The 288,358-nt window shown below is 39.7% G+C and overlaps 2 protein-coding genes and 2 long non-coding RNA genes across 8 annotated transcripts; 2 read left to right on the forward strand and 2 right to left on the reverse strand.

The window, feature by feature from the left end:
* Positions 1-1,002: 1,002 nt before the first annotated feature.
* On the forward strand, positions 1,003-11,927 carry LOC139078905 (uncharacterized). The gene is made up of 4 exons (XR_011532093.1): positions 1,003-1,155; positions 8,410-8,752; positions 9,539-9,755; positions 11,539-11,927. It is a non-coding gene; the product is annotated as an uncharacterized lncRNA (long non-coding RNA).
* Positions 11,928-39,175: 27,248 nt separating this feature from the next.
* DTL (denticleless E3 ubiquitin protein ligase homolog) lies at positions 39,176-123,916 on the reverse strand. Of its 4 annotated transcripts, none has more exons than XR_011532089.1 (18): positions 123,464-123,916; positions 118,799-118,924; positions 117,916-118,014; positions 116,844-116,905; positions 116,641-116,761; positions 95,340-95,405; positions 94,008-94,120; positions 92,957-93,030; positions 91,540-91,643; positions 91,135-91,239; positions 88,320-88,432; positions 82,345-82,434; positions 79,631-79,766; positions 67,929-68,761; positions 65,740-65,850; positions 43,926-44,391; positions 41,828-41,946; positions 39,176-39,786 (listed from the first exon to the last, which is right to left on the reverse strand). XR_011532089.1 is itself a non-coding variant. In XM_070591155.1 (16 exons), the coding sequence occupies exons 1-15, from the start codon at positions 123,513-123,515 to the stop codon at positions 65,752-65,754; spliced, it is 2,193 nt and encodes a 730-aa protein (XP_070447256.1). In that variant the 5' UTR covers positions 123,516-123,916; the 3' UTR covers positions 43,337-44,391; positions 65,740-65,751. The 4 variants fall into 4 exon arrangements, 2 of the variants coding, with proteins under 2 accessions (XP_070447256.1, XP_070447255.1); XR_011532090.1 differs by having other exon boundaries at positions 39,654-39,786; positions 44,324-44,391; XM_070591155.1 differs by lacking the exons at positions 39,176-39,786; positions 41,828-41,946 and having other exon boundaries at positions 43,337-44,391.
* On the forward strand, positions 123,745-214,662 carry INTS7 (integrator complex subunit 7). The gene is made up of 20 exons (XM_008521699.2): positions 123,745-124,063; positions 134,994-135,123; positions 135,958-136,104; positions 142,736-142,873; positions 149,297-149,343; positions 152,704-152,903; positions 153,381-153,503; positions 169,337-169,454; positions 173,962-174,096; positions 176,342-176,439; positions 179,532-179,771; positions 181,371-181,508; positions 182,523-182,729; positions 191,876-192,070; positions 192,607-192,710; positions 193,778-193,846; positions 203,150-203,282; positions 208,366-208,464; positions 209,820-210,005; positions 213,186-214,662. The coding sequence occupies exons 1-20, from the start codon at positions 123,970-123,972 to the stop codon at positions 213,471-213,473; spliced, it is 2,889 nt and encodes a 962-aa protein (XP_008519921.2). The 5' UTR covers positions 123,745-123,969; the 3' UTR covers positions 213,474-214,662.
* LOC139078903 (uncharacterized) lies at positions 196,778-218,462 on the reverse strand. Of its 2 annotated transcripts, none has more exons than XR_011532091.1 (3): positions 218,312-218,462; positions 211,864-212,718; positions 196,778-197,857 (listed from the first exon to the last, which is right to left on the reverse strand). It is a non-coding gene; the product is annotated as an uncharacterized lncRNA (long non-coding RNA). The 2 variants fall into 2 exon arrangements; XR_011532092.1 differs by lacking the exon at positions 196,778-197,857 and adding an exon at positions 203,865-204,776.
* Positions 218,463-288,358: the final 69,896 nt, after the last annotated feature.

Below are 288,358 nucleotides of genomic sequence, written 5' to 3' on the forward strand. Positions count from 1 at the left end.
TTTGTTTGAACACTTTGTCAGGTAGATTGTTTATTTTTGTTTCGTTTAGTTCTTTTTCTGGGGTTTTGTCTTGTTCCCTTACTTGGAACATACTCCTTTGCTGCCTCATTTTGCCTCTTTCTCTGTGCTTATATCTGTGTATTAGGTGGGTCAGCTATGTCTCCTGATCTTGGAGAGGTGGCCTTAAGTAAGAGATGCCTTATGAGGCCTAGCAGTGTGCTTCCCTCTCATCATCAGTTCCAAATGTTCCAGGAGTGATCCCTGTGGGCTACATATGTCCTTCTGTTGTGGCAGGATTGCTCTTGCTTCAGATGCCTAGGGAGGCTAGGTTGTCCTCCTGGCTGGCTGGTTGTAATGCTCAGCTGTGTGTGGCTGCTGTGGACACTTCAGTCACTTTACTGGGTGTGGGTAGCCCCAGCACAGTTTGCTTCAAGGTCTAATAGAATAATCCTGTTGCAGGTTTTCTGCTAAGTGAGTAGGCCACCAGTGTGGCTGGTTGCTAGGCTCAGGGGCTTACAATTTCTGTAGGCCTCCAGGCTGCAAGGCTGTTGTCAGCTCTCTCAGGATTGCAGCTGAGCAGGGTTGGTCCCAGGTATGAGAGCACCCAAATGTTTCAGGCTTTGGAAGGTGGGGCCAATCCCCTATGTGGCTGTTTGAGAAGCACAGGTCTTCTGCAGCTGACAAGCCCCATTGCCCAGAGGGCCACACACAGTGTCAACACAGTCCTGCCCTGTGCATGCACCCCAACCCCCTGAAGCAGACCCAGATGCCCCACTGCAGAGGCCCTACACACTCCACCAACACCCCACACACTCCACTTGCTCCTCATGCATGCCCTGCCCCACAGAGGTGGGCCTACTTGCCTGGCTGCAGAGGATCCAGGCTCACAGCCTATGCAGGCCCACAAGTTTCCTGAGAACTTACTCTTGGGTGGGGCCAGCCCCAAGGGCAGGCTGCCTGCCTGGCTGAGCTGGATTAAATCTGTGCTCTATTGGGTGGGGCAGACTCGGGGCTAACTAGCCAGGGGAAGAACTCCAAAGGCTTCTGCCAGTGTTTGTGTCAGCACACCTGTACTAGGTCACAATAATGGCTGCTGCCAATGTCTCAGTCCCTGGAGAGGTCTCACTTCTCCGAGATGCACTCAGAGCCTATTAGGTGAGTACCTTTTCATCAAAGGACTGTGCACCTTTCTTTCTGGTGATTTTAGGTTGCTTTCTGAAACAGGTGAATTTGTGCATGGGCCCTTTAAGGGCTGGCTTTTTCCCCCTCATGTCCTATCGCTTTTCTGGGGATATTTCTTGTTGTTGTTAGTAGCCAGCAAAGACAGATATTATGATATTCGTCTTGGTTGTGCTGAGTCCAAAGGATGCTTATAGTGGTAATGCTCCTCTTCTCAGGTCCTCCACTCCTCCAGGGTAGGCTGTGTACCTTAGGATTTCTCCTGCCCAGCTGTGAAGTGCCATGGCTTGCGAAAGTGGCCTTTTTTCTCTCCAAAAAGGAATTTCTGCTTCTTCCATCTTAGTCAGGACTGTCTCTTGTTGTGGAGGTTCTTTTTATCCAGTTTTCAGTTCTCTCTCAGGGGTAATTGTTCTCAGAGTAGTTGTAACTTTGTTGTGTCTGTGAGAGGAGGTGAGTTCAGAGTCCACCTATGCCACTATCTTGACATTTTTCTTATTGTTGAGTTTTAAGCGTTTATTGCATATTTTGGATAAAAGTTCTTCATAAGATGTATCTTTTGCAAATATTTTCTCCCAGTCTGTGGCTTGTCTTATTCTCTTGACATTTTATTCACAGAATGGAAGTTTTTAATTTTGGTGAACTCCAGCTCATCAGTTCTTTCTTTCCTAAATCATACCTTTGGTGTTGTATCTAAAAAGTAATTGCCATACCAAGGTCATCTATGTTTTCTCTTATGTTATCTTCTAGGAGTTTGTTAGTTTTGTGTTTAACTTTTTTGTGTGTGTGTGAGGAAGATTGGCCCTGAGCTAACATCTGTTGCCAATCTTCTCCCCCCGTTTTTTTCTCCCCAAAGCCCCATTACATAGTTGTATATTCCAGTTGTAAGTCATTCCACCCACTCCATGTGGGATGCCTCCACAGCATGGCCTGATGAGGAGGTGTATAGGTCTGCATCCAGGATCCGAACCAGTGAACCCCTGGTTGCTGAAGTGGAGTGTGCGAACATAGCCACTTCACCATGGGGCTGGCCCCTGTGTTTAACTTTTAAGTCTATGATATTTTTGAAAGGGTACAAAGTCTGTGTCTAAATTAATTTTTTTTCACGTGTTGATTCAAGGTTGTTCCACATAATATCTTTATATATATACATTTAAATAAATTTTGGAAGACAAATATTGATAACATCCTGTAACCTCTCATGGCATGTAGATGGCTGCAGGGCAGTTTGAGAAATATTGATCTTCTAAATAAAGACCCTCCACAGCCTTCTCTCTCCCAACTCTGCAGACTTGGCTCTCAGAACTTTCTTTAGACATTCGGTCCTCCAATCAGACTGAGCTCTACCTTGTTTCCACCAAAATGGCCCCTGCTAAAAACCCTTCATCCTGGAAGTTCAGCTTTCACAATGGAAACTTCCCTGGCTGCAGCAATGTCTGTCTCCTCTGGGCTAACAGGATATTCTACTTATACCTCTGGTATAGCATTTTTCAAGTTGCATAGTAGTTGGTTCTTGATCTATTTTTCCTCTACCTTCTAGAATCTGTATTTTCTTTTTTACAACACCCCTTTTCAAGTTATGAGGCATATTTCTTCCCTTTTATTACCAACTGGGTAGGTGGGCCATAGACAGATCCATTCAGGTACAGTCTTGCCCTGCCTGGGAACCAGTTGATATCAGGATGGTCATTTGGCTCTCTGCAGATGTGTGCATTTTGGGTAAAACAAAAACATTTGTGGGGTACATGCAAAAGCACACATGGAGTCCCATGTACATACATCTAAATTTAAAAGTTATGCCTTGAGAGAATAAATTGTTAAATAAAATATGTTTTATTCTCCTACCTTGACAAATATACCTTCATAATGACCTGGAAAGGACAATTTCAAATGCAAAATTCTTTCTTTATTTTTTTTGAGGAAGATTAGCCCTGAGCTAACTGCTGCCAATCCTCCTCTTTTTGCTGAGGAAGACTGGCCATGAGCTAATATCCATCCCCATCTTCCTCTACTTTATATGTGGGACGCCTACCACAGCATGGCTTGACAAGCAGTGCACAGGTCCACACCTGGGATCCAAACTGGCGAACCCCAGGCCACCGAAGTGGAATGGGTGAACGTAACCACTGTGCCACTGGGCTGGCCCCAAATGCAGAATTCTTAAACTCCTTGGAGTTCTGTGCTGGAATGGGGTGGTGCAGGAAAGGATGACTCCCATTCCCCCCTTCATCCGTCTGTGCTTCGCTTCCTGCTCTTGGCTCTCTTTGAGGGGCCTCATGTGCAAGACTGTGGGTATTCCAGCCTGTGGTCCAACCTGTGTCCACATCTGCAAACAGCTGCCCTGAGGCCACCTTTCAGGCCCAGAGATCTCACACTGGCAGTGAGGTTGGCCTTGGGAGGATGTACCTCAGGAAATGTCACACCGGCCCTGGAGGAAGAATCAGGGAGAGCCATTTGTGCAGAGGATTCTGGTGTCCCAAATACCTGGAGCATGGTCTAGAAGGGGAGGTGGGCTCTGGGTGGCCAAATCTCCTTGGCCCTGAGGATTCTTCATCCAGTGAGGAGAGATGCAGCTGGAGGAAACACATTTCTCAGCCTTTAATATGCATGTGAATCACCTGGGATCTTATTTGGTGGGTCTGGGGGTGGGGCCTGAGATTTTGCATTTCTAACAAGCTCCCAGGTGATGCCAATGCTGCTTGTACGAGGATCATACTTTGAATAGTAAAGCTCTAAAGCATGGGTCCAAGGCAGAGGTCCCTCTTGCCTGGGCAGACTAATACTTTTAGCCAAAAAAGATATATTTGAGAATAATTTAATCACTCCCATGAATAAATTACCAATAGAACTTAGTACACATTCAAGTCACACAAAAATAATGTCTGTGTAATACAAACTTGAATGTGGCATCAATGCCCACACTTTGGGGGGTTCTTCAGTCTAGCATGATCAGGTAAGTGTTACAGTTTTCAGCCCTACCAGTTGGCATTTTCTTCCCCTTCTTGTACCCTGTGACCCCTTCCTGCATGTGGCTAACTTTGCGTCTCTCACTGACCAGTTATGGACATTTCTCTTAGGGATTTCTGTTCTTTCTGCAGACTCAAACACATTTTCTTATTCTTCCTCATCATTTACTTCACTCTTTTCTCCCATGTGCTTCTCCACACTCTCAGCACATTTCTTCTGGCAGTTTCTCCAGCAGACTTGCTGCTTTTCCAGGTTCTTTTGCCCTTTGCCCTCAGCCCTCAAGCCCACTTGGCGAGCCCATGCTGCTTCTCCTGCAGCTGCTGCCTCCTGTCCCCAAGCTCCTTGACACGATCCCCTTTCCTGATGCTGGAAAGCACCCTCCTCAAAGCCTGCCTTCTGGCGTGTGGAGGCAGTTTCCACCACTTCCATGTGGCAAGAGAAGATATTTATGCCTTTCGGAAACCTCATCGTTGGGGCAGGAAGTGACCAACTTCCTGGCAAAGAACTCCCAAGAACATCATTCCAAAGGGAAAAAAGAGAAAACATATCTCTGACGTACATGGGTGGTTTCCTCACTTTTAACTGGTCCTGCCCCAGCCCAGTGATATGCTAAAGGCTGAAGAGCTGCTGCTGGTGACAGAGGCCCACCCTGTGTGACCCTGTCAGGCTCAGGGCCTTGGATGTGGCAGGTGTTTAGCTGGCCTCCATTGAATCGAGTTGAATTTCCTGGGGCTAGAACCTTATTTCCTATTTACTCTCTGCTCCTGTTGATACTTTCACGGGGCACTGCCAAATAAAGTTAATGCATGAAGTTAATTTTTTGCTACAACTGAGGATTCAGCATATGTCAGAATGCTGAGTCAAGCAGATCACACCACAGGGAACAGAGAGAGAATGCAAACTTTCTTTAGAAAGAGGAATGGTACAACACGGAGCTGGAAATTTCCCCATGCCCTACACAGACACACACACACACACAAACCCACCAAAACCTGAAAACCAAAAAAATCTTCTGTGTTGACTGGAACACAAGAGATGTTTGTCTCAGGATTATGCAAGAGATGTTGGGGAGGCAATAAACAGGCTCTTCCTAAACAGTGACACAATGATGTAAAAGGAGAGAAAACTGGTGCTCTCTCTATGATTGTTGTAGATGCTATGAGGGTGTGTTATATCCTAGCAATGACTGCAGGGGAAATCACTGCTGACTTTGGTGTCATTTTGAATTATTACTATTACAATAATTTTTTTCAAACCTGCCACTCCAAATTCTAATAGTCAAAGGTGTGCCTCCAGCTCAAAAAGATTAGGAACCACCACGCTACTACCACACAAGACTCATCAGGACTAGTCTGAAGGGCAAGACTGAAATAGGAACATTGGTCTTCAGAGTATAATTCCCTGTTCCTGCTACAACCTTCTTGCCTGCTGGTGCTGGCTTCACCTCAACATGGAAAACTTACTGCTCAATAGTTCTTTCTCCCAGGGTTAGTGGTTCCAAGGTATTGTCCAGCTAATCTAATTAACTCATCCATGCTAACATGCAAATGGAAGTGGGGCCTTCCTTCCATTCAACGTGCATTTTCATGGTGGGCTCAGGTGACCCCACCTCTGTAGTGCCTGTGAGGGTAGAAGACTGACACTTGAGGAGACCTTGGCAGGGGAGCTATTTCTGCACAGCTGTGGTCTTGGGACCCTCTTGTTCCATCCCGGCACACTGGCTCTTCTCTATACACAAGTGGTGCTCATTGCTGTTATTTGCCTGATGGGCTGGTTGATTGACAGACTTTTCTGGGTAAAGGTCCAAGGGCGTTTTCCATAGCGGTGTCCTTTAGGATAGTGTTCAGGAAGTTTATCCTGGGGGAGTGTCTGGTGTAGCCATGATTCACACTGTAACTCCCTTTTCACATGAGAGCCTGCAGTGTGAGCCTAGCTGAAGCAGGTGGCTTTCCTTCACCCAAATCAGGAAATTGGGAGACGTATTATTCACCTGTACTGGTTGGACAGTTTAAGCTATTTGTTTTCTATGTATCCCATCTGTGCTTTCTTTCTTTTCTCCTCTTTGTCTTCTTTTGGATTTACTGAGCATTTTTTTATGATTTCATTTTATCTCTACTATTAGCTTACCAGCTGTATCTCTTAAAAATTTTTTTGTTTTGGTAGTTGCTCTCTATGGTTTACAACACACATCTTTAACTTATCACAGTTTACCTTCAAATAACTTTATAATTTTATATCACTTCATGTATAGTGAAACTTACACTTCCATTTCTTCCCTCCTATCTTTTGTGCTATATACAGTTTACTTCAACATATTCTATAAACCCCAAGATACACTGTAATTATTTTTGCATTAAGCAATTATATATTTGCATTAATCAATTTTATATATATATATTTTTTTTTTTTTTTGAGAAAGATTAGCCCTGAGCTAACATCTGCTGCCAATCCTCCTCTTTTTGCTGAGGAAGACTGGCCCTGAGCTAACATCCATGCCCATCTTCCTCTACTTTATATGTGGGACACCTACCACAGCATGGATTGCCAACTGGTGCCATGTCCGCACCCAGGATCAGAACCGGTGAACCCCGGGCCGCCAAAGCGGAACACGCACACTTAACTGCTTAACTTAATTGGCCAGCCCCCAATTATATTTTAAAGAGATTTAAAAGCAAGAAAATTTTCTTTTATTTTTACCCTGCGATTTACCATTTCTGCTATTTATCATATCTTTGTTCTTTTATGTAGATCCAAATTTTCATCACCTTCTGCCTGAAGAATTTCCTTTAACATTTCTTCTAGTGCAGGTCTACTGGCAACACATTCTTTTGGCTCTTCTTTGTCTGGAAAACAATATTTATTCTGCTTTTGTTTCTGAAAGATATTTTCATAGAGTATAGAATTCTAGGTTGACGGTTTTCATTTTCAGTACAGTAAAGATATTGCTCCACTCTCTCTAACTTGCAAAGATTCTGGGAAGAAAAATGCTATCATTCTTGTCTTTGTTCCTCTGTACATTGTCGTTTTCCTCTGACCATTTTCATCTTTGTCACTAGTTTTTAGCAATTTGATTATGATGTCCCTTGATGGGACTTTATGTTTGTTCTGTTTGGATTTTATTGAGCTTCTTGTATCTGTGAGTTTATAGTTTTCATCAATTTTGGGAAATTTTCAGCCATTATTTTTTCAAAATTTTTTTCTCTCTCTCCTGGGACTCAAATTACAGGTGTGTTCCACCCCTTGATATTGTCTCACAGGTAACTGAAGATCTTTTTTTTTTTTTAAGTCTTTTTTCTTTGGACAGTTTCTACTGCAATGTCTTCAATTCACTGGTCCTTTCTTCTGCATTATCTCATTTGCTCTTAATCCCATTCAAAGCATTTTTCATTTCAAATATTGCATTTTTCACCTCTAGAACTTTCATTTGGATCTTTCGTATCTTCCATTTCTTCCTTCATTGTGTTAAGGTTTTCCTCTGTCTCCCTAAGCATGTGAGGCACTTTTCTAATAGGTGTTTTAAAGTTCTTGTCTGCTAAATCCATCATCTCTGTCATTCCTGGGTCTGTTTCTATGGATTGATTTTTCTCTTGGTTGTGGATCGTATCTTCCCATCTTGATGCGTGCTTGGCAAGTTTTGCTTGGTTGCAGGATATTGTGAATTTTACCTTCTTGGGCACTGGATTTTGCTGTAGTTCTTTAAATGGTGCTCTACTTGTTCTGGCAGGCAGTTAAGTTGCCGACAGCAGTTTGATTCCTGTGAGGCTTGCTTTAAGCTTTGTTAGGGTGGTTCCTGAGCAACAGTGAGTCTCTGGGCTAATTTAGCCCCACTACTCTGACAATGCCCTTCTGAGGACTCTACCTGATGCTCTGTGTGTTATGAAGTCTTTCCACTCTGGCTAATGGGAACAGAATTCCATGAGCTCCAGGAATTTTGAGGGCTCTTGCTTTCCAGTGTTGTGTGTCTCCCCTGGTCCCTGCCCAGATTTATGTAGCTTTCTCTCACATGCACAGATCAGTACTCAGCCAAAGGCTCAATCTGCACATCTTTGGAGCTCGCTCTCTGGGCGGGTCCCTCCTCTCTAATATGCTGCCTCTCAAACTCCAGCCATCTTGGCTTCTCTGAACTCCTATCTCTCAATCCAGTGAGGCCACCAGGCTCTGTTTGAGTTCCCCTTCCCAATGCTGCAGCCTAGAAACCATCTCCAGATAGTCAGCTCAAGCAATCATAGGACTGACCTTATTTTTTTTTTTCCCCCTTTCTTTCAGGAACCACAAGCCTGTACTGACTATTGTCTAAGGTCTGAAACCATTGCCTCATAGTTTGTCCAGATTTTTAGTTGTTTAAGGTAAGAGAGTAAATCCTTGGAGTCTTTGTTAACTCCATCATGGCCAGAAACAGAAGTTCTCTTAATGCATATTTAAATATATAATATATGACATTTTACATCATGATGTCTTCACTTAGCAGATTTTTGTCATTTTTTCATTTTATTTCATGATTTTGGTAAACATCATTTTAAACTGGGAGTCCATTAATTCACTTATCGAACAGCCATCAACTGAGTAACTCCTATGCTCCAGGCTCTGGATAAAGCAGTGGACAAAACAGGTAAGATCGCCACTCCCTGGGTGCTTTTACTCTAAGGGGAGGGAAGACAGGCCAAAGACAAGAAATAAATGAGCAAAACACAGAGTAATAAGAGCTGTACAAGACGGCAATATGTTGGAGAGTGACAAGGGTAGCTACTGAAGATGGTGTTTAGGGAAGTCCTCTCTGAGGGAAGATATGAGATCTAAGTCCTGAAGGAGTTTAGGAGCAGCCATGTGCAGGAGTGTTCTGGGCAGAAAGAACATGAGGGCAAGAGCCCTGGGAAAGTGGCAAGCCTGGCGTGTGGGAGGCACAGAGGGGAGACCAGTTTGATTAGAGGATAACGAGCAAGTGGGGAAAGTGGTTCCAGATAAAATCAGGCAGGTAGTCAGGGGCCAAGCCTTTGTGGGACAAAGAACGCCATGCGAGTGCATAATTTATTTACTTAATTATACCATTACATAATTGACTTATTCTTGCCCTGTTGAAACTTCAAGTTTTTGCTTTTTTTTGAGGAAGATTAGCCCTGAGCTAACATCTGCCACCAATCCTCCTCTTTTTGCTGAGGAAGACTAGCTCCATGCCCACCTTCCTCTACTTTATATGTGGGATGCCTGCCACAGCATGGCTTGACAAGTGGTGCATAGGTCTGCACCGGGGATCTGAACCGGTGAACCCCAGGCCACCAAAGTGGAATGTGTGTGCTTAACTGCTGTGCCACTGGGCTGGCCCCAGGTTTGTGCATTTTAAAATGTTTTATCATAAATGACACACCAATAAACATCTTTGTTTGTTTTCTATACTTAGAAGTATTTCAATATGGCAGAATTCCAGGACTGGGATTAAAGTGTCAGACGGTATGTAGCAGAGGCCGTTGGACCCCTGGGATTCCTTTTACAGTCAGGGGCGTCCTTCCACCAGCTGCTGTGGGGGCTGCTGACGACTCACACCTTGGATGACAGGAGCCTCCTCCCCAGATGCCTGAGAACAACACTCTCCACAGCCTACAGCTAGTGACTGGCTGGTATGGGGATATAAAAACACCCACCTCCTTGACAAACTCTGCGGTGCCATTTATACTCCCCAGAGCTCCCAGAAGGACCAGGTTGAGGCCACATTTCTCCTGAGGCCACATTCCTGTTTAGCTTCTTCTCTTTCATTATCCTGTTCCCCTCCCTCCCTTTCAAGTTTCTTCTAGAGCACTTCTCATAAACATCACCTGCACAAGAATCCCCACATCAAGATTTCCCACTAGGGAACCTGACCTAAGACAGGATATGAAACTTTTGAAGATTCCTGACTTACTAAATTCTTATTAAGAATTCTATCTTTGGAAACATTATGTTCACTGAAGACAATCTGCCATTTACTTAGTTACCATGAAGAACAGGAAGCACTTGCAGGTGGCTGATGGGTAGTTGAAGGATAACTAAAGGTCGTGAGTTGAAGGACTAATTGTAGTGGAATGAAGCTACATGTAGAATGAGGATTAAGATTCCATTGGATTTGGACAGGTTAGGAGTATGTTTGTGAAGACTTAGGAATAGCCAGACTTAACCTCAAATGAGAGTAGGCCATGTGGAAACATCCAGGTGAACTTGTTGCTCCTTTTTCTCAGCAACACTGAGAGCCTGCAAGTTACCTCACTGGTCCCAGAGCACATATTCCATTTTCCTCTAAAGGAGTCTGCCAGTTGATCCCAGAGGCCCTGTGGCTTTAAGATAGGAGGACAAGAGAACAGAAACACTAAAGCCAGGGGTGGGAGCAATGGTCAAAAGAAAGAAAGGGACAAATTGAGAGTTGGGAACGAGAGTTCAGACCAGGGGAGGAAAACTCAGGATATCCTGACAACCTGACACTTCAATCATGATTCTTCTTTTCTTTCCTCAATGGAGAAGAAGGTAGTTCTCCGAGAAAGCTGAAGACGAGCAGTAGCTATTACACACACACATACACCGTCCCCCCACCACCAATTAGTCTTCCCCAATGCCCCATCTCCCCACCATCTCCCTATCCATTGAAGAAAGGATCTTAGATAAGGGAAGTACCCTCTTACTGAGAGTCTGGGCAGATTCCAACCTGGCTTCCAAAGTAGATGGTAGTTCTACGGCCAAGCATTTGTGAAGAGGCTGAGATCTAGAATCATTAACAAATTCAACCAAATGTGAGGAAAACGAGAAAAGACTACGTGCAGGAAGGCAGTTAGTCTTACTCTGGATTCTTGTGCTATGTCTCCCTATGTCAGAATGAGAATAGCAATGATTAAGTACACACCTGAATATACCCCTTATGTACTCAACATGGTCCTTCAAACTCTAAGGTGGCATGTCCATTGAGTTGACTTTCCAGGACTGTGGATGGGTCTCACTGAGCCAGTCACGGTTATAGTAATAACTAAAATTTGCACAGGACTTTACAGCTTCCAAAATACTCTCCAAAATATTGTTATTTAGCTGCCATTCATCCGTAAACTAGTTACTCATTATTGTTGTTGTTTTAATTTTTTCAGGTGAGTACACTGAGAGTCAGAGCAATTAAATAACTTGCCCAAGATCCCATAGCCAAGAAGAGGCAATCCTTTTCTTCTGAGTCTGAATCCTGTACAGTTCTCACCCTATCCACCTGCCTTGTTCCCTTCTCTGCTTACTGGAGTCTTGCGTCCTCATGTTCAGGGCTAACAGTTCTAGGATTCTGGAAAGGGCAAGAGGGAGTTGGCCATCTATGGGCTGCTGAAAGCCTACTCTCTCAAGGGGACCTTCCCATATTTGCTGGAAGAGGAGAATTTATCCTACTCTTTTTTATTTTAGGGTACAGCTCCCAACTTCCTGGACATAAGAAGTACTTCTTTCTCTGCCTGATTTGCTCCTCTGTTGCTCCCAAGATGGCGGACCTCTCCATAGCAATGGGAAGACAGCAAGATGTATGAACCTACCCCTGGAAGCAAAAGCACTGACCTCACGTAATTCCCTGGACATGTAAGAAGTGAGTGGGGGTATCTCTGGCCACTGTGAATGTTGAGCATATTGTTTTATAACCCTGCCCCACAGGCTCTCCTTTTCTCTCCCACATCCAGACCTAACTAATCTGCGATGATAGAACGCCATTTCTTTCTCTCATTACCATTAATTAAGTGCCATTAGGAAGGCAAATACTCTGCCTAAAACAAATAAATCACTTAACACTTTCCAGAGACAAATTTAAATTATTTCAATTATTTTTAGATAATCTGTCCCTTTAGATTCTCCAAACCATTACTGTGTTCCCTAGTAGGAATAATTGAGAACTGACACAAAAAGAAACTCAAGGGAAGCTCAAAGTCCTGGGGCTATAGCTGACTTGCAGAGCAAAGCCTTGCTGTGGAAGGAAGTCTACAGTGATAGCATTTGGGAGAGTTTGTCATTCCGAGGAATACAGTGGTAGTAATTTCAGCATTTGTCAGCTCTGACTCATAGTGAAGCATGCTGCACTGTGGGTTTAGACCAAGCTCTGGATTGGACGGCTTCCCAAGGCAGAGTCACCCAACAGGCCTGGGAAGCTCATTAATCCTCTTCAGGGCGTGATTACTGTAGCCAAATCAAGCCATCCGTGAGCACAAATGCCCTGTTGAGACTCCCGGGCTGGGATGTCGGGGGCAAGACTGGTCCAGAAATGGGTATAGAAGAGCCTCTAGACTAGAGGCCCCCCTCCCCTGCTCAAAGGAGCAAAGGCAGCTCAGTTCAGAGAGGGAAGGGCTGGGGCTGTGATGGTGGCAGAAGGGCGGAGACCAGAGGAGGATGAGTGGCTTCCCCTCCCCCCGAGAGTAGTCATGCCTGTCATTCCTTGGCGTGACAGAGGCAAGCTAAACAGCCATGCCCGTGCCTGCAGGTCTGTTGGCCAACCCAAGAGGTCCTTTGGGGGTGAAGAGAGCTAGAAGATTCTGCTTCTCTGGTCAGAAACATTGAGCACTGACTTTGGAGAGCCCTGCCTCAGTTTTGGAGACAACCAGGCAGAGAGAAAAGGAAAAAGAAGAGGTGGTTGCCCTAGGAACTGCTGGGGTAACAAGGCAGAGTTCTGGGTCAGATACCAATGCTCTGAGAGGTATTTAGGAACAGGCTGTGGAAGTGCTTTGTGAACTAGAGTCCCCCTATTCCGAACATTCTATGCTTCCAGTTTCTTGGAGGAGACTGGATAAATATACATTGAAAATACACAAATGCTAAGCAACAGGAAATATAATGATGGCGTCAAGCCTCGGCCTTCTGCCTTGAGCATAGTCTTCATAGATTGTCACCCTTAGCCAGGCCCCAGACCACTGACAGTAGGGCTGAAGACTGGCCACAGCGGACAGAGGGTGTACATGGGGATTCTAGCCGAAATTTCAGAGAGCTGCTTATAGAGCAGACTGGAAGGAGAGAACTGTATAAAAAGGACTCTTTTTTTCTAACTTGAGGCTGAAAAATCTCCTCTTCTCTCTTGGGGAGAGAGACTCTGCTATTGTTTCGGTTAAGACATGAGCTTCCTGAAGACTGAGAAGATGATTCAGGTACCTGCCCTGGAAAGGTGGCTGGTGGTGAGAGGGGTAGGTGCAGAGGATTCAGGGCTGATGTGGGATTCACTGCCTCGTCTGCAGTGATTTAGGCAGCCCAGGACCCTGCCTTCTGTGGGCCAAAATCTTGAGATAGGTTTCCCCTTGCAAACACGCAGGCAGTTGCCATGTGGATTATCTGAGATGCTTCTGTGTCTGCCCTGTAAATGTTTCAAGGGAAAATCATTTAGAGGTTATGGTAGGAAAGGAGAGAGACATGATGTCCAAAAGCTAAGCAGATTCAGGCAGGGCCAGGAAGGTTTTCTAGAAAAGAGGATTTCAAATCTGCTTGACTGAGGAAGGGGAGCTATCTCTGTCTCACGCACGATCTGCAGATGCATCTCCGTGTAGCTCACCTCGTCTGCAGTGGTGGTACAGCTTTTAAACATTCAAATTGGTCACATCTCCTTGGGTGGATTGGAGCAAACTGAGGGAGTTTACTGAGCTCCTGCTGCTTGAGGAGGCTGTGTAGTGTGTTGGAAAGCACCTGGGTTCTGGTGCCAGAAAGAGTTGGGTTCAAGTCCTGCCTGGGCCACTTATCAGTCGTGTCTCAAATAAGTCGCTTGACCTCCCTGATTCCCCAGGGTCCTTAACTATAAAATGAGGATAATTACTCTACAGAGTTGGAGTGAGAATTAAATGTGACAATATACAGCACTGGGCCAAAAGCAGTTCCAGTTATTTCACTTCTGTGCATGTTAAAGCAGTCGGAGGGCAGGACCTGAGATGGAGATGGATTAAGGAGTTGGATGAACAGACATGCCCAACTTGGGGCCTTAACTATGCCTTTCTCTAATGAAGTGCCATCTGGAGGAGAACCCACCTGACCCAGGCTGCCCATTCCAGATAGTAGCCCCTCACTCCAGAGACGCCTCCACATAGAACCTGTGACAGGCCCAGGACACACGAGCCATGTGGCCCATGCCTCATCATTGCCTTTGGCAAACAGGGTCTCCCATAGGAACTCTCACTAAGCCCAGGCTCTGTAGCTGTGCCTGGACAACTCAACACAATCTTAGCATTAAGGCCCAGGGGTGGTGCCGTGGCCCTCTCTGTGGTGTGTCTCCTTGGCCTTAACCATATGGGCTGAGAAATGAAAAGTAATTTCAAAAGGGGAAATATTAGTTAAGATCATGTGAACAAACTTCCAGTAGATAAGCTTTTATTTTTCTTCTCATTTTTCAGCGCTATTTGTGTGTCATGTATGAGAATATGTCTGTCAAGGCTTCAATGTGCCAAATAAGAAAGAGGAATCCGAAGTCCTGGGTTACAGCTCCAGCTCTTATTAACCATGAGAGACTTTGGGCAAATCCTTTAATCTTGTTGAGCTTCACTGATCTCATCTGTAAAATGGGGAGACTAGTGCCTCTCTTAAAGGGCTGTGGCTAAGATCAAATAAAATAATGAATGGAAAAGCTGTTAATGAACTAGGGGTAAAAGTGATACAAATGGCAGCTAGTTTTTGCATGTCAAATGTTCACTGATCATCTGCTTGAAGCATCTATAATTATTGGGTTGACTTCATAGGCTATCTAATGATATCTTGGCAGACACTTGAGCCTGCTCCTTCTCTGCTCATTCAATCTTTACCTCAGTCTCAGCCCTCCATCGGGTCAAAGGAACTGAGACACTGTTGACCCCATTGTGCCTGGGGCAGGTCAGATGTTCCTGGATGGTTATTAAGGATCTTAGGGACAGAAGTGATGATTAGAATCTGCTGGTGTGAGTGTGAGGAGCCTTTCTCTGCTTGCCTTGCAAACCCTCTCAAGGCTCAGGGTGCTCCAACCTTTTCTTCAATAAGGGTAACAAAATAAAAGAAGAGAAGAGAAGAGAAAAGATTCACGGGACACTGGGAATGGGATGCTGACTGCCATGGCCTCCAGGTTGCCCCACCCACAAACCTTCTATAAAACACTTGACTGCGACAAAAGAGAAGTGATCTTCTCTCTCTTAGCTTTTCTTCCTCATGCACTTCCCTCTCAAACACTCCAAAGTTTATAGGCAGCTGGCCCTGTGGTCGGGTGGGAAATTTCCGTGTGCTCCGTGCGCTCTGCTTCCATGGCCTGGGTTCACAGGTTTGGATCCTGAGCACAGACCTACTCCACTCATCAGCCATGCTGTGGAGGTGTCCCACATACAAAGTAGAGGAAGACTGGCAACGGATGTTAGCTCAGGGCAAATCTTCCTCACAAAAATACCGAAAAACAAAAGAAGTTTGCAGAGAACAAGGCTATAGCTATCTAGCTTGAAAACCAAAGAGTGGAAGCAATTTCCAACCATTCTGCATGTGAGTTTACTGTTACTTGCTCATCTTGCTTTGAGCATAGACTACCCTGTCCTATCAATTTTCTTTCATTAAAAAAGTAAAACTATTTTCTAGCTATAAAATAATATATACTTGTAGAAAATTTAGAAAATAAAGGAAATGATAAGAAAGAAAAAAAGAATTATCCATAATTCCACTACTGCTAACATCTTGGGTATATTTCCTTTCAGTGTTTTTATAGCCACAAAATGTGGGTGATGTGTATACAGTTTTGTGTATTTTTCTTCTTAATGATATGACACGGAAGATTTCCTGTAATGCTAAAATTTTCAGGAAAACATGGATTTTAATGGCCACAATGTCCATTGTACAGATGAATCCTGAGTTATTTCACTGATTCCCTATTGTTCAATACTTAGGTGATTTTTATTTTTTTCCATTAAAAATAACACTCCTCTTAATATCCTTGTACATAAGTTTCCATGTCTCTGATTATTTCCTTAAGATTTATTGTTCTTAGTGCCATTGAATCAATTCTGACTCCTAGCAACGCTGTGTACAGTAGAGCGGAACCCTGCCTGGTCTTTTTACGCATCCTCTCACCTTCTGGCACTATATCAGACAATGTTCCGCTGTTATTCATAGGGTTTTCCTGGCCAATGTTTCAGAAGTGGGTGGCCAGGTCCTTCTTCCTTGTCTGGAAGCTCTGCTGAAACCTGTCCACCATGGATGTCCCTGCTGGTATTTGAAATACTGGTGGTGTAGCTTTCAGTGTCACAGCAACATGCAGCTGCCACAGCATGACAACCGACAGACCAACCGACAGGTGGTGTGGTTCCCTGACTGGGGAAACAAACCTGGGCTACAGAGGTGAGAGGGCCAAATCTTAACCACTAGACCACCAGGGCTGGCTTTGCTTAACATAAATTACCAGAAACAGAACTACCGGGTCAAAAGAGTAGGAACATTTCTGAAAATCTTGACATAAGGTGCCAAATTGCCCTCAAGAAAATAAGTACCAATTTACCCTTCCACTAATAGTGTATAATTGTACTCATTTCACCACATGCCCACCAAGGCTTCAAATTATCTCAACTTTAATCTTCGCTATTGTAATAAGTGAAAACTGGTTTGCTTTATTTTTCTGCAGTTCTCTTGTCCTGTCATTCCAGCCAGGGTACTCATTTGCTTGTTTGCTGCCTGTTTGTTGTGTAAGCCCTGCCCACTTCCAAACAAAATCAGAAGTGTTCCAACTAGATAATGAGCCCTGAAAGCCAGTAATTTTCCCTCTTTGTGGCTTCTGTGACCGGCACAGTGTGCCTCACATATGTGATACTGATACATGTTTGGAGGTTATTTTTGAACCACACAGAGATGTTCAGTAACAGAATAAGGTATTCTCTCCTCTGCTGATGTCTGTGGCTCTATTATGTTCCCTTTGCCCAATTCTCATTGCTCCTAAATTTAATCTTAAATGCATATAATTAGTTAGTAGTTTTGGGGGAGAAAAAACAAACAAAAAACTCCGTCTCCTCAATTGGATTATCAGTCACTTGAGAGGAGGGGATGTGCCCTTTATTTCTCTTAGAAAAGATGAATACAGCACTGAGCATATGTGGACATTCCATTTTTCATTCGATAATTCACTCATTTAACAAGCGTTATTGGGCACCCATTATATGTTAGGCGCTGCACTCCATGCTGAAGAAACTAGTTCACAGTCTGATAGAAGGAGTCGGGTATTGGGGCATACGGGATGTTACAAGAGCATTAAGAAGGGACCTCAAGCCCAGACTGGGGCAATCAAGGAGAGCTTCTTGAAGGAGACAGTAGCTGACAGGAGTTAGCCAATAAATAATATAGCTGAGGGGTTGGGTGTTTCAGGAAATGCTGGAGATGAGGCTGGGGAGTTGGGCAGAGGCTATTACTTATACAATGAGAATGAAAGCAACCAGTTTAGGGCTTTACCAGGCTGTGTGTAGGGGCAATCCCACTAGCATCAATACCCAGCCCTCACAAGCTCTGCATCCCACCAGCTTGACTAAAGGAAGTCAAGACCCTTGCAAGAAATCAGTTATTTTAAGGGTCTTTTCCATCAAGTATAAGAGGACTCTCTGGAGAGAAAGTCCATGTTTCGATGAAACAAACTAGGTTATCACGTGCTACCACATCTATCCAGGCTGGAATTCTGCAGTTCCAAGTCTTAACGCTTCAACAAGGGTGCCAACACAAGGCTGGAACATTTTTCCTGTCATTGGCAAATAATACCCAGCAGTCTATTGAGCTTCATAATGTTGAAATTGGAGCATCATTGCTGCACCTGAAGACCAGGATTATTGCCACAGCTCTAGCAAAGTGGGACGGAAAAAGCTCTTACTGGGTACAGTTCAAATAAGGGTGCTACAGCAAGGCTGCTTGACTCCACAGTAACAGCTCTTTAAACTTCCACACAAGCCCCCTTTCTTCCAGGAGCCACACATGCTGCCAGAGCGGCTAGGTGAGACAAGTTCCAGTGTTAGCTTCCACAGTGAACCCAGAACACCATTCCCCTTGGGCTCTCTGGCCCAAATGCTGGATTTGATTCAAGAGGCCAGTTGCCTTCTTCTGTGTGATGATTTAGTTCCCAGGGCCTCCCCTACTTGTAATCATGCCTCCCTCAGGCCCACCCCAGTCCGTCAGATGACTGAAATCCCACCAGAAACAAGGCTCAGACTCTTTCTCAGAGGCTGTACTGTTCAACTTCTGTGTAAATCAATGGATGTAAAAGGATATATGGAGAGAAGGTGGTTGCCTAACCATTCTTATCAAAGGCATTTGAACCCCATTTCCTGCCCAGACAACACTCCTGGCTTTGTTAAAGTACTTAGATTTTATTCTGGAGGCAAAGAGGATTCAATAAAGTTTTTATATAGCTTATTAGTATACTAATTAAGGATTAATATCCATAATATACAAAGAGCTCTCAGAAACTGATTAGAAAAGACAACCTAGTAGAAATGGGTAAATGACGTGAATAAGCAACTCATAGGAGAAAAAGTCCGAGTGTCCAGTAAATATATGTAAAAGATGCTAATGAAAATAAAAATTAATGTAATATTACTTTATATCATTCAGACTGGTAAAAATTAGGAATGATAACACCTACTAGTGGTGAAAATGAAGAGGAAACAAATACTCATACATTCCTGGATGAAATGTGGATTGCTACAAACTTTTTGGCAATCAGGCAAAGACTGCAAAATTTTAATACATAGCCCTTCAACTCAGTAATCGCATGGCTGAGAATCTAGCCTATAGAAATAAAAGCACCAGCACAGAGGATGCATGTGCAAAGGTGTTTATTGCTGCATTGTTTGTGGTTGGCAGAAGACTGAAAACAAAGTGAATGCCCAGCATTAGAGGAACGATTGAATAAATCACAGTGTGCATGTACCATAAGGAATTATGCAGCCATTTAAAGGTATAAGTTGATCTATAGTAACTGACTTGGAGGGATTTCCTTGAAGTGTGATTAACTGAGAAAAGCCATATGCAAAGGTGTATATGTACTCTGATCCAATTTTCAGAAAATGAAGACATCTAATAGCAAAACAACAACTCTAAAACCTTTTATGTGCTTCTGTGTGTGTGTGCATATTTTTCCCATCGCGTCTTGCAGATAGAAGTGGCCAATGAAATGTAAGTGGAAGTTCTGGATGAAGTGTTTGGTGAAGGTTTTTTTGCTCCTGGTCTTCCCTTTTTCTTATCTGAAATAAGGATGTGACAGCTGGCACTTTTACAGTCATTTTATGGCTTTGAAGATATGACAGTGTGAAAGATTGCAAGGCAGACAGTTTGAAAGAACCTGGTTCCCTGATCACTTTGTGGAGCCCTGGACTTAGCACATACAAGAACCAACCCTCAAGGGATTAAACTTCTGTAGTTGGGTCACTATTATGAGTAGCCAAACACAATATATGATTATATGAGCATGAGGAAAAGGTATGAACGTATACACACCAAGTTCTTAGCATTGGTTACCTGGGGTGAAGGTGGGGGTGCAGGGAGTAGAGAAAGAGAGAGAAGGAAAGTACAGAAAAAAAGGATTTAATAAAAGGTGCCCTTTATTGAAGACAAAACAGCATTATATTATCCCTTTCGTTTACAATTATATATTCACTCTTTCTGGGCCCTTTTTGGTCCTACTCAAAATTATTCCTCCCTTAGGGCCATCCTGTGGCATCTGAATTCCAATGAAGGACAAAGTTCAGATAATTTTCTCATATGATTGATGGACATAAAAAGGTGCCCAAAAGGATGATCATCAAAAAGTTGATGGAGGAATGGGGGTATTTCAGGGTCATGGGATGTCAGGTGGTCATTTCTCTCTTCCTTCAATTTGTATGATAGTTTTAATTTTTATATTGATCTTGTATTATTTGCATAATCAGAAAAGAACAACAAAGCTATTTTCACTGTGAACAGCAAAAACAACAAAAGATTGGAGTGAGGCAAGACTGGAAACAAAATCAACAAGGAGAGTATTTTACTAATCCAGGTAAGAACGATGTGGGATGAACGCAGGTGACAACAATGGAGATGGAGAGATGTCAAAAGATTTAAGAAATAATGAGGTAGAATCAATAGGATGTAGTGATTAATTGGAAGAGTGGGGGAAGGCAAGGTTTCCAGCTTAAACAAGTGGATGGAGACATTTGCCATTTCCTGAGATGAGAAACAGGAGGAAAAGCAACTGTTGAGGCCATGGAGCATCTTCAAAATATTGATCCTATGCCCGACTCCAAATAAGAACAACGAGGCATGTGTTGCAGGTGATTCTAAGGCACAGAGGTGTCTGAGAAACACTGGTGAAGACCCCAAGATGGGACCAGAGGACTAGGAACTGTGAGACTAGGAAAACATGGTCAGAGGAGGAGGAGGAAAGCAAAGGAGGATATGTCCTGGAAATCAACAGAAGAGGAAGTTTCCGATGATTAGCACTGTGCTTGGTGCATAATTGGTGCTCAATAAATATTTATTAACTAAACAACAGAAGGAAGGGACAGTGGTGTCAAACATTGTCAAGGAGTCAAGAAAGATAAGGGCTGTAAATTATCCATTGGATTTAGCATCGAAGAGGTTACCTTGAAATCCTGTGGGGTCAGTTTGCGTTGTTGAGCCGTGAGGCATGAGAGTAAAAGTGCAATGAGTTGATGAGTGAATGAAAGATGACAAACTATCACATCATAAATCTGGGTTATGCCTGGGAAATCATATTTCTAAAACATATTTTGTGATATTGAAAAATGCTCGCTCTACCTATAATATATATAATTCTGATTCCGGTATAAACTAGAGGCATAAAGAGCTGATTTAAGAGTGTATGCTCTGGAGCCAGACTGCTTGGGGCTGAATCTAGACTCTGACACTGAGTCGATGTGCAACTATGGGTAAGTGCCTCACTAGGTAATGGTGAGCCTGGCACACAGAATGCAATCAGTAAAGAGTCAGCTATTAAATATTAGATATATACACATGGAAACCCAAAAATGAGTGGCAAAATTATATAGTAGTTTACTGTATAGTTTTGTGCAAATGTTCTGTAATGAACGTGTACTACTTTTATAATTAGAGAAAGATGTAAAATGATATTTAACAACAACAAAAAAGCTTTGCTGTTAAAGGAAAGATAAAGAAAAGGGATTAACTAAAGGGTATATGGTTGATGTTTCATATGTTCATGATAGGACAGACATTTGCCTGTTCCTGGCTTTCGGAAAAGAGCCTGAAAGGAGTTGAGGGTGACAGCTGTGGCAGCAATGTTTCTGAGGGCGAGAAGGGAAGGGAGCATGAGTGTGATTTGAGGAATCGGCCTTGGACAGGACGTCTTCCTGCGATAGGATTGGAAAGAATTTGTGAGTAGGTATGCCATAATTTGTAGGTGCAGAGACAGGAAGTTGAGGAAGTTAATGACTGATAGTCTTGATGTCTACTACAGATGCCAGCAAGGCTGTCTTCTGAGAGGGGGAGATTTAGAATAGCCACCAGAGGGAATGAAGGAGGAAACTGACACACAGAGACATTGCCAAGTGGCACCCAGCCTCTGGCTCTGGATGGAGACGTGACTCTGCCACAGCCCTGACCTATGTCACCTCCAGAGGAGCAGATGTATCCACTGTTCTGTCACACAGCTCTGGCATGCTTGTGGCTTGCTCTGGATCCTTGATTGAGTTGCTTCCCACGTGAATTCCACTCCTTCTCCTTCTTACTTACAGAAATCCTACTCAGTCTGCAAGGCCCAGCTCAGGTTTGCTTATTCACTTATTCAGATATTCGCTCATCCAATTTCCAGTTGGTCTCTCAGAACCCCATGGCTTCTGGGTTCTAGAACTTGCAAAAGCTCCATCTATGGTCTTTTCTCATTGATAACTGTGCTATCTGATCATGAGAGAGTCACTTCAGGACAGGGGCTTGCCTTGAAGTCTGACTTCCTGATGATTTTTGATTGGGGGCCAGTATTATATTCAGTCTGTGTATGAACGTACATGTGCTTCCTTTACTTCTGCTATTAGGGATTTCATTTACTGGAGGGGAAGCACCTGTAATCCCTGTTTGGAAAAATGTCTGCTTAATGGCAATTCTCCCGGATGTGACCCACTTGACAATAAAAGTTCCAATGGAATCAGGTCTCACTGTAGCCCAGTTGATGTGTAGATACAATCAGACATTTGGCTAGCTGGTTGGAAATGACTAGGTTCTCCAGAGAGCTTAATCCCCACCATACCTTTTCTCTGATTTTATCAGGATCTCCAGTGCTTCCACCTCTCCATTTTCTTCCAATTCAGCCTACCTCCTGGCATGTTTCTTCTACATCCTGCCTGAAACCCACGGCACATCTTCTGGCATTCTTAGCATCCAAGCTCCCTGATTTTCATATCACATCTTTTTTTACAGATCATCAGCCTTGGATCAATCCAGCCATCTCTTCTGCTTCTACGTCAGGGCTACTGAGTCCTTCATCAGGGCCTAGGTTTTTGCTCCAACATGGCCAGTAGGGATTAGAAGGGCCAAAAGACAAGGATTCAGCCCTGATGTCACTGGTGGGAATTAGCGGGACTGCAGGACCAAGGACTGGCCCCACAGTAGCCAGGACATTGGTTACATACAGGGAGACTGAGCAAATATATAACAGAGGATAATGAAAGCCAATTTTCCCAATGTTACTGAAGCGAGTTACAAATACAGAAGGGGGAAGGCTAAAATAAACTCTGTGATGTTGGATTGGAATTAAAGGTATTGGGGAAAACTCATGGTTTTTAATAGATAGATGTGGAAATAGATATAGATGGGCATGCATGTATATATGTATATATATTTCCTAGCTCTGTCCACTGAAAGGACAGGAGCCTAGAAGCAATTAATGACACCCCAGTAGCAATGTGCACACTGAGTACCCCGATTCTGGTTTATGAATATCACCTCCCACTAAAAGGAATCAAGCCTCCTTGGAGAAATGGCTGATTTCAGGACAAGGACAGGGAAGTATAAATGAACCTAGAGCTTGTTACCAAAAGTAACAAAGTGCTCAAAGAACGATGGAGACATCATACCAAAAGGACACAGGAGATAACTTGAAGGAATTCCTATGGGCCAAATGTGGGGTAATTTGAAGATCAAAAAAATAATAATAGCAATAGATTATAAGTCATTGAATAAAATAGGAATCTATGAGTCCATACAATTGACTTTTAACAAAAATTAAGAATTTGTGGGGCTTATAAAATATGTAGAAATAATTAAATGTATTACAACAATAGCACCAAAGCCAGAAAGGTGGTAAATATAAAGATACTATTGAGGGGTCTGCCCCGTGGCGCAGCAGTTAAGTTTGTATGTTCCGCTTCAGCAGCCTGGGGTTCGGTGGTTCAGATCCCGGGTGCAGACCTACACACAGCTTGTCAAGCCATGCTGTGGCAGGCATCCTATATATAAAGTAGAGGAAGATGGGCACGGATGTTAGCTCAGGGCCAGTCTTCCTCAGCAAAAAGTGGAGGATTGGTAGCAGATGTTAGCTCAGGGCTAATGTTCCTCAAAAAAAAAAAAAAAAAAAAAAATAGGATACTATTGTGTGTTTCTTATATTATACATGAAGTGATATAATATTATAGTATGATTTCAAGATATATCAGTGATAAGTTATGGATGCACACTATAATTTCTAGAGCAACTACTAAAATAAACAAAACTCCATGAGAAACAGCTAAACGCCAATAGAGAAGATAAAATGGAACACTAAAAAGCTTTTTTGCTTTATATAAAAGAAAGCAGGAAAGGAGGTAAAAAAGAACAGAGAACAGATGGGATAAACTGAAAATAAATAGCGAGAGTGGACTTGAACCCAGCTGTATCAATAACTACACTAAATATAAATGGTCCATTCACTACAATTAAAAGGCAGGCTGGATATAAGACAGTCCAGGAAGCCCTCACTATGAAGGTGACAATTGAGCAAATACTTGAAGGAGAAGAGGTAGCAAGACATGTAGATAACTAGGGTCAGAGTGTTCCAGGCAGAGGGAAGAGCATGTATGAGACTGATACTGACTATTTCAAAAAGCAGAGCTGATTAGCAGACACTGCTCGGAGATGAGGCTGCCTGAATTCTTAATGACTGAAACATCCAGAAATATTCCTAGGATATATTATGGCAAGTTATCATGGCCTCAGAACTTTGCAGGAATAGCCCTTAGAACATGACTAGTTCTGATTCTCAACTATGCCTTTTCTGAGCTCATTTGTTCTCTATATTCTACCACAAGCTCCATTTGGAAGGCTTCAAAGTTTATGGTGATAATGATCACAGAGTCATGGGAATTAGGAATTGGAAGATATCTTAAAGGTCATCTTGCTCCAGCTTCATACTTGTGGCATGGCTGACAGATAATGAGTCCGAGTCACATCCAATGGAAATGACTTCACACCTCCCAGGGCTGACTCTTCATCTCATGGAAAGCTCTATTACAAAGTTCTTTCTTCTGTGGGGCACAAACCTGCTTCACTGTAGCTGAATTTTTCTGCATCTAAGTGACCCTGATGAATGTCTTACAACATCTAGTAATTGAGACACAAAGTCCAAGAGCTTCAACTTGACCATTTGTTTCTTGGCTTTCAGCACCTTCACAGGGCCTGTCAAATGGTTTAGGTTTCAAAACTTAAACCCTTGGCCTTCACTAAACCTTGCCAATATCTTCTGTCAAGAGCCTTCCTGGACTGTTGAAGGGAAAGTAAACCAAATGGGCGTTTGTTTCTCATCAGTGAAAGCAAAGTGCTTGCAGAGGCCAGCTGATCTATTTTTGTCTGTGGGTCATGGATGATTGCCAAGAATGAATAGAGGTGTTTGCCTGTGGTAAAGACCGGAGACAGGGGTTGGTGGAGATGGTTACTGACGCAGAAGAAAGGTTCATGAACAGGATTTGGAACCTGGGAGCCTTGTTAAAATGGTCTTAGCTCTACCACTTTCAACCCCAGACCTCTCAGTCTCCTCCTCACTTGCATACTCTTATCTGTGGGCTCAGGACCACTAAGGATTCATTCCCCTCCTAACAGGAAGTAGACATCAAGCCTTTGGTTGGGCCAGGTTTTGCAGTATGCTCATCTTACTGTATGATGCTCTGATTGCTGGTACCCTGAGTCCAAAGTGTCCTCTCTGCTATCCTCACTAACAGGGCTTGGCACTGCTTTGACTGGATGCAAGAGGCTGGGGTGGGAGGACATAACCACCCGAAGCAGCACAGAATGTCAGAGGAGTCAAGTTAATCTGAAGGATTTGGAGACTGACTCAGATTCAAAGACTGAGAGTAGGCCAGAGAAACCCCAACTCTACAGGTCCCAGAATGAAGGAATTTGAGAGCCATGAATTCAAGATAGTGGAATTAGGTCAACCTCCTACCACCACTAATCCCTGGAATCTCTCCACCTCCAGGAAGCTTCCTGTTTGCCCCCATTGTGTTCTCACTTGGTGTCAGTCTGATTTTCTTGGGTTTGCTCTCTATTCCTTTGGCAGGAACTGGAACAGGTGTAATTTTCCTCGTGTTTGTTTAGAAATGCTCTCCACCAGTTGAGAGGAGTTCGGCCTTCCACTCAGTGTTTCGGTGGTTTGTTTCCATTCCTTTATGGCTGTGTTTATGATTGTGGTGCAACCAGTTGGAACTGAAATGTAGTTTCTTTGGAGACAGGGGTATTCTGTAGACACAGCATGAAATTCCTTGGACTGGGAGGGTCCTCAGAATGTAATACGATATCGCTACTGGCTCTGGAAGTATCAAGAATGGATAGGATCCTACTGTTATAACTAGAACTAGGGTAAATGCAGGATTCACTCATTTGTTCATTTACTCAGCTAACGTTTATGAGCACTTTTAATGTGCCGGGCACTATACTCATACCAGGAAGAAAAAGAAGGCCCCCACCATTCCAGCCAAGATCTTCAATGTCGTCTCTCAAGTCCATCGATCATAGCACTGCCAGGTGAACCTGCACTCACTCATATTCACAGTTACTGAACACCTACTGTGTGCTGGGCTAAAAAGTTGGTAGGATATAGTTCCTACTCCCAGGAACTCACAGTTTGGTAGGAAAGCAAGCTTAGAAACACTTATCCTATTTCAAGTCCTATCTGGAATGAGTGAAATATGCTTGTTCTACCAAGGGCTTGGTACTAAAATAGAGCTATAATAGAAATGTGTGCAGAGTACAGGAGCATAAGAATTAAATTTACTTCAAAAGAGTCATTCATTAACAAGCATTTACTGCATACCTACCACATGGCTGGTGCTGTGCTTGGCAATCATGAAAAACAGCCTCTGCTTTTATGGAATAGAGTTTAGAAGTGTGGGCTTTAGAGTAAGAGAAATCTGAGTTTGTATCTTGGCTTTATCACTTACGAGCTGTGTGACCTTGGGCTAGTTACCTATGTAGGTTCTCTAGAAGTGAGAACCTCAGATTTCTCATCTATAAAATGGAGGCAATAACATCTACCACGTAGCATTACTGGGAAAGTTAAATGAGACTTTTTTTTTAAAGCACTTTCACTGTAGTCCCCCTTTATTCTAATCTACTTCCCTGTGTAAGAGTGAGTTAGTGCTTGACTGTTGCCCTAGGCTGTGAGCTTCCTAAGGGTGGTGTCTGTGTCATATTTAGTTTTATATCTACTGTGACTGCTGCTTCTTGTATTGACTGTCCCCAGCTCACGTCTGGTTTAGAGTCCCTCACAGCTGCTTCCTCCTCCCATGCTATGGGCAGCATCCCTTGTCCGGGACCCTCTGGCTAGGCTGAGTTGATTCTCATCACAGAGGAACAATATAAATACCTGGGGCATGGAGCAAGAAGCTGGTATGGTTAAGCTTTCTCTTAGTTTCCTGCAGGTTTCTGCTATACCCCTTCAATTTTAACTTCCACCCACACCCAGGTTCTTGAACCCAGCTTGGCCCGACCCCTCCCTTGCTGTCCACGTCGTACTGCCTTGTCTGCCTGCTGCTGACTTCCTGGCTGACCTGATTCTCCATATCCAAGCTCACTGGCTCTCTGGGCCTCACTGATATAGCACTGTCTGCCTCAGACTGTGGTCACACAGGAGCCACCCCAACGGACTTCGAGCTCTCTCACCCTGACCCAGTGCCCTAGTGGACACCTTGCTATCAGCTTTTCTGCCTCAGCTGGACTTCTGTCCCACCCTGACCCACTCAACAAACATGCATTGAGTTCTTAAAGTGGGCCAGGCTCTGTGTTATGGAACACACAGAAGAATGACATGACCCTGCCCTGAACGACATCTATGACTGCCCCTGTCTTCAACCTCCTCAGGCTAAAAATGGTGCTGTTGGAAAAGAATTTTCCAGCCTCCGAAACGAGGTTTTCTTGCCCACTTTGATGAATAGACAGCAGTGTGCCTTCTGGCACGGCCCTAGAACCAGCCTTCTTTACCTGTTCTGCAAGAATTGCCCAGGGCAGGAAGCAGTAAATTGTAATGGTTATTGAGTACTTCCCATGTTCCAGGTACTGGGGATACAACAGAGAATATGATATACTTTCTGCCCTTGCAGAGCTGGGAATTTGTGGTAGGCAGAATAATGGCCCCTGAAGATGTCCATGTCCTAATCCTTGGATGCTGTGAATATACTACACTACACGGCAAAGGGAATTACAGTTGCAGACAGAATTAAGGTTGCTAATCAACTGACTTTAAAATAGGGAGAGTATCCTGGGTTATCTAGATGGGCCCAATGTAATCACAAGATCCTTAAATATGGAAGAGGGAGACAGAAGAGTCAGTGTCGGAGTGACGTGATGTAAGAAAGACTCTACTGGCCATTGGCTTTGAAGATGGAAGAAGCCATGAGCCAAGGAAGGCAGGGAGCCTTTAGAAGCTGGAAAAGGCAAGAAAACGGATTCTCCCTAAAGCCTCCAGAAGGAACACACCCCTGCCAACCCTTGATTTTAGCCCAGTGAAACTCATTTCAGATTTCTGACCTCCAGAACTTTAAGGAAATAAATTCGTGTTGTTTTAAGCCACTAAGTCTGTGGTAATATGCTACAGCAGCGATGGGGAACTAATCCAGAGCTTGACTGGGAAGACGGGAATCATAGAGAAGACGACAGTTCCACGTGATGAGTGCAGTGACAGGAGAAGTAGCAAATGCTTGGGGGAGCACACGGAAGGGCTCCCGGTCTTAGTGGGTATGGTGGGAGGAGTCAGGCAGTGCTTCCTGGAGGAAGAGGACTGGGCACCTGCAGGACAGGGAAGGAGCCAGACAAGAATCTGCTGTAACGGTGTGAGGGGGACAGTGACCGGGCCCAGTGAAGAGGTGGGGGAGGGTCTGGACTATGAGGCTGAAGGAGGACGCGGAGGGCTACTCCGGGCTGGCCTGTCTGCATGCACTTCCTCCTTTTTTGAGAGAAATTTGGCTAAAGTTTTTAAAAGGTAGATAAATAAATTGTGGTATATGCATTCAATGTATTATTATGTCTCAATTAAAAAGTAAACAAAAATATTATTTTCACAGAAAAAAATGCAAAAGGCACAAACCCTTTGACCTAGCAATTTTCACTGCTAGGAACTTATCCTGCACCTGTGCCCTCACAGGATCTCAGGAATGAATGTACAAGGAGGCTCTCCGCTGAATAGTTTCTAACAGTTAAAAACTAGAAACAACGCATGTGTCCATAGATGGGTGATTAGTTACCTCTGAGGTGTCCACGGTGTGACATCCCATGAAACATTAGAAGCAAAAAGGCAGATCCATTTGGCCTGAGAAGCAGAGTGGCAGAACCTTTATCCAAACCAGGATACTTTGAGAGTGGAGAGGGATTCTACTGATAATTATACTGGGCCAGAAGGTGTAAACCAGGACTGTTGCAGGCTAACTGGCACAGATGATCATACTACTGAGAAACAATAATCTCCAAGGAAGATTTTTAGGTGAAAAAAGCAAGATGTATCACAATATACATGGCATGATTCCATTTGCATGTGTGTGTTTTAAGAAAGGATACACTCATAGTTACACATGCATACATGCTTTTTTATAAAAATATATAAGGAGCTGATTACCTCAGTCACATCTGGGGAGGAGAACAACTCCACACTAGGTACTTATATTCACTTTATACTCTGCACTGTACTTAAATTACTTTTATAATAAAAAAACAAAGTTGACTGGGTACATATATTACTTTCATAATAAAACTGCAAATGCAAATAGTCATGGAAAGCCAAACATATTTTAAATAGGAGTTTGCTCCCACTCTTCCTCTGGTTCTTAAGTCAGCTCCCTCACCAGTTTCCTCCCTCTGGGTCCAGGCCTCATGTCCTCACACACCACTGAGTCTGAATCTCAACAGGTGCAACAGGAGGTGATGGGAAAACAAACTACAGTCATGCGTCACTTAATGGGGATCTGTTCAGAGAAATGCATTGTTAGGCGATTGCGTCGTTGTGTAACATCACAGAGTGTACTTACACAAACCTACCATACACATAGGCTACATGGTATTAATCTGGGGGGACCACCATTCTATATGCGGTCCATCATTGTCCAAAACGTCTTTATGCAGCGCGCGACTGTATAGTAAATAAACACTTGACTATCACATATGATAAACCCCCCCTAGGTTTCCAGTTAGGACAATTATAAAGGTAGAGGCTGTTTTCCAGAGAAGAGCCTCTTCAAAGCTGCAGACTCTCCACTCACATCAGAAGGAACAGCTGCCCGCTTGTAGATAGTATTTTTCCTTTATATTCTCAAACCTATTGCTAGGTAGTAAATTCTTCCTCCCACTCCTTTTTCCCTCTGCACTGAAAAACGAGCACGTTTTACAGCTTTCCTCCTTTAGATGAGAAGTTTCTTCCAAGAAGGGAAGGGTTGAATTTTAGGTCATTTGTCCACCCACTTCCTGAGAAAAGGTCACTTCCTCCGGCCTTATTCCGGACCCCGCCTGAGAGCAACGGGGAAGGACTGTTCTTTGGCTTGGTGGTTTGGTCAAATGGCCTTTAGAGGGGTCGAATTTGTCTGAAGACCTTTTGATTTCCATGAATTTTTGTCACCCTGGAACTTCTCTCTCAAGGAAAAGGAGGGACTAAAAACAAGCAGTTCAAAAGATTGAGAGGGTGGAGGTAGTTTAACTGTTTCCTTGAACAACTTTTTAGTAGAAAGAACCTGTCACACTCATTCTTTTCCTGCTCTTTCCCTACCCCTTATGACCACTTATCTTTTCTGGCCTGGGAGAACTTCCCCTCACAGTGAGGGGGCAGAAGGTGGGGGGAATAATAACACTAGTTAGTCGCTGAACTAGCGTTTTACCTAGTCTGTCTGCCTCAAAAGCCTGTGAGATCTCCACACATCTGGCCAGGCCCCTCTTCTCCTTATGGGAATTCAGCGCCCCCTTCAGGCAGGGCTCCTTTCAGCTGTAAATGCCCCTGCTCCTTTCACCCTCCAGACTGGTCTCTAGTTGCAAACCATCCCCATCCTTCCTACCCCTACTCATCATCCAAATACCACCCTCTTTTCAGGGTACCCTTCCAGTCCTATCACTTTCATGAAGATTTCCCTGAGCACTGATGTTAAGCTAACAAGATATTGGATTAAAAAATTCTTTAGACACAACGTGCAAAAGATTATTATCATCATTGACGATGATAAAATCATTGACTTTAGCTGTGGGGCACATTCAAGCTTCAGGCTTAGCCCAGTGGCAGCCTGTGGTGGAAGCACTGGATTCTTCAGGCTGCTTTTCTAAACTGTGACCTAGAGCAGCAGGCAGTACTGATGGCCTGGAGGGCCAAGGAGCTCTCCAGCTCAGGGTGAAAGCTAAGCCAGCCAGAACCAGCCCGATGGCAGGAGGTACAGGGAGAAAGCAGGCTGTAGTTTGCACATCAAATCCCAAACTGTTTTGCCTCAAATACAAAGGAGTCCTTTCCAAGAGGAAGTCCATGCCAGCTGCTTACCTGATGCCACCAAAACAACTCCTGTTCACTCTCTCTTGGAGTATGGCAGGGTATGGTGTGGTCTTAAGACAGAAGGTGGACAGGCATTCAACCAGGTCCTCTGACCAGGGCATTCTGGTTGTCAGTGCTCAGACCCAGGGGTTTCCATTTCCAGCTGTTAGTAGAAGGAGAATCTGGGCTTGACTCAGAGAATCATAAAATGTTAAGAGGTGGGGAAGGGAATCAAGGAAAAATCCAACACCCTCTGACAAGGTAAACGAGGCCCAAAAAGACTTCAGAAGTGGTTCCCAAATGTCGATCCTGGTATCTGTCAGTCTTCTGAAAAACGAAGAGAATAAGGACAAAGTAGTGAGTTTAAAAAACAAGCTAAATTTATTTAATTTAAAAGATATGCCCTTTATTCTGATTTTACAGTCTTTCCTTAGTTTTAATGTTAAAATGCCTTTTCTTTTATGAAATGATGTTGACAGTAGATGGTAAGTGATTTTAATGCTCTTAAAAAGACAGTAACGACTGTACTTGAAATTCCAAAGTTTGGATACCCTGGGGTCAGGTTATTCACCAGTGGCCATGTACATCTAGTCAGGGGCAGAGCTGAGTTTGAATTTCTATTACTCATTGTTTTCTTCTAAGCCACAGAGACACTTCTGTATGACTTGAGGTAAATGATTTTACATCCTGAGCTTTAGATTTTGCACCTGTAAAACGAAGGATAATAAAATCTGCCCTGCGTCACAAAGTAATCATGAGGCTAAAATGGGATGATGGAGAAGAAAAAACTTTGAGAAGTAAAACCTTCACACTGAACAAGGGCTTGGCGTGATTATCTTATGTCAGTCAGTTGATTCTTGAGGCTCCAGCTGTGTGGATTATTTGCTTTGAAGACTAGATTAGTTTCCTAGGGCTGGCGGAACAAAGTACCACAAACCAGTGGCTTAAAACAACAGGAATTTATTCTCTCACAGTTCTGGAGGCTGGAAGTCTGGACTCAAGGTGTTGGCAGTTGTCATGCTCCCTCCGAAGCCTCTAGGAGATGATCTTTCCTTGCCTCTTCCAGTTTCTAGGGGCCCCAAGTGTTCCTTGGCTTCTGACAGCATATCTCCTATCTCTGCTTCCATTTTCCCACGGCTGTCTTCACTCTGTGTCTGTCTCTTCCAGTAAGGATGTTCTTTTTATATGGAAACCAGTCATGTTGGATTAGGGGCTCGCCCTACTCCAGTATGACCCCATCTTAACTTGATTTCCTCTGCAAAGACCCTATTTCCAAATAAGGTCACATTCTGAGGTACTGAGGACTAGGACTTCAATATATCTTTTTTGTGGGGGACACAGTTCAACCCATAACACCATCTTGGTAAATTTCAAGTTGTATTTTAAGTGGCACCAGCTGCCCCGACTTTAAGGAAAGCAAATTTCATTCTTTCCACCCTTCCAAGAAGAAACACGGTGAGGTAGAAACAAAGGGAAGTGGGGGAAGAGTTCTGGAGGGAAATTAAAGCAGCTGGTTAATCAACAAACAGAATCTTGGCTTCTGAGAGACTGAGCACAGTGAAAGGCAGTGACCAAAGCTTGAAAGCAAATTCCAGGCTGTGCTCACTCCTCGGAGAGCTCTCAGCTGGAGTGCGGCCCCCCCACAGCAATTTGCACTGCCAGGGAAAGGTGAAGGAACCACAGCTCCTTGAGTCAACACGCTTGAGCCTGAAGCAATATTTATTCATGGAGGGTCTGAGCTGGGTTCTGCTCTGCCTGGAGCCAACACACTGGTGGCAGGGGCAATGGTGTGCAGTCAAGCCTTGCCAGACCCTGGGGCCAGTTGAATCAACACCAGCGCTCTTCTTTCCTAGCTGCAGGCCTCCACTTCCTTCCCAGAGAGCTTTTTTGTTTGTTATCCTGATTCAAAGGTCAAAGGCAGCTGTGTTCAATTCTCCCAAGAACAAGGAAGGACGTGGTCACAGCAGGAATTCTGCTCAGATCTGGGGAAGAATCCACTCTCCACTAAGTTTGTGGACCCTTAAACACGTTCCTTGAGGAAGACAGGGCTGCATTATGGCTTTCACTGGCCCTTGGCACTTTGGCCTTTGTGGGCCCCTTCTTCTGCAAAAAAATACTAAAAATTATATTTTATATATTTACATTTATATATATATTTATATTATATAAGTGGTATAAAGATAAGTATAATCCATACTGGATTCATTATTATATATCCAATATTATTACATTTCTTTCGTTCTGGTTTTAAAAGAACTTAAAATTGAAATATTTTTGTTGGCCCCTAAAATAGCATGAGCTCTCAGCACTGTGCCTACTGTGTCTATGGATAAGTTGGCCCTGGAGAAAGGCTATGCTTTTTTTTTTTTTTTTAAATTTTATTTTTTTCCTTTTTCTCCCCAAAGCCCCCCGGTACGTAGTTGTGTATTCTTCGTTGTGGGTTCCTCTAGTTGTGGCATGTGGGACGCTGCCTCAGCGTGGTCTGACGAGCAGTGCCATGTCCGCGCCCAGGATTCGAACCGATGAAACACTGGGCCGCCTGCAGCGGAGCGCACGAACTTAACCACTCGGCCACGGGGCCAGCCCCAAGGCTATGCTTTTTTTAAGCATGTGGGTGTGCGGTAGAGTGAGAGGTGTGTGAGTGTGTGAGCGTGTATTAGATCTAGGAGATGACTTAAAATCAATGCAGTCTGGACACAGGGGAATGACCAAGCTGACATTCTGAGACCCAAGTAAACTTGTGTTTATAAACTGTGGTAGACATCGGTGGCCCCCCAAAACCATACCTCCCATTAGTAACACTTTTTTGAAGTCCTTTCCCACGTTGACTCTGGGGTTGGTTGTGTGACTTCCTTTGCCAATGAGATATTAACAAACATGAGACAAGTAAATAAGTGTTTGCACACTAGGGCTCTACTTCTTGAAATGCTTCCTTTTGGAACTCAGCCACCATGCTGTAAGGAAGGCTAACCTGCTAGAGAGGAGGCCATGTGGAGAGGCCCTGGAGAATGAGACACCATATGGAGAGAGATGCCAGTCAACTCCTAGCTGTTCTAGTCTCCTCAGCTGAGGTATCAGAGATGTGAACGAAATGCACTTGGATCTTCCCATCACAGTTGAGCCTCTAGATGACTCCAGCTGCATGAGACATCAAGCTGGCCAGCAGAAGAACCACCCAACTGATCCCAGCCCATACTGTAGAGTTGTGAGTAAATAGTCATTTTAAGTCACTGAGTTATGGGGTGGTTTGTAAACAACCATAGATAATTGATACAAACACTAATTAAGAAGAGTGCACAGACACACACAGAAGAAGCTAACCAAGAAGCCGCAAGATAGGATTTGAATATGTGGAAAAGAGCAACCTAAGCAAAGGAACAGCCAGAGCAAAGCCAGAGCATGCCTCAGAACTGACTAATGATGCACTCCCAGGAACAGTGACATAAAGAAGCATTTTGCTATGTGGCTGAGGCACCCTCTCATTTCTCTCAGAATACACACATAGGTGGCAACCTACTCCACTTACTCATAAAGCCAGTCCTGATAAAAATTATTATCATTTTAGAAAACTAGGGCTAAATCCCCAGGACCCTAATAGGGGCTTCTCCCTTAGGAAGGGTAGCCAGGAACAGCTAGGTTTACACCTTCTACTTTATAAAATGGCCAAATGCTAGGTCTCAGGGTCTTATTATTACCTATCCTGGTCCATCTTGCTTACTACCATGATTTGGTTTCTTGTTTATCTATGCACTACCTAATCTTTGGAGGTTAACTGCTTCTCTGCTATCTGACTTTTTGGTCCTCTGATGGCAGCACCATTGCCTGAGATCCAGAGCTGGACAATTAGCACATGGTACTGTAGTCGGCTGTTCACTTGTCTGCAATCCCCACTAGAGCACGAGCTCCTCAAAGGCAAAGATTTCTTCTGTTTAACATTCTGTCTCCAATGCTTACATAGTGGCTGACATATACTAAGTGTTCAATAAATGTTCAATGAATTAATGAGAAACCCAGAAATATGACAACCACAAACCCAGGCAAATGGGAGTGGAAGGCATACTGGGCATAAAACATCCCTAATATTTACTGGCACTTCTATTCCAGATTCTGTGCTAAGTACTTTATGAACCTTTTGTTTGCTCTTTTTGTGTTTAGCAAGTCTTAACCTCTGGAGAGGTTAAATTATTTATCCACAGAGCCAGAATTCAACTAGGATCCTCTGTTCCCAAGTCCATGCTACACTTTTTAGCTCTCCTCCTGGATATTGAATACTACCCAGCTATTCCTATTTGAGGCTTCACCAAACAGGGGCAGATGGACGGGAGACTGACAAGGGGGCTCCCTTTGAGAATTTTTACTTGGGTCTCAGGAAAGAACTTATCCTTGAGCTCGTGCTGGGGATGATTAGGTACAGACAGAAGACGCCCTCAGTCTTTGTAGATCTTTCCATGGGCAAAAGGAGGGAGAACTTGGCACCCAGCCGATGGTGGGAATAATAAGAATGAGCCCCTCCCAGGCTCATGGCTCTTACTATTCTCTGGAAGGAATGACAGGCAGGAGAGGGCAGCTAGACCTGCCTATTCATCGGGTGGGGCATTACCACTTGACCCTATTTCTCCAAAGTTCCATGATTAAGATCGGGAGCTAGGGGTGGGGCAGGGGCTTGGCATTGGGGATGAGGTAAATGAGGTAAATTCAGGCTCTTGAAGGGCAGGGTGGAGCTGTGGTGACTCAGGGGGCAGGACCCAGTGTGGGGCAGCCTTTGGCAGGCAGGGGCAGATCTGAGGAAAGTGTCTAATCACATACCTGTGCCTGTGGCTTTGCAGGCACCATTTGGCAGCTGCAGTGCAGTAAGGTAACCTGTGGCTTGATCTCCGATATCCTAGGCTCAAATCCTAGCACGGCCATTTACTATCTCGATGGTACTGCCAAAATCATTTGACTTTTCAGAGCTTCAGTTTCCCATTTTATAGTGTGGGACTAAAAAGCTGGGTTGGGGTGATGAATAAATGAGAAAGCAGCTGAACGTCAGTTCCCCTCCAGCTCCCTGTCCTATTGGCCCTTGATATTAGGCAGAGCCTTCAAGGTGAGCTGTATCAGGCAGGGCCACATTTTGACTTTCATGGACCGCTTTTGCTTCCTGGGCTTGCTTCTTCCATAAAAAGATATTAAAAATTCCATTTCATGATTGCACTGATACAAAGATGAATATAATCCAAGCTGGATTTATTATCATATATTCATTATTGTTGCACTCATTTTTCTTCTAATTCTAAAAGAAATTAAAATATTTTTGTGGGTCCCTAAAAGTATCATGGGCCCCTGGCACTGTGCCATGGATAGGTCGGCTCAGATCTCTTCCTTCTTCCTAAATCTTTGAGTCAGGTGACTCAATCAGGGTGACTCAGGACCACGAATTTACAATCGAAGAGACATTTTTCCCCTAAGAGGTTTATTGGGTCAGTGAGAGTGTGCGTTGTACATGACTAAGGTGTTCCTGTGTTGGTCTTGGTGTATCTGCATTTCAGGACGTGGCTATTTTGGAGTAGAGGCAGAGTAGTATGAAAGCCTAAATTATAAAGTCCCTGTAACTTATTGGTTCATTCAACATATATATATATATATATATTTTTATATATTTTTTTTTTTTTTGGTGAGGAAGATTGGCTCCGAGCTAACATCAGTTGCCAATCTTTCTCTTTTTGCTTGAGGAAGATTGTCGCTGAGCTAACATCTGTGCCACTCTTCCTCTATTTTGTATGTAGGATGCCATCATAGCACGGCTTGATGGGTGGTGTGTAGGTCCATGCCCAGGATCCAAATAGGCGAACCCCGGGCCACCGAAGCAGAGTGCACAAACAACCACTATGCCACCGGGCTAGCCCCCAACCAATATTTTTTTTGAGTATCTACTACACGCTAAGCCCTGTTACAAGAACTGGAGATAGAGTGCAATGAACAAAAAAGACAAAGTCCCTGATCTCATGCATTTCTACCTTCTAGTGAGGGAAACAGACAAGAAATCAAAAAATTATGTCAGGTGGTAAATGCTAAGCAAGGTGGGTAGGGAGAGTGGGTGGTGGAAAGGTGGGAGTGGAGTTTGCTATTACATGTAAGATAGTCAGAGAACATGTCTTAGTCAAAGGTGATAATGGAGCAGAGCCCCAAAGAAATTGAGGGATGTGGCCATCTGGGGAAATAGCATTCCAGGAAGGAGGAAAGACAAGTACAAAGACCCCGTGGCAGGAGCATCCTCAGTGTGCTTGAGGAACAGCATGCAGGCCAGAGGCTGGAGCAGGGAGGGGGCAGAATGGCAGGAGATGAGGTCAGATGGGTGGCACAGGGCCAGATCATGTAGGGCTTTGTAGCCTGTTGTAAACATTTTAGCTTGTAGTCTGAGTGTGAGGAGAAGGCACTAGAAGAATTTGTTAGAGGAGTGACATGATCTGACTTAGCTCTCAACAGGGTCACTTTGGCTGCTTGCATGGAATAGACAGGAGGGAGCAAGCGCAGAAGCAGGGAAGTCAGCTGGGAGGCAATAGTGTGCTCCAGGTGAGTTTATAGTGAGTTGCAGAGGGTCAGCAGTGGTAGGGCTGAGAAGTGGTCAAATTGTGGATATGAAGGTAGAGTCCACAAGATTTGCTAGTATATTATATGTCTGGGGAACTAGATAAAGAGAGGAGTCAAGGAAAATTCCAAGATTTTGGACTGGACAACTGGAGGCATGGAATTGACATTTACTGAAATGGGGAAAAGGGAAAGGTGTAGGGAGGACTCTGAGTATGGTTTTGAATGAGTTAATTTTGAGATGCTTCTTAGACAGAGAAGTCTCAAGCTGAAGCACTGACTAGGGCTCTGTAGCTCCACATTGACTAGTCTTTGGATGTGGGCTGCCCCCAGTGAGAGAGTGCAGAAATGAGCCAAGAAAGCACCTTTCAGCTGACAGCATTGCCCAGAGAGGCACACAGCTGTGAGCCATCAACAGGCAATACTGCTGGCTGCTGAGGGAATACGCATCTTAGTCCTGAAGGGCAGACCTGGATGGCACATCATAGTATCCACTGCAAACGACCTCTGGCGCTGTTCAAATCCACTCCATCTGGGAACAGCTTCTCTAGGATTCTGGTCGGTCTGTTTCCTTGGGAAACTTATGGCAGGTTAGTGAGATGAAATAGCCATCCCTCCCACTGTCCCACTACTGCAACTAGCCTTGAGGCCACAGCCAATACTCAACATCTTCCTCTCGTACAACCTATTCTACAGTCCTCTCATCCTTGGTAGACACCTCCACTGTTCCAAGTGGCTTACTTGGTGGTGTGACCCAGACCCTCATCCCCAAGGGATCTGAGCTGTGGGTCACCATGCCCTTCTCAGATCAAGGCTGCTGCACTTTCCATTTACCTTTACAATCAAGAAGGGGAGAATCAGGAGACATCCTAGTGGAGTACATGAGTGCCAAATATATTCTTCCTTGCACCTCCCCATGTAACACAGTCTACCACATCCTGATGACCAGGGTCAATCACCTGAGCCAGTGTGGTGAATCCTTCTTTGTCTGCTGATCTCTTGGTATGAGGAGCCTGAAGTGACTAGTCGGAAGCCATGGCTTAAAACTTACTGGAACTCCTACAATACTTCCTCCTGGTAGAAGTATTCTCCCTTTGGGAACCAGGGCCTCTAGATCCACCAAGCCTAAAGCTGCAGGGACTGGAAGGACAAGGTCACTGGAGTGATGGTGAGTGAGTCCACTTCTTGGTTCCCGGACCAATGTATTCTGCCTATTGGAGACACAGCACCATACAATGGTTGTTGATTAGGATGAGTCTACATCCTAGAGGAAAATGCCCCAATTCTGCAGGATATCAACTCCAAGTTGGTGTCTCAATTGCATCTTTAAGCAGCCACTTCACCATTCCATCAGGCCAGCAGCTTCTGGGTATGAGACAGGACTAGGGGATACCATGGTCGTGTGCCCACTCCCATACCTCCTTTGCTGACAAGTGAGACCCACGGTCCAAGGCAAGGTTACACTCGATCCCAAGTCAGTGATCTAATGCTCTGTAAGCCTTTGGATTGTGGTGTTGGTCAAGGCTCTACTGGCAGGTAAGACAATACAAATCTAGAATATCAACCAGGAATATATTCTTGTTAAGTTAAATCTGTATTTGATAATTGTAAATGCACATGCAGTTGTAAAAGTTAAAACAGAGGTCCCATGTACTCTTTTACCCAGTTTCTCTCAATGGTACATCTTGCAAAACTATAGTACAATGTCACAACCAGGATATGGACAGTGATACAACCCAGATTGCCCCAATTTTACTTGTACTCATTTGTGTGTGTGTGTGCATACGCTTAGTTCTATACAATTTTATCACAGGTATAGGTTTGTGTATCCACCACACAGTGAAGATACAGAACAGTTCCATCCTTACAAGGATCCCTGTGTTGGCCTTTTATAACCACACTTGCCTCTCCCTCCCTTCCCCTATCTCTAAACCCTAACAAACATTAATCTGTTTTCCATTTCTAAAATTTTGTCATTTCAAAAATGTTTTATAAATGGAGTCATACAGTACATAACCTTTTGGAAATGGCTTTTTTCACTCAGCATAATTCCCTGAAGGTTCATCCAGGCCGCATTCATCAATAGTTCATTCCTTTTTATTACCGAGTATTCGGTGGTATGAATGTACCAGTTAGTGTAACTATTCACTCAGTGAAGGACATCTGGGCTGTTTCCAGTTTTTTGGCTGTAATGAATAAAGCTTCTGTGAACATTTGTGTACAGGTTCTTGTGTGACAATAAGTCTTACTTTTCTCTGGGATAAATGCCCAAGAGTGCAATTGCTGGGTAATTGTATGCTTAGTTTTATAAAAAACTGTCAAACTGTTTCCCAGTGTGGCTGCACCATTTTACATTCCCACCAGCAATGTGTGAGTGATCCTGTTTTTCCACATCCTCACCAGCATTTGATGTTGTCACTATTTTTCATTTTAGTATGTGTGTAGTGATATCTAACAGCTAATGATATTGAATGTCTTTCCACGTGCTTATTTGCCATCTGTGTATCTTCTTCAGTAACATGGCTCTTCATATTTTTTGCCCATTTCCTAACTGGATTTTTTTTTTACCGTGGAGTTTTAAGAGTTCTTTATGTATTGTAGATACTAGTTCTTTGTCAGATATGAGCTTTGAAAATACTTTCTCCCAATTGTAGTTTGCCTTTTCATCCTCTTTACAGGATCTTTCACAGAACAAAAGTTTTTAATTTTGATGAGGTCAAATTTATCAATTTTTCTTTGTATGGATCATGCTTTTGGCATCAAGTCAAAGAACTCTTTGCCTAGCCTTAGTGCCCAAAGATTTTCTCCTGTTTTGTTTTCTAAAAGTTTTATAGCTTTACATTTTACGTGTAAGCTCATGATCCATTCTGATTTAATGCAATATGTTTAATCCCAGTCAAGATAAATTGTTCCCTCTTCCAGGGTGAAAAAGGCCCAGCGTAATCAACTTGCCACAAGTGGCTGGCTTGTGTCTTTGAAGGATGGTGCTGTATTGGGGGCTGAGCATCAGTTTCTGTTCCTGGTAGGTTGGTCGTATGTGGCAACAGTAGCTAGACCAGTCTTTGTGATTGGGAGTTTGCACTGAGGTGGCCAATGACAGAGGCCATCTGACATCAACTGGCTGAGTCATTCTATTTGGGTGTTTGGAGGCATTCTATTTGGGTGCTTGGCTTCTGGTGGTCTTCATACTTCATGCCCACTCCCATAGGTCTATCCATGTCTCTCCCCCAGACCTCCTTGTCCCTTATCTTCTAATCTTTCTTCTCCCTAGTCCCCTGACCAATATAGCCAAGCCATTCACCACTATGAATTCTTCTATATTCTTCACCTCAGGCTATTCTCTTTCTTCACAAGGAAATGACAAATACATGAAAGGTCTGTCTATTATGAAGATTTGCCCTCACCTGTGTTTCAGGGCTGCCCCTGGATGGGCTGTAATGCAGCACCAATCCATTTGTGGCTTGACTAGTCCATGAACCAAGACTAGCCTTTTCTTCCTCTATCAGCTGATCATGAGGGCCCCCCTGTGCGGTCACAAGTGTGAGCTGAGGAAGAGGTGATAGATGACATGGGTGTCTGGAAGCTACATAGCCTTTCCAACTTAGCCTCAAAGTCAACACAGAATCACTACCATATTCATCTGTGAGAAGCACTCACAAGCTTTCCTAGATTAAAGGAGAAGAAATCAGACTCTACCTCTTGACGTGGGAAGAGCAAGGTCACATTGTAGAAGAGTAGGTGGGATGAGAGCTATTGGGTCATCTTTAGAAAATGCTCTGCTACAATAAGGTCTCTCTACTTGGGCTGGTGGGAACTTGAATGATTCCCAGCCCCATATGAGCTCTAGGAATTTTTCAGCTTACAGCTTCTCAGTAATTGTTCTTTCCCTGGCAGTTTTTCTTAGGCCTGGACTAATGAAGTGTCGTCCTATGCGCACACAGCCTGGTATTCAGCCAAAGACTCCACTCCTTATACAGAGCTCATTCTCCATGTAGCTCTCTCCTTTCTGGCGTTTATCTAGCGAATTCTAGCTGACCTGGCTTCCCCAAACTCCAATCTCTGTCTCTTCAACTCAGCAAGACCATGGGGCTCTGTTCGGGTTTTCCAAACAATCTGTAAAATTGCAGTGGTGCTGTATCGGGGGGCTGAGCAATCTGAAAATTGCCTCCACCACTGAGGGCTCACCTCATTTGTTTCCCTTCCCTTAGGGACCACAGTCCTACTTACTTATAAGATTACTGCTTCTTGTCCAGTGTCTGGAAGTAGTTGTTTCATATCTTTGATCCAGTTTTTCAGATGTTTATGGTGAGAGAGTAAGTCCCACTTTTCATGGGTGGAAGCAGAGCCTGAATATATTTTAAAGATAAAGCCAACAGGATTTGATTATGAGTTGGATGTAGGTTGTCACAGAGATGTCAAGGATAACTTCAGGGTTTTGGCCTGAAACTGGAAGGGTGGCATTGCCATCACCTGAGGTTAGATCAGATTTGGGGTGGGGTTGGGGGGGATGGGCGGGAGATGGGGAACGTAAAATTAATTTAGTTTTAAAAATGTTAAACTTGAGATGCCTGTTAGACATCCAAGTGGAGATGTCAACTTTTCAGCTGGATATACGAGTCAGGTGTTCAGGTTGGAGGTCAGGCTAGAAATATAAAATTGGGAATTGTCTCTGTTTAGATGGTATTTGAAGCCATGAGTCCAAATGAGATCATTAAGGAAGTGGGTGTAGACAGAAAAGAGAAGTCCAAAGACTGAGCCCTGGGGCACTCCAATATTAAATATTTGGGAAGATGAAGAGGAATCCTTGACTTGTTTGTGCCAACTCTCCCTTTCCCCCATCCCCACAATTTCTTCTCACTTGCATGACTGGGAGTCATCCTGTATGCTCAATAAGCCTACTCTTACTGCTTTTCTGTCACTGACTTCTGCTGATGTGTTTTGTCCTGTGGCCATCCAAGTTTGGGCCTGACAGATCAGTTCCAGGACTGATCTTGGGCCTTGGAAACTGCTACAGCCAATCTATGTCCTTAGAGTCCCCTGGAATTATTTAATATCCATCTGTCTCCATTAGGACTGACTCTTCTACCAAAGTCTAGGTTGGGAATAAGGCAAATGGCCCATGACTTCCAGAGAGAGTAGTGCCCTGCAGCCAGAACCCCTTATCATCTGTGGTGGTACCTCCCATGTTGAGAGCTCAGAAGAACAGGGAAATAGCAGATATACCATCCTAGACCAAGCCAGTTTCTTCTGCCTAAGATTCATCCTGCACAGTATTGCTGTGTGGACAAGTTGGTAGTTTTCCTCTATTCTATTCACCTCAAAGCTCTAAATTTAAAGGGAACTTTGTACTTTCAACTCTAACAATTAATGGCTAGATAGAGAAGGATGAGCCTGCAAAGGAGACTGAGCAAGAGTGGTTAAAGATATAGAAATTAAACAAGAAGAGTGTTGTATCACAGAAGACAAGGGAAGATGTTTTTGTTTAAGAAAGAGGAAAAGGTCATTCAACCATTCAACAGAGTCAAATGCTGAAGAGGCAAGATGAAGACTGAGAGATGACCATTCTACTAAACATGTATATCACTGATGACCATTGCAAGAGCTGTTTCAGTAGAACAGTGAGAGCAAAAGCAAGATAAGAGTGGGTGGAAGGGTAAATGGGAGGTGAGAAAGTGGAAGTATTTTGAGGAATTAGATTGCATAGAGGAAGAGACAAAGAAGGCCACAGATGGAGGATTTGTGTTCAGGAATTATTTTTTATTGAGAGAGTTGAGTTTGTTTAAACAACCATAAGATGGATCCATTAGAGACAGAAAGACTGGATACACAAGAGAGAGATTGGATAAATTACAGGTAAGGTTCATGAAAAAGTAGAGGATGGGATATAGAACACAAGTGGTGGAAATGCTCTTGGTTAGTTAGTAGGAAGAAAAACTCCTCAATTGTAACAGGAAGCAAGAAGGAAGGGTGAAGGTGTAGGCAGGTTTAAACATTTGATTACATATAGGAAGAACTCAAAGATGATGACTTGTGTGGAGAATGAGTGGGGAGGTGGGAGCACCAGAGGAGTTAGGAGAGTGGAGAAGGTTTGAAACAGTTGTTGATAGGAGTGTGAGCTGACGAGTGAAATGTAGTAAAATTTTCAACCACTCTTTGGTCTCACATGGAGCTAGGGATCCTGAATTATAGTAGAACCAATCTGCCTGATGGTAAGACTTTCTTCAGCAGTATTTTGTTGCTTGGGTGCAGGCAGGAAGGAAGCCGATGGATTGGTTCATTTGGTGTTGGGATTTAGCCATACAGGGGAGATGAAAGTCTCTCTCACCTGCTTGCAGGCCTGGGTAGATGGGGATGAGGCAGCTGCCTGGCTCTTCTGTGGAGGCACAGTCAAAGGGAAATGGGAAGAGAGTGGTTCCTCTGTCCTCACTGAATGAGTTTCCCTGCAGTTCACCTTCCAAACTTCCTGTCCCTGGGAGAACTGGCCCTTTGTCAGCTTGACAGATTCCCCATGTAGAGCTCAGCCCCCCTATAAGCCGTCTGCTGTTCTGCAGGCTTGTCAGGAACAATCCCTTTCAGTCTTCAGAGAGGTCTTTTTATACGTGCTGCTTCTTGATTCACACTGTGCTTGTGAGTACGTGGGAGGGACAGAGTTTGACTCCTCGAGGAAGGTCACTGTTAAGGTCTAGTGAGGACAAAACAGCTTTCTTTAATGCTCCAACTCACTTGATACTCCGGTGCAAACACTGCCTATAAAGAGCAATGGGGCTTCTCTTTCCTCTGGCCCTTGGCTTCTGTGGAGAGTAAAATAGAATGGAGACACTTATTTTCTTCAGCTCTGGACTTTTTACCCAAGGAGGAGAAACAGGGCAGCCAAGTTATAATTTGCGCATGTGTGATATTCCTAACCTGGTCACTGGGCCAGAGTTGGCGTTAGGAAGGTAAGGGCTGGTGGTGGAGGATGGAAGGAGTGGTGGAATCAGGTTCTAGCTCAGGCACAGGACTCAGCTGTGGCTTCTACTGCTTAGAGAACAGAGGCAAGAGGGTGAACACAAGAGTGAGCCACTGATGGCTCTGCTGAAGAGTGGACAATGTCCCCCAAGCGGGCTGGCTTTGAGAATAGGCTGGCCTTGGGAAGATAGCCATCCCCTACCCTGACCCTGACATACACACTCCACCCAGGGAAAAGCCAACCCGTGTTCCCTGTGTGTCTCTGCTCCCTCTGGGCAGGGGAACCCCATTAAATGATAAGCCACTATCGAACTGCTGAGGACTTGGAGGTGACTTGCCATCTCTGGGCCTGTTACTTCATCTACATCTCGAGAGTTGAACAGGATGATTTCTAACCTCCTTCAATTTGGGCTATAAATCTGACTGAACTGGAATGATATCAGATTTCAATTGTTTTATGGTCATTGGGTCCCAGGTCTTAATGCAAATTGGATGATAAATAAAGAGTCCCAGCACTGGTCACAGGGCCGGTGGAGGGAAAGAGGGAGAGGAGAGAATAATTTAGGATGGCTCTGCCCTGAAGAAAAGGTTGAGCTCTCATGGCTCTGACTCTACTTTTTAGGCCTCAGTTTCCTCAACCAGAAAATGAGACTTTGAAGTCTAGATCTTTAAGATGCAGTTCTGATTTTCTGTGCTGAATCTGTCTTCTGTCTTTTGAGCCCCAGAGGATAAATACTTACTGAACTATTTGCTTCGCATGTGTGCAGGGCTGTAGTGGAACATGATCCCTACGCTCAAGGAGCTCACAATGTGATTAAAAAGTAATAAGCCACACACACAGGAAAATATAGTATAACATGCAATATCAATTGCCAAATGAATAATACAGACACCCACAGGATGGCTCTCTCTGGGCATGCTGCAGGCTGAGGGAGCCACGATTAGAGCTTGCTTCCCCCCTTGGCCTCCTGCTACTTCAGCTCTCAGAAGGGGCTTCGTGGGGACCACACTGCTGGGTTCAGTTCCGGCTGTACCATTATAAACTTCAAGGAAGTTTACAACCTCTCTAAGCTTTAGTTTCCAGATCTTTAGGAGGGAGTTAATAGAAGCACCTCCTTGCCAGTTGTTGTAAAGATTAAGCGAACTCTTGAAAAACAAGGTACAGAGGGAATATATCTCAACATAATAAAGGCCATGTGTGACAAGCACACAGCTAATATCATAATCAACTGTGAAAAGCTAAAAGCTTCTCCTTTAAGATTAGGAAAAAGACAAGGATGCCTACTCTTACCACTTTTATTTAACACAGTATTAGAAGTCCTAGCCAGAGCAATTTGGCAAAAAAAAGAAAGAAAAGACATCCAAATAAAAAAGAAGCAAAATTGTCTATATTTGCAGATGCCATGATATTATACACAGCAAACCCTGAAGACTCCACCAAAAAGTATTAGAACTAATAAACAAATTCAGTAAGTTTGCAGGATATAAAGTCAACAGATAAAAATTGTGTTTCTATACACTAATAATGAACTATCAGAAAGAAATTTTTTAAAAAATCCCATTTACATCAAAAGAATAAAATCCCTAGGAATAAATTTAACCCAGGAGGTGAAAGATCTATACACTGAGAACTCTAAGGCATTGATGAAAAAAATTACAGAAGACACAAATAAATGGAAAGATATTTCATGCTCATGGATTGGAGGAACTAATATTGTTAAAATGTCCATACTACTCAAGGCAATCTAAAGATTCAATGCAATCCCTATCAAAATTCCAATGGTATTTTTCACAGAAATAGAACAACAATCCTAAAATTTGTATGGAACTGCAAAAGATCCTAAATAGCCAAAGCAATCTTGAGAAAGAACAACAAAGCTGGAAGCAGCACACTTCCTGATTTCAAGCTATATTACAAAGCTATAGTAATCAACACAGTATGGTACTGGCATAAAAACAGGACACATAGATCACTGGAACAGAACAGAGAGCCCAGAAATAAACCCACACGTATATGGCCAATTAATTTTGACAAAGGAGCCAAGAATATACAATGCGGAAAGGAGACTCTCTTCAATAAATGATGCTGGGAAAACTGGGCAGATACATGCAAAAGACTGAAACTGGACATCTATCTTACACCATACACAAAAATCAACTGAAATTCATTAGACACTTGAACGTACGACCTGAAGCTTCATAAAACTCCTAGAAGAAAACATAGGGGGTAAGCTTCCTCACATCAGGCTTGGCAATGATTTTTTGGACTTGACACCAAAGCAAAGGCAATAAAAGCAAAAATAAACAAGTGAGACTACATTACACTTGATAAGGGGTTAATATCCAAAATATATAAAGAACTCATAGAACTGATTGGCAAAAAAATCAAAAAAGCCAATTAAAAAATGGGCAGAGGAACTGAACAGACATTTACCCAAAGACATACAGATGGCCAACAGGTACATGAAAAGGTGCTCAATGTCATTAATCATCAGGGAAATGAAAATCAAAACCACAATGAGATATCACTTTATACCTGTTACTGTTAGAATGGCTATCATCAAAAAGACTAGAGATAACAAGTATTGGTGAGGATGTGAAGAAAACAGAATCTTTGTGCACTGTTGGTGGGAATGTAAACTGGTGCAGCCACTATGGAAAACAATACAGAGGTTCCTCAAAAAATTAAAAATACAATTACCATATGAACTAGTAATCCCATTTCTGTGTATACATCCAAAAGAAATGAAAACAAGATCTTGAAGAGATATCTGCACTCCCATGTTCACTGCACCATTATTCACAATAGCCAAGATATGGAAACAACCTAGTGTCTGTCAACAAATGAAAAGATAAAGAAGATGTGGCACATATATACAGTGGAATATTATTCAGCCATGGAAAGGAAGGAAATCTTGCCATTTACAACATGTGTGGACCTCGACGGGGCATTATACTAAGTGTAATAAGCCAGACAGAGAAAGACAAATACTGCATGGTATCACTTACATGTGGAACCTGAAAAAAAAAAGGTCAAACTTATAGGAACAGAGAGCAGGAAAGTGGTTGCCAGGGGCTGAGGGGTGAGGGAATAGGGAAAGGTTGGTTAAAAGGTACAAAGTTTCAGCTGTAAGACGAATAAGGTCTGAGGATCTAATGTAAAATATGGTCACTATAGTGAAACACTGTATTGCATAATTGAAATTTGCTAAGAGAGTAGAAATTTTATGTTCTCACCAAAAAAAAAAAAAGAGACAAATATGTGAGGTGATAGATGTGTTAATTAACTTGATGGGGGGGGGAGAATCCTTTCACAGTGTATACGTATAGATCAAATCACCACGATGTACACTTTAAATATCTTACATTTTATATGCCTATTAGACCTACATTTTTTTTTTAAAGATTTTATTTTTCCCTTTTCTCCCCAAAGCCCCCTAGTACATTGTTGTATATTTTTAGTTGTGGGTCCTTCTAGTTGTGGCGTGTGGGACGCCACCTCGCAGTGGCCTAATGAGCAGTGCCATGTCTGCGCCCAGGATTTGAACCGGTGAAACCCTGGGCTGCCGCAACGGAGCCCACAAACTTAACCACTCGGCCACGGGGCTGGCCCCCCTATACCTACATTTTTTTAAAAAAGGAACTATAAATTAAATTTTAACATGCTCCTAATGAGAAGGCATTCCTCTTTTTATCAGCAAGGAAAGTTTTTAATTAGAAACAAACAAAAAGTTATGATCCAAACAAACAAAAAAAGTTGGGGAGATTATCCATGTAAGACATTTACATAGTGCCGAACACATAGTTAGTGCTCCATAATGGCCCCTTTCCCACCCCGACTCCCAAAGAAGCCCAGCTGTGGGAAAGTGACTCTAGATTAGAGAGGGCTCAGGACAGCTGGCCTGGTCTGATACGACCCTGGCTTAAGGCAAGATCACCCAAAGTCTACGTCTGTGTGTACAGAGGACCTGCAGTGGCAGGAGTAGAAGGAGTAGACCATTGTCTAGGAAGAGACCATGTCTAGGTCTAAAGGTGATTTCTGCTTTCCCAGGAAAAGGCTCCAAGTGCAGGTGGAGTCAGGTCACGATGAGAGCAAGTGAAAGAATGTCAGGCAGTGAGGACAAGAAGGAGCAAGATGGTGGGTATACAGGGTAGGGTCACAATAGGGCCTGGAGCTTGTTCCAGGCACATAAAACAGCTAGTTCTGCCTGCATTTAGTATGGGATCATGGCTCTCTTGTTAAGTTCAGTTGTTTAGTCCTAGTATTTACCCAAACTTTTAAAGTTGCTCTATTTCACAGTCACACGCACACCCACGATAAGTCTGGAATTGAACTGGCCATGGATGGTATAGGACCTTCAATTTGTCTCCTTCCAACTCAGTTCATGACATGAAAAGACCTTGAAGCCATGGCCAATGGAATGCCTGAGTGTGGATAACATCTGAATCCATTACAGTGTGTGGTGAGAAAAATATACAGTGTCATAAAAGGCGGGGGGGCTGGTACCAAATTATGTGTGTGTGTGTGTGTTTGTTAAGGAAGGTTTGAGCCTTATGGTAAATAGTATCTAGTATAGTGCCTAGCACACAATGGACATTACATATGTTTTTTGGATAACTGAACAAATGAGCAGACGTATGACACTCAGTAAATATTTGCTGCCTATCTTGGTTCATGTCTTTAAAAATGGGGAGAATATAATTTCCTCCATAAACAAAGTTGATATTCCTGACTCACCATTAAAAGACAGTTCACTTGGTATTTATGTGGTGTGATCTGGGCTCTAGTCCTAGCCCCATCACTAATTAGCCATGTGACCTCGACTAAATGACTAATTTTCTCTGTGCTTCTTTTTTCTTTTTAATCTATAGAAAGAGGAAGTTGAACTGAGCACATGCTAAACCTCCTTCCAAGTGTGAACCTTTGAGATTATTCTGTGGTTTTGAGATAAGAGCTCTTGTGTGCAAGGTCAACTCAACCACAAAGGGACCAAACCCATGAAACTTGTTCCATTAGCATTGTGCTGGAGCTGAATTGCCCTACATAGCTTGAGTCAGGTATTCTTAAACACAGGTCTCTGGAGATCCTAGGGTCCATCAATGGGCTTCATAAGGTCTATTAACTTGCAGCCTCTCCTCACACTCTTATAAGCAACATTTTGTGTACTCTTGTGAATTCTTCTGGAGTGTATGTCCCTAGATTTCGAAGATTCTCAAAAATGTGGCTAACCCCCAAATGTTTAAGAAATCCTTTAGCTTTTCAGAGGACAAGTGTAGAAACCTATCCTTCTAATACTATTGCATTTAATCCGATAAATGAGTAAGTCTTGGTTGAAGCCATGGAAAACTAATGGAAATCAGAACAAAGCTCTGCGCATTTCTATGCATGAGACAGTCTTTCAGACTTCAGGTGAGTCTGAAACCCTCTTGACAGATCAATGACAGGAAAATCCAACAGAAGTCCTGACTGAAGAACAATAATCTTTGAGCTGGGTAGACTTCCACCCAGGTGGGGTTATCACAGAGAGGTCTGTGTCAGAAAAGTTCCCCCAGTGTAATGATAACCTCTATCTCATGTAGTGATGTCCAAGACTGTCACAGACAGGTGGCCATGATAGAGAAGGGGCCCATGCCTGTAGCCATCAATGGTTTGGCTCCTAGACCGGCACAAACCAGAGACAAGCAGGCGGAGGGTGGGCCAAGTGAAAGAGGCAGAGACCCGGTTCAGCTCTAATCACTGCTGTGCTGTAGAGTTCTTATGATGATTCAGTGCAAACCACTCAACCCTACTGGATGTCAATTCCTTTATTTCATAGGGGTATTCAACGTAAGAAGAGAGAACTTGAATTCCTAAGAAGAAATCCCAGGGAATTAACAGGGTTTACTTTTTAAGAAAAGGGGGAGGTAAACAGGAAATCAAGATATTAATGGGGATTTACCTCAAGTCCAGACTTGGGGGTCATGAATGGGTCTTAGGGAGATTGAGGGTTCAGGCAACCAGATCTACTATCAAAGAGCCACGCGTGTCCCCAGGGCAGAGTCTTTGGATCTATCTGTTCAGCAGCAACTACCCAAGGGCTTGTTGCCAAGGCTCTTAAGGCAGGTTAGCTCAAGATGCCAAAGCCTTGTGCTCACAGGGTCACAGATTTGATCTTGATGTACATGCCACTGTTTCCACACTAGACTGAGCCCTCGCCCCAGCCAGCAGTTACACATGAGCATCACAGGGGACTGGCTGGGAGAGTGGAGTATAGATCCCCACCTTTGGGAATCAGCTCAAAGTACACTCTAGCTCAAGCTACACACCTTGACACCTCAGGTTTGGAGCCAAGTGTTTATATCCCGCACGTCATCGTCATTTTGCAGTAATTTTAAAAGAACATATAAGCAGGGAGAGAAGACAAGGTTTATTCCTATGGGCCTTTAGGCTGAGGGACTAGCCCAGAGGATCGACAAGTTGGACTGACTGGCGATTTCCTTCCGGAAGTGAGGATTCAGAATTCCCTGACTTCAGGGAAACCGCAGAGCTCTTCTTTCTTGCAGGGCCTATCTCTCTGGGCACTTCAGCCAGAGCCTGCAGGGCTGGTCATCCAGGCTCACAGCGAGAACTGTAGCTGAGTGTCAGGCACACAGAACTGGAGGGCTGGGCCTTTGACGACAGCTCCCAAAATAAGGTGCCAAGTCCTACTTCTCACTTTCCCCTTGCGCCCTGTGAGACACTGGCACTGGCTGTGGAGCCATTACTCAGCAGCCTGAATGTACAGAAATAGGCCGAGTGCACTGACCCAGGTGGCGACAGCTCTTTCCTCTGGCAGGTCCTGTCCTGGGGTGGGGGGCCCAGGCAGGGCTGTGTGGGGACATGACCTGGCCTCCCACTCTCATTTCTCGTCAGGCTGTAATCCTATTAAAGGACAGGACTTCACTTAACTTTCTAGGCCTTTGAAGGTGTCTCCTTGCCCCTGGGCAAGTTAACTGGTGAACACACTTTCTTGCCATCTCCACCTTTTCAACACATACTCTTCCTACCTTCTTATCCTAAGCGAAAACCTGGTCTGCCTTGTTCTCCAGCCTTCTCCAGAGCAGGCAGCTTCTCTCCCTCCTCTGGTTCTCAAGGTTAGAACAGGTTGGCATTCTCCGAGCTCCTGTTCCTTCTCTAGGCCATGGCTCCCCCATCCCTCCTGGGCACACCATCTCATCTTAACTGGCCACCACGTCCATTTGACTGTTTACTGATCTCCAGTACTCTCTTACCCTCCTCAGTGGCTTTAACACCTGCCTCACAGCTTTCCTGGCCACTGCATCCCTGCCACCTCAATTTTTTTTTTTTGAGGAAGATCAGCCCTGAGCTAACATCTGCCACCAATCCTCCTCCTCTTTTTTGCTGAGGAAGACTGGCCCTGAGTTAACATCTGTGTCCATCTTCCTCTACTTTATATGTGGGATGCCTGCCACAGCATGGCTTGACAAGCAGTCTGCACCTGGGATCTGAACCAGCGAACCTGGGGCCACTGAAGTGGAATGTGTGAACTTAACCGCTGTGCCAGCAGGCCAGACCTTTTTTTCGGAGGAAGATTAGCCCTGAACTAACATCCGCTGCCAATCCTCCTCTTTTTGCTGAGGAAGACTGGTCCTGAGCTAACACCCGTGCCCACCTTCCTCTACTTTATATGTGGGACGCCTGCCACAGCATGGCTTGATAAGAGGTGCATAGGTCCGTCCCCAGGATCCAAATTGGTAAACCTCGGGCCGCCAAAGCAGAGAGCGCAAACTTAACCACTGTGCCACTAGGCCAACCTCCCTGCCACCTCTTTTTGATCCTTCTGATACCCAGGCTTCACTGTCATTTTGAAAAACTACAAATAACCCTAAAGTCTGTCAAACCTGTCACTCACTGTGAGGAACGTAATTTGGACACGGGTGTCAGAATGACCCATGTCATCTCAAATTCTAATAACTCTATTCTGATCACAACCCACTTAACTTCTACCTTCTAGGTACTTCTTCTTCACCTACTCATCCTTCCCAGAATCTCTAGCTTCCTCTATATCCAGCCTGGAGCCGTCGGCCTGCCATTTCCAGGGTGTTAACAGATCCCTCATTCTTTATTCTTCCCTGCTGAGTTCCCATCTTGGGTAATCCCTAACTCGGCTTTCCTTGCCTCTGTTCCCAGATTGCTGAGCTCTGCTGGAAATGTACAAGCTTACTGGGATGTCTGAGCTCTCAACAAACCATTCCATCAAGACCATGTGTGTCTGACTCTCTTCCCTACTATTTGCTCTTCAAGGTAGGAATTTTGGCATCCTAGAACAATTATAAAAAGTTAAAACTTGTCTAGGCACTTTACACATACTAATTCATTTAATCCTCCAAGGACAATGAGGACAGTACTGCTATAACTTTTCTCCTTTTTTGATGAGGAAACTGGGGCTCAAAGAGATTAAGTAAATTGCATAAGGTCACAGCATTAGTAAGCAGCAGAGTCAAGATGAGGGAATCTGGGTGAGATATTATACTATGTCTCACCACCAGATGATCATAAGCTCTGTGGAAAGTTTGGTGACTTCCATCAGAGATCCTGCTGCAGTTCAGCAATCTTGAAATCATCCCTTGTTCACTCCTAATTGGACACACGTATATTTTAATTCTGACTACCGTTTCTGGTCAATTTAGATCAGAGACCAAAGGCACTGCTTCAGAAGTCCTGGTGAGCATCTAGAACTTGAGTCTCCTTCCATTCTCTCCTGCCTCACGGCTGACTGAATTAGCTCCCATGTGAGCTTCCCTCGGGATAATATACACCATAACCCCAGACCCCTCTCACTGTTCAGCTGGGCTGCAGTGTCTCGTCTCCATTTTCTAGGGAAAGGAGAAGACACTGCAATTCTCATAATGGTTATTTCAAGCCATTTTCATGTGAATGGGCTTTGGAGCTGGGACTTAAATCTCTCCTCTACTACTCACTGCTACCATGGGAAAATGATTTAAACTCAAAGAAGTTTAGTTTCTTTATCTGTACAATGGGAATAATAATACCCTTAAGAGGGTTGTATTATTAAGAGCCTAGCAGCACAAATTAGGCACTTTTTTTTTTCTGAGGAAGATTAGCCCTGAGCTAACTGCTGCCAATCCTCCTCTTTTTTTTTTTTTTGCTAAGGAAGCCTGGCTCTGAGCTCGCATCTGTGCCCATCTTCCTCTACTTTATACGTGTGACACCTACCACAGCATGGCTTGCCATGCTGCGCCATGTCCGCACCTGGGATCCAAACCGGTGAACCCCATGCCGCCAAAGCGCAATGTGCGCACTTAACCATTGTGCCACGGGCCGGCCCCAAATTAGGCACTTTAAATATTAGCTCCTTTCCCCTCTTTTCCCCACACCCACCCTTGTTTCTTCATTCTCCGCAGCTGACTTCAAAACCTTCTTTTTGGGTGATTCCCTCAACTTCCCTTATATCTCTATCAAAAACTTCTCATCGACAGTACAACTTTCTCAACAAGGAGTTGGCACTTTGAAGGCAACAGCCGTAACGTTTTTCAGACCCTTTGTCACAGTAATTCCACTTGTAGGAATCTTTTAGGAACAAGTAGTTGGAAATGTGTATGTGTATTCTATAACATAATTATTCTATATATATTTTAAAATATTCTACATAATGTATAAGATTCTATATTCCGTGTTTTTATAGACACACAAAGATATTTGTGGGGTTATTTATTCTGGAAAAAAATACAAAGTTTCTCTATACCGTTGCTCATTATTTCTTCCTTCCCTCCTGCTTCTGAGAAACAAGTAGGCCCTTTCCTTCTGAGATTCAACTAGAAGTATTTTGTAAAAGAACTTTTTTAAAATGACAAAACTAATATATGCTTATAGAAAATTAGAAAATACAGTAAAAAAAAAATCACTTATGAGTCCACTCTCCAGTGCTGACTACATTTCAATGTACATATACATATATATAATTCACTTATACCTTTTAAAACAAAATTAGACATTACGCCTATCACTTGATAATTTATATTATTTCCTACCTTTTTCCTGTCATTACAATAGCATCTTTCCTAATGGCTATATCTTAACCTATCTAACCAATATCCTATGATTGTTAGAAGCAGTTAAGCTGTTCTTATTTTTTCAAGATTATACACAGCACTGTGATTCTGCAGCTGAATCTCTGGGCTCTTCCTAAATTATTTCTTTGCCCATCTCTGTTCCAGATACCACCGCTCACAAGCCTCCATTTCTGGGGCCTTGAGCCATGGCTTCTTCATCTCTCCCATAGCACGGGCCCTTGCCTCTGGTCAGGCTCCTTCCCTTTGGCCTACAAGCATTATTACAAAACTGCTCCAGGCATATCTATCCTTCAAAACTCTCCCCATTGATTCTCCGGCCTTTCTCTGAAACCCAATAGCACTTCTGGTCTCAGAGGTAGGGCTCTTCCTTCTGCTTAAGGCAAACTTCTGGATCTCCTTCCTTCCTGCTTCCATCAATTATCCCCACTCCTCTCTTTAAACTCTTCCTCTTTCCTGCCTCTTTTCTCCTAGCCTATACATTTACTTAATCTTTCCCATTCACAGATCTTTTCCTGACCTCATGACACTGATCCTCCATGTCCAACTTATTTGCTATTTCCCATTTTCTCCCTGACACTGCCACCTGGCTCCAATATTACCCTCTACATTGTCAAAGGCAACTGACATGATTTTTTCCTCATCTTGTATCATCTTCATTTTTTCTTCACCTTCTCATTTCTTCCGACTTTATTCAATTTTACTCCCTGAAACTCTGTCCTGGACTGTCTCTTCCTAAAACGGCTCCTTCTCAGACACTTCTGTCAGCTCTTCTTTCTCTAATTAGCCTGAAATGTGGGCTTTTCTCCACACTAATGGTCCTCAAAGTGTGGTTCCCAGACCAGCAGCATCAGCAAAGCCTGGAAACTTGTTAGAAATGCAAATTTTCAGGCCCCACCGCAGACCTGAATCAAAACCTGGTGAGGTATTCACTCAAGTTTGAGAACCGCTGTGCTACACATTCTCCCTGGCCCATCTCCTCTATAAGCCCCACCTTAACTGTTCTTTTCACACCTAATACTCCTAAAATTCTTTCCACCTTAGACTGCTCTTGAGAGCTCCAATCCTATACATACAACTACCAACAGGGCATCTCCACTGGTTACCCGTTAGGTGTCTACAGGAAAATAATCTCCTCCCATAATCCTTTCATTTCAGTTGTATCCCGTTCCTCTCAAACCATACCATCTGCCCAGCTGCCAGTGCCAGGATCCTGGGATTCATTTGATTCCTCCCGTTTACCCATCTAAAAAAGCATTAGTTTGCCCTTTCCGGAGTCTCTCTCAAATTGGCAATGCCCTTTCATCTACACTGCCATTAATTTACTTCACTGAAGCCCATCCTCCTTACTGCTTGGATTACTAGAATCAGCTTCTAACTAGGTCAACTGCCTAAAGTCTGGTCCCTTTCCAATCTGCCCTCCACATTGCTACTGGAATTATCTTTCTAAAATAAAAATCTGATTGTGCTTGTCCCCTGCTTAGTCATTCAGTGGCTGTCCAGTGCCTTGGGAGATAAAGTCCAAACTCAGTATGGTGGCGCTGCAGGGGCCTTTATGCCCTGATCCCTTCCTGCCCCCGCAGCCTCATCTCCTGCTGTTCTTTACAGGTTCTCTCTGCTCCAGCCCTAGGGGGAAACTGGAATTACTCAAGAGTTCCTCAACCAGGCCACTCTTTCTCACACCCTCAAACTGTTGTTCAGGCTATTTCCTTAGTGAGGAATGCCCTTCCTTCACATATCATCTGGGAAATTTATTCTTCTCCAGGGCTCAGCTCAGAGTCAGCTACAGTATGGAACCTTCCTGGATGCCCAGATTCAGTCTGATGTGCTCCCACAGCCCCCATGTCATGACTTCCTCAGAGACCTTATCACACTGTGTTCTGTTCTCTTGCTGACTGTCCTAGGCATGTGGGAGCAGCCTGAGGACAGACCTGTATGTTATCTTGGTTTAAGTGCAAGGTGTTCAGCAAACAGCTGCTTAACAAGAGGAAGACTCTCTTCTCTTTTCTTGGAAGGAATCTACATTTGCTGCCCATTTCCTAACCACTTCTATTTTTTCATTCCCAGACATATTTCATCCCTCTCTTGCAACTGAAATAGCCCTTGACAGAGACAAAGAAAGATGTGCTGACTGCCTATTAATCTGGCTTTATTTAAGCTCTCATCTTCATCAACTTCTCTGTGGCAGTGAACCACTCACTTCTCAAAGCTCTCTTCCCTGGGCTCCTGAGCTGACACTTTCTTAATTCTCTTGACTCTAGTCTGCACTCTGACCATACTTCTTCATGCTGTTTTCTTTCTTCCTCATGCTTTTTGCACCTGCTATGCCAGGCACTATGGCAAGCACAGGGCTGGATGGTGGGGATGGGATATGTGCAGTAATGTGCTGGTAAGCTGGCTCTCTGAGAAAAGAAAAAGGTCCTGATTTGTAGCTTTTGTCTATTCCCTGTGTAGATACTCTCACCAAGACTGATTTCAGGCTACCAACATTTAACCACCAGCTCACAAAATTCCTGAATATTTAATGATTGGCCGTCACGAGTAGGAGCCAACTCCAGCACACCACTGGGTATGCAGAAATGAATAAGACCAGTTTGACATCTAAGGAGGGTATAATCTGGTGGAGGGAATATAGAAATAACTCTAAGACTAATGTGATAAGCACTATTACAGTGTTTAGACAAGGCACTATGGGGTTGAGTGGAAGGCAGGCTTAATTAGGAAAACCTGTGAATACTTCCTCTGGGAAGGGAGGGCTTGTAAAGGCAGGGGGAAAACTATTCCAGGCAGAGGAAACACCTCAAACAAAGGCAGGATAGTACTTAGGGGAATGGCTAAAAAATCAGTAGGACTGGGATGCAAAGAATGCGGGATACCAGAACGGATTCTGCCACTATTTAGTTTTGTGATTCTGGTCAAACTGGTTAACTTCCCTAGGCCAGTTTCTGCATCTTTAAAATAAGAATTTGATTTCCATGACCCATTTCTGCCTTGATTTGATGACTGACCCTGGGAAGAGAAAGAAAATACAAAACTGGGGAAGAAGGAGAAAGGAAGAAACATATATAGTGTGGAGCTTTCAGGCAGCTAAATGCTGCAGTGTTGGCAATGCTGCAGGACCCTGCGTCTGTTAGTCTTCCCTGCTAACTTCTGGCTCAATCCCAGTTATGAAAACCCCACACCCATGTTTGAGCCATTGCATGGTTGGCTGAAAGCTCAGTTCTTTTCTTTTAAAGTTAACAAACATACTAAATACTGACAGTATATGTAGTGACAACTTAGTTCATCCTTCTGCTTCGAGGAACACAGGATTCCCCTTTTTTCTTAAAAAGTATCAAGAAGATCCCACAGGCTCCCCTAGTAACTTATTCCCTTTGAAATAATAATTATTGAGTCTGTCCAGAACTCCCCCATCCTCACCTCTTGCCTGTCTTCTCTAGAGAACTATTTGATCTTCATTCCTTTTTAAAAACCTATAAAAATATTTTGAGTCATAAAACAGATACCGAAAAGTGCATAAAACATAAATGCAAGATATTATCACAGAGCAAACACCCATGTAACCACCAAACAGAGCAAAAGACAGAAACTTGTCATAACGTAGGAAGTCCTCCACGTGTTACTTCCCAAGCACAACCCTCCAGAGGGAACCAGTCTTGATTTATTCTAATTATCATCTTTGTTTTGCTGTTTACCAACCACGGATGTACCCCACAAGACTAGTTCAGTATTGCCTGTTAACACTTGATATGAATGGAATCATCCTGTATGTATTCCCTTGTTTTTGCTTCTTTTGCCCAGCATTCTAACCTTCATTCACATTGCCAAGTGTAGCAAGTTCATTTCTCATTTTATGGTTATATACAGTATTATCAGTATCCTAGGTTATCCATTCTACTGTGGAAGGACATTTGGGTTGTTTCCAGCCTTTGGCTAGTAGAAATAATGCTGCTATGAACATCCTTGTCCACATGCCCAGTGACGTGAGCTTCCCCAGGGTACAGGGGTAGAATTGTTGGGTCATAAGGTATCTAGATCCTCATCTTTATCCTTCATTCTCTCCCTTATTTGTGGGAAAATCTTTCTCCACTTTTTCTCTTGTAAAGAATTCTAACTTCTGTACCTTTTCTCCTAATTTTCAATCATGTTTGTCGATCTTCTTTTGTTATCAGTACTGATTCTAGCGTCTGCGTCTGCGTATCACCTTCCTCCTGTAGTTAAGAATAGTTTCCTCTCCCAAGGAGTAATTTTGTTGCTGTTCTTGTTTATTACTTAAGTAGGAAATATATTTGGAACATTTTGAGAGTTCTTCTCTTTACAATGTGCACAAAACGGAAAGCATATATTTGATTAATAGAGAGCCAGGGACAGGCTTCTTTCTGTGAGGCATTATAGTATGGGAATTAGAACTGCGGGGTTTTGAGTCAAACCAAATCCACAAGCTGCCACTTGCTGGCTATGTGTCCTTGGGCAAGTTCCTTCTTTTGTGCTTTAGTTTCCTTATCTGTCAAAATGTGGATAACAATTACACCCACTCATAAGGTTACTGGGTGTATTATATAAAACAATCTATGTTTGATCAAAGTTCGAGGTTTATAAACTTGGTCTTCAGGCTTGGAGAAGAGGAAAGACAGGCATTCAGAATGCCTTCAGGTTGCATAATGAGGATACATACTATGAGTTTGTATCCAGTGTTTATACTGAGCCTAAACATTCTGTCCACCTTCCTTGGGGGTGGCTGGCTAGGGTAGGAATGTGAGATGCTGCCTGTGGCCACAGAACACAGAGTGAAGTGAATTGGCCCATTTGGGAATCAAACCCATAACCCTGGCTTCATGCATTATTCAACTGGCCAAAATGACATGAAAAATGAAAAAGTGAATGAGATTAGAAATGCTGTCAAAGTAAACAGGAAGGCAAGAGGACACCACAGGATAACTCAAATTCACAAGCTGCTCTTTACAGGCTCCTTTCTTTGTGCAATTTATCGTACAGGAGAGTTGGCTGGAACAGAAACCATTCCCAATCATCAAAAAACCACATTCTAATTTTCCTTATCCTGCAGGCACTCCACGTATAATTCAAGACTTTGTTGCTTACATTTCTTGGTTTTAGGAAAGTTTTCCAAAGCCAAATACTTAATTACAGGTGCAACACTTCAAGGCCAATACCTCATTACCTAATTAGGGAGCTGAGAAATGTTTATCATAACCATCTTCTTCCTACCCCTGCCCTCAAGTTCTTCATCTTGACTTGTCTGCTAGACAACCTCTTGTGAAAACACTGATTTTCGGACTCTGTCTTTGTCTTTTTTTTGAGGAAGATTGGCCCTGAGCTAACATCCATGCCCATATTCCTCTACTTTATATGGGGGACGCCTGCCACAGCATGATTTGACAAGCAGTGCGTACGTCCGCACCCGGGATCTGAACTGGCAAACCTCAGGCTGCCAAACTGGAGCGCACGAACTTAACCACTATGCCACAGGACCGGCCTTATCACTCTCACATAAAGTTATCTAAATCCAATAAGGCTTTTGAGGAAGCAGCATGTCCAACTTGATGTTAACTGTTGGGCCGAATGTTAACCCATTAGAGAGGCAACAATGCCTAGTGGATTTTAATTTTCTCAGTTCCTGTGCCACTACTGTTTTTTCACAGATACACTTAATAAATCCTCCTATTATGCGTCTTTTCAAATAATTCTTGGGAAATTGTGTTTGAGTATATTGTAGGTGATGGGGAAAAGGTGGAAGAAAAATTAAAAAAGGGAAAAGAGTGGTGCTGAATTATCATCAAATAACATGGCATGACAATATTTGCTAACTTCATGTCAACATAGCAAGGCCAGATGGTTTATTTATTGTTTCTTGTTTCAGTAACATATATTACCTGGTAATATATTGCTAGAGGAAGGGCTCATTTGTATAAGTACTTTTAGACTCTGACTTTAAAAGTAAGGCTGTTAACAGGAAAGTAAAAATCAGCCCTTGCCATTTTCATTTGAATTGATAGTTCTGGCACAAACTCATGAAGGGGATCCATGATGGTGAGACTATCTGTTTGCAGAGGTGCAGATGCCAGCTCCGAGTAAGAGAATGCCACATTCTGCAAGTTCCCGTAAGTTGGAAACCACGGTCTTGAACATCAGCAGTGACAGCATAATTTGGTGCTCAGATGCCAACTGAAACCCCAGTGTTGAATTTGTCCACTAAATTCTCAAAGAAATCTTGATAGTTGGTATTTTGGCACTGACAATGACAATGGCAACAAGTATTATTGGCATCAAAAAGAAGGCCAGGGAAGAATCTCATTAAGTGAGAGCAAAGAATCTAGAGTCTGCACAATACTTCTCAAACATTTGAATCTTGCATCCTACAAAATCAGAGCTACTAAGAGAGCAACATGGCCTGCTTTGAGCTTCAACTCTTATTTTATTGGCCTACTCACTGGCCAGGGAACACAATAGCCTAACAAGCGATCAAGACTTGGTGCTAAAGGCCAGGGAGCTGCAGCTTCCTCCCTAAATGTGAACACATGTTAAACAATGCAGCAGAGCTGGGGGCAGCAGAGAGGAAATGGGAGGGTGGGCTCTGTGTGAGCAAAGGATTTAGTTTGCTTAAGAATTCAGTTTAGACTGCAAACTAGAGCTTCTTTAAACAGTGCCTGAGGCCACAAGAGTCATCAATCTCAAACACTGGGGAACTGGAGATTTTTTCCAGAGGCCTATTTGCTCCTTTTGAAAAGTGCTGCCAGGACTGGGAGGCACAGGCCTCCTTTGCTGAAAAAAAAAAAAAAAGCTTTCCAGGTGATTCTGATTTAGTCCCCATACCTTTGAGGGCCACAGCTCTAGTGGAATGGGAACAGGAATGAGTGTGAAGAACTGAAAAGTCCTTTAAATCCTTATGTCCATTTATCAAACATGGATAATAACTCCTGTCCTCCCTACCTTATGAGAATAACAGCTAGCAGTAATTGTTCAATAAATGTTAGCTATTATGCGCCAGGCACTGTCCTAAGTGCTGTTCATGTAATAACCACACAATCCCATTTTACAGATGAGAAAACTGAATCACAGAGAGGTTAAAGAACTTGCCCAAAGTCACATAGGCAAGGCTTAGATTCAAAGCCAGGCAGTTTGGCTCTAAAGATCATGTGTTTAAGTATTATTTATAATGTTGTAAAGACTATAACAAAGATATGCATGAGGAAAGCATCTTATTTTGAAAATTTAAAGGTGCTCTAACAAGCCGTTGAACAAAGTTCCTGGAGGGAAACGTCTGAATCAAGACAGCACCTGCTAGATAGTAGCTGCTCACAAACAATTTCATTCAAAGGACTCAAAATTTGGTCCTTGCCTGTTTCTCAAATACTGATTTTAGACTACCAAAGTGCCATTAGATAAAGTGACTCCTTTGACAACCGAAAATGAAGGGAAGATCTCTTAGCAGACCAGGTGCCACACACAGGGCTTGACACCCTGCTGAGTAAATAAATGTTGGCTGAATTGAACACCTTCCAATCAAAGGCATTTTGAAATGAGCTATTCATATTCCACAAAATAGCCTGAATACAAATTATTTAGAATGTCAAAACAGGAAGGGGCATGTGGCAAGTTAAGGAAATTAAAGAGAAATGGAGTATAAATGGAATAGTAAACCTTTGAAATTCAAAATAAAGAATCTGATTAGATATCCTTGAAACCCTCTCTCCCCGCTTAGCATGGAAGTGGGAGGGAAGAGCTTTTGGGATGGAACAAGCCTATTCTTTAATAACCGATAATACCTCTCATTTGTGTTGTACGTATTAGCTGTAGGTATACTCATCTGAACAAGCTGCTTAATATGCTCAGGTGATTTTTTTTAAGGCTGATTTTACTTTACATCATTCCATAACAACCCTGCACTTTTTAGCTTGCACTCAAATGTAGCTCAGAAATAAAACAGGGTTTTCTACCACTTTAGATAACAAAATAGTCCCGTATAACAAGTTGGGCTTGTATTCCTGGCATCAGATCTAATGAAGCAACAGATTCACCTCATGTCCAACAAAATGCTGTGTGTGGCCTGCTTATAATTTCCAACCAGTATCTAAAGAGCTAATGCATAATGTAGGTTTTTCCATAATTCCTGAGAACTTAATGAGTAACTGGTTGCTCTGTGATGTGGCATGATCTAAACCTAGAGCAAATAGTCTATGAAACCCTGTGTGAGAAGCAATGACATCTGGTGAGCAAGAGCTCACCTGGGCCTACACTCAGCCCTTGAGAGAATTATGAAGCAGAAACCACCCGTGCCAAAATGCCAAAGGAGTTTCTCCGGTACGACATTCTCACCCAGTCTCTCTTCTGACGCACATCTCTAAAATGCTGCCCACATTACTTAGTTGTGGAACAGATTTTCTCTGTGAGACTACTTGGCCTTTGCTTTAAGAGCAGTGTGTAAAGGAAGTCCAGACCCTCTTGGGACTAGGAAAAGCAGAAAAACAGACCTAAGAGCAGTGTGTGTCTGCAGTGATAGCTCTTAAAAAGCATATGCTCATGTGATATGTGACCTATACAAGATCATGGCCATAGGCTAATTTCAAGCTGGGGGTTAAAGCAACATACACACATACGTTATGTCCAGGTATCCGTATCGCACAGCTGAGGTTTTAAAAAGTGCCCTCTATATGGTGTGTTCCAAAAGTCTTAGTGAAGTTTTAAGTGATTAGGGCTGGAGAATGGGAGTGGTGGGCTAAACATGCCCTCTGCCAGTCCAACAAGGGTAGCTACACATGGTCTTGATTTATCTTCAGTTAAATGTGCAGCTCAGATTAAAAGAGACATTTTAAAGGACCAATTAGTCAATCCTCACAAAAGTAAATTAAGAGCCTGTGTTGAAACAGCCAAAAGGAAACTCTAGTATAGCATTGTAGCAATAGCGCTTGGAGTGTATTCAAATAGAAAAGCTTGGGCTGGAAATACTTGTTTAGAAAAAGAACTACACTCCACCCTCCCTCATCAAGTAATCCAAGCCGTCTTAAAAGCTCAAGGTCTGACCAAGCAAGATGTATTTTATTAAAACCTCTTTCAGCGTGAACTAGATCATATCCTTGAGAATAAACAAATTTTATTCAACGAACAAGTAGAAAGGATTCTTGAGTACTACTATAGTTCTTTTGTGTAGACTGCTTCTAGGCTAATGCAAAAAGCTCAGAAAAGGACATCAGATAAAGTAAAAGGCTTTATTAGTCAGGATCAGCTCAAAGTCTGACACCGACACAGCAGGGATAATTATTATCTCATTACATTTGACCTTTGGCACCCATCTGAAGTTCTATTTTCCAAGTGGGACCTATTACACCCAGTAGACTCTCAGCACAGTTTCTGACAGCCACATTTACCCCAATTTCCTTCAGGAAAGCTGTCAGGAGATGTGCAGGGATACAAAGAACAAAACCATCTACTTTAGTTATCCTTTTCTTTTTCATGAATTCTTTTTCCCACTGGCTTTCAAAGCAAGAACAATAGATAGCATTATTGGCAGGTATTGGTCATAAATAATACCTCCCCACAGTCTAATACACAAAAATCAAACACGAAAAATAAGAAGAGTTCCTAAATATTCAGTTAATGCTATGGTGTGCTTTGTTTCAAAAACAGCAACTCTACAGCTTCCCTTTATTTTTCTCCTTGGATTAAACCATAGAGAATCCATGTTTAATTGACCTACACAGTTCTGGTTGTTACAAACTTACATTATAAGAATCAAAGGAATTAAAGAGTTATCATTAAGAATAGATTTTAAAATCATGATGAAAATACGAATAAAGTCTACATAGTCCTCAGGGATATGGATAAAATGAATCAAGTTTCATGATTGGAAGGGGACTCTCTTTCAAGGACACGGTACATAGAAAGCAAATGGAACTTGTTTCTATAGATTACAAAGGGGAAAAACATAAAACAATGGTTCATTTCAAGATGATTGATACATAACTGTTGATTAAGGGAAGAGATGTTCAAGACATTTTACATATTATTAACTTAGAGTCAGTCTATACACTCTCTATATTAAATAATAGAAAATTCCATGACTTTTTGGCTCAGGGCTATACCAGAAGGTCATAGCTTTTCATGTATATGAAGAGAATCCAAAAAATCAAGTTAAAGCCAAGATTTATTTCTTAGGTTCTAGATTTTCAGTTTGAGGCTATCTTCTTTTATAAAAATACCAGTAAAATCATTACTTTTTCTTAAAATATGACTTATTTTTTTTAAAAAGTTGCAGCCCCCAGAAAACTGAGAACTGAATTCAAACCCCAGCTTCAGTGTATGACTATTGATTTTATAATCTTCTTCCTCTAATAAATGGCAAAAACTATAACTTCTTATAGAATGTGATGTTGGATTGGTAACATGGTAAGATTGCTTGGTAAAAATATGGGGACCTTAAATCTCATATGGGAGGTATATTTGGTGGAAAAAAGACAATGGTTTCTAGTGTTGTTCTCCTAGTTTCTCCAAAGAGTCGACATTAATCACTGCTTTTAAAATAAAGATGATTTTAGCTTAAGAGATTGTATTTTAACACTGAATCAACATAAATGTACTTATCTGAACATCACATTTTTACACATACTTAAGAAAAACTCACAAAAGTGTAGTGAAAAGATTATATATTTTAAATGAAATTATATTTGAGGCAGCATAGATCCAGGGGTCTTCAGCAGAAGACTTCGTCAGCAGTTGGCCTTCACAGACAGGCCTCCTGCGGTGGCTAGGCAGATACTTTCCACTGTGCACAGAGTCTCAGAGTAACAAGAGCCGAATCTTGTTTTCTGCCTCTATGAGCTGGGATGTCATTATTGTAGCAAAGATGCATAAGTTAAAAAGTGAAGACTACTCATTCAAAATGTTACAGAGTGGCAAACTTACTTTATGAAATTTAAACACAGCATTCATCCCAAGGAAACTGTGCATACACTATGGTAGTAGTACCAGACTAAGTAAATCTCAGAGTAGAAAGAATTTTCTCTAAAAATGAAAAAAATGGTAGGTTTCTTAAAGATCAGAGTTACCAAGTCACTCTGCTGCATTTTTTATCTTGTTTTAAATGGGCCAAAGTTCAGTTAACTCACTCAGATTAGTATCTATAATTCCGTTGACTGTTCAGGACTACAGTAGTCATCTTGAGATTTTCTATGGAAGTATGTACAGATTTTCCTCATGGAGCTGGGCGTAATGGTGACCTAGAAGAAGAAAATTTAGGTTTCAGAGATTTTCTAAGATAAAGTTCAGCTATTACCTCAGCAAGTTATCACTAAAGAGTATTCCAGGTTAAGATGTCTAGAAATTTGATTATTTAGTCAGTCAGCCATTAGTCCCAAATATTTTGAAAGCAATGTCTCTTTTGGCTGATTTGTACTGAATATAATAAAAACTTAATAGACAGTATGCAAGGAAGGAAGGCATAGATTTTTCATGTGAGCAGAAAATATTTACCAGTTGAACCTCCTAATAGGAACCAAAGAGGTTACAATTACCATCCTCTTTGAAATCACCATCCTAAATTTACAAATGATAGGTATTTAAATGGCAGCTGCTACCCTCTTCTGAAGAAGTCTACATTATCATCATGTACATAAAGAAAAAAATTCTTTTAAAGAAATTTTAGCTTCAAAGATTAAAATTATAATTACAGAAATGTCTTAGACTAGCACATTATTTTATAAAGCTTTTAAGATTCACACATTAGTGAAAACAACTTTTCACTGAAATTGCATTTTTGCTAACGCATAGCTGAGACTAGCTCCCCTGAAAAAATAGGAATTTCAGTTATAAACAAAGAGTAGACACAGTGATAATTTTGAGAGAAGAAAAGAAAAGACTCCTAATAGCTTCTTTTCATGTTCTGTAGCAAGGTCTTGGCTGGAGTTTGTGTTTGAAGTAATCTTTGAAATGTTTCTAGTTTATTTATTTCTTTTTGCAGAGGAAGATTTGCCCTGAGTTAACATCTGTGCCAGTCTTCCTCTATTTTGTATGTGGGTCACTGCCACAGCATGGCTCCTGACGAGTGGTGTAGATCTGCACCCAGAAACCAAACCCGGGCTGCCAAAGCAGAGTGCGCCAAACTTAACCACTAGGCCACGGGGCTGGCCCCTCTAGTTTATTTTTCCTAAAATTATGGGATAGGCTTTATGATAGTAGGTGGGGGATACGAATACCTTTTAAACTAGAACTGGCCTAAGGTTATTTAGCTTCTGTCCTTTAAAAGGGCAGACGTTGCTGCTCATGATTCTTGGATTGGATTTCAATCATTCTACCATCTTCTCCTTAACACAGAGCGAGAGCTACTATGAACCACAGTGGAAAGTTCCTTAATGCATCTCCCCTCTTAACTTGTAAACTGATTAACAGAAGCTCTCTATTCTCTTTAACTGGTACCCACAGCTCACCCAATGCTCACAGCTACTTCAGCCTCCATGATTATGAGTCACTTGCTTTTGATTCACAGTTCACAAACCTATTTGTGCCAGCAATATCTGTTTTTGAAATTATCTAACTTAAATATTAGTCAACCAATGAAATAGGAGTCCTAAAAAGATAAGTAAAAGCAAGCTGAATGTTTAAAAAAGTGTAGATACAGGTGAGTAGCCAAAAATATTAGTATGAGCAAGATAACTACAAAAGATTGGGGAAAAATCATAATCTAGAAGGATTCTGCACTTAAACTGCTTTGTAAATCCGTTTCATTTTATTTTAAATAATCATGAACTGTAATTACAAACTGGAAATCTATATATGGATCTTGGCAACTTGCCCACGAGCGGCAGCTTTATCTATAAAAAGGGCAGAGAGTTTATAAAAAGAGGTTGCCAGGGGCTAGGATGTGGGGGAAATCTATATAAGACAGGGAGGGAACAATGTCAAAGGAGAGGCAAGATATTTTTGAATTGATATCTTGGAAGATGAAGAAGGCTTTGATGAATCAGGCAACAGGGCTGAGAGGTACAAACCTCGACAGAAGAGATTTTAATGAGAGTAAATAGAGTTGCCAGATAAAATATAGCACATGCCTAGCTACATTTGAATTTCAAACAAACAACAAATAACTTTTTAGTATAAAAATGTCCCATGCAATATGTGTCCTGTATTTTTATGTGCTAAATCTGGCAACCCTAGGAATAAACAGATTTCCTGTTTTAAAAAAGAAGCATTCTGACTTCTGGGAAGAGATCTGTGCCTGCCCCCTTGAAGTTAGGGGCTATATCTTCTCACTGGGCCCCTTCAAGTTAAGAAATGCATCTTCCCACCATTGCTGACTTACCGGGCCTGGAGAAGTCTTTCCGCTCTGTCTTCTAGAATTGGGGGTCTGGGATGATGGACTTCGTGGAGATGAATTCTCAGCCTTCCGTTTGGCTGCCATGGCCAATAACCAGTTTTTATTCTCTGGGGAGCTATTCTCTTTGCCTACCACTTCAGATCCTTCACCACAAGATCCCAAAGGAAGAGGTAACGTTCCACAGCCTTCTGAAGCATAAGGACTGGCAGGAGAAGGAGGCTCTGAGATACTCATACTAGCTCCTTCAATCTTGCTGGGTTTGGTTGGACCGAGAGAGTCCTTACCAAGGTCTTCTTGGTTACCAGCAAGGCAGCACAGATCCAAATGAAGCTTTTCAACTGGGTCATCAAGCTCAGTCACACAGTTACAACTCTTCACACACTTTTGTTTCACATTCTCCAGACAACTTGAGTCTAGCCTCCTCTTTACTCTATTTCTAGACTCAGAGCAAGCCACTGCTTGGGATGATTTCAGGCTCACTGGAATGAGGGCTTTTCTTGGCGACATAAGCTTGGTCTCAGAAGCAGGTGGAGTGATGGGTGGTGATGAAGAAGGTGTTCGGGTCATCCAATTTCTAATGGACATCTTGAAAGATGAAGGCGGCTTGGGAGAGACCGAGGAGACGGAGCCTCTTCTGCTGATGGGAGACCGGGCCTTGGCAGGAGGGGTTTTAATGGAGAACGTGGGAGTATTTGAAGGAAGAGGGAGATCTCCAGCACAGCTTGGAGCACAAGCTGCTGATGATGGGGAGGAAATGGACGGACTGCTCTTTACTCTGGGGGCTTTGGCAGGAGTACTCTGGCTACTTGTCACTGTTACTGAAAAAGAAAAGAGCGTCATGAAAGTCAGAAGTGAAGCCATAGAAAACTTCGGAATTGTCATCACTGAAAATTACAGCTAACTTAATCATTCAGGGGTTGATTTCCAAGTGAGTAGATTACATAAATTATTTGATTCTTACCACACCCTTTTAGAATATTCCTTCCCCTTTCCTAACTGCCAGCCTCCATCACCCAATTGTAAAACATATACTTGTAAAAATCTAGAAGATACAGAATTAAAAGAAAAACTTAAAACCATCCAGGTGAACCACTTTAAGCGTTTTTTTTCTATACTTGTGCATGTGATATATATTATACACCTCAAATTTTTTCTATACAAAAAGGAGACTATAATGTATATACTATTTAGTAACCTACTTATTAACATCATCATGAACATTTCCCATATTAACACTGACTCATAGTATCGTTTTTAATAGCTACAAAGTATTCTAAGGTAACAGTAAGATATTTAGGTTGTTAAGGACATTCTGTTTTCTTAAGTTGACATTAGTACTCCCATATATATTTTTGAGCAATGCTAGAGCAAAGAGGCCCTGCACAGTGGCTCTCAAACAGGAGTGCACAGGTTCTAAAATCTGACATGATCACTATGTGACTTGAGCACAACCCTTCATCTCCTCTGCCTCAGTTTCCATATCTGTTAAATGGAGATAGTTCTTAATCTCCGCAAGAATTAATTCCATCAATTACTTGTTAAAGTTATCAGGCCTCATGTGGCTTTCCACCTTAACTTATAAATGGCTACTATTTTCCACAAGTCAAAGAATGCCAAAGAACGTTTCAGAAACACAGTTCTTGCTCTTTGTAAAGCAAATCAAACAGCGGATAGAACTCTTCTCAATGTGTCCTGTCCCTTGTTTACAGACAATGGCAAGTAGTTCTGGCAAATTCTAATGCTTCTTCTCCCTCAGGCCCCACCACAAACACTGTATTTTCTCACTTTCCTTCTGAGCTGTCTGTATTTCTGATATAGTGTTCCTGTCTTCAATTAACAAGGAAAGGGCATCTATTTATTTCTCAGTCACAAAGTCTTTGAATTATAACTGACATTTAATTCAGTTTAATTATTGAACCGCACTTATCCACAACTGAATTTACGATGGGCTGACATAAAAATACAATCTCTCTTTTAACCAGAATAAAGATTTACAAGTACTAATTTCAGTCATTTAGTTACCCTGCACGTTTTACCCTGTGCTTTGCTCTACTCAAGTCAAACTGACCTTTCCCCAAACTTTTCTCATCAACCGTATCTTTAGAAACAGCAAAGTGATACCGCTCCTTCAATAAAGATCATTACTGGAAAACCCCATTTTGTCATGTGCTATGGAAGAAGAGTTAGTGACATGGACCTGTCCATGGAGCATCTGGTGATAGTTTTCACACTCATGTTCTACAGCCTGATCACAGTTATTATTTCAGGAGGAAAGAAACTTTCATCTGCTTCACTCCTCAGTGCAGGTCAACAGTCACTGCACAGCCCCTACAGTCATTAGTTCCATTAACGTGGGCTGAAGTGTACGTTTAGAGCAGAAAGTCCTAAAATAGTATTGGTCTTACAACATGCAGATTTAAGGCAGGATTAGGGGAGAAGGAAAAGCTGGGCCAGGGACAGAGCACATATAGAAGTTTCTGAGACTTGAGTGGCAGACATTTGAAATGCTTACTAAAGCTCAGTGGGAAATGTTATGTGGTGAAAAGTTGGGACATTTCCTCTCCCTTTATGATGTTATAATGGAGGAAGAAGTGGACTGTGGAGTCAAAGAGAAGATTTTGTTAACTTGAAGGTTAATAAAACTCTGGGTCAAACATAAATCTTTTTTTCTTTTTAAAACAATAATTAGATTATAAAAGTAATAAAAGTGCATGTAAAAAAAACTCAGTTACAGAGGTGAAGATGGAAAGTAAAAAGTCATCTTTTCAATCTTTTCATTTCACCCTTATGTTCCTGTGCATTCCACAATTTTCTACATGCCTATTAGCATACACATAGTACACCATATGTTAAAAAACACCACAGATTATTACACACGAAAGCTCTGCAATTTGCTCTTTTCTCTTAACAATGTATCTTTCTCTCTTTGCATCTCTTCATATAAGTACACGTAGATGCACTGCATTCTTTTTAACAGCTGAATAGTATGTCACTATGTTGGCCTACACATTTAAATATGACATGCCGTTTAGAACTTCATCTACTTAGGTGCATCAACCCCTACTGACCCTAAGTACTGCATGAGACCTGATGACACAGTAGCATGGACTGGGTCACTGCCCGAAAGTCAGTTCCTTTGAGGAATTATAGAGAATTTACTAATAATCAGTCAACTTGTAGCTTCTTTCTATATAAGGGTTTGCCACTGGCCTCATCCCACCTTTTCAGTCTTATCACATACTATATTTAGGATCCTGTTGCAGGAGAATACTCACTGCTTCCTGAACAAGCTGAGCATTGTCACAGCTCTGTCTTTGTTCATGTGGTTTTCTTGCCAAGTCTGCCCTTTCTTTGCCCGGCAAAAATTCTCCTAGCATTTCCAGGCTCTGAAAACAATGTTAACTCCACTGTGAAGATTTCACAAACTTCTTTCCTCCCATCCCATAGAGCTCTCTCTCCACTCCCACAGAAAGTAGGCTCTCAGAGCTTTTTGTTTATATACTTAGGAGAAATGTTTACAAGGTACTATAGTTTTTGTATCTGCCTCCTGGACTAGACTGTGAGCATCTAGAAGGCAGGCGATGATTTACTCATCTTTAGGCCTACCTAAAGCACCTTTGCTAGTACCTACCAAAGAATTATTAAACAATGATTGTTAAATTTCGTTACTGCTGAGAGGGATGATGGTGAGGTTCTAGGCGTCAAAAAACAGACTCTGTAAGTATTCTGCTGACTTGTGAGAATGCAGCAAGCACTTCAGATAGAACAGGTAAGGTTTCCTTCTCTTTGAGATAAGGATAATCATCTTTGTCACTCATGACATAGAGACCAGAGGTTCTCAATCCTGGCTGCATACCAGACTTACCTTGAGCTTTATAAAAATACAGGTACTTGGCCCCCACCCCAGACCTACTGAACAATCTCTGGGGACACACAAACTTTTAAAAAGCTCCACAGTGGTTCTGATGCATAGCCAGGGTTGAGAATCACTGGCCTCGACAGTGCTATGAGATCTCTGGCTGAAACAGTGAAAGAACAGTAAGCAACAGAGCAGGTGTTGGCTGGAAAAGTAGGGCAGAGGGAAAAGGGGCTGTGTCTTGGGATTTAAAGCCTTCCAGTCGGTGTGTTAAAAGGGCCAGAAGAGAAAACTGCAGTCCAGAGCAGCAATGAAGGGTTAGGGTCACAATTAGAAGCTTGGGAAAGCAGAGGAACAATTTTCAAAATTGCAATGTGATTAGCAGCGGCCAATCTGTTGCTGGAAGCTGGCTTATAGAGTAAAATGGCCAGTGTGTCAATCTTTGGTACTAACATCAGGTTGTTCTTCTGTAGTGTTCTTCAGAGTAACTCTAGCATCACTCAAAAATGGAGAAATCAACTCAACAACAAAAACTCAAACAACCCAATCAAAAAATGGGCAGGGGATATGAACAGACATTTTCCAAAGATATACAGATGGCCAATAGGCACACGAAAAGATGCTCATCATAGTGATGATCAGCAGGGAAATGCAAATCAAAACTATGCTAAGATATCACCTTACACCCGTTAGAATGGCTATAATAATCAAGACAAAAAAATACCAAACGTTGGAGAGGTCGTGGAGAAAAAGGAATCCTCATACACTGCTGGTAGGAATGCAAACTGGTGCAGCCACTACGGAAAACAGTATGGAGACTTCCCAAAAAATTAAAAACAGAAATACCATATGACCCAGCCATCCCACTACTGGGTATCTATCCAAAGAACTTGAAATCAGCAATTCAAAGAGACTCACGCACCTCTTATGTTCACTGCAGCATTATTCACAATAGCCAAGATGTGGAAGCAACCTAAGTGCCCACTGACTGATGACTGGATAAAGAAGATATGGTTTATATATACACAATGGAATACTACTCAGCCATAAAAAATGACAAAACCATCCCATTCACAACAACATGGATGGACTTTGAGGGTATTAATTATGTTAAGCAAAATAAGCCAGATAGAGAAAGACAAACTCTGTATGATTCTACTCATATGTGGAAGATAAACAAACACCTGGATAAAGAGAAGAGATTAGTGGTTACTGGGGGAAGGAGGGTGGGGGTGGGCACAAAGGGTGACAGGGTGCACCTATAAGATGACTGACAAAGAATAATGTACAACTGAAATTTCATAATGCTGCAAACTCAGTGAAAAACCTCAACTAAAAAAAATGGAGAAATCTAGGTATAACTCCTGGTCTGGTCTTAACTTGAACTTTGCTTTGCTCTGTTGGTTCTATAGGAGGCAGTACTGCAGGGCAGTTCCAAGTATGTGCTCTAGAATCAGATTGCCAGGGTTTAAACTCTGGTGCTACTACAACTCCACGGCTGCGTGATCTCAGGCAATTCTAACTTCCTTGAGCTTCAGTTTTGGTTGTTTGGGGAATTAAATGAGATAATCCAAGTAGGTCCTTAGAACAACTGTGCTAGTATTCAATAATGGCTAAATGGTGCTGTTGTTATTATTATGGTCCAAATTTGGTCAACACGTGTAACTTTATCTGTGACTTAGTTTCCAAAACTAAGAATAATTAATGATACACTAAAAATATCTACCTAAAATCAACATGCTTTTCATCAAAAATCTTAAAATGGTTACAGCCATTAACATAGAAATTCTACCTCTGGGAATCTATTTTAATGGGAGGGGAGGACCCTAAATTCAGGAAGAAAAAAAAGATTTTCACAAAATATTGGAAACAAAATGTCCATCTATAAGAAAACAGCTAGGTAAACTATGGAACATTTACTCAGGGGACTATTTAAAATGTTTTGCTAAACAAATAACATAGAAAGTGCTTGGAACACCATGTTCAGTGAAAAAAATCCCCAAGCAATCCAATGTATAAACAGCATAACTATGACTCTGTTAATAAGAATCTCTATGGATATGGGGGGAAAAAATCTCAAAAAATGACTCAAATGTTAATTAAAACTATGTATGAGTGGTAGAAATAGTGACGGCTTTTCCCACATATGATTTTTCTCTTTTGTGTTTTCCAAAATTAGGGAGAGAAAAGTACATATAAAAACAAGGCAGCATGGGGGCCAGTCCAGTGGCATAGTGGTTAAGTTTATGTGCTCTGCTTTAGCAGCCCAGGGTTCACAGGTTTGGATCCTGGGTGTGGACCTACACACCGCTCATCAAGCCATGCTATGGCAGCATCCCATATACAAAGTAGAGGAAGATTGGCATGGATGTTACCTCAGGGACCATATTCCTCAAGTGAAAAGAGGAAGATTGGCAACAGATGTTAGCTCACGGCCAATCTTCCTCTCTCTCTCTCTCTCTCTCTCTCTCTCACACACACACACACACACACACACACACACACTCACAAACAAATAAGGCAGCAGACAGACATCCCACACTCATGGATCAGAAGGCTTAACGTTATTAAGATGGCAGTACTCCCAAAACTGATCTACAGATTCATTGCAATCCCTATCAAAATCCCAGCTGGGGGGCCGGCCCGGTGGCTCAGCAGTCAAGTGCGCATATTCTGCTTCGGCGGCCCAGGGTTCGCCGGTTCAGATCCCGGGTGCAGACATGGCATCGCTTGGCAAGCCATGCTGTGGTAGGTGTCCTACATATAAAGCAGAGGAAGATAGACACCAGGGCCAGTCTTCCTCAGCAAAAAGAGGAGGATTGGCGGCAGATGTTAGCTCAGGGCTAATCATCCTCAAAAAAAAAATCCCAGCTGGCCATTTTGCAGAAACTGACAAGCTGGTCCTAAAATCTGTATAGAAACACAAGAGACTCAGAATAGTCAAAACAATCTTGAAAAAGAAGAAGAAAATTGAGGACTCAGACTTTCCAATTTCAAAACCTACTACAAAGTTACAGTAATCAAGACAATGTGATACTGGTAAAGGATAGACATATATATCAATGGAACAGAACTGAGAGGCCAAAAATAAACCTTTACATTTATGGTCAATCGATCTTTCGCAAGGGTGCCAAAACAATTCAGTGGGATGAAGAATAGTCTCTTTAAAAAATGATACTGAGGAAGCTGGCTATCCATGTGCAAAAGAATCAATTTGGATCCTTACCTCACATTGTACACAAAATGGGAAGTAGCCCTAAAACTTAAAAAATCCTAGAAGAAAATATAGGAGTAAATCTTTGTGACCTTGGGTTAGGCAACAGTTTCTTGGATACAATATCAAAAGCACAAATGACAAGAGAAAAAACAAAGAAATTGGACTTCATCAAAATTAGAAAATTTTTTGTGTTAAAAGACACCATCAAGAAAGGATGGGGCCATCCCCATGGCTGAGTGGTTAAGTTCACATGCTCTGCTTTGGCAGCCTGGGGTTTCACCGGTTTGGATCCTGGGCGCAGACATGGCACCACTCATTAGGCCATGTTGAGGTGGCATCCTACATACCACAACTAGAAGGACCCACAACTAAAATATACAACTATGTACTGGGGGGATTTGGGGAGAAAAAGCACACACAAAAAAAGATTGGCAACAGTTGTTAGCTCAGGTGCCAATCTTTAAAAAAAAAAAAAGAAAGAAAGAAAGAAAATGAAAAGACAATCAACAGAATAAGAAAAAATACTTGCAAATCATTATATGAGAAGGGACTTATATCCACAATATATAAAGAACACTGACAACTCAATAATAAAAAGGCAAATAACATAATTAAAATATGAGCAAAGAATCTGCATATGAGGCATTTTTCCCAAGAAAATATACAAATGGCAATAAGCATACAGAAAGATGTTCAACATCATTAGCCATCAGGGAAATACAAATAAAACTACAATGGGATATCACTTCATACTTACTAGGATGGCTGTAATCAAAAAGATGAACATTAACAAGCATTGGTAAGGATACGGAGAAATTGGAACTCTCATTTTGGATGTTGAAAATATTCTAGAATTAGATTGTGTTGATGACTGCCCAATTCTGAATATATTAAAGACAACTGAACTGTATACTTTAAGTGAATTTATGGTATGTGAATATATTTTGACAAATCTCTAAAAAGATAAAAGCCTCAACAGGGAAAACAGCACAAGAATTAAAAAAGTAACAGCAAGTTTACCACACAGCTCTATTCTGAATAGACAACATAATAGTAATAACAATAATAACTCAATTTAACCAAAATTATGACCCTGTATTGGGAAGAAAGCATAATGGGGAGTGTGAAGAGGTTTGGGAGTAGTGGGGACACAGGAAAGAGAGCTAAATCCTCATCTCACAAAGTAAGAAGTCAATAGATAATGTTGAAAACTACAAAAAAACTCCCAAAGAAATAGAAATGCACAAATATTATTTAGAGATATAGACATACATATCAAAGAATCAGCTAAAAGATTTGAAAGTAGTTGCTCCTGGGAAAGGGGAACTGTGAGGCAGGATGTCTGAGGACTGCTATTTATCTTATTTACCCTTGTAGAACTAGTTGACTTGTTAAACTATAACACCAATAAAATTTTAAAGACCTAAAACCAAAAATAAAGGCATCAAAGACTTTACAGAAGTAGACCCTCTGGAGTCCAGTTCTGCTTATAACATCTTGTGAGAGACTAAATAAGTCAGTCATTAGGAAAATGAGCATATATTCTGTCTCACCTTCAACTTCCCATTACCTTAGGCCTTGATGGCTAACGTAAAATGAATCTTTAAGCTTGAATTTCAAGCTTATTACTGTATATCTATTGATAACATCAGGATCCCCTTTGGCTGGTTCAGTGCTTGGAAGACTTTTGCTCTCGGTTCAGTCATTCTCTTCAGCACTATCCCCATCAATTCATGGTTATTATAAAATCCACATACATACCTTGGTTTCTCAGTTTCCTAATCTCCTTCTTTTACAATAGCCTTGTCCTTTCACTCACTTAAGCCACTTATTCCTAGACCTTATTATTACCAATACCTGCAAATCTTTCATCATCTTAATTTCAATCAATTTTCCCAGCTCCCATTAGTACTCCAATTCCAACAAGCCTTCATTCTCAGAGGATCCTCAATTCACTGATCTTACCACTTTACACTGTCCCTCAGCCCCATTATATCCTCACTTCCCTCCCTACCCAATTTAAATCCTACAGTCAGTCATTATAATCATCCTCTCATAATAATCTCATTATAGTCATCCTCTCTACCTTTAGCCCTTAGCCCTCCACTCACTCCGTCCTCACATACTTGTGGATTTAAACCACATCCCTGGTTAATTCCCACTCTCCACCTACAGTGTACTTGTACCTGTGCAGCAGACATACAACCACACTGACTGATCACTTTCAATTAATGACTGCTTGCCTCAAGTTGATCTTACACCCAACAATCATATGTCCCTGGTCCATTTACTGTTCTATTCTCTACGTGACTACTTCAAACCTTCTTATCTCTCCTCAAATCTCTACCACCTCCTTTCTCATCTTTATTCTCAGTTGATGATCCTGATTCCTATCTCACTAAGAAAACAGAAGGGATCAGAACAGAAGGAAACTTCCACCAGTTCTAACCATCCCATCTATCCACCTACCTTCACTGTGCCTGCATATTCTGCCTTCTCTCCAATTATCATGGATGAACTATCCAAGCTCCTGGGAAAGCCCTACCCGTCTACCTGTATATTAGATATCATCCCCTCACAAATACTTGAGGATACAGCTCTAGCCAATTTCCCTGCATCAATTTTCCCCCTCTCTACAGGATCCTTCCAATCACATACAAAATCCTATATTCCCATTAAAAAAATATACATATATACGCACACATATATATACCAAAACAAAAACTTCAACACTGCTTCTTTCTTCAGCTAGCACTTCATTTCTCTCCTTTCCTTTCTAGCAAAACTCCTTGAAAAGGCCTTCTATACTTGTAGTCTCCAAGTTCTCTTTTTCCATCCTCCTAAACAACACTAATCAGACCACTGACACTCCACCAAAACTGCTCTCATTAAAATCAGCAAATAACCCTCACAGTGCCAAACCCAAAGGTCACTTTTTACCCCTCATCTTGTGTGGCATGCCAAAAACACTTGACCAAATCCATCCCTCTCTCCTTTATTTACTCAGCTTCTAGGACACAATACTCTCCTGGTTTTTCCTTTACTCCTCTACTTGTGCTTGCTCTTTCACCTCTCCAACCTCTAAACAATGGGCTATTCCAAGGCTCAGGCGCCAGACTTATTCTCTTTTCTATTATAGTTACCTTCATCTGTACGATGATGAATCACACGTTTATAACTCCAGCCCTGAATTGCAGAATTAAACATCTACCTGCCTCTCTGACATCTCCATTTGGATGCCTAAGAATCATATCAAACAATATATGCAAATAGAACTTCAGCTCTTCCCTCTCAAACCTGCTCCTCCTGCAGTGATTTCTATCTAGGTTAATGGCAACTCTATTCTTCTAGCTTCTCAAGCCAAAAACTCTAGCAAGCCATCCTTGATAACTCTCCCTCACATTCACATCTGATCCTGCAGCATATTCCGTTGGCTCTATCTTGTAAATATATCCAGAATTTGAAGACTTCTTATATCTTTCGGTTACCACTTACCAAGTCACCATCATTGTTTCCTGGATTATTTCAATGGATTTTAAAATTAGCTTCCTGCTTTTACTCTAATCTCTTTACAAGTTTTTTTCAACACAGGAGTAAGAACGATCAAGTTAAGAAAAGTCAGATCATGGGGCTGGCCCCGTGGCCTAGTGGTTAAGTTTGCGCGCTCCGCTGTAGGCTGCCCAGTGTTTCGTTGGTTCGAATCCTGGGTGCGGACATGGCACTGCTCATCAAACCACGCTGAGGCAGCATCCCACATGCCACAACTAGAAGGACGCACAATGAAGAGTATATAACTATGTACCCGGGGGCTTTGGGGAGAAAAAGGAAAAAATCTAAAAAAAAGAAAAATGTTTAAAAAAAAAAGAAAAGCCAGATCATGACATTCCTCTATTCAAAACCCTCTGACAGCTTTTTGTATGTCACGATAAAAGCCCAAATCATACAAGCACCTCATTTTCCACTACTGTTCTACTCCCTTTCCTTCGCCTGCTCCAGCCACATCAGCCTCTTTGAGGAACAGAAAATACACCAGAACTGCTCCTGCTTCACTTTGCACTTCCTGTTTTGTCCGCCTGGAATATTCTCCAAAATATCCACATGGCTCACTATTTCACTTTCTCTACTCAAATGTTGTCTTTTCATTGAGGCCTCCCTGGGCACCAAATTTAAAATTGCAACAGCACACTTTGCCATTCTCCCATTCTTGCTTTCCTTTTTTCCCTAAAAGCACTTACTGTTATCTGACAGAGTACATATTTTACTTCTTTAGCTTGTTTATTGCCTCTCACACTAATATGTAAGCTTCATTTACATCTTTGGGATTTTTGATTCTTTTGTTCATTGCTGAATACCCATCAACTTAGAACAGTGCCTAACACACAACAGGTGTTCAATATTTTAAAAATAAATCCACCACTGTATTCCAGCACCTTGTGTAGATGATAAACATAATAGTGCTCAGAAAATATTTATTGAAAAGAATGAATGTCAAGAAGATGGTGCTTTCTTTTAAAAATATACCAAAACAAGATTAAACCTAGCTTATCACTCTGTACTGTAGAACTAAACCAATCAAAGCCATAAAAAGCTTACAAAAATGCATGGGATCCTTACCTAGGTCAGCTCTTGCCTCTTTTTTCTTCTGAGAGGCCCAACCCACTATGGAGAGTTTATCTCCTCCGGATTTCTCCTCTAAGCCTCTATTCAAGCGCCAGATTTTCAGTGTATTGTCATCAGAGCAGGTAGCAATCTGAGGAGAACCAGGAAGGGAGTTAAGAAGTTTCAGTCAAAGATTCACAACAAAGTAAAGAATAGATGTGTCTTAAGGACTCATGACTAGAGAATTTTATTTCATCTGATATTACAAAATAGAAAATGCAATTTGAAAGATCATATATTTCCATTCCATATACTTTCAGGAACCATTCCAGATTTCCAAAGAAGTGGACTCTCTAGTTTCTTCTTTATATACATTCTACTGGCATGTCTTTCATCACTACTTATTTCTTACCTAGCCTAAAAAGCTCTACTATAAAGCCAGGTTCATTTCATTTTATTCTCAAGAAGTTGGGCAAGTCATTATCTTTATCACCTTCTATATAACTATGAACTATATAATTAAGATACGCTTTTACTCTCTCTTTCTCTTAAATGATCAATCAGCGTATGTCACCAACATGCAACTTCTATGACTTTCTTCTGAATTTCCCTGTTCTGGCTTATTGCTAAAGTAATGGGATCATTTCCAAGATCAGACTCAATCCACGATTCTAGTCTACTCAAGTAGAATGAAACCATTCCTTTGAGATTCTTTTTCAGATAGGTAAAAGGAGCAATCTGGGAAAACAACAAGTTCACTGGGCTGAAAGAAGTTAAAAACAACCTTTGCCCCTTTAAAAATATCTGACCATTTCTGATCTTGGTCCCAAGCCTTTTATGGCAGAGAAAGTCCAGCTTCAAGAGCTGGTGGCAAATGGCCACTGGTACCCAGAACATTTGTTTATATAATTTCTCTATTTCAGTCACTAAAGAGAGAGAAAAAAAGAACACACGTTCTCTTAAGTCTTGGCCCCCAAGAGACTGGCAGCTTTTTCCTTTCCTTACTGGGAGGCCAAAAGAAGACACACATATTTAACTACTCAACAAGAAATGCCTGGAATCCCCAGTTACTCTATAGTTTATTAACAAGAGTTATTATTTACAGAGCGCCTACTGTATGTCTGACAATTTACATTCTTCCTTATTCTCACAATATAAAAAGGCTTGTACTCAAATAACCTCATCTACAAAATGAGAATAAAGTTATTTGCCCAAGGGCACCATAAGTAAGTGGCAGAGGTAGAAACTGAATCCAAGTTTTTCCAATTTCGAAAGCTAGATCCTTTTTTTTAAACCATATTTTACCTTCCTAACTCTAGGCTAGGGCCAAATAATTTTAAAGAAACTTTTAAAATGGTGGTCATTAAACTAGTATAGGTAAACAGCCCTGCCATTTCCTTAGTCTTTTCTGTGCATGGAGATAAAGATAATATATGATGGTGGAAAAAAGATGACATAGTTAACTGAATAATTAAAAAACCATTCATCTTAGTAAGTCCTATGAAGATACAAAATTCCACAGTAAAAGCAGATATTTCACTGGAAGTTACAAGAAATTCCAGACAAAAATGTCATCGGGATGTAATTAGTGGTGATTAAAGCAATGATTTCAAAAAGAGATCTATCATGAAGCTGACCACAGAAACGGTTATATAGTCATGCACCTATAATGATGTTTTGGTCGGTGACAGCCTGCATATCCAACAGTGGTCCCATAAGATTAGTACCATATAGTCTAAGTGTGTAGTACCCTCTAGTTTTGTCTTAAGTACATTCTATGATGTTTGTACGTGACAAAATCGCCTAATGATGCATTTTTCAGAATGTCTCCTCATTGTAAAGCAACACATGACTGTACAGGGTTATAGAAATAAAAAGAAATCCACAGCAGTATTGGAAAGCTAGTAGGGATGCCATGAGTAGATCAGACCATGAGAAGTTTCTGGAATATAAAAAACAGAGGGAACAATAGGCAACAAAGCCTCAAAACATCATACATTAAAGGGAAGATCTCTACAAAAGTGCGATTTCCTGTAAACCCAGAATAACCCAAAGACCAGATGCAGTGAGGGCTGGGAGAGTGAGTGGAACTTGGGCTACTGTTATATGAAATCCCTACATATACACGGAATTTGTTTGTTTCTGGCCTTTCTATATTTCAGGGTTTTTGTTTATATTTGTTTTAAAGTATCACTATTTTAAAAAAACTTAAAAGTGAGCTTCTTTTCAGAGTGCCTAAAACATTTTGAAGCTACTTCTTATGTAGTTTAGCCACAGATAACCTAACATATCAAGACTTCATAGTAAGCATTTTGTAGGCATATGAAAACCCAAACTGGTTTGTGAAGGACAGTCAAGACGTTACCTTTAGTATACTACATTGACAATATGTAGAAAGTTAAGAAGACTAGCTCTTCCCTTAGATTTTCTTTTTATCTTAGACTTTAAGATAAAATTTTAATGATATTAAAACTTAATTCTATGTTTAGGAAAGGAGTGACTAGGGAATCAGGAAATCCACTCTTATTCCTTAGTGCATAATATAATTTCTATTGGTAGAGAAGAGTAGAATATGTATGATTAATGCTGATATAGATCCTGGATGGTCTCTACATCTTTTAAATCTCTGTTTAAACATAAAAGTCTACATAATTCTCAAACTAACCTTGGGAAAACCTACAAATCTGTGATCTACTTTTTAAACCAACTACAGAGATTTGTTTACAAACCTTTGTGAAGTCTGATGGACACCAGCACACAGACGTGACCTCTTGAGAATGACCCAGGAGCACAGTAGGAGGATGCCAAGGTGTGGAGACCTACACACCACCAAAAAAGAGAAAAAACAAGTCAGCAGAACAGTCTTAGGTCTCCCAGATAGAGGCTTTGAATCTCTCTCTATTTGTGCCTTAGAGTTTTAGGGTCGTTACCAAAGACCCCTGGACATGCCTAGTATAATTTGGAAAAACCGTCCCATTGAGCAATGAAAATACTTCTAACATTCATCTGAGAAAACAGAATGAAAATAGCCAAAATAAGTAAATAATATGAGCTTAAATACCAGGACAAGTCTTATTTCAAATTAGGACTACCCAGCTATATATACACTGACTAAAATTCAAGACTGATATTATCTTTCACCTTTCAGCTGATAAACTTTCTGGAGGGATGAGGTCTGGCTGCTAAGTAATACACTTCAAGTGGAGTCCTGTTTCTATATAGCCTAGACGTTTCAGATCTTCTCTAGTCAGCTATTTCCAGGAACTAAGTCCTGAAGGTACCTGACACATGCTAACAGCTCTTGGGACAAGAGGATAGGCTTTCTTCCAAAAGACTCACTGACTTTTACCAAAGTCCAAAGTTATACCCTTTCATTTTGAAGGGTATAAAACTATATTTTACATGGCACTTTGGTATCTTTTTTTGGAAAAAGAAAATTCCTCTAAAATTTTATTTCAGTTAATTTGCTTAAAGAAATCTTGAATTTTCAAGTAAGTATTGCCACATTTTATGTATACATTTATTTATACATTTTAATGTATAAAGAAGGGTCACAGTGTACAGTACTACACACGTGACTAAGAACCATATTTTCCCCTCTCATTGGATGCCACTACTGATATGCATTTGACAGCTAACTCATTCAAGAGCTGTCAATTCCTCTCAGAGGCCATGAGAATTAATCAGCACAATACGGAGTATAAACTCATGTGACTATTATTAGGATGTGCTTGAAAAAGAGAAATTATTCTTTTCACTTTTTTGAGGCTCTGAATCATTGCTCATTTATATGAAGAAAGCACAGGTAACTCTGGAAAGAATATTTGTGAAAATGACTAAGTAAACTTAGCAGATCCCTCAGACTATAGCAAAGAGAAACAACACACTGATTCATAAGGTCATCCAAATAAATTATTACTATTCCTCTCTTGGGTTAAATGGCATATATGTAATGATTCAAAAAGCAAAAGAAGACAAAGAGTAGAGTATAATTTGCCTTGTTGGGTTAATTAAAGTTTAACAGAAAAGGAAGCTTCTTCCTGAGTATTGTCTAAAAGGATTTCACTTACTGCCTACTCTTACAATAATACCACAGAGAACAATAACTCATTCTCTCACAAGGTAGCATATTTTAGAAAAGACTTTCAAGATAGTCTCTAACTACTCAGCAGTCACAGAAATTCTCCTTCCTCCTCCATTTAGGATGGCCCCAGACCATTAAGTTTCTCTTCCAAGCAGGACTGGTAGCAGCAAGTTAAAAGGAAGAAGAAATCCTCATGTCCTTCCTGGTAGAAACACATTATTCTACCCCATTGGTTTAGTCTGCTTCTTGCCTCTAGCTTATGATTTCATGAGACTGCCCCTGTGTCAGTTTCCTAGGAATTACAATATTTACAAGAACTTGAATGTGTGCAAAGGATTAAAATGCATTTCAAGAAAAACCAAACATCCACCAACAGAATATACGTATATTTCTGCATTTATCTATAGGATCTAAGAGAAAAAACAAAGGATAGATCCCTTTGAAAAACTTTTTACAATTTAATAATAAGGTAGGAATAATAACAATGACAATAAAAGTCAGCATTTATTGAATGATTACCATGAGCTAGGCACTTTACATAGCATTAAAAGTGGGGGGAAGGTACCTCAAAAAGTTAAATCTAGAATTAACTACCACATGACCCAGCAATTCCACTCTTAGGTATATACTTCCAGGAGAATTGAAAACATATGCTCAAACAAAAACTTGTACACAAATGTTCATAGCAGCTTTATTCATAAAGCCAGAAACTAGAATAACTCAAATATCCATCATCTGATGAATGAATAAAATGTCTATCCACACAACAGAATATTCAGCTGTAAAAAGGAATGAAATACTGATACATGCAACAACATGGATATACCGTTAAAACATTAAGTGAGAGAAGTCAGACATGAAAGATCACATCTGGTATGATTCCATTTGCATGAAATGTCCAGAACAGGCAAGTCCATAGAGACTGAACACAGGTTAGTAGTTGCCAGGGGCTGGGGGCAGTGAGGAATGGAGATAAAGTCTTAAAGTGTATGAGGTTTCTTCTCAGAGTGATGAAAATGTTTGAGAATGAGATAGTGGTGATGGCTGCGTAATATTGTGATTATAGTCAAAATCACTGAATCATACACTTTAAAACAGTGAATTTTATATGAATTCTATCTCAATAAAGAAAAGTGGAGGGAAGGGCATGTTGTGGTCTGGAATGAGAATTAATGTCCAACAAGTTTTTATGAATGTTAGTAACAGGCGTTTCACAGTTTAGGACTATCTTAGTATGGTATAGTATACTTGTGACTACTTCAAAGAAGATTAACTTCCTCTAATGAAACTCAGGTAGCTTTTAAATCTTTCACTTTTATTCAGATAAGCTTTTATTTATAGTCACTTCATTATTATAAAAATATTACCATAACAACATGATTTCATTTTTTTTAAAAGCCTCCCTCTACTTTGAAGTAGGAAGAATGGACTATAAGTCCGAGAGACATTTACCTCCCTGCATTCCAGGGATGATCAAAATACAAAAAATTGCTCTCTCTTACATATTCTACTTGTTATAGTATAAAGACTTTAATTCAAGGCATGAAGAATCCCAAGGTTAAAACTCCAGAACTATGAAGGTACCTATAGAAGTAACTGGCTCTAACCTATAGACCTCATAAAACATTTTGTATACTTAAATATGCAAAAAAGATCAGCACCTTTCCTTAAAAAAATCTCCTTATTGCCCAGTTAGAAACCAAATCTAATCTTTATTTCTGCCATGAGATCATTTACACTTCCTAAAGTGTCAGGCTCAATGTTTCGCCAGTCAGCGGTAGAATGACTGTGCCAAATCAGTTTATTTATAACCACTTCAATACCATTCAGTGGCTACATCAGAAATGAACCAGGGAAGAGGGGCTAAGGGTGAGGGTGGGACAAAGGGTAAGAAATTACAAAGAAAAAATTTAATATTAAATCTTTTGATTTTTAAGTTTTGAGTCTCAGTATCAGACATTCAAACCATACTACATCTCCCCCTTTTCAGGCAGTGGTAAGGATTAAAAGGTCATTCTTTTTTGTCTTAAGATCTAAAACTCCCTTCTTTCACTGTTTTTTTTTTGCCCATGGGCTTTTCAGTGTAGGAAAAATCCCAACATTTGAGAGAATTCTGTCCTCTTGGAAGCAGCAGGGTTATAAGACAACCTAACAGCCTGGATACTCAGCTTGCATGGAATTGTTTTTAAACTACCCTTCCTCCCCCTATTTTATCATGGAAAAGAGAAACTGAGCCACCTCACTAGGCAAATTCAATTTTAGGAGCAGTAAGCCTGCCAGGATCTCAAATATCAGAGCCTGAGTTACGTGTGGACAGGCAGGAGAACATCATGTCTGAACCACGTCATTGAGCACTAACATGTGACCCAGCCTAGGAATTCAGAAAGGGTCACTCATGTATGTGATAGCCACTGACTGAATGTCTGAAAATGGGTTACGAATAGCAGCCAAGTATCTTTACTGCATGTCTTTAAAGAGAGGACATATCCCTCAATCCTCATTCCTTGAAACAAACAAAAAAGGGCCTTTGTACTAGACAAGAGGGCTAGGAAGGAACTTTAAGAATTGGCAATAAAACTATACCTATAGCAACACACACACGATATATATAATTAGATACATAATTATGCATATATAATTAAGAAACTGATTTTAAATGATTAAAAAAATGACCAGTGCATAAGTATTTTTTGCATAATCCTTTATTATACTTTTTGGCATGTCTGAAAAGCTTTTTTTAAGAAGAAACTTAAAAAGATACAGACTTTGGTGGAATAAAATCCTCTAGCCAAGTTGAAAGCCAAAGTAGAGAAAGGAATGTAGTAGGTAAGACAGAGAGGGAAGGAGAAAGGGAAAACAAAAAGATAGTAAAATAAGAAGCCTAAGACCAAATTTGAAACTCAAAATTTAAAACATAAAACAAGAGAAGCATTAGTGCTAGTGACATATTGCTAACGTTTAAAGCTCAATTCAGAATTTTACAGACAAGCAGCTAGGTAAAAACTCACATATAGGGGTCTCAAGTATATATTTTATAAGCACATTTTCATTTAAAAATATAACAAATAAAAGAAAGAAATGTGCTTGTAGAAAGAGGCAAGACCAATACAAAAGCATCTTGGATAGAACAATATCTCCACCTTGTGACCATCTAGGATATTGTTACTAAAAGCTTTTAATAAGGCAGTGTTGCATTTTTGCAACTCTAGGTATACAGAGAAGTCATTTTTTTAGTACTTCCCCCAGGCCCAGAGGAAATTAAACTGAAGACTTATGCTTCATACCTGACAGGTTCTATCCCTGTCCCAAGACAACATTAAAGATGTGACTTCCTAGAGGATGGCAGGACTAAGAATGATAAAAATTTTCTCCTAAGAAGGGATTTGATACTATAGAATCTATGGGTCTATGAAGTTTTAGACATGACTCTAAAATCCAAAATGTGTGAACTCTGATCATTCAATTCACCCATGTCAAAGATACTTCTGAAATTACAGGGCAATCTAGAGGATAATTAATTTCTAGCCCTAGGAAAACAAGGCTTTAATGCTGCTCTTCTTTCTCTGAACTCCCACACGTTTCTATAATTAATTATTGCCACAAAAGCCATTTTTTTTAGTGGTCAGCAAGTGTACTTGTGTAACATTTCAATTTTCTGTGCTGGACTTCAAATGGATAGCTTCACATTTCTTAGCTCACAGTAAAACTTTAGAATCACTGTTATTTACTTATCCATTCTTTTTTTTTTTTGATTAAGATTAGCCCTGAGCTAACATCTGCTGCCAATCCTCCTCTTTTTGCTGAGAAAGATTGGCCCTGAGCTAACATCCATGCCCATCTTCATCTACTTTTTATGTGGGACACCTGCCACAACATGGCTTGATAAGTGGTGTGTAGGGCCACACCCAGGATCTGAACTGATAAACCCCGGGCCACCAAACCAGAGCACATGAACTTAACCACTAAGCCACCAGGCTGGCCCCTAGAATCACTGTTATTTAAAAACAAAAAAATATATATATAAATTCGTGTAACAGAAATGGGAAATCTATAAAATTAAAAAATAAATTAAATAATGCTATTAAATACACACAAAACTGATAATGCAGCCACATCTATTTTAGTAGCCTGAATATTAGCCACTTATAAGACGAGAGTAAAGAATACAATTATTATACAAGTACTTTTGAGTGAGTGTTTTGTACAAGGCTCCATGGATGATTTGGGTGTAGGATCCTAGGGCTCAAAATACTATACTTTGAATGAGTTTGAAAACACAGGGTGGAAAGGCAGTACAGTACTTTTTTCTAGGAAGCAGGACAAAGCAGTTAAGATTCTTCCAGTCTTCTGAATTCTCAATTTCTTGATAATCTGTGAAACTGTTGGAGGATATGGATTGCCAATTTCTGAGAAGCTCTGGCCATGAAAGTGTGATATATTCTGTGACGGTCAGAGTGAGGTTTTGGCTATATTAAGAGGCAAGAAGCAACTTTTACAGAACATTTGTTGTAGAAAAAGTTATTGGTACGTGTTTACACTAAACTTACCTTATCTTGGAAAGAAAACATATTTGCAAGAATATTTTAGTGTCACCTTTGTGGGGGAAGTTTGGCAACTTACCTTCCAGATGTAGGCAGCTTCATCACTTGAGCCACTGACTAAAAACTGGTCATCTGGACTAAGACTGGATTTAACATAAAAGGTAGAGTTCTGATGTCCATTGAAGACAGCCACTGCCAGAGGGAAAAAAATCAAACTACTTGGTTTCCAGTGTTCAAATAAATGCAGTCAGTATACATGTTATAACAAGTTTTATTAGTGTATTGACTATTGAGGCAGATGGTCTAGCTATATTCACCAAATAAAAGGGAACTGGACATTGGTAGAAAAATAAAGGAAATCCTAGAAAGAGGCTTTATATTAGACTTAATCTCACGATCTAAACCTAACTACTTGGTGTGGAGCTGGCTATAGAGAACAAAGTGATGAAAAACATTCTTTAAGGACAAGAATGGAGCCAATGTTCAGTCTTTTAGGAAAACGCCTTTATTAGACCCTCTCTCCACACCCCATGGTAGGGCTTTTCCCACTGCATAAAACATTGGTCTTTCCCACTCTTAGACTTCAAATCTCTTCAGGATAAATTTCATATCTTATTCTTTCCTCACTAGATCCTATAGTGCTTTGAATAGAGTAGATCTCAAACATTGTTGCATGAATAGGTAAAAATCAGCGAAGAGTTAAGATTTATGGATAGCTTATCTGGGATGTGGGAATCTTTTTAATCCAGCACTTTAAATAGGTTGAATAGTAGAAATAACTAGTGGAGTAAACTATATATTCATATGTAAGATCCTCCAACTAGGTTAGGTTTAGATTTCTCACCATCCCATAGTAACAGGGCAAGTAATCCAATCTAGCATAATTTACTCCACAGGTTCCTTTATCGTAAGGAGACCAAAACCTGAGGCCTCCAGCATCAGACTACCACCAGGAAATAAAAGAAAAAAAATCTCAATTATTGGAGAATTTAAGAATACACTTAGGCAGGAAAAAGAAAATTTCACTCCAGTCTTCTAACAGAGGGGAAAAGAAGAATTATTACAGGACTTAACAGCTTTCCATTAAGTGCTGAGAAGTCCCTTCCTTTTGCCAGATAAAACTGAAAAAAAATGTTGCATTTACAGTTTTTCAAGAAAAAGTCTACATATCAAATATTCTCCACATCAAACAATTTTACTGCAAAACAGGATATAAATCAATTCAGATACATGTATTACAGACCTACCATGACAGGTAAAGCCCCACAAAATAAACAGTCTCCTTTATTCTGAATACAACTCCAAAACTATAATTGTTTATCTTTCTCAACTCTAAACTATGAATGGAAAACTATAGGCCAAATTTCCCAATAAACTTCTAGGTATTTATTGCCCTCTGCTGGTCTAAGAAAGACTAGCATAAAGTACACTTCAAATGTTTCAAACAATGTGAAAAATTCTTCTAAAACCTTTATTGACTTTAATTAGCTCAATTTAACCTTTCTGTGATGATTTGGGCTCTTAAAATACTTCGTTAAACTGCTTCAGAGTTATCCTTACGCACATCACTTAGTATAACAAAATACTGTGAATTAAAAGTATGGGAGATCAAGTATTGAGACCAGGACCCTTCTTAAAGTTTTGAAAAAGACAAACACTTACCAGATGTCTCACAAACACATCTGTCTGTCATTCAATTTCTAAGGAACATTATCTACCTACCTAGGAGAGCCAATCAAATTATTTTAGGAGCAGAGGAAGAAGATAACTAAATTAATAAAGTGGCTTTGGGTACATTTGTTTGATGGTAGAGGGACAAACTAAACCAAAGCCCCTTTTAGTGCCACACTATAACAAAATGATATAGAAAGAGCTCCTGCACATCTAATAATATAATTAGGATTAGGCTTTTATCTTTGGGGAAAGATTTTAAAAAGTTTATTTTATATAACCAAATTAGAAGTTGTCCAAGTTCTGATTCCATTCAGAAAAATAGTAAAAAACAGTTAAAATCTCTTCTCTTTTCCAAATACTCCTGCTTTTGTTTAGACAACACCAGACCTATCCAGGGCATTGGAAATGCCAATTGTGATGTTGCCACAGATATCAAAGTCCTAATAATAATGGCTTGGGGACAGTCTTTGGAAACTTCTGTAAGAGCCCAGCTAAGTTCTGTACTATTTTGAGATTTCTTGTTCATCAGTACATCTCATTTTGGTGGGAACTGGGTAGCTCTGGGGATTGGTTATAGAATTCAAAGTCTGTTTCTGACAGAGCTGTTACTGAGGAAGAACTAGGTTACTCATATGTAGCTTGCTTAGGTAATTGATAGTGTTCTTAAAATTACATAATCCAAATAACCCTCTTAGAGAAACTTTGGTGTGTAAAAAATGTCATTGATCAGCTTTAAAAATCAGATTCCACTTTAATTTTCTTGAAGAGAAAAAAGCTGAGGTTGGGGAAAACATCTAGAGATAAATTAGCCTCTGTCCAACATTAAGGAGAAGGCTGAGGTAGGCAGGAACTATTTGGGGGGCTTAAAAAACTCAGCCCCCTCATTTCAATGAAAAACCTCCAAACAGGACAAGAGCTGAGCAGAACAGCTTCTCTACTCCACAAAATTAAGACAATTCTAAATATATCCAAAGGAGCATAATTTCAGGAGAGACTCACTATTAAAATAAAATTAAGTCATCATATAGAGCAAAATTCTGTTTACTTGTGAAATCATCACAAAGGAAGGACAGCTATGAAATCACTGGAACGAATCAAAGACCCCAAAGTCCTGATATGTCTTAACCTGGTTTGAAAAGAAAAATCAACATTAAATTATCATTAACACAAAAGTCTGTAATAGTTTCTGGGTAAGAGAATTTGAATGTCTCAGCTCCTACCTGGAGAAGTCTTTAATCCAGTCATATTGAACATGTAGATGTTATCATCTGTGCAGTTAGCAAATAGAGTAGAGCCAGTGGAATCCAAAATCAGACTTGAGTATCCTGGAAAAAGGAAACTTTAGTTAGCATGTCCTGATGACAGGGAGAAGAACTGAGGTGAAAATCTTTTTGGAGGCAAAAAGATCATTCCACAAGAAGAATCATCAGAATTCTTCTTCTCCTAAATACATACAAACCAAAAATATTCTTCTGAGTTTTTATCTTTTGAACTTCAAAAAGATACAACCACATATTACAGTTTCTCAAGTCTATGTTGCTGAAAACTAGCTTGATATTTATTTTTTAAATTTTAACAAAATCTCACCTCTCCCAAAAAGTCCTACAGTCTATGCAAAGGCTTACCTAGTTTTCGAGTGCTGCTACCTGGGTACAGGAAAGACTTGGATGCTATGGGTTCTTGTCGATAAGCAGTATAATTCTTACGCAAATCCCATATTTTGATTATCCTAAAAACCAAGGTAAAGACAGTTATTTTGTAGTATTTCTCCAACTCCAACCAGTTTGAACTACGTTGAATGACAAATGACTTTTAATCTAACTCCTCTGGCACATCAACCAGGTACGGTGAGGATATCTCATTGGGAAACAGATTGAAGTAATGTCAGGTTTATGATTCTGGCAGAACGGAAACAGATGTGATCTGACCCAGTGATGGGTTACCCTGAGTTTACTTCAAGAGAGCGGAAAAGGAAGATGAACGTTGTGTGCTGATAGTCATTGTTCTATTGTTTTCAGGAAAAAAACGCTTCCTAAGCCTTTAACACTCTGCATTTAACCTCTGACATCACAAGCAACAAACTCTGTCCCTATGGTTATATCTCTCTATATAACTCCTTAGGTAATCTAGTCTAAACAAATTTTCCTATGAAATATTTCTTATTTAATCTATTGAGATAACTGTCTCAATCTTCTACATCTAGTTTGAAGGCAAGCTGAAAACACAAGCTTGGTAAACATGGGCAGTATCCTTGGAAACGGACAAAGCAAGCTCTCACAGCCATTCACAAGCATTACTATAACCTTTAGATAATCCTTTATTTGTGCCTGAGAATTTCGTCCACAGAAGAGTTTTAGTGTCTAGAGGACACAATGGAAATCCTCGTTTATCAAGTCATCATCCTTTTAAATTACATTTTTTGAAGGGAGGGTGTCTTGAGAGATACAATGAGCAAATAAGGGAGCAATGAAGGGTGTCTATATTCAAAAAACTTATATTCTAACAAAGCAACCAATCAAAAAGTACCACAAACTTATTTGGAAGCCAAAAATTCAGACCAATCATGGATGGCAGGTAAGTGAAAATCATCAGGCCTTACTGTCAATCTAGTTAGATTACTCCCAGAAATGCCAATTACAGGCCCAAAATCAGACTCCTTCTTTTAGGATATTACTAAACCTGAGAAGATAAAACCCAAAATAATAGAAATTTAACTCCTCAAAATAAGAATCACTGACTAAGTTATACTGCATAGACAAGCAAGCTACCTATCCAGCTTCTCTGCAATAGCATGAGCAGCTAACACTGCTATGTGCTAGACAATGTTCAAAGTGTGACACCTGTATCATCTCATTTAATTATTTGAGCAAGAGTCCAAACTAGGTATTTCCAGTGTGATGTGTAGTTCCTCTTCTCAGCTGGGTACTCACTACGTCGAAAGTTAAAAGCACACACATTCAGTTATAATGGGACTGGGTGACTTCCCCATCACAGTTCATGAAAGAGATATCATCAAAAGAACCCAGAAATGAAGACTCTCACCCATCCACAGCTCCTGCTGAGACTAACGTATTCTCATCTTGAAAGAGGACCACAGTCACGCTCTGCTGGAAATCCTAAGCATGAAGAAGAAAAAGAAAAGAAGGAAATCCTATTTTGGGTATCACAATCTTCACCATCAAGGGGACCAAGATGCCAAAATAACGGCTTTCCCCCCCAAACTCTGAGTTAAGACCAAATCTTCCCTCTCCAATACTCCTAATCAGATATATATGCTGACCAAGAAGTAATTTTAGCAAGGAAATGACCTAAATATCAAGTTATAGTACATACTGTTAACACTTTGACTTGTACTCAAGAAACAAACTAGTGATTAAAAGATTTTATTTCTATAAGCCTAATGGCTCTAAGTAGAACCAGCCTTACTAATCAGCTGTGTATTCTTAGGAAACTCGTTTAACTTTCCTGTGCCTGCTTCATCTATAAAATGTCACCACCTACCTAGATTATCTATAAAAGTCTCTAAAGAACTATGGATGAAAGATGATTACATGCTCTAATAAATTTAAAGGAGCTCAACGGAGTTTTACCTCTTCATTGCAGTTAAAGTTTTCTTGGCTCAGAATCTGATTAAATGTCTGAAATTTTACTCATTTTAACTTTATCTGGCCTCCAAAGATGGTAACCCTGTCAATTTCTACTCATGCCTATGTTCTGTTCATGGTATGCAATTTTAAGTCCTGATGTAGCAAACTGTATCATAGTACTTAATATGATTCTTCAAACTACCCCCCCTTTCCTAATAAATCATATTATACTGTAGATGAGTGTATGCATGGAGATCTCTAAGGATGAGGCTCAGGAAGATGAATTTCTAACATGCTCCCTAAGTGACTCTTGCACCCTAGAGTTTGAGAACCACTGCTGTAGGTATTGAGTAAGTGTTAAGCAATAAACCACTGATACCAAAAAGAAATGAAGATTCTCACTCACTTAATCTATCGTTCCTATTTTATGCCCAAAAAATTCCCTAAAAAGAGATTCTATCCTACTGTTAAGATCTGCACACATGTATACAGCTATAAACCCTTACCACAGAAGGAGCAAGTCCTTTTGAATTCTGTTTCTTCTTGGGTTTTGAAGGGGTTTGCTTGTCTAAGGTATTGTGAGCTCCACTGATTTGATTCACCTGCCTATAAAATCCATCTGAAAGATACCCCAAGGAGATCGATTTAGGCTTCAGAATTTTATTCCCATACTGAACGTAACATTTGTACATAAGACCTCAAAATCAATTTATATTATTTATTAGATTAATGAAATTAGAAGCCAGTAGAGGTACTGTACTACATCTCTAGTGGTGAGATTATGACGTATAAAAAGGAAATAAACACACAGATATTTACAGAAGCTTTATTCATAATTGCCAACACTTGTAAGGAACCAAGATGTCCTTCAGTAGGTGAACCTATGAATAAACTGTAGTATATCCAGACAATGGAATATTACTCAGTCCTAAAAAGAAATAAGCTACCAAGATGAAAAGACATGGAGGAACCTTAAATACACATAAATACATATTACTAAGTGAAAGAAGCCTCTCTGAAAAGGCTACATACTGTATGATTCCAATTATATGACATTCTGGGAAAGGCAAACCATGGAGACAGTAAAAGATGAGTGGTTGCTAGAGGTTGGGGGGGCAAGATAAACAGGCAGAGCACAGAGGATTTTCAGGACAGTGAAACTATTTTGTATGATAGTATAATGGTAAATATATGTCATTATACATTTGTCAAAATCCATAGAATGTATGATACCAAGAGTGACACCTGCTGTAAACTACAGATGGACATTGTGTGATAATGATGTCTCAACGTAGGTTCATTAATTGTAACAAATGTCCAACTCTGGTGCGGGATGTTGATAGTGGGAGAAGCTGTGTGGGGATAGGGAGTGAACAAGTACAGAAAGAACAGCTCAATTTTGCTGTGAATCTAAAATTGCTCTAAAAATTAAGTAAATTTTTCTTAAAAAAGAAAGTATGCAGGGAGATGATCATTGCTTTCTGTTTAATGGCAGTATGGGGCAATGTGAACATAATTATATTTAATTTCATCCAATTCTTTAAAGCTGAAAAGAAATTTAAATCAAAAGATCATTTACCAGTGAGCCTATTAATAACTTCAATTCCATCAATAATTTAGGTAAATAGCATTACAGTTCAGAAGACAATATGAGGTAAATATGGATAATACTTGAAATAATCACCAAGATTTGGAGAACTAGAACAGTGAGCAGAAATGGGGGATTATGAACACGTGCCCCCTGGTGGTAATCAGATAAAATCACTAAGCCTTTCATGCAAAATAATAAAGTATGGGGTAATCCCACATTTATCAAATTTAAAGTGGAATTAGACTACCTTTTTTGTTGCACCTGGTGTCCCAGACCATAATGTTGCCGTCTCTTCCCCCTGTACAGAAGACAGCTGGGCGGAAACAAACAGTTTGTCAAGAAGTTAACAAAATCAGTCAATGACATATACATTTCAATTTAAGTTTCTTAGAACATCTCTTCTATGCTAGATACTGTCATTGGCAATGGAGATTAAAAATGAAAAAAACATGGCTCAACAACAAGAGAAAACAAAGCTGTAAAGGAAAAGGATTAAAAAGAGCTCAAAACACTTGTGTTAAACAAAAACTTTATAGAATAATTTTCTTTTTTTTTTCCTGAGGAAGATTCACCCTGAGCTAACATCTGTGCCAATCTTCCTCTATCTTGTATGTGGGTCGCCACCACAGCATGGCCACTGCTGAGCGGTGTAGGTCCGTGCCTGGGAACCAAACCTGGGCTGCTGAAGCAGAGCATGTTGAACTTAACCACTAGGCCATGGGGCCGCCCCCTATAGAATAATTTTCTTAAAATCACATAAAATACTACATATAATAAAGTTATAATGAGAATAATGATAAACAAGGAATAACCAAAATATACTGAGTGTTTACTAAGTGCTAGACACTATCCTAACTGCTTTATATAAATTATTTCAATCCTTGTTATAAAATCATACTAGGTGGGCATTATTATCCCCTTTTTACAGATGAGAAAACTAAGGCACAGAGAGGATAAGTAACTTGTAAAGGTATTCTTGGCAGTACGAATCCAGAGCCTCCACTCCAATCCTCCAAAATATGGATGGATCCATATAAAATTTGTATGGATTGAAGGAAGGCAATGGGATTAGAGAACAGAGCATAGGGGAATTTCAATTTATTTGTAATATTTTATTCCTTAAAATCAAACCAAAAAAACACTGCTTCCTGTACAGAAAAGTGAGCACTCAACAAACCAATCTATCTGCATTAGTTGTAAACTGGACAAAATATTAAGACAACTATCTGAGGGCTCTACAGAGATTAAACAAAAACACGCAATTTTTGGAGGGGAGTCAACACATGAAGCAAGGATTGGTCTGGGTTAAGTAACTGGGTTTTTTTGTGGTTTTACTTTGAGGGCAGCCACAATTGCAGCATCAGTACCAGGCAGCTAAAATGCCAAGAGAAAAACCTGCCATCTTTCCAGCCAGAGGAACTAGGAAACAGAGAACTGGGATAACAAGAGCTGCCAGAAGGAGGGGGAACTCTGGAGAGAGTTAGAGAAAGAGAAACCCTAATTCTGTGTTTAGACATAGTGCAAGTCTCTGGCTGACCCTTCAACCATATATAGTCATGTGTTGCTTAACAACAGGGATACGTTCTGAGAAATGCACCATTGGGTAATTTTGTCTTTGTGCAAACATCATAGAATGTACTTAAACTTAAATGGTATTGCCTACTACACACTTAGGCTACACAGTACTAACCTTATGGGACCACTACTGTATATGCAGTCTGCTGTTGACCGACATGTTGTTAAGTGGCACATGACTGCACGCAAGAGAAAACTAAAAGCAACTTGTAACTAAGGCTTAAATTAAAGAACTGAACTGAGATCTGTCCCACTGCTCTCCTGCAGGTTTGAAAGTTTGCAATTTGAGCCTGAGTTAATTGCTTATTAAAACAAAACCATCAACTCTCTTCTGAGCAATATAACAGAATCCAGAGTCACAAAGCCCAGGATATAATAAATTACTTGATGTATAGAGAGACAGGAAAACGAGTCATTTTCAAGGGAAAAGAAATCAACAGAGGCAAACCTGAAACAATCCAGATGTTAATTTATCAGATAAGGTTGTAAAGCAGATATAACTAAGTCACGTGAAGTAAAGAAATAGACTCTCATGATCAATGCAAAGGTGAGAAACTCAGCAAAGAAAAAAACAGAACTTATCAAAAACAAATGGAAATTTTAGAACTGGAAAACACAATTTCTGAAATGATAAAATGCATTGGATAGGCTTAAGTACAGAATGGAGAGAAAAAAGGAAAAAGTCAGTGAACTTGAAAACAGATCAATGGAAATCGCTCAATTTGAAGAAGAGAAAAAATAAGATTGAACATTATGCTAAGTGAAAGAAGCCAGTCACAAAAGACCACACATTGTATAGTTACATTTATATGGATGTGCAAAATAGGCAAATCTAGAGACAGAAAGTAGTTTAGTGGTTGTGTAGGGCTAGAGGCAGATGGAAAGTACTGCTAATGGGTTCTGGTTACTTTTTAGGCTGACAAAAATGTTCTAATCTTAGATTGTGGTGACAGTTGTACAACTTTATAAGTACATTAAAAACTATTAAAATGTGCACTTCAATTGGGTGAATTTTATGGTATGTTAATTATATCTCAAATTTAAGAAAATGGAAAAATACCTAACAAAGCTTCAAGGATTCATGGGACAATTCAAAAAGTCCAATATATGAGTAACTGGAGTACCAGAAGGTGAGGAGAGAAAATAGGGCAGAAAAATATTTTAAGAAATAATGGCAGAAAACTCCCCAAATTCAGTGAAACATATTTGTAAATTTACAAATTCAAAAAGCTCAGCAAGCCTCAAACAGGATAACTTTGAAGGCTGCCTAGATACATCATAGTCAAACTGCTGAAAACCAAAGAGAGAGAAAATCCAGAAAGCAATCAGGAAAGACAACACATCACAAGAAGGAAATGATCCAAATGAACAGACTTCTCAACAGAAGCCATGGAAGACAATGAAACAACATCTTCAAGTAATGAAAGGAAAAAAACCGTTAACAAAGCAGATTGATTACAACCACACTCAAACTATAAAAAATGTTAAGGGAAGTTCTTCAGGCTGAAGAAAAATGGTATCAGAGGACAAAGGAAAGATGGTATTGCCAGGGGGAAATCATGAGTTCAGTTTTAGGTATGTTGAACTTGAGGTGCTTGCAAGAGAGGTTAAAGCTGGAAATATAATCTGGTTAAATACACACGGAGTGAAAAATAAAACAAAATTGGAACGATGAAACTGTCCAGGGAGAAGGAAAGGAAGGGCAAATACCAAATCCTGCCCCATGTCAACACTGCAAGTTAGGTAAAGAAGTGGAATTCACAAAAGCAACTCTGAAGAAATAAACAGAAAGACTGAGACCCAGAGGAAGCGGTATCTCAGATTCAAAGAAAGAAAAGAATTTTGAATTTTTATACATGGCCACAAGTGTCAAATATTACACAAGTAAAAGAAAGGCTGATTTCAGGAAGAGAGCTAGGAGTGGAAAACAGATTGAACCAAGTTGAAATGAGGAAATTTAGCCAGCTTTCGATTATCTTCAAGAATCTTAGAGGAGAGAGAAAACAAGATAGCTAAAGGAGAACACAAGGTTAAGATGTTTTTTGGGACAGGCCACAGACATGCTTGAGGCTTTCCTATGGAGAAAGCGCCAATAGAGGGAGAAAGCTTGAAGATATAGGAGCTGTGGGGACTAAGTGATGGTGTATCGTCCTGGGGAGGATGAAGATGTTTTCTCAACCTCAGCTGCACATTGGAATCCCTTGAGGAACTTAAAAAAAATAGATGCCTGGCCTACCTCCCAGAGATGCACATTTAATTGTTATTCTTAAAAAACATTCCCAGGCAACTAACATGTAGTTAGGGTTGAGAACCAGTGGTCTAAGGAAGGAAGGACTGACCTTGAACTGGAGAATAAACAATGAGAGAGAAGGTGCAAATCTAAAGGTAAGTTTGTAGAAGGAGAAATGGAAATTTACTTACAATCATTTTTAATTATCCACCAGAACTTCTACCACTCCTTTTTCCACACGAAACACAAATCTGTGAGTCAATTTTCCTTGTTTTCAGATGGTCCATATTTAGGGAAGGCAAATTCTACTAGTATGACTATGTCCTATTAGGATTATTGGTATCCTGCCCATGTGGGGCTGAAAGAACTGGATCAATGATTTTTCCTACCATGCTACCTATCAAAAAAACCACTAAGCACTTATATAGTCCTCAGGGTGTTTTTTTTTAATACGTTCACATCTTACTTCATTTTTATGCTTATAATATTTTTGTGAGTTAAATAGAATAGGTATCAATCTCATTAAATTAAGAAATGAAGGTCCAGGGAGATATAAATGACTTTGCTCAAGAACTCAGAGGCAGAAACGAGAATAAAACACAGGGCTTCTATGTACGGTTGTAAAAGTGTGCCTCACACTAGGGCATTTGGCTGAGGAAGTAGGGGCTAAAATCTAATATGTTTTACCAACCTAACTATGTGGCCTTAGGAGCAGTGTCCAACCAGACTAATTCACACTAGGGCACCTGTGGACTACTGGGAGTCATGACAAAAGCTACCTACCCCTATTTCTAATTCAGTGCTTTTTCTACTAGACCACATAGCTTCAATATACAGTTTTAAAAATTAAGCAAAGGGGTCAAAGATACAGTGTTTTCCTTTTCTATTACCCTTTAAATAAATTACCTTTAGTAATATAAATTTTCACAATCTTAAATTATTTTTATAAACTCAGAGTGAACTCTGACTCAGGAGTGTAGTGAACTAGAACAAGCATATCTAACTTTATACAATAGATGTGTTAATGAAAAGTTACAGAGATAAGAAACTATGCCATATATTTCCTCTTCAAGGTTCCAGTCTCAACAGCATCCACAGTAGATTAAAATTGACCTTTTTGATTTTAGGTCCCAGATGGTGGTACAGGAAAACCCTGAATTCACCTCTCCCACAGACACATTGAATTTACACCTAAATACAAGAGCAATTCTTTCTGAAGAACTGAGGGCAGATTGAATAGCTTCTGCACAACAAGCAATAGAGGCACCACACAGAGAGGGGTAGGAGAGATGGAGACACATATCCATGGGAACCCCACTCCCAACAGACAAGCTGCAGGTTATCATTGAGGTGCCTGCCCTGGGGCACAGCGAAAAAAAAAACAGTAGTTTAAAGGGCACCTAGACTCTATGGGAAGGAAATCCCTTTACTAAATCTGTCAAATAGGTAAGAAATTGCTGGAACTCTCTCTGGGGTCGTAGGTGCTGGCAAGTGACATTTTTTCCCATTTTTTGTGTTCCTCTTTCATCATGATAGCACAGGCAGAAGAATGGTCTAGACAATCTAGCTGGCCTGCTAATGCTGCCCCAGTGTGCCCTGGGTCCCTGACCCACACCAGCTCCCACCATCCCCGCAAGATGGCCCTGGCACAGTGTGCCCTGGGACCCCCCCGACCCATGCCTGCTCCAGCCATCCTGCCAGGGCAACCTGAACACAGGGCACCCTGGGAATCCCCCGGCTCACACCTGTGCCAGCTGTCCAGGCAGCCCTGGTATTATTGTACCCTGAGAGCCCCCGGCCTGTGTCTGCACCAGCTCCAGCCATCCTGCCAAGGCAGCCCTAGCACGGGCACCCTGGGGCAGCCTGGCCTGTGCCTGCTTCAGCTCCAGTTTTGCCAAGGCAGCTTGCACACAGTATACCCTGGAACTCCCCTAGCCCACAAGCATTCCAGCTACAACTGGCCTGCCAAAGCTGGCTGGCACACACAGTCTACACAGGGGATGCTCCTACATAAGGCCACTCCTTCAAGACTGGGAGAGGTAGCTGCTTTGCCTAATTCATAGAAACAAACACAAAAAGTCCAACAAAATGAAGAGACAAGGAATATGTTCCAAACAAAAGAACAAACCTCCCCTAAAAAACCCTAATGAAAAGGAGATAAGTAATTTACCTGATAAAGAGTTCAAAGCAATAGTTAAAAAGATGCTCACCGTTATCCGACAAAGGGTTAATCTCCATAATATACAAAGAACTCAACACTGCTTAACAACAAAAAAACAAACAACCTGATCAAAAAATGGGCAGAGGACATGAACAGACATTTCTCAAAAGAAGATATGAATATAGCCAATAGACACATGAAAACATGTTCATCATCGCTAAACATCAGGCAAATGCAAATCAAAACTACACTAAGATATCACCTTACACCCGTGAGATTGGCAAAAACATCCAAAACCAAGAGCGACAAATGCTGCAGAGGTTGTGGAGAAAAAGGAACCCTCATACACTGTTGGTGGGAATGCAAACTGGTACAGCCACTATGGAAAACAGTATGGAGATTTCTCAAAAAGTTAAAAATAGAAATACCCTATGACCCAGCCATCCCATTACTGGGTATCTATCCAAAGAACTTGAAATCAGAAATCTCAAGAGTCCGTTGCACCCCTATGTTCATCGCAGCATTATTTACAATAGCCAAGACGTGGAACCAACCTACATGCCCAGAAACTGATGATTGGATAAAGAAGATGGTATATATACACAATGGAATACTACTCAGCCATAAAAAAAGACAAAATTGGCCCATTCACAACAACGTGGATGGACCTCGAGGGTATTATGTTAAGCGAAATAAGCCAGTCAGAGAAAGACAAACTCTATATGACTCCACTCATAGGTGGAAGTTAGTATATTGATAAGGAGATCTGATAGGTGGTTACCAGGGAAAAGGGGGGTTGGGGGGAGGGCACAAAGGGGGAAGTGGTGTACCCACAACATGACTAACAAAAATGTACAACTGAAATCTCACAAGGTTGTAATCTATCATAACATTAATAAAAAAAAAAAAAATACTCTGCCAATATGTACTCACCAGGTATAACCACGATAACCTATTTTTTAAAAAACATTTTCCTTCTTTAGACAATAAAGCTTCTATGTATTGGGTGAAAAAAAAAAAAAAAAGATGCTCACCGAACTTGGGAGAAGAATGGAGAAACACAGCAAGACCTTCAACAAAGAGTTAAAAAATATCAGAAAGAATCAATCAAAGCTGAAGAATACAGTAACTGAAATGAAAAATACACAAGAGGGAACCAACAGCAGATTAGATGATACAGAAGAATGAATCAGCAATTTGGGAGATAAAATGGCAGAAATCACCCAATCAGAAAAGCAAAAAGAATTTTAAAAAACGAGGATAGTTTAAGGGACTTCTGGGACAACATCAAGTGTACTAACATTCACCTTACAGGGGTCCCAGAAGGAGAAGAGAGAAAGGGGCAGAATACTTACTTGAGGAAATAACGGCTGAAAACTTGCCTAACCTGGGGAAGGAAAGAGACTTTCAAGTCCAGGAAGAAAAGAGAATCTCAAACAAGAACCAAGAGAGACCCATACCAACACATATAATGAAACTGGCAAAAGTTAAAGATAAAGAGAGAATCTTAAAGGCAGCAAGAGAAAAACAAATCATGTACTAAGGAACCCCCATAGTACTATTAGCTGATTTTTCAGCAGAAACTGCAGGTCAGAAGGCAGGGCATGATATATTTAAAGGGCTGAAAGGAAAAGAACTTAGCAACCAAGAATACCCTACCTGGCAAAGTTATCATTCAGAATTGAGGAGACATAAAAGGTTTCCTAGACAAGCAAAAACAAAAGAAGTTAATCATCACTAAACTGGCCTTATAAGAAATGTGAGGGGCTGGCCTGGTGGAGCAGTGATTAAGTTTGCATGCTCCGCTTTGGCGGCGCAGGGTTTGCAGGTTCAGATCCCAGGTGCAGACCTACACACTGCTCATCAAGCCATGCTATGGAGGCATGCCACATAAAAAAATAGAGGAAGATTGGCACAGACGTTAGCTCAGCAACAATCCTTCTCAAGCAGAAAGAGGAAGATTGGCAACAGATGTTAGCTCAGGGTCAATCTTCCTTACCAAAAAAAAAAAAAAAGGAGAAATGTTAAAGTGTCTTCTTTAAGTAGGAAACACAAAACTAGAAATAAGAAAACATGAATGAAAAAATCTTAGTGGTAAAGGCAGATATTTAGTAAAGGCAATGGGTCAGCCACGTAAAAATCTAGTATGAAGTTTAAAAGACAAAAGTTAGTAAAGTCAACTACAACTAAAACAAGTAGTTAAGAGATACATAAAATAAAAAGATGTAAAATATGACATCAAAGACATAAAACATGGTGGGGGGAGGAAAAATGTAGTGCCTTTAGAATGTGTACAAACTTAATTGACCATCAGCTTAAAACAGGCTGTTTTACATACGGGTCATTATATACGAACCTTATGGTAACCATAAACCAAAAACCTACACTAGAATCACAAAAAACACAGAGAAAGGAACCCAAGTGTAACACTAAAGAAAACCACCAAACCACAAGTGAAGAGACCAAGAGAAGAAGAAAGGAACAGAAAACCATAAAAACAACCAGAAAACAACCAACAAAATGGCAATAAGTATATACCTATCAATAATTACTTCAAAAGTAAACGAACTAAACGCTCCAATCAAAAGACAAAGGGAAGCTAAATGGATAAAAAAACAAGAACCATGTATATGCTGCCTACAAGAGAGTCACCTCATATGTAAAGAGACACACAGACTGAAAGTAAAGGAATGGAAAAAAATATTCCACGCAAATGGAAACAAAAAGAAAGCTGAGGTAGTGATAATCATATCATAAAAAATAGACTTTAAAACAAAGACTATAACAAAAGACAAACAAGGACATTACATAATGATAAAGGAGTTAATCCAAAAAGAGGATAGTCATGCCATGCTTAACAACAGCGATAGTCTGAAAAATGCATTGTTAGGCAATTGAGTCATTGTGCGAACATTACAGAATGGACTGAAGGGGAACAAAATTTGCCACCCCAAAATATATCTCTTTAACATGAGGATTATTTTAGGCTGATTATTTTTAAGAAACGAAAGACTCAAAATTTTTGTAACCTCCCCCTTGTTTGGCTCCCCTCTATTCTTCTGCGTCTGTGTGGCCAAATACTTGTTTTCCAAATATTTGCTTCTTTTCCTCTACCTGTGAATTGCCTTCCTTCCCTTTGAAGTCCCTGACTCTCCCCACACCCAACATCTTTTGTCTTTAGCTGAGGAAAGTATTTAAGCTGAGGGCTCAGCCATTTTGCTGAGTTACTCGATCTTCCTGGGTTTTTTTTCCCATGTATACACATTATTAAACTTTTGTTTGTTTTTCTCCTGTTAATCTGTCTCATGTCAATTTAATTCTTAGACCAGCCACAAGAACATAGAAGGACAGAGGAAAATTTCTTCCTTCCCCACAGTACTTACACAAACCCAGATGGTAGTCTACTACACACCTAGGCTATGTGGTACTAATCTTATGGGATCACTGTCAAATAGGCAATCCACTGTTGACTGAAACGCCGTTATGCAGTGCATGACTATACAACATTTGTAAATATTTATGCACCCAACACAGGAGCACCTAAATATCTAAAGCAAATATTAACAAACATAAAGGGAGAAACTGACAGTAATACAATAATAGTAGGGGACTTTAATACCCCATTTACATCAATGCATAGTTCATCCAGACAGAAAATCAACGAGGAAACATTGGGCCTAAACAACACATTAGACAAGAAGGACTTAATAGATACATACAGAACATTCCATCCCTAAACCGCAGAATACATGTTCTTTTCAAGTGCACATGGAACATTTCCCAAGGTAGATCTCACATTAGGCCACAAAGCAAGTCTCAATAAATTTAACACGCAAATCATATCAAGCATCTTTTCCAACCAAATGGTATGGAAATCAATTTCAAACAATACAACTTTACATCTAAAGGAACTAGCAAAATAAGAATAGCCAAAAGTCAGTAGAAGGAAAGAAACAATAAATCAGAGCAGAAGCAAATGAAACAGAGACTAAAAAAATAACAGGAAAAAAATCTATGAAACTAAAAGCTGGTTCTGTGAAAAGATAAACAAAACCAATAAACCTTTAGCCAGACTCAAGAAAGAAAGAGGGCCCAAATAAGTAAAATCAGAAATGAAAGGACAGAAGTTACAACTGATATGAAGAAACACAAAGGATTATGAGACTACTCTGAACAATTGTACACCAACAAATTGGAAAACCTGGAAGAAATGGATAAATTCCTAGAAACACATAACCTGCCAAGACGGAACCATGAACAAACAGAAAATCTCAAGAGACCAATTACAAGTAATGAAATTGAATCAGTAATTTAAAAAGTTCCAAAAAACAAAAGTCCAGCACCAGAGGGCTTCACGGGTGAATTCTAGCACACATTTAAAGAAGAGTTAATACCTATCCTTCTCAATTTATTCCCAAAATTTGAAGAGGAAAGAATGCTTCCAAGCTCATTTTAGGAGGCCAGCAGTACCCTGATACCAAAATCAAACGAAGACACCACAAAAAAAAGAAAATTACAGGTCAATATCCCTGATGAACATAGATGCAAAAACCCTCAACAATATACTAGCAAACTGAATTCAACAGAATATTAAGAGGATCTTACACCATAATCAGCTGAGACTTATTCCAGGGATGCAAGAATGTTTCAACATTTACAAATTAATCAACATGATACACCACATCAACAAGACGAAGGATAAAAATCATATGATCATCTTAATAGATGCAGAAACATCTTTTGACAAAATTTAACATCCATTTATGATAAAAACTCTCAGCAAAGTAGGTATATAAGAAACATAGCTCAACATAATAAAGGTCATGTACGACAAAACCATGGCTAACATCACACTCAGTGGTGAAAAGCTGAAAGCTTTTCCTCTAAATCAGGAACAAGACAGGATGCCCACTCTTGCCACTTTCATTCAACATAGTATTGGAAGTCCTAGCCATAGCAATTAGGCAAGAAAAAGAAATAAAAGGCATCCAAATTGGAAACAAATTTAAAACTGTCACTATTTGCAGATGACACGACAACAGATATAGAAGACCCTAAAGACTCCACCAAAAAACTATTAGAATAAACAAATTCAGCAAAGTTGCAGGGTACAAAACTTACATACAGAAATCAGCTGTGTTTCTATACACTAGTAATGAGCTATCACAAAGAGAAGTTAAGAAAACAATCTCATTTACAAGTGCATCAAAAAGAAAAAAATACTGGGGGGCTGACCCAGTGGCACAGAAGTTAAGTTCACAAGTTCTGCTTTTGTGGCCCAAGGTTCACCAGTTTAGATCCTGAGTGCAGATCTATGCACCACTTCTCAAGTCATGCTGTGGCAGGCATCCCACATATAAAGTACAGGAAGATGGGCAACGATGTTAGCTCAGGGCCAGTCTTGCTCAGCAAAAAAGCAGAAGATTGGCAGCAAATGTTAGCTCAGTGCTAATCTTCCTCAAAAAGAAAAAAAAAAAAGAAAGAAAAAAAGAATAAAATACAGAAGGTGACATTGGGATCATGGTGGAGTGAGTTGTTCCCTTTGTCTCTCCCCTGTAAGTTAGAACTAAATGGACATCCATTAACCAACAGAGGATTCCCTACACAGCACAACAGGATGCCTGAGAGATCCATGCAGCTACGCATCTGAAGGTAGGTGGACTAGACCCCAGGGAAGCAGTGGAACCAGGGGAGCAGCCCCCTCCCCATCCCAAGTGGCAGCAATCCAGGTTGTGGATCATAACACAGCGGCCAGCAGGACAGTGAGTGGTGGTGGAGGCAGCCTGGACTGCGCACAACACTTGGGCTTGTGGAGGGAAGATAGCCTGTCCCGAGGAAGTGTCCACTGTGCTATGGTGGCCCTGACCAGACCGGCCTGGCTGGCACCAACAACACAGAGCTGTGCACAGCTAAAAGCTGAGGCGGCAGGAACAGAAAAAATAGGCCCTGCCCTCCTCCCCTATGGTGGCACATGGAATCTACAATCAGAAGCAACAGGAACCACAGGAGAATTGGTGACTCAGCAGCGGGGGCTGTATACAAGTCTCTGGGTCCCCAGTCTCCCACCAGCAAGTGACATTCATGAACAAAGCACCCCGGGTAGCAAGTAGTGCAGTCAGCACCCCAAGACAACCTGGGAACAGCAGCACAGGTGGTACATGGGGCAGCAGCATCCAAGCCTGAAGAGAGCCAGTGGAGGAACACTAGACCAAGGTGACCAGAACCAAAGTAATCAAAGCTGTACCCAAATAAGAAAAAGTGATTACTACCTCTGCATCAGCAGAGGACCAATTAATCAAACACCATTAAGAACTACAGTTAACACTGCAGAACAGAAGGAAAATGACAACTCTCCAGAAACCAAACCCAAAGTCACAGAAGACTACCATCTAACTGACAGAGGACTCAAAATAGCTATCAGAAAGAAACTCAATGAGTTACAAGAAAGACAGCTCAAAAAGAATAAAATACCTAGGCATACATTTAATCAAGGAAGAGACAGATCCATACTCTCAAAACTATAAGACATTGGTAAAAGAAATTAAAGAAGACACAAACAAATGAAAGATATCCTGTCCTCATGGATTGGAAGAATTAATATTGTTAAAATTTTCACAGTACCCAAAGCAATCTACAGATTCAATGCCATTCCCATCAAAATACCAATGGCATTTTTCATAGAACTACAACAAAAAATCCTCAAATTTGTGGGGAACCACAAAAGACTCTGAATGGCCAAAGCAATCTTGAGAAAGAAGAATTAAGCTAGAGGTATTGTGCTCTGTGATTTGAAACTATATTAACAAAGCTATAGTAATCAAAATGGCATGGTACTAGCTCGAAAACACACACAAAGAGCAATGGGACAGAACAAAGAGCACAGAAATAAACCCACGCATATACAGTCAATTAAATCTATGACAAAGGAAGAAAGAATATACAGTGTAGAAAAGACAGTCAGCAATAAATGGTGCTGGGGAAACTGGACAGTTATATGCCAAAGAATGAAACTGGACCACTATCTTACACCATATACAAAAATAAACTCAAAACAGATAAAAGACTTGAATGTAAGACCTGAAAGAAATCAGACAGCCAGCTTTTTGACATTGGTCTTAGCAATATTTTTTTGGACCAGTGTCCTCAGGCAAGGGCAACAAAAGCAAAAATAAACAAATGGGATTACATCAAACTAAAAAGCTTTTTTTTTTCCTTAAAGATCGGCGCCTGAGGCAAAACGGCGGGGTGAGCTGACCCTGGATTCTCTCCCCTCCAAAATACAGCAAAAGATTGGAAGAACTGAATTTCAGAGAATAAACATAATGCCAGCTCGTTAGAGAACTACAATACCAAGAAGGAGGAGATCATAACCTTGCTTACACCCTCGGAGGCGCTGGAACGGTAGGAGAGAACATCGGTCCCTCCCCTAGAGTCTGCGATCGCTGCGGCGCGGGTTGGGAAGGAGTGAGGGAGGGGCCGCATGACCGGGGGATCATCCAGGACTCCTGCCGCTGATTCAGTGGAGACCTGCTGATGGGGGGGGGGAAGCTTCCATCCACGGGGACCCTATAAATCAAGGGCCTTGGGAGACCAGAGAACAGAACTGATCTGAACCCAGACTGGCACGTGTGAGTAACAGCCCCTCCCCCACAGCAAAGCCAGTGGGCGCAGCCATCTTGCCCCAAGGCGGAGAGCTAACATGCCGCTCTCGACCCCCATCTAGTGGCGACAGGCTGTAACTGCAACTGAATTCTACCACCATGAGAAAAAACCGCTCCTCTACCATCCAGCAATTTATAAAAGCCCCAGACCAGAAGGAAAACAATAAAAACACAGAATTAAGTCCTGAGGACTTGGAATTAGATAAACTAAGTGATAATGAATTCAGAGCAGCTATAATCAAAAAACTCAATGAGATAGAGAGAAAGATAGAGAAACAAGCCGAGTTCTGGAGTTACTTCACAAAAGAGATTGAAATCATAAAGAAGAATCAAACAGAATTACTTGAGATGAAAAACACAATGGACCAGATAAAACAGAATACGGATTCCCTGAATGCCCGTGTAGACAACATAGAGGAGCAAATCAGCATAATCGAGGACAGACAGGCTGAATGGCGCCAGACAGAGGAAGAAAGAGAACTAAGAATTTAAAAAAATGAGGAAAATCTCCGAGAGATAATGGATTAAATGAGAAGTGAGAACATAAGGATCATAGGAATTCCCAAGAATATGGCAAAGGAAAATGGAGCAGAAAGTGTGCTTAACGAAATTATTGAAGAGAACTTCCCAAATCTAGGGATCAACGGAGAAATGTGTGTAGAGGAGGGTTTTAGATCTCCTAGCTTTGTCAATGTACAAAGACCCATCTCAAGGCACATAATAGTAAAATTGGCAAATAGGAATGATAAGGAAAGAATACTCAGGGAAGAAAGAAAAAAAAAGAGAATAACCTATAAAGGAGCCCCTATCAGACTGTCAGCGGATTTCTCTACAGAAACCCTACAAGGTAGGAGAGAATGGAGTGATATATTCAAAGCTTTAAAGGATAAAAACCTTCAGCCAAGAATACTCTATCCAGCAAGAATTTCCTTCAGATATGAGGGAGAAATTAAATCTTTTCCAGACAAACAAAAGTTAAGGGAATTTGTAACTAAAAGCCCTCCATTACAAGAAGGCTCTCATACTTGAAAAAAGAAAAAAGGGAGAAAGGGGACACAAGCCACAGACTAGGGAGACCGATGGATAGAACCAGAACAGGATAGCAAATATTAAACTATAGCATTAGGGTAAAAATAAGGAAACTACCAAAACAAGGACGATCTTAGCACTCTAACTACAAATTAATAAGACGAGTTGGAATAAAAAATGAAAATAATTATTTAGGAGGGGAAGAGCAAAGGGTCTAAATCAGTATTGGTCGAGTAAGTAAGAGACCACCAGAGAATAGACTATATGATACACGAGATTCTAAATACAAACTTCAAGGTAGACACTAAAATAAAGTACAGACCAGAGTCACAAATCATAGATAAGGAAAAATCTAAGAAACCCAGCATAAGAAATTGCAGTATTAAATGGGTAGTCTAAAGCACACAGGAAAAGAAACACAGGAAAACAAGATAATGAGCGACAGATTGACAGCATTAAGTCCACATGCATCAATAATCACTCTCAATGTGAACGGATTGAACTCTCCAATAAAAAGACACAGAGGGGCAAAATGGATTAAAGAACAAGATCCAACAATTTGTTGCCTCCAGGAAACACACCTCAGCCCCAAGGACAAACACAGACTCAGGGTGAAGGGGTGGAGGACAATACTTCAAGCAAATAGCAAGGAAAAAAAGGCAGGTGTTGCAATTCTCATATCAGACCAAGTGGATTTCAAAATAAGACAGGTAAAGAGAGACACAGAGGGACAATATATAATGATCAAAGGGACACTTCATCAAGAAGAAATAACGCTTATAAATATCTATGCACCCAACACAGGAGCACCAAGATTCATAAAGCAACTATTAACAGACCTAAAGGAAGATGTTAAAAACAACGCAATAATAGGAGGGGACCTCAACACCCCACTCACATCAATGGACAGATCATCCAGACAGAAAATCAACAAGGAAATAGTGGAGCTGAATGAAAAACTAAAACAATTGGACTTAATAGACATATATAGATCACTCCACCCTGAAGGAGCTGAATACACATTCTTCTCAAGTGCACATGGAACATTCTCTAGGATAGACCATATGTTGGGAAACAAGCCAAGCCTCTACAAATTTAAAAAAATTGAAATAATAACAAGCATCTTCTCTGATCATAGTGCTATAAGGCTAGAAATTAATTACAAGAAAAAAGCTGAGAAAGGCACAAAGATGTGGAGACTAAACAACACACTACTGAACAAGCAATGGATCATTGAAGAAATTAAAGAAGAAATAAAAAAATACCTGGAAACAAATGAAAATGATAGCATGCCATACCAACTCATATGGGATACAGCAAAAGCTGTATTAAGAGGAATATTCATCGCAATACAGGCACATCTTAACAAACAAGAAAAATCCCAAATAAGCAACCTTAAAGCACACATAACTGAACTAGAGAAAAAAGAACAAATGAAGCCCAAAGTCAGCAGAAGGAGAGAAATAATAAAATTGAGAGCAGAAATAAATACTATTGAAACGAAAAAGGCAGTAGAAAGGATCAATGAGACAAAGAGCTGGTTTTTTGAGAAGATAAATAAAATTGACAAACCCCTAGCCAGACTTACAAAGAAAAAAAGGGAGAAAGCTCAAATAAACAAAATCAGAAATGAGCGAGGAGAAATAACAACAGACTCTGCAGAAATACAACAGATTATAAGAGAATACTACAAAAAACTACATGCCAACAGAATGGATAACCTAGAGGAAATGGATAAATTCTTGGACTCCTACAGTCTCCCAAAGCTCACTCAAGAAGAGGCAGACAATTTGAACAGACCAATCACAAGGAAAGAGATTGAAACAGCAATCAAAAACATCCCAAAGAATAAAACCCCAGGACCAGATGGCTTTCCTGGGGAATTCTACCAAACTTTCAGAGAGGATTTAATACCTATCCTTTTCAAGCTATTCCAAAAAATTAGGGAAGATGGAACACTTCCTAACACATTCTATGAGGCCAACATCACGCTGATACCAAAACCTGACAAGGACACCACGAAAAAAGAGAACTACAGGCCAATATCACTGATGAACATAGATGCAAAAATTCTAAACAAAATTTTGGCAACCAGAATTCAGCAATTCATCAAAAGAATCATACATCATGATCAGGTGGGATTCATACCAGGGACACAGGGATGGTTCAACATCCGCAAATCAATCAACGTGATACACCACATCAACAAACTGAGGAATAAAAACCACATGATCATCTCAATAGATGCAGAGAAGGCATTTGACAAGATCCAACAGCCATTTATGATAAAAACTCTGAACAAAATGGGCATAGAAGGAAACTACCTCAACATAATAAAGGCCATATAGGACAAACCCATAGCCAACATCATACTCAATGGGCAAAACTGAACCCCATCCCCCTGAAAACAGGAACGAGACAAGGATGCCCTCTATCACCACTCTTATTTAACATAGTACTGGAGGTCCTGGCCAGAGCAATCAGGCAAGAAAAAGGAATAAAAGGAATCCAAATAGGGAGGGAAGAAGTGAAACTCTCGCTGTTTGCAGACGACATGATCTTATATATAGAAAACCCCAAAGAATCCATTGGAAAACTGTTAGAAGTAATCAACAACTACAGCAAAGTTGCAGGGTATAAAATCAATTTAGATAAATCAGTAGCATTTCTATACTCCAGTAATGAACCAACAGAAAAAGAACTCAAGAATACAATACCATTCACAATCGCAACAAAAAGAAAAAATACCTTGGGGTAAATTTAACTAAGGAAGTGAAGGACCTATATAATGAAAATTACAAGGCCTTTCTGAGAGAATTGGATGACGACATAAGGAGATGGAAAGACATTCCATGTACATGGATTGGAAGAATAAACATAGTTAAAATGTCCATTCTACCTAAAGCAATCTACAGAGTCAACGCCATCCAATCAGAATCCCAATGACATTCTTTACAGAATTAGAACAAAGAATCCTAAAATTCATATGGGGCAACAAAAGACCCCGAATTTCTAAAGCAATCCTGAGAAAAAAGAACAAAACGGGAGGCATCACAATCCCTGACTTCAAAACATACTACAAAGCTACAGTAATCAAAACAGCATGGTACTGGTACAAAAACAGGTGCACAGATCAATGGAACAGAATTGAAAGCCCAGAAATAAAACCACACATCTATGGACAGCTTATCTTTGACAAAGGAACTGAGGGCATACAATGGAGAAAAGAAAGTCTTTTCAACAAACGGTGCTGGGAAAACTGGAAAGCCACATGTAAAAGAATGAAAATTGACCATTCTTTTTCACCATTCACCAAAATAAACTCAAAATGGGTTAAAGACCTAAAGGTGAGACCTGAAACCATAAGGCTTCTGGAAGAAAACGTAGGCAGTACACTCTTTGACATCAGTATTAAAAGGATCTTTTCGGACACCATGCCTTCTCAGAGAAGGGAAACAATAGAAAGAATAAACAAATGGGACTTTATCAGATTAAAGAGCTTCTTCAAGGCAAATGAAAACAGGATTGAAACAAAAAAACAACCCACTAACTGGGAAAAAATATTTGCAAGTCATATATCTGACAAAGGCTTAATATCCTTAATATATAAAGAACTCTCGCAACTCAACCACAAAACATCAAACAACCCAATCAAAAAGTGGGCTGGAGACATGAACAGACATTTCTCCAAAGAAGATATACTGATGGCCAATAGGCACATGAAAAGATGCTCATCATCGCTGATCATCAGGGAAATGCAAATCAAAACTACACTAAGATATCACCTTACACCCGTTAGAATGACAAAAATATCTAAAACTGATAGCAACAAATGTTGGAGAGGTTGCGGAGAAAAAGGAACCCTCATACACTGCTGGTGGGAATGCAAACTGGTGCAGCCACTATGGAAAACAGTATGGAGATTCCTCAAAAAACTAAAAATAGAACTACCATACCATCCAGCCATCCCACTACTGGGTATTTATCCAAAGAGCCTGAAGTCAGCAATCCCAAAAGTCCTGTGCACCCCAATGTTTATTGCAGCACTGTTTACCATAGCCAAGACGTGGAAGCAACCTAAGTGCCCATCAACAGATGAATGGATAAAGAAGATGTGGTACATATATACAATGGAATACTACTCAGCTGCAAAACAGAACAAAATCATTCCATTTGCAATAACATGGATGGACCTTGAGAGAATTACGTTAAGTGAAATAAGCCAGCGAGAGAAAGATAATCTGTTTATGACTCCACTCATACGAGGAATTTAAAACTATGGACCAAGAACAGTTTAGTGGATAGCAGGGGAAAGGTGGGGTGGGGGGTGGGCAGAAAGGGTGAAGTGGTGCACCTACAACATGACTGACAAACATTAATGTACAATTGAAATTTCACAAGATTGTAACCTATCAATAACTCAATAAAAAAAAAAAAAAAGATCGGCACCTGAGCTAACAACTGTTGCCAATCTTCTTTTTTTCTTTCTGCTTTTTTCTCCCCAAATCCCCCCAGTATACAGTTGTATATTTTAGTTGTGGATCCTTCTAGTTGTAGTACATAGGACACTGCCTCAACCTGGCCTGATGAGTGGTGCCATGTCTGTGCCCAGGATCCGAACCAGAGAAACCCTGGGCCATGCAGCAGAGCGAGCGAACTTAACCACTCGGCCACCGGGCTGGCCCCTAAAAAGCTTTTAAACAGCAAAGGAAACCATCAAGAAAACAAAAAGGCCACCTACTGAATGGGAGAAGTTATTTGCAAATCACATCCAATAATGGTTAATATCCCAAATATAAAGTACATACACAACTTAATATTAAAAAAAAACCCTGAATATAAAATGGGCAAATGACTTGAACAGACAATTTTCCAAAGACATACAGATGGCCAACAGACACATGAAAAGATGCTTAACATCACTAATCATCAGGGAAATGCACATCAAAACCACAATGAAATACCACCTCACACCTGTCAGAATGGCTATTATCAAAAGACAAGAAATAACAAGTATTGGTGAGCGTGTGGAGAAAACGGAACCCTCATACACTGTTGGTGGGAATATAAATTGATGCAGTCACTATGGAAAACAGTATGGAGGTTCCTCAAAAAATTAACAGAACTACCATGTGATCCAGCAATTCCACTACTGGGTATTTATCTGCAAAAAACAAAAACACTAATTCAAAGAGATATATGCACACCCATGTTAACTAATACCTTCGTTAATAATACTATGCTCAGCATTCTTTACAAAAGCCAAGATATGGAAGCAAACTAAGTGTCCATCGACAGATGAATGGATAAAGAAGATGTGGTATATATACAATGGAGTATTACTCAGCCATAAAAAAGAATGAAATCTTGTCATTTGCAACAACATGGATGGACCTAGAGGGTATTATGCTAAGTGAAAGCAAAATAAGTCAGACAGAGAAAGACAAATACCATATGATTTTACTTATATGTAAAATCTAAAAAATAATACAAGTGAACAAACAAAACAGAAATACACTCATAGATACAGGAAACAAACTGGTGGTTACCAGAGCAGGGAGGGGTTGGGGGGCAAGTGAAACAGGTGAAGGTGATTAAGAGGTACAAACTTTCAGCTATAAAATTAATAAGTCTTAAGGATATAATGTACAGCATAGGGAATACAGTCAGTAATGTTGTGATAACTTTGTATGGTGACAGATGGTAACTAGACTTATCATGGTGATCATTTCATAATGTATATAAATATTTAATCAATATGATGTACACCTGAAATTAAGAGGATAGTGTGTGTCAATAAAAAAATATTGAGGGGCCAGCCCGGTGGCATACTGGCTAATTTTGTGCGCTCCACTTCAGCAGCCCGGGGTTTGTGGGTTCAGACCCCAGGCACGGACCCACACACTGCTCGTCAGGCCATGCTGTGGTGGCATCCCAAACACAAAGTAGAGGAAGATTGGCAACAGATGTTGGCTCAGAGCCAATCTTCCTCACCAATCCTCTCAACAAAAAATGGACCTTTTCCTGAGTCCAAACCAACTCAGTTTAATATTCCTGAATGCTCAGATGAATAAATGAAAATACTTCTTTTAAAAATAGCTTATTTTTTAATGACAGAGGAGACTGTAATGTTTGTCTCTATTATTCTGAGATTAAAATTAGATTAATTCAGCCACTTCTTTGAGATGAATGTTAGTCTATTTGTAAGAAAAATATTTAGTGAGGAACAAATGGAGAAAGAAGAAAACAAAACTAGAAATGAAGAGCTCATTCAGACACCCCTGCTAAGTTTTTCCCTAGCTGCTATAGTACTGTTCTGTATTATATGACTCTTTAAATCTTCCTTCTCCATTATAACGGTAAAATAAATATAGAAAGATCAATTGCGAGTAAGTAATAGTTGGAAACATAGTAAGAAATTCAGCCATTTAAAGTAATTACATGGTAAATTTTAGGTAGAGAATCATGTCCAGTTTATTAGGTTTCCCACCACAGCTTTACATCTCATTTAAATTTTATGAGTAGAGTTAAAGTAACCATTTTACAAATAGAGTTAATCAGTGTCCAGAACAGGGTTTTGACTTCAAAGGACACTCAAAGTTGAACAGAGGTATTGTGGCTGCTTAAAATTTTTACCTTATCTGCAAGATTAGACCAAAAACTACCTGAAGATGCTTGACTTTCAGGGAAAAGCTAGAGAGAATGTCCATAAGAATGGGACTAAACCCAACTTTATTTCATTGAAGTTTTCAGTCATATTAGAATATCAATCCTCTATGTAGGTATAGCAGCAACTTTTACAGTGGAAAGGGTGGAAGCAATTGCGGCTTCTTATTACCTCACCATAAAGGAGGATATGAAAGAGGAGATGAAAGGATAGGCACAAACCTACCTTTCTCAAACTTAGAAAAAGCAACTGACTTGAGGCTGCACTGATGACCTTTGCACGTTCCAATGAGCTCGCCAGCTTTTACATCCCAAAATTTGGCTGACTGATCACCTGCTGCAGTAACCTTTCAAAGAAAGTATCACAATTTAATAAAGCAACCCTTTACCAGTATTTACCCAGATCCTAATAAAATGAAAGTCACTTACAAGTTTAAGTTCACCAGGGACCCAGGCCAGGTCAAAGACAGCATTCCAGTGAGCCATCCATTCTAAACAAAGAAAATGGTGAATGTAAAATGTCTGGACTGTTTATATTCCAGTCTAAAATATTCTATGGTAGTGATATCCATAGCAGTTTAAATGCCTTAAAAGTGGTAGTGAAAAGATCGGTGGTCAGTATCCTATGGTCCATGGGCCAAAGAGAATTTGTGGACTCACAGACATTACACATTCTCTTCATTACCACATAGAACTACCATTTGATATCAAATTCTTTTCCATGAGATGATTAATATATCCTCTAAAATGGAATCTTTCTGAAACATTCTCCAGTTCAAAAATCTCCATCTCTGAATAGGGTCTAAAGTACTTTAGTTTGACATTCAAGGTTCTGCACATTTTGGCCTTAATCTCTGTTGCAAAGCTTATCTCAGTGTTTTCCACATATCGTATTCCAACCAAACTGGATCGTTCTCTATTTCCTTATTATATCCTATCTCTAGGCCTTTGTTAATGCTTTCCCCTCTGCCTGGAGTGTCCTATTCTATCTCCATTGGTCTAAATACCACAGTCCAACTCAGATGTCCTATCCTTTATGAAAAATTTTCCTCTCCTTCATTACTACATGAGAGCTTTCTCTTTGACACTTGTGGTGCTTTCTTTGTACTTTTTCTACATCATTTAGTCTTTGTTTTATTTTAGTTATTTCAACACTTGACCTTCTAGTTCCAAATTATCAGCTGCTTAAGGTCAGCAGAACTTTACTCAATGAATGGAAGATGCTTGATCAATATAAATATTTTAAAGCAATGTTTCCCCCAACCACATTAAGTGTAAAAGATTTAACTTTTTAAAAGAACTATTTTTAATCCTAAAATGTATTTTTCTTACATTACATTGCTTCGCCATGGTTAACCATTATTGACATAAAGATAGCCCACCATATATTTTCAGGCTAGTCCTTAAAAAGATTTAATCAGAAGGGTGGAATGTATTCAAATAATTTATTTGAGGCTTTATGAATTAAAAATAATGTTAAAAATTTTTGACCTAGACTTACCTTTGATACACTTCTTTCTACTGGTTTGTGATTCTGTGTTATATAATCTAACGAAGCCTTCTTCATTGGCAACTGCTAGTATATGCTCCATATTGGGAGCTAAATAAGAAATAAAGAACAAAATATATAGAGAGTAACACAAAAATTTTAAAGCTCTATAAACAATTTATTATAGATTAATTGAAAGCTACAAGGTAAACACAAAAGAATCTGTTTGAAAAAGGGGAAGATGATTCTACCCAAACAGCACCTGGTATGGTACAGAGGTAATCTGAATTAAAGATTGCTTAAAATTTGCCATAATATCTAATTCAGTAAATGACACAAAACCACCAAAATTATCTTCAGATAATCTCTTACTTAGAGAAGGGCTGAATCAAGGGTGGTACTTAAACAAAAGAAGATTTGTAGTGGCCAATGGCAAAAAAAAGGTATCTGATAGACCAGCAGGCTGAGTCTATTAGTTTTAAATTCCCTTTTCACAACCTTTTACTTTTCCTCTTTTAAACTATTAACAGCGGGGACAAGTACTTCTATTTCTGTTCATATATTCCCCAATACATTACAGATAGAGAGAGATTCAATCAGATTAAAGGGATATCTACTGGACAAAACAGTTTACATGATGCCTAAACCTTTGCAACACGTTCCCTCTATCAGTTGAAAAAAAAATGATGCTATAATAGTCCTATGCTTTATAAATACATAATTGTGCAGAGATTAAGAAAAGTCTACTTCATAAATCTGGAGAGAACAATTAGAAAAACTCTACCATCTATCTAACTTACATTTTCTTGAAAGGGAGACACCTCAGTATATTTTTCCCATAATTGTGAAATAGCTCATTTCTGACCAAGCCTAGCTTAGATAGTAATTCTCTTACCAGAAGAGAAGGTGCATCCAAAAGGAGGAACTGGGACCCCCGTTTCTCCGTAAGAAGTGTGCTCATCATTATTGTTGCACTGATAACCAGTTAGAAGGGATTGTAGAGGGTATTGTGAAGACCATCCTAAAATAAGACACAATTCCTTATAGAATTCCAGTATCACTATATTTCAGTACTTTTCACAAATGGAGGTAAATATTTGTTTTAAAAAGCTTTATATACTTAATAGAAATCCATTCACTATTCATGGTCCTCTGGAATACAGTTTCTGGTATTTTCCTAAGGAAGAAATGAAAGAGCACTCCCAACTTCTGGTGAGGTATAGGTTTGGGCCTACCATCTTACATGAAGACTCTTACTAGTGTACTTGAGACTGCAAGAAACAAGCGGACTTGGCACATTAAAAAAATTCTACCCCTTCTCCCACACTTTGGTGACAACCACAAAGACTACCATAACCATTAAAACTGCCATTCTCTTCAATTAAAATTTTATGTTTTTAGAGTTTCTAATTCAACATGACTGCAAACTCTTAAGTTACTAGCAACATCAGACATAATCCAATGGGCAAAGAGTCAAAGGAAATACTGTACATCAATGTGCCTACTGTAGCCACTAACATACTCACAATATACTAATTTCACTTCCTCTTTCCTTTCCAGTGCCAAAATTCTAGGATTCTAAAATGTTAATAGCAACAAGTCATAGTATCTTAAAGTATATTAGAGCAATTTTAAAGTAAAGCTTTATGTACATACTGCAACAGTACAATTAGTTAGCCCTGGCTAGTAGTAGTAGTAGGCTCAGGGAAGTCTCTAGAGGAGGTGAAATCAAACTAAGTCTTGAAAGACTAGTAAGTTTTCAATAAATATACAAGAGAGAGGAAGAAATTCAGGGTGGAGGGAAAGTTTATTCTGCTTGGGTCAGAGACCTAAGGTGTATTATGGTCCTAAATAGTAAACCATCTTCAAAGATTTGTTTTATCATTTTGATATGTGGGTCACCATATTTTAAAAATGTATGAGCAACATTCATTCAATAAATAGTCACTGAGAACCAAATGTTTATTAGGCATTGGAGGAAACAATGAAGCTACAATTTATTGAGAGCTGTCTAAATAATTAACAAACACACTTTGGGGTACTTTTAATTCTCACTTTTCATTAAAAATACTATTTGGAGAAATACCTTAGTCTGACAGAACCTCAGACAAATCTAGTTTTGGATGTTCATAGAGATAACTCGAAGGAATCAGTACAAAGGAGGCAAAGAAATTTAATTCAGATTTAGTAATTATTCCTGGGCGGTATTACCTCTAGGTCAGATATCACTGTAAACAAGCCATTAAAGACCATTAAAAGAATACAATTAGTTATGTTGTAGAGTTCACAAACATCCATCTACAGAATGATTTAAAAAACAAAGCCTCTGCTCTAAAGTTATGTAAATATACACTTGTAGTTTGGGATTTTAAAAAAATTTAATGACTGCAACACAGGAATTCAAAGGGACTGAATCTTGAACAATTTAGGTGGAACTGAAGATCATATGCTCTGGAGACCTAACTCTTTATAAGTAAACAGTGACTCCCTCAACTCGGACTCGTTGCCTACAGACTAATATCCCACACCAACACATGGCCTAACATGGCTTAGTCATGAGTCCCTATCTGCCCCTCCATTTCTGCGGTCCCCACAACACACGCTTCATGGACCAGCTCCTTAAACTACTTTTGGATCCTTATGGTGCTATGCTTTTCCCAACAAGAACTTGTAATGCTGCCCGCAACGACACTCACTTGGAAAAGCCTATTCTTTCCTCATTATACAACTTAAGCCCCTCGGGTTACACGCAGATTTTTCAAGGGGTAGCTGAGGACATGAGAGTTTTCAAAGAACCAATTTACAGATACTCAACTTCCATATATATGCATTTCTAAAATTGATCTTTCTGAGAAGGCTGTAGCTCTCTTTTTCCCGTCTCCCTTCATCAGTGCCTTTCTCCTATTTTTCAAAAGATATATCCCAATCTTGCACTTTGCCTTCACTGAAGATATAAAAACTTCCGGGATCCCAACTAAGAGACAATTGGATAATTGCTTTAATAAAGGCATTATAAACACCCAATTTCATCTCCTTAAAAGAAATGAATACATACTTCCAATAAAATTTTACTTTTTGCTTAATAATTATCAAAATTATTAACCTACCTTGTTTTTATCAATTGCATACTACTAATAATTGTGATATTTCAATCCAGAAGAAACTTTTAACACTTGGAGCCTTAAGATCACAGAAAATTTCAACTTAAATGTATTTTTTTACACAGAGGAGAATGATACAGTGATAAATAAAATAATTTTTGAAGGTAATCTATAATCAAATTACCTTTGGAAAAATTCTGTGGGAGAAATAAAGTGGTAATACAATCAGGGGGAAAAAGCAACTACATAGACTATCTAGCAGTTAAAGAGTTTGCTCATATTTTAAAAAAAGGATTCATGTGAGTATCAACTCACTAAAGTATTTCTATTAGACACATTTTAAAGAGGGACATAGCATTTTTATTTTAAAATGCCAATATCCACATGATGGCCAGAAATTAGATCCTTTGCATCTGTTTAAACTTACGATAAAAACTTTTAAAAGCCAATTTAAAAACACACAGAAGAGTAATCAGATTTCCATTTTAGAAAGATCATTGGCAGGAATATGGAGAATAAACTGGAGAGAGGGAAACTAATAGGCCAATTGGGAGACATAATCCAGACAATAAGGTATTAGGGCCCAACTCAGAGAAATGGAATGGTAAGCATAGAACAGATCCAAGATATGATGAAGAGGCAACATCAGTGGGAATACAGGAGGATGGATTCAAGAGATTTTAATGGAAATTTCTAAATGTGTATCTTGAGGAGAATGAAGGAATTTTGATTGACTCTCAGATTTCTGGCTGGGAAAACTAGTTTATAAGAATAGGACCACTCCCTAAAGTAAGTAATATAGCAGGTACGGGGGAAAAGTGAGTTTGCTTTGGGGTACGTAAGTTTGAGATGCTTGTGGAACTGAGCATCTGGGTAAAGACACTCATAAAACTTTTATAGGAATGGATATAAAGTACACGGAATGCAAGGTTACAGGTAGGAGTGGAAGAAGCCCTGGTTCCGGCTATGATGATCCATGGGAGTAGGAAGAGAAAAGGACCTGGGATGGAACACCAACATGGAAGGGGCAAGGAGAAGGTCCTATAAAGTTCAGTGCACAATACATAAGAATGAAAGAATTTCAGTGTCTAACGCTTAACAACGAACGAGCAGAGAGGGAAGAAGCAGACGGACAGATTGGAGAATTAGGAGAAAATCTGTCACAAAACAGAGGCTAAACAGTTTGCCCCACGTCACACAGATAGCAAGGAGTGGAGCTGGAATTAAAACTCAGGCAGTTTAACTCCAAAGACAGAGCTCTTAACCACTGAGCAGTACTGCCACTCATGACCCAGAGGATAGAGAAGTTACTCAAGCAAGGGGTCCCAGGAGAGACAGAAAGAGGGGCATTTAGAATATGATTTGAAAGATTATCTAAGAGAGAAGTAGGTAAAGATGGTATAACATTTTAGACTGGGGGCAGGAAGTTGAGGGGCTACTCTTCAACCTCCTTCTCAATATCCTTTTCCTAGACTCATGGATTAAATATAAAAAGTTCCCTTCTCAGATTCTTTTCTTTTTGTTTTCCACGTGGTTTCAAAGGGAGAGAAGACCTAGGACATCTTTAAATGCATGAGATTTCATTTCTAACCAAGCTTAATCTGGGTAGTAACCCCCTTATCAGAAACTTAAAAAGTTTCAGGTTGATGACACCCAAACCTAAGCTTAAAACTCCTACTGCGAATGTTTTAACCTTAGGAACCCCAAGAACTGTAGCGAATAAGTCGGATTTCCACATCCGAACACGGAAATAGGTCCAAGTTACCCCGTTAAAGTGACAAACAAAACATTTTGATCCCATTTCTGTAAAGAACAATACAGATTACCTCTGGCATTGAAAAACATTTGGAATAATATACTTCAATCCGTTAACAGGGGTCATCTCTGGGGGATGTGGTTATGGGTATTTTTCACGCTATTAATTTCGAATTTTTATGCCCATGGAGTAATCAAGGGGAAAAAAAAATGTTGACCACGCTAGAAGCTCGTGTTCTCTGCTTGACTGAGTTCCTTAACAGCGAGCGGGTCCTATTCACGGGTGTTTACAGCAAATAGTAGGGCTCACTAAGATTCTGCAACAAATGAATGAATTAATCGAGGAATACGAGTCTTGACGATCTCACCAGACTGTCGAGAGAACCACATCCACACAAAAACGCACGCGTTTTCCAGTTAATGTGCAACGCGGACATCAGCCGTAAAGGAGGCCAGTCAGTTCAACGTCCCTCCCTCCGTCAGCCTACATTCCGATTTAAAAACTCCCGATTACGATTAAAAGTGTCCCAAGGGCACGAAAATGCAGCTTTCTTGAGTAGTTCTTGCGAACGCGAACTCATTCTGGCCGTGGGAGAAGGGCCCCGGGGGCTGGGAAACTGAAGCGGAGTCGGCCTTGGTCCGAGGTGTTGTTCGGGGGAGGTGAATCCCGCCAGCAACAAGCAGCAGTTATGGCCGTTACTCACCATTTTTCGGGACGCCAAACTGGGGCTGGCGGAGCACCGAATTGAAGAGCATCTGGGCCGGAAGAGAAGACTCAACTGAGGGAAGAGCCGTGGAAATGCCCCCAGGTTCGGCAGAAAGCGTAGCTTGCGCTCTTCAGAACACGATTCGTTATTGCCTCCAACTCCCGCCACTGTAAGCCCCGGCCACCAAACTCCCCGCCAAACTGACGTCACGCCCTCTGATTGGCTCCCGCCGTGGCGTCCGGGCGCCTCCAAGTCACTTCCCCCCTCGAATCCCCGCCTCCTTTTCTCCCAGCCGCGGGAACCTGGAGTTCACGAGCTCCCTGAGCGCCTGCGCGGGGGGCCGCCGAGGCGCTGGCGAACGGCGGGGTGACCAGGGCGCATGCGTACCACGACTTGACAGAGCGCGGAGGAAAAATCCGCGAGAAGGTGGTGGAAGAAGATGGCGGTGCTGGGGCAGAGTTTGCAATCTTTCTGAATAGGCTAGTCGAGTAACTATTCGGGTCATGGCGTCAAACTCAACTAAGTCTTTCTTGGCAGATGCCGGCTATGGCGAACAGGAGCTGGATGCTAACTCTGCCCTTATGGAATTAGACAAAGGTATTCGAAAGAGCGGGCTGAGCCGGTGAAACGGGCGTGGGGGGAAGTGGCGCCACCAGGCGGTGGTAGCCTCTGGAGAGTCCGGGAAGGCGCATGCGCATAGCTTCCCTGGGCGGGGCCGGGTGCCTGCGTTCTTGGTGGGTCCGGAGCTTTTGCAGCTTGGGGAAATTGCAGGAGAGTTGCAGCGTCGTTGGATTGGCCTTGCACCAGTTGAACAAGCAGCGAGCTCCATTGGTGGGCCGGTTTTGACCGCTTGAGGGCACAGTCTCCCGGTTTTCCAAGCAGTTTCTAAAAATGCTCCATTGAAATTGTGAAATTATTTTTCAGTACGTTCAGTTGAGACCAACTGTTCGCCAAGGGTGCTAAATAATAATCTTGCACTGGTGTAGCGATTCATTTGATTTTGTAACTCTGTTACCTGCAGGTTATTAGGCAGATTATGTACGGCCAAGACCATCGGAAAAGCATAGCCCCTGCTGCTTCTCTGCAGCCAAATTCCACGAGTTTTGTTTCCTCACGGGGCCGGGGAGGGGTGGTGCTGGGGGCGCCGCTTAGTGAGTTGGAGGAGGTTTGGAGTTAGACTGAGTTGAATTCCACTTCCGCTCATTTTATGATCGTGAACAGCTCACCTGACTTCTCTTAATCTCGATTTTTTGTCTGCAAAGTGGGTACAATACTATTGAGCTGACGAGACTGTTATAAATTTTAAGTGATATAATGGTATGCAAAAGAAGCACTTATTAAATGCTAAAGAGATAGGCCTTCTTTCTAAGATGCAGGGATGGGGAGGCAAGGGCAGATACTTGTCAGTAAAGAACTTGAGTGTTAAAATGTAACCTTTGTTTCAGTGTACTTGAGTGGTTTTTATTGAACGGGGGCAACATTTTGTCAATTGGTATGCAGTTAATTCTTGCTTAACCATGGCCAGTGTATGATGTATTGAGTACTGAATTAGAGGTTAGAAAGATCTAATTTGACTTTGAGTCACTTCCCAGCTCTCTGAGTTGGATATTGTATTAACTTTCTTGGGACTCTGTGGTTCTGACTTGTTTGCTTTTTAACCTGTAAACATTTCTAGTGGGTTGGTCTAGATAAAGGTTTCTTAGACTTTTTAAAAAACTTTTAACTCCTTTTGATCAACACAAAAATGTGACAACAGTCCAATGATATAATCCTTTGGTTGAATCACAGTTTCTTTAGTGCATCCCCATCCACCAAGAAAATGATGGTGAGCTTTGCTTTCTCTTCTGAAAGCTCTAGGGCTTTTCCCCTCAGAAATATAAAATTGTGACATTAAATGTGTTTTTTAAACGCTACATTATCTTCTCCTCCCCATTCTGATAATTCCTTCCTTATTCCCCAGTGAAAGTTGCAGGTCCAGATATCTGATATCCATACCAATTCTAAAGACATTTTCCACCACTCTGCTCCCATCTGATGGGATGGGAGCACACTTCACCTATCTGGTGAGGTGGGCTCATCTCGCAATGACAATAGGACAGTGGTTGTAGAACAGAGATCAAGATGAGATTCTGAAGAAATTAGAAATCTAGAATTGTTTAATTCCTAAAAATTTGCAGTTATGGTAAGAAAAAATATAACAATTTTTCATTCTTACAAGTTGAAATAGAAATATTTCATATCTATAAAAAATAAATGGGTGGCTATTGAGTGTTTAACTGTAAACCGTGTGTCAGTCCTACATACTAAGTAAGTGATCGTGTTCAATCTTGCCAACAATGCCCTGGGTGAGTATTTTACAGATGAGTGTCAGGCTCAGAAAGATAATTTGGACAAGAGCAGAGTAAAACTTTTGTTGTTTTTCACCTCACCATGCCATACCTTTTAAATCTGTTAAGAAATTAGATTATGGAAATAGCCAGTTTCATTAGAATATAGTTTAGTATTTTAAATATTGAGTCATTTCATCCTTTACCTGTTAAAGTATTTCTGTTTTATGAGCCAAAAGTCAGAGGGTCAGAAGGCTGTAAATTACAGCTTACTTTTAGTTCCAAAACTTACAGACCAGAGTTTCTCAAAGTACACGCCAAGGAATACTGTTTCCGAAGTTTTTTGTTTTTTGGTGTTTTTTGAGGAAGATTAGCCCTGCGCTAGCATCTGCTTCCAATCCTCTTCTTTTTGCTGAGGAAGACGGGCCCTGAGCTGACATCCCTGCCCATCTTCCTCTACTGTATATGTGGGGCGCCTGCCACAGCATGGCTTGCCAAGTGGTGCCATGTCCGTACACTGGATCCGAACCAGTGAACCCTGGGCTGCTGAAGCAGAACATGTGATCTTAACCACTGTGCCACTGGGCTGGCCCCCCAAAGTATTTTAATAGGACTTTCTCCCCTCATAGCCCTTCTCCCTCCCTCCCCAACACAGGCAGACACTCAGACACTCACACACGTGGCTTATTTGATCAGGCTTTGTACTAGAGAAACAGCAGCGAAACAAAACAAAGCCTGCATCCTTATAGAGTTTATATTCTAGACAGAGAAAACAGACAATAAATATAGTAAGCATATGTTGTCACAGATCGTGATACATGTTTTAAAGAGAAATGAAACAAATGAAGGGGGCTGGAGAAAACTGCGTGTGGGGTTGGGATTGGTTTGTTACTTTATATAGGATAGTCAGGAGAGGTCTCATTGATCAAATACAGGAACAGCAAGTGCAAAGGCCCTGAGATAGGAGCTTGCTTTGCATGATATATCTGGAGCAGTATGATAGGCAGTGAAGATAGAAAGAAAATCAGAGGCCAGTTCATGCAGGGCAGTGCAAGTCATTGAAAAGGCTGACTTTAATTCTGAAGGAGATGGGAAATCACAGAGGATTTTCAGCAGAAGTGTGGCATGATCTGACTTATCTTTGAGAAGGATCAGTCTGGTTACTGTGTGGAGAGCAGACCGAAGAGGGAGGGTCAGGGTAAAAGGAGGGAGGTTAATGAGAAGGCAGTTTTAACAATCCAGGGAAAAGAAAATAGTGGCTTGGGCCAGAGTGGTTACAGTGAAGCTGAGTGAAGTGCTGAGATTCTGGATATATTTTGACGGTAGAACAAGATTAGCTAATGAATTGGATAAGAATGTGAGAGTAAGAGGTGAGGAAAACTTAGAGGTTTTTGGTCTGAGCTACTGCAAGTACATATATTACCTTTTACTGAGTGAATGAAAATCAAATCAATTCGGGACTATTAAATTTGAGATGTCTCTTAGACATGTTAAGTAGGCAGTTAGGTAGACAGATGTCACAATTGAACTCCATTATAAAGAAATATCTTGTGGCACTAGTGTCCTAAGAAACAGACTTGGGAAATGCTGCCATTTACAAGCTTTTATATATTTATAACCTGTTGCACTTTGTTCTGAGCTTTTTGAGCAAGCATGGCAGTAAGCTACTCATTTCTAATCTCTCTAGGAATAGATGGATGCTATTTTGAAGCTCACTCCAGGATGTAGTTAGTAACACATCATTCATGTGATAGCCATTCATTAATTCAACAAATATTTACTGATCACCTCCATTGTGTTAGGCATTTTACTCAGACTTGGGCTATATTAGTGAACAAAAAGCTTTAAGAAGCTTGCTCTCTAATCTGGGGAGACAGACAGGGCTAGATCTGATATGGCCTTGTCAGTCAGGATGAGAAGTTTGGAATTTATGCAGAGTGCATTGGGAAGGCATTGAAAATTTTTAGGCAGAGGACTGACGTGGATTGGTTTACATTTTTAAAGACCACTCTCGCTGCTATGTACAGATCTTTCTATCTGTCCCTTTTTTAAAGTTTTAATCTGATAACCATGTCGAGTGAGTTTCTGTGAAGACTGAGCATATATAAGCAGAGTTAAGTATCATAATCAAGTACAACTTACATTTATCTGACACATTCATAATGTGGATAATCATTACTGTAATATAGGCATTATAAAAGACATATCTCACATAAATTACTCTATTACTGTAACTTTTTCATTGATCTAACTTCTGCATAGTAAGTCTAAAGATTTTTAGGTCAGCTTACAGGGAAATTGTCCTGATGATTTAGGGAAACTTATGCAAGACCTCCTTCACTTTGAGTGGAAAAGAGAGAGTCTCCCTTAAGTGACATCACTCAGCCTATCTGCTGTCTGTGAGGTTAGCCTTGGAAAGGATGAGGGGAGAGAGCGATGGGGAAGAGAGTGGTTCCCCTTGCAGCTGGGCCGTGGGAAGGGAGGAAATTTAGGGAGTGGAATTGCTACTCAAGATGTTGGTGAACTTAATATTGTGTGAAAAACTTGATGGTGTGCTCAATGAAAAATGTAATTATGAAATAGAAAATTGATATAAATCAGGACATCTATTCATTCTCCCTAATTTTCCCTTCATGTGCCATCACCTCATCTATGTTCCAAATATATGAATTCTCAGACTGCAAGAGACTGTAGCGGAGGAAGACATTTCCTCTACCCTCTCTGGGTTCGTCTGGCTGGAGAATGAAGTAAATTCACATGAGACAGAATAGCAGGAGAAAATTAAACAAAGCTTTGTAACATGTATACATGGGAGAGGTCAGGCAAGCTGAGCAACTCGCCAAAATGGCTGAAGCCCCCACCTTAAGTATCATCTCAGCTAACGACAAAGGAGGATGTTGGGGGTGGGGGGGAGTCAGTTACAGGAGGTTACCAGAAACAGGAGTAAGATTATTATGCGGATTTAAGTCCTTGCCTTTGGTATTGATTAAGAGTTTCTAGAGATAAAGTCATCCCCTTTCTTCTTCCTGGTACAGAGAAGGAGGCACCTTTACAGATAGAGATTTCCTTTACAGTGTAAAAATGTCTCCTAACAAAGGGCAAGCAAGTTCCACTCCTCAGAGCCTCCTTCCCTGTCCCAGTTTATCAAAAGCAACCAGCCCAATAATCCTCATGCCAAAGAGACGTATCTTGGGGTGGCCAAGACCAGTCCCCCATAAGACCAAGATTGGCACAGATGTAGTTGTTGTTATGATAAACAACTATGAGGCCTTGGCTGTATCTCCATATCCCCTACTAAAGAGAGAGGCCTCTGCAGCCAGGTTTGTACCAGGTGACAAATTCCATGCTATGACTGATAGATTCAAAAGTGGACATGTGACCCACACTGAGTCAGTCAAATTCTTTCTCTTGAGAATCTGTACTACAAGGTCAAACTTGGTCTGACAGTATTGAGAAGTAGACCTATAAGATCAGGTAGAATTGAGGCTAGGGTCAGAGTCTTAACAACTCAGAGCCACATAAAAACCGGCATTAGGGGCCGGCCCCGTGGCCGAGTGGTTAAGTTTGTGCACTCTGCTTCAGGGGCCCAGGGGGTTGCCGGTTCGGATCCTGGGCGTAGACATGGCACTGCTCATCAGGCCATGCTAAGACAGTGTCCTATATAGCACAACCAGAGGCACTCACAACTAGAGTATACAACTATGTACTGGGGGGGCGCCTTGGGGAGAAGAAGAAACAAAAAAAAGAAGATTGGCAACAGTTGTTAGCTCAGGTGCTAATCTTGTGGGGGGCTGGCAGAAACAGCATTAGAAAGGACTGATTCTCAAAGCCTGGTTGGTGATCCCTTGATGGACCGTGAACTGATCCAAAAATCCAAGGCCCTTCTCCAGTTCTTACTGAAATTCCTAGACTCATTTTTATGTACGGCTAAGAGCTACTGTCTTGTAACTTACAAAGTGAGTTGCGAAATATTCCTAAAAGTCAACATTCATAAAATAAACTTAATTCATGATCCTAAATCAGTATTCTATTTGCATATTGCATGATATTGCATACAACCCACCATGTGCATTTATGGATAATTTTTGAAATTTGAGGGAAGGATGCTTTATTATTAATGCATCATCAGTTGAGTTCACAGTCATTTCAATGGTTTCTATTCCTGCTTTTTAAATATAACTTACTGAGACTTTGCCATTATCAATTTATGAAGCTTTGGGTTGTTAGGTTACCTTGTAATGTGTGGTCTATACTTCTGTTTGTATTTTTTCTCCCCTCCCTGCCTTTTTAAACCAATTTTTTTTTTTTGAGGAAGATTAGCCCCGAGCTAATATCTGCCACCAATCCTCCACTTTTTGCTGAGGAAGATTGGCCCTGAGCTAACATCTGTGCCCGTCTTCCTCTATTTTATATGTGGGACACCTGCCACAGCATGGCTTGATAAGCAGTGTGTAGGGCCGTGCATGGGATCTGAACGGGCGAACCCCAGGCGCCGAACTTAACTGCTCTGCCACTGGGCCGGCCCCATCCCCTCCCCCTATTTTTAATGAATGTATTTTAAGATGTATATGTGTTGTGTTATGGTTCCATTTTGAATCATCCTCACTCCTTAGCTAAAGCAAGGAGTGTATATAATGAATTCTCTTAAAATGTGCTTGTATGGTAATGTGTATTAGCAGTGTTCTTTGTTGTGGATATTGGTCCTGTTGGTGGTCACTTAGCATCATTTGAACACCCTCCCTGTGCTTGAGGAATGTCCCACATCCTGAGCCCTGTCTCCCTAAGGTGGAAGCAAAAACTCACTTTCATAGTTTCCCTTGCAAGAGTGCGGAGTGTGAACTAGGCCCTGCCAATCAGACAAACCTCCTCCAGGCTCCGTGATTTGGGAATTTAGAGATGCAAGAAGGCAGAGTCAAAGAGTACACTCGCAGTTCCCTGCCCTGGTAGCATCAATGTTCCTAGTGTACAGTAGCAGCAGCAATGGCTACAACATTCCTAAATGACAGCAGAGCTAATTGTAGCATCTGGTGTTTCCTAGCAACAACAGTTTTCCTCATCTAATCAGTTTGGCAGTGTGGTGTTAGGTGTTCTTAGACGTTTAGTCTTGAAACAGTTTATTGGGTTTTTAATACACCTTTTTCTGCCTCATCAGCCAAAGTTAATTTCTGTTGCTTGCAGCTCGGAACTCTGACTGATACATGCTACCTGGAAAAGTTTGATTAATGTACATCACAAACCCCAAGTTTACTGTAGTTTATGTTTTTTTCCTCAATTCCCTGGAATTTGTCATCCCTCAGAATTATGCTACTCTGAAATCACTAATTCAAATATCCTTTCTTTAATCTTAGCCTCTATCCTCTAGTTGCGTGCTAGAGGTGCGTTTTAGCGTAATGCTTAGGAGCAGAGGCTCTGCAGAGGGTTGCCAGGATATGAATCCCATCTCTGCCATTTATTAGCTGTTGTTTCTTAGGAAGGTTACTTAACTGTTCTTTGCCTGTGTCCTCATCTTTAAAATGGGGATAATAGTACCTAACTTCTATGATTATAGTGAGAGTTTAATACATATAAAGTGCTTAGTAGAGTGTCTGGCATAGAATAAGCACTTAACATGCATCAGCAAGCCAGCCCTGGTGATCTAGTCCTTAAGATTCAGGGCTCTCACTGCCATGACCTGGGTTTGTTTCCCAGTCAGGGAACCCCCCTCTGTTGGTTGTCCTACTGTGGTGGCTGCACATTGCTGTGATGCTGAAAGCTATGCCACAGATATTTCAAATACCAGCAAGTTCACCCATGGTGGACAGGTTTCAGCAGAGCTTCCAGACTAAGACAGACCTGGAAGAAGGACCTGGCCACCCACTTCTGAAGAAATTGGCCAGGAAAACCCTATGAATAGCAGTGGAGCATTGTCTGTTAGAGCGCTGGAAGATGAGAGGATGGCGCAAAAAGACTGGGCAGGGTTCTGCTCTGCTGTACATGGGGTCACTAGGAGTTGGAATCGTCAGCACTAACAACAAATGCATCATCATCATCATCATCATCATGATTAACTGCTGTTAACTATTCTTTATTTTCATTCAGACCTCAGTATCTGTCTACTTTTCCTTACCTATCAGTCTCTTCCTGTTTTTACTTCTTTATCCAGCTTAGATTTCATCATCTCTCATTTCATTAACTTCATTATCTTTCTTAACAGTACTTTAGATTCTCATCCAAGGTTCTATTCTAGTCATGTGTGCCCAAAGGCAGCCAAAAATTGCTGGAAAAAGTCATACAACAAGCTATGTGGCTGTTATCAGAAATGATATCAAACTCAAACTGGCCTTCAACACACCTGCAATACTACAGTGTTTCTTTGGTCAAGACTCTCCCACCTTCAGTGACATTTCAGATCTTTAAATTTTTCAAAAAAGCCAGAAATCCTGGGTTTTATGTGAAATCTCATTTCATTTTTAAAATTTGACAATGGATTCAAAAGCTTTAAAAACATTATATTTATAAGATCGAATTATTCTGTGGACCAGATTCAGCAGCCTGCTGGTTTTCTAACTCAGTATAGTCACGCTAGACAAGTAAGATACAAGTGGCAGAGGGTGTCTTGAGGATCTAAGTGCCTGCCTTCTCAAAGCAGCTAAACAGATGCCTGGGCCCCTGGCCCAGAGATTGGTAGGTTTGGAGTGGAACCATAGCATAGGTATTTTTGAAAAGTTTCACAGATGCTTCTGATGATCAACCAGAGCTGAAGATCACTAGCCTAGCAAAATGTTCTGCACATTTTAAGTGCTAAAATAAGTTTAGAATAATGAGTTTCACTGCTTCAAATGAATTTTAAATGAATAAGCAGTTTACAGACAACCAATTTTAGTTCTCCCTAGTCTGCCTACATGTTGCAACTGAATTAAGCACTGTTTGACTCCAGGTGCTGAAACGGAAGAGATCTCTGTTTCTTTGGTAAGAGAATAGAAAGTAAAATTTAGAAACAGCAATCACATCCCTTCAGCTTAATCTCTGGTCTTACAGTGGCATTCTTATGATCATTGGTCTTGTGATAGGGCATTCTTCCTCAATTTGGTTGTAGCTAGCAACAGAAATAAAGTGGATAACCCATCAGAACAAGATCTGACTGTCCTGGGCGCCCATTTTCAGGTGCTTGGCTTATCCTGAAGTTGAAATTGGCCTAGAGCAAGCAAGATGGGTACTATACTGCCTCAGCCTGGGCTTATTGCTAAATTGTTATTAGTCAAAGCGGAGTGTGCAAATTTAACCACTGGGCCACCCAAGATATTCATTCTTAGTGAATTCTTTTTAAGGATTGAACATTAACTCTTTTTGTTTGTTGGTGGGTTTTTTATTTTTAAAGTTAGATTTATTTAGGTATAATTTGTATATAGTAAAATTCACCAACTGTATCCAGTCATATGAAACCACTACCACGGTCAAGACATAGAACATTTCCTTCAGCCCCAAAACTTTCCTTGTGCCCCTTTGTAGTCAATCCCCTCTTTCCACCTCCTGGCAACCACTGATCTGTTTTCTGTCCCCATAGTTTTGCCTTTTTCTGAATATCATAGAATAGAGTCATACAGTATACAGTCTTTGGGGTCTGTCTTCTTTCACTTAGCATGATTTTGAGATCCACCCATGTTGTTGCATGAATCAGTAATTGGTTCCTTTTTATTGCTGTATAGCACTCCATTGTATGGATATACCACAATTTGTTTATTCATTCACAAATAGTTGATGGTCATTTGGGTTGTTTCCAGTTTGGGGCTATTATGGATAAAGCTACTCTGAGACTTTGCATGCAGATCTTTGTATAGACATCACCAGGATAAATATTTAGAAGTAGGGTTGCTGAGTGTATAGGAAGTGTATGTTTACCTTTATAGGAAAAGGCCAAACTGTTTTCCAAAGAACTGTATAGTTTTGCATTCCCACCAGCAATGCATGAGAGTTATAGTTGCTCCGTATTCTCATTAGCACTTGGTATTGTCAGTCTTTTTAAGTTTTTTTGCCATTCTGGTGGATGTGTAGTGGTGTCTTATTGTGGTTTTTAATTTATATTTGCCTAATGACTAGCAGTGTTGAGAATCTGTTCATGTGCTTATTTTGCTATCCATATTTCCTCTTTAATGAAATTTCTCTTCAAATCTTGCCTATTTAAAAAATTAGGTTGTCTTATTATTGAGGTATAAGAACTATGGATGAAGTCCTTTATCAGATACATGTTCTGTAAATATTTTCTTCCAGTATGTGGCTTGTCTTCTCATTGTCTTAACAGTATCTTTTGAAGAGCACTGAAGTTTTTAATTTTGATGGAGTTCAACTTATCACTTTTTTATTTTATAGTTTGTGCTTTTTGTGTTTTATCTAAGAATTGTTTGCTTAACTCAAGCTCATAAAGATTTCCTTTATGTTTTCTTTTATACGGTTTATAATTTTAGCTCTTACATTTAGGTTGATGGTTCATTTTGAGTTAGTTTTTGTATATGGTGCAAATTAAGGATTCTCTTTTTTTTTTGCTTATGGATATCCAGTTGTTCCAGAATCATTTGTTAAAAAGAGTGTCCTTTCACACTGCATTATCTTGGCTCCTTTGTTAGATCATTGATTTGAGACCTTTCTTCTTTGCTGATATAAGCATTTAATGTTATAAATGTTCCTTGAAGCACTGCATTAGCTACATCCCACAGACTATACTTTCATTTTCATTCTGTTCAAGATATTTTTCTAAATCATTTCTGATTTCTTCTTTCACCCATGGGTTATTTATAAATGTGTTGTTTAATTTCCAAATATTTTGGAATGGTCTAGATATTTTTCTTACTGATTTATATTTTAATTCCATTATCGTCAGAGAACACATAGTATGATTTCAGTCCTTTTAAGTTTGTTTGAGATTTATTTTATGACCCTGAATATTCTTAATTAACTCAACCTTTTTAAAAAAATAGTTTCTTTTTCATTATTCTCTATCTAAAACTGGCAGTTTACCAAATGACTGTTTCATATGCCATTTTTATTTTTAGGAAGATAATGAGTTATAACTGTACTTTACCTAATTGTTAAGAATTGTTAAGAATGATCATTATTTTACTGTGTAAATAATTTTACTGTGTAATACTTTGTTGGTGTTTGCTCTTTTTGCCTTATTACAGCCACAAATTTGTAAGGTATTCTTCCCTTTTTTATGCTTTCCATAGGTTTAAGATCTGGCAAACTTGGTGAACAGTGTGAGGCAGTTGTTCGCTTTCCCAGGCTCTTTCAAAAGTATCCATTCCCTATTCTCATCAATTCTGCATTCCTGAAGTTAGCTGATGTTTTCAGAGTTGGGTAAGTCTTTATAAAGCCTCAGCATCCTAAAGCACTTTGTCCATAGTTCTTTGTTTTATATTGTGGTCTTTATTCTTCTTGCCTTTTAGGACTTCCACATGGCTAGATACCATTTTAGTGGATGCACATGGCAGTTTGCAACGCTTTTTGATGTGACATTTAATGGCATTTTAAGCAAAAATGAAGAGTATAAGTCAGAGAGTACTTATTTTTGAGGGGAACAGGATAAATCACATTAACACCACCTTAATATATTATTGTATATTTTGGAAATATCTGTGACTTTGCACATACTGTTTTGAGAAATTTCTGATTTAATTTAATAGCTTATTTTATAACATAAGATTACATTGACTGTGAAGTGCCTGAAACATGTAAGCACTGAATAAATACCTATTTCTTTTTTTCTCCTCCCCAGTCCCTCTCCCACTTCTTTCCACCATTCTTCATGCATTCATGTGCTTATCCATGCACCAAATCAGACTTGAAGGAGAAGAGATGTTGTAGACTTAACTTGAGAGAGGAGGAGGGCCACCTGACTTCTTGGCCTTGGTTATAATATGATTGAGGAGGTTTAGTTCAGTTCCAGGGCTTCTCTTTATGTCACTGCCATTTTGATGCAGGGCCTTTGGTGCAGGACTGCAGGCATTGCTGACTGCTTAGGCTTAGGACTCACCTCGGGTATAGACCTTAATGCTTACTAATGAGACAAATAATAAGATTGAAAAAATTGGCCTATTGCTAAAATTTAATATCATTAATGTTGCTTTGATTCCTGATCAAATGTTGCTTTCCTCAAGTGCTCTAATTTATTTTCTCTCTGGTTTTTCATAGAAACAATTTTCTGAGACTCTGTGTTCTCAAAGTTACTCAACAAAGTGAGAAGCATTTGGAGAAGATTCTAAATGTGGATGAATTTGTGAAGAGAATTTTCTCTGTGATTCATAGTAATGATCCTGTAGCAAGAGCCATCACACTCCGGTATATTCTTTTGCTTTAATGAATAACCACAAGGTTCTTTGAGTTGTGATTGTGTACCCAAAAAGGCAGTATATTTACTTTTTAAATTAGGAGTTTATTTTTGTTTTTTTCAACTAAGACTCAATGCAGAAATATGGTTACCATCCCAATCTGTAAATGCTTTGCAGTTACCACCTAAGATACTGTTTTGGTTGTAAATTGTTGCCTAACTTGTGTTTGAAACATTCCTCTTTGTAGGTAGGTGTTCTGATCCAATAACTTGGATCTGAATATAGCGTAGTGTCAGCTCATTTTGAGGTTTTACCCATCTGACCTTGTTCTTAGTGTTTTATGTCACTTTTCTCTGTTCGTCCTTAGTTATGTGCTCATTTTTGTATGCAATAACTATGTTTGATCTCCTTGGAGAATGCCAGATATAACCATTGTAGTTTGTTCAACCTTTCCTTTTCTTTCTTGGCATTAGAAAAAAATTTTTTAATTTTGTTAGAATTTCATTTTGTAAGCCTATGTCCAGCTTGAGCCATAGTCTCTGTTTAGGTTTGCCGTCTATGGAATCAGATGTATAATTTTTGGATTTTTGAAATTCACTTTCCTAAATTATAGGGCTCATTTCCGACTTGCCCTGCCCAGACAGTCCTCTTTTTTTAAAGATTTTATTTTTTCCTTTTCTCCCCAAAGCCCCCCGGTACATAGTTGTGTATTCTTCGTTGTGGGTTCCTCTAGCTGTGGCATGTGGGACACTGCCTCAGCGTGGTTTGATGAGCAGTGCCATGTCCGCGCCCAGGATTCGAACCAACGAAACACTGGGCCGCCTGCAGCGGAGCGCGCGAACGTAACCACTCGGCCACGGGGCCAGCCCCCCAGACAGTCCTCTTTTTAACCATGAAGTCTAGGATGTCCCTTCTTCCCTAAGTTTCCATTTTTTTGACGTCAGGAACCAGTTCTTCCCTCTTGTTCAGAATTAAGTGCTTTGTCATTCCTTTGTCTTTTGAGTGATTAAATTGTGTGCAGTGTTGTATTTTAGTCAGTTAATTGATTTTATCTTTTAAAAACTGTATGTAACAGAACAGAATTTACATTTAAGATGTTCTTACCTTTTGGTTCAGCACATTCACTTACAGGAATTTTTTCTATAAATCATTTTTAAAAGTTGGTGAATATATGTGTATAGATGATCATAGTATCATTTTTGTAAAAAGTGAAAAATTGGGGAAAAATCAGGTACCGATTTAAGAATAGTTAATTTATGGACCTACTGTATAACTTTTAAAGAATGAAGTAAGTCTGTGTATTAACATAGAAAGAGATAAAGTTAAAAAAAAACAAGTAGTCAAGTGATATCCATTTTGTTAGCTCATTTTTGTAGTGACACTAATATATGTGTTTATATAGGCTCAGAAAAAATGTGGAGGAATATATACTGTTAACAGTGATTGTTTTTGCCAGGGCTCGTAGGGCTATGGATTACAAGAGACTTTTCCATGTGGTTTTGTAATGTTTGACTTGTTTTACACAAGTATAGGTTATTTTTTTGATCAGAAGACAACAATAAGAAAGATAAATAATAGAATTTAAGTGATGGAATGAATTTCATAAATAATGTAGAGCTAGTTTGAATATTCCATTCATTTTGCATGCTTGCCCTTTTCCAAGTCATGGCAACTGAGCTTTTCCTCAGTTCTTCCTTTGAGGCACTGTTGCTATCATTAAAACCAAAGATTTCTTTTTTTGTTTTGAACATTGGCACCTGAGCTAACAACTGTTGCCAATCTTTTGTTTTTTTCTTTCTGCTTTTTCTCCACAAATCCCCCCAGTACATAGTTGTATATTTTAGTAGTGGGTCCTTCTAGTTGTGGCACGTGGGACCCCACCTCAGCATGGCCTGATGAGCGGTGCCATGTCCGCACCAGGATCCAAACCAGCGAAACTGGGGCCCTGCAACGGAGTGCGCAAACTTAACCACTCGGCCACAGGGCCGGCCGCAAATCAGAGATTTCTAGAAAGCTTCCAGAAAGAAAAGATTCATTGATTGATAAAGATCACTTTAAAGGAAAAAAAAATCAGATTGAAATTGTATTTTTCAATAATAGCACTTGATGCAAAAAGTATTAGAGGAAAAGAAATTTGAACTGAAAATTTTATAGAGTCCAATTGCCATTTAAAACATAGTACAATAAAAAGATTCTCAGATACAGAAGGCCTTAGATAGTTTGTCAAATAGGGATCTGTTTTGAAAACATTCTCGGTGTAGGTACTCAATTAGGAAGAGAAAAAATAAAGCTGGAAGATATGGGAATAAGAGGTGATCAAATAGTTTTATGAAGTTTACAAATTTGTAAAGTAAATATCAAAGGCCTAAACAAAAGGTATATTTGTAACAACTCAAAACTAATGTTCTAGACAGTATCAACACAATATGAGAGTATGGAGCCCCTTTAACTAGAATATAACATTTTTGAATAGCCTTGGAAATTTTTTTCATGATTTCATAATTTTTGCATAAGTAAGAAAATGACTTAAAGTAAAAAGTATTTTTTAATTTAGTATATTATCTAAATGTATTATTTAGATACATGTAAATGTATCTAAATGTAGTATACATTATAAAGTATTTAAAATACAATCTTTTAAAAAGTGTAAATTAGGGGCTGGCCCCGTGGCCGAGTGGTTAAGTTCGCGCACTCCACTGCAGGCGGCCCAGTGTTTCATTGGTTCGAATCCTGGGCGCGGACATGGCACTGCTCATCAACCAAGCTGAGGCAGCGTCCCACATGCCACAACTAGAAGGACCCACAACGAAGAATATACAACTATGTACCGGGGGGCTTTGAGGAGAAAAAGGAAAAAAATAAAATCTTTAAAAAAAAAAAGTGTAAATTAAACTTTAATTTTGCCAGTAAACAAGTAATAAACACTGTATCATTTACTACTTTAAATTAATTATGTAAGAAACAGCATGATTTGTCTTCAAAAATTTTAAATGACATGTTTGGTTTGGGGCTAAGTATATTAAAATATAGGTTAAAATTTTTTTCCCAACATTTCAAAACATTATTCCAACATTGTGACAAAATTTTAGCAGTAGAGCAAAGATGAAAGAGTTTTACAGTGAACACTTGAATGCCCCCCACTAGATTCTACTATTGATCTTTTATTAAATTTGGTTTATCACATATCTGTCCATCCCTCTATCCATTCATCAGTCTATCTTATTTTTTTTAATACATTTCATCGTAAATTGAAGATAGTACACTTCCCCCTAAATACTTTAGCATGTATATCATTAAGTAGAGTTCAGTTTGTTTACAGGGTTGTCTATAGGGTTTTTTAATTTCAAATTTACTTACAATGAAATGTACAAATCTTGTATGTACATTTGCTGAGTATTGACAAATGCCTCCGGTAACCCCCAGCTCCTATCAAGATATAGAAGTTACCATCACTCCAGAAAGTTCCCTTATGCCCCTTCCTAGTGGGTTCCCTGATCCATGTCTTGAGAGACCACCATTTTTCCTAATTTTTCCCATCATAGATAAGTTTTTGTCTATTTTCCAGCTCCATAGAAGTGGAATCACACAGTAGGTATCCTTTTGTGTAAGGCTTCTTTCACTCAGTGTTTTTGAGATTAATCCCTGTTGTATGTCAGTAATTCGTTCTTTTTTATTGATGAGTAGTTTTCCGTTGTGTAACTATAACAGTTTATTTATCTGTTCTTTTATTGATGAACACCTAGACTGTTTCTAATTTGGAGCTATTATAAGTAAAGCTGCTATGAACATTTTTGTACAAGACTTCTTGTGAACATGCTTTCCTTCTTGGCAAATACATACTTCAGAAAGAAATTGCTGAATCATAGGGTAGGTGTATATTTAGTTTTATAAGAAACTGACAAACCTTTTTCCAAAATGGTTTTAACCATTTTATATTCCCATCAACAATGTACGAGAGTTCTGGTTGCATCACACCTTTGGCAACCTTTGGTGTTGTCAGTCTTTTAAATTTTAGCCATTCTAATGGGTGTGTGTGGTTTTGATTTTCATTTCTCTGAGGGTAATGATGTTGAGCACTTTTTCCTGTGCCTTTTGACCATACTTCTTTTGGGAAGTATCTGTTCTAATCTTTTGCCCGTTTTCTTTCATTAGATTGTTTAGATTTTATTACATTATTTGTCCTTTTATTATAGAGTTGTAAGAGTTCTTTCTGTATTCTAGATAACCAATCCTTTGTCAGATAGATGTTTTACAAATCATATTTAAAAATAGATAAAAACTTCTTTCAGGGGCTGAAAGCCATGAACAGAATTACTGCCATTTTTATGCTCTTCATTAACTTATATTTCAATATCATTGTTTCTTATGTTTTCTGTCTGTAAGTATAAATTAAATAATATATGCCTCAGAATAAAAACAGTTTCAAACTGTGTAACTGTCAAAACCACCCCAGATGCTGACAGTGTAAGACCAAGTCGCTGCTTATTAATGTTGTAGCCACTAACCTCGGTACAGCTGCTTTCAGTTTGTACTATGAGGTCTTCAAAATGTTCTGCTTTAAAAGGGGAAAAATCAGTAATTACTTTTGTAATTTAAAAGTTATGTTAGCTTTTTGAAACCCTGTTTGGGAAGGAGTGGCCTAGTCAATTAAAGAGAGGTTCAGCTCGTGTGCAGAGGTAGAATTGTTCCCAGTCCCAAATCACATTCTAATGAGCTGACATGTAATAAATCACTTTCCTTGATGTTAAACGAGAAAACTAATACCTTCCTTAACAGATTCACTTATTTCCTCTATGGTAAAATGCAAAAATGTGCCCAAAAATGGTTTTAAAATCACCATAGAAATGTAAAGAACCCAACTATTAAAATGCATCTTTGAAAAGGTATTGAGCATACAAGTGATTGTATTTTCATTCCTTCCATAGTGAAATATTTGACTACAATACTGTTTTTTATAAAGAAAAAGATATGATACAGAAAGGATCTTAATGTTTTATAGGAATGTGCTTTTTCATTGAGAAGTATTATACTAGTACTAAGAAAAAGGAGTCTGTTAAGGAGGAAAACAAAGTCTACAAAGAAAAGATGGGGCTGATAAATGATAGATCAACATTGAGTATGTCTTTCATCAACATTTTAAGTATTCAATGAATTAAGTACTCATTGAATAGAAAGTTTGGTGTAGTATGTTTTAAAGAAGGTAGATTAAAATGGGAACTCTGACCTCAAGGAACTTGCTTTCTAGAAGAATGTATTAAACACGTGAAGAAAAGCAACAGGTGATGCCTTTCAAATACTAAGCAGTTTTAGAGTCAGAATAACTTAAAGAGGAGAGAGAATAGGGAAGAGAAAATATTCTAATGATATTTTACTGTTTACCCATTACTTTAGACTTATAAATTAAAACAACAAATGATGTAATCTACACAGAATTTGGAATACATTATGATGTGCTTCTGAAAACTATGTAATGTTATAAGCCAGTCTTACTGCAATAAAAAAATAAATTAAATAGAACAACAAATGGAAGAAGAAACTAGAAGATATTCATGATATTTGAAATGTAGTGCTACATATTATTTATAATATTACCAGAAATGTTTTGACAAAGTAGTGACCAATGGGATTATGCTTTTTTGCCCTTTTGTATTGCATAATAACAAACTATTAATCAAGATATATCGGTATTAGCCTAGTCTTTTTCTTGTATAAATAAAAAAAAAGCCATTTGTTTTTTTTTGAAAAATAACTCATCTAAGTAATTTCAAAACTTTCTTTTCAAACTGAGTATAAATGACGTATTTAGCCCATTTTAGTATCTTATTTATAAGAGCACTAATACTTAGGTCCAGTTGATTATCTCCATAAGATAGTTAGGTGAAGACATATCAAGTTGGAAGATTACTTAGGACATTACTTTGAGGAAGGTTGTCATCGGTGGAACTCTCTTGTTTATTGCAGTGTTTTGCAGCCTTCTAAAATGCATACCTTTCTGCTGAAAAGATTTTTCAAGCCTTACTTTCTGCAGTTTCTATTACAAACAACAGATCTTTTTCCTTTTCCAAATTTATAATTTTATTATAAAGTAGACTAAACTCTACCTTCCTCACTCTTGCAGATTCTGATATGAGCTCCAGGGGACGTCCTCTACCCCTGTTCTCTTGATGTTGAGGAGAGATTTGAAAATCATGGTACCAATATTTAGTGATGTGGGAAAAAAGACTGAAAAGTCTTGCTTTTTTTGCTTTGTGAATCTGCTTGATAGCAAAATGTACTCTTAATGCTTTACTAAAATGGATTTCTTTATACAACATTGGAAAATTGATATTTTCGTGCTTTAATCATTTAAAAGTTTCATTTCTGGTCTCTGTTTGGTACCTGGGATGCGCTTCAAGGTGATTTTTTAAAGTTTTGCTCGTGTTGGATAAAGCCTTCGTAGTTTTTCTGACATATTAAAGTATGGAAAAGTGTTTAGAATTTGAGTCACTGCTTGATTTCTCAAGTTGATGCTGTATTGGCCTGAGAATTACGGAATTACCTACAAACTTTAGTTTTGGTAATCTAGCTTTGCTTTTGCTTCTTCCTTTCTTGATCTTGAGCTTATTATATTTCCATTTTCTTGGGTTTCTCTATTTCTGTAGGATGTTGGGAAGTCTGGCATCAATAATTCCCGAGAGGAAGAATGCTCATCATAGTATTCGTCAGAGCCTGGATTCACATGATAATGTAGAAGTTGAAGCTGCTGTTTTTGCTGCTGCAAACTTTTCTGCACAGTCAAAGTAAGCATAGACCTTTGAATAATTTGGCTTCCGACGAAGAGATTTTGAAGGAATAATTCATCAATATATATATAAACACTAAGTAATACAGAAAAATGTAAATGGCAAGATGTGTTTTCTAAGAGAGTTTACATCATGTTGGGGAAACAAAACTAAGTAGGTAAAACAGTAAAGTTAAGTACAAATGTTGGCATTAACTGTAAATGAAATAGGAGTTTCCCAAAGGACGGAATCAGTGTAGATTAGAATGGTTGAGGAAGCCTTCGCTGAGGGCAGAAGCTGTGTACACTGAAGAGCCTTCCCGAAACATATACAGCCCTAATACTAAATTGCTGCTTGCTTGTTGTCTTCTCAAGTTTAGCTTTTTGGCATTAGAGCCTTGCACAGTTTGACAAAGACAGTAACTTGAGTTCAAACCAATTTTAACCTATTTGGAGTGTCATATCCTACACTATTATCTTACAGAACAGTAATTTTTCTTATGGATGAAATGTTGATATGGTTTTATTACTGTGTTTGACTTGCTTGCTTACTGTCTCTAAAAATGTATAGTATCCCCTTTATTGACTGATATCAAAAGTAGTGTTACTTTCTGGAGGACATTTTGGTAATATGTATTTTGTAAATATGTGCATCCCTTTGACCTAGAAAATCCACTTCCCAGAATTTATCCTACGGAATTAGCAATGTGTACTGATATTTATTTGTAAAAATGCTAGTTGTAATGTTATAATAAAAAAATTAGTAGCAACCTAAATTCCAATCAATGTGCTTAGATAAATATGATCATACAATGAAATACTATATCAGTTTTTAGCAGATATATTTTAGAAATATGTTTGGAAATAGGTTACATAATATCTTATATGAATTACAGATTTAAAAAAACAAGTATTTTGGGGCCAGCCCAGTGGCACAGCAGTTAAGTTTGCACGTTCTACTTCGGTGGCCCGGGGTTCACCAGTTTGGATCCTGGGTGTGGACCTATGCACCACTTGTCAAGCCATGCTGTGGCAGGCGTCCCACATATAAAGTAGAGGAAGATGGGTACAGATGTTAGCTGAGGGCCAGTCTTCCTCAGCAAAAAGAAGGATTGGCGACAGATGCCAGCTCAGGGCTAATCTTCCTCAAAAAAATAAATAAATAAAATAAAAAACCAAATATTTGTATTTATGGAATAGAAAAAAGACTAGAAGGATACATTTCAAAATATTGTGTCTGGGTGGTAAGATATCATCTTATTTTTGTTTTCTTTTTTTATAAATTTCCGTATATCCTGCCAGGAGCCTGTTTTGGTATTATAATCAGATGAATAATAAATGTTATTTTTTTAATAAAAAGTAGCATTTCCATTAAGAACCTCTGCTAAATTTGGATAAAACTTGAAATAGTTAATCATCACCTGTCTTTCTTCGTATTTTAATTAAATGCATATTCATCTCTTCAGCTGCTCTTAACAGACTTTCAGAATTCCAGGATTACTCGTTGGAAAAGGAGAGTAGAGAATAAAAAGCATATAATCTTTAACTTACTGCTCAAAATTAGTAGATGTGGCAGTAATTAAGATAAATATCTGAATAAATACAATTGCTATTTGTGCTTTTAAAAATTGGCATTTTTTTCTTATTGAGAATTATTGGTATTGAAAGAACTGTTTAAAAATTACTTTTATTGGATAGGAGTTAAACCTAGTGAATGTTTATCATCTGATTACCAATGTCCAGGTATCAGTACTTTATAATCTGTCAGATTAAATATGTACTTCCAGTAGCTACAAAAATAGTTTTCTAGATTTAGATGATAAATTTATATTTTGGTGATTAGATTCTATTTATGAGAATCATTTTTGGTTGAGTTTTTCTCGTTATCAGAATCTAAATTTATCAGTTATGGAATTTCTCATCTGTCTTGGAAAAGATTAAGACGAAGTAACATAGAAATCTCATGATTCTTCATTTATAAAATTCATGACCAATAAACATTTGAATTAACAGTTTATGTTGAAGCGGTTTTTAACATACCAGGCTTCAATATGATATAATTTGAGATATTTAAAAATACCAAGTTAATGTAATAGGAAAGCCTGAAGGAGCTATCTAAATGTATCAGTGTGAAATTAACGAAATATATCTTTTTTGAAATTAGCATTTACCTCTTTCTGCAGCAATGATGAGCTGGCTTGGGATCAGATATCTCAACCAATACTGATGGATTTTTGTCTTACTATCTCTATTTATCAATTTTAGATCTTAAGCAAATTAGAGATAACTGGCCAAATAAGAGCTTGAGAATTTATTTAATCCCTTTTCCCCATCTACTGCCATAACCACATCTAACTTGTTCTAAAAAAGGTTAAAATTTATATTTTTAAAGAGCTAGTCTCTGGGTCACAAAGCAGGAGTTGCAAACTCAGGTGCCTTCAGGGACCAGGGAAGCATTGTCAGTGAGAGAGGCGTCCTCTAGTGGCGGCTGTGGTGAACTGCCGTCTAAAGAGTGTCTGCCCCTTGACGCCAGCCAGTTGTGACAGTGCAAAAATGAATGCCCAGTGTTGTCAGATTTGATTTTTGTTTTTGGTGGGGGGAGTAGCTAGAAAATCAGGTTATTCTGTTTGGTCTCACCATATGATACTATATATTCTTAACATACATTCTTAATGTTGACATTCAGAATTTTTAAAAATATTATTAGATTAAAAAAAAAGAAAACTTCAGACTTCTGATTTTCAGTTTATTGGCCCTAAAGGCCTGTAACATTTTAAAATTTTGACTTGTTATAAAAGTTGTTATATAGTTAATGAAGAAATACTTATTGAATATCCATCATGTCCGGACACTGTTCTAAGCACCAGGAATAGAGGTGGAAAAGATTAAGGCCCTATTGTTACGTAGACAAAACAGTTTCAGATGCTTGTTAATGTTACGAAAAAATGAAACAATTTTGTGATTAAAAAAATAACGCAGTTTTGTCCTTGTGTTAATGACCTAAGTGAGCTGCTTTAGATAGGGTGATCAGGGAAGGCCTCCCTGAAGTGGTGACATTCAAGCTGAAACAATGATGAAGAAGAGGCAGCAGTCTAGAGGAAGATTATTCCAAGCAGAAAGAATAACAAGTACAAGAGTGCCCTGAAAAGTGAACAAGTCATCTATATGTACCTCGTATACCTCTTGCCTTATACTTGAAAGACGTTTGAAACTTACTTTTTCCTCTTGAAGGTGAAGCTGATATCTTAGAGTAGTAGTTTTCAAACTATTTGGTATCAGAATCCCTTTATACTCTTCAAGCATTATTGAGGTCCTCAAAGAGCCTTTTTTGTTTATGTGGATTATAGCTATTGATATTTAGTATATTAGAAATTAAGATGGCTTAATTTTAAAAATATTTATTAATTCATTTTTAAAATAACAAATTCCTAATACATTAACATAAAAATATCTTTATGAAAGTAATTATTTTCCAAAACAACTTGGTGAGAAGAGAGACATTGTTTTACATTTTTGCAAATCTCTTAAATGTCTGGCTAGATTCTCACATCTGTTTCTGCATTCAGCCATTTCTGTTGCAATGCTATTTTGGTTAATGAAGAAAAACCAACCTCTCATAGCTATATAATTGGAAAAGGGAGGAGTATTTTTAAAGGCTTCTTAGGTAATTATGAATATTTTTCTTTGATGCTATGCCGTAACTAGGCAAATGGTTTCTAAATAGTTAATTGCAGTGTGGACTCTAAAACCATATCAATGAACTTGTACTATGTTGCATTGAAATCCATTGGAATCTCTTATCCGTGTGTGGTTTTATAACTTAGGCATTAGTCTTTTGGAAAATACTGGTTCACTGTTACGCAGGTCTTCCAAGTGTTGACCCATTTCATTGTATAATATCAAAGAATCACATTTGTTACTATCACCACTGATCTCATCAAGAAAGTCTTTAAACATTAAGCTGTCAAGCTCATGGTGACAGGTAAAGTTTTTTGAAATTCTAATTTTTGCTTAGAAGCTCAGATTGGCAGAAAATTTTCCCAGTTATTTTTCTTAAAGTTACAAGCTTACTTTATTCATCTTTGGAGAAAATGTCTGCCAGATAGCCGCATCTGAATAACCATGGAGTTTCATGAAAAAATCACTAGGTCGTCTGATAATTCAGATGATTGCATGGTGCTTTCCCTGGAGACAACCACTCTGTACTTAATGTGCGCTTTCCATTTTGTCAGAAAATGTTAAAAAGACAATTACTCAAGGGTTGAAATTTAATATCATTAGTAATTTTCGCTGTTTTATCAGGGACATTTGTAAGTACAACTGGCTTGCTTTCTTTTTTAATGTGAGTGCGCAGTGGTGAAGAATACAGTGACTGCTGGTACAGTTCTTGCTAAGGTGCCAGCAGTGTTACTCACCGTTTGGCACCAGAGATGAAGATATCAACACCGTTGTTCCAGGACAAACCAAGAGATTAAAAAATGTTACTCACTTTGAAAATTTCAGCGCAAATAGTTTTTGTTGCCTAGACATCACGTAAAAGATGATGTTCTCTGGTTAGGTGGTGCTGATACCAGACAATTACAGGCAAAAGAGCACATGCAGCCTTGTCTGTAGATTTGTCCATTTGTAAGGCAGAAATAAAATTCTGCAGGTGACCTATAACTCAGTCTTCATCTTGGCAGCTAAATCTTTTATTTGATGAGTTACTCTAATGTTGAAAAGCGGCAGTGCCTTGATTTCTTTTACTGACTTTTCATTCAACAGGTATTCATCATTGTCAGCTGCACAGGTCTCAACTGTTATGGACTCTCCTCCGGCCAGTGCATTACGATAGCTTATCCTCTTATTATTTCTAGTTTAAAAAGCTGTAGTAAACAATTTTTTGCTTTTAAAGAGCACATCACATCTACCTTCAAAATAGTCTCTTTTTTTTAATTCTAATTTATTAGTCTCAAAATGAAACTGCAGCTAAACTGGTAGTATAATACTTTTTGAAATGTTTTGTTTTATAAGGCACAATAAGCTAAATTATTAACATCTGTAAAGTGGAGGGATAGCTTTAGCTGTATTTTTTTGTTTTTCTTATTTACAATTTTGCCATTTTTTTAGAATAGACTCCTCCCTTCCTTGAGTTAGAAAACTCTGTGCTATGTCAATTTCATCTTTTTCAGCATCTTTAGACCTACACAGTACAGCTGTGGGTTGAGAAAATGAATCTTCTAATCTCTTTTTCAAACCAATGATTCGTTCTTAAGTATAAGAAAAATACTTTGCAAATAAACTTTATTTTATTTTGGAATAAAGTATTGTTAAATACTAAAATAGAAACAATTTTAGATAAAATTTTAGAAAAATCTTTCAAAATTTTATTGCAAAGCACGACAAAGTATGCTTCCTGATGTGTTTCTGCATAAGCACAAGGAAAACCGCCAGATTTCAAAACGTTGATGTATTGGATGGTAATGAGGTTACAAAGGTTATAATAGGTACAGTCAAAGATAGTAAGAGCACAGGAGAAGAAATGAGAACAAACTGAGTTAATCTCAGAAAACATTTATACAGTAAACCTACTATCTTAGAAAATTCTAGAAAACACAAGAATACACAATCACACGTTCCATTAGCTGTCAAGAAATCATTTATTGTGTAGCCTGTGGAAAACTCCACTTGTGAGAGAATGAAATTGAAAATGGCAAATGATATCTTAATGGCAGGAAATGTTTTATGTAGACATCCATTGAACTGCAGAGGGGAAGTATTTCATGTCTTATGTATCATTTATTGTGGCTAAATGAGCCAAGTTTGATCATATTATCTGTATTATCTTTCCTTACATATTGTATAATATTTTTCACAAATATTCATGTTATTATTAACTTTTGCAACATTCAGTGGTATTTCTGTTGCAACAGAATCAAGTGCAGCACATTGGAAAATACTTTACACATATATAATATAAAAAAACATGGCTGACTTTAAGTAGTTTGGCTTTTAGTAAGATTTTACTCTTATTTCCTGCTGCATTTCTGCTACTTCATACTTGCTCTGTTTTTCTAAAATTCAGAATATTCACAATATGTTTTCTTGATTATTTAACCAACTGTTAATTAAAAATATATCCTAAACCAATGTAGATTGAGATGGTGACCTTGAATCTTTCAGACAATGTCACTCAGTGATGCCAGTGGCAACAGCACTCGTAAACCAGAGCACCTTTCCTTGATACCACATGAGAACAGTGTTGGTGTAAGCCCATTGCTGGTGGGAATTTGGGCAATTGCATTTCTTACCCCACCCTTGGCACCTGGCTGCTGGAATATTAGTTACAATTTGGAGTATTGTGTTTCTCCTGTGCTGATTGTGTTCTGTTTCAAGTCCTTAGAAAACTTAAGCAAATTTAATTTTTCTGTTTTAAAGTTTTTGCTGTTCTCTCTTTCCAAAGGGATTTTGCTGTAGGAATCTGTAACAAAATCAGTGAAATGATTCAAGGTATGTATGCTTCATTTAGTATTGTGAAGTTACCTAATGGGATTTATATTAATAATAGCTGCTAACATTTATTAAGTACTTATTATGTGCTGGTTGCCATTCATTCATTTATTCATTCATTATTAAGCATCTTGCAAATGCCAGAAGTGTTCTAGGTGCTTAGGATACAGTAGAGAACAAAACAAAGTCCTTGCCCTCGTGTAACCTGCATTCTGGTGGCTGAAGAAGGGGAGTGGCAACAGACGAATAAAAATATGACCTATCAGGTGCTATGGAGGAAAAGCGAGGTAAGAGCATAGTCAGTCCCTGGATTAGATGGCAGGGTGGAAGGGGAGACTTTTCTTTTTATGTATGTTGATCAAGCAAGGCTTCTAATGAAGTGATGTTTGAGTTAGAAAGGCAGATGTTTAGGGGAAGAACATTCTGGTCTGTAGCTCTCTCTCCAGTATTCTGTTGTCCCTCCGTTGTCTTCTACTTGCAAATAAAATCATAGCCAAATTTCTTACTGTAGCATACAAGGCCCTGGTTTCCTAAATCTCGTCTTCCATACTATGCTTTACATTATTAACCCCATTTACCCTCATAATATTCATAAAAGGGAGTTCTGGGGCTACTGCATTGCACAACTCTGGAGACCACTACTTTCTTTGTATTTTTCCAAATGGCATGTCTTTGAATTGTGCAACTTGGCAGGCCTGGAGAGGTAATCCTGTTATGTCTGTTTTACAGAAAAGGAAGTGGAGCCACAATAAAATCTCAGTTGAAGACCAAGATATAGGGGTTGAGCTTTGTCCTGTTCCCTTTTATTCCTTTGTCTTTTTTCCCCACCACTAGGAAAGGGCTCTCCTGCAGAAAGCTCTCATTAGAAGGAAGCATCACTCATTCATTGAGCAGGTTTTTACTCAATGCCTGCTGTATCAAATAAGATCTCAGTGGAAAACAGATGTCACACTTGAATTAAGATAATCCAAGGAGGATTTAATGAAGAAACCATTTACAAAAGTGTGGGCAGGGTAAACTCTAAGAGATAATGTAGTCCTGCACCCTTTTAGTATGCAGGGGAAGAGTGGTACTAGAAACCTGGAGTCATGTCAGGAGGGCCACTTTGGAAAACTGACCTTCAGTGTGATGTGACCTGATGTGACCCTGCAGAGGGGGAACCAGGGAATAAATACTTTGATCTCATTCTTCTTCCCATCTCCTGCTGGGGCTCTCCACCAGCTAAATCTGAACAGAGGGCACATAGTAGGAGTTGATGTCAGCTATACAGGTGATCCTTCTAAATAGGTAATATTAGCTATACAGGTGAATGTATCCTACAGGTGATGCATTGAGGTTAATCTTCATAGAATAGGAGAGCCTCCTAGGGTGCTGGAGTATTCTATATATCGAGGTGATGGTTATATGGGTATATTCATATATAGAAATCCATTAATATACACAGTTAAGGTCCATTATTGTTACTTAAGTTTTAGCTGTAAGAAAATTAAAGCAAAAGAACAGGAATTAGGAAGTTGAAAGAGATGGAGAGAAAAGCACAGGAATGGGAGTAGGGGCAAGGTGGGGGAAGATTGGAGCCCAAGAAACAAAAGAGGCAGGGGAGTTTTAGGAATAAAATATCCTTACATTTAATTTTAAGCTTGTGTTACTCCAAAGTTAGAATCTCTGAATCTCCCTAAACCTTCAGTAAAAATGTCTGTACACACAAAGAATCCTTCTGACTACTGGGTTGATTGAGAATAGACTTGCAGAGAAGGGGGTTGGGGGGTATGTGAGACAGGAGTCTGCCATGAGGAAAGGCCTAAGTAGGGAGAAAATTTAGGAGACTTTTGTAATTATCCAGTCAAGAGATGGTCATGGAAATGGACCAGTGTGGTAGCAATGGAATTGGAAAGACATAGTCACATTTGGGTTATATTTTGAAGATAAAACTAACAAGATTTGCTAATAAGTTTGAATGTAGGATGTGAGGAAATAAGGGAATCAAGAAAGACTCCAAGGTCTGAGGAGTTGTAATGATGGAGTTATCAGAGACTGAAATGGGAAAAGTTTTGAAGAAACAATTTCATGGTGAAGATGAGAAGTTCTCTTTGGGCTCTATTAAGTATGAAATGCTTCTGAGACCTCCCAGTGGAGATAACCAGGAGGTAATGGGATATATAAATCTGAAGTTCAGAGGGCACGGGGGAGGAGTGGGAAGCAGTCTTTTAGCATATAGCTGATAATGGAAGCCATGGGATTACATCAGCTCACTCAGGGAAAGTACATTGGGTGAGAAGAGCGTTTATTACTAACCCCAAGGAATACCAGAAATTGAAGTATGGATAAAAGAGGAGACTACAAAGAATGAGAAGGAGCAGTCAGAGAAAGGACAAAAACCAAGAAGAGTATGAAAAGACAGAAGCCACTGAGAGAGAGTTTCAAAGACAGAATGGTCTGCAGTGTCCAAATGTATTTGGTACCTTAAGCATCAAAATGATAATAACGTAAGCGTGATATGACACTGCAGAGAGAAAACCAGGGAGTAGATGCTCTGACCTCATTTTTCTCCCTCTTCATCTCCTGGGGCTCTGTGCTTTGACCAAACCCAAATAGAGGCCAACTAGCAAGGGAGTTTGTTGATGTAAGCCACCGCTGGAAGTTGAAATGCTGTCGTATATTCACACTAACAGTTATTTCACAATGGGAAAACCAGTGATCTGCAGAGTATAAATTAGCTTTTGGCATATATGCTGTACCTTATGATTGACAGTTTTTTGTACTCTATCACCACAAAGCCATGCTGTGGAAGAAAAGAGTTTTTTGGTCTGTTTAGTTCTGATGTTGACAGGAAAAGATGCATTGGAGTTAATCCTCACAGGGATTCCTGCTGTGTATGCAGTAAAGAAAGGCATTGCTATACCAAAGTTCAGAGAGCTTCGGAAGCACTCCACACACAGTCTGTTCACGTCCTGATCTTGACTTAATGTTGAAGGAAATAATTAAAATTGCAAATATAATCAAATTGTAGCCATTGAATGTATGAGCATCTGTGTATATGTATTTCTTTTTGGTATGCTATGAGAAGACATAGGCAGCAAATATGACTTTACCTTCTCTTGTGCCTTTTGAAGGCATTTTCTGCTATCAGCATGTAATTTTATAATTACTGAAAAATTAATGTTATGATAAATACTTCTGGAAAAAAACTATTGAACTTATTGATTAGCTTTACTATAGTTATCTTTAATATTATGAACATACTATTAGCATACTATTTGTTTTTAAATGGTCATTTTGCTAATTGAATCATACCTTTTAAATCTGGAATACTATAAAGGGTGATGATGAGAGGTCTCTAAGAATTACTTTTGTATCTAGGTTTAGCCACACCAGTAGACTTGAAGCTGAAGTTGATCCCCATCCTACAGCACATGCACCATGATGCGATTCTGGCGTCCAGTGCTCGTCAGCTTTTGCAACAGCTAGTCACGTCCTATCCTTCCACCAAAATGGTGATTGTTTCTTTGCACACTTTTACTCTACTTGCAGCTTCATCTTTGGTTGATACACCTAAGCAGGTAATTTCAATTTTCTTTAAACTGCCTTTTCTTCAGTAAACTTGCGTATTATGTGCTAAAAAATAAGTAAGCCATGAATTTTGATAATACTAAAGTCTCTTTCTCTGATAAAGATCAGTTTAATTTCCCTTTGCTTGTTTTTTCCTTCTCTATATTCATAGTACTAATTCTTAGGAGCCTTTGAGGGAAATGAGGTGGGGTTAGGGGTACATAGCAGAGCATGGAGTTAGCAGTAAAGGCAAGAAGGGATTGAATGTTAAAGGCCAGGCCCTGTGCTGGAACCTTACAAGTTAGGTGATAGTATGTTTTTATACATGAGGAGAAAGAGATCCAAACATGGGCACATAGCTGATAAATGACAGGGCTGCAATTTGAAACGAGCCCTGTCTCAAATCTGAAAGTTTCACTAAACCACACTGCATCGCTAATGATAATTTCAGTGACAGTGTTGTTCATGGAGTGACATTTCCTTTATAGATTCAGCTTCTATTGCAGTATTTGAAGAATGACCCCAGAAAAGCAGTAAAGAGACTTGCTATTCAAGATCTGAAATTACTTGCCAATAAAACACCACATACTTGGAATAGGGAAAACATTCAGGTATGTAGAACTTTGAACATTAATATTTTATATAGAAAAATAATACAACATTGTAGTAGAGTAAATTGTTTTGCTTTATATTTTTATATCATCTTTGTCATCTTCTAAGTGTTTGAAAATGAAAAATTTCTAAGAGCATTGTTGATATTTGTGGCAGAAATTATTTTATAAGTGGCAAAGTACATAAAACTTCTATGGTTTAAGTTTTTGTCTTAGTGAATTAGACTTGTCTCTCAATATCTTATTAATTTTCCCATAGCAGCACTAAGGCTAATTGAGAAACCCAGTTAAATTGTTTATTTTATTCCTGTCTCCTTTACTCAATTTAGGAAGAACAGTTTTGATGCTATGATTTATTAGGAGGAAGGTGCTGGATGGGTAACTTGACAAAGTATCTTTCTCCTTTTCACAGAGAGGGAAAGCCATTTTTAAGTTTTCTTTTGTAAATGCAAGAGCAGATCTCATCCATCTCTCGACTTTTAATGTGACATCTTTTATAGCATTTCTGAGGTTAAATTAATGTTTTACGTTTATTTTTTTCTCAAGATGGAACCCTATTTGTTTACCCATTACTGATAACAGATGTACCATTTTCTAAAAAAATGCTATTTAAGGTGAAATGGAAAATTAGAATTCAACCTTTATTTTCATGGCTTTTATTATCTCTTGGTATCATCATAGCTACAATGTAACAGAAACCTTTCAATTTCAGATTAGTGCAAGTAAGCTGCTGTGTTTGTTTTTTGTTTGTTTGCATTCTAAAGTTTCAATATATTACGATTGATAGTCACAAATATCCCATGAGATAAGGGTGGTTATTAGTATTTGCATTTAGTAGATGAGCAAATTAGCGGTCAGAGAGACTTAATATGCTTAAGAGAGCTTTTTAAGAGGACTTAATTAAGAACTTAATTAGGAGATCTCTGTCCTCTAGTGCTTTTTCTTCTAAACAATATTGTCTTTCCAAGAAGAGAATGTGCTCAGTCACTTTAGGGAACCTAACCCAGTAAGAGCACTGTATTGTTTCTTCTCATTTGTTTCTTATTGTGAGAGAGATCACACATACAGAAAAGTACGTAAAATGTATATTTAATAGTTTAAATAATAATTGTAGGTGAAAATCCATGTAGCCACCATCTGACTAGAAATGGAACACTGCCAGATCACAGAGCCCTGCCCCCTTCCCTCACGTAGTCCTCCCTGATCAGAACCTTAAAACCTACCCAAAGGAAACCACTATTGACTTCTGTGATAATTATTTCTTCATTCTTTATAGTTTTATCTATATATGCCTCCCTAAAAAATATTTAGTTTTATTCTTTTGCTGAATGTTATACTTGTGAGGCTCATCCATATGGTTGCATATTTTCCCCTTTAATTGTTATGTATTCCATTATGTGGATAGACCACAGTTTATTTGCTATTGATGAGTTATTTCCATCATGGGGCTCTTGCAAACAATGCTGCTTTGAACATTCTTCTATTTGTCTCCTGTTGCACATGTGCAAAGAGTTTCTTTAGAGTGTATACCTGAGAGTGAAATTGCTGACTTATAGAATATGTATATCTTCAGCTTTACCAGATAATGTCGAACTGTTTTCCAAAGTGATTGAACCAGTTTACATCCCTAACGGCAGTGTAGGAGAGTGCCCATTGATCCACATCCTTGTCAACATGTGGAACTATCAGACTTGTACATTTTTACCAGTTTAGAAGTTGTAATTTTAATTTGTAATTTCTTGGTTACCCAAGAAGTTGAACATCTTTTTATTATTAACCATTTGGATTTCCTCTTTTGTGACATGGCTATTCAAGTCTCTTGCTTATTTTTCTGTTGATTTGTAGTCATTCTTTATATGTTCTGGATACCCATACTTTATTGCTCCTTGGTAATTCACTGTACAGTTCGGAAGCAGCTGGTCAAGTTCCACTTAAAAAAAAAATTGGTAGTTTGATCAGGATTGCCTTTAATAGAAAGATCAATTTGTAAGAAATTGGTCTTTACAATGTTAAGTCTCCTAATGCGTGAACGTGTTATATCATTACGTTCTCTTTAATGTATCTTTTGCGTAAGTCTATTTTGTCTAATATTAATATAGCTAGTTCAGCTTTCTCCCAGATGTATTTACATGGTAGGTTGTTTGCCATCGTTTTACTCCCAGTCTTTGTATTTCAGATATGTGTTATGTTAATTCTGCTACTAAGACCTTGGAACACACTTTAACTCCATTTACATCCCTCCAAACTGTTATGTATTGTTGTCATGTGTCTTAATTCTGTCTTTTCCTCTCAGTTTTATTATTGTTTTATGAACTCAGTGATCATTTGGACCTTCCACTGTCTTTGCTCTTCTTGCATCTCAGGCTTTCTCTCTGGAATACTTTTCCTTGTGCCTTTGGAAAGTCCTTTAGTGATTGTCTGTGTGGTGAAGTTCCCAATATTTTTGTTTGCCTGAAAGTGTCTTCATTTTACCCTCAATCTTGAAAGCTGCTTTCTCTGCTGGTAGAATACCAAGGCATAGAGGATATGATTCTATTGTCTACTCCTTTCTGTTATTACTGCTGAGAAGTAGAAGTACTCTTATACGCTTTTCTCTTTAATTAGGTGTTCTGCATTTTCACTATGTAATGTCTGGTTATGGATTTCTTCTACTTAAATTATCTAGGTTATTGATTTTCTTGAATCATAAGATTGGTGTCTTTCAATAGTTCTGGAAAATCGTTAGCCATAATTCCTTCAGATATTGCCAGTCTCTCTCTCCTTTCCTTCTGGATCTCTCGTTAAACATATGTTAGCCCTTTTATTAATCCCTTATGTTACTTATCTTTTTATTTTCCATCTCTTTATCTATTTGTGCTGTGTTCTGGATAATTTCTCCTGATATATGTTTTAGTTCAATAATTATCTCTCCAGCTAACTGAAGTTTTTTCAGATCTGTTTCTGCTATTTCTATTGATTCTCTAATGTAGTACCCTTTTTCCTTGTATACTTGGCTGTTTTTTACCTTGAGCTACTCATTTTCCTTGGAAAGGTATGTGTGGGAATTCTTTAAGGCCCAGAATGGTCCACACAGAAATCAAAATATAGTGATGTACACTTGAAATTTATATAATGTTACAAGCCAATGTTGCCTAAGTAAAATAAAATTAAAAAGCCCCGAATGAAAGTGCATTCCTCTAGAGAAGATTTGCATTTGCTTTTGTTAGGTAGAGAGTTCAGATAGTGATAAATGCTATGATCAGGAAAGAGGATTAATGAGTGTGGGAGATGGAGGTCGCAATTTTAAATAGGGTGGTCAGGGGAGCCCTCACTAAGAAGTTGACATTTAAGCAAGGACCTACAGGAGGGAACACCAACTTCATGGGCCTCTGAAGGAGGAGCGTTACCAGCAGAGACCAGCAAGAAAGAGCCTGAGGCGAGAGCATTCATGAGTGTGAGGTCAATCTGACTCTAGATAAGGGGAGACGAGTAGGAGATACTGTTAGACAGATGGTTGGATGGGGAGCAGATCATTCAGACCCTTGAGTCCTTTGTAAGGACTTTTGTTTTTTACTCTGCATGACATGGATTGCCATTGGAAGATTTCAAGCAGAGGACATTATCTTTTTTTTTTAATTGAAATATATTTGACGTATAACATTGTGTAAACTTAAGGTGTACAACATGTTAATTTGATACATTGATATATTGATATATTGTAATATGATTGCCATTGTAGCAATAATTAGCACCGCTATCAAGTTATGTAATTATCATTTCTTTTTGCTGGTTAGTATAATCAAGTTCCAGTCTCTTAGCAAGTTTGATAATTATAATACAATGTTGTTGTCTGTGTTCACTATACTGTGCGTTAGATTGCTGGAACTCATTTACTACTTGTTGCAAGTTTGTACCCTTAGGCAACATCTGTGCTATCTCCGATCCCTACCCCCAAGTCAGACAGAGAAAGACAAATATTGTATGGTATCACTTATACATGGAATCTGAAAAGGCCATGCTCAAAAACAGAAAGTAAAATGGTGGTTACCAGGAGATAGGGGTTAGGAGGCAGAGGACATAACCTAAGTCTAAAGGTCTCTCTCTGGTTTAGCTATGTTGAGACTGGATTGAAGAGGCTCAAGGAAAGGAGAAGGGAGAATATTTAGGAGGTGATTATCAATAATCCAGTTAGGAAATACTATGGTTACCTGAAACGGGGCGTTGTGGGGGTAGCAGTGAGAAGTGGTAATATTCTGGGTATATTTTAAAGGCAAAACTGATGGGTTACTGGCAGGCTATATAAAGAGTATAAAAGAAAGAAAGGATGACGCTAAGGTTTTTGGCTTCAACAGATTGACTTGGAATGAGTAAGACCCTGGGAGGCTTATTTCTTGAAGAGAAGATCAGGAGTTCAGTTCTGAGTATATAAAGTTTATGGTGTCATACATCCAAATGGCGATGTCAAGGGCATATGAGTCTGGAGTTTAGTGAATACATCTAGCTGAAGTTAGAAATATGAGAGTCATCAGTTTATGGGTGGTGTTTAAAGCCATGAGACTGGATGAGTCATCTAGAGGGAGAATATGGATTAGAGATTTAGGGAGTGATGAAATGAGAAAGAACCAGCAAAGGAGCCTGATAAGAAGCAGCCAGTGAGAGAGGAGATAAGTCAGGATAGTATTGTTTTATAGGAAGAAGGCTGTGATCAACTGTGTGAGATGCAGCACTGTATTCTCCAAGATGATTACTGATAATTCACCTTTGCATTTAGCAGTATGAAGTCATCAGTGACCTTAATGAGAGTGATTTTATTGTAGTATTGTGGGTAAAAGAGTGATTGGAGAAAACAGGAGATATAGGAGACAGTGAATACAGACAATGTTTTTAAAGGAGTTCTGCTCTAAAGGGAGCGGAGAACTGAGATGGTACTGCTAAAGGGTATATTGTTTGTTTGCTGTTTGTTTTTTTTATCGTGGGAGGAGTACAGCACATTTTATATTGATGGAAATGACCCGATAGAGCAAAATTCGTGAATAAGTGAGACTAGAAGGGATCCAGTGTACAAGTGGATGCGCTCTATCTAGTTCACATAGGGACAGGAAGGAAGACAGAGTAGTACAATCAAGCATTGCTTCACAAGGGGAATACATTCTGCGAAATGCGTCTTCAGGCGATTTTGTTGTTGTGTGAACATTGTAGAGTATACTTGCACAAACCTAGACGGTATAGCCTACTACACTCTAGACTATATGGTACTAATCTTATGGGACCACTATCGTATGTGTTGTCCATTCTTGGCCAAAATATCATTATGCAGCGGAAGACTGTATATGGGCACTAATGTAGGTGGGTGGGTAGACATAGTATAAGAACTTGTAGAAAGTCTCTTGTGATTGTTTTTATTTTTTTAGTTAATTAAGAAACATCATAAGGTGTGAGTGAGAATGGAGGATGCAAAATGAAAGGTTTGAAGAAACAGAAATGCAAATAAACTGGGGAAATAAAGGATTGCCAGATAGTTAAGATATTTTGAGTGACACAATATGTGGTGTCTGGCATATACATAAAAATGCTTTTTTAAGAGTAGTTCTAAAAACCTATATTAAAGGTAAGATTATTCCAGTTTTCCTTCTTGTATACTTTAACAGACTGTGTTGTGGGGATTATGCTGTCTTAATAAAATGAATTGTGAGCTTTCTCTTTCTTTACTCTGGAGTAGTTAAGAGCTATGACAGAAATTTTCAATCTCCTGAAGGTATAGCTTAAAAAGTGCCGTAAGTCCATCTGAACCTGGAACTTTTTCCAGAGACAGTGTTTTGAGAATGTTTCCAATTACATTGTTATTGCCCTATGAAAGTTTTCTACCTCTTCTTAAGTCAGTTTTGATAATTTGTTTTCCATTTAATTCATTTTTCAGATTCATTAGTATCAATATGAAGAACACTTTATAATTTTTAGTGTCTCTGTATTTGTAATTTCATTTTATTCTTATTATTGCGTTTGTGTTTATATCCCCCTTTTCTGGATTAGACTTGCCAGAAACATGTCTGTCTTATCTTTTTCGAGAGTTTGGCTCATTTATTTTTATTCTTCTTGTTTAATAATGAAAGCACTTAAGGCTATCAGTTTTCGTCTTAGTGCAGATTGGCCATATTCCATAAATCATCTCTAGTGTTCTCATTGCTATTAATTTGAAATGTATTTTTTTAAAGTCAGATTTATTGTGATATGATGTATTTACAGAAGCCTTTCTAGGTATACAGTTCAATGAGTTTTGACAAATGTATATAGTTGTGTAACAACCACCACAATTGAGATATAGAACATTGTCATCACCCCAAAAACTTCCTTTAGGCCTGTCTGTAGTCTGTCCTTCTCCCACCACCTGACTGCCACCGATCTGATTTCTGTCCCTGTAATTTTCCTTTCCAGGATATAAATGGAATCATACAGTATGTAGCCTTTTGGGTACGGCTTCTTTTACTTAGCCTGATGCTTTTGATATTCATACATGTTGCATGAAGCAGTAGTTCACTCCTTTTTGTTGCTGAGTACGGTCCCAATGTATGGACACACCACCATTTGTTTATCCATTCACAAGTTGATGGACGTTTGGATTTTCCCTTTTTTTGGCTCTTATAAATAAAGCTGCTATGGTACAGGTCTTTGTAGGACATATCTTGGGTAAATAAATACCTAGGAGTGGAATTGCTGGGTTGTGTGGTAAGTGTGTTTAACCTTGTAAGAACCTGCCAAACTGTTTTCCATAATGGCTGTACCATTTTACATACCCACCAGCAATGTATGAGAGTTCTGGTTATGTATACTTGCAAGCGCTTTTTATTGTATGGTTTTGTAATTTTACATATTTTAATAGGTTTGTACTAGTATCTCATCATGGTTTTAGTTTGTGTTTCCCTACTGACTAATGATGTTGAGTATCTTATAGGCTTGTTATCCATATCTCTTCTTTGATGAGGGGCCTATTCTAATCTTTTACGTGTTTTTTAAGATTATCTTCTTGTTTTTGAGTTCTTATATATTCTGAATATGAATTCTTTATCAGATGTGTATTTTGCAAATATTTCCTGCCAGTATATGCCTTTAATACAGTATCTTTTGAAGAGCAGAAGTTTTTTATTTTGATGAAATCCAGTTTATCAATTTTTTTCATTTTTGGGTTGTGTTTTTTGTGTTTTCTCTAGGAAATCTTTACCTAACTCAAGGTCACAAAGATTTTCTCTTATGTTTTCTCCTAGAGATTTTAGAGTTTTAGGTTTTATGTTTAGCTCTCTGTGATCCATTTTGAGTTGACTGCTGCAAATGGTACAAGGTAGGAATCAAGGTGCATTTGGATAGCCAGATGTTCCAGCACCATTTGTTGAAAAGACTGTCCTTTCTCCATGGGATTGCCTTAGCATCTTTGTTGAAAATCGGTTGACCTTATCTATAGAGGTCTATTGCTGGATTCTATCCTGTTCCTTTGGTCTCTGTGTCTGTGCTTAAGTCAGTAGTACACTGTCTTGATTACTGTAGCTTTAAAGGAAGTCTTGGAATCAGGTAGTGTGACTCCTCTACCTTTGGATTTCTTCTTTGAAATTATTTTGGATATTCTAGCTCCTTTGCCTTTCCATATAAAATTTAGAATCAATTTGTCAATTTATTTCTTCCTTCCTTCCTTCCTTCCTTCCCTCCCTCCCCTCCCCTCCCCCCCTTCCTTCCCTTCCTTCCCTTTCTTTCTTTCTTTTCGGGAAGACTGGCCCCGAGCTAACATCTGTGCCTGTCTTCCTCTGTTTTATATGTGGGGCACCTGCCACAGCATGGCTTGATAAGCGGTGCTAGGTCTACGCCTGGAATCCGAACCAGCGAATCCCAGGCTGCCAAAGCAGAGCGCACAAACTTAACTGCTATGCCACCGGGCTGGCCCCTGAACTTATTAATTTCTGCAGAAAAGCCCACTAGGATTTTGACTGGTATTTGCATCTCTAGATCAATTTGAAGAGAATTGACATCTTAATAGTTTTGTTTTCTGATCCAGAACATGCTATAACTTTCCATTTATTGAACTCATCCTTCATTTCTCATCAGCAGTTTTTAGTTTTCACTATACAAATCTTGCACATATTCTGTAGACGTACCTATAAGTATTTTATGGTTTTTAGTGGTATCATAAAGTTTGTTTTTTCTTAAATTTCCGTGAGAGCAATTTTGATTTCCTCTTTGACCCTGGAATTAATTTAAATAATGTTTTCTCTTTATTCTTTTTTTCCAGTTTTATTGAAATATAATTGACATACATCAGTGTATAGGTTTAGGGTGTACAGCATGATGGTTTGAGTTAGATATATTATGAAATGATTACCACAGTAAGTTAAGTTAGCATCCATCATCTCCTATAGATAGAATAAAAAGATAAAGCAAAGAAAGAAAACAATTTTTTCCCTTATCGTGAGAACTCTTAGGATTTACTCTCTTAACTACTTTCATATATATCATAAGACACTATTAACTGTAATCATCATGTTGTACATTATATGCCTAGTAGTTACTTATATTATAACTAGAAGTTTCTGTTTTTGAACTGATTAGCTTTTTATATTTGTTGGTGGAATTTTTGTTGTTGCTAACCTTTCGTTATTAATTCTTAATTTTAAAGTTTCTTTGTGGCCCAGTATAGGATCACTTTTTGTAAATAGTTCATGGGATTTGAAAAGAAGGTATATTTTCTATATAATATATTCTATATAATTATATAGAAATATATTTCTATATTTTTATTTCTATTCTATATATTTTCTATTATTTCTATTATTCTATATATTTATATTTATTTATATATTTATCTATAATATATAGATAAATATATACAATATATGTTATGCATTATATATTATTATAATTAATATTATAATATTATTCAATATAAAGCTATATAGAATCTGCTTTATTAATGATATTACTCAAGTGTACTATATCTTAAATTAGTTTTTTCTCTTTGATCTGAGAAATTTTGATAACTCATTAGCTTCTCGTGCCAATTTATATATAACAATTTTAACTTAAAAATTTAACTTAATGCTACTTGTTCCACAGATAGAACTTTTATTAAAATTAGAGACTCCTCTCTCTCTTTTTTAAAGCTTTTTGCCTCAAATTCTTTATGTATTGTTAATATTACCACTTGTTTATTTTTCTTTGCATATATCGATCAGGTCTTTGCCAATTTTATGCTTGACCTTTCTCTGTCATTTAGGTTGATTCTTATCAAGAGCGTATGTATGGTTAAATTTATCTCTTTGGACTTAATCTAAATCTTTTTTAATAGTATAATATAACTTGTTTACATTTATTGATACAACTGAGGTTTTTTATTTACTTCTTCTGTCTTCTTTTATGCTGTTTATAATGCATTCTTTTTGTTTCCTTTGTTCTGTTACTTTCCTGTTATTTTGATCATTTTCTTTGTTCCTATATTCTCTAGTGAATTAAAAGATTTTAACATGCTAATTAAACATTATTTTTACTTTCCCTATCTCTGTATTCAATATATATTAATATAAGAACTTGTGTATCTCTTTTAAGAATGAAAAGTATGGTGGTTGAAATGTTGCAAATTTTAGCAGGCTTAAATTCTCTTTTTTCCTCCCCTTCATTCCCCTCCCTCCACACATCTTTTAAAATAATCTGGAATTTAATTACCAATCATCCTTTTTTATGCTATACAATTTCTTTTTCATAGTAAATTTTTTCATAGTATTTGCATTGAACTTTACAACCACATTAATGTTACTTAAATGTTAACTGTTTTGTGGATTTTACAGCTTACTAATGTTTCTTTATTATACCACATCTTCCCTTGAGTATTTATTCTGATTTATCTTTCCTATAGCTTTTTTCTTTGGTTATTTTTAATTGAAAATATATATTTTTTAATATTCGTCTCTCCCACAAAGAATTTTCTCCTACTGTGCCTGAAACCGGAGCATGTTGATTTTAATTAAATGGATGTGGTCAAATAATCGTTTTTTCAAAGCCTAGATATATTTTGAAAATATTGAAATAGAGCAGGGAGAAACAGTTCTAATGATTTAACCCTTAAAAGTAATAGTTTGTTGATTTCAAATTTGAATTTTCTTCTCAATTACCAAGAATAATTATTTTTTTCCTAGGGCTTCCTCCCTCCCTCTTTCCTTTCTGTCTTCTTTCCTTCCTCCCTCTCAGCCAGTCTTACCACTGCTGATTGATTTTTGAGTTTTGGTATTTCAAGTGCAAATTGTGTCCATTCCATTGCTACTTTTACTGGTGTGTTGGTAGGTATTATAATTTCCATGTGGAATCAAATATTCCAGGTTTAAAGGAAATGCTTTCATTCTGAATGTTTCAAAAACCTGAAGGAAGGAAAGGCCTAAATCAAGGCCCAAGTGTAGTGCGTTATTATTATGGTAGTCAAAAACAGACTTAATTTCATAGGAACAAAAATGTTTTTTCATGTGTTTATATTTTTCTTTGGAGTTTTTTATGCCTTGTGAAGATAAATATCTATTTTAGTTGGTGCTGATCTGTATTAATAGTGTATACTATTCTGATGTTATAGTCTTATCTAAAGAGGTTGATTTATGTAACCTCTGTGTTACAAAGCAAAAGATTATTTGTTCTGGATATTCTCAAAGACATAATTTTATTTTTGGCTTTCTCTCTCCTGTGAGTTCTGATTTGTACCTTACCTGATACTAGAAGGAATGACAACTTAAGCCTGAGAAGTCGTTCTTTTCATCTTTTTCCTTGTAGTTGGTACAATAAGATAGACAATTTAGAGTTGTTATGTCTCTGACAGAGTACTTTTAAACATAACACTTTTCTTTGCTTTAAAGATTATAAACTTTTTGCCATGTTCCTTTCTGGAACACTTCCCTGGTGGCCGGTCCCATTCTAGGGTGGAGGAGAAGCCCCTATTTAGGAACTGACCCAGAAAACAGTAATTCAGGACAGAGCCTCGGTTGAGCAGTGAGTTAAACCAGCATGGAGAGAGAAATTCAGAGCAAAGAGTCAGTGAAGAAGACGGTGGTGGGGAGTGAGATGGGGGCTCCATTTGAAGAGTCGGTTTTCTCCTTTTTTACTGATGTGAAAAATGGTTCTGGTACGAACAGGTTTGTAGTAGGTAATGTCCTTGAAACAGAAACTTGAACCAGAACCAGATTTCATCATGGAGATATGATTGATGTGCCATCTCTGGGGAAGTTCATGATGTGCTCTGTTAAGCTCACTAATTTTGAATTAACAAGCCTTTAAATCAGTGTGTGTTTACTGAGAGCATTTTAGGTACCCAAGACTGGGCTAAGTGACAGAAACTAGAAGATAACATAGTAAATAATTTTATCATAAGATTTTTCTAACATTTTGTTTAGTTTTTCAAATGGTAAAAATCTTCTTCCTTCTTTAAAATTGCTAATATCATTATCTTATATAAAATGTCTGGCTTTCCTTCTCGATTATTCCAAAACGTTAAATGTCTGTTATACACAGAGCACTCTATAGGGCATCATTTTGAATACATGTAAATACAGGACACAGTCCTTAACCTCTGGAGCTGTTTGGTTGACTATTTTATTCCTAAGTACAAGCTAATTAACAGTACAAGGCAGGACAGTTTAGGCAATAAAAAGTGGATAAATGAAAATGGCCTAGGTATTTGAATAAGTAACTAAAAACTATAATATTACCTAATCACAATCACTTTTTAAAAAATGCTTTCTTTTGAACTTCAAAAACATCTACATCTGCTTTTCCTTTTTTTTTTAAAGATTGGCACCTGAGCTAACAACTGTTGCCAATCTTTTTTTTTTTATTCTTGTCCCCAAAGCCCCCCAGTATATAGTTGTAGATTCGAGATGTGGGTGCCTCTGGCCGTGCTATGTGGGATGCCGCCTCAGTGTAGCTTGATGAGCAGTGCCATGTCCTCGCCCAGGATCCGAACCGGCGAAACCCTGGGCTGCTGAAGGGAGCGCAAACTTAACCACTCAGCCATGGGGCCGGCCCCTGCTTTTATTTCTTCATCCCCTACTTTTTATTTAACACACTTTCATTTAGATCTCTTTCCCTATCACTTTGCTTAGGTACTTAAAAGCTCACTAGTCTTCTTCTTAATACTAAATCCACAGGCTTTTTCTGCCTTTATCATCTTTTCTTTGAATATATTGGACACTCAACCTACGCTTTCTCTTGGCTTCTTTGGCACCTAACTATTCTCACTCATTCTTTCTACTGTCTAAAGGGTACCTTCTCTGTATTCTTCACTACCCCTTTTCCTCAGAGTTGAATCTTTGAGTTGAGTTGAGTCTAAGTGCTTCCTTCCATTTATTTTCTGCCGTTCTGATGGCTTCCCCTAACATCAGTATGTGCATTCTCCAGCAGTCTAGTCCTCTTACCTGACGTTCTGAATTGCTCTCCAGCATAGTAGCTTGTAGAGGTTGCAAAGTGCTTTGACTCTCAGTAGCTATTTAATCTTACAGAAATAGATGTCACCCCTGCTTATATATTATTTTAAATTTTTATTCATTTCTTTTAATGCCAGTAAATTCGTGTGTCACAAGCTACAAAAGGATATATAGTAAAATATTTCCCACTTGTGCTGCCATCCACTCAGCTTCTTTGCCCAACGGCAATCAATGTCTCATTTCTTGTATGTTTTTCCAGAGAGGTTCTGTTGAAAACAGCCATTCTGTATAAATCTTTACCCCATTTTACAAAGAAGTTGAGATTCAAAGATTTCAGTAATTGGCTTGGATCACAGAGATGGTAAGTGGCAGAGCCAGAATTCTAACGTGAGTCTTCCAATGAAAAATCTGCTGTATCTCAGATTCCAAATGCCTCGTGGATAGTTCTTCTTGGACTTCATACCTCTTCCTGTTTTCTATCCTTCTTCTGAAATTAGCTTATCCCCATAAATTCTCAGTCTTTGTAAATAGAATTAACATTGTCTAATCATCAGATTTGGAATTTTGTAATAATCATTGAATCCTTTTTGTTTGTTCCCTTCTATATAATCTCTTTCAAAACATCTCTCATATGCTACCCTCCATTCCTACAACCAAGCTCTAGTTCAAGCCGTCATCAATACCACTTGCCTGGATTGCTGCCGTAGGCTGTAGGTTGGCTCCTTAACTCAGCTCTTTGTTAACTTGTTCCATTTGCTATTGCCAGAATAATCTTCCCTAACAATTCAGGTGACGTTCCTCTCCAGTGGCTTCCTTTTTCCTTTCTCAAGTTAAATTACTCTGCCTAACTTTCAAGGCCCTCTATAGTCTGGCCTAATCTTTCCTATTCAGCGTTTCTCTCCTAGCGTTCATCACTTTTGGACATATCTCCTCTTAGGCCACAAATAAACACTCCATATTCTGGCCTAATTGCCGCAATTTTTATTTGCATCACCTAGACTGTCTTCCCTTCCTATCTTTCAAGGCCATTTCCATTTCTTCCATGATAATTTTTGCTGCTGCTGTTTTTGTTATTAACTAGGTCTTTCTTTCAATTGAAAAAGTATACGTAGACTTGATAGAAAATGCACCATGTTCAAAAGTGTACAATATGTGAAATAAAAGGCTGTCTTCCGTCTGTTCCCTCAGATCTCCTCTGCAGAGGTGATCACTGTTACTAGTTTCCTATGTCCCTTCCTGAATTTTTTCGTCCGTATGCAAGCATATGTATGTCCCGTCTTTTTTCTGTACAAATGAAAATATACTATATGCATGTTCTGAACCTTTTATCACTTAACAGTGGATCTTGGGGAACATCTCATATTAGAATACAGATCTACTGCATTCTTTCACTGGCTGTGTGGTCCTCCCTTTATATTCCCAGTCCCCCACTGATGGACATTAGAGTTGTTTCCAATACTTCTACTGTTACTATTTACATTGCTTCATTGACCGGTTTGTAAAAAAAAAAAAAAAATCACCTTTGTGAACATAAACTTCTAAAAGAGGAATTTTGAGGCTCAATGATACATACTTTAAAATTTTTATATTTAATGCTAATCACCCACCAATGAGTTTTACATTTTACCTTTCTATCAACAGTGTGTGAGCGCACCTATTTCCCCATGCTGTAAGTATTAAACTTCAGTCTTGGCCAATCTGATTAGTGAAAAGCAGCTCTTATTTTAATTTAAAATTTTCAAATTATGAGCGAGGCTTAACATATTTAAAAGCCATTTTTATAAAGTTTATCTGTGAACTACTGATTTTTCTATTGAGTTGTTTGCCTATTTATTAGTAAGAACTTTTCATAAATTAAGATTGTTGGGCTTTTGTTGGTCTTACATGATATGAAGTTTTTTTCCAGTTTTGTCAGTTATCTTATTTTACTTTTTCTTTTCCCATCTTAACTCTTAGTACTTTTTTCAGTTTTGTTGTTTGTTTGCCACAAAAAAGAAACAACGGTCTAGTTTAATTTTACCCAGATGACTGGCCAGTTGTCCTTGAACTACTTATTGAATAATCCCTCTGATTGGAAGTGCCATTATCATATATCCTGTGTGTGTTTGAATCTGTTTCTGGGACCAGTTCTCTCCTTGCTTTCTCTGTCCATGACTAGGAAAAAGTTCTTTGACGTCTGTGGGTTTATTATACATTTTAATATTTGGTAGAGCTTCTTTTGTCTCTCATTATACTTTCTCAGAATTTTTCTAGATATTTGCTAATTTTTATTTTTCTATGTGATCTTTAGAAGCAGATTATCTAATTCCCCCCTCAAGACTTTGTTGATATTTTTATTTGGGTCATATTAAATTTATTGTTTAACCCTTTCTGAAATTTTATTTTTAATTTTTCCCCTAGTCTTTAAATTTTGCTTACTTTCTGAATCTTTCTCTTTGTGGGAGTATGAGAATAGGTTAATTTAACAGAGTATTTATATTATATTTAATTTGACCATTTATGTTACATGCAGTAATGTCATGGAGTCCTGCAAGTAAGTATATAGGATGAGGCAAGAGTCACTATACTGTGAGCATATGTTTATAGTTGACTGCACTGAAAGAAAAACTAGTATCTTGTTTTTAATAATACCTCAGACCACCTTAGTCAGGAGTAGAATAAATGACCTGAAATGGAGGAGGGTAGGTAGCTCACTCCCTTATAAACCAGATAGAATGCCATACTATTATCATTATTATTTTTTTTCTTTTTTGAGGAAGATTAGCCCTGAGCTAACATCTGCCCCCCAATCCTCCCCTTTTTATTGAGGAAGATTGGCCGTGAGGTAACATCTGTGCCCATCTTCCTCTATCCTTATTTTTAAAAAATATACATATATGGCTTAATATTCATGTCTCTCAGGTAAGCAAAATATGGTGGAGGTTCTGCTTGTGAGGACTAAATAATACATAATTCAAAGAGGTCTTAATAAGTCATTCATCAAGACTTTTTTTAATAGGCTTTATTTTTTAGAATTTGTGTAGCTTTACAGAAAAATGGAGAAGATAATACAGAGGATTCTCATAGACCCACACTCAGTTTCCCTATTGTTGATATTTTACATTAGTATGGTACATTTGTTACAATTAATGAACCAGTCTTGACACATCATTATTATTAACCAAAGTTCGTACTTTGTTCTAGTTGCTTTAGTTTTTATCTGATGTCCTTTTTCTGTTCCAGGAGCCCATCTAGGATGTTGCATTATATTTAGCTAACATAACTCCTTAGGCTCCTCTTGACTGTAGCAGTTTGACTTAAGTTTTTTATCATGGAAAAAAGTTACGATTTTTCTAAAAGCTAGAAAATTTAGAACGAGTAGACAATTTCAAAGTCTATTGATGTTTTAATTTCTGTGTTCCTTTCTCTTCTGCATTTCAGGCACTCTGTGAATGTGCCCTCCAGACTCCTTATGACAGCTTAAAACTTGGGATGTTGTCTGTCCTCTCCACGCTGTCAGGGACCATCGCCGTCAAACATTACTTCAGCATAGCTTCGGGTAAGGAGAAGAAAGGAGATAATACATAGATAATGTGCCAATCCCTTTATTCATGTTACTGTTTTAAGTTGTTTCCTCTATAAAGCTTTAGAATCAGGAAAGGTTTCAATCTCATACTTGGTTATATGCTAGTGATTTATTTGAAAATGATTTCTTAACAAATGCCTATAGTAATAAAATCTTGTATCCTTGATCTTAAGGATATTGTTTTTAATAGATTTTCCCCTTTTTGAGTTATATATGGGTTAAACATTATTTTTGAGAATGCTTAAAATAGCTGGTTTGCTTTTGTATGTCTCTGACTCAAAATGCCCTTTGGATTTAAGTACATTTCAAAGGCCAAGTGGTGGTAAATTTTAAGAGCAAATGTCATGTGCTTCCTTTTAGGGATGTTATCCCTCTGGAAAATGATTAAAATAAAACTTTACGCCGGTTCAATAGTGCTTTCCTAGTTGCCTGTTCAAGATGATTTAACTCCAAAATGCCTTTATTAATGCCTGGTCAGGAGCTTGCTTACTTAACAGACTTAAGGCCAAAGTTGTTTGTTGTTTTGTTTTAATGCAAGTTTTATGGAATCTCTGTTGCTTCCTTTTCTAGTCAGTTAGTTAGATTTGAATTAATTAAAGAACTACAATGTACGTGTCCTTTTTATGGCACAGCATATGAACTTACTTGGTAAAGGGAATTCCTGTCATCTAAGCCCTGATAGGAAGCTGAAAAGACCTGATATTCTATTGCCAAGCCTCGCTGCCAGCTAGGGTGCACATGTGTGGTCTGGACTCAGCTTACCATTTTCATACCGCAGACTGAATTGGGAGCCTGTAACAACAAGAAGTAGGGATGTGGGAGAATCCATTCTGGTGATATGGCAATGACCACAGCAGCATCCAGTTTCCAGGGTTTGCTGTAGCAGTGGATGTTTGCTATATCTGATACCTTTGGCAGCACTGTAAGCTGTGACATCAAGGAATCAGTAACAATGGCAGTGATGTCTTCACTGGATTCATTCCATGCATGGTTTGGGCTCTGATCTTGGTTGGTGTCTAGCCTTGCATTTTTCCTGTCCATTTTCTGCACTGAGTTTTCCAGCCTTTCCAATAATTCTGAGGTACTTCTGTATCAGTTATCTCTTGCTACATAATAAATCACCTCGAAACTTAGTAGCTTAAAACCATGACTATCTTATTTGCTCTGAGTCTGCATGTCAGCAATTTTGATGGCCTCAGCTAGGCAGTTCCGCTGGTCTCACCTGGGCTCACTCACAACACTGCAGTCACTTGGAGCCTTGACCACACTCGATGGTCTCAGGGCCTCATTCACAGCTAGAGGTAGAAAGGCTTTCAGCTGAGGCACCCTGGTTCTCCTCCATGTGGCTCTCAGCAGGCTAGCTTGGGCTTGTTTACATATGCTCTCAGGAGTCTAGCTGCAGCCGAAAGAGGGCAAGCCACCAACACACAAGCACTTTACAGCACTTTGCTTACACTTTTTTTAATGTCTCCTTGGCCAAAGCAAGTCACATGGCCAAGCCCAGATAGTAAAGAAATAAACACTTCTTAATGCAAGGAACTGGAAATTACATTGCAAAAGGGCATGCCTACAAGGGATGGGAGAGATCATTGCAGCCTTTTTTATCGAAAATCTACCATATACCCATTGTGCTTTCAATAAATTCTTCTTCTGCACAAATCAGCCAGTTTCAGTTTCTTAGCTTGCAGTTAATATTCTTGACTGACATCACACTTTGAAAGAGCTGCAGTAGGCAGAGTATTGGTTGTATCTTATAATTTATAAGAGCCGTCCCATACAAGGTCTCATTGCTTCTGTACAAGTAGCCTTTCGATTGAGGCACATGCAACGGAGTTTATAAGTATTGAAGCTGAGGCTCACAAAGTTTCAATATGTCCAATGTCAGGTACTAATGAAGTGCCTGAGCCAAGGCCTGAACCCAAGGGTTCTGACTCAGGATTCTTTTTTATACTAAACTGACCTGTTTAGTCAAGATGGAAGGTGACTTTCTTTTTCTTTATTTTTTACTTCCAAAGACATTTCTACATTGTGTCAGGTTATAATCGTCGGTCAGTTCTCAAGCTAGATATTTTATTTGTCCTTTTATTGAATTTTGTTAAATTGCAGTTTGTTTATGGAATTAAGCCAAAGGCTTAAGTAACCAGACTTGGTGATGTTCACAAGAAATAAAAGTCAGGGATTTTCCAAAGTTAGATTATTTCCATAGATGGTAAATGTTTAGTATATTTTCATTGATTAGATGTTTTTTGATATAACCAGGATAGTTTGTAAAACAAACTTAAATTTAGTGTGTCTAAATTATTGCTAGCAAATGGATCTTAAGCGTGTAAGATGTTCAGTGTCACACATGCCTAAGAAAAATGCCAATTAAAACAACACCTAAATACTTTACCAGTCCATCAGATTTGCAAAGACTCAGAAGTTTGATAATATGTTCTGTTGACAAGGGTATGGATAGACAGGTATTCTCACTCATTGCTAGTGGAAATGTAAATTATCAAACCTCGGCATAGATGATTTAGAAATACTCATCAAAATTGTAAATGACCCAGAAATTCCACTGCTAGGAATTTATCTTACTAATATATTCACACATTTGAGAAGTGACATATATACAAGGCTATTCATAGCATCACTGTATACAATAGCAAAATATTATTCATCAGTAGCAGATGCCATAGCATAAAAAGGTCCATCCATAGAGAACTCATGAAAGAAATTATGATACATAACTCCAATAGAAATCAGTGCAATTTATTTTTAAAAATGGCATAGAATAATCTTCATGATGTATTGTTTAAAGAGAAATAAAGCAAGATGCAAAACAATGTAAAAAGGAAAAAGAAAGAAAGGAACACATATTCTTACAAATTGACAGACTCTCTGGAATGATACATCGGAAACTGATAACATTGGGTGGATGAGGAAAACTTTTCACTCACTAACGTTTTGCCGCCTTCTATTTGTTGAACCTTTCGAACCATGTGAATTTACGTTAATAAATAATTTCTAAATAAATAAAAATTAAATTAAAAATAATTTTATCTGTAAAAAAGTTAACATAGAAAAATGCTCAAAAATATTGTATTTTAAAGACAGAATATTGGTCAATTTCTGCTTATCCTGATTATAAATTTTTTAATTGTATTGGTGTACATAGGGGAAAAAGATTTAAAAGAAATATTCCAGAAAGTTAACAGTAAGGTCGTACTGGGTTGTGGGATTTGTGATGATTTTTGTTTTTTTCTTCGGATTCTTCTGTTTTTTCTAAGTTTTCTGTGATGAGTCTTGATAGGACAAGAGCAAGTTGCAAAACATGTTTGTAAGTTTACAGGTGAATCTGCATTGTCCATATCACATGGGCAAGAAAAATAACAGAGGAAATAATGATTTCTGCAGTTTTGAAAAAATGAGCATGTGTTTTCATCTTTCTAATGCTTTGCCTATTTTAGAAACATTGAGGCTTTACCTAAGCTAGTACTTTTATGTTAAACTGGAAATCAATAAGGTGACCATATGTCCCACAGTGCCTGGGATAGTCTTGGTTTATGCCTGTTGTAACTAGTAATAGTGTCTCTTTCAACCTCAAAAAATATGATCACCCTTGGTATGAGAGACAAGGTTGAAGATGGTAGGAATCATGGAAAAATAAGCAAGGGAAAGGAAGACAGGAATGAGAGACTGCCAAGAAGTTGAATAAGCTTTAATCTCCTTAGTTTTCTTGAAACCCACTCACTTATAACTGAGATCTTCTCTATGGTAAATAAAAACATTCACAGCATAAACCTTATGTTGCAGAATTTCAAGTGTGAATTTAAAAAGTTGCTGCAATCTGTAGCATAGAACTTAAGGTATAAAGCATGAGGGTTAGTGCATTAAGTAACAACTTTTATGACCTTGATGGCAAGATGCTTAAAATCTTTGGGCTTCAGTTTCTTCTGTAAAAATAGGGTGTTGAATCAGATGAGCCCAAAATCCTTACCAGCTCTGAAATTGTGAATTCTTATGTAAACCTTTTGAGATATCACTATATGCCAGCAATTGAGGTAGGAAAAGCAAACTTAAAATTTTTATTTCTCTTTTCTTTCCTCTCTTGAAGGTAAGATGTTATTTGACAAGAAGCCTGTGATGACATCCATTTTAATGAGAATCCGTTTGAATTCCCAAGATACAATCTATAGTTGTTTTGGCTTTTGCTGTCTTCCTTAGTCAGTTTTTATTAATATTTTTGTGGGAAAGTCCTATATTGAGTTTAGATCTTAATCATTACAAAACTGTTAGCACATACCTTTTCTAAGTACCTTGACAGGAGAAAGAGAAATGGTGGTGTATATTGATGATGAGCTAGAGGTAGAAAATTTTGTTAAAGTTTATTGTTAGAAATTTTCTCTTGAAAATGAGAAAAATGAACCTATAAGCTGAACTGCTTTTGAACCATAAAAATGAATTAAATCTATACTACTTTTCTCTACTTGTTTAGGAAATGTAGGTTCTTCCCCCAGATCCTCTGATTTAGTCAGATTAGCCCAAGAATGCTGTTACCATAGTAACAGGGGCATTGCAGCTCATGGAGTGAGAGTCCTAACTAACATCACCGTCTCTTGTCAAGAAAAAGGTAGGTTTGACCAGGACTGACATTATGGATAAACTTTTGGATTGGAGCTTGGGCAGAATTGTGTGTGTGTTTGGTTTTTTAATCCCTTAGTATTTTTAGCCTGTGTGCTTTTCTGTGTTAGTTACATCCTTCTGAAGTGTTCTTAGAGCAAATTTTCTCAAGACTACTTAATCTGTTGAAAAAGAAAAGAAAATATATGAGGACCTTGGAATTGGGATTGTGGAACTGAAAGGTTTTATGGAGCATTTCTCATTTCCTTCCACTGCTTACCTTTGCATGTATGGTGCCGTGGATAGGGATTGCTTATGACTCTATACTGTGATATAAGACAATTTGTTCACCTGTACAAAAACCTGGAAAATTTAGGAAAAAAATCTTAAATTATCAAATGGCTTATATAACGAATAATTTCACCCAAGGGCAAGTGAATTAACAGAAGAATGTGAATTAAATTTTCATGAAATTTATCTCTAGGTATCTATAGCATTAAACTGATTTGCGTGATTAAGGACGTGCGTAGAAAAGAACGCATGAAAAGATGCTGTAGTACCACTATTATATACACCTAAGGAGGTCGTTCTTTATGGTCCTACTTAAAACATTAATAAGATTATATGGGGTCTTCATTACTTCCTAAAAGTGGTTCAACTTTCAATAGAAAGTTACATCCTAGGTTAAAATGGACTTGCATAATTTATGTCTAGTTAGGAAGATTAGCACATACCACATGGTTTCCCATTCCTAGTATTTTCCTTAGCTAAGCTGGTCTCACTGTTTCAGTGATGCTTTATTTGTACCTTTATGGCTTTAGCTCTTGACTTAATATAGATGTGATATATATTTTTTTAATATTAGTTTCTGGTGTACAACATAATGATATTATATTTCTATATATTGCAAAATGATCACCACAGTAAGTCTAGCTAACATCCATTACTGTATATAGTTATAAAAATTTTTTCTTGTGTTGAGAACTTTTAAGATCTACTCTCTTAACAATTTTCAAATATGCAATACAGTATTATTAACTGTAGTCACCATGCTGTACATTACATCCCCAGGATTTATTTATTTTATAACTGGGAGTTTGCACCTTTCAACCCCCCTCACCCTTTTCTCCCAACCCCCACCCTCCCACCTCTGGCAACCACCAATCTGTTCTCTGTATCTATGAGCTTGGGTTTTTTATTCATTTGTTTATTTATTTTAGATTCCACATGTAAGTGAGATTATACGGTGTTTGTCTTCCTGTCTGACTTATTTCACTTAGCATAATGCCCTCAGGGTGCATCCATGTTGTTGCAAATGGCAGGATTTCCTTCTTTTAATGGCGGAATACTATTCCATTGTGTGTGTGTGTGTGTGTCTGTGTCTGTGTGTCTGTATGCATGCATATATGTGTATCATGTTTTCTTTACCATTCATTCATTGATGGACACTTAGGTTGTTTCCATATCTTGGCTATTGTAAATAATGCTGCAATGAACATGGGGGGTGCATATATCTTTTCAAAATAGTGTTTTCATTTGCTTTGGATAAATAGAAGTGGAATTGCTGGATTATATGGGAGTTCTATTTTTAATTTTTTGAGGAACCTCCATACTGTTTTCCGTAGTGGCTATAGCAATTTACATTCCCACCAACAGTGCATGAGGGTTCCCTCTTCACATGCTGGCCAACACTTGTTATTTCTTATCTTTTTGATAATAGCCATATCTAACAGATATCTCATTGTGGTTTTGATTTGCATTTCCCTGATGCTTTAGTGATGTTCAGCATCTTTTCATGTACATTTTGTCCATCTGTATATCTTCTTTGGAAAAATATCTACTTAGATCCTCTGCCCAGTTTTTAATGGAATTATTTTTTTTTGCTATTGAGTTGTATGAATTCTTTATATATTTTGGATATTAACCCCTTATCAGATATATGATTTGCAAATATCTTCTCCTATTTGTAAGTTGCCTTTTCATTTTGTTGATGGTTTCCTTTGCTATGCAGAACTCTATCGTTTAATGTAATGTATATATTTTTATAATCTCTAATAAAGTAGTGAAAATATAAAAGTCTGAAGATAGCCTTTAAATTTCATAAGTAATGCCACGTGTACTTTTTCAGGAAGGTTAGCATTACACATTGAAGTGTTTCCTATGTTAGACCTCTTAACGTTTTTTTTCCTAAATGTGTATGTGTGCATTTAATCATCTGTGCTTGACCACTGTAAAACTTAGTGTTTTTCCTCTAGACCTTTTGGCACTGGAACAAGATGCCGTCTTTGGCCTGGAATCCCTCCTGGTACTTTGTAGTCAAGATGATAGTCCGGGTGCTCAAGCCACTTTAAAGGTGAAAACATCAGTTATTTTAATATAATGTCTTTTTTCATTGCCTAAACTAGGAATTGGCAATCTTTCTGTAAAGGGTCAGATAGTAAATATTTTAAGTTTTGCAGGCCATACACTCTTTGTCACAGCTACTCAGTTCTACCATTGAAGGACAAAAACAGCCATGGGCAATGTGTGAAAAAAAGGAAGTGTGATGGGTAGCCGAGTTCCTATAAAATTTTACTTACAAAAAGCAGGCAGGATTTGACCCAAGGGCATTAGCTTGTCAACTCTTGGCTTAAACAAACATTTGCCTCTATCTTCACTTTCAAAACTAGCATTTTGACCAATGTTATTCCAAAAGACAAAGTAAAAATCTGAGCTTTGGCCTATTTTAAGTTGTAATAAACACATATAATGGTTGTAGACAATATAAAGAAAAGTTAAATAGGCAGAGCTCCTTCACTTTGGGAAGTTGATAATCTGAGGTAACACTGATAAGATCACAAAAAACTGATGAAATAATTGTAGCTAAATTCATAAATGTATAAGTGTACATTAATTTCCTGAGTATAGAAACCCTAGTTTTTAAACCAAGTGAAGAATTATTGTAAAATTTTTCACTTTCATTTAATTATAGAAATCATCTTAGAGATATTTAAGATTTTTAAAATATAAAGTGAAGCTACTCTTACTGGAGTGAAACATGAAATATAATTTGTGATGCTATAAAATTAATAAGAAAAATAGGGTTAATAGAAGTAAAAGTTAAGTAGACATTGGAGAATATGAGAACTATAGCTTGTCTAAGGTTTGATTTGAAGGAAGTCAAGACTTATTTTAGCATGTTAAGAGAAGGTGTGATGTGGTCATAGTGATGAACAATAAAGATATTAGTACCATTAAATAAAAGCTGATAATCAAGGGGCCAGCCCAGTGGTGTAGTGGTTAAGTTTGTGTGCTCTGCTTCAGCGGCCCGGGGTTCACTGGTTTGGATCCTGGACACAGACCTCTGCACCTCATCAAGCCACGCTGTGGTCGTGTCCCACATACAGAATAGAGGAAGGTTGGCATGGATCTTAGCTCAGTGACTATCTTCCTCAAGCAAAAAGAGGAAGATTGGCAACAGATGTTAGCTCAGAGCCAATCTTCCTCCCCAAAAATAAAGCTGATAATCAAGAAGTGGGGAAGGAAGTAGGCAACATGTGTTTGGCAAGTGATTCATCCCCAGAATCCCTTTGGAACCACAATACATTTATTTAAAAGTTTAAAAAAGAAAGAGAGTAAACCAAATCCTTTTCCCACCAGTTGTCGGTGTCAATTAAAGCACTGGACTCAGCACAGTGGGACATACATAGATGGTCAAGAAAGGTCCCTGTATAAGAGGAACTCCCCATCTAGAGAATACTGACGTTTATATAAGGGATAATAATCCCAAGCAGAATCCAGTAAGTTCTCTGGTAGTACAAACAAAAGTGCAATTCTAGTGAGAAGACAGAGTTGAGAGCGATTAATTTCAACTAAGGATATTAGGGAAGACTTGAACATAGATGTCATAAGAGTTGAGCCTTGAAAGATGGATTAGAATTTCAGTACGGTCATGTGCTGCATAGTGACGTTTCAATCACTGACGGACCTCATATACAACAGTATATACAACTGTATAGGCTAGGTGTGTAGTAGGCTACACCATCTTGGTTTGTGTAAGTATGCTCTGTAATGTTCACAATGACAAAATTGCCTAAAGATGCGTTTCTCAGAACATAATTGTGTACTTAAGCAACACATGACCATATTGAGGAAAGATCATTTGAACCCAAGGGACCACTGTTAAAAGACATGAAAGCAGAAATGTACCCGTTATGTTGGAAGAATGGTGAGTAGCCCCTGTGGCTGGAGGACATGATATGAGATTGGAAAAGTAGTTTGCAGCTTGATCATGGAGAATATCAAATACTACGCTAAGCAGCTTTGGCTTGATTCCGTAGGTAGTGAGGAGACATTAAAATTTTGAAGTAATGGACATACTCTAACCTTTGTTGTATTATTATTATTTTAGTGTGTCTGTTATGTGTCAGACTTGTTGAAGGCTTGTATATACATTTCTTTCAATCTTTACAATAACCCTGTCTAGTGAAATTTGTTCTCCTTGTACACTCATGAAGAAATTAAGACTCAGGGAGATAAAATAACTTGTTCAAAGACCTAGCTAACACAAGGCAAGCTCCTTCAACTCTGGGTCTGTCAGACTCTAAAGTCATCATTATGTCTTCCTAACATCTGAAAGCCACACGGTTGTAATATGAAGGGTGGGTTAATGGGCCCATCTTTTCAAGAGATTAGAATTAGGGAGAGATTATGTTGTGGTAGAGAGAATGGAAAGAAGCTAAAGAGGTGGATATTAGAGACTTGACAAAAGAGGAAATGACTAGATTTAGCAACCAGTTGGCTATGTAAAAATGAGAGGACTGCTGGGTTTCTACTTTTGGTAGGTAGGATATTACTGATGCCATTAACTAGCCTGAATAGAAGTCTAAAGGCAGTTGGTTTGTAGATTTCAGTTGCGAAATAAGAGAGGAAATTAGAAGACTCTTCCCCACATCGGTGTGCTTAAGAGTAACCTGGGGCACTTTTTTTAAACTGCAAACTCTCAGTAATGCAAACACCGAAAAAAAAGTTAATCTATTAAGTTTGGGATGGGTAGGGCCAGGAATCTATTTTTATTAGCATCCTAGGACATGCTGGCATAGGTAAGTTTACAAACCACACTTTAGAAGCAGTTCTTGAAAAGTAATGAAAGTGTAGTAATGGTGACATTCAGTTGTCATATATTTTGCCGCCTCAGTGTTATTGTGATTTTCATCTCAACTCTTTTTTTAATAGTCTTAGATTGAAATGAGTGGTTAATGTACAGTCCTGACGTGTTATTTTAGTTTTAAGCATTGTACATTTTGCAGATCCTAATACGAGATTCAATATGTCTTATGTTTCTTATGAAGAAAAATGTTATACCTACAAAAAAGCTTTCTTAATAACTTATACAAAGTTCTTTTCTTTGAAGCTTAATGTAATACCTTTAAAGTGTAACCGATCCATTTTCTATTCAATGTGCAGATTGCTCTGAATTGTATGGTGAAGTTGGCCAAGGGCAGGCCCCACCTTAGCCAATCAGTGGTTGAGACCTTGTTGACTCAGTTGCACAGTGCTCAGGATGCTGCCCGGATCCTGATGTGCCATTGCCTGGCCGCCATTGCCATGCAGCTACCGGTGCTGGGCGATGGAATGCTCGGTGACCTCATGGAGCTCTACAAGGTGATCGGACGATCAGCCACAGACAAGCAACAAGAGCTTCTGGTAAAGAGCTGCTTTTTGAACCTGCTGTGGATGAATAGAATCCAGTTTAGTTGGAATTACTTTAAGAAGTCAACATTACTGTTTGACTTCACTTAAAAAGCAAAACAAACAAGTTAAAATAATTATCTAAGACCAAGAGCATGTTGAAGTCAAAACAGAATTGAAACCATAATCTTTTTTACTAGTTCCACTTTTGATTTAGAAAGCCCTATTTAGTTCAAATCTGAAACTGCTTTCTTCCTAAGTTCTGTCTAGTCAGCTTAGTGTAGCCAAAGTCTTCAGTCTGATGTTTTTGTTTTATTACAAGGAACAAAATGAAAATGAATTTTTTTTCTTTCTTATACAAAGCAAATAAATAATGAACTAAACCCTGTTTTGTACTTCCAAAAATATAAGTGAAAGACCTAATGATAACAGTGACCACAAATTAGTCCAAATTCCTCTTTTTCCAATCCAGGACCTCTTTAGCTGTTTAGGATCCCTTTAAGTTTCAGTATAGTCCTAGCGTTGGGAGATGAGCATGCTTTAGAAAGAAATAGAAGGCAAGGAAGTTATAGAATAATGTTTAGTTGAAAATTCTCCAGGGCTGAGAATAGGCTACCCTCTAAATAGACATAAATTAGATGTAAGCCTTAAATTGGCCACTCTATGTTGTTTGTGCTCATCCAGATTTACGGCTTAGGAAAAAGTGTAATGAAATTACCTACTCAAGTGCGGTTTACATGTAATCCTCCAGGGGGCATTATGTAAAAGATTGCCCCCATCTCATTTGCTATCAGGAAAAGTTACTCTGATGACGAGGTGACAGTGGTAATGGGAATGACATCATTCAGTTATCACAATATGTATGGATCTTTGTATGTATCAGCTTTGGAATACTAAGAAGCAGTTAGCCAAGTTTATTTTTTCTTGAATCCACATTCTTGGCTAATGTTCCTTATCCTTTTTTTGTTAGGACTACTTTAAGGCAATTTTAAATTATGAAATATAATATTCAAAAACTGTCAGGAATAATATAAAAATTCTTGCATCCATCACCTATCTTAAGAAAAAAATGTCACCAGTACTGTTGAATTGTACATCCCTGTGTACCTCCCTGGGAGTGTCTTCTTCCTTCTCCCAGAGATAACCACTGTCCTGAATTTGGTGTTTATCATTCCCATGCATGTTGTTAGACATTTACTACCTAAGTAATATGCAACATTATTTTGCGTATTTTTAATATTATATAAATGTTATCATACTACATGTAATCTTTTGCATTCTGCCTCTTTTTACCTGTTTTGTGAATCATCTATATTGATAAGTGTACCTCCACTTTATCCATTTCACTGCTGTATAGTGTTTCATTGTGTGATTATATCATAATTTATTTATATTTATAGGCATTGTTTCCAATTATTTGCTATTATAAACAATGCTCTGAGCAATGGAATAAATTAATGACTTCAAAGTAAAAAATTAATAAATGTGAAAAGAAAAACATCGTTCTTTTTTGATGGGCTCTCATGAGTTTTTCTCTCTTTTGGGTAAAGTTATCAATGACATTGGATAGAATTAATGATTTTCTTGATTTTCTTACTTCATGCTCAATCTTAGGTGAGTTTGGCCACTGTGATTTTTGTAGCCAGTCAGAAAGCACTGTCTGCTGAAATAAAGGCAGTAATTAAGCAGCAGCTTGAAAGTGTCTCCAATGGGTGGACTGTATATCGAATTGCCAGACAGGCATCCAGAATGGTATGTATTATCCTTGTGTGTGAACTGGTTTGGTGAAAATGGCAGGTTACAAACCTTAGCTTGTGTGATTGTTGCTCCTCATCAAAACTGAAAATAAAGATGGAAGTACTTTTTAGTTATGGAATTGAAAGATGATGAAGGAAAGGAACTAATTTTTAATTTTTCCTATATAAGAATTGTATATATGTTGTTATGGGGAGTTCCCCAGGAATTCCAAAACTATGGGCTCTTTCTGGCTCTAGGTTGTTAATACCACTTTCATTTTGCGCTATACCCTCAAAACCGCAGTGAAACGGGAAATGCTCCCTTCTCAGCCACATGGAAAACCTAACAGTTTTTATTAATTTTGTTTGAGAAGAAATACAGAACTTGGATAGTATGGAAATCCTTTGAGGGCAAGTCCGGAGAGGAAAGTTTGACTCATTATTCTAAGTGACTGAAGCACGTGTTTTCATTGTACAGTGTTTCTCAAATGGAAGGAAGAGCACTATTGACAGGACAATTCTTTAGGATACCCAGTTGTCCAAGCGTCCAAGCCCTGCAGGACACTGAGCATCCATGGCCCCCAGGCATTAAATCGCATCACGTTGCCTCCCCCCCCCCGCCCCCGCAACACACACACGTAACAATTCCTCCCCAGTCATTTCCAGAGGCAGGTGCAGTATTCCTGCTGTTAATCTCTTCATGGAACTTACTGGAGCTCCCTCCCACCCCGCTAAATAGCTCATACAGAATGACATACAATAAGTATTTATACTTTCTATATTTTGAACTAAAATTCTCAACTTGGGTTATAGTTAATTTCGTTTATTTTCTCTTTGGAACTGTTTCAGTGAAGAATTTCAGGCATTGTGTTACATAAAAGCAGTTCAGCGTATTTTCTCTGAAGTCTCAACGTATTATGTAATGTGAGGAATGATTGTTAAAACTTAGCCAAGGTTTTGGTTTGTCTTTTAGCTGCTATGTCAACTAATTCAAGTGTAAGAACGTCATCATGTACCCCCTTTTTTTTAGGGTAATCATGACATGGCCAGAGAGCTTTATCAGAGTTTGCTGACTCAAGTTGCCTCGGAACATTTCTACTTCTGGCTGAATAGTTTGAAGGAGTTCTCACATGCAGAACAGTGTCTCACTGGGTTGCAAGAGGAGAATTATAGTTCAGCACTTTCTTGCATTGCTGAGTCTTTAAAATTCTACCACAAAGGGATTGCTTCCTTAACAGTAAGTCCTCTGAACTCTCCCTTGGTGATGATGACTTGTATGAGAATGGTCTCCCCTCTCTTCTTGAGTTTTCCTATTTTAACTACCCTGAAAGTTTTGCTGATATAAATATTTGGCAATATGAAAGTAGTAAATAGGACAGAGAAGTAAATCCTTCACCCTTCCCCACTTTTTAACATTGATAGGTTGATGAAAGTTTATCATTCTGTTTTTATCAAGTACCGCGTCAGGTACCATGTATGAAGAGGACTACTGAATCCACGCAGAAAGGATAAGTGGAGATAGGGTCCCCCCTTTCTAGACTCCTGTTAGTAAGACCCCAATACCACCACCAATACCACCATCAAACATAAAGCTCCCACCGCATCATACCTGGCAGCTACTCACTAAGGAACTAGAGTTTCTTGCTTTGTAGATAAAAAAGAAATTATCAAGGATGCCAGTGTCCCACTTTTTACTCCTCTGTGATATCATCCTATTCCAAATTAACAGCCACCCAGCTACTATTTCCGTTTTTTTCTGTGAAGAAAGTAAAGGGGTTGCAGAGAGGGCAGACCTTTAACATTTCTTATGTTTCCTTGAAATTAATTATATTCCTAAGTACCTGTTCCTTAAAATGAGCATTTTCTGTGTTAATGCAAGGACTTTTTCCCCTTATGAGTAAAGACTTCATATAATCAACATTAAACATTTTTTAAGCATTGTCACACAACTTTTAAAATTGTGTGTATTTAGATAGGGCTGTAAAACTTTTGGGACCTTTTTACATACATTTATCACATAATCTAAAATATTTTTAATGGTGGGCCAGCCCAAAAGAAATGCTTCAAAATAGAACAAAGAATAAGTAGATGTCACAGAAGAGACAGTATTCAGACTAATGTGAGTACATATCTTTTGAAGTATGATGTTTTTTTGGCTAGGGTTGTTTGCTGTTTTAAAACAGAAATATAGGAATTGGCTCCTCTCCATTTTAAAGGGTAGCATTGACTACTGTGGTTCTTTCCTCTTGATTATTCTGGGAAAACGTTGTTGCCTAAATCAGGCTAATAAATGCATCAGAAAATCAGAAGTTACAATTATTGGTTCCAATCAATAGAATTGTTTCGTTTTCTAGTTTATGTGGAGCAGAAAATTGTTAATCATTCAGTACAGTACATGGTGAGAACTGTGAAACACACGGGCTCACAAAACAGTGAGGCAGATAGAATTGATATTATGAAAAATCCTGTTGAATATTTAACAGTCTTTTAATGATTTGTGTGGTATGTGTATTTAATGGGTCTTGGCAGTAATCAAAGACTGAATTCTGACATAAGAAGAAAGTACTTGATAGACAGACAGAAGGCCCCTGCCTTAGTCTCCACTCTGCCATTAACACATTGCGACCTAAGGCAGGTTATTGGGCCTCAAATCATCTTTTTTCGAAGTGGAGTTCTTTTATTCAACAGACTGTAAGTGCTTGCTATATGTCAGGCAATGCTTTGAGGATAAAAAAAATCAGGAAGCGATTCTCCACTTGAGAATAGTACAGAGGGGAAGGCAGTATGATCCTTACAGTCGTTTGGAACTTCCCACATTTCTGATTCTACTGTACTGTCAGGGCTTTTTAAAGATTTCTTTTTTTAGTCCGCTCATTGACAAGTGTGGATTTAACAGTAGCTTTCTGTCTTTTTAACTGAGAGGATCTAAGTATGGACTGCCCTTTTACTGCCTGACACCTGGATGATCTAACCTGAGATTATACAGCTATAGGATTATGCTTTTTACGTGCTTCGACCAAACTAAACAGGAGAAGTTCAAAAAGAAGTTCTTTGCTTATGGGCACCCTGTGGCAACATTGGGTGTTTGATTTCCCAGCCCAGTGATTAATGAAAGAATTAACTTGCTTCTAGGGAATAAAAATTATAGAAAGTGTTTGTATTAGTTTTCTGTGCTGTGTAACGAGCTACCACAAATTTATTAGCTTAAAACAGCATCCGTTTATTATTTCAGTTTCCATGAGTTAGAGGTCCAGGCATGGCTTAGCTGAGTTCTCTGCTCATGTTGTCACAAAGTTGCAATCAAGGTGTCAGCCAGGACCAGTCTTGTCTGAGGCTCAGGAATGCTCAGGGTCCTCTTCTCAGCTCAGGTAGTTGTTGGCAGAATTCATTTCCTTACAGCTGTACACCTTGTGAAAGCGTCAGGGCCAGCAGGAGAATCTCTACCTTCAAGACCCTCTTTTCATGGGCTCACCTGGTTAGGAGACATCCACCCAAAATAGTCTCCTTTTTGATTAATATAAAGTCAGTTCATTAGGAACCTAAATTATATTCTCAAAATCCATCACCTTTGCCTGTTCCATTAGAAGCAAGTTACAGATTCCGCCCACACTCAAAGGGAGGAGATTATCCAAAGTGGATACCAGGGTCTGTGAATCAGAGGAGCCATCTTAGCATTCTGCCTACAGTGCTGAATTTTTAATTTATTTTTTATTTTTGTTTTTATTAAATATTGAATAAGTATAATATCTATGTATATATTATGTAGGGTACATTAAAAAATACAACAAATATCCAAGTATACCTAGAACCCAGTTTAGGAAATGAGACATTTAAAATTCATGTGTGATCCTCTGTGTTTATATACCATTTCCTACCCCACAAAGGTAACCACCATCCTGAATCTTGTGTGTACCATTCCCTTACTCTTTTTCTATAATTTTAACATGCTTTTTTGTAACTCTAAACAAGGTACTGTCTTATGTTGCTTGTTTTTAAATTTTATATAAAAAGAAATCATATATATCTTTCTTTGACTTGCTTTGATTATCTAAATATGTCCCTAAGATTCATCTATCTTGTTGCATGAAGCTGTAGGTCAGTTTTACTGCCGTATAGTGTTGTGTCATATGAATATACATCGTTACGTTCCCATTCTAGTGTTGATGGAAGTTCTGATTTTTCCAGTCGTTTGCTGTTGCAGGCAGTACTGCTATGCACGTTCTTGTACGTATCTTTTGATGTACCTATGTGAAGGTTTCTCTAGGACAGTGATTCTCAACTGGGGATAATTTTACCGCCCAGGGGACATTTGGCAATGTCTGGAGACATTTTTGGTTATCCAAAAGTGTTTGTGTTAGTTTTCTGTTGCTGGCATTTAGTGGGTAGAGGCCAAGGATGCTGTTACACATCCAGCAATGTGCAGGACAATTCCCCTCAACAAAGAATTAGTTCAGAATGTCACGAGTGTGTGCAGGGTGAACACCCCTCCCTGGGCAGTAGACCTCAGTCAGAACTGTGTGTCTTCCCCCTGCTCCAATTTAGAAGAGTATAGGGATGTCTCTGTTGTCGCAGTGATAGAGGAGTGGGGGCGACCGCTACTGACTTTGATGGTCAGTGGCTAGAGATGCCTAATCTCCTGAAATGCCGAGGACACTGCTGCCCCTATCAAGAAATACTGTTCTAAGGTCCTACCTAGGAGTCGAATCGCATAGGTTATGTGCATCTTCAATTGACTAGCTAATACCAGGAATTTTTCCACAGTGGTTTTACAAATTTATAATCCTCCCAGCAGCGTATAAGAGTTCCTGTTGCTCGACATTTTTCCCCCTCACGTGGCATGGTCTGGAGGTTCTGTTTGGTATTTCCCAAAATACTAATACAATTAAACTTTTTAAAAAAATTTACTTTGTTGAGGTATAATTGACATATAACGTTATATTCGTTTCAGGTGTACAACATAATGATTCATTATTTCTGTGTATTGTGAAATGGTCACTACAGTAAATCTAGTTATCATCCATCATCATACATAGTTACAAATTTTTTTTTTCTTGTGATGAGGACTTTTAAGATCTATTCCCTTAGCAACTTCCAAATATGCAATGTAGTATTTTAACTATAGTCACCATACTATACGTTACATACATCCTTATGACTTACTTATCTTATAACTGGAAGTTTGTACCTTTTGACTCCCTTTACCCATTTCACCACCCTCCACCCCAGCCTCTGGCAACTACCAATCTGTTCTGTCTATCTATGAGCTTGGTTTTTGGTTTTGTTTTACATTCTACATGTAAATGAGATCATACAGTATTTATCTTTCTCTGTCTTGACTTATTTCACTTAGCATAATGCCCTCAAGGTCCATCCATGTTGTCACAAATGGCAAGGTTTTGTTCTTTTTTATGGCTTAATACTATTCCGTTTTGGGGAGGGTGTATATTTATACACACACACACACACACACCCTTTTCTTTATCCATAGGTTGTTTCTATATTTTGGCTATTGTAAATAATGCTGCAGTGAACATGAGTGTGCATATATCTTCTGGAGTTAGAGTTTTTGTTTTCTTTGGATATATACCCAGAAATGGCATTGCTGGATCATATGGTCACTCTGTTTTAAGCTTTTTGAGGAACCTCCATAGTTTTTGAGAAAAACACTATGTTTTCCATAGTGGCTGCACCAATTTACATTCCTACCAACAGTGCACAAGGGTTCCCTTTTGTCCACATCCTTTCCTCTACTTGTTATCTTGTCTTTCTGATGATAGCCATTCTAACAGTGTGAGATGAAATCTCATTGTGATTTTGATTTGCATTTCCCTGATAATTAGTGATGTTCAAGATCTTTTCATGTATCTGTTGGCCATCTGTGTGTCTTCTTTGGAAAAATGTCTATTCACGTCTCTGCCCCTTTTTTAATTGGATCATTTGGGTTTTTGCTATTGAGTTGTATGAGTTTTTTAAATATATTTTGGATATTAACCCCTCCTCAAATATATGATTTACAAATATTTTCTCCCATTCAATAGGTTGCCTTTTCATTTTGTTGAAACCATTAAACATTTGTTTCATGTTTGGCCATTGTGTTTTGTTTTTTTCCTGTGAAGTACCAATTGAAGTTTTTTGCATATTTTCCTACTAGGTTTCTCTTTTTCTTATTGATTTGTAAAAGTTTTTTATATGTTTTGGATACTAATCTTTTGTAGGTTATTTTGAGTTGTAAATATTATCTTCTGATTTGTGGCTTTTTTTTCCCCACTTTCTATGTTTTGGTGAACAGCAGTTCTTAATTTTAATGTAGTCTAAGTTATTGATCTTCCTTTTTGTTTTCTGTTTTAAGAAATTTTTCCCTGCTTCATACGCCTTTTCAATCACTACCTTCACCCGTCTCCCCAGCAGTAACCACTATTTTGATTTCTAAGCCTATATATAGTCTTGCCTTGTTTTTCACCATTATTTAAGGAATCACACAGTCTTATTCTTTTGATTCTAGCTTGTTTTGTTCAGGTTTATGTTTGTGTGATTCATTCATGTTTTTTATTGCATGTTGCAATAGTTCATTCTTTTTCATTGCTCTGTGATACTCTTTTGGATGACTGTTACGGCAATCTATTTATCCAATTTGTTGTTGAAGAACATTTGGGTTCTTCCCAGGTTGGGGCTATTAAGAATAATTCGACTATGAACATTCTTAATAGGTGTGCATTGCTTCCAGATGGTTATGTTGTGTCGTAGAATATACTTAGGTTCGGCTTTCATAAATGCTGCCGAACAGTTGCCCATGGTGGTTTCCAATTTACACTCCTATCAGTATAAACTCCTTTGAGGGTTCATAGTGCTTCTTGAATTTATAGCTTGATGACTTTGATCAGTTTTGGAACATTAACCATTAACTCTTCAGCTATTGTTTCTCTCCCTTTCTCTCTCATTTGCGACTCCCAGTGCTCCTGTGCTGGTTCTTTTCACCATATCTCATATCTTTCATATTCTGTGCTGCATTTATCATGTTTTTGTCTCTCCATAGTCAGCTCTAAATATTTTCTTCTGACCTATCTTCTATTTCAGTAATTCTCTCTTACATTGTGTCTAATCTGCTGTCAAACCATTCCTTAAGCTTTAATTTCATTTATTGTTTTTTTTCAGTTCCAAAATTTTCATTTGGCTGTTTTATATTTTCCAGTTCTCTGCCAGGATTCTCTATCTTGTCATTTACTTTTTTAAATATATTAATCATAGCTATTTTAAAATTCCTATCTGATATTCTGTTATCTGGATCTATTGTGATATGTGCCTTTGACCTTTTCTTCCCTCTTGGGTTGGGGAATTTTGTCTTTTTTGTATGTTAGGTTATTTTTTATTTAGTCTTGGACAATGTGTGTGAAAAATTATAGTTATTACATCATCCAGAGCCTTAAAATATTTTTCTCTGCTTTTGGCAAGTGGTTAGGCTAAGGGCACATCACCTTAATCCAATCAGGGATTGAACTGATTCAAAGCTAGGCTTCAGTCCTTGGAGGGCCAGTATATTTTTGAGTTCTCCTACCTCCTAGGGTATAGCCCTTTGAGGTTACAACCAAATCCTGCAGTCTTTTCCACAGCCCTCCTCCTAGTCGTGTGAGATGGCTGAAAGCTCTGCTCAGCTTCTCAGACTTTGAGGAGTAGCTTTCAAATTAGCAAATATCTCAAGGCAGGAAATGTCACCAAAGGTCAGTCTTACCTCCTTGGATTTCCTTTCAATCCATGATTTTGGCTCTCTAAATCCTTGTTGCCTTAGTAGCTCTTCAGTGCTTTCAAATAGATGTTTTTAATGTTGTATTTAGTTTTCCCAGTTGTTCTTAGCAGGAGGGCTGGTTTAAAACAATCTAGTCTACCTTTGCTTTAAGGTTAGCTTATTCTTTCAAAAACTGAGCTTATACTAAGTGAAATAAGCCTGTCACAAGAAGACAAATACTATATGATTTCACTTATATGAGATACCTATAAATAGTCAGATTCGCAGAAACAGGAAGTAAAATGGTAGTTTCTAGGAGCTTTAAGTCCATAGTTTACATTATGGTTCACTCTCATTATGTGTTGTTCACCACTATATATTTTTTTCTTTTTCTTTTTCTTTTTTTTTAACTGAGCTTATGAGGTAGTTTTCTTTTCAGCTACATTGGTTTATTTAGCTACCTCCATTTAGAAAACAAGATATGTACTACACATCAGAAATTCAGTAAAATTGCATTCATGTTTAACACAGATTTAACTCTATATGTTTAGGCAAAAAAAAAAAAGAAAGAAAACAAGAATGAAGAAGAAAAATAGCTGTTTAAATAATGGGGAAGCAAATAGCAATTTAAATACTGGAGACAGTTCTCAATTAGCTGATACCCCAGAGTGAGCATTAAAAGAGAGCTCTAAGTTTGCTGTTCTTCACCTGACTGTGTTGAATTTTCTGGAAATAATTCCTTCCTGAGGAATTTTCAGGGGTAATTTTGATTATATTCAATTTTTGCCTTACCGGCTGACTTTAGAACCCAACCTCTGTCTAAACTTTAGCCCCAGTGTAAAGAAATATAAATAATATCCCTTTTCTTTTTCATTGGCGTTATTCATACTGCTGTAGTCAAAGTTTTATTTCTTATACGTTTTCTGTCTTTTATGGACGATGTACCTTTTAAAATCTTTGACCTTTATGACAATCTGTCTTTTCTGTGTTCTTTTCGAACATGTATACTATATCTAGCATTGCTTTCCTTCCACATAACACAATCCAAGATGCACAATCACTTTCAAAGTTACCATCTTATATCATCAATCAAATATTCAGCGATAAATCCAGAGTGGCAGTAAATCTCCCTCATTGTAACTACTTCTTGCTTCTCTTTAAGTTTTATAATGCATGTTAGTACGATATTGCCCATGTTTTTTGTCTGGTAGGATGGTTTGTACTGTATTTATATAACAGTATCATATACACCTACTTGTATCCCTGACCCTTCTAAAGTTGCTGACAAGCAGTGAATTAAAAACAGCAAGTAGCAGCTTCAGGGGCAGAGGAGGGGGAATTTGTCTTCCTATAGGAGCAGATCACTTCTCTAAGAAATTTAAAACAATTGAAATGGTCTCTTTAATATTCTAATCTGTGCTGTTTCATGATTAGAACAAAGCATCCCAAAAGTTTGAAAACCACGGAACTCAATATATTGAATGCAGTTATTACCTCTAGCTTATATAGTTTTATATGGATGTAGCTTATATATATTATCAAGGGCCTTTGCAGTTTGAGAGGGATACTGGAGCAAGTGTGTGTTCTTACAAAGGATACAGGGCATGGCTAACTATTTCAGAGGGTAAAATATGAATGCTACCAAATAATAAAACTTATCATTTGATACTTAAAAGTAGAGATAACTACACACTTGGGTCAGTGTGTGATGCTTGGCCAGATGGATAATATTATAACCAACTTCTAGGACTCCAAAGTCACATACTTGGCTCTCCTGCTGAAAGAATAGTGTGTGACAGTATCTAAGAAACAGCATCAGCCTGTTTTAAGTGAATCTTCTCAGAGAGGAAAATTGATTTCACTAGGCCTCCATTTAGTGTCAAAATAGCATATTTTTAGTAGGCCTTTTATTGAGAACACTGTGCTAGGTTCTCCACTAGGGCAGTTGCTAAACAGTTGAAAGTTGTCTTAGTTCTCTGCCCACACTGGCTTAATTTACAATTCTTTGTCCTCTCTACCTAGCTAATGCTACTCTTTGCTGTCCAAGGCTTATCCCTGAGACCCCTCTATCCCATTGAAACTTATTTGTGTGTTATGACCTATTCTTCCTTGATGGCCTGTCTGTGCATTCTAAAGTGTCTACTCAGAAATTCTTTTTTAAATTACTCTGGGCTAGCAGTGGAAGAAGGCAGCCATGAGGTAACATGCTTTTTTAACAGTGACTGTCTAGCAACATATTTCTTCTGCCCTTCTACCCTCCCCATTTCAAACTTTTAAAAATTCTTTGAATGATTCCAGTGATGAGAATTTCAGGTTAGGAAGGTAGGAAGGTGATAAAGGGATTTGGGGGGACTGATGATGTCCTTGAAGCATTCCTCATACGATACCTTACTAATGTTGATCTAGCCAACCCATGTGTTGTGGGATCTTTGTCAACGTAGGAACTAAGGAACCTGAATGTTGATGGAACGTAGTTTTTCAGAGCTGATGCTAGTAGCAATAAGTTTTTCTTTCTAATATCACATCATTTCCCTTATAATGTAGGTGTTTATCCATTAGTGTTAGAACTACTGCTCTTTTGCACAGATTATGACAAATACTTTGTACTGCACCATCTTGCTGTTATGTTTACTTTGTCTTAAATGTATCTTTTTTTCCCCCAGGCTGCCAGTACACCATTGAATCCCTTAAGTTTTCAGTGTGAATTTGTAAAACTCAGGATTGACCTTCTGCAAGCCTTCTCCCAACTCATCTGTACTTGCAATAGCCTAAAGACAAGCCCCCCACCTGCAATCGCCACCACAATTGCCATGACCTTAGGGAATGACCTTCAGAGGTGTGGTCGCATCTCCAATCAGGTGTGTCTTAACTTTATTTTCAGTGCAGTTTTTATTTACACTTCAGAGGTTTTTGAGGGTAGTTTTGAGATGAAAAATTCTGAAGTTTAAAAATCAGTGGTTTGACTCACAAGCTTTAAACATCAGATGCTTATTAACTCAGCTGTCTAGCCAAAAATAGGCTGATGTCTCTGTAGAACAACCAAGTGATTGATGATGTCTCTCTAGATGCTGCATAGTTATATAAAGAGAAAAGACAGACATTTGAAAGAAACTTTGGGATGTTTATAACTTTGTTAATTATTTTAGTGGAACTTAAGCTAAAAATGCAATGTTTTTTGTTTCTGTACGTCGTGTATAAATTATAGTCTCTTGCACACTTGTAGTTTCTTACCAAGGTTTATAAAAATGAATAGAATGAAAATGAAAAAGTTGAAGTATTTTTTGGATTTTTTTATTGTTTGAGGATGGGTTTTTTTATGTTTTGTTTTCTGCGTTGTTTGTACAATAATGATAGCATGTTTGTTTATCATAATTGATATTTTCCTTCTTTATAGATGAAACAGTCCATGGAAGAATTCCGAAGCCTTGCTTCCCGATATGGGGATCTTTATCAGGCATCTTTTGATGCTGATTCAGCAACTTTGAGGAATGTAGAACTGTATCCTAATCCTAATCTTGCCCCAATATTTCTTGTTCTTTAAAAATATTCTTTTAAATTTAGAGTGAATATTTCAGATAGGCTTAACTAAAAAATATAAATTGAGTAAGCCAAGAAATACTATAATTAATAATTTCTCCTTTGAAATCTAGTATAAGCAGTATAATTTTACTTTTTAAGTTCAACCAGGCTTTAAAAAAAAATTGGTGACTCAATGGTGGTGTTTCTCCACCTCTAGGAAGAGTGTCCAAAACCCAGGGCCTGCCACTGTTGCATACTTAGTGCACACTTGGGCTGCAACAGACAACACACAACATTTTCCCACCAGAGAACCATTTTCTGTTTTGTCTCACCTCTCTTGTCTTCATAGCTAACAACCCTAGTTCCCAACACCTTTATTAATGATCTATACAATAGCTTTAGTCATCACTTTTGTTCCTGAAGCCCTCTGTAAGTTCTCCATATTTTCTTACTAGCAGCCTCAAATCCTTTTTGAAGGGAAGGAAGAGATAAATTGTTTTCAAGTTGTAGGACCTATAAATCAGTACTTCTTGGCATTTTGATTTACTGATCGAAAACTAATGAATGCTATGGACCTTCCCCTACAAAATGCATATATGCACATAGCCTCCAAAATTTGCATACAGTTTCAGGGTGGTAAACAGACCTCTTTCGCCCCAGCCTGTAATCTTCTGGGGTAACCACGCTACAAACTACTGCTGTTGTTGTTTTTAACTTTTATCAGTGAAACTCCTGTATCTAAGACTCCTATATCTAAGATATCTGTTTTTATCCTACATAAAAACAGATCTGTGATTGAAGCGGCCCCCCCCCCCCCCCCGACATTAGGCAGCCTCTGAAGTACCCTTCCTGGAACAGAGTTTGAGAATCACTGTTACAGACAACATATAGCCAAACGGAAAAAAACAAACTCTAGACTATTTGAGTCGATAATATATGGTTACCTTCACTAAAAATGCGATCCTGATCTTGACTTATTTAATATTCAGATGGAATAAAGCCTATAGATTTCTCTCTTTTCATGTGTAACCTTAACATTAATCCAGACAGCAGCAGAGCTGTTTACTGATATCTCACACAATAGAAGCCCTGATTTTGGATCCAGAATCAGCAAGGTATTTAAACAGTTTACATTACAGAATACTTTCAAATGTGTAATCTTACCTGATCATCACCACAGTATTTTGGAAGAGGTATTATGGAAGCAGAAACAGCGAGGAAGAGCTTCTCCAGCATGTAGCTAGTGATAAAACTAGGATTTTCTGACTCCATTGTTTGCTTACCTCCTGCCTCATGTTTTCAAAACATTGACTTGGAAAAATAACTGAGAAGAAGTTCTTTGAATTTGAAGATTTTCTTCTTGTATATTATAGCTAAACTTTGATGTGAAAATTGAGTTATTAATATAATTAAACTTAAACTTGAAATTTTTATTCTTTGGTTTCCCAAACAAAAAGATATTCTTCTTCTTGCTTTATTAAGATTCATCTCCTCTCTCCCATTAACTAATTAATTATTTAAAATGTTTTTATTAAAGAATGATCCATGTTTTATCCCATTATAGTATTCTGTTTTGGTATATGCATTTTCAACTGGGAATTTCAGTTATAATTCCCTATCTATTAAGGCCTGTGATTCCAACATCAGTTTCCTCAAAGAGAATATAATTAACAAAGCATTTTAATTTTCTCTATCCTAAAGCATTGACCTACCATTCCTTTACACAGCAATACCAAAATCCTTGCCTTGTGTTTTAAAGTGCTGCCTACTCTCAGACTAGGCCACTTGGCTATTTTTCTCCCAACTGATCCAATCCATTTTCATATTTTTAAGAAATACTAATTTTTACTTATCCTTTTCTCATCTGTGTTCATTTCCCCCTCAGACTTCTAGCGTTTTTTTTTTAAACAAAGTCCTCCTTTGTAAATTTCAAAATATTCTTAAACTTCCATATTTTTCACAATCTTTGCCATTTAATTGACACTTCCAGGCTCACACCATTTCTAATTGTGCCATACTCAATTTTACCTTTTAGCATACAAATATCATTGTACTGTTGGTTGACGTAAGAGAAATTAGTGTTTTTCTTGATTGACTTTTTAGCAGAGAACTAGGCACATTGTCAGGAGGGATGGGGTGCAGGGAGTTATCTAGTCAGCTTATGCATGCTACTCTCTCTCCCCTTTCTACCACCTGTCTTCACTCTTCTCCATCCCCTTTCATCCCCCAAAACCATTCCCCCAGCCTTTGCCCTTCGTAGCAATGAAAAAGTGGAATAGAAAGCTTGTACCTTGAAGGAGGGTTCTTTGGATTTCATTTGCAATTGTGTACAATTGCACAGAATAGATTCCCTCTAAAACTTACGTTCTTGATACTATATATTTTATGCCTTAGAAGTAAAGAAGGACCTGCTGCTAAAAAGAACCTCAAGAGAATGAAGCGTGATGTTGATATTTCACTATAGTTTTTACAAAAATCTGTGTATCTGCTTCATAGCCTAGCAGATTTTTGGGGAGAAGAGACTTTATCTTACTCAACTTTGTATCTCTAGCAACTAATATAGTGCCTGAGCCAGTATCAATAAATGTGGGATAGGATGGGGTAGATGTTTATAATTATGAATGTTATTATCTACCTCATACCAACTTTTCAGGATTATCAAGAAAAAATATTTTGAGATGCTTGTCCATCACATTTATCTTTTCTAGCTTCTTATTCACTCTGTTGTGATTCCTTTGCACTTAACATTTATTTCTGTTGCCTGAAAAATAAGGCAACAGCTTCTGGCCTCGAAGACATTCTAATACAGGACTTTTCCTTCTGTTGTAAACAACTAGAAACCTGGATAAGCATATAAATTTAAGTATAAGTTTAACTGTTTTCGGACACTGGACAGTAGGCAGCTTAGGAATGTAATCCCTCAGAGAAGCAACACAAATAAGGTAACCCCTATAACAGTTTGCTTTCCTCTGCCTGGAGGCACTTTTTTAGACTGCCTCTCAGGGAGGAATAACCAACACAGAATGTGGTAGTCTTGCTTAGTTGAAGAGGTAGAGATCAGGGTTCACAGAACCAGAGGAAGCTAGAATTTGTAGGGCTGAGTACAGGAGAGGAGAACCCCTCACAGAAAGAGCTCTAGAAATCTGCATAGGCTGTGAGTCTTTGGCTGAATGCTAAGCTGCACATGATATATGGTGAAACCCCACAGGCTGGGCAAGAAAACAACTACTAGGGAAAGAATAATTACCAGGAAGCTATAAGCTGAAAAATTCCAGAGCTCACACGGGGCTGAGGAATGTTTGAGTTCCAACCAGCCATACTGTAGAGACCTTGTTGGACACCTAGGGCATTCAGAAGAGTCACACCACCTTAGTAGTAGTAGGGCTAAAGCAGCCCTAATGTAAAGACTGCTCTAGACCTGGCCTAACAAAGCTTAAGTAATCCTTGAAAGATTTAGGTCTATGCAGAAGCAGCTTGACTGTCTACCAAAACAAAATCTAACATTCTTTAAAGACATCAAATCCAAAAACTCAACAGTGTAAGATCCACAATTGTAGCAGACGCTCAAGAATTACTAGACATGAGGGGGCCGACCCAATGGTGTAGTGGCTAAGTTCAGCACACTCTGCTTCAGTGGCCCAGGTTCACGGGTTCAGATCCTGGGTACAGACCTATACCACTCGTCAGCCATGCTGAGGTGGTGACCCACATATAAAATGGAGGAAGATTGGCACAGATGTTAGATCAGGGCTAATCTTCCTCAGCAAAAAAAAAAATTACTAGACGTGAGAGGAAGCAGGGAAATGTGACAAATAACCAAGAGAAAATTCAGTCAATTAGAAAAAAGACTCATAAGTGACAGACAATGTAATTTAGCAAACTCAAACTTTAAAACAGCTACAATTAGTATTTTCAAAAATTTTAAAGATAGGATAATGAGGCAAAAAACTAAAGATGTAAAAAGAACCAAATGGAACTTCTAGAGCTGAAAAATACAGTATCTTGATTTTGCTTTTATTTTTGAAGGATATTTTTTAACTTTTTTTAATTGACGTCATAATAGTTAATAACATTGTGAAATTTCAGTTGTACATTATTATTCATCAGTCACCATGTAAATGTTTCCATTTACCCCGTATGCTTACCCACCCAACCCCCTCTCCCTGGTAACCATTAATCTGTTCTCTTTGTCCATGTGTTAGTTTATCTTGCACATATGAGTGAAATTATACGGTGTTTGTCCTTGTCTGGCTTATTTCACTTAATATAATACCCGCAAGATCCATCCATGTTGTTGTGAATGGGATGATTTTGTCTTTTTTTTATGGCTGAGAAGTATTCCATTATATATATATGCCACATCTTCTTTATCCATTCATCAGTTGATGGACGCTTGGGTTGCTTCCACATCTTGACTATTGTGAATAATGCTACAGTGAACATAGGGGTGCATAAGTCTCTGAATTGTTGACTTCAGATTCTGTGGATAAATACTCAGTAGTGGGATAGCTGGGTCATATGGTATTTCTAGTTTTAATTTTTTGAGAAATCTCCATACTGTTTTCCATTGTGGCTGCACAAGTTTGCATTCCTACCAGCAGTGTATGAGGGTTCCCTTTTCTCCACATCCTCTCCAACATTTGTTGTTTTTTGTCTTGGTAATTATAGCCATTCTAATGGGTGTAAGGTGATATCTTAGTGTAGTTACAATTTGCATTACTCTGGTGATTAGTGATGTTGAACACCTTTTCATGTGCCTATTGGCCATCAGTATATCTTCTGTGAAAAAATGTCAGTTCAGATCCTCTGCCTATTTTTTTGATGGGGTTGTTTGTTTTTTTGTTGTTGAGTTATGTGAGTTCTTTATATATTTTGGAGATTAACCCCTTGTCAGATATGTGATTTGCAAATATTTTCTCCCAGTTGGTGGGTTGTCTTTTCATTTTGTTCCTGGTTTCCTTTGCCTTGCAGAAGCTCTTTAGTCTGATGAAGTCTCATTAGTTTATTTTTTCTTTTGTTTCCCTTGCTCTAGTAGACATGGTATCCAAAAAGATCCTTCTAAGACTGATGTCAAAGAGTGTACTGCCTGTATTTTCTTCTAGGAGATGTATGGTTTCACATCTTACCTGAAAGATAATTTTGGTGAATATAGGATTCAAGATTGATTAGGTTGTGTTTAACAGTAGATTAGATACTGCAAAACAAAATATCAGTGAACTTGAAGACATAGCAGTAGAAATTATTTAAATTGGACAGTGAAAGAAAAAAGCTGAAAAACTGAACAGAGTCAAAATTGGCCTGTGGGTCAGTGTCATTTGTACTAATATCCGTGTAACTGGAAATCTTAGAAGGAGGGGAACAAGGGACAGAAAAATATTTAAGTGGCTGGAAATTTTTCATGTTTAATTAAAAATATAAACCCACAAATCTGAGAAGCTTAATGAACTCCAAGTAGGATAAAATTAAAGAAAACCATAGCAAGGCACACATTATAATCAAATTGCTGAAAACCAGTGATAAAGCGAAAAATTTAAAGCAACCAGAGAAAGAAGATAGAGTACATCGAAGGAGAGAAAGATAAGAATTTCCACTAACTTCTCATTAGAAGTAATGCAAGCAGAAGACAACTGAAGTAACATCTTTAAAATCCTGAAAGAAAAAATGTTAATGTAGTTATTCTATATTCAGTAAAAGTATCCTTCAATAATTAAGACAAAATAAAGACATTGCCAGACAAAATCTAAGAAAATTTATCATCAGCAGACCTGCATTACATGAAATGTTAAAGGAACTTCTTCAGGCTGAAGAAAAGTTATTTGAGATGTACATTTAGATCCACAAAACAGTGAACAAGCACTAGAAATGGTAAATATGTGAGTAAATATAAAAAAACTTTTCTCATTTTTTATTTTTCAAAAAAGATACTGATCCTTTAGAACAAAAATAATAGCAGTGCATTTGGGAGTTTATAAGACATAGAAGTAAAATGTATGAAATAAGACAAATGATGGAGGTAGGGATGGAATTAGTACAGTTGTAAGATTCTTACATTTTATATGAAGTTGTTTATTTGAAGATAACTTGTGATAAAGTAAAGATGAATAAACTCTAGAGCAACCACTAAAATATAAAACAAGTCAGTCTAGGAGATAAAATGGAATGCTTTAAAAAAAGCTCAGTTAATCCCAAAGAAGACAGAGGAAGAGGAAAAAAACGAAATGGTCAACAGATGCAGAAAGTAGAAAAAAATCACAGTATATGATAGACTTAAACCCAGCCATACCAATTATTACAATGAATGTAGATGGTCTTACTCTAAGTTAAGTCAGAGATTATCTGACACTGGATAAAAAAGTGAAACCCAACTATATGCTTACCACAAGTAACCCATTTTAAACACAGAGACACAGATAAATTAAAAGTAAGTAAAAGTATGGAAAATGATATATCATGCAAACCCTAAAAGCTGTAGTGACCATAAATGATATCATACAAAGTGGACTTCAAGACAAAGACTTGATAAAGAGGTGCATGTCATTATGATAAAGGGATCAATTCATTGAGAAGACAGAATCCTAAACATTTATGTACTTTGTGACAGATCCTCCAAATATATGAAACAAAAACCAGCAGAACTGGAAAGAGAAAGAAGTTCATAATTATAGTTGGAGTTTTCAACACTTCACTCTGAATAATTGACAGAACAACTTGCAGAAAATTCCTTAAAATATAGAAGACATGAGCAACACTACCAGCCAACCTGACCTAATTGACATCTATACACTACCAGCAGCAGTATACACATTCTTTTCAAATGCACTTGGAACATTTACCAAGATAAACCATACACTGGGTTATAAAACGGATCTCAATAAATGTAAAAGCATTGAAATCATGTAGAACATGTTATCTGACAGAATTAAATTAGAAAAGAGTAGCAAAGTGATCTCTGGAAAATCTTCAAATGTTTAGAAATTAAACGACTTCTAAACAATCCAATTGGTCAAGAAATTACAAGGGTAATTAGAAAATATGTTAAACTGAATGAAAATGAGAATACCACATATCAAAACTTGTGAGATGCAGCTAAAGCAGAGCTTAGAGGGTAATTTATAGCTTTAAATGTTATAATATATATATTATATATAAAAGAAAGTTTAAAATCAATAATCTAAGTTTCTACCATATAAAGCTAGGAAAAGAAAGATCAAATTAAACTCAAAGTCGTTAGAAGACAAGAAATAATAAAGAGTGCTAATCAGTAAATTAGAAATAAACAGTAAAGAAAATGAATTAAACCAAAAGCTGGTTCTTTGAAAAAATAATAAAATTGATAACACTAGCTATTTGAGCTATCTTGAGCTATTTGAGCAAGGAAAAAACACAAATTACCAATATCAGAAATGAAATGGTATTAATACAAATCTCATAGACATTAAAATAGATTAAAGGAGTAATAGCTTTGTGCCAATAAGTGTGATAACTTAGGTGAACAGGAAAAAATTTCAAATATTCTTCATGAACATAGACATAAAAATCTTTAAGAAAACATGTAGAAATTGAATCCAGCAATATACAAAAGGATAATACATTAAGACCAAGTAGGCTTTATCCCAGGAATGCTAGGTTTAACATTTGAAAGCTAATTAGTCTAATTCACCATACTGCAGAATAAAGGAGAAAATCTAAAGTGGAGGACTTACTAAAGATTTCAAGACTTAGTGTAAAGCTACAGTAATTAAGACAATTTGCTGTTGGCTTGAGGGTTGAATGGAGAGTCCAAAATAGACACTCACATGTGTGGTGATCACTTGATTTTTGACAAAGATGCTACAATAATTCAATGGGGGAAAGGATAGCCTTTTCAACAGATTATGCTAGAACAACTAGGTATCTATATGGGGGGAAAAATGGATCTTGACCTTAGGTCACATCATGCACAAAAATTAATTCCAAATGTTTCATAGACAAAACCATAAAAAATTAAATGCCAAACTTTCTAGAAGACTACATTGGAGAAAAATCTTTATGACCTTGACGTCAGCAAAGATTTCTTAGAACACTAACAGCAGATACCATAAGAGAAAAATTTGCTTAATTGGATTTAAATTTTTACAATTCTGCTCTTTGAAAGAAACCATTAAGAAAGTGAAAAGATAGGTCACAGGAAAAAAACTGAAACATAATCTATCAAAGGACTTGCGTTTAAAATATTAAGAAAACTATACAACTGAAGATCACAATTTTTAAGAGTTGACAAGAGATTTGAACAGACACTTCAAAAAATAAGATATATTAATATCCAGTAAGCACATGAAAGATGCTTAACATCATTAGGCATCAGAGAAATGCAGATTAAATTCACAATGAGATACAGCTAAGTCCACTAGAGTAGCTGAAATTAAAAAGACCTCCAACACCAGGTATTAGTGAGGATGTGGAGGAGCTTGAATTCACACATTCTTGGGAATGCAAAATGTGTCAGCCACTTTGGAAAACTGTTTGGCTATTTTTTAATAAAGTTAAACATATGCTTAGCATATCACCACCAATTCTGTTCTAACTTATTTAGCCAAGAGAAATGAAAACATATTTCCATAGAGACTTGTACACAAATTTTCTTAGCAGCTTCATTTTAATAACAGAAATTGGAAAGAGCCAAGTGTCTCTCAACAGGCAAATGGATAAATAAATTGTAGTATGTCCATAAAATGGAATAGCAATAAAGATGAGTGACCTATTGATATATGCAAAACATGAATGACTCTCAAAAACGCTCTGCTGTGAAGGAAACCAGATGCAAAATAGTACACATAGTGTGACTGTTTATATGAAATATTAGGAAACATAAACTTCATTTATAGTGTTGGAAAGCAAGTCAGTGGTTGCCTGGGGCCAGAAGTGGGGATTAAATAAAAAGGGGTATTTCAATTGGGTGCATTTTTGTGATTTTATAACTTACCTCTCAACAAAGTTTATTTTTAAAGTAAGTAAGGGAATATTGCCTTTTGTAGAAGGCAGAGGAGTGTATTCTTAATTTAGACCCTTTTATTAGCAGGTCGCTTTGTGAAAGACTTTAACTTATTATGCTTTATTTGTGTGGTATGGTTTTCCTTAAAGTCCATTATATAAATGAGGTTTAGTTTTTGTCTTAAGGAAACTTAAAATAGACTACAGAGCCAGCCCTGATGGCCTAGCAGTTAAAGTTTGGTGCACTCTGCCCTGGCGCCCAGGTTCAGTTCCCAGGGACAGAACCACACCGCTTATCTGTCAGTAGCCGTGCTGTGGTGGCAGCTCACATGGAATAACTAGAACAACTTACAACTAGAATATACAACTATGTACTGAGGCTTTGGGAAGGGAAAAAAAGAGAGAGGAAGATTGGCAACAGATGTTAGGTCATGGCAAATCTTTCCCAGCAAAAAATAAAAAAATAGAGTACAGAACAGGGAACAAAGCTTTGGAACCAGGCAGATATAAACACAAATCCCTTATCACTCACTCTTAGCTGTGTGAATAAATCCATGTTATTTCATCTCATTAAGCCACAGATGTATAAACTATAGGTAAATAATGATGCCTGTCTCATAGAGTGGTTGTGATGGTTAAATGCAATAGCCTGTGTAAAGTACCTGGCTGAAGTGCCTTGCACGTAGTAGCATTAAAAGGATGAGAAGGGAATAATAAGAACAGTGTTATGCCCAACGTAGTTGTTACCTATACTGCATTTTCAAATAGCCCTCTTGAAGTTTAGTTAGAATGCAGGAGTTTTGCCTTCTTTTCTCACTTAGAAATACTTTCAGAAATAATCTTTGGGTTTGAGGCAGTAGAGGAAAAAGAAGGAAATCTAGGTAAAACTCTTTCCACATCTCCATATGCTAGCTCTCCCCTGACATTCCTGTGCATTTCATCTCCATGCTTTAGATTCATGCCATTTCTCCAGGCGTGAATGCCCTCCATACTTTCCTTCTCTCCAGATCTTGTCTATCCTAGTTGTCTAGTGACTGTTTCAAGACTGACCTCGTCTAAGATACTCCTCGGCTCCCTCCATATTCTGATCTATTATTTGAATATCTTTACTGGTTATTTGGCACTTATCTGCTGGCTTTATTATCATATGTCTCTTTCACCTCATGGCAGGGACAAGATTTAAACACTTTATACTACCTAAAAGCCAAAGTGCTTGACATGAATACTTGGAAGTCATGTCTGGGTTTGAATTTCAGCTTGTCACTTACTGGTTATGTGTCTGAAGACAAGTTTATGAGGCTCTAGAAGCCTCAGTTTCCTCATCTGTAAAATGGAAATAACAGTGCCTACTTCATTATTTTAAGGATTAAATGGAATGTGTGGAAAGTATTTAGACATTAAAATAGTTACTATTTTTGTTGATTAATTGATATTGATTTTGACTTCAGTTTCCAGGAATATGGATCTACCGGAGCAGCCCATGCTGATAGCGAATATGAGAGAAGAATGATGTCTGTATACAATCATGTCTTGGAGGAGGTGGAATCACTCAATCGGAAGTATACCCCTGTTTCTTACATGGTAAGTGTCGCTTGTCTTATTGAGTTTTTATTATGTGGAAGTGGGTTTTTATCCATCTGTGGTACATGCTAACTGTGTAACTTCAACAAATTACTGTGCCTGTTTCCTCTGCCTGTTTTGTAACAGAGTTAATATAGTGCCTACCTGGTAGCATTGTTGTGAGGATAAAATGAGATAATCCGTGAAAGCACTTAGAACATTCGTAGCTGCAACATAGTCACGTTAACAGGTCAAATCTGCTCTACCGGGATGCAGATAAAACTTTTCTTTTCTTTTTTAACAATTTAACTGAAGTTGAGTAGTTCTCCCTGGCTACATATTAGAATCAGTTAGGGAGATTTAAAAATACAGTAGTCCCCTTTATCCACAGGGGATGCATTACAAGACCCTTGTGGACGCCTGAAACTGCAGCTAGTACCGAACCCTGTATGCACTATGTTTTTTCCTATACGTACATACCCATGATAGAGTTTAATTTACAAATTAGGCAGATTCACATCAATAACTAGTAATAAAATAGAACAATTATAACAATGTACTGGAATCAAAGTTACCGTAGATCTTAGCAACTTCAACATATGATTTTTTTTCTTTTTTTATTAAGTTGGGTACTTTCACGTTTTCACTTAAAGGAAGCTCGTTACCGCTTCTCTTTGGCATGTCCAAATTGCCAGCATCACTACTTTTGTGCTCCGGGGCCACTAGTAAGTAAAATAAGGGTTACTTGAACACAAGCACTGGGATACCATGATCTAATAACCAAGACATCTACTAAATGACTAATGGGCAGGTAGTGTATACACCATGGATATGTTGGACAAAGGGATGATTCACATCCTGGGTGAGACCAGAGTGGGGTGGCACGAGATTTCATCATGCTAGTTAGAACAGCATGCAGTTTAAAACTTATGAATTGTTTGTCTCTGGAATTTCCCATTAATATTTTCTGACTGTGATTGACCATGGATAACTGAAACCGCAGAAAGAGAAACCACAGGTAAGTGGGGGACTACTGTACGTCGTATCCAGATACCTCCCCAGACCAATTAACTCTGAATCTCTGCAGTTGAGGCCTAGGCATTAGTATTTTTAAAAGCTCCAGGGTGAGTCTATCATGCCACCAAAGCTGAGAAGAACTGGCCAATTGAAACAGGACGAACTGGGCTTGCTTTCTGACAGGTGACGCCATTGGTGTCTTTTAGTATACTCGTCCGCCATTAGCCTGCTGAAGCTCTGCTGCCTTTGGCACAGTCTTCTCCCCTGACTTCCCAGTCTGACAGATGGACACACTCTGGCCCAGATTTTTGCCTCCTTGTCTGGCCATTTCCCTAGGACTCCTATAAAAAATACCATACACTGGGTGGCTTAAACAACAGACGTTTGTTTCTCCTAGTTCTGGAGGCTGGAAAGTCCAGGATCAAGTGCCAGCCAGTTTGGTTCCTGGGGAGCACCCTCTTGTTGGCTTTCATCCAGCCACCTGCTCGCTGTGTCCTCCTGTGGAGAGAAAGAGAGCTCTGGTCTTTCTTCCTCTTCTTAGAATGACACTAATCCCATCGTGGGAGTGCCATCCTCATGACCTCATCTAACCCTAATGACCTCCCAAGGCCCCACTCCAAATACCAGCACATTGGGAGTTAGGGCTTCAACATATGAATTTAGGGAGGACACACATTCAGTCCGTAACACCCAGTCTTTGAGCTTTACACCTTGGAGAGTTTCTCTTGCCCTGCCCTCACATGAGATGCCAGTTTCCAGCTCTCTTCTGGCTCCTGCTCTTTCCATGCTGTACTCACCCTTTATCAAGTGTTTTAGAAGAAACTGGCAGGCTGTGTCATTAAGGGATTAAACGAGATTTTAAGGACAGATGCTTTCCTTCACATACCACTTTCCACATGAGATCCTCAATACGTATTTGCTGAATTGAGTTGTCACAGGTAGCTGTTGGACACTGAGATTGGTTGCTAAGGGAGATTGTAAAGATTATCTTTGAAGGAAATGCATACATCTGTGTGAGACACTGATTAAATTATTTTCATAGCCCTCTAAGCTCCACCCTAAGAAATTAAATAGATGCCAAACAGTAACTCAGGTTTGATGGAGTTGAATCCACTGAATATAATGGAGAGAATGGGAAGTTTCTGTGCAGTGGGAGACACGTACAGAGAAAAGAGCCCCAGGTTCAAATTCTGCCTTTGCCACTCAGCAGATTTTAGACAAATTACTTAACGTCCTTTTCTATGATATGGAAAAAATATCTACCTTATAGGGTTACTGTGAAGTTTAAATGAAATAATGCCTATTGCCTAGAACAGTGCCTGGCCTGATATATAAGGGGTGGTTAATAAATGTTAATTCCCTTCTTCTCCTTTTGCAAATTATATTTCATAGATTTGATACTTTCTGAGCCCCAAATTCAGTTCAGCAAGTATTTCTTGGATCCTAGGAATAGAAAAATGACAAAGCACCAGATCTTCCTTCAAGTTGTCCATATTCTAATAAGAAAGAAAGATTATGTAAACAAATAAACAAAGTACAGTATATGTGCAGTAATAGAGCTCTGCACAAGCTAGGTTGTGGCACAAAAGAGAAAGTAATTCATGTCAAAGGATAGGGAAAATAGAGTGAGGGTGCAAGTCAGGGAGAAGATGTCTTTGCGTATGAGTTTTGCAGGCAGACAAGGAGGGGTAGGGAATTTCAGGCAGAGAACAGTATGTTCGGAAGCAGAGGCATGAAGTAGCAGAGTGTCTTCTGGGGACAGTTTGTTTGTGCTGCAGCGTAATGGACAGGCTAGGGACCGGAAAGATGAGACTAGAGAGCTAGGCTGAGGCCAGATGACAAAAGCCTTTGAACACCGTATTATGAAATTTGGACTTTATCCTGTAGGCACTGGAGAACCTTTTAGGAATTTTAAATGGATGGAGGAGAGAAGTAGTTAAGATTGTACATTATTGTTATATAGAAGCAGAGCAGGTAATGGCTTGGAGGACACAAAATTAGAGGAAGGAAGAGTAGTTACAGACTTCTGCAGTAATCCAAGGTAAGGGTCAAATTAGTATAATGGCTGAAAAGTATCTATTGGACTTGGCAGTGAAGAGAGTCGGGGTAATGTGCTAGTTCTGCTGGTTTTCTAGCCATGATATGTGATTTCACATCTCCAGACTCTTATTTTAATAGTAACCCACTAGCATACCTGTGGAGATGTGCCCAGGGGCTAATGGCCTCAGAGGCAGTCCACCCTTTCCCAGTGGGTAAGTGCAAAATATCCATCTACTCTTTTTTTTTTTAAAGATTTTATTTTTCCTTTTTCTCCCCAAAGCCCCCCAATACATAGTTGTATATTTTTAGTTGTGGGCCCTTCTAGTTGTGGCATGTGGGATGCCACCTCAACATTGATGAGCCGTGCCATGTCCACACCCAGGATCCGAAGTAGCAAAACCCTGGGCCGCCGAAGCGGAGCTTGCAAACTTGGCCACAGGGCTGGCCCCCACTTTTAAAAGGGAGAATGGTGCTTTTTTGCCCAGGGAACAGCCTGAGGTCACTTGGAGTCCTTTACGTCCATCATTAAAGATGGTTCTCTCCTTAAACACCTCTGTGGCATCAAAGGTGCCATCACAAGCAGGATGTTCCTGCAAATGCTTCCCAGATTCCTCATTGCAGGAAGATGAATAGTGCTGTTTTGGCAGTTAAACCTGAAGAAGTAGAACCAATGTCTTTAAGTCTGTGTGTGGTTATCTCAAGTAATAGACCTGGCATTTTTATTATGAGTCTGTGAGGCACAAAGTGTTCAATAGCCTGAAACCAATGAGGAGTGGATTCTTCTGCCCAACTTTTTAAAAATGTTTACAGCATGGGCAACTAGGTCCACCTGCTTGGAGGCAGGAGCTTAGAAGGACAGGCAGCGTACTGTATAGTGCAATGGTTTTCACCCTGTGGTGCTCTGGGGGCCACTGAGAGGGGAGGAGTCTGAGGAGGGGATGGTAGACCAAGCGGCATGGTTCTGGTTCACCCAAAGTTATAGATATTCTGATGGAGCTTTAATATATCTTTTTCCTATTAAGTTTGCAAATAATTGGTGAAATAGAACAAAATCACTGAAATAAGGTTCAGACAACCCAGATTCTAGTCCCAGTTTGTTCTATCACCTGTCTCAGTGACCTGTGACATCAGCAAAATTGAAGATTGGACTGAGTGATCTTTACAATATCTTCGATGGTCTCACAGGAGCATACTTATCTCCAAACTCATCAGGTTGTATACAGTAAATATGTACAGCTTTTTGTATATCAGTCATACCTCAGTAAAGTGGTTTTAAAAAAATAAAATATCTTTGAACTCTTAAAAATTCTGGTTCTATGACCCTTTTCACTAAGACTCGAAGGATTCATTGTAGTGTTTCTGTTTCTCTGCAGTTATGCTGGGGTTTTCAAAAAACAGTTAAATTTGTGAAGTAGATTTTAGAAATAAGGTATTCTATTAAAGTTTGAGAATTCCATAGAACAGGACCATATAGTCATCCTTAATCTGAATTCCAGTAAGTTTCCGCCATTGCTCACTCTCTGGGGACCCATGGCCGTAGGAACAAGGAAGCCACCTAGCAGAGATGGGATGGAAAAATGAGGCAGCTCATAGCCAAGGTTCCACTTGGGATTTGGTGTCAGGCCTCAAACATTGGTCTGCTGCTCTGGCTTCTTTACCATGCTCTTTATCATACTTTGCCATATGATAGTTACTCTGTAATTCAGTGTCTAATGTAATTGTAGAATAATATGTCTAGTAGCTCTAAGCTCTGTAGAAATACAAATTTTGCATATTGCTTGGCCTTGAGGAATGTGGATTTTCTCCCTTCTGTCATTTACTTTTTATTGAATATTCAAAATAAAGATCTGTAACTGTACTCTTTGACACAAATGATTTGGCAAATGTACACAATTCCTGGGTGTTACGCCTATTTCCTGATTGTTGTGTACTTCTGTAATAATCATATGAGCACTTGTAGTTTTTAAACTTCTTCCTGAAAGTACCATTTGTTGATGAAACTTGGAAGTTTATTTTCATTTGATGTAGTTTCTTTTTCTCTCCCCAGCATACAGCATGCCTCTGCAATGCCATCATTGCTTTGCTGAAAGTTCCTCTTTCATTTCAGAGATATTTTTTCCAGAAACTACAGTCTACCAGCATCAAGGTAATAGAGGAAGAACACTAAGGTTACTAGAGATGGAAAACCCGGTTATCTTTGGAGGATTACGTGGAGCATAGCTCTGCCTCAGGATCTTACCTTCTGATTTGATAAAACTTAGACCCTTTAGTTGTAAGCTTTTCCTCCCGTCATCAAGTGGTTTGGTGAAGGGATGGGATTTGGGAGTTAAACCCTCTCCCTTCTTACCTGTCAGTGCCAAATGCAGTGAGGCAGGCATTTGGGTGCCTGGAGTTTTCCCCTTGTCGCCAAGAATAAGTTGAGTGATTTTGCTCATAGTAGCCTACAAGGGTCTTGAGCTAAGTCCATGTCTGATCAGCCTGTTCACACCTGTCTTAGAATGAAGCAGGTCCAAAACATCACCAGTCCTACCTCCAAAGCACTTTTCTCTCTGCATAACAAGTTTTGAAGAGCTGGCCAGCGAATAGCTTTAGTATTTTAAAATATTTAAGCCATTCAAAATTCAAAAGCTGTTTTTGATTCAAAGAATGGAATTGTTGGGAAAGGAGGAAAATTGCTATTTCTGTGAGATTTCCTGGATTATCCCTGTCAATGAATGTCTTCAGTGCCCTTTTGCATCCATTCAAATGCTTTTGATTGCAAATAACAGAACATTCCATTTCAAAATGATCTGAATCATAAGGAAAATTGATTATCTAGATGAGAAGTCCTAACATAGGATGTGTCCAGGGTTGATTAGTTCAGTGACTCAACAACGTTATCAAAATTACCCAATTTCTTCCATCTTTTAATTTAGCGAGACTTAAGCTTTCCGTAATTGGAATGTATTTGGGATTTTAAATATGTTTTAAAGAAAAACTACTCAAATGAGAGGTTAAAAATGTCATTTAGTTCATTTGTGAAAATTGGCTTTTATACCATGGTGACTTGATTGTGTATGTAATCTTAGAATTTTAAGTTCATTTGTATTTGAATTTAGTCTATTTAAAATTACCTGAGACCAAAGAGCTAGCAGCTGGATGTGAAAATTTACGTAGTGCATTTCCCTACTAGAATTGGTTCGTTGTTGAAGAAATGCCCCACTAACAGAAATTGAAAGAACAGTGCCTTCACTATTCTCTAATCCTCTGTTACCCTCAAACAGAACTGGGGTTTGGAGTAAAAAACCCAGTGGTATTTAAAAGGAGGCATTAAGGAAAAGGAACCCTTGACTTTAAGGGTACAGCTGTCTGGTTGTCCCAGCACAGTCAGGTCATTAGATTGGGGTTAGGGAGGGGGGTTGTATAACATGTTAACCTGTAACCAGTGATTATCAAAGACATGTTTGTTGGAAGCAAGCTTGTTCTCAGTTGTTAGCATTTATTTTAACATTGGTGTTCTAGCTTGCTCTGTCACCATCCCCCCGGAACCCTGCAGAGCCCATCGCTGTCCAGAATAACCAGCAGCTGGCGCTAAAGGTAGAGGGAGTGGTTCAGCATGGATCTAAACCAGGACTCTTCCGCAAAATTCAGTCTGTCTGTCTGAATGTGTCTTCCACTCTGCAGAGTAAATCCGGACAAGACTACAAGGTAATTTAGAAAAGAGGCAGAATTGCTATGCAGATTTTATCAACTCATTGATAAGGTTTTCGAGCTTTTCGCGGTTAAGCACATGGCATTTATACTTCCCAAGGGATCAGATGGACGTAAGTTAAAAGTACATGTTGGAGTTTGAGGGGGCTGATAACCAGTGCTTCCCTCTTCCCTGCCTGAAGCAGTTGGTAGACAAAGCTTGCAGGCAGACAGAGATCACGATTAGAGCTGCGGGCAGACCTATGTCTGACGGCAAGGACTTCCTAGCCTTGTACTCTGAATGGAATTTTCCCACCTGCCCTCAGCCAGCACACACAAGAGTCTGCCCCTGTAACACCGATGGCAGAGCACCCTGATGGCCAGAGAAGAAGGGAGAGAGAAGGTGCTTAGCTTCCCGTGCCCAGTTCCCACCTGAAACTTACCAGTCAGTAGGATTCACCTCCTCCCCTGGAGACCAGTACTGTTCATCTGGTGAAAGGTCTCTCCACATGGAGGGAAACTTCAGGAGTGGGGAATGTCTCCTTAATGCCCCTGCCCCCCAAAAGCACACATCTACTTATTTTTCTATAATTTAAGTAAATTTTAACACTTTTTAAAAAAGAAAAAAGTATATAGCGTTGACATTCAGTGGTCAGATAACGTAAAGTCTTTTCTGGAGGTTGTAAACCTAGGAATTTGCTTCTTTGAGAAATCCTGAGGTAGGTTAACCAAAATCATGCTTATTTTGTTAGCCAAAGCTAAGATTCTGAATGTGTGCCCATGAAATCCCAATGTTCCGCGTGTAGAATGTTCCTTTCCTTAGGCATCTCTTTCCAGTTCCTTAGTGGTTTATTCTCAGTGAATGGGGCAAGGAAACAAGTACACAGTGGTATGCACAGAGTTGTTCAAATGCCCAAATTGATTGTCTCCAGGTTTATTGGGGGCCTACTTCAACTGAGGTCCTTAGCAAAGAAAGGTGTATCAGATATAAAAAGACAGCATTTTGTTCTCTTTGGTGGTTTTAGGCCAAAAAGCCAAGGGAAGGTCTGGTTTAAGCCATGATTGCTTTTTTCACTCTCTCTGGCACTCTCCCCACTCTCTGATAAGGCTCAACCTTCGTTCTCTTCTCTCCCTCTCTTCGACTTCCATGACACAAAGCATGGTGCCTTATGCAGCCACTCAGTAAATATTTTGGTGAATGATGGAAAAAAAATCATTTACTGTATTTGGAGTAGAGCTAATTATATTTGGGTGATCTCTCTTGTCATAGATCGCAGTGAGAATTTATGTAGTTAACTTATCCCTGTCTGCAGCTCTCTCCTCACTTTGAGTTTAAAAGAACAGTAACCATGATTCTGTTTGTTCCTTGTATGTAAAGATTTCTACTGTTAAGAGAAAAACATTGTAACCGAGCAGTACTGGTCTTTTGCTTGTTGACTTCCCCTCTCTCGAAGCGTTGATTAAAGTCGGGAAGCTGACATAGTAAGCCAGGTAGTACATGATTGCTTTGTAACGTTATGTGCAGCGAGTTTGCAACTTAAAATGCATCATCCATTCAGAATGCTCAGGTTCCCTAGGCCTATCGCTGGTCCTTTTAAGGAAGTTTTTATTTGGTAGGCATATTCTTCAGGGAAATAAAACCCTACGAAAGTTGAATGTGCAAACAAAAAACAAAAAAGGACCTATAAGTAATTCTAAGATCTTGAGTTGGTTGGTGACTTCATTTCATTAACGTCACAGATAAATGTCTCTGGAAAACTGTCCTCATGACAACTGCTTATTGTGACACAGCTTTAGGGCACATTTATATAATTAATTATACAACAGAAATGCACATAAGCCTAGAGCAATCTGGTCAACTGTTCATTACGGTTACCTTTATATGTTCTCAAAACGTGTCTCTCTTGACATTCTTCATCCTGGGTACCTGTAAGGTGCACCAGCAGGTGTTCTGTTCTTTGGAGGACAGAAGCACAGTGCCTGGCTCAGTGAATGAACGAGCCCAGAAACCTGTGTTTTGTGATGTGTCATACTGCCAGTGTGAACAAGGCGCTGGCTGTTAAGTGGACAGTGTCCAAGTTTGGAAGTTAATTTGTTAAAGGAGGGAAGAGTCACTGCATTCCTTAAGTAATGTAAAACCAGACCAGCCAGGGGGAAAACCTAACTTATATTTACTCAGTCTTGTTCTTTTTCAGTCAGATTTCAAACTCCCTGAAACAGGTGGTTGCATCCTGTTTCTTCAGCTTCTCTCTTCACAGACTAAAGAAAGTGGGAACTGTGGTGAGGGTCGTGTAAGCAGGTGTAGGGGAGGAAAATGCTTGGTCTGCTCTCTTAGCGTCTCTAACTGAGCCTAAGATCAAACTGACGTCAGGGCAGATGAACAGGAGAAAAGCATACAAGTTTTAATGGAATTTTGCGTGTATAGGAGGGTCTCACAAGAGAATGAAGACCCGAAGAAATGGCCAGAGCAGAAAGCTCATGTACCTTTTAGACACAGAAATGAGAAATCTGTGACGAAATGACAAGATAAAGAGGTTTGCGTTGGGGCAGTAAATTGGGGGGCAGTGACTAGGAGGTGTGATGGGGCGCGGAGGGACACTGCAGGAGGGGAAGGGTTATTCTCATAGGTTTGTGCAGATCCATTGCAGCATCAGTTCCCAGCCTCTGATGATACGGATGTTCTTCTCTTCCTGGTGCAAGAGACTCCCTTTCTCACGGGAAGTTTTATGGCCTGTTTTAGGTAAAAAGAGGCAGGTCAGGGAGCCCTTCCTTCATCAGTTGTTTCTCAAGTGCTTTTAGCTCAGAATAATCAGTTTGCCAAAGGAGCATATCTGGGGCGTGTCCTGAACTCCTTCACCAGGAAGAAAAGCCGACATACGAAGGGGTTGAGAAAGGCTCTGGGAGCTCATTCTGCTCAAGGAGAGTGAGGAGGTGGTGTCACTTCATGATTAATGGTGTCGGCTCTGGAGGTAGCCTCCCTGGGTTCAGATTCCAGCTCCACTACTCATTTGCTGTGTGACCTTGGAGAAATTACTTAACCTCTCTGCCTCAGTTTCCTCATCTGTAAAGCAGGGATAATAATAGTGCCTACCTCTTGGTTGTTTGCAAGGATTAAATAAGCACTTAGAACAGAGCGTAGCTCCCAGTAAGCACTCAATAAATGTTAGTTATTGTTATTTAACTGTTCTTTCATTCCAGATACCCATTGACAATATGACCAACGAGATGGAGCAGAGGGTTGAGCCTCATAATGATTACTTCAGTACTCAGTTTCTATTGAACTTTGCTATCCTTGGAACACACAACATTACGGTGGAGTCTTCAGTGAAAGATGCCAATGGCATCGTGTGGAAGACTGGTCCCAGAACTACCATATTCGTAAAATCCCTGGAAGACCCTTATTCCCAGCAAATCCGTCTACAGCAGCAGCAAGCCCAGCAGCCATTACAGCAGCAGCAGCAACGCAATGCCTACACTCGGTTTTAGCCACGTGAGGAGTGCACTGCGGACTTGACAGGAACTGATCAAATTGGCAAAAATAATGTGCTTTTTTATATGGATTAAGATATGAAAGTTATAACGTGGAGTCCATTTATTCATTGGCTTCTGTAAGGTAATATTGTGGAAAATTTTTTTAAATTTAGTCTGAGAAATAATTGGGTTCCTAGCCAGAAAGATTTTTTTTCCTTGTCCCTTCTTAAACCGAGACTTTTATCTCATATTTAACATTTTATTCTTTTATTATTGTTTTTTCTGTTGCTGAGCCTTTTTCTTTTAAGATAAGTCCTGTATTGGGATCATTGAATTAGTAAATTTGGTTGCTTCTCTACCAAAATACATCACTTGCTAGCTTAGCTGGCACAGACCTCTAGTTCTGAGCCAGGCTCTGGGAAATTCTGACGCGTTGGGTGCAGGGTTTACCCTTGGTAGTAGACACTGAGTCCTCTCGGAGGTGGACCTGAAAGTGTTCCTGGAAGCATCCGGTCTTCTGGATTATGAGAGCATGCAGTCTAGCAGAATTAAAATATTCTGTATTATTTCCACTACTTACCTATCTCTTCTATGCTAAAGCAATCTTAATTTATTGTTTTAGTATTTAATTGACCCGAAGAGCAGCTAACAGTTACTTAGATTGGAGATTAATTGTTTTGTCTAATATGTGTGTGATTGTGTATAATATACTTTTTATATTGTTCCTAAAAGTGAAAAAATCACTCACATTTAATATCTGATTAATGTTTTAAGTTGGGAGGGCACATCTTTTCCTTTGATTGATTTGGTTTCTTCTTGGCAAGTTACGTAATGTTAGACTTGATTGTCTAGAAAGAACAATAAAGATATAAACACAACCTCAATTAGTTGGGATGCTCAGGGAATAGAAGTTTTCTGGTTAGCCAGAAAACTCCTTTTTTTCAATTTCAATGCAGGTTGGAAACCATTATAAAATATAATAAAAATATACTTTCATGTCTTAACTCAGTATACTGTATACAATTTAACTATTCTTTCTTGATCTGGGACATTCAGTTCTGTGGGCTCATGATTTCTCAACATCAGGCGTCCCAGGATTGCAGGTACTGGTGACATGGGCAGTTGGGCTGGGAGCAGCTCCCAGGATGAAGCAGCGTATATTCCCTGAAAGTTTCCTTTTTAAATAAATCTCTCAATTTCTCCACTTGTGTTTTGCCTTTTTCTCTTTAAAGATGACATTGGCTCAAAGGAAGGATGGAGTTTAAGGAAAAAAATGAGTGGGGTTTTTTTTTTCTTGTTATGTGGCCTCTAGGAGTGAGAAGTGATTGAACTCAGGTCCCTCTAAGATGGCTTGGCTCCGTGAGCTGTTGTCCCAGCACAACACATCCTATGTCCAACGGCCAGAGCATTGTCACAAAACATGTGTGAATCTCCATGTTCACTGGATGACATCCCTTTAAGTGTGGCCCAGTTGTATCCAGTGTAGATGTGTGCAGTCACGACAGCATCTGGGAACATAACCCTTAGGGGGAACTGCCAGAGGCAGGTGGAGGGCGTGTGCGGGACCTTTGCCCTTTTACCAAGTGTAAGGAGAGCTGAAGCAGAAAGCCTGGGTTCCCTTTTTCGCTCTGATGAATTAGCTGTGTGACCTGGCACAAGTCGCTTCATCTCTGTAGACTTTAATTTGCTTGTCTATAAAATGACTGAATTAGACTGAATCTCTTGACTCCAGGCTAGAGTTTTGTGATTAGGTGACTGAAAAACTAAAAACCAAAAAAAGGTTCTTAAATTGGGAAAAATCTTTTTTTTTTTTTAAGTTGCTGTTTTCAGAATGAAATTTTATACTGTCGATTTCAGGTTTCTGGTACTGTTTCAAGGCAGAATTCTCCAGAAAAGAAGCAAATCTTGTAAGCCACCAATTCCTCTGATTCTCTTTGAGACCTTCCCAAATATTATGTTGTTAAAAGACAGGCTTTTGATTGCCGTAGTTATAAACTCTTTGGTTTGATGTGCTAAAGGACCCCTGGCACAAATTTGGAAAGGAATTAATGAATAAAAACAAATCCAAATAGCTATGAAACCAAGAAGGCTATTTTATTTCATTGTGTGCACCAGATCCAGCTTTGAAATGCTCTGATTTTGTGTTTGGTATAGTATCTACTGCATTTTTGGCATCAACTGTTAAACAGTTATTTGAGTTGAGGGGAAACTTTATAATTTCAACACTGCACTAATGAGTGGAAAGAAAAAGAAATACTCAAGGAAGGATGCCGAAAAGGAAGATACGCATCCTGATTGTGAGTGAGCATGTTTCCTGAATTGAGAAATATGGATATTTTAAAGGGCGCTGGCTGATTGATTCTAGGAAGACAGGACTAATTTTTCTCAGGGTTTAGTGACTTTGCAGTATAATCTGGTGGCTACGAACCTCTGGAGGCACACTGCCCGGGTCCAAATCCTATCTCTAACTTTGTGACCTTGAACAAGCTACTTCATCTCTCTATGCCACAGTTCCCTTATTCCTAAAATCAGGAAGCGTAATAGTGCATCATGGGGTAGGTGTGAAGATTAAGTGTCTTGATACAGAATTAATGTATGTAAAGCAGTTAGAAGGTGTCCAGCACATAGTAAGCAGATAGATAGGTGTCTGCTATTATTACTACTACTATTATTGTTATTCCCCTAGTATTTTTCACAGTGTTAGATCAGTTCTTAATCTTAGCATTTTATTTATTCAAAATAAACGTTACCTTTTCTCTGCCACTGAACACAGATTTAAGCTATCTTCCCTCATACTCAATTTGGGTACATTGAGTAATAACAAAGTAACTTAATGTTGACCTGAACAGAATGGAATTTCTGTCTACTATAGTGCTGTAAATCCTATTTAATTAAAATATTTAAAGACAAATGTACAAAGAAAATTTTGAAAATATTTTCTAAAGCTACAGTGGTGATAGCGATAGCATATTGATTTTTTAGAAATTGAAGTACTCTTGTATTCCAGCTTAAACTAAGAAATCTTGTGATATGAGCTTTCAGGCTCAAACCAACCAAGGTGGCAGGTAATTTGTAACTGGAGGCTATAAGTCATGTTTCACATTAAGATAAGGTTCAGAGAAGAACAATCCAACAAGACAAGTTCCTCAGACCAAAGTTCCAGAGATGTCAGTTTAAGTTCTATTTATAAGACTCACTTGCCATGGACCGTGGGTTAGGTTACTTGATCTTTCTATGCCAATGTCTGCCTGCAGTATATTGAAAATAAGATGACCTGCCGCCTGGTATGTAGATTCTATGCAGCACTGTCCAATAGAACTGTCCGTGATGATGGAAATGTTCTAAGTCTGTGCTATCCAGTACAGCCACTAGCCACATCCAGCTATCGAGTATCTAAAATATGGCTAGCATGACCGAATGCTTTATTTTCTTTTATTTCAGTTAAGTTTAAATAGCCTCGTGTGGCTACTGCCTATAGAGTTGGACAGTGCAAGAGTGAGCAGTGGAGAAATGAGATTCACTGTTACCTTAGGACCTAGATCGCTCCTAAGTAGGTTTCTAAATAAGGGGTCTCCAGTGGAATTCTTAGACACACCAAAGGTTGCTCGTGGGAGGGTGTGTAGAGGACAAGGAAGTTATTTGGGGTTTGTGCGTTTGCTTTGCTCCTGGTAATAATCATAATGTGTTGCTCAACCAAACACCCAGCCGTCTTCTTTCTATAATGCACGCTTAGATTTAGCCTTTATCAGTCGCCAACATTAAAAGTATGGTGGGATATACTGAGAACTGCAAAAGTCTGGTGAACTGGCTTAGATTTCTTACCAACAGCACTCCGGGAGGTTATGGTCTTCCTTTCCATTTCTTGCCCAAGAACACAAAGACCTTTAACACAAAGGGTTGTGTATTTCATTGGCTTGGCTGGGGCCAGTTCATTATCCTGTGTATCTCCCAGTCTAAAGTTCCCATTCTATGAGCAGTTTAATTTTTAAATATAATTGGGATTTAAACAGAACGAGTCTTGTTTTTCTCCTTAAATAACACACCCAGACCTGGAGCCATTAATTTCCAAATTCTAATGAAGAATGCTGAATGTCGTAAATTTACTGTTTACAAATCTGCTACAGTTACAAAACATTTTTCTGCCTGTATTTTTTCACTCATCCTCCTGCTTGCTTGCTCATCTCTCCCAGAGCAGTTCTGTCCTGCACAGTCACGTTTGTGGGGCAGTAATTGTCCTCTTTGTTTATTATTTAGGTCTGGTTAAAGATTGAAACTTGATGAATTGAGTTTGGTGATTGTCTTCCTTACAGATCACATCTACGGGTCTAGCACCTGTCTAGTGATAACTAGCAGGCAAACTGAGACTAAACATATTTCTATTGCTGTTTCCAGATAATTTTAAGTAAAATTATAAAGTGAGATAATACCGAATTGATTAGAACAATCACAAAAACAAACATCTACCCAATACCCTCAAAAGTCAGAGTGAGTTAAGGAAAATCAGATTGTATGCAGAGAAGAAATAGTCTCTGCTTCACTTTTGGTTTTCTGGGGAGATTTCACTTGTGAATTTTGGTGATTATTTGTGGCTGTGAATCAAAAATGTTTAAAATAGAGGACTAGGACAAATAAAATAGAGCTGAATTAGACTGAGGAATTATGAGGAGTTGTCAATGGTCAGTTTTGTTTCCCAAGAACCTGGAAAGTGAAAATAGGCTGTTCCCTCCCCGGACTGGAAGCAGTGAAGCTAATGAGGCATTTGTGTGTCATCTCACCCTGAGGAGATGAGCAGAGTGACGGTGAATTGTTAACACTGTGTCCCCACCTTGCTTTCCCTTCCCCACCTCACCTACCAGCAAAGGCCGACATCGTGTGAGTAGGAGGGTCAGCTCTGAAGTCCCCTCCACAGACAGAAGTAGATGAAAAGCCTACTGCAGAAATGCAAGCGGTGGAGAGGGCCTTTTGTGCTGTGAGCTTGCCCCCAAGCCAGGCCCTGAGCTGAGCAGGGGTGGGGAACGTGAAAGGAAACTGACAGGGAGAGCCCTCAAGCTACTTGTGGTCTCATTTGACAGAAAAAGACCTCTATTTTTAGAGAATGTGGAGAGGGCTTTATCAAAGCTGTTGACAGAACACAAAAGATGCCATTTCTGAAATTCTAATAGTATCTCTTGTGTGGAGCAGTCAGGACAGGCTCCTGGGTAATTAGAAAATTGGCCGTCCTTGGGGCTGGCCCCGTGGCCGAGTGGTTAAGTTCGTGCGCTTCGCTGCAGGCAGCCCAGTGTTTCGTTGGTTCGAATCCTGGGTGCGGACATGGCACTGCTCATCAGACCACGCTGAGGCAGCATCCCACATGCCACAACTAGAAGAACCCACAACGAAGAATACACAACTATGTACCGGGGGGCTTTGGGGAGAAAAAGGAAAAAATAAAATCTTTAAAAAAAAAAAGAAAATTGGCCGTCCTTTGGCATCTTCTCCTTTTGCAGCGCTTGGAATTGCAAGGGTCCCTTTCTTCTCAGGGAGCCTCTTCTCCACATCATCAGAAGCAATTGGGTACCTACTACTTGAAAGCCAGAGAGGAACAAAACTGCATTTGGAAAAAAGATACACCCCTGAAGTGTAAAGTCAATATTTAGCCTTGAGGAGATAGGAGTTTACGCTCAAAAAGAATTCAATATTGTCTCATGTTGCAGAAACTATTGCTGCTTCTGGCCAGGCTGTTGGATGACACAAACTCCTCAATGTCACACTTCAAGGTGTCAAGGTATTAGGGAGAAATGACTGTAATCATGGAATCACTTAAACAACATCAGATCTGTTCTACTTAGCGGTTACAGTGTCCCCCGGGACACTCAAAAGCATATTAGTGCTCGCGAGAATTGTCTCTCACAGGGAGTGAGCACATTTGGAATCTCTCCTTGAGGGCCCTTGACATAGGAGAGGGCCCAGGAGTCTGTCCTAAGCGCTTCCTCCCATGGCCTCCTCCCCTGAATGGCTGACCAGGAGCAGCTGATGGAAAGCACCTTCCCTTCATCCTGAGTACTGACGGTAACTCAGCTGACGTCACAGGGCACTGTGGCTCAGTCAGCAGCATTTGTCTGAGCAAGAGTTTGTGAACTCAGATTTCCTGGATCTATGCCAAAGGCACAGCCACCCGGGACACAAACAATTTTGAAAACAGGTGACCTATTATTTGTTGACCAATTGTTTATTGAACAGATACAGGGTGCCAGGAACTGGGAATACAATGATGGACAAGCTCCTTGGGTTCACAGCTGCACCACTCCTTGTTTCTGCACAGACCGTGGGAGGGAAGGCTGTGAGAAACCCACCTTGGCCGTGATCATTTTCTCCAGTGAAAGGCGAAAGGAATGTGTTTGGACAGGCCTATCCAGGTCACAATCACTGCTGTTTCCTGTGTGGCCTTTCAGACAAGCTGCCTCAGCCTGAGCATGTGCTCCTTTGGTATCTAACCATCTTCACAGTTCGCTAAGTTTTTTTCTTGTATCCGACCTAAACCCTTCACCGTAATCTTAACCTCCTGCTTCAATTCTCTATGTTTGAGGGAGATGGAAAACTTCTCAAAACCTTGGTCATAGAGAAATTGCTCGAATCAGAAGGCAGTCTCCCCGACCCCCAACTACACCACATTGAAAAACCCATCTGTCCTTCCGGACCCAGCAGAAGGACCCTCCCCTTGATGCCTCCAACCAGGCTTGATCATTTGTATCCCTCGGCGCCCAGCATCTAACCTTGTGTGCGGTTCACTGCCTGACCCTCAGGGTTGCGGTAAATGTGGACAAATGGTGGCTAAAGTGACTATGTCCTGTTAATGGAACAAACAGCTCCCTCTACTGTCCCACACCCCACGTCAGCCCCCTGGCTATTCTCTGAGTCTCAGTTTCCTCTCATAACATCTCTGTGAGCCTTGGCTTCTTTATGTGAGAAATGGGGCTAATAACTGCCCTGTTAAAGAGTTGTGAAAATTAAATGTAATAATCCATGCACAAAGCCTGCTGCTTGGCAGGGGTCTACTCAGTGGTGGTTGCTTTCTGCCTCTGTGTTGAAGAGGCCAGCATGGCCAGGTGGCCCAGAGAACAGCTGAGAAAGCAACCACAGCCTTATAAACCAGTGATGTTTCAGGTCATCTCTGCCTTAATGTTCCAGTCATTTGAGGACCTAAAGGCTCTACAATTTCTTAGACTCAAGAGGAATTTTTTCTCCTGAGAGGAGGCATATACAGGCATCAGGCTTTCTTGTCAGCACAAGCCTTGAGCCCTGGTGGGGAGGAAAAACCGGGAAGTGTTACCAGCACGATGAGCCAACCCAGGCTTCTCGGTCATTCTTTCTGAGTTATTTAGTAACTGCAAAATAAATGGGCTATTATCCAAAGTTAGTTCTTGCCATCAAATCTATTGGACATAAGCCCTATGATTCAATGGACATTTTCTATCTGACTGATCAGAACTATTTCCCTACTGACAAGGTTTTGGAGATTTGCCATCTTCCCCAAACACAGAACATGAAGCAAGGAGACTTAAAATTACAGTAAGAAGTGTAGGTGGGGTAAAAGGAAGAACTTAATGAACTGCAAAAATAATTAAATCCTGAGGGAAGGAGGCATTTGGACTGTGTTAGCTGTTCTGTGCAACCACAGAGATGGGTTTGCCAACAGCCTCTCTGGAGGCCGAGGATGGACTCTCTGACCTCTTGGTCCCATTCCATCAGCAGGGTCTCATGCAGGCTGCAGACTCCCAGCTGAGGGCTCTGCATGGGAGATGGAGAGTGGCCCTACTCCCCACCAAACACACACCCTCCAGACAGAGGGCTCAGGCAGTGCGGCTGCTATATAAATAACCGCCACATGACTCTTTCTGTCCTTAGAGCAAGTGCCTCTGGCCATTGGCCAGAATGGGATGGCGAGAACAGGAGAAGTAGCAGGGGGCAGGCCTGACAACTGAGAAGAGGGGGATGGTGAAGAGGTTAGGTTTTCTCTCACCCCCTAAGTGTGTGTCCTCGTGTGTTTATATGAGATATGTGTCTAGGCAGGGAGAGGAGCTATCCTACTTCTGTTCACAGTGTATCCTTCCTTCTGTTCCCACTACCGTCACCCTACTTCTCGGGCTCATCACATCTTCCTGGAACGTCGCTTTTGCTTCCTGTTTTCCTTCCTGCTGGTCTCTGTCTCCTCCGAGCAATCCTTATCTGCCACGGCGTCCCAATTCACTAGTCTGGTCCAAAACTTAGATTCCCCGTTGGGGTCCCGCTATGGCCAGAATTCTTCAATCTGTCATTTAAGACCCTCCACAACGAGCCTAGCAGCCAGGCCTCACCTCCCCCAACACTTCCATGTGTGTTCCAGTCTGCAGTAAAACCAGCTGCCTCGGCACCCTATGAGCTCAGTTCATTCAGTCCCACCATCATGGCTTTGTTCATATTTTCTCTCCATCTGAGTACTCTTCTCTCCATCACTGAAAAACCTGTCCACCCTCCACGTTTTGATTCTCCAGCCAGGCACAACAGTCAGGATTCCTCCACAGCCTGTGTCATATTCAATCTTGTGTGAATCAGTCAGGCTGCCTGGCCTTCGGGGTCAGCATAAAGGCGGACATGAGATGGCTAAGGGTACCATGTCCTGCTGATGAGAACAAACAGCTCCCTCTGCCTTCCCACCCGTCATCAACCTCTGACTATTCTCTGGCCTCCAGCCCTAGTTCACATCCCTGTGTGGAGCAGTCCTGACTGGTCTGCCTGCTGAACCAGTGTTCTCCACGAATGCAAGAGCTGTGAGCAAGCTTTTGACTATTTCTGAGCTCTGAGCAGTGCAGAGGCGGGAGCACAGCCCACCGGTATTACAGAGCCCAGTGGGGGCCTGGTATGCAGCTCAGGCTCTGATCTGAGGTCTGAGGCAGGAGAGAGTGGACCGGTGCCTAGAGCTTGCAAGAAAGCTAAAAAAAAAAAGACGCTTCATCCTTTTCTTTCCTTAGAGCCATCATCACTCTCCTCCAGCAACGTCCTTCTTTTGGTCAGAATTTAGAGTAGGTTGTGGCTTTGGGTGATTTGGGTTTCACTGTTTCCAGCCAGGTTCTTCCCTGTCCATCCTTCCTCCCTCCTTCCCTTTCTCTCTCCTGACCTTCTTCTTCATGGTCTGATCGAGTGTATGTTATACGAAAAGCAAGGCAGCAGTTCAAGTCCCTGCTCCCAGGAAGATTTGGTGGGAGGTTGTCACGTGTCAGGGTGATCAGTATTTGTCAGTGGTGCCAAGGCCTAGCTGAAGTGCCAGAATCACACTGAGGTGAGGCTTAAAAAGTACACCACATTATTATTCTCACTGACGGAGGAGGTATGTAAAGTGCTGCCCGGGAGACCCTGTGGGAGGTGGAGTGGGCAATGAAAGACACCAAGGTGGAGACAGGCAAGCCAAGGAAGCCAGAGGTGCCCTTCAGTCTGACCACTCCAATCCAGCCTGAATCCAGAGCCGGCTGCAAATCACACTCACAGAGCTCAATTCTGATGCTTTCACTCCTACACGGATCATCTATTAGATTGCTGGCCAGCTCACGTTTTCCCCTCGCATCCCCATCCCCATGTGCTTTCACCTACACCTTCTACTCCACAAGGTTTGGACCACAGGACCACCCTCTGGGTGCTGGACCTGTGACAGGTAACCTCGGAGTCCTCCAAGACCATGTTTGTTGCTATACAGATGGTAAAAGAAGACAGCCCAGCTGAGTTCCTGCACAAGGTTCCCTGAGCTTCCCCGCTGTCCTTATAAAGCAGTGAAATAATCATCTTTGTGTTTTCCCTCGGGGCGCTCCTTGATATGTGATCTTTCCCTGGTCAGAGGCATCCACAATGCCCTGAGGAGAAGTGGGGGTTAAAACAATAATGCAAAGACAAAAAAGAAAACAATGTTCAGTCTTTTTAAAAAATCGAAAGTAAGTTACTGAGAATAAAAAGATATTGAGAATAAAAACAGAGTTTTGGCTATAAAAATAGAAGAGTGAAAGAACAGTTGGATAACCGTGGCCGCTTCAGACCTGCTCACATTCTCATTGTTCCCTGAACCCCAGTGCCTCTCACACCTCCAGGCGTTTGTATGCACTTGGCCTTTGGCATGCCATGCTCTTGTCCCCATAGTTCTGCCTGGCAAGCTCAGTCCAATTCTGAAGATTTACCCAGATGCAAAGTCCTCCTCTCCAAGAAGCTTTCCCCGAAAGCCCCACAGAGCTGGTTGCTACCCTAGCCTTCTGGTCTACCGTCGGTTAAAGCACTCAGCTTCTCATAACCCTCTGCTTGCATATCTGTTTCCTCTTCTCTCTAGGCTGTGAACATCCAAAGTGGCAAATGGAGTTCATCTTTGTATTCCTGGTGTCCAGCATGGTGCCTGGCACATAGTAAGCAATCAATCAAGTTTAATAACTGAATGCAGAATTCAGCTGCGAATGACTGAGCCCTAATACAGTTTTGGGTCCTAGGAGCATAGTCATTGAGAACTGATTGTAAACTCAGGGCTATTGCCCAACCGGTACTGGGCATTTCTAGTTCTCAGTCCTCAATTCAATAGCTCAACTGCTTAGGTGACCGTAGCAGTACTGCAAAGGGCCCAGCTCTCCCTGCCCAGCACTCGGGCAGCCTAACAACACTTCAGCCACCGGTGTGGCCATGGGCTTCCTAAGCCAGCAGCATAGCCCAGACCCTGCAACCTCCAAGTAGGAGTCAGACCTGGGTTTGGCTCCTTTGTGACCAAGGCGAAGCTTCGTCATCCCTGCCCCTGGGCTTCAGTTTCTGCATCTGTTGTGTGGTTGTGGGTCCTACTTAGAAAGCTCTTAGAGATTCCTGAAAGGACTGTGATTGTACAGCCACAGAAAGGGTGTTATGTCACCGTGGTATAAGAGCACAGCAAATAATGTGAACCAGGAATAATAAGGGCACTTATTCCCAGAAGCACATTGATTGAAACCACAAAAGCTCCTTGGAACAGGGCTTGAGGATGGTAAAAGCCGGAGCAATCAACAACCCCTGAGGGAGGGGAGCCCATGCCAGGCGATTGATGGAGAGTTCGTTTGGTGGTTGTTGGCAGGCAGTTTTGTTCCCTCAGGTGATCTCACTTTGGAGAAATTTCCCTGCTGTTATAAGCCCAACCTATTTGCTGGCTTCTGGGGAGAAACAGCCATTACTTCCACTCCTCGCGTAAGAAGCGAATTGGCCTTAGCACAGCTCCATTCACTTTTCATTCTCTGTATTTTGAAGACAAGTCTCCAGATAATGGAAACTTTGTCATCACTTTTGCTTCTAAAATCTGCAGAGGGATCATCTGGGTCATGCCTTGACCCAGTCATTGCTACCTCTGGTCAGCAATTTCGGAAAACTATCCAGATGCACCACATCTGTGAAAAATAAAATCACCTTAACAAACAGGTCATCCTGGAATGGAAAAGTATGTTTAAGCATGGGTCCAACAGCAGAAAGGGCAGAATCTGCAAAGAAAAAGAATGGTGGCTCTGCACAAAAATTTCAAACTTCTAAATGACAAAAAGCACCATCGACCAAACTGTAAGACAAAAAGACATTATGCTGAGCATTATGCTAAGAGAAATGTCAGATAGGAAGACAAATAATGTATGATCTCACTTATATGTGGAATCTAAAAACACCAAACTCATAGGTACAGAGAACAGATTGGTGGTAGCCAAAAGTGGTGGGGGGGGGGGTGGCGGGGGGCGGGGGGGAATGCAAAATGAATGAAGAGGGTCAAAAGGTACAAACTTCCAGTTATAAAATAAATGAGTCCTGGGGATGTAATGTACAGAATGGTGGCCAGAGTTAATAATACTGTACTGTGTATTTGAAAGTTGCTAAGAGAGTAGATCTTAAAAGTTCTCATCACAAGAAAAAAAAGTGTGCAACTATGTGTGGCAATGGATGTTAACTAGACTTATTGTGGTGATCATTTCACAATATATACAAATATTGAATCATTAGGATGTACACTTAAAATTAATATAATGTATGCCAATTATATCTCAATTGAAATAAAACAAATTGTAGAGAATATATTTGCAACATTCATAACAGACTTAACAAGTATCGTCCTTAATATATAAAAGCCTTTTAAAATCATTAAGAAAAATACTAGCAACCCAACAGAAAAATGGGTTGAAGATACAGAGAATGCACTAAGGAAAAATACAATGGCCAATGAACATCTTTAAAAAAATAAAACAATGAGGGAGTGACGTCAGCAACATGGTGGCATGAGCTCACGCAGGACTCTCTCCTCTCCAAATTACAACCAAAAAGGGCAACTGCTTTCCAACTAAAAAAAAAATCCTAGTAAGAGAAATTGTCGGTGACCCACAGCAGCCAAACAATGGAGGGTGGAGGCTGGAGCCCCCCTCGGAGGAGCTGGAATGGGGTAAGAGAGAACTTCGTTCCCTCCCCTAGAGACTGGGATGGCTGCCACAGGTGAAGGAAGGAGTAGGGGGAGGGGCCGCACATCTGCAGGGATCGTCCAGCACTCACACAGACCCATTCAGTGGAAACCCTCTAACGGGGGAAAGCTTTTGCATGGGGGAACCCCAGAAAGCCAGGGCCCCGGGAGACGAGAGAGCAAGAGCTGACCTGCATCCAGGTCAGAGCGCAAGAGAAAACGCCCCTCCTTCCCCAACCTGCACTGCACGCAGCCATCACAGCTGAAGGCAGAGGGCTCAGAACGTGCGGCTCTTGATCCCCATTTAGTGGCGACAGGTTGTAACTGCAACCAAATAATAGCATCATGCACAAAAACCACCCCTTGACCCTCCAGCAATTTATAAAAGCTCCAGTCCAAAAGGAAAACAGTAAAAATACAGAAATATGTCCTGAGGACTTAGAAATAGGTAAACTAAGTGAAGATGAGTTCAAAATAGCTATCATCAAATACTCAAGGAGGTAAAGGGAAATATGGAGAAACAACTCAACGAGTTCTGGAGTTACTTCACAAAAGAGATTGAAACTATAAAGAAGAATCAATCAGAAATACTAGAGATGAAAAATACAATGGATCAGATAAAACAGAATATGGATTCCCTGAATGCCCGTGTAGACACCATAGAGGAGAAAATTAGCATAATCGAATACAGACAGGCTGAATGGCTCCAGACAGAGGAAGAAAGAGAACTGAGAATTAAAAAAACTGAAGAAAATCTCTGAGAAATAGCTGACTCAATGAGAAAATGCAACTTAAGAATAATCAGAATTCGTGAGGGCATGGAAAAGGAAAATGGAGCAGAAAGTGTGCTCAAGAAATAATGGAAGAGAACTTCCCAAATCTAGGGAGAGACGAATGTGTGTGGAGGAAGCTTTCAGATCTCCTAGATTTGTCAATGTAAAAAGACCTACTGCAAGGCATATAGTAGAAAAAATGCCAAAAAATGAATGACAAAGAAAGAATACTCAGGGCAGCAAGGCAGAAGAAAATAACCTACCAAGGAACCCCTATCAGACTTTCAGCAGTTTTCTCTACAGAAACCTTACAAGCTAGGAGAGATTGGACTGACATATTAAAAATTTTAAAGGATAAAAATCTTCAGCCAAGAATACTCTATCCAGCAAAAATATCCTTCAGATATGAGGGAGAAATTGAATCTTTTCCAGACAAACAAAAGCTAAGGGATTTCGTAGTCACAAGACCTCCACTACAAGAAATCCTCAAGAAGGCTGTCATACCTGAAATAAGAAAAAAAGGGAGAAAGGGGTCACAAAACACAGAGGAGGGAGACAGATAGATAGAATTGGAATAGGATAGAAAATATTCGACTATAGCATTAGGATAAAGGGAAGTAAATCACCAAAGCAAAGACAATCTTATCACTCTAACTACAAACTCACAACACAAGTTGGAATAAGAGATGAAAATAGTAATTTAGGAGGGGAGGAGGAAAGGGACTGAAATAGTCTAGGCTAAGTAAGTAAGAGACCACCAGAAAATGGACTATGTTATACATGATATTCTGAATACAAACTTCAGGGTAGCCACTAAACTAAAAAACAGAACAGAGACACAAAACATAAATAAGGAAAAATCTAAGAAATTGCAGAAGTCAATGGGTAGGCTAAAACACACAGGACGAGAAACAAAGGAAACACAGGAAAACCGGAAAATGAGCAACAGATTGACAGCATTAAGCCCTCATGCATCAACACTCACCCTCAATGTAAATGGATGGAACTCTCCAATGAAAAGACACAGAGTGGCAAAATGGATTAAAGAACAAGATCCAACAATTTGTTGCCTCCAGGAAACACACCTCAGCTCCAAGGACAAACACAGGCTCAGAGTGACGGGGTGGAAGACAATACTCCAAGCTAATAGCCATCAAAAGAAAGAAGGTGTTGCAGTACTTATATCAGACAAAACAGACTTCAAGATAAGGCAAGTAAAGAGAGACATAGAGGGTCAATATATAATGATCAAAGGGACACTTCATCAAGAAGAAATAATGCTTATAAATATCTATGCACCCAACACAGGAGCACCAAAGTTCATAAAGCAACTATTAACAAACCTAAAAGAAGATATTAAAAATAACACAATAATAGTAGGGGACCTCAACACCCCACTCACGTCAATTGACAGATCATCCAGACAGAAAATCAACAAAGAAACAGTGAAGCCAAATGAAAAGCTAAAACAGTTGGACTTAATAGATGTATATAGAACACTTCATCCAAAAACAGCAGACTACACATTCTTCTCAAGCGCACATGGAACATTCTCAAGGATAGACCATATGTTGGGAAACAAGGCAAGCCTCTACAAATCAAAAAAAATTGAAATGATAAGAAGCATCTTCTCAGATCATAATGCTATAAAGCTAGAAATTAATTACAAGAAAAAAGCTGAGAAAGGCACAAGGATGTGGAGATTAAACAATATGCTATTGAATAAGCAATGGATCATTGAAGAAATTAAAGATGAAATCAAAAAATACCTGGAGACAAATGAAAATGATAACATGCCATACCAACTCATATGGGATATAGCAAAAGCTGTATTAAAAGGAAAATTCATCACAATACAGGCACATCTTAACAAACAAGAAAAATCTCAAATAAGCAACCTTAAACTACACCTAACTGAATTAGAGAAAGAAGAACAAACAAAGCCCAAAGTCGGCAGAAGGAGAGAAATAATAAAAATCAGAGCACAAATAAATGCTATTGAAACAAAAAAGGCAGTAGAAAGGATCAATGAAATAAAGAGCTGGCTCTTTGAGAAGATAAATAAAATTGACAAACCACTAGCCAGACTTACAAAGAAAAAAAGAGAGAAAGCACAAATAAACAAAATCAGGAATGAAAGAGGAGAAATAGCAACAGACTCCGCAGAAATACAATGGATTATAAGAGAATACTATGAAAAACTATATGCCAGCAAAATGGATAACCTAGAGGAAAGGGATAAATTCTTGGACTCCTAAAATCTCCCAAAGCTCGCTCAAGAAGTAGCAGACAATTTGAACAGACCAATCACAAGGAAAGAGATTGAAACAGCAATCAAAAGCACCCCAAAGAATAAAACCCCAGGACCAGATGGCTTTCCTGGGGAATTCTACCAAACTTTCAGAGAGGATTTAATACCTATCCTTTTCAAGCTATTCCAAAAAGTTAGGGGGGATGGAACACCTCCTAACACATTCTATGAGGCCAACATCACGCTGATACCAAAGCCTGACAAGGATAGCATGAAAAAGGAGAACTACAGGCCAATATCACTGATGAACATAGATGCAAAAATTCTAAACAAAATTTTGGCAACCAGAATTCAGCAATTCATCAAAAGGATCATGCATCATGATCAGGTGGGATTCATATCAGGGACACAGGGATGGTTCAACATCTGCAAATCAATCAACGTGATACAGCACATCAACAAACTAAGGAATAAAAACCACACGATCATCTCAATAGGTGCAGAGAAAGCATTTGACAAGATCCGACAGCCGTTTATGATAAAAACTCTGAACAAAATGGGGATAGAAGGGAACTACCTCAACATAATAAAGGCCAAATATGACAAACCCACAGCCAACATCATACTCAATGGGCAAAAGCTGAGTGCCATCCCCCTGAAAACAGGAACAAGACAAGGATGCCCTCTATCACCACTCTTATTTAACATAGTACTGGAGGTCCTGGCCAGAGCAATTAGGCAAGAAAAAGGAATCTAAATAGGGAGGGAAGAAGTGAAACTCTTGCTGTTTGCAGACGACATGATCTTATATATAGAAAACCCCAAAGAATCCATTGGAAAACTTTTAGAAGTAATCAACAACTACAGCAAAGTTTCAGGGTATAAAATCAATTTACATAAATCAGTAGCATTTCTATACTCTAATAACAAACTAACAGAAAAAGAACTCAAGAACACAATACCATTCACAATCACAACAAAAAGAATAAAATACCTCAGGGTGAATTACTAAGGAAGTGAAAGACATATACAACGAAAATTACAAGGCTTTTCTGAAAGAAATGAATGACGACATAAAGAGGTGGAAAGACATTCCGTGTACATGATTAGAAGAATAAACATAGTTAAAATGTCCATTCTACCTAAAGCAATCCACAGAGTCAATTCCATCCCAATCCGAATCCCAATAACATTCTTTACAGAAATAGAACAAAGCATCCTAAAATTCATATGGGGCAACAAAAGACCCCGAATTGCTAAAGCAATCCTGAGAAAAAAGAACACAGCTGGAGGCATCACAATCCCTGACTTCAAAACATACTACAAAGCTACAGTAATCAAAACAGCATGGTACTGGTACAAAAACAGATACACAGATCAATGGAACAGAATTGAAAGCCAGGAAATAAAACCACACGTCTATGGACAGCTGATCTTCGACAAAGGAGCTGAGGGCATACAATGGAGAAAAGAAAGTCTTTTCAACAAGTGCTGCTGGGAAAACTGGAAAGCCACATGTAAAAGCATGAAAATTGACCATTCTTTTGCACCATTCACCAAAATAAACTCAAAATGGATCAAAGACCTAAAGCTGAGACCTGAAACCATAAGGCTTCTAAAAGAAAATGTAGGCAGTACACTCTTTGACACCAGTATTAAAAGCATCTTTTTGGAAGAGATGTCTTCTCAGATGAGGGAAACAATAGAAAGAATAAACAAATGGGACTTCATCAGACTAAAGAGCTTCTTCAAGGCAAAGGAAACAGGACTGAAACAAAAAAAACAACCCACTAACTGGGAAAAAATATTTGCAAGTCATATATCTGACAAAGGCTTAATATCCTTAATATATAAAGAACTCACACAACTCAACAACAAAAAATCAAACAACCCAATCAAAAAATGGGCAGGAGACACGAACAGACATTTCTCCAAAGAAGATATTCAAATGGCCAATAGGCACATGAAAAGATGTTCATCATTGCTGTGCATCAGGGAAATGCAAATCAAAACTACACTAAGATATCACCTTACACCCGTTAGAATGACAAAAATATCTAAAACTAATAGCAACAAATGTTGGAGAGGTTGCGGAGAAAAAGGAACCCTCATACACTGCTGGTGGGAATGCAAACTAGTGCAGCCACTATGGAAAACAGTATGGAGATTCCTCAAAAAACTAAAAATAGAACTACCATACGATCCAGCTATCCCACTACTGGGTATCTATCCAAAGAACCTGAAATCAGCAATTCCAAAAGTCCCATGCACCTCTATGTTCATTGCAGCATTATTTACAATAGCCAAGATGTGGAAGCAACCTAAGTGCCCATCAACAGATGACTGGATAAAGAAATTGTGGTATATATATAGAATGGAATACTACTCAGCCATAAAAAAGAACAAAATCGTCCCATTTGCAACAACGTGGATGTACCTTGAGGGAATTATGTTAAGTGAAATAAGCCAGAGAGAGAAGGACAATCTCTGTATGACTCCACTCATATGAGGTATTTAAACATGTGGACAAAGAGAACAGATTAGTGGTTACCAGGGGAAATGTGGGGTGGGGGGTGGGCACAAAGGGTAAAGGGGTGCACCTACAACACAACTGACAGACAGTAATGTACAACTGAAATTTCACAAGATTGTAACCTATCATTAACTCAATAAAAAAAGTTAATACACATACTAAATATTGAAAAGATAAATAAAATAAAACAATGAAATAAATGTAAGGAAATAAATGCAAAATTAAACAATGAGATTTAAATTTTTACCTATTAGATTGGCAAATATTTTTATTTCTAGTGGTAAATGGTGAGTTCACATTTGACGTTACCTAGGAAAGCTAACAATAATTATATTCTATGACTCTGACATTCCATTCCCAGTTTCTCCTAAAGAAACATTTGCATTTGGGCATAAGAAGGTTGGGCATATGAGAATGCTTATAACATCCCTGTTTGTAATAGCAAACACTGAAAGAAACCCAAATATCCATCAATAGATAAAAAGATATATAAAGTGTAATATGGTCACATAATAGAACGCTACACAGTGGTAACAATGAGTGGTTACAGCTACACGCATGAACATAAATTGAGTGTCTCAAGTCAGTCAGTCTGATTTCATTTGTACAAATTTTATGATATTTGAAGTCAGAATATTGGTTCCCTTTGGAGGGACATAGTAATTGGGAGGGGGCCGATGAAGCCTCTGGGGTGCTAACAGTGTTCTGTGGCTTGATACAGGGGTGTGTTCATGATGAGAAAATTCGTCAAGCAGAACACTTAATGATTCATCCACTTTTTTTATGTATGATGTACTTCACTGACAAACATTTTTTTGAAAGCAAGTCGCCAAAGAATACATCCATGAAGTGAAATTTTATTTATATAAAGGAAAAGCATGCAAAACGAAGTCAGGTATTGTTAATGGATGCCGGTACACGTGGTAAAACAAAAGAAAAGTAAAACCCCATAGAGACTCAACTCAGGAAGGTGAATGGTTCTTCTGAGGAGGGCAGAGGTGGGGTCAGAGGGCAGAGGTGGGGTCAGAGGGCAGGGCCTTCTGGGAGACTGTGATGTTCTGGCTCCTAACTCAGGTGGTTGATTCACAGGTGTTTTATTAGTCTTTATGTCCTTCATGTGTTAGAAATATTATTTTCATGTATTTAATATTTAATAGAAACTAATTTGAAATTATTCTTAAAAGACTTTGATACCACTGCTGTCGGAGGACAGAGTATAAATTGGTACAATTTTTCTAGATGGAAGAATGTCTCTGTGCCAAAAATCAAGTAAAGATTACACTTCTAAGAAGTTTTCCTAAGACAATGATGGAGACAAGAGAGCAGAGATATAGAAAAGGACACTTATCAAATATGGTTTATTATGACAGAAATTAAAAACAACAAAGTTTTAACAATAGGAATTGATCAAACGAATTATACTAAGTCTATAAAATGGAGTACTATGTAAGTATAAGCTTCATGACGATCATGTACGTCTGTTGATTGCCATGGACATGTGTTCACAATATATTCTTGAGTGAAAAAAATAAGGTTATAAAACAGTAAGCATGGTACGGTATGAGCTCATATATTTAAAAACTATATATTTTCATGTATTGGTGCAAAAGCTCTGGGTCTGTGCCCTCTCCGAGACCTCGCAGTGGACATGGTGAGCAGCATCTTAAGGCCCCGTTAGAGGTCATAAAGAACGGGGTGGTGGTCTCGGTGGGATGGAGAAATGCGGAGTCAGGGCCACAGTCCCAGAGGCTGAGAGCACTCAGGGTGTGGAAACACCCCTGCCCTCCAGTCAGGTGGCCCTTGGTCAGTGCCCTCGATTCCTGCCCTCTCCATGGCCTTGCCATGCTAAACACTGTGCAAGGTAGCTCTTTCTAAATGGGACATGTATTACTTAGAGAGATGGGTGTAGAGGCAGAGGGTTGTACATGGAAAGAGAACAGACGTTGGGGTCACTCCAAAGTGTGTGGCGTCCCAAATTTGTCATTTACCAGCTGTGCAACTTTAAGGCACATTACTTGAGATCACTGGATCTCAGTTCCCTCGTTGGTAAATTGGAGATAACACAACCTACAACATAGAGTTCTTGTGAGGATTAAACGTGAGCACAGATATAAAGTATGTAGCACGGACTAGATGCCCAATACTGACAGCTACTTGCTTTATTCTTGTTTGTAATAAATTATTCTTCCTCTTGCATGTTCCAGGTTCTCCTAGTCTTCGCCTGGTTGTACTCTGCTGTTCATGTCTCATATCAAACTGGGCAATGGTGTCCTTCGCAAAATTTAGGGTGCCTGAATCTATATGAAGAAAAGGATGCTGTTGGACACTTGTTCTAACTCTTGGACAGGGTGCCAACAGAGGCCCGAGTCACCATCCCCAGCCTCTGCCTGCAGTGATGGGACAATGGTATACAGCCACAGGGCCCCAGCTCAGGGAAGAGTCGAGTGACACCGGAGGGGCTGGATGGAGATAAGTAAGAGTCAGCTGCCTGGATTAGGGATAAGCCCTAAGGTTGCTCCCAAGCCTGAGATACCACGATTTCAAAATCTTTCTCTGTTTACTTCATTGATCCAGACAGATTAGCCAAAGCCTAGAGAGGCCAGCTGACTCAGCCAAGGTGGCACATTGAGCAATGGCTGGGCTGGGATTAGTGGCCCTGGCCTTTGAGCCATTATCACGGAGCTGGAAGAGACCTTGATCCCATCCCAGTGGAAATTTCAAACTCATGCCTTCAGCATTCAATCAGCAGCATACCACATTGATTTTCATTCGTTGATAATTTTGGACTCAAACAGTTTTTACTATGTTGATTCATTTAAAAGATATTTATTTGGCATCTACTATAGGCAACACTCAGTGCCCATTAAGTTCTCTTTGAGGATATTTATTTCCTTCTCTGATGACATTCCCTAATTGGAAATCAGAGTGGGAGACTCTGGACAGGACGGCCCGGCGTTTGCCTTAGCTGGATGCCAGTCTGTGTTAAATCTCCAAGCTGCCGACCAGACACAGTCTTGTGATTGGAATGGAGAGTAGGAAATAGTGTCAAAGTGAACAAGGCAGAGGTCAGAGAGGAGGGTAGCTTGAGACAGCAAATAGCACAAGGTAAGGTGAGCGGGAATAGGATCAGATCTTCCCATGAACACATGGAGGAGATGTGAAAAGATGAAAGAGACGTAGTGATCAGAGAAGAGAAGTACGGAGATACAAGAACTGGGTGTGGGCATAAGCAAAGAAAGGAAGCACGAAGCTTCCTTGTCAGGGTCCACCCAATACCGTTTGTACTAGGGTTAAACCACGGAAGTAGAACCTCTATGAGTATTATGCAATAAGAAATTTATTATAAGAATTAGAGCTTACACAATTGAGTGGGGAACTTGGAGAATAAAGATCTGAAAAGAGGAATTGAAGGATCACAGAAAAGTTGCTAACCAGCCCTGGCTCAGGTGAACAAAATGAAGCTTACAGAAAGCAAGGCAGGTCTGGCTACTAGACTGGGACCACCAAGGGGCTAGTGTAGAATCTTGGAAAGAACATTGGCTCTTTGTGGCTGCTGCCTCTGTGAGTTTGCAGCAAAGCATCTGATGGTGAGCATGGGGTCACTCTTGGTCAGCAGGGCCAGCGGTCATGGAGCAGAGAAGAGTGGGGACACACGGGAGCCTGGCTGCATCTCTGTGTCTCTCTCACCAGCTCCAGCCAACAGCAGTCTTCAGAGAAAGCATGATGGCTCTGCTTCACTGCTGCCTCCCGCATCTCATGCAAACTCACTTTTGGCCAACTCTACCCAGTCATTCAGGGAAAGGGGTGCTGGGAAATTCCAGCATAACCAAGCTGACCGTTGAACAATCCAACACCCTGACTGAGGAAACACTCAAACACACTCAGTTCTCAGACACACGGAGCCTCAAAGTTTCAAAAAAGTATACGGTAGAGAGAAAGGCCGTCAGAGTGTTTCTGTCCCTCAAGACTCTGGGTTGCAAGTGACAGAAATCCTAAAACAAACTGGCTTAAGTAAAAACAGATGCTTTTGGGAAAAATCTTGGGGTAGTTCAAAGAATTAGAATAGTTGCGGGATAATGCCGGGATGGTCAGATGGAACTTGACACCATAAAAATGTGCTCTCTTTCTTTGTTTCCATCTCTGCCTCTCGCAGCCTTGTCTCTGGAAGGTGGTCCTATACTCCCAAGCTTCTCACATGGCAGCTCTGGTGTCACAGTTATATAGCAACTTGACCAGAAAGAAAAGTTAGTTTTCCACACCAGCTTTATTTAGAGAAAGCCCTAATTTTTCTTTTTTCTTTTTTGGATTGGACCGTGGATCAATCCTCATAACAATTGCTGTGGCCAGGTGAGTAGGGTGTTATTAGGGTTAAGCCGGGGTCACATGCTCACTCCTGTGGCCTCAGAGGAATGGGCCAATATCCTTTGATCAGCAGCCCAGGACCATGTGGAGGAATTAAGGAGCAGTTCCCCCAGGGAAGAAAGTTCTGTCCCCAGAAGAGAGGAAAGAGGTGCTGGGCAGACAGAAGTAACAGCTGTCTGCCTTGGTGTCCCAGGGACTGAATGAAATGTTCCTGAAGTTCATCTCATTCTTACCCATTTTCTTTAATGTTGTGGCTGCCGGAGCAAGTTTCTAATCACGCTCAACTGTACTCCCAAGAGAGTTGCTACAAGGGAGAAAATATTTCAGAAAGGGTGATGATCAGGTGATAATAATCAGCTCCAAGACTTAAAGAAACTGAGCAGGTTGCTCAAGGCTACTCAGTTATTTAAAAAGGAGGACGAGTTCTCTGACAGAATATCCCCACGAAACAAGTTCACAGTCTGCTTTATAGATCACCCTATGGAGATTTGGGCTACTATGAATCCATTTCCCAGGACCTGATCAGATGCTTTTCTAAGACCTGAAAGGGCACACTGGGGCCAGAGTGATTACTCAGAGGTCAAAGAATAAAAGACATTACTTGGATTCTGACCAGAGTGAGGCAGGTCACTATGGTTCCTGACATGTGTGTGTTCAGACTGCAAGGTAAGAGCAATGGCACTGAAGTCATATACATATTTTCTAGGAGAACAAAACATATTTGAGATTAGGATTTGGGGTGCCCTGAAAAAGGTAGGCAATTTCATTGTTGTCTAGGTTGGCTCAGTCATCCACTCTAAACAGAGTTTAAAATGCTCAGATAGATAATCTAAGACATCTTTTCAGCTAACGGTGTAATTTCTCTCCCCTCTCCTGTTTGTCTTTTATACTTTGTCAGCGGTTTCCACACTTGACTGTGCATCAGAATCACCTGGAACTTAAAAAGATAGTTCCCAGACGCCAGGGCCCCTGCACCCCCAGCTCTTCCTCCCACCACCCGTTTCAAGCTCATGGAGGATTCCGGTGCGCAGGCACGATGGAAAGCAGCTCCTCATGCTGCAAAATGCTCTCCATCTTTCAGAGAGATGTTGTGTGCTTTATCTTGGCTGATACCCCACAACTGTGGGAGCAAGGCCAGGCTGGGAAACTAAGGACATGGCAGTTAAATGGTGTTTTTAAGGTCAGACAACTTGTAAGTAGTAGAACCAGGTGCACTAGAACCCGCATTCTTTTGCTCCTGAGCCAAACGAAAAGGGCACCTAGGGCTTGGTCTTGACCCACTGTGGAGGAGTAGCAGGTAAAAGAGGGCTGACTGATGAGAATAGATCCTCCTCTGTAGGTAATCAATTAAAGTAATAATCTTAGGCAGTATCCAGAAATGAGCACCTCCCATAGGCAGAGAGTTTCCTAAAAGGTACCATCCACCTATTCTTTCCTTCCCAAATGAAGGTGCCCTCTTTTCCTGCTCTGGCGTTACTGCTGTGTGACCTCTGGAAAGCTGCTCAACCTCACTGTTTCTTGGTTTCCTCATCTATACAACAAGAGCATTGGGATTGGGTGGTTTCTGCTTTTATGCTACATTATTATATCTGTTCAGTGAAGAGCCCTTGGACATGATGTGATTGCAAAGGGCTGAAAAGAGCCCTCTGCTTTCTTAATGTCTTTTGATGCCTTGTCTTTGCTTTTTGGACAAAGCCTTTCATGTTGCAATAGGGTATAAGGAAAAGGTTAAAACGTGACAATCCCTGGAAAACGCACTTTATGACTCAGTCTGATTCAACTAAAAAATGAAAATGATTGACAAGAAAGGGAGGGGGAAGTGTGCAGAGAAGAAAGCAGGAAGGCTGCAAATCCATGCAAAGGAGTGGGGAGAAAGAGCTGAAGATGCCCTCTGGGGCTGCAGTTGATAAAAGAGAGGGGTGGCAACAGCAAATGTGGCTGATTTATTGCAGTTTTGCGTGAGATAGGTAGGTCCTAGATGGATTATTGAATGAAAATTTGAACTCTGATCCCTTACTTCTGCCCCAACCCTTCTGGAAAGGCTTACAATCCTTCCCCTCAGATTTTCTACTACCCCAAGCTCAGTAAGCATGAAATAGACACTAGTGTCCTAAATTAAGGAAACATTTCTGTTGGCCCTTGACCAACTCGGCTACAAGAACTGGGAGGAGGAACCCAGAAGCTAAGAAGGGAATACAAAGAGAAACAAAGCCATAAGAATGAGACCAGGAAGACTAAAGCGCCTACAAAGAGGAGCCTCACCAACCATGACCGGCATTAAAAAGGCCCACTGGGTCATGTTCAGAGCAAGAAGATGGGCTAGTCCCACAGCCTGGGAAACTGCGCAGTGTCAACAAATGACAAAGGGACAGAGGAAGCATTCAGCTCCTACGTGCTTGCTTTTTTTCCACTCTTGGAGACATGGGCAAGTCTCTGAATACCCAGGCTGAGGTCAGGGCTTGGCACGTAGTAGGAGTACGATAAAAGTTTGTTCAGTGAATGAAGAATGAATGGGAGGAGGATGAAGAGGAGAATGTTCTTCAAGCTGAGAGAGCCCAGGATGGTCGAAAAGGTCCTGAGAGGAGAGGTCTGTACTGTCAATTCAATCCAAATCAGGAGCAAAAGGTGTTTGTGGTAATCTGTTCCTTAGGAAACAGACTGAGATGGAGATTGTGTGCAGGAATTTTTGCTGAGGATTGCCCTTGGGATCCACACCTATGAGTGAGTGAAGGGAGTAGAAATTGGGCAGAAGGATAAATTGATCTGTGATGCAGATACAACAAAGGTCGCATGTCAACCCCATAGGATTGCTCTTCAGAGTTGGCTCACCTTGAGGCTGGGGGCTGGGTCTTCATACTTCCTCATCAACCAGTCACTGGATACAGACTACACTCCTAGAGGAGATGTGACTTTGGGCCACCTGTGAACTGTCAGCAGCTAACACTCCCAACAGTTGAGGGAATGAGTGACTCGGTCTTGAAGAAGGGATGTGTGGGCACACCACAGCATCCACTATAATAATTAATCCATTCTCCTCATTTCGTAGATGAAAAAAGTGCAAAGTTGAAATCACATAGCTGGTTAAGAGCAGAGCCAGGACATCCTTCGAATGATGACCAGAGGATTCCCACAGACTTGGTGTGCTTGGAATTGGTATGGGATTTGACAGAGCCATCAATATGGATGACAAGGAGAAGTGGAGATTAGATCAATGGTGCCCAAACCTAGCTGTCTTCAGAATCATATGGAGGACTGTTAGAATGCAGATTCCTGGGCCCCATTTTCAGAGATTCTATTACTGGAGGGTCTGGGGCAAAGCCTGAGAATCTGTATTTTAACAAGTGCCCACACGATTTCTATATGACCTATCTCCCAGCCTGTGCTTGGGAACCAGTGGCTAAGACAATAGGACATTGAGACGTCACTGTGGAAGGAGATCTCAGCTGGTTCAAGGGGGCTCGCTCCTAAACTCTGTTCTAGGCAACAAATTTTATCAACAACATGAAGGCTTTATCAGAATATATAGCCAATGAAGAAGAATCCCCAAACTAGAAGAGATTTCTAATACTTTGGATGATTGAATCGAGATTTCAACAGGTGGCCCTTAAGTATGATTTTGTAAATTGATATTTATTGACACTGAGAGGTGCTCATGATGTCTTAAATGAGAGAAAGCAGCAGAGAGGAAGTGGGGTATTGAGGTTTAGAGCACAGACTCTGGAACCTAATGGACATGGCATGGGTTCGAATCCCAGCCCCATCACTTACTCGCTATACACTTACCTGAGCAAGTTTCTTATTTCCCTGTGTCTCAGTTTCCTCACCTATAAAGTAAGGACAATAATATATAACCACAGTACTTACCTCATAAGGTTATTGTGAGGATTATGTGAGTTAATATGTTTATGCATGTTTATACCTGTGCCCAGTACATAGCGTGTATGCCTAGCACTGTATAAACATTTGCTGCCATTGTGTGTAATTGTTTCAATTATCTGTTGCTGTTGTAACAAACTACCCCAAAATTTAATTGTTTAAAATGATAATCTATTACTTCTTATGATTCAGTTGATTGTTCTACATCCCTTGGTACTGACAGGGACTCTGGGGTAATTGAAAGGTCCAAAAAAGGACCTCATTCACATGGGTGATAGTTGACACTGGCTGCCATCTGGGAGCTCTCTGGTCTTCTCAGACACAGGCTTCAATTCTCCATGTGGGCCTCTCCAGGAGGCTGGTTAGGCTACCTCACGTGCTGGTTGGGCTCCAAGAAGAGCCTTCCAAGAGATGAACACAGAAGCTGAGATCTCTTAAGGCCCAGTCTTGGAAGTTCCCCAGTGTTGCTTCCACAATTGGTTAAAACCAGCCTCAGGCTCAGCCCAGCCACAGGCGAGAGGAAACAGACCCCACCTTTCAATGAGAGGAGTGGCAAAGAATTAGCAGCACAGAGGTTTAACCCCACTTTTGTAAAAACGTGTGCATGTTTATGCATAGAAAACGATATCTGGAAGAATATATACCAAAATGTAAACAATAGTTAGCTTTAAGAGGAAGGGTTACAATATGCTTGTTATTCTCTCCTTTATCCTTTCTTACTTTGCTTTTTCCCCCCTGAATTTTCCATAAGAAATGTATACTACATTTATAAGAAAAAGTAATTTTCATAGTTTGAAAAAATATATGAAGATTTAAAAACTAATATGAGCCAAATTGTGACAGTTCTATCCCAAAAAGAAAGAAAGAAAGAAAGAAAGAAAAAGAAAAAACTAGCTTAAATCCTACACAGCATTAATAAAATCATAGTAGCTAGATCTAGAACAAAGGTCCTAATCCCGCTCCCCTCAGCAGTCATACCACGCCGGAATGTTATGTGCAGTGCTGGATTCTGAGCTCTAAGAAGGAGTCACAAAAGGAAACACAACATATCAGGGTGAAGGGGAGACAAAGAGTCTGTAAACTGTCTCTTGCGGAGAAGGATTTAAGGACACTCGGGTTGAAGAGAAGAAGAGGCTTAGCCGGGACATGATATAGTGAGCCAGGCCCACATTCCGCGTGCAAGGACGGCTGTCATGGGGAAGAGGCGTTAGTTCTGGCCCTACAGAATTAGGAACAGTTAACGGAAGTGACACAGAGGCAGATTTGAGATTCTTCACACAAAGAACTCTCTAAATTGTAAAAAAATAAAGCTGGGGTGAGCTTCCCAGGAAGGCAACAAGCTCCCTGTTCAAGTGGAGACCAGACGCCCATGTCTCAGGGCAGGAATCCTGCCTTGGGGAGGTGCCTACCTAGAAGACCTTCCAGGCCTCTTCCAAACCCCAGCTTGCATGACGGTCAGCTTAAGCGAGAGTGGAAATAAATCACATGGTCATTTGTTTAGGAAGCTTAAATCTTACCCTGGCTAAAAGCAGTGGCTCGAAATAAATGAGTTCTCGAGATTCCTTTTATGAGTCTATAAACAGATATTGCCCTTGCTATGAAAACATGATGAACCAACAAATATTCAAGTGAACACTAGATGTGTGGCCATGTCCCGGGTATTAAGATGTGGTCTCTCAGCCCACAGGTTTGAAGTTTAATAAAGAGGAAAGACATATAATCACCATAAAACTTAACACTCCTAAGTATAGTCATTACAGATGAGTACCTGGGGGAGTGACAGGGGCCCAAAGAGTAAATGAGTGATTTGTACTAGCAAAGATGCCTGGGTTGAGGGGGTGGTGTGGAGGTGGGAGCTTTAAGTTATAACTAAGAGATGAGAGGTGAGAAGGATGGGGGCTGAGGCAAAGGAAGAGAGGATTTGTCCCACATCTTTATGCTAATGTAAACAGATTTGGTGGAAGAAAGAAGGCTGCATGCCAGTCTCCTGGACTGGGCTTTCCCAAAAATAGATGACATTCTATCTTTATTGACAAATACAATAATTATAATCACCTCCATTTACTAAGAACCTACTATACGGTAGTTGCTTTACATATATGAACTCATAAAATCTGTTGAATAATCAGGTAAAGCAATGACTATTATCTTCAGGGACAGGGTCCAGAGATGTGAAGAACTATGGTTGATCTTCTTTGGGGTGCCTGCCTAACTCACAAGAACTCTTACAACTGCCCCTTGCCCACAGTGGTAGTTTCCAGCAGCCATCTGTTTAGCATGAACCCTGCTCTCCTGTCCTTAGCTGAGTCAGAGACTCCCCCAGGCTTCTGGAACTTTGTCCAAAGAGAGATCCAGCCTTTCCACGGGGTGGGAGCTGTAAGATGGAAACAAGGATACTGTAGGCAGCCGTATTCTGCTACGCTGAGACAGAGAGAGGGAGAGAGACAGACAGACAGAGAAAGCACAAGCTCAGAGAGAAGCAGAGACAGGGAGAGTATACCACGTGGTTCCTGGTGGGCAGCCACACACTTACCTGGTCCTGGTCCTTCCTGAGACCTGGACACCTTCCTGCCCTCCGGTATTAAGAGCAGCCCTATATCTTTACATTAAATTGACCCTTTTCACTTATGCTAACTTGTGTGTCTATCACATGCAACCAATAAATTCTTACTAATACAAGTAATTTCACATCTTGCTGAAACAGTGGGGCATTGGGATTTCCAACTTAGGTTTGTCCACTTCCAGAGTCCAACCATTGTGACCTCCTCGCTCCTTTCTGCCTGCTCCAGAGTGGCAGTTTTAGGGTAACATTTCCTAAAAGGAAGTGTGGTGGGTGAGCTTGCTCTTTGCTTCTTCAAGGTGGTTCCTGTGCCGATTAAGCATCACCAGTGTGATAACCAGCTGCCTGATGAGGGCAGGGGGCTCCCCAGCAGTATTCCAACTAGTTCATGCAGTTCCGTAGTTCCCCATCATCACATTCTCCCTTGAGCATGCACCTTTCCTATTAACTTGTCACTTCCCAGGTGTTAATGGCATGCCACAGAAACAGTTGCTTTAGGAGCTTGGGTTTCTACGACTATAGTGGCTGCCCCAGCACCTCAGACCCTGCGCCTGCTCTCTGTATGCTGCTGCTCACTCACTCGTCAGAGCTGTCACCCTTGACATCCTTCCTTGGAAGCCTCCCTTTGGCTTCTGCCCACAGACTGGCCACGTGGTTGGAATCCCTGAACCTTGTACAGATGTTATGATAGCTCTGATGACATGTGTGTGCTTTCATTTGCTTAGCCACCTGTGTCCCACTTATGGCTGGGAGGGCAAGGTCTGTGTTATATTTGTCTTTGTGTCTCCAGCCCCTATCACAGTGGATGGCACATAGCTGGTGTTTAATAAATGTTTGTGGAGTGAATGACTGAATGAGTAAATGAATCATTAAAGAAACTCATTTCTTTCCCAGATTCATTTCATTCACTGTCTCTGCACTCTGACGTATTGGCTATGCTATGTTTTATTTTGCTAATTAATGTTTCTTTTAGGACAATTTTGGCTTCCCTGTTTTCTCTCTGTCCCCCTGGAGGCCTGTAAAGCCAAGTCCTTCCTCCCCTCTCCTTCTTATACCTAGCACAAGGCTTTACAAGCAATTGGTGTTGACACATGGGTTTTTTCTTGTGTGTTTAGTGTTTGTTTTACAGAGCTCACAATAATAATCCTGGTGCTTATTCTTCCACAGGGAATTTCTCAAATGGTGATTTCTTTACTGTCCTGTCAATTTCCCTCCTCTCCTTGTGGCTGGCCACCTCTTGTCAGTGGACATAGTCCCATACAGGACACAGTTCAACATAAGTGACCTTTGGTTGAGGCAACCCAGATGGGAATTTTCTCAACTCTTCGGAAATAGAGACATCTGGGTAATTGTCCCGATTGACTTGGGAAAATCTGTCACTCTTCTGCACTATCCAACTTGCCTGAACAAGACAAACAAGAACCTGAGTGACCACCGGGAGCTCACCACCCTCCTTGCCCATCAGGTAGCAGGTGCATGTGCACCACCACAATTTGTTCTCTCCTTTATCCTGCTCATATCTCCCAGTCTTCTTTGAAGTTAGATATGGCCAAGCGGCGAAATTTCCACCAAAGGAATGTGAGCAGAAGGAGTGTGTGCCACTTTCAGGCCTGTGCCCTAAGACCTAGGTGTGTCTCCTCCCCCTTTCCACACACTGGGACTCAAACAAGGCAATGACTCAATCCGGACTATTCAGATAACATCAAAGCCTAGGGGATGGAGGAGCAACAAGATGCAAGAAACTTGGATCTCTGAATGACCACGTGGAGCAGTCACCCACTGTCTGAAGTGCTCACCCTGCACTGTTACCTGAGAAAGAAGTAAACTTCTGTCTTCTTTATGGTGTGGGATTATTGATGAGTCTCTTTGTTAGAGCAGCTCAAACTAATATAGAAATTGGTGCCCAGAGTATGGTATTGCTGTTGCAAAAACCCAAAACATGTGGCATTGGCTTAGCAGAGATAAGATAAAGGAGATAAGAAAATTGATATTGTTTACTGGAAAGCCAGTGTCCTTGTTATGCTAAGGCAAAAACACTTGGCAAGATTGTCATCTACAATAATTTGAAGGCCAGACCACTTGCCTACCAAGCCCCTAGCTACAGAGGAAGAGGTTGCATAAAACCACGTTAGTGTATACTAGCTACTCTTTCCTGTGTTTTAGCAAGAAATTACAACAGAGTGTAAGCAGGAATTGGTCAGATTGCAGAGAATATCAGGAAGTGTGGATCCTTCCAGAAGTAGAAAAGTCAATTGCTTATGTATACAAAACAAGAAGAGATAAAACTATAGTTACTCAAAGCATTTTTCAAAGGCCCATTAAAACTTCTCGGCCAAACCAAGAGCCCAGGCCTTCCATAAAGATGAGACTAAGGGTCTAGGAATTTGCATTGAAGCTTACTGTTTTCAGTGGACTCAAGGTAGCCACCAATAAAATGAGAGAGAAAAATCATTGATTGATCAAGGAAGCAAAGAAACAAAGCAGCTTTAAGAACTATATTCAGACAAGAACTTTGGGAGTAGTGACTAGCTCATGGAACGGACTGAAGCATTCTTAGTTTTTGAGTCAATTACACAGCCAAAGGAACTAAAAGCCTTGTGAAAAAAAGTCTCTTGGTGTTTAAGGCATAAAGCAACACTTGGACCCCAACATCTGCACCAGCAGGAAGCCAGCTGTGAAATTTGCACAGCTCCCAAAAGGGCTTAATCCAAAGCTCACTTCAAATGTTGGGAGAGAGGGAGATAGATGAAGAAGAACCTCCCAGAAGGCAAAATCATCAGCCACAAAAGACAATGGACAGACCTCTTCCATACTCTTTTACCACTTCCTGCCAGCTTGGATTAACCATGCGGTTGCATATAGCTATTGGGCATTCATTTTCATTGACCAATAGTACTCCATTGTAAGAATACACCATCATTTATTTATCCATTCTATTGTTTATAGGTATTTAGGTTGTTTCTAGTTTTTTGCTATTATGTTATGAAATTGTTTTACATATTTCTTGGTGCACACATGGACAGATTTTTCTGGAGTATATTCTTAGGAGTGCAACTGATGGGCCATAAGGTACTTGATAATGCCAAACTCTCTCCAAGTTATTGTACCAATTATACTCCCTCCTGCAGTGTATCTGAGTTCTCTTTGTTTCATACCCTTGTCTACATTTGTTATTTTCAGATAGTTTAATTTTGCCAATCTGGTGGATGTATAATAGTGTCTTGTTCGGGTTTAATTCACATTTTCCAGTTACTAATGAGGCTGAATATCTTTTCACTTTGTTTATTGGCCATTTGGGTTTCCCCTTTTGTGCCTATTCAAAACTTTTGGATAGAGCTATTGGGTTGTCTGTCTCTTTTATATTAATTTTTAGGAATTTTTTTATGTAACAACTAATCACTTACATAATGTTGCAAATATTTTCTCCCACTTTGTGGCTTATCTTTTCACTCTCTATCTGATCTTTTACTGAACAGAAGTACTTAATTTTATTGTGGTTCAGCTTAATTTTTTCATTCCTCAATCTATATCCCTCTCTATCTATGGTTCACATTCAGAATTTCTGAGAGATGATATAATTAGTTGGCCAAGGACAGTGTTGGCCAATGTGGTTAGATTATTCTCTCATGCAAGACCATTTCTTAGGTCCTGGGCAGCCTATAGATGTCTGCTTTAGGATCAGTGCCAATCTCCATCCCTATTTGCTGTCTCTAAGATAGGGGAGTACCATTTAAAACAATAAATGATGGGGGCAGGAGGAAATTAGACAAAGGATAAGATAGTCAAGTGAAGAAATATTATTCACTGACAATAAAGCTCTTAATAATCCACATCCAGAGATGAAGAAAATAAACAACAGGAAACTTCTTAGAAATTATATCATTCCATAGTAGGGGACTTTGCAACTCAAATATTTCATGATTGAATACTTAATAACAATAACCCATCCTAAAATGTGATTTATAGATAGCTTATTGATTAGATTATGGTGATCCCAAAGTTATCACCAGGAAGTAATAAGCTTAAAACTTCATGAAAGTATGTTGAAATGGGAACTACAATTGAAATCTAAAACATGGCAGCCCAAAGTCTGGAAAAAAAAGTCAGTGAGTTCAAATTTGCCAGTGTTCATCAAGGAATTTCCAAGAGAGAGCTGGACTGAATAGACAAGAACATTTTTGTCACTTCAGGAAGATCTGTTTCTGTTTTAGAAAATAACTTACTCCTACCAGAAACTCAAATGAGGAGAGGAAATAATGGGGACATGTGGAGAAAATTGCTCTGCAGGCAAGATCCAGAGAACTGTACTAGAATCATGGGCTCCCTCAACCCAACAAGCATTTATTGAAGGCCTGCCGAGTGACAGATACTGCAGGGGATGCAAAGTTGAAAATAGAGTCCCTGTATCAGTCAGGACTCTTCATGTTGCAAGTTACAGAGAACTAGGCTCCCAATTTAATAAGCAATTCTTCTGGCCCATGTAAATGGAAGTTCAGAGGTAGGTAGGCCAGGCTTCAGGGTTGGATTAATTCAGTGGCTCCTGGGTCATCTCCCCTCTGTGGACTGGCCTTATCTTCCAGTTGGCTTCCCACATTGTGGCAAAGGGCTCTTCTAGACACCAGGATTTACAAAAGAGAGGAAAGCTTTTACAGAGGTTCACTTTTAAAAGCAAAGACGCTTCTTTCCCAGAAGCACCTGGCAGAGTTCACTTGATATTTCATTGGTCCAACAGGGCCACACACTCCTTTCAAAATCAATCCCCAAGTCAGGAGAAATGTTGTGCATTGATTGGTTCAGAAACCCAGGCCTTGGTCAATTGCCTTGCAAGCAGCATGAGACTACCTCGAGGCAATAAAAACCCACCTCTTTAGCTGAAGGCTGGGATCATCTTTCCCCAAAGGTAACAGGCCAGAGGGTAAACACTTGAGTGAAAATTAGAGTACAATCAGGGAATGGTAGAAAGGATGTTGTGCCATCTTCCTATTACAGTCTCAGTCTGCAGGGAGCTTATAGTTTAGAGGGGAAGACAGGGTCGTAATCTACTCTTAATGAAAAGGGACAGGTATGGGAGACTAGAGTAGAAGGCCGTTTATAGCACCTGAGGGATCAAGGAGCTGGGTCAGGATAGATGCATTTTTGAAAGACACTGAAGTAGAACTACATTCTGAGCTAAGAGTGTTGGATCCAGAGCACAGGACAGGAAGTGTAGTTTAGAAGAAGGAGGCAGGAAATTAGTTAGATTTATAGTAACACTGAAATGTCCAAGTGAAAATATCTGGAGAAAATTTGGGACCAGACAAAGAGGGAGAGGTTGTGTTGGAAGCCATCAACATAAGAGAAATGACGAGAATAAGAGCTACATTTTATTAAATAAATATATTTATATGTTATATATAATCTTTATTTTATTATATATTAAATATAATATATATATGTCAGACACGTTCTAAGCATTTCATTGGTATTATTTTTTCTGATTCTCACAATCCAGTATAGATAGTCTTGTCTCGATTTTACTAAAAGGGAAATTGATGCTCAAAAAAGTAACTCACCAAGGCCATCTATCTGATCAATAGATGAGTAGGATTCAAACCCACCTACTCCAGAATCTGGGTGCTGGAGCTATGAACAAAGATGAAGTTATTCAGGAATGGAAGAGTGTGTTTCCAGTCCTTATTTCCAAAATGCAGTGATCCTCAATTTATGTGGATACCTTGACATTTTATTAAAATATTTGTTCAAAATTATTTTGTTGTCCACAGCTCTTTTCTGCCCCCTACATCTCCTGGGGTCCTTCTGGCTACAAGTAACTGGAAAGTGACTCAGCAAGCCAAAGCAATAAGGAAAAAGTATTACCTCAAATAACAATATGTCCCAAGGTAGGGCAGCTCCAGAGTTGATTAACTCAGCAACTCTGTGTCATCAAGAACCTTGGTGATTTCCAACCATTCTGTATCTTCAGCAGGTCAATTAGGTCCTTTAGCTACCTCGTCTGATGGGCAAAAGATAACTGTCAGAGTTTAAGTAACACATCTAGACCTGACAAGGTCCAAGTGGAAATGTTAGATCATCTCTAGTGTGTCCTTTTTTATTAGAGAAGAAACCTTTCCCCAAAGCCACCGGCAGATCAGCTGTCACATCTCGTTGCTCTGAATTGTATCACACACCCACTCCTAACTAATAACTAGCAAAAGCACTGGCAAAGTGGACGGGATTACTTAACTGGCTTAACGAAGTAGATAACCAAATGGAAGACAGTGGATTAAAGAAAAAAAAAATTAGAGTTCTCTTAGAAAGGAGAAAGCAGTGGGCTGGGAGGTGGGGGGTGGGGTGAATAGGGAAAAGATGTCTAAAAAGGCTCCTGAGGCAGGAGTGGTAATAATGAAAAAAATGTTGAGAAACACTGATCTATATCAGTGTGCCTTTATCCAGAATTGGAGGCTCCTCAAGAAAAAGCTGTGTAAAATCCTTCTGTGAAGTACTTAAGGCAGCATTTTAAGGAAGTGAGCAAATAGGAATTGCTGTGAAGCGTCTTATGATACCTGTGGTGACTATTATAACTCGTCAACACTCTGACCTCTCAGTGTCTTCTCTCTCTGTGTGGTCCAGACCTGTAAATATAACAGCAGCCGACATTCATTGAATGTTTTATTTATGTCATTCACTCTGCTGAGTACTTGACAAGCATTAACTTGTTAAATGTTCCCAATAAGCTAGCAAAGTGAGTACTCTTATTATCCCCATTTGACAGTTGAGGAAACTGAGGCACAGAAGGGTTAAATAATTTTCATAAGAAAGTGGTTGAATGGCGATGAGAAAAAAACTATTCAGTATCAAAAATGTCAAAATGGAAAGTCCTCACTTTCCACAACAGCACAGGACTGTAAAAATAGCCGTGCAAGCTGAAACCATGCAAGGCGATCTTAATAAACAATGAGAAAAATCACAATGATTTTGTGATTTTTAAACATTTTTGTCAAAACATTTAAAATTCTCTTACTGTCAGTTGTAAATGTATAGGGAAATGAAAAAATAATAAAGCTAGTATTTATTTAGTACACTGTAATTGAAACACTGAAAATAGAAGTGTTTTATTTCTTTGTAAAAAACATATCAAGGGCGGTTTGAACAGTGCTTGCCTTCTCATCACGTAACATGCAGTTCAGACTGAGCATCTTTTCTGTGCCTTCGTGAACTGTCATACTCCTTGCTAAGTTTGAATTAACTTCCAATATTTTATCCTCTGAGCTTTCAATGTTGTGAAACACTTCTAAGAGTGCCTTCAATGTGAAGATTTTTCCTGGTGTCACTTCCTCTGGGACATCATCATCCTTTTCATCACAACCACTTACGGCCATGAGTGTGGCTTCGCTCAGTTCCTCTGGCTGCATCCATAGTCTGGAACAGCAACAATGTCGACATCCCCACAGTCAGCCATTTCTCTACAATTCCACCTATGTTCAGCTTGAATTTCAGTTGAATGTTATCGTTTTTCATTTCTTTGATGCATTTTCATTTCTGTTGGCCAATTCTCACTTTTGATTATCCATTTTTGTAAAATGTCACGTGGGTTTATTACTAGGAGACAAGGAAGCAACTCAGCGTATGCTTTCCCGTCTGCATGTGAACTCAACAATAGATGGGTAGCAACCAAGAACCACTGAACAGACTTTGAAAGAAGTGATGTGGTATATCACTGATCATGATGTGCATCTGATTCTTATGCAGTGATTTGTGCACTAAGAGCTAACAGCAAAGTTTGTACCTTATGCAATTACTCACAGTTAGTATACCATGGTAACTGAAATTTAAGCTGTGTTGTGGGGAGACTGGTATTATTTAACTAAACCATGGTAACTGCAATCTATGCATAACAGAACCTGCAAAGTGGGACTGCCTGTATATACAAGGTAGGCAGATTGATATAATAAATCCCCATGTGTTCATCACGCAGCGTCAACCATTATCAACTCATGGCTAATCCTATTCCTGCAACACTCCCACTGGCTCTCCCCTTCCTGCATTATTTTGAAGCAGATATGAGACATCTCATCATTTTATACATAAGTATCTCTATTTGCAATTTAAAATGGAGATTTGAATCCAGCTCTGTCAAATTCCAGAGTCTGAGCTCTTAATAATTACACTCTACATCTTCCTGGAGAAGATAGGAGATCCGGAGAAACGGAATGGCACGTTAACAGTATTTTCTCCTTTCATCTTGACAACGACCCTGTGAGGTATTATTGTCTTCATTTTTTCTGATGAGGAAACTGATGCACAGAGGAGCTAAGTAACTTGTCCAAGATCACACAGTGAGTGAGAAGTTGAGTCAGGCTTTAAATTCAGATCTGCTGATTCCATATCTCATTCTCTTTCCTGTATATCACACATGCACGGAAGGGGGTCCTTAAACTCCCATCATTGACTTTCTCCTGTGCTCAGCCTCCTGCACCAGTTAGGAAACCATAAATTATTTCCTTCTCTCTGCACCTGCAGTCTTATTCAAATATGCTTTCAGTGAAAAAAAAACAAAACAAAACCAGACAAGGACTCGGCACAAATCCTTGTGCAGATGTTTACCTCTCCCAATCCTAGGAGAAACGGTTCCTACTGGCAGGAATCCTACTTGTCAGGATCCACAGTCACTGCATGCTCTGGAGCCTGGTCTGTAGACAACCCTCCTCTGCACGTGTCTTCTCTGCTACTGACTCAAAGAAAAGCCTCACGGAGCAGGTTACTGGATGAAAACCTGGTGTGCCTCCCACTCCCAGGCCTTATCTGGGCCTGCGTTCAATCCCTCTCTGCTTCCTGCTTAAACACCTCAGTCCTTGGCTCTAGAACTCCTTGTCCTGAGCCTCTGGTGAGGCAAGGCGCATTGCCTGGAGTCCTCTGAGACTGTGGAAACAGCAGAGAAGAGAAAAGGCAGGAGGAGAGCACGGAGGGGACAGAGAAAAGAAACGCTGCGTGTCAGTCTATCAGCACCTCTCTGAACCTTGCTACTAATTCTAATGGGACTTGCTGTGCCTCAGCTGGCGATCCCTCAAGCACGAAGAGAAGAGGCCTTATAACGGCCCCTTAGTGCTCACTTTCCTTTCTTTTTCTACTACAGGTTTCTGATTTTCCTGTGAACCTTCTATTCCAGAACAAAAGCGTATTTTCTCTCCTGGTCCTGGAGAGAGTCAAGTGGGGCAGGGTCCTCTCGGCCCTCTGTGGCTGCAGTTCCCGGACAGTCTCAGAAGTGAGTTTGGGTGTGGCTAGGACAAGGATATTTAAGGAAGGAGGCCCGAGGCACCAAGAACAGAGGGACTGGGAGCTGCCAAAAGAAGGAAGAAATGGGTGGCTTGGCTTAATGTCTGTTTCAGTACCAGGCACTGTCACCTTACATATGGCATCCCATCAATTAAGATGGACAGTTGCTATTTTGTTTGCCCAAATTCAGCTCCCCCACCCCTCAAATCCCTATTTTTGGTAATACCGTTTAGAAATACCCTTTCCTCTGGGGAATCTCCTCTCTTCATGTCACCAGAAGATTCTGGTGGGACTGCCAATCACGAAACCTTTCTCCCCTCACAGGGATGGGCATGCTACCCAGATCTGGCCAATCAGAGACTTCCTTGCCACCTGAGCAGGCGGCCTCCATCACTTCCTGCTACAACTGCAGTGAGCCTGCAGCTGCGTAGGGGTGAGAAAAGGGCGAGTGCAGATATTTATTATCCAGGCATCTACCAAGGGAAAGGAGTTTGCCAGGCCATTTACAAGCTATGGCAAAATAGCCCACAGCCCATCAACCCCATCCTTTCTCACATACCAATGGAAAAATAATTCAAGGATATTATTGAGGAGCCATTGCAAAGTATCTTTTGGGGGATTAAGTGCATATGCGCTTTAGCAATTAGGGCATAAATGATTCATATTCAAATTGCAATGCATAATTGTCTTTAGGTATAATTACTGGAAAATTAAAGGCCAAAAAATACAGTTGAAGCAAATATGCAACACGCGTCATTTTAAAGTTAACCAAACAAATCACAACTCACTTGATAAGGATAAAGCTAAGTTAACAGTAAATTATAATTAAAAGCAAGAATGGCAGCAGTCGAAGACCTTGATCCACACATGGCAAGACTGAGGGTAGACTAATGACAAAGCACTGGTCCAGAAAATGTCAGCGTGGGCAAGACTCCATGAGAGCTTTCCTCAGAAGCCAAACTTCTTGGTGGAATATTAAATTAGAATCTTGAATAAAATTTGGTAGCTCATTGATTTGGTTTATGAATTCAAAATTAGATTAACCTTTAATAATTCACTTAGCAAGCTATTAGTAAGTCAGTCTTAGCTGTCCATAGAAACAAGAGTGTATGGATTTGAAAATAGTTCATCCCAAAGGACTAAAAGGAAGACTTGTTTTCTGGGGTCAGTTTGAAGCTCATCAGGTGGGCCTTGGGTAGCTTTTGAGAATCACTGGTGGGAAGGCTCTGGAACACAGTTGAATTGTTCTTCGCAGGGGTCTTAGACCAAGGCGGGAGTGAGATACGAGATCTGAGAGCCAAGGATGCCTATTCCAACTCTCTTGGCTTCTGGATTGAATCATGCCAGGATGTCAGGGTAAAGTGCATCGTTCCAACCTGATACTCCCAGTTAGGTTAGTGTGGAGGTCAACGTGACTTGGAAATTTTTCACACCTGCTGATGAAAAAAGCAAACTCCTCAAAGCAGTGAAGATGGATGTTGGTGACTCATAGAACAGTTATGATATTTTATTTGTGGCTAAAAAGTTAAATGAAGGAAAGAGCAGGAAGCAGGCTGCCAGAAAACCTTGGAGCACCAGTCTCCAAAGGGTACAAGGCCTCAGTGTTTCTACCTTAGAAACTTTTACCTTAATAACCTTAGCACACTTTACAATTGTGCAACACTTTTAACCTTTCAAAACATATCTGCATATGTTACTGTAATCTCCAGTGAGGAGGTGTAATTTCCCAGGCGACATGAGGCAGCTGGCAGCTCTCTGACCAGGTCTTTCTTTCCTATTTCCTCAACACTCTCCTTCCTTCTCCTTGGGTTCACGTCCATCCTGAGTTACCCTTTCTCTCTTGTTCTTCCTCTTCAGTTTCAGTTACTGCTTTAGTAGCTGGCCCAGGCCTTGTTTGTTCTTGAAATGAACCTACAGGACTTTTGAGGGTTACTCAGAGTAAAAGAAGTGGCTGACTTGGGATCAAAGTCTAATTCAATCTAGATCTTTTGGGTCCTTTTTTAAAGATCAAAATATTTGACTTTTCAGTGAGTCAGACAGAACCCTTCATGTAAAGCCCCCTCACTTCTGGATAAGTTGTCCTAGGGAAGCGCCCTTACGAATTGTGAGTGACTTGTGCATAGCGTAGCACATCTCCTGTCTCTAGCCTCACTGAGTCAGCCAGCAGCAGTTTACAGGTATCTTTGTTGTGAAATCTAGACTTTGGTAATTTGGGGAGTGTTACGGGTTGAACTGCATCTCTCCATCTCCCCGCCCCACTCAATGCTCATGCGGAAACCCCAACCCCCAGTGCCTGTGAATGTGATCTTATTTGGAGATGGACTCTTTAAAGAGGTAATCAAGTTAAAATGAGGCCATTAGGGTGGGACCGAACCCAATATGACTGGAGTCACTATTAGAATTTTTATTTAAATTTTATTTAAATTTATTTAATTTTTGTTTAAATTTAAGAATCATTTTAAGAATTAAATGAACTAATAGACGTAAAAGCACTTTGCAAATAGTTACAATGAATACATATACATATACATAAACAATAGTTTATTACAATGAGGATGAAAGGAACTGGGATTAATGTAGTAGCAGTCCCTGGCTACCATATTTAAAACTAGTGTATTTTAAACATCACCCCCTTTCACACATACACACTGACTCCCCTTCCTTAATGTATTTGTCTTTATACAACTCTTACCACATTCTAACATACTATACATTTTACGTATTTATTTTGCTTGTTGTCTGTTTCTTCCCACTAGAAGTAGAGCTAATGAGAAGGGACTTTCTGTTTTGTTCATTGCTGTCTCCCGAGCACCTAGAACTTTCCCTGGCATATGGCAGGTCCCCAGTACACACTTGTTGGATGAGTCATAAGTGAATATTTTCATCCTCTCATCATCAGGCTATTGCCTACTAATCCTTTAAGACCTAACAGTCATCTTTAGGAAACCTCCCTAAGCCACTTTTCTCTAGTTTGAGGCTCCTCTTCTATTCTCTTAAATGGGTATTTCTGTCATTGCACTGACCACATTGCATTACCATGAATCCCTTGTTGTGGATCCCTGAAGGTAGGAACCACCAAGATGTATGTATCCTGTATCCCAAGGAGGTGGCTCTGAGCCTGACTCTTGGTGGGCACTCCATACCTGATTGCTGAGTCAGCCAGTACTTAGGGAACGAGGAAAGGGCATTGGGAAAAGCCAGGTCAGAAGTGTCTCACTAGGATAACAGTGCTGGTGAAGATGAGGAGAAAAGGGAGCACTTGTGCACTGTTGGTGGGAATGTAAACTGGTACAGCCACTATGGAAAACAGTATGGAGGGTTGTTAAAAAATTAAACATAGAACTTCTACATGGTCCAGCAATCCCACTTCTGGGTATACATTTGAAGGAGATGAAATCACTATCTCAGAGAGATATTTGCACTCCCGTGTTCATTGCAGCATTGTTCACAGTAGCCAAGATATGAAAGCAACCTAGGTGTCCATCCATGGATGAATGGATAAAAAAGATGTAGTATATATATTTATACACGCACAAAGAAATATTATTCAGCCACGAAAAACAAGGAAATCCTGCCATTTGCAATATCATGGATAAACCTAGAGGGCATTAGGCTAAGTGGAATATGTCAGACAGAGAAAGAAAAATACTGTATGTGGAATCTAAAAAAGCCGAACTCATAGAAACAGAGAGTAGAATGGTGGTTGCCAGGAGCTGAGGGTTGGGGGAAATGGAGAGATGTTGGTCAAAGGCTACAAACTTCCAGTTATAAGATGAATAAGATCTGGGGATCTAATGTACAGCATGGTGACTGTAGTTAACAATACTGTATTATATACTTGAAAGGTGCTGAGACAGTAAATCTTAAACATTCTTACCACAACTGCAACAAAAACAAAATGGTAATTATGTGAGGTGATGGATGTGTTAACTAATCTTATTGCGGTAATCATTTTGCAATATATGTGTGTATCAAATCATCACTTTGTACACCTTGAATTACACAATGTATGTCAATTACATCTCAATGAAACTGGGGAAAAAGTAAAATAAAAAAAAAGAAGTGGCTCACCAGGGGTGCTGACCTTATAGCCCAGGGTGGGTCCATGAACAGTCAACAGTATCGAACGCTCAGAAGGAAAGCTACCCTCATATGCTGTTTTAGGGGCCCCAGAGGAAACCATAAGTGGGCAGTGAGGCGAACCGTGAGGAGGGCTTCATGGTTTTGAAATAAAAGAAATAAAATTAAAATCAATAAATCAGAGCAGAGATATGCAAAGCCACTTTAAAGACCAAAAAATGAAAGGTTCCTGGATATACAAAACAGGAGTCTCATCTGATGAACATATTAACATAACTGAATTCAGGAGGAGTTCCCCTGGGACTAGGGTGTGGAGTGTGGGTTGTCCCACTAGAAACATTGGTTAGGGAAGGGAGAACTGAAGGCCTTTGTCAGCTGAGCCTGGCTAACAGTGCATGGGACTGGGGATGAAGACACCAGACTTTCCTAGGAGGTCTTTGATGGAAATGAAACCCAAGAGGTGGGGGCAGGGCCCATCTGGGAATGGGAGAGCCCTGTGTGACCAGGAAGTAGTGCCAAGGATGGGCTCAAACATAACAGAGTGATTCAGGCTAAGAATCTCCTGCCCCTGTGAAGCACAGGTGTTGCTGTTTGCATTTAAAAAGGGAAAAGTGCAGGAAAGCAAATCTATAAAGGTCATTAGGCTCCGGGTGAAGAATTAAGGATCTCAGGCCATGCTTCTTGTCTGCAAAGAATGAAGAAAGGCATCGTGATTGACAGACTGACCCACCTTTGGGGTTTCACAATCCTGGGGAGCAATAATCATCCTTTTGTCTGTTCATTCATTCTTTCAAACATTTTTGAGCCAAACCCTGTGCTAAATCCTGGGGATACAAAAATAATTGTTAACAACCAGTGCAACTAAGAACCGTATCCTCCTGGATCTGTATAATCTATAATCTAGTTCAAACAAGTATCCTCTGGCATCCCCCCAGGGGTTTGGAAGGGCAGCTGTAACGGTGGGACCGCAAGGTTAACCAAGCAGAGCAGAAAGCTGTTAGAGGAGAGACATGCCGATCCACCTGGGGACATGGGACCGAAGCCTCACAACCTCTTGCTGGGAACATTGCCTGGGACCCATTAGAGCAGAAAATATAGCCCAATTAGGCCACAGTCACTGCCACTGATAAACACTTAGCCAAGTGGGCAAAACAAGAGAAGATTTTAGTTAAGTAGGTCTTTCTAGAATACCAGCAGAGTCACTGGAATGAGTTATTGACTTTCTTCATCAACAGTGAAAATTTTACCAGGGTGCCTGAGACAAAACAGATTTTTATGGTCCCTCTCTTGACTCTGCCAAGACCTGCTCACCTGAAGCCGAAAGATTAAAGTGAGCCTGGGCTACACGTCCTCATTTTAAATATACACAAACATTCTCTGGGCTTTGAAAAGTGAATTTCCCCAGGAAACACTTTACACAAGTAATTCTGTAGACTGTATGTATTTTGTATTCTCTGTAAATTCGGTAAAGATTTTGCATATTAGAGACAAGAAGTTATTTGGTGAGAAGGAGAATAGATAGTCCAATCTTTGTCCAAGTCATCATCTGTCCCCCATCCACCAGAAATCTGCTGAGAGTTTACTCTGTTCCGCACTGTGCTGGGTACTAGGGAGACGGAGCAGGACAGAAGGAGAAGGTAGACACACAGAATGCGACAGCTAGTCCTCAATAAGCTTCCAGTCTCATGGGGGGCGGTTGTGGATTGGGTCCCCTGGGTCTGAGATGGAGATTTCGGATGAAGAAGTTTATCGGGGGGTGTTCTCAAGAACAACGTCTGTGACGGCCTGAGAAAACCAGGATTGGGCAGAGGCTGGAGTTAGCCCATCTCACAGGGAGCTCTGAAGCTGAGATGGCCCTTCAGAGATGTCCTGAATTGAGGCAAGGGAGATGTGCCTTTGTCCTCTTTATTGAATGTCAGTGGGTGCAGGCATCCCGCCTGGGAGGGAGAGTAACCTTGGACAAGACAGCTCCCTTCTGTGGAGGGAAATTCCTGGGGAGGGACTCAGCTATGAGCTTGCAGCAGGCAGCATCCCCAGAAGTTGGGGGAATTCATGTTTTGGCCACGAAGGTGGGATCTGGGTAGCACACCACAGTGTTCACTATGAGAGAATACAACACAATGACACAAAGTGTGATGTGACATCATGGTGCTGTAATGAAGGTACAGATGTAGTAGAATGAGCATTCAGAAGGTGCAGGGACTACATCTGATAGGGAAAAAGGAAATTTTTTTTCCGAGGAAGTTGAGGTCCCTGGGTGTGTGCCAGCCCCCCACCACTGACTCTGGAGAAGAGCTAAAGTGATGGAATCACACATTCCAGCTGATGGGGAAGGAGAATGGAGCAGATGAGAGGAGTTAAGATGACTGCAATCATCTCCTTCCCCAGCACTTCCACAGTTGCAGTCCCAGTGACCAATCACTTCTAGCTCCAACATTTAATGGTTTCCTCAGGGTCAGGAAGCCCCTGATAACACTGGTAGAGAGCTGCCCACAGGAGCCTCTCTCATATGTTCACTGACTGCTCCACTGATGGACTGGCTTACCTTACGCCCCTTATGTCTTGTCTAAGATAGAGAATGTCAAGGGGCGTAACTGAGCAGAATTATGAAATTGGAAAGGTACATGTTGCAATTTAAGCGGTAAATCCATGGGAAAGCTGTTTCTGTTAGCCCGGAGGACATGCCACCGCTTGGCAAATGCCATGCTCTGACAGGCGTCCCACGTACAAAGCAGAGGAAGATGGGCATGGATGTTAGCTCAGGGTCAGTCTTCCTCAGCAAAAAGAGGAGGATTGGCAGCAGATGTTAGCTCAGGGCTAATCTTCCTCAAAAAAAAAAAAAACAAAACACAACCTGAAGCATGGTTTCCTTCCCAGTTCTTTGCACAAATTTGTACTCTCCAACACATACTGTTCTCTGCCAAGGTTCAAAACTGTGACTTCAAGTAAGCAAAATTAAACAAATAAAGCAAAGCACTGCAGTCCTATTCTAGATAGGGCCTCATTCTCCTACCTGGAAAATACAGAGATGGGTCTTACTTAATTATCTTTATTGCCAGACCCTTCCATGATGAGAACCATGAATTATAATGATCTGAAACAGCTCAATTGAGGCCTATTGGAAGGTATAATAATCTATTGCTGCATAGTGAATTACCACAAAATTGAGTGGCTTAAAACAACAAACATGGGGCTGGCCCAGTGGCACAGTGGTTAAGTTCACATGTTCCCACTCTGGTGGCCCAGGGTTCGCCGGTTTGGATCCTGGGTGCGGACCTATGCACAGCTTGGCAAGCCATGCTGTGGCAGGCGTCCCAAATATAAAGTAGAGGAAGATGGGCACGGACGTTAGCTCAGGGCCAGTCTTCCTCAGCAAAAAGAGGAGGATTGGCAGCAGATGTTAGCTCAGGGCTAATCTTCCTCAAAAACAAAACAAAAACATGAAACAACAAACGAGTATTATCTCAGTCTCTTTAAGTCAGGAATTTGGGAGCAGCTAACAGCATGATTGTGCTCACGGTCTCTCATGAGGCTGCAGTCAGTATGGCGACAGGGCTGCACTCATTTTAAGGTTTGACTGGAGGTAGAAGATCCATTTCTAAGATGGCTCAATTCAGACAGCCATCAGCCAGAAATCTCAGTTCCATGCCACATGGCCCTCTCCTCACGACATGGCATTTGGCTTCCCTTGGAGCAAGTGATCCCAGAGAGAGTGACCAAGATAAAAGTCACAATGTCTTAGTCTCAGAAGTGACACCATGACTTCTGCCATATTCTGTCCATTAGAAGCAGTCACTAAGTCCAGCCCATAGTCATGGGGAGGAAAATGAAGCTCGCTTCCCAAATTGAAGGGAGGCAGATCCAAGAATTAGTGGACGTAATCAAAACCAACATAGCAGGGAATGTGAAGGAGAGTAATATAGAGCCACAGAGTGAGCTCTGAGCAAAATTGTGAAATAGAATCTCATCTCGTGATCAGTGTCACCCCTGTGCCCTCATCCCGCCCATCCTCACTTCTTTGGCTCAGCTTCTCAGATGTGTTCTGACCTCTCCCTCTTAGTCCATCCCAGCCCATTATTTCATCCCTCTCTAGGCTTTCTGTGCCACTAAGGAGATGGTCAGATAAGCTATGTACTAATCCCCTCCCAGCTAATGCCAGCATTTCATTGTTGCAACCTCCCTCCGCTGTGAAAGAGAAGGCGCTCGTCTTGGAGAAAGAATGAATTTAGAGGCAGCTCCCTGGAGGGCATTGTGGGGTGACTGCACCAATGTACTCACAAATATAGGGTGTCTCCTAGGGAGCCTGCATGCAGCAAAGAACCAAGAACAGATGTCCAACATGCTACATCCCCCAAGCCTGCTCCGTTCTGTTCTACCCTCTGAGGTAGGATAAGCTCCAGGCCTGGTGAGGGCTCCCTCCAGGGGAGTCCTTCCTATCAGCCTCTGCTTCTGATCCTGCATTGGGACCACAAACCCAAGAGAGACGCCTCCAGCCCTTATTGAGAGAACATAGTTCTGCTGCCTGAGCCCCGCTGTCCTCTCTCCCATGTTTCATCAATTCAGCTAAACCATCTCCCATCCCAGAGTGGACAGCAGACTCAAACCAGTTTTTGGAGTCCTTCTGGGTTGGGCCTCCAGGGCCGTTGTTAATGACTGTGTACTCTCTGGAGCCAACCAGCCAGGCCTGGGTCCAGCGGGAACACAGGGAGCTGGATCAGTAGTTCTCAGATTTGCCTTCAGTGGTTGGTTCCAATCACCAGATGATGGAAAAAGTCCTGCTGATGTTCTTCAGGGGTCCAAAGAGAGCAGAGCCCACCTAACATCTAAGCTGAGTGCTAAGGGATATATCTCCTCCTCCATCTCCTGCTTCCTCTCCTCTCCCTTACTATGCCCAGGTTCAGGCTCTGGTGACCTCTAACTAGACAATTGCAAGGCCCTCCCTACGGTCCTCCAGGTCCTATTTGGTGCACTTTGAACCACACACTACTTCTGGCTTGCTCATTTGGTTATGGCCCTCAACAACTTTCAGTGGCTCTTTAATTCATCTCCCAAATTAAGGATGCATTCTACTCCATGATTTTCCAGCTGCATGCCCTACCACTTGACTTCCTATATGTGGTTATCCAGCCAAATTAAACTCTGGATTGTTTTCCAAACCTATTCTGACATTTTCCCACCTCTACTTACATTTTCACTTCAAGCCACGTCCCTTATGAATGTATGTAAACAATTCTGAGCAAAATTTTAGCAAATCAACTCTAACAATATATAATATAGAAGAGGATAATGCATCATGACCAAATAGAGTTTATCCCAGGAATGTACTGTTGGTTTAGCATTTGAAAATCAACTAATGTTGGGGCCGGCCCCTTGGCCGAGTGGTTAAGTTCGTGCACTCCACTTCGGTGGCCCAGGGTTTCGCTGGTTTGGATCCTGGGTGCGGACATGGCCCTGCTCATCAAGCCATGCTGAGGTGGCGTCCCACATACTACAAGTAGAAGGACCGACAACTAGAAATATACAACTATGTGCTGGGGGGCTTTGGGGAAAAAGAGGAAAAATAAAATTTTAAAAAAAGAAAGAAAGAAAGAAAATCAACCAGTGTAATTCATTGTATCCATTTTCCATTGTTGTATAAAAAATTATCACAAACTTAGCAGTTCAAAATGATACAAATTTATGATCTCACGGTTTCTGTAAATCAGAAGTTCAAGCAGGGCACAACTAGAGTCTCACCTGGCTGACATCAAGGAGTTGGCCATAGCTGTGGTTCTCATGTGGGGCATGGGGTTCTCTTCCGAGCTTGAAGTAGCCCTTTATTGTACCTCTTTCCATGGTCTATTTTATTGTAGAAATACTTGCATCTTTGTCCTATCTCCACTAGATCCCCTGCCCTGAAGGCAGAAACTGTCTTCTTCATCTTGGTTTTGCGAAGTTGGACCAAGATGTCCAAAAGTTCTGGTACTTTCTGCTTGAGCACATTATAACAGTGAATAAAGAGAGAGTCATTTCAGGTTATATATTTCTACCATTTTTTCTATAGAACTTGTCTGCATTCCTCTCATTTGGCAGTACTTTCCCCATTCTGGTAGTCAGCATTTCTAACAGCTGCTTGGCGTGGCTTTCAATTAAACACAGCCATCTGTAAAAGGTACATTGCCACACAGCCCACTACTGCTCTAGAGACAGTGGTGGTAGCAACAATTACTATTTCTTCTTTATAGTCTAATGGGCCAAGGGACTTTTTTTAGAACTCTTACCCAAACATGGGTCTACCATTTCCGGATAAGATTTTCATTTTAAGAAATTGCATCCAGCAAATTGATCTAGACATTGACATATCTGAGAAACCGGAACAAATACCCATACCCTCAACTAGGGGGCTATCCTTTGGCATACAATTCAAAGCAGTTCCACGCTTCTCCCTGCCTCTCAGCTGTACCTCCTTTGAGTCCTTTTCTCATTTTCACGTCCAAGTGTTGGGCAAGACAGAATTGTGGCTAGAGGAGCCTCCAGGGGCTCTGCCTCCCTTCTCGCATAGCTCTCTAGCTGGATGAGGTCAGTCAGTTAAATACGTTCGGGTATGCAATACTAGTTAACAGCTCAGGCTTTGGAGACCAACTGTCTGGGAATAAATCCCAGTACTCAGTGGTTAAAGGTTAGCTAATATTATCTGTAGAACTGTTGTTCGCAACCCTGTCTGTATATTCAAATTAATTGGGAAGGCTTTGAAAAATGCTGATGCTCAGAGCCCCATCCTAAATCAGGGCTTCTCCTCTGTGACACTATTGACATTTTGGGTCAGATAATTCTTTGTTGTTTGGGGCTGTCCTGTGCATTATTAGATATTTAGCAGCATCCCTGGCCTTTACCCATTAGATGCCAATAGCAAACCTCCCCCCTCTCAGTTGTGATAACTGACAGTCTCCAGACATTGCTAAATATACAGTAAGGGGAAAAATTGACTGCAGCTGAGATCTACCACCCAGATCAATGAAATTATAGTCTCTGGAGATGGGGCTTGGGCATGGGTCTCCCCAAAGGCAGATCCAGGTTTCGTGGGAATTGAAGCTTATAAAATTTGGGGATCCCTCTTTTACAAAAAGAATAAAAGTTACAAAATTAGGTATGGAAGTGAATATTCATTTAGAATGAGTAAAGAAATCACAGCAAAATACTGGTGACTTGGAGATTCACATCTCCTTTTTCTGAGATCACTGCAGGCAATCTACCAGCAAATTGATAACAATCTGGCTTTCCTTTCCATCTAGAATACTCTACACCTCCCAGTGTTCACAGGGGCCCTGAAGTTTAAGCATCCTGAGCAAGCTTTGTAGGAAATCTACCTCTGGGTCTTCCCTTGCTGCAGCACACTTCTCTAGATGGAGGCCAAGCTGGGCAGAGCAGGCACAAGGCCCACAAGGCCCAGTTACCTTAATCATAATTTCAGAAAACTTGGCACTGGAAGGTAGGTCTGAGGTGGGCAGGGAGCACAGCAAGCGGCAATTGAGATTGCAGCCAAAACTGAAGTCTGGGGAAACGTTACCCTGATCATGAAACAAGTAGTTCCAACAACTGTGCTGAGCTTTGGTTTCAGCCTCAGCACTGAGATCCTGAGCAGGATAACTGATCAAAACTCAGGATGGGGTGATGGGGGCCAAGCAGCAAGGAGAGGTGTGCCTCACAGGTCAGCACAATCACCTTCCATGCATTCCTCAGGAACACTGAGTCCCAGGTCTGCCCAGAAACCAAAGGAACCAGGCAATGGTTAGTCACACAGGCACCCAACAGCCATAACTAGAGAGCCAGATTCCAGGGCTTAGAGAGTAGGCTTACTTCTCAGCCCCATAAGATGAGGTTGTAGGGAGAGACTAAGCCTGTAAATAGTGAACTCAGCTATGCACTGAATGTTTGTGTCTTCCCAAAATTCATATGTTGAAATTCTAATCCCCAATGTGATGGTATGAAGACGTGGGACATTTGGGAAGTGATTAGGTCATAAGAGTGGAGGCTTCATGAATGGAATTAGTGCCCTTATAAAAGAGATCCCAGAGAGCTCCCTGGCCCCACTGTGATATGAGGACATGGTGAGAAGCTGGCAGGCTCTGAATCAGGAAGCAGCTTCCCACCAGACACTGAACTTGCTGGCACCTTGATCTTGGACTTCTCAGCCTCCAGAACTGTGAGAAATAAATTTCTGCTGTTTATAAGCTACCCAGTCCATGGTACTCTGTTATAGCAGCTCAAATAAACTAAGACAAATTCTTTACCCTGGTTAGGAGGGCTCCAGAACTAAATATAAGGAGGAACAGCTGGAACTGGGTGGGGAGTAAGCTGTGAACCACCTGTGTTATATTGGGAACTGTGGAGGAAGAGAAAATGAAGCCAAGGCTGACACAGGGTGAGGCCACTAAACAGAGGCTATCTTGATTCTGTGGATGGAAAATGGAGGTGGGCCTTTCAGCCCTTCACAACATCATTGAGGTTGCCCATGGAAGCATCATGGAACCAGCTAAGATAAAGGGACGAAATTAGGGGTTTTCTAGACCTGTGAAATCAAAAGAGTTGAACCCTCAAGTCACCCCCACAATTTGGGTTGGCCAGATACTCATTTTATCAGAACTAGGATGAGGACTACTTGACTATGAGCTTTGTCCCTCAAGATTAGACAGGTATATCAAGGATCACATAGGCTATTTCCATGAATTCTCACCTTTAACACATTTAATAGATAGTATTTATATTATCAATATTATTACTGCTATCATTTTAGAACCAAGATTCTTGACAAGTACTGTACCTTCATTCTAGAAGGACAGATTCCTTTTCATTCAGAATTCCTCTGGCATAGAGGTTTGGGGTGAGGTCTTTGGGGAGATTGACTATAGCATGTGTGATGGCATGAGGGACAAGGCAGAAGAGGGGGTTTTCTAGTCTGACTCCCCTGGTTAACTGTACTCAACTCCTCACCCTACCTGTGTTCCAGTTATCCATAGAGTATGGCTGCATGTGCTCTAATCTTTATATCATAAACCATCAGGGCCAAGGCAATCTAAAAACTAAGGGGTGTTTAGCTGACAATTTAATCAAACAAGTCATCCCAGTGAACAAACAGACTCTCTACCCAGGCTCCAAGTGTTTTTCTAACCATCGGGGTTTGAATCATTCAACTAAGCTAGAAAACAAATTTTAACCAGTGATTCATGTGATTCATCCTCTTCCATATTCTTTTATCAACTATGTTATCAAAGTTTCTATTGGGACATAAATTCATCTTCTTCTCCCTTTCCTTGTCCACTCATTGAGAATCCTGCAAATGGATAAAGAAGTGGTCCAAAGCAGGCAATGGTAAGAGAAAAAGCAACAAGTCTGAATAATTTTCAAACCAGAACTTTAAACCACCCCTTAAGCAGTGAGAACAAGTTGTGTAACCTTAGAAGTATGTCTTCCTCCCCCCCAAAACCCAAAGTCTTCCCTGTCATAGTCCATAATTCTAGGAACCCATATTTCCTATGTGAAGTTGCTGTCTTATTCTTCCAAATCCTCAGGTTTGTTATTCGCAAAGAGCAATGTTTAGATCTTTCTTAGAATTATGTTAATTTTCTAACACTACCTCTTTCTGTGCTTTCTCTTTTAACCTGTCTAATACAAGTTAGAGGCCTGAGATTTGCCCCCACTCTCCCAGAAACAAGCTGCTATATCCACAGCCTCTAAAGGGAAGGTTACAAAGGAGTTAGAGCATCAGTTGTGTCCCTGATAATAAGGTCTTTTCAGTTCCCAACTGTGTTGAGATCTGAGTCCAAGTCTGTTTGAGCCAGGCCTGTCTGGCTTTGATGTCCACAGTCTATCCACTCTCCCCGACTGCTCATTATCACAGGAGAAGGATATGGAGAAGGAAGAGGAAAAGAAGAAGAAACAGAGATGTTATAGATGGTTTGCTTGTAAGAGAATTCAATATCAGATTTTCATACTTCTGAATGTAACTCTCCATCAAGATATTGTTAATAATTAATAAGGTAATATCCTATAAATAACTGTACAGCTTCCTCACAGGATTGTTATAATGCTACTATTAATATTTAATAGGGTAATGATACTTATTAATACCTAGGAATTCTTTAAACCTACTTCACAAGGTTGTAGTGAGAAACAAAGATTGAACATATAAAGTGCCTGACACATACGTGATATTTATTAAGTAGTAATTACTACTGATACTATGAATTTGGTGGAAACACATGCTCCAACTCTGAAATAAGACAGACCTGAGTTTGTGCGACCTTGAATAAGTTATTTAAAGTCACAAAATCTCAGTTTTCTCATCTATAAATGGTAGGAAATAGTTTCTACTTCATAGTGTTGCTGTGAAGATTTAATATGATAATGCCTATATTTAGTGTTGTGCTTGTCATGGAATAAATACTAGTTATAATAAATAAAATATGAATGAATAAAAACTAGTATAAATATTAGTTATTATATTAATGTCATTATGGGGACCTTATCATTTTGTTTTTGTTTGCTTTGTCCCTAATGTCATCACACATGCTATTTCCTTGTTAACGACATCACACGCCTTTTTGTTCCCCTTTCGGAATATCAATGCTTTTGACATTCTTAAATCAACTTGGAAGAATTCCATTAGCTTCCTTCCTTCTGATCCTCATTGAATCTACTTTGATCACTTTCTTTTCCCTTAAATTCTCTAGATCCTCTCTCTTTGTCATTATTTCTTTAATTTAGGACACTCTTGTTACACAACCCATTATTCAAACCCAGCACATCTTGCAGCTTGGAAACTCTGTGTTCAACAACAGTCATGCCCTTGATTATAACCGTGATACTAGATTCATATCTGCAGCAGTTAACATCCAGTCTTCCACCTGCCTGCCCTTAAGCCCTCCATTACCGTGAGTGAGAACACACCATCATTTTATGTTACCTTAGCAATACCTGGATGGCTTCTCTCACCTGTGGTTGGCATCCTACTTTGTCTCTATTTCTTGCTCAATTGTTCTTAAAGCCTGTTTTCTTTCTGCTTATCCTCCTCCTACTTGCAGTTTCCACTCCTTTTTGAGGCTATAATAATGTGATTTAAATGTATCAAAAATCACTTTGAACATTAGTGGACTCAATGCACCAATTAAAAGATAGAGATCATCAGAGTAGATCAAAAACAAGACCTAACTATATGTTGTCTACAAGAAACCCACTTTAAGTATAAAGACGCATATAGATTAAAAGTAAAGATATGGAGAATTACAAACCATGCTAACACTAATCGAAAGAAAGTGGGAAGTAGCTATACAAATTTCAGACAGAGCAGACTTCAGACCAAGAGAACTTATCAGGGATAAACAGGGAAATTACAAAATGATAAAGAAGGCCAATACTCCAAAAAGACATAATCCTTAATGTGTATATGCCTAACAACAAAGTGTCAAAATATGTGAGGCAAAAACTGGTAGAACTATAAGGAGAAATACATGAACCCTCTATTATAGTAGGAGACTTTAACACCCCTCTATCAGAAATGGACAGATCCAGCAGGCAGAAAATCAGTAAGGACATAGTTGAATTCAACAGCATCATCAGTCAACCAGATACTATTGACATCTATAGACTATTTCATCTGACAACAGCAGAATACACATTCTTCTCAAACTCACATGAAATGTTCACCAAAATAGACTGAACTCTGGGTCATAAAACACACCTTAACAAATTTAAAAGAATAGAAATTATACAATGTCTGCTCTCAGACCACAATGGGATTAAACTAGAAATCAATAACAGAAGGACAGCTGGAAAATCCCCAAATATGTGGAGATTAAACAACACACTTCTTGATAACATAGAATCAAAGGAGAAATCTCAAAAGAAATTTTAAAATATTTTGAACTAAATGAAAATTAAAATATAACTTATCAAAATTTGGGGCTGGCCCCGTGGCAGAGTGGTTAAGTTTGCGCGCTCCACTGCAGGCGGCCCAATGTTTCGTTGGTTCGAATCCTGGGCGCGGACATGGCACTGCTCATCAGACCACGCTGAGGCAGCATCCCACATGCCACAACTAGAAGGACCCACAATGAAGAATATACAACTATGTACCGGGGGGCTTTGGGGAGAAAAAGGAAAAAAATAAAATCTTTAAAAAAAAAAAAAATTTGTAGGATGCAGGAAAAGCAGTGCCTAGAGGGAAATTTATAGCATTGAATGCATATATTGGAAAAGAAGAAAGCTCTAAAATCAATCATCTAAATTTCACCTTATGAAACTAGAAAAAGAAAAGCAAACTAAATCCAAAGTAAGCAGAAGAAAGAATAAAAACTAGAGGAGAAATCAATAAAATTGGAAACAAGAAATAGAGAAAATCATCAAAACCAAAACTGGTTCTTTGAAAAGATCAATAAAATTGATAAGCCTCTAGCCAGACTAAGAAAAAAAGAGAGAAGACACAAATTACTAATATCAGAAATTAAAGAGGGAACATCACTACAGATCCCACGCATATTAAAAGGATAATAAAGAAGTACTATGAACAACTCTATGCTCACAAATTCTATAACCTAGATGAAATGGACCAATTCCTTTAAAGACAATGTGCCAAAACTTACGCAAGAAGACATAGACCATCTGAATAGGCCTATAGCTATTAAAGAAATTGAACCAATCATTAATAACCTTCTAAAATAGAAAGCACCAGGCCTAGATGAATCACTGGGGAATTTTACCAAACATTTAAAGGAGAAATTGTACCAACTCTCTACAATTTCTTCCAGAAGATAGAAGTAGATTAAGTACTTCCTAACTCATTCTATGAGGCCAGCATTACTCTGATATCAAAACCAGTGCAAGATACTACAAGAAAAGAAAACTATAGACCAGTATCTGTTATGAACATAGATGCAAAAAATCCTCAACAAAATATTAGCAAAACAAATCCAGTAATGTACAAAAAGAATTATATACTATGACCAAGTGGGATTTATTATTGGTATGCAAGGCTGGATCAACATTTGAAAATCAGTTAATGTAATCCATTACATCAACAAGCTAAAAAACAAGAATCATAGTATCATATGAATAGACGCAGGAAAAACATTTGACAAAATCCAACACCAGTTCATGATAAAAACTCAGTAATCTAGGAATAGAGGGGAACTTCCTCAACTTAATAAAGAACATCTTCAAAAACCTACAGCTAACGTTATACTTAATGGTGAGAAACTCAAAGCTTTCCCACTATGATCAGGATCAAGGCAAGGATGTCCCCTCTGATCACTGCTTTCCAACATCACACTGGAAGTCCTAGCTAATGCAATCAGACAGGAAAAAAAATCCCAATCAAAATGTCAGCAAGTTATTTTGTGGACATCAACAAACTGATTCTAAATTTTATATAGAGAGGTAAAAGACCTAAAATAGCCTATTTAATATTGAAGGAGAAGAATAAAGTCAGAGGACTGACACTATTCAAATTCAAGACCTACTATAAAGCTACAGTAATCAAGACAGTGTGGTATTGGTGAAAAAAATAGACAGATCAATGGCACAGAATAGAGAGCCCAGAAATAGACCCACATAAATATAGTCAATCGATCTTTAATAAAAGAGTAAAGACAATGCAACAGAGCAAAGATAGTCTCTTCCACAATGGTGCTGGAACAACAGGAAGTTGTACAAAAAAGCGGATCTAGAAACAGACCTTACACTTTTCACAAAAATTAATTCAAAATAGACCATAGACTTAAATGTAAAACATAAAACTATAAAACTCATATAATATCATAGTAGGAGAAAATCTAGATGACTTTGGGTATGGTGATGACTTTCTAGATACAACATAAAAGCCACGATCCATGAAAGAAATAACTGACAGCTGGGCTTCATTAGAATTAAAAACTTCTGCTCTGTGAACGACAATGTCGAGAGAAAGAGAAGACAAGCCAGACCAGGAGAAAATATTTGTAAATGACTCATCTGATAAAGGACTGTTATCCAAAATATAAAAAGAACTCTTAAAACTCAACAATAAGAAAACAAACAACCCAATTAAAAAATGGGCAAAGACCTGAGCAGATACTTCATCTAACTAGACATACAGATGGCAAGCAAGCATATGAAAAGATGTGAAACATCATATGTCATTAGAGACTTGCAAATTAAAACAACAATGAGATACCACTAACACCTATTAGAGGGGCCAAAATCTAAAACACTGACAACACCAAATGCTGATGAGGATGTAGACCAACAGGAACTTTCATTGATCGCTGGTAAGAAGGCGAAATGGTACAGCCGCTTGGGAAGACAGTTTGGCAGTTTCTTACAAAACTAAACACACTCTTACCATACAATTCAGCAATCATGGTCCTCAGCATTTAGTCAAGGGAGTTGGAAGCTTACGTCTACATAAAACCCTGCACACAAACGTCTATAGTAACTTTATTCATAATTGCCAAAACTTGGAAGCCAACAAGATGTGCTTCAGTAGGTGAATCAATGAACAGTGATACATCTAGACAATGGAATATTTTTCAGCACTGAAGAGAAATAAGCTATCAAGCCATGAAAACACATGGAGAAAACTTAAATGCATATCACTAGGTGAAGGAAGCCAATCTGAAAAGGCTGCATACTGTGCGATTCTAACTATACGACATTCCGGAAAAGCAAAAACTATGGAAACAGTAAAAAGATTACTGGGTGCCAGGGGTTAGGAAGAGGGAGGAATGAACAGGCAGAGCACAGAGGTTTTTTTGGGCAGTGAAACTACTCTGTATGATACTACAGTGGTAGATACATGTCATTATACATTTGTTAAAACCCACAGAATATACGACACCAAGAATGAACCCCAAAGTAAACTATACGCTTTGGGTGATAATGATGTGTCAATGTAGATTCATCAATTGTAGCAAATGTTCACTCTGGTGCAGGATGTTGACAGTGCGAGAGGCTGTGTGTGAGCGTGAGGGGAGGAGTTATATGGGAATTCTCTGTACTTTCTGTTCAATTTTGCTGTGAACCTAAAGCTGCTCTAAAAAAATAAAGTTAGTTAAGTAAACAAAAAGGATAATGTGTACATGTGAGAATACACGTAACATTAATTTGTCTTTAATATGCCATGACTTTGATATTTATCTGTGTTTTCCTAATACATAGTTGTTGAAATAGTGTCTAATTCTGAGACCTCTTTTGAGATCTTAAGGCTCAAGCCAAAGGGTCTTCCTAACACCAAATGCCAACTCCAGGCATCCTTTATCCTCTTTGGCTTTTGGGGCTTTATTCATAATGCTAATCTCAAAATTTATAAGGCTTTTTCCAATCAATGCTAGCTTCTCTAAGAAACCATTATAAACCCAAATGTTTTTCATTAGGAGAATACACAAATAAATTGTGGAAATTTATAACACTTGGTATATTTATACTATACAGTCATTAAAATAAATGTATTCGAAATATGTGTTTAGACATTGTGTATTAGACAAATGTTTATTAGAAATGTTAGCTCTTGGGCTGGCCCCGTGGCCGAGTGGTTAAGTTTGTGTGCTCCGCTTGGGCGGCCCAGGGTTTCACTGGTTCAGATGGATCCTAGGCGTGTACATGGTACCGCTTATCAGGCCATGTTGAGGCGGCATCCCACAAGCCACAACTAGAAGGACCCACAACTAAAAAAAATGTACAACTAGATACTGGGGGGATTTGGGGAGAAAAAACAGAAAAAAAAAAAAGATTGGCAACAGTTGTTAGCTCAGGTGCCAATCTTAAAAAAAAAAAAGAAATGTTAGATCTTGAAAATGTGGTTGGTGACAATACCAGGTTGTACAATATTACATATAGCATACTATTTTTGCATTTATTTGTATTCATTTATATTTTTAATGACATTATTTATGCAAAGTATAAAAACGCAATAATAGTACCCAACAAGAAAGGAAGAAGGAGGGCGGGTGGGACCGGCAAGAGAACACAGGGGCTTCAACTGTATTTTCAAAATTTTCAGAAGAATCTATTATGAAACTTCTTGTTTTCTCCCAAAAGGCCCTGAGGGGTAAAAGTACTTTAAGTTTCCTGGCCATTTTGTAAGGTAATGCTTTCATTTGACCTTAAGTTGCACTTTCAATTTTGAGAGGCATACCTAATTCTGGCATTCGGAAATTTGTGAACTTAATTTTGTTCACTCTACCTTTACCATTGCAATTTTATAGGCAGTACTCATTAAGAATATATTTAGAGTTAACCAGGCCTAGGAGTAAATCTCAGTTCTATCACTTTGTGGTTTCGTGTCAGATAGGTTATTTAATTCTGTTTTCTTGTCTGTAAAATGGTGGCAACATAAACATTTCTTTCTGGTTGTTGTGAGGTAATATATGTAATAGGGGCTGACATAAAGCTGGTACTCAGTAAACACCAGCTTCTTTAAGACTTAAATCATATTCTTTCTTAGTCTTTGGACTATTCATTGAATGAATGAATGAATGCCAGGAAAATTATACAGTCAACAATGAAGTAGGTATATTGAGACAGAGGGCTAGAGACTTTACATGGAAATATGAGTAATAAGGTAAAATATCAGTCACAGTTTGTGGATAAGTGTGTTTTAGAGATAAAGAAGAATAAGTGAGCACTTTCAAGCACACCATTGAAGATGAGGCTGATATATCCTTATAAAATGTGTGATGCAAGAAATTAATTAAATTGTCACTACTACCCTCAAACTACCATCAAAAGCACGGATAGGTCTAGTAAGGTCATATGATAAATCACAAAGATTACCCGTAGTAATGACAAAATCAAAGTCATGATCCAGAATGACTAAGAAAGAAATGGGGGCAGAGGTAGGGAATTGTATAAGTTAGACAAGAAGGTGTGCTGTGGGTTTGAATGTAATAGCAGCTGTGGTTAATATGTGATCTTCTTAGGTACCTGGGTAATAGACAGATGAGCTCCCTAACAAACCAACAATCACTAGAAAAATCAGAATAGTAAATGTCTTGCTTCCTCTTTTGACCAGTTTAGTTTTTGAGGCCCTTAGAACAGAAAGTGGCTAGGCAAATATTTCTCAAAGCGTGGTATATCTCATCAGTAAGAAGCAAATGGATATCATGTGTCTCCAGAGGGGATAGTCTGAAAAGGATACATCAGTTATGTAGGATCCTAGCCAAAAATGCATAACTGAAATCTAATCACTAGGAAACATTAGACAAACCCACAGTAAGGGATGTTCTGTAAAATAATTGGCTTCTATTCTTTAAAAAATGTCAATGTCATAAAAAACACAGATAGGCTGGGGCACTGTTCCAGATTCAAGGAGACAAAACAGATGTCACACTCAATACAATATGTGATCCCTGGATTGTATCCTGTATGGGGGAAAAAACATTGCTACAAAAGGTATGATTGAAGCAATTGATAAAATTGGAATATGGACAGTCTATAAGATAAAAGTATCTTATCGATGTCAAATTTCCTGAATTTGGTAACTGAACAGTGGGTGTGTAGAGAGAATATCCTTATTCTTAGGAAATACACCCCGAAGTTTTAAGAAGCAATGGAGAATGATACACAACCTACTCTCAAACGATTTAGAAAAAAATTGTATAGAGACAAATAGAAAAAAAGAGGGATTGATAAAGAAACTGTAGCAAAACATTTAAAACGGATGAATCTTGGTAAAGTGTATATGAGAGTTCTTTGTGCTATTTTTGCAACTTTTATATAAATTTGAAATTATATCAAAAGAATAGTTCTTTTTAAAAAGTGCCCGTGGATCACCTGAATCAGAATCCTGAAGCGCAGGACTTGCTAAAGACACAGATTCGTGGGCCCTGCCACTGACTACTGAATCAGACATTCTTAGGGTAGAGCCTGGGAATTTCATTTTTAAAAAACTCACTCCAAGGGGCCAGCCTGGTGGCGCAGCGGTTAAGTTCATGCGCTCCGCTTTGGCGGCCCCAGGTTCCCCTGCCTGGATCCTGGGCATGGACCTGTGTGCCACTTGTCAAGCCTTGCTGTGGCAGGCATCCCACATATAAAATAGAGGAAGATGGGCATAGATGTTAGCTCAGAGCTAATCTTCCTCCAAAAAAAAAAAAAAATCACTCTTGGAGATGGTTGCGCATGCTAGAGTTTGAAAACCACTGGGATGGATTTCAAACAATTTTCTTAGTTTAATCAATTAAATGCCTAGAGGAAGAAAGCTGTTATTACTCCTAATAGCTAAAATGTATCACGTGCTTATCATGTGGTGAGGACTGTATATATTTTATTCAATTCTCACAATAATTTCTATGAATTACTATGTACTCTTTTCACAGATGAGGAAGTGGGGCATAGAGAGGTTAAGCATAAATTGCCAAGGTCACATGCTATTAAGAGATGGAGCCAGGATTTGAATCCAAGGACAAACTTACTCTAGGACCACACTCTTGCCACAATGCTATTGAGCCTAGCTGGGAAACCACGTGCTAAGGTTATAGGCTTTGGCTATCATATAACCAACACATTGTTTGTCTCTTGTGAAGTCAATCCTTAATTGCATATTAAGGAAGGAAGCAGTGGTACAGCCAGAGCGATGAGTTCATGATGACGCATGGAATTCTCCCTGCCAATCCTCCATCCTGGTGACAAAGCCTTGGCTCTGTGACTTAGATAAGGCCACAGCCTATTTGTTCTTCCTGATCGCTACTGTGATTTTCCCATCCACCTCGTGGATCCTTTTCAGCCTGCAGGTTTCAGGCTGGCTGAGGTCTGGATATGCCTTTAGCAAGGATAGGTCCACCTTTACTGTGGGAGTGTTTCCTCAATGAGGTTGAATGTCAGCATAGTGTTAAACTAGGAAAGGAGTCATCCCTCATGAAACCAAAGTAGTGACTCGACTGAAAAGAAGTAGGCTTTGCCCAAGGGCACAGCTCAGCTGGTCCTGCCTCCTCTGGCCCATGGCACTGCCACCCCTCTGAGGCCTAGTCCTCTGCAGAGGAAACAGCCAGCCCACAGATGAAAGCCTGAAGAAGTAGGTCACTGGACTCTCGACAATAACCCTGTGAAGTTAGTTAGGCAGGCATCAGACTTACTGCTAATGTGGATAGGGCTGGACTGGAAACTAGCCTTCCAATTCCAATGGCCAAAGTCTTTCCATTAAACCCTGCTGCTTTCTGAATGAAAGAGATCAATACTGACACTTTTTTGGAATCATGATCTCATGTATTTATGTAGATTGGTAAGTGCAACCCTTGAGGTAAAAAGGAAAACTGTGTTCTTCAGCTGCATCTAGGTGAAATGCAATGTATGGAGAATTAGCAAAGACTTTTGTTATTGAGAGACTCATCCTTTCTAACTAGAAAAATGGAAAGCTTTCAGCAAAAGACATGTCACTATTTTGAAGGGATTGAAGACCCCCCCCCCAGCTCAGCCCCACCACAGTGCAGTTATTGCAGTCCTCGAGTCTTCAGGTGGATAGCAGATGACATGATCTTTTATACAGAAAATTGCAAGGAATCTACTTAAAGAAGCTATCACAACCAATAAATGAGCTCAGCAAGGTTGCATGACACAAAATTAATATGCAAAAATTATTTTCTATATACTTGCAAGGAAAAATCTGAAAATGAAACTAGGAAACCAATTCTATTTGTAACAGCATCAAGAAGAAGAAGATACTTATGAATAATGTTAATAAAAGAAGTGCCAAAAATAAAAAATAAAAATAATAAAAGAAGATCTTAACAAATGAAAAGACTTAATATTCTTTAGATGGCAAGATTCTCCAGGTCACTATGAATGCAATGCAATCTTCATCAAAATCCCAGCTGGCTTCTTTGCAGAAATCAACATGGCAATCCTAAAATTCATAAGGAACTTCAAGGGACCCAGAATAGCCAAAACAATCTTAAAAAAGAAGAGCAAAGATGAAGGCTTCACACTTCCCAATTTCAAAACTTACTACAAAGCTACAGTAATTAAGACAGCACAGTACTGGCATAAGTAAAGACATATAAATCAATGGAGAGAATTGAGAATCCAGAAATGCACCCTTGCATTTATGGTCAGTCAATTTGACAAGGCCATCCACTGTGACTAGACAGCCACATGCAAAAGAATGAAGTTGGACCTTTACCTCACACCATATACAAAAATTAACTCAAGATTTAGGAGTTAAAATTAAACTCTTAGAAGAAAACAAAGATGTAAATCTTAGATTTTATAATCGTTTCTTGGATCAAGCAATGGTTTCTTAGATATGACACCAAAAACAGAAGCAACAAAAGAAAAAAGACAAATTGGACATCATCAAAATTACAAATTTTTGTGCTTCCCTATCAAGAAAGTGAAAAGAAAACCCACAGAATGGAAAAAAATATTTGTAAGTCATACATCTTATAAAGAACTTGTTTTTAGAATATATGCTTTTCCAATTTAGCAATAAAAAAACCCAATTAAAAAAGGACAAAGCATTTGAATAGATATTTCTCCAAAGAAAACATACAAATGGCCAATAAACATGTGAAAAGATACTCAGCATCATTAACCATCAGGAAAACGCAAATCAAAACCACAGTGAGGTACCACTTCCTATACAGTAGGATGGCTATAATCAAAAAGAGGGAAAATAGCAAATGCTAGCAAGAATGTGGACAAATTGTAACCCTTATACATTGCTGGTGGTGATATAAAATGGTGCAGTCCTTTTGGAAAACAGTCTGGCAGTTCCTCAAAAGGTTAAACACAGAGTTACCACATGACCCAGCAATTCCACTCCTAGGTATATACCCAAATGAATTGAAAACAGAAGTCCATGTAAAACTTGTATATAAATGTTCACAGCGACATTATCCATAATAACCAAAAAACTGGAAACAACCTAAACATCCATCAACTAATGAATTGATAAATAAAATGTGGTATATCCAGATAATGGAATATTATTTGACAATAGAAAGAAATGAAGTTCTGGAGCCCGCCCTGATGGCCTAGTGCTTAAAGTTTGGTGCTTTCACCACTTCAGCGGCCCAGGTTTATTTCCTGGTCGTGGAACCACACTACTCATCCATCAGTTGCCATGCTGTGGCAGCAGCTCACACAGAAGAACTAGAAGGACTTACAACTAAGATGTACAACCATGCACCGGGGCTTTGGGGAGGAAAAAAAAAGAGGACGATTGGCAACAGAGGTTAGCTCAGGGCAACTTTTTCCCTGAAAAAAAAAAAAAAGAAATGAAGTTCCAATGCATTCTACAACACGGACAAACTTTGAAAACGCTATGCTAAGTGATAAAAGCTAAACACGAAAGGCCACATATTGTGTGGTTCCATTTATATGAAATGTCTAGACTAGGCAAATCCATAGAGACAGAAAAGAGAAGAGCAGCTTCCCAGGACTGGGGACCTTGGGAGGAAATGGGAATGACGGCTAACGGATACAGGATTTCTTGTTGGGGTGATGAAACGTTCTAAAATTGGTTTTGGTGATGGCTGCATAACTCTGTGAATATACTACAAATCATTGAATTCTATACTTTAAATGAGCAGACTATATGGTATGTGAATTATATCTCAATTAAGCTGTTTTATATACATATATGGATATATATCCATATGTTTACATATATGACCCTATATTTATATACATAAAAAAAGAACCTTTAGGTCTGTGCCTCTTCCTCCCTTCTTCTCAGAAATAGCAGTTGTTCAATAGATACTCCTCACTACTTAGCATTTTGATGCTTTTTAAATAGTAACACAAAATAAGGAAATTCCTAGTAACTCTTTTATTTAACGAGTCTAAGAAACGTGAATTAAAACTTCTCTAGGTGATCAAAACACATAAAGGTGGCTGCAGATAGGTTTCCAGTTGGGAAGGGGAGACAAGGAGACAAGGCCGTCTCTTGAGACTGAGGGAAAGACTGTAGATTAGAAGTTTAAAATAAAGAGAATATTGTCTTTGAAATGAGACCAATGGATAGGAAGCTGGTCAGGGATATATAAAAGGATTTCCAAGGGGCTCAGAGGGCCTGGTTGCGTCTGGAAGCCACATTGCATTGTGTCAACCTTTGTACAGAGCTGTGTGATTTTTTTCATGTGAGCCCAACAGTCCCATACCCAACTGGTATGACAAAAAAATTGATTCAGGGCCTATCCCTGGTTTTGCAGGGCAGATGTAACACGAAGACTATGAGAAGGGCAAGTTGAGGGGAATTGTAAGAGCAATTAAAGTGACAAGTAAGGTAAGAGAACCCCAGTGGAGAGAGATGGAGTCGGAGAAAAGGGAAGGGTGGGGAGTTTCAAGGGAGCAGGAGTGAGGGAGTGAGAGCTGGAAGGACAGCAGGTCGTGGTCAAAGGCTGGAAAATGGAGCTTAAGGTTTCATAATTGAAGCAGTCCTGGGTGGCGACAAGGTCAAAGGTGACCCTGACAGTGGGTTGCTGGTGGGTGGGTGCTACATAATCCCCAAATCTGCTTCCTTGGGGCTGCTAAATGTTGGGGCAGCCTTTTAGCTTTTTTGACTGAATCAATCACCCTTGGGGCTGGAGGCAGGATTTATTGCTGCCTTTAGAGAGAAGCATGCCTGCTCCTGCCACACACACATTTCACCCCCAAATCATCTACACTCATTCCAGTCACCGCCATAAGATTTTCAGAATTATTACACTAAAATTATTTTCAGTGATTTTATAATGAAATGTTAAGTTAAAACTGCTAAATACCGCAGAGTAAAATAATTGGGTTCCTACAGAGTAGAATTTAATAATATTAAGATATGCTAATTATTACTTTGCAAAGAAAACATTTTTGTACTTTACAGATGTAAAAAAACATTAACAAAGAAGTTCCTGCAGGTTTATTAGAGACTTTAGATTTTACATAAATGGATAAAAACAAAGCAGAGCAGTGTTTAAGCGTAAATTTTGATTCTATAACATCAAGCTTTTTTCATCATTGTTTGCTTGGTTCACAACCCTAACCTCTTATTTCTAAAGCCACCAATTAGTTTTATTGGTGCAAAGCAGAGTGCAGCAATTAAAAGGTTATATATACTGTTTGCTATTCCTGCTAAAAAGGCAGCACATCTTGCAAAGAATGTTAAAATTATCATAAAACCACAATGACAATCGTAAGTAAATAATAATTTCCTTAACTATCTTTAGTTTAGAAATATGAGTTAAGATATAAGACAGAAGCAAACGATTATTTGGAAATACTGTTGGAAGCACAGTTCACATACCAATAAAGCCTAGATAAGTAGCTCCTGGTAACTAGTGGAACACTTTCTCGTAGGAGGAAAAACATTTTAGAGCATGTCCAGGGGAAAGAGTTCCTAGCTTCATTTATAGCAAGTCTGTTTGGGGTTAGGAGTGAGTGGTTGTTAGGCTATAAAGATGGTTTTCCTGTGGAACACATTGATCTGAGGTGATTTAAATGACATTTGTCTAAATGTAACAAGTTAAGGAGCCATAATTTTTTCTTTATTGTCTTCGATTCTTGAAACTAAGGCCTAGACCAGACAGTTTATACTTTGGCCAAGACAACATCCTCTTGAATCTTCCTTAGTGTTTCAGTGCTTAGAAAAATATAACCAGAGTAGTCCTATGTGGGGTTTGAAGTCCAGATTTCACTTTTACGCTTGAGTTAATCCAAGTGATCTTGGAATGTTCCCAACCTCTCACCATGTCCTGCCGATGTGACCTCCTAAAACTCTCTCAAATCCATCCTCTTCTCAACTCCACTGCCACCACCCTCGCCCAAGCTACTGTCTTCTCTTGCCTGGATACTCCAATGATCTAACTGGTTTTGTTAATTCCATTCCTGTCTTGCTACACTTAGTTTTTCACACAGCAGCCAGAGCGTGATCTCTAGAAACAATTAGACCATGGAAAACTACTAGGATGACCAAGCCCTTGGTTTGCCCAGGACTGACTCAGTTTTAGCACTGAAAAGTCCACATCCCTCAGTCCCAGACAAACCACGACGGTTGGTCACCCTAGGATTCTGCTCAAAACTTGCCATCATCAAAACCAAGAGGAGTTGGTCACTGTAAGACCACACCAGCTTTGTTTCTGATACATTTCAAGCATCCTTGGGATAAACTCTTTATAATGATCTATGAGGCCCTATAGGACCTATCTCTTGCTTTCTTCTCCGGCTCGCCTCATCCTAGGCTCCCCTTGGGCTCACCGCTCCAGGAACACTGGCTTTATCTCAATTATCAGAACTCATCCTGCTCCTTTCCACTTCGGGGGCTTTACCTTTCATTTCCCTACAGGGAATGTACTTTCCAGCCTCCCTTCACTCAGTTAACTCAGGTCATCCTTCAGATCTCAGCTTAATCCTACCTTGCTATGTTAGGCGCCTCTGACACAAGCTCTCACAACATTCTGTTCCTTTTCCTTCATAGCACTTACCACAGTTTGTCATATACTTACTCATTCGTAGACTAATGTCTGATTCCCACACCAGGCTGTAAACTCTATGAGTATAAGAACCATGTGTGTTTCTGTTTACCATTTCAGCTTTAACTCCTAGAATGTGCCTGAGACGTAAAAGGGGCTCAGAAAATATCTGCTTCAGTTCCACTGCTAATGCCATGGGCTAGATGAGATTTTTTTTTTTTATTAATGTTATGATAGATTACAACCTTGTGAGATTTCAGTTGTACATTCTTGTTAGTCATGTTGTGGGTACACCACCTCCCCCTTTGTGCCCTCCCCCCAACCCCCCTTTTCCCTGGTAACCACCGATCAGATCTCCTTGTCAATATACTAACTTCCACCTATGAGTGGAGTCATATAGAGTTCGTCTTTCTCTGACTGGCTTAATTTGCTTAACATAATACCCTCGAGGTCCATCCACATTGCTGTGAATGGGCCAATTTTGTCTTTTTTTATGGCTGAGTAGTATTCCATTGTGTATATATACCATATCTGGCTAGATGAGATTTTTGAAGCATTTTCCTGCTTCCAGTCTACTCACCTTGCCAACCATGAAGTTCATTACTGCCCTGCTGATCTTCTAGATAGGGGTAACTTCTAAATCTCCACAGCTATCACTGTGTCCCATATTGGTCTGTTGATATGCCATGTAGATAATTAGAAAGAGCACATTTATTAGGAGTGTACTGTGCACCAGCACTGTGCTAGATACTTTATATAGTTAATCTACTTTGCTCTTCACAACCCTCCTTGAGGAATGTTGTCCCTATTTTACATGTGAGAAGAGAAAGGTGTAGAGAGATTAGATAACTAACCTATTAGGGTCATAGAGTTTATGAAAGATGGAACCAGGATGGTGCCTGATGCATAGATCCTTGTATTTTTGACTTTCAATTCCATGTCATATTAGTTACAGTTACGTTTGGCCGTGCATGACAGGAAAGTCCAAAGGACAGTAATGAGGACTTAAACAAGATGTAAAATTACGTCTTTCTTATGTTAAAGAGAGCGGAGGAGATCAGTCTGCGGTGAGGATGGCCTGATCCTCAGGGACTCAGACTCCTCCAGTGCTTCTGTCTGCTCACCCTAGCTTGTGACTTCCATCTCTGGTCCAAAATGGCTACTTGAGCTCTAGTACCCTCATCCCTACTTAGGAAAGTGGAAGATGTATTGAAGGATGTGCCCCCATCCTTTAAAGATCAGTTAGAGAAGTCACAGCTGACACTTCCGTGTCTATCTTATTGGCCAGGATATTGTCCTAGGACCACACCTCCCTGCAAAGGAGGCTGAGAAAAGTAGTCTACGTTTTGGTCAGCTATGGGCCCAACTTTTAAAAAATTTCTCTCATAAAGAAGAAAGAAAGAACGGCTATGGGGAAAATAATCAGCATCTTCCAAACACATGCTATAGCAAGTTCTACTTCTGACTTTCAAACTATCTACAATTTAGTTTCATCCTACGTAACCTTCTTGTTTTCCACCATTCACTCACCGGAAACCTTTGCCACCACAGGGCTGTTCACTTCTCTGTCTCCCAGACAAATTGCACTCATTTTAAGTTTTACTCTCCTTGCTCTCTCCTCCTTGGGAAGGCTTCCCCCCACTTTACCGACCAGCTCACCTCCCTCCTCCCTGGAGGTTCTGCTGACTCTTCCAGTCTGTGTACTTCCCCCTTTCTGGAACTTCAATTGCAAACATCAAATACCTACATAGCATAGAGGCATTTCATTAGCTTCTAAAAGCCTCTCTCTATTAACTTTCTTTCCCCCAAATAGAATGGGAGAAGCAACATTCTGGGCACATAGAGACACCTAATAAATAAATACTTGTTGATTAATATGCAAAAGTCTCGTTTATATACTCTGACACTTATCTAGACCCCTAGTTTATTCAGGATTTTGTCAATGCAAGTTAGTCTGCACAATGGGACTTCCATCGTCCCCCTTCCGTGAAAATATATCTATCTAATGATATCTAATGTGAGTATACATTAAAAGCCCCCACAGAAGAAGGCTTGCTCCAGGTTATCCGTGTATAGCTCTCACTGGGTTTCAAGTTTTGAGTTGATGTGATGTTGTTTGTTGTATTGTAGGGTGCTACTTATCAAACCTTATGTGCACACAAATCACCTGGGGATCTTATTAAAATGCAGATCCTGATTCAGGAGATCTGGGTCGGAGCCCCAGATTTTGCATTTCTTTTCTTTTTTTTTTTTTTTTGAGGAAGATTAGCCCTGAGCTAACTACTGCCAATCCTCCTCTTTTTGCTGAGGAAGACTGGCCCTGAGTTAACATCCATGCCCATCCTCCTCTACTTTATATGTGGGATGCTTACCACAGCATGGCTTTTGCCAAGCGGTGCCATGTCTGCACCCAGGATCCAAAATGATGAACTCCGGGCTGTCAAGAAGTGGAATGTGCAAACTTAACTGCTGTGCCACCAGGCCGGCCCCAGATTTTGCATTTCTAACCCATCCCAGGAGATGCTGATGTTGGCAGAACACAGAGTAAATACCAAGGCTGTAGAGATCTTCAGAGCCTCTGCCTCAGATCACCTGAAGGTGCTTTTTAACATTGGAGATGCCCCGGTCCCCACTCCAGACTCACTGAATCAGAATCTCCAGGACAGGGCCCAGGAATCTGCATTTTAACAAGCTCTCCAGGAGATTCTTATATACACTAAAGTCCAAAATTTAAAAAGAACCTCAGGGGTCAGCCCGGTGGTGCAGGAGTTAAGTTTGCACATTCCCCTTCTGTCGGCCCGGGGTTTGCCAGTTCGGATCCCGGGTGCGGACATGGCACCACTTGTCAAGCCATGCTGTGGCAGGCATCCCACATATAAAGTAGAGGAAGATGGGCACAGATGTTAGCTCAGGGCCAGTCTTCCTCAGCAAAAAGAGGGGGATTGGCGACAGATGTTAGCTCAGGGATAATCTTCCTCAAAAAAAAAAAAAAAAAGAACCTCAGAGCATTCTTATGATTGGGTACGTTTAAGAAACATTGAAATAGAGTAGGCATCTTTTTGGAAGAATGTCCTTCAATTCAATGTAACATGGCATTACTGAAACTTTACCAAAATCTTGCATAAGAACTTAAACTATATAATTAATATAACTTGAATGGCTTTGGACTTTAAGAAGCAGCATTTTAACATTTGTCCGTAGCTTTGTCTAATTCATAGTACTTAAAACAGGAGCTTGTGTTTAGAAGACTATATAACAGGAAACCAAGAAATGAAGTATTCTTTATTGACCGTTCTCAATTTACAGTCAGGTTATATTTCAAGAGAATGTTTGCCAGTTTGCATTTCCCCATGGAAATAATATTCTGGTGAGAGGCAGTAGAAAGGCAGAGCCTGCCAGCTTTGGGGTGACAGAGGGTGGGACCCTCACTCCAGAGCCTGCCAGTGGCTGTGTGGGGAGGGATGAGCTGGTTCAGGATCCTGCCAGCCCTACTCTGGGGTTTCTTAAGGCTTGTGTGGTTGCCAGCAGCTGATTCCAAATAATTTAGATCTCTACTTCAGCTTGTGCTTTGAAGGTCCAGTTTCAGAGAAACATAGGAGTTGAAAGTATATTTTAGAAAATGTCTCTTGAAGACATTTCAAGAGAAAACCGCTCACAAAGAAATTCTTTCCTTGCCTTTCTTCTTACTTCTTTCAACCAATAAGTACCTGCCTGCCTCAGGGGGTTATTGTTAGCGTTCAACAAAGGGCTCTGTGTGTGTGTGTGTGTGTGTGTGTGTGTGTAGAGAGAGAGAGAGAGAGAGAGAGAGAGAGAGAGAGAGAGAGAGAGAGAGAGAGAGAGAAAGAGCTTCATTGACTGCAAGATGCTGGAGAAATGCAAGGTGGCATGATTTTCATTATGACAGAGTCTTAGCTAACAGGCTCATTCCCCAAGACGACAAATGGTCCTTAAATACACAGCTGGAACGGGAGCAGAGTGAAAATTTTTGCTCAAACCACTTACGATTTAAGCTGAGGAGAACCCCAGAAGGAGCCAAGCTGCACTGCAGAAGACCTGGATAAGAGGGGGAAATTTAACCCAGGTAAGGACAAATACTATGCTTTAGAGAAAACATTAAACACACTGTTGGCCCTGAACGGCTTGTTAACCTCTGATGTATCAGATCATCAGGGAGCAGGTGTGGCAAAGAAAAGGTGTGGTGGGCAGGGAAGCTGGACTTCTGTAACCCGGCTAAGGGACTGCACAGGGACCCGGGAGTCAGGAGACCATATAGGGTCACCAACCATTCACCAGGACTGAGTAGTTTCCTGGGATGTGGGACTTTGAGTGCTGAAACGATGAAAGTCCGGGGTAAACTAGGAAGAGCTGTTCACCTTAAGACCACACCAGCTCTATTTCTGATACATTCTATGATGAACAGCCACACAGCTTCTCCACACCTTATTTCCCCTGTTCATAAGTGAAATTATCCTGTGTTCCGTTTCCACAGGGGGATTCCTCTCCCTCATCAAACATCACTGAATTTCACCACCCGAATACCAGAACAAAGATGCTCCAGTGCTGCTTTTTTTTCAATTTGTGGAGAAACCCAAAAACATAGAGTATTTATGAGATAAAAGGGTCTAGAAGAAGTTAGGAGCTTGTTGTCAATGGTCGGACTTGGAGTCATGAAAGAAAGTTTGAGATATGAGATTCAGTGGGCTCTCCTGAGGAGGTGAAAGGTGAGAACAGAGGAAAGAGAAAGGAGCCAGTTGAAAGCAGCTAATCAGAGCACTGTTCTCAGAAAGAAATCAGTGCTGGGAAACTCTGTGGACAAAGTCCAGGGAAATTGCCAAGCTGAAATTCAGGTAACTGAAGAGAGGAGTTTTGTCCAGAAACTAAGGGGAGTCCAGGACCCTTAAGAAGACCTAGCTTTTCCAAGGGGCTAGAGAGGCTGAAGAAAGCGGATTTGGCTTTAAACTGGAGGATGGAATGTGGAAGGACAGAATGACTGAAAGGATCAAGCTACTGAAGGACTAGCAGATAAACAGGCGACGTGGAGAAGCTACCATGAAACTGTGCACCTGGAACATCTCAGATCTGTCCAGTTTATATGCTGAGATCTCCCTGAACCTCAGGTTCCTATTGGGCAGTTAATTGTGGCTATACACTGCAACAACTATGCAGAAGGAAGGTGTGAAAGTGAAGAATTAAGTCGAAACTTTGTGGTGCTCTCTATACATGCAGTGGTTATTCAGAGAAGGGACTCTGGAGTCCTGGAGAAGAAGATAGGCTTCCTGTGGTTGGTAAAAGATGGCCAGGGAGAAAAAAGGATGACATTCTAGGTAGGAGGAAGAGCCAAAGTGAAGCTATAGAATGTGCTCCTTTAAAACTAGAGGAGATTGGTTGGGAAGTAAAGGAATTGAAGTAGAATTTGACAGTATTTCTTAACCTTCAACTCATTGAAAATGGTAATAATAATAGTGTGAGGTAAATGGAGGCCACCAGTCTGCTGCCCTAGGGGCACTAGGCTCAGCCCTGTGGACCTAACTGAGACACACCAGTGAATGGCTCATTGGTTGATAAACACGAGAATGAGTGAGGAATCGAGTGTTGAAGGCCCTGAAGTAAACCATATAGAAACTTTCCCACTTGATTTGTTAGGACATGGGAAAACGATGTCAAAACTTGAACAGGAAAATGAAATGTCAAAAACGGTACCTTAAGAAAAATACTATGACCACGTTATTCAAGATGAATTGGGAGTAGGTGGTAGCTTGAGAATGGAAGAAGAAAGATATTTTAATAATAAAAGGAGTAATATTATTTTGTACAGTTAGCGATTCAGCTGAGGTACTTCTAACCACCGAATATTACTGGAACAACCATTTTTAAAAGATTGAAATAAAATTTAAAATGAAGTATCAGCAACATTATTTCTTCTGGCTATGGTTTGGATGATGATGATGATGTTACCATTCAAGGTATCCTATTGTTAACTTAAAAAAAAGAAAAGAAATTATTTAGTCTGAATAAATTAAACAAACATTGAATTCAAAAATTTGTTTCCTACCACATATACGGCACTAAGCCGGACGCTGGGAAAGCAATAACGAGAAGGACAGGTGATCTGGAACCCCTAACCTCACCTCAGAGAACCTGAAATAGAAAACTTCCAGGCTGGTTATGATGTAGTAAGCCCTGTGACAGATGCATAAATATAGAAGGAGACGCAATGAATTTTGAAGTGGGGATGGGAGTGGGGTATGGATCCTTTGCTATCTTAGCTGGACCCCAAGGGATGAGTATGATCACAAAGACACAGAGAAGGGAAAAGCGTGAACAAAAAAAGCGTGAGCCTGTATCTGTGAAATTGCACAGTGCATCTTTCAAGATGGTGAGTACCTTAGCGTGGCTAGTATAATAGGGCACTGGGGCATGGGGCAGGGGGAATGTCGAGGAGGAAGTGGTAAGAGATGAGACCGGAAAAAAGTAGCACCTTCTGAAACTTTCTGTCTATCTTGGTGGAGAACAGCTTTTCTACCAATCTCTTCTAGAGAGGCACTGTAGTGTATGGTCAGGAGCATGGGCTCTGGAGCCTGAGAACTGGGAATCAGGTCCCAGCCGGCCACCTGCTAGCTGAGTGTCCTAGGGCAGACTGTTTAATCTCCCCATATCCAAAATATGTGTAACAATACAGTCCTTGTGAGGTCTTTGTGAAAACTGAATGAGTTAATGCATGTAAAGTACTGAGAACAGGGCCTGGTGTGTTGAAAGTGATGCATAAATGTCAGCTATTATTATTATTTTAACATAATTGGCAATAATTTGTCATTATTTTAGTTCTTCTGTTAGGCAAATATAATTTTAAATCTGAATTTGTCTTATTCATAGGTGTACTACATGACTTCATAGGATTTGTCAGTGGAAGAACTTGCTGAAATATAGTCTTCTCTAAAATATCTTAAAAGGATACTCATCCACTACGGTACCTGAGGACCTGCCACTAGAAATGCATTAAAGCTTAGGGGGTTTTAGAAAGTCCTTTATAAAATACTCATTCTTGAGGAAGAGGGAACTGAGTTTTTAGCCATAAGCAATTCAGCGTGAATTAGTTTACCATACTAGACAGGAAAGACAGAGCTGAGCCAGGGAAATTCCATGTTGGACAGGTGAGAGAGAAGGTTCTAGCTTAGAGTGTTGTCTGTTGGAAGAGTGAGGATCTTAGATGGGGTCCTCAGTGCCCTTTGGAAACTGGGAATCACTTTATCATTAAGAGGGGAAAAGGGAACTTTGTTAAAGAGGAGAGGGGCACAGAGAAGAAGAGAGAATTGTCAACTTCACAATACTGTTTAGGGTCAACTTTGTCAACAAAAGTTTGCTGAAATGGCTTAAATAACGCTGCAGTCAAGTCCTGATGATTTGAGTCACCTTGTCTAAAAATTTTTAAGGTCACAAGCCCTAATACATTTTATATAAAGTCATGCACCATACAACGATGTTTCAGTCAATGACAAACCACATAGGGGATGGTGGTCCCATAAGATTAGTACCATATAGCTTAGGTGTGTAGTAAGCTATACCATCTTGGTTTGAGTAAGTACTCTGTGATGTTTGCACAAGGACAAGATTGCCTAATTTCTGGGTTGCAACTGTTTCCAGTGATGTGGTGGGCCTGTGCCAAGTCATTGCACACTTACAACACTGCTGGTGGTGTTCCCCCTTGAAAGGAAACAGGTCATTGGCGCTTTTGTGCAGAAATCGGCACAGATAGGTGAAATGTTTTCATAGTTGCCACTAGGAAAAAGAGAGGGCTCAGGGGGATTCTTCTGCCCAGAGGAGCTCCTCTCTGGTTATAACCTAATTTGTTGTGTGCATGTGGACCAGATGGGTGGAATTAAACCTTCTAAGGTGTTGTGGTTAGATTGTTTTAAGATGTCTGGAGACACTTGGAAATGTGAGAAGTCATATTTCTCTTTCAAAGGACCACCCTCTTGTGGTTCAAATGTGGGCCTTTGAAACTGAAACTGTAACTCCTATGGCTATAGGGTGGGGTCTGTTTGTTTTCCCTTTTCCCTTATTGGGGTGTCTATGATGGCTCTGAAATTCTTGACTTAATTAATGTTTGTATTTTGATGAACACGGCTCTAAGGTAGCAGGATAGGTGGCTGGCAGCTAATTAGTCATTGAAGAAAGTCCTTACTTTCAACAGATCTGTTTACCCTGAAGAACTGGCCTTCCCAACCTTCCTGTTACAGTCATTTAAAACACTGATACACCCTTCTGCCTGTGGTGTTATGGAAATAAGCTACAGAGAAACCTCAGGAGGCTGCCCAAGTGGGTTGAAAGGCGGCAGGGCAAAAAAAAGTATAGGCAAGAGGAAGGTATTATATGCAAGGTGAATGAATACAA

Source organism: Equus przewalskii, chromosome 23, assembly GCF_037783145.1.
Source record: "Equus przewalskii isolate Varuska chromosome 23, EquPr2, whole genome shotgun sequence".
NCBI classification, from domain to species: domain Eukaryota; kingdom Metazoa; phylum Chordata; class Mammalia; order Perissodactyla; family Equidae; genus Equus; species Equus przewalskii.

What these genes read in the sequence shown, in the direction of transcription:
- INTS7 (XM_008521699.2), top strand. Translation starts at nt 123,970, where the DNA reads ATGGCGTCAAACTCAACTAAGTCTTTCTTGGCAGATGCCGGCTATGGC. An exon ending in ACAAGCAACAAGAGCTTCTG is followed by an intron (nt 179,772 to 181,370) that starts GTAAAGAGCTGC and finishes GCTCAATCTTAG; the next exon opens with GTGAGTTTGGCCACTGTGAT. An exon ending in AAGGGATTGCTTCCTTAACA is followed by an intron (nt 182,730 to 191,875) that starts GTAAGTCCTCTG and finishes TTTTTCCCCCAG; the next exon opens with GCTGCCAGTACACCATTGAA.
- DTL (XM_070591155.1), bottom strand. Translation starts at nt 123,515, where the DNA reads ATGCTCTTCAATTCGGTGCTCCGCCAGCCCCAGTTTGGCGTCCCGAAA. An exon ending in CACCAGGTGCAACAAAAAAG is followed by an intron (nt 94,121 to 95,339) that starts GTAGTCTAATTC and finishes GGTATCTTTCAG; the next exon opens with ATGGATTTTATAGGCAGGTG. An exon ending in AAGCTGCCTACATCTGGAAG is followed by an intron (nt 82,435 to 88,319) that starts GTAAGTTGCCAA and finishes GGTGGTGTGTAG; the next exon opens with GTCTCCACACCTTGGCATCC.